At 39.9% G+C, this 243,793-nt stretch overlaps 2 protein-coding genes across 5 annotated transcripts; one reads left to right on the top strand and one right to left on the bottom strand.

Moving 5' to 3' along the window:
* The first annotated feature begins 589 nt into the window (after positions 1-589).
* HIVEP2 (HIVEP zinc finger 2) lies at positions 590-193,262 on the top strand. Of its 4 annotated transcripts, none has more exons than XM_082668830.1 (11): positions 590-729; positions 46,772-46,846; positions 108,624-108,736; positions 159,750-159,844; positions 165,722-165,766; positions 166,468-172,023; positions 173,058-173,212; positions 180,275-180,450; positions 183,822-183,923; positions 184,702-185,597; positions 190,850-193,262. In XM_082668830.1, the coding sequence occupies exons 6-11, from the start codon at positions 166,855-166,857 to the stop codon at positions 191,672-191,674; spliced, it is 7,323 nt and encodes a 2,440-aa protein (XP_082524956.1). In that variant the 5' UTR covers positions 590-729; positions 46,772-46,846; positions 108,624-108,736; positions 159,750-159,844; positions 165,722-165,766; positions 166,468-166,854; the 3' UTR covers positions 191,675-193,262. The 4 variants fall into 4 exon arrangements, with proteins under 4 accessions (XP_082524956.1, XP_082524955.1, XP_082524954.1 ...); XM_082668828.1 differs by lacking the exon at positions 590-729 and adding an exon at positions 1,077-1,179 and having other exon boundaries at positions 46,769-46,846; XM_082668829.1 differs by lacking the exons at positions 590-729; positions 46,772-46,846 and adding an exon at positions 1,039-1,179.
* LOC309831804 (metallothionein-1E-like) lies at positions 41,633-41,997 on the bottom strand. The gene has a single exon (XM_082669150.1). It carries the CDS (start codon positions 41,938-41,940, stop codon positions 41,755-41,757), a length of 186 nt encoding a protein of 61 aa, XP_082525276.1. The 5' UTR covers positions 41,941-41,997; the 3' UTR covers positions 41,633-41,754.
* Positions 193,263-243,793: the final 50,531 nt, after the last annotated feature.

Genomic DNA, 243,793 nt, shown 5'->3' with positions numbered 1-243,793 from the left:
CGGCTCTCCGGGGAGATCCCCGACCGGAGCGAGCGGGAGCGCGGCCGCGATCTTCCCGCCCGGAGCGGCCTTGGCAGGGCCTGGCCCTGCCCTCCCGGTCGCCTCCCTCCCCAGTCTCCCCGCACGCCGCTCAACCCTCTCAGTTCGCCGGCTCCAGACTGGTTTTTCTGGTTCAGCCTCCCTCCCTGGGACGCGCTGGGGGATCCGATGACGTCGCTGGCTGAGTCTCTCCCTCTTCCTCCCTCCCTCCCTCCCTCCCTCCCTCCGCCTCTCCCCCCGCCCGCCCTCGCCGCGCACTCCTCCTAGTAACTTCTGTTCGGGGAGGCGCTGCCAGGAATAACCCGGTGCGTCCACAGACCGGGAGGGGAGGCGGCCGCTGCGGCTCCCGCACGCAGACTACTGCGGCCCGGGCCTCGCGGCTCCCTCCTGAGCCCGGTGGCCCCTGCCCCGGGCCCATCTCCGTACCGTGTCAGAAAAATAAATAAAGGGAAGAGGAGCCTGGGCAGGCGGTCGGGATCGCTTCCCTCCCTCCGCGCCCGCCCTCCCTCTGTCCTTAAGGAAATGCTACCAGACACCCCCCACCAGACACGCTCAGCCTTGGCGAGGAGCGGCCGCCGCGGCAGCGAGAACAAGGGCACCAGGGGGGTTTCCTCCCCCTCCTCCTCTCCCTCCTCTTCCTCCTCCTCCTCACCGTCCTCCTCCTCCTTCTTCTCAGCGGTGACTTTCCAGGTGAGCGGCCGCCGCTGCTGCTGCGAGGATCCCCCTCGCCCGCTTGGGCTCGGGCCGCCGCGTCGCGCCCTCCTCCCGCCCCTGTCACCCGGCGGCGGCCGGGAGCTGACAGCCGTCCGAGGGGCTCGCGGCCCGGAGGCTGGCGGCCGGCGGGAGGTGGGCTGGAGGTGAGGGGGTGGAGAGGAGGCGAGCGGGGCGCCGCCGAGCGCTGTCTCTCCCCGCCGGAGGAGGGTCTCCACAGGAACATCTTCGGTGACTGTGGCACAAGTCTTGGCCAAGTTGTGTCCTGGACGTTGAAGCTCCCGGGAGCCCGGAGCAACTTGGAGGGTCTCCCGGCCAGTTAACCATATTCCTGCACGTCTCGACTTTGGGGTGCTGGGTGCAGCCTTGGGGTGCGTGGACAGACCATTCGGGCGAGCAGAGCGGCGGGAATCTAGGTTCCTCGGCTCGGTAAGTGGCCTCGGCGCGGTGTTTTTCCTGTCTCCTTTAGCATTAGGAGCTCGTTTCACTTTACACGAAATCGCCTCCGCCGGACCCCACGGCCCCTCCCGCCGCGCGCCCCCGGCTTCGGGCGGGCGTCCAGAGGGTGAGGGTCGGAGGGGGCGGGGATGGGGGAGACCTCGGGAGGGGGGTCCGGCGCGTTGGGAAATGCGGGGAATACCCTGGCCGAGGAGCTATGCAGATGAGGGGACGCTGCTTTGCGTAAGGTCCTGGGTGGGGGGAGGAGGGGGGCGGCGCGGGAGCGCTGGAGGCAGGAATGTGCCTGGTTACTAATGAGGGACGTGCACCGGCGTGCACCGCCGGGCCACCGCTGCGGCTGCCGCGGCCGCCGGCCGCCAGTCTTCAGGTAGCGGGGGAGGGGGCCGCGCGGCGCTGGCCGGGGGCGGGCGGCCGGGCGGCGCGAGGGCCGGGCCGCCGGCCTGCGGCCCAGCGTGCGCAGCGCAGGAGCCGGCTGTTGGCATTTCGGCGACTCCTTTCTCCTCGCGAGCGAGGAAGGAAGGAAGGAACGAGAGAAGGAAGGAAGCGAGGAAGGAGGGGACTGACTCGATGGAAGGTTCAGGCGGAGGCGCCCTCGGCTTGCGGGTGCACCGGCCACAGAACGGCTCCCCGCGCGGCGGGCTGCCCGGGGGCGCGCGGAGACGGGTGGGGGCGGTTTGCATGCGTGTTCCTCTGTGCGTCTGCCCGGGGACCGGGAAGGGACATGTGTGTTTGGGCTGTGCACTGTGGGGAGCTGGGTCTGCGCCTTTATGTCTGTTCCCTGAAGTGGGTGGAACGTTGGCCCGTTCCGGGAATGTTCCATGACGTGGTGCAGCCACAGGAAGGGGGTTAACGAGGGGCTCTCTGCCGCGGCGGCTCTGCCGGCTGCTATCAAAGCAGATGTGCTGCCGCTGCTCCTCCTCCTCTCTCACCTCCCTTCACCCCTCCCCCCGCCTTTCCATTCTGAGCGTCTGGTACTGGTAGGGGTGAGACAGGAAAACACTGCTGGGCGGGGGGTGGGGGTGGGGATGGGGGTGGGGATGTGTGTGTGGTGTCTGTCGTATTTGGTGGGGGAGACTCCAGATCTGCTCTGCCAGCCCAGCTGTTATCACAGATCGGTGCGCTTTTTACGCATGTGCCTCCCGTGTCCTGTCCCTCTTACATAACACATCCAGTGCAGCAGAGGACACGAGAAAATGGGACCCCAGCCCTCCAGGTCCAAACTGGGTGAGGGGATAGAAGGTCAGGAAGTGTCCCTCGGTGTTGTCCTTCAGGGACGTGGCTCCAGTGGGGGAAAAGGAGGGGGGAAGGAGGGTTTTCTTCAAGTGGCTCTTCTCTTGTCTGACTTGAAAGCATCTAAGTAAAAAGGACCGCAGGAACTAGTCCTCTCTAATGGGAAAGCTTTTACATGCTACGCCGAAGAAAAGTGGGTACTTTAACCTCGGGAGTGCAGAGAAGAGAGAGGGTCCTTAATAAAGGCACTCGGAGGAGATGGGCAATAATACGTGCGGGGTAGGGGGCAGTGGGGATGGCTTTGAGGGGACCGGAGGATTCCCCTTATAACAGATAGGTTTCGCTGGAGGGTTTAGGACACCTGTAATGGTTTAGAATTCGCACAGGAAGCGGAGTGTGCAACTGACATTGCAAAAGCCTTACTCTCTGCACAGTTACTTAGGCCTAAAATGAACATAAAAAGGCTCGTTTCCGGTACTTTCATTATAGTGGAAAATTTGAACTGATTTTTCTCCTTCCTTTTTTTTTGCCATTTTAAAAATAATTCAGTCTACTTCCAAATTAATATTGGTACCCTCCCCCATCCCCAAAGGCTAGACCTGGGTAAGTCACAAGAGAACTGTGTTTTTCTAGCATGCATCAGAGCCCTAGTCAAGGGCTATTGATTTTTCTCTTCAGTACAGTTGTTTCTTCTGTAGTGCATAATCAAGCCCAGAAATTACTTGAAATATTAATAAGATACATTTTAATTAAATTTGCAATGATCTGTCCTCCTAGAAAAAGGCAGTTTAACTTTATTAGAAACATTTCCTCTAGTGATATAGTAATATTTGGTGATATTTGTCCTTGAGGAAATCAAGTTTAAAAAAATATGTGCATATATATTATGTGTAGTATATATTATATATATTATATTCATATCACATATATATATCAGAATTTGCAAATGTCCTGTGCTTTTTCACCTTATAAGAGTGCCAAAGCAAAATTTTAACCAAGAAATTGTGTAATGAGTAGATTGGTTTTGATTTTTAGGATATAGGCCAAATAGTTTATCAAGACAGAAATGCCCTCCACGTGAGTAAAATGCATATCATTTTCATTATTCAGACAAAATTCCTGTGGAACACCAAGAAGTCATGGTACCAGATGAAAACTGTGCATTTTCATTTTGAGGTGAATGGGATTTACCAACATCACCTTAATGATAGTGTGCTTCAAGTGTCATAATCCTTTTGACCACTAGGTTTGAAATGCAGTATATTTCTTATATACAGAAAAATGTTATATTACAATGGTGAATATTTTGAAAATTGTCTGAGTTTCTTGCTTTGAACATAGGTCAGGTATAAAACAAAATCTGCTTGTTGGCGACTATATTTCTGTGATGGTGATTGTATTTTATGTGGTTGGCTTTATTAGAGACTGCTTTTATTTATGTAAGGGTATTTATGATTAAACTGATGTGAGATTGATTTGGGGACAATGTTGAGAATGGTAATATATTAATGATATTACAAATTAAGATATAAGTGATTTTTAACTGGTTAGATCCTTGTGGAGGTCTTTGGAAAAATACCATTAGAATAGATAAAACATGTCTATATTTCTCTTAAACATGGAATGTAAAAGTGAATTTACTATGTGTATATTATCACATAATGAAATCATGCTATTTGACTACATTGAAAGATTAGCCGGAAGAATCTTTTGATTGATCAGGCTCCATTTACATGAGATGTGTTTACAAATGTTCTTGTTACTATGAAACCAAAACAGAGACTACGTGTATGCAGGTGTTCCTTGTGGAATAATGGTACATGTGTCTGCTTGAGCTTTTGGCCCTTTGTCACTGTTCAAAAAATTAGGCTGAATCTTTTACGCTGATTCAGTCTAAAATGAAGAATCTTTAAGAATTTACCAGTTTTGTTTTTTGAAGCAGGACTTATTTCAACAAGCAGCAACAACAAATAACATGTACTCTATCTGTGTTGGTTTTAGATTTTTGAGTTATCAGTAATTAGCTGAAATTAATCAGAAAGCTTCAACATACGGAAAGTAGCTTTAAAGACTTATAGAAAATGTTATTTGGCGTGGAAAGTGTAATCCATTAAGATAGGGGATAATTTAATACCTGATGTGGTAATTATTATAATAAGGGGAATGTGGCTAAGATCAACTGGGTAGATGGTGGTGGATCAAACTAATCACCTATGTCTATCACAAATAAACACTGTTTTCATGTTTGGTTCATAGTCAACATCAATGGAACTCTCTGTAGGTCTATGCAGTAGACCTGTAGGTGGAGAAATGGTTTGCAATTTAAATCTCCACCTGACAATTACAATTTAAATCTCCACCTGACAATTACAGTGATATGCTTCTGGTTAATGTATTTATATATGAATTCATTGTGAATCCATATTTTGGCTAAAACTTGGTGGTATTGCACCTTTTTAAGTGATATTATAAAAAGGAGCAGAGGCGGTTTTCTAACTCAACTCAGTGGACTTCAGATTTCATAAGGAACTTCAGACCATGTGTGTGGCTTTGCTGTAACCACAGGGGCAGAGCCTTCATTAATCTTGAGTAAAACTATAGTGAATGTTCCAGTGAGTCTTCTCAAAGTTTGAAGTTGTGGGTGAACACAGAAGATGGAGGGAAAATGGGAAAACTTTATGAAAACAAGATTGTGCTTATTTGAAGCAAATTTTGTAAGTGATGTAATTTTCTGTTCCTGATATTTGATCACAATCAAAAGCATTGCTTTCTATATACTATTTATGGCAACTCTAACAAAAAGGAGGTTATAAATCAGTATTTGTAGCTATGAGATGGCTCTAAATAATTTGGAAAAAATATTTCAGCATTTTGTCTATTCCTGTGGAGCAACACCCAGGTCTTTGTTTACAAGGAGCGGACACAGCTTACTTGGTCTGTGCAATCTTTGGTTTCTCTGAGGTGGATCATGGCTACTAGCATGAAGTTAGATATAGGACTATACCGTCTTAAACACTGCATTTCGAATAGAATCAGAACTGCTTGATATTTTGTGTCACTATTGTCCTGGGCCAAATAATGTGCTGCTAATCTTGACATATAGTCCCATTACCCATCATGTGGGGTATTAACTGTGATGTGTGATCTATCCCACAAGTGTCCATAATGTTAGATTTCCTAACAGTTACAAATTTGGAGTCTGACCATTTGACATATTTGAAGAAAGTGCTTTGGAGAGAAACGATGGAAATGATGTTTGTGTGCCTTAAGACAATTCTGGGCAGAAAGCAGGTAGGGTTTGACCTACCCCTTCGGTCACAAGATGGCTGGATGTAAGGTCAGGAAGTACTCAGGGATGTCCAGCATTTTTGACTTGTCACTTCTAATCTTAGCCCTTTCTTCAGAGTATTATGACAGGTGCCCTCGTTGTCTTGATCAATGCAATTTATTTGTCCATTCATTCAACCAGTATTTACTATGGGTCAGGCCTTGTGCTAGACACCAAAGGTATAATGATGACCCAGACCAGAAAAAGAGCTTGTAATCTAGTGGGGCTGACAGATAGTAATCATGAGGTTTGTTATAAGTACTATGGAAGAAATGTAAAGGAGTGTATAACAAGGGGTCTACCACCCCTGTCTGGGAGTGAGGAAGAGGTCTCTCTGAGGAGGTGATGTTTGGGCTGAGACTGCAGGATAAATAAGAGAAGAAAAAGGTAGGTGGGGAGAGGGAGCAAATTGTACAAAGAAGAAACGATGCAAATGCGCTGAGGTTGGGGGATATACAGTGTTTTGAGGAGTTGAAAGCAAGCCAGTGGGGCTGGAGGGCACATAACAAGAGAGGTAATGCAAGGTGAGGCCAGAGCATGTGGGCATGTTGACCACATGAATCATTATCTAACTTGGCATAAATGGAGACTGTCCTTGGCACATCAGGGCAGGTGATGACCCTACTCTTAGCCATGTTAGAGACTGATCATTGGAGAGGGAATTTGGGGGGCAGGGCCTAGAAGCTGGAGGAGGCTTATGTATAGCATGTGTCTTTTCACAATGCTTCCACATAAATGACCTCCCTGGAAATTTGTTATGATTTTATGTGCTGACATTAGTTTGAGGGGTTTAGTTGTATAATTATTTGCAGATAATTTTTTTTAGGAATAAATAATTTGTTTTAAAAAGTAATTATTTGGGGCTCCAGTTAACCAAATTGGCCAGCATCATTGATTCAGTTAATGAATAACTGCAAATTCAAAAGTCTCTCCAAGGTCACTGTGTGAAGTAACCGATTAGTCTTTAGAGCCCTGCATGAGCTGGATCCGTATGATTCTAAATAGCTACTAAAACAGTCAATTCCCCAGATAATTTGTCTACATTTTTGCAAATATCAGAAAGTTTAGAGAAATTTGGATGTGATTTTTTTTACTTTCCATATGATGAGGAATCAGTGTAATACATACAAAAGAGTATGAAGGCAAAGAATAGAAAAAAAGAGGTTCTTGAAATACAGCATTCCTTTATGCAGCCTTGGACTAATATTCCATTTTGTCAGCTGTATCATTTAACTATTTTCTCCCTGTTTTAAAATTTATATAATGTAGAAAATTCTATTTAGGTGGCAGAAAGGGTATGTAGTAATCCCAAGCCTGAGCTGTGGAGTCATACTGGGCGTCAGAATGAGTAACTGACAGAATAAAAGGACAAAGATCCCTGACCGCAAGAATTTTACAGTCTAGAGAAGGCGTATGGCTTCTAAGTAAATTTTATTAAAACTTACTAGTGATTTTATTTGAACTAATTACAGAGTCACAGAAAGTTATAAAAGTACTACAGACATAGGTCCTATGTACTCTTCACTTGGTTTTTTTCCCAGTGGCTGCCTTCTAGAATGAGAGTATTATACCAAAGCAAAGAAATTGATATTGTTATATGGCATGTGTATACTCCTATGTCTTGTTACCACAGGTATAGATTCAGGTAGCTACCCTGCTATCAAGAAACAGAACTAAAAGATGTTCCTTGTGCTGCCTTGAGGAGGTGTGGATATAGATCATACCCATCTCCTTTCTCCCCACCATCCCTAAATCTAGACAATAATTAATTTGTTCTCCATCTGTGTAATTTCTTCACATTAATAATGTTAAATAAATGGAATCATATAGCTACAGCAAAAAAACAAACAAAAAACCCAAAAAACAAGTGAATGCAGTGTATAAATGAAGGCATATTTTTTTCCAACAAGAAAGATTAGAAAATCTTTATGGGAAGATGTGATTTTTTTGATTGGGGGCCTTTGAAAGTTGAGTAGAATTTCAGTGAGCAAAAAGGGAAGGGAGAGGGGCTTCCCTGGTGGCGCAGTGGTTGAGAGTCCACCTGCCGATGCAGTGGACGCGGGTTCGTGCCCCGGTCCGGGAGGATCCCACATGCCTCGGAGCGGCTGGGCCCGTGAGCCATGGCCGCTGAGCCTGCGCGTCCGGAGCCTGTGCTCCGCAACGGGAGAGGCCACAACAGTGAGAGGCCCACGTACTGCAAAAATAAAAAAAAAGGGAAGGGAGGGCCCCAGCATAATTTGATCTGGAGTCGTGGGGAATAGTTAAAGTTACGGGAGGGAAAGAACAAGGTGAGCCTGGGAGGGCATATTGGTTCCAGATCCTGTGAGGCTGTATAGCCCTCCTAAGAAAGCTGGATTTCACTTAAGGTTTTTGAGCAGAAGAGTGTTGCTATAATATGTATGTTTTAGAAAGATTATAAGGGTATAGGGGATACTGCAACTAAGACCCGGCGCAGCCAAATAAATAAATAAATAATTTTAAAAAAGGGTATGTGAGTTGGATATCTTGGTAGCTAAGAGGCAGTAAAATTCCTGTAACGCCCAAAAGAGAAGTAACTACTCTCTTACTTCTACTTGGTAGTAGATTGATACTACTGCCTAGCAATAGGAATTCTTTCATCCTGTTAATGGACATATTTAAAGCACCTTATAAAATAGTAACAAGAGTGATTAAAATATTTTGATAAACATGGCCAAATAGATATGGCAGATTGTCACTCTGAACGAAATTTTAAGTACAGTGCTGCATTACAAGTACAGTGCTACTACAAAACTTTTTACTCCAGAAAACACTCATAAATATAATAGTGAAAGCTGACCATCAAACACCAACTTATAAAAATGGTTATACTTAGAATTACAAGGTATTTGTGTTTTTAGGTATAAATATTTAAGAAATGAAGAGATGATTCATTTCATGGTTCATTAGAATGCTGCTTTTTATTTGATACCCAATTGTACCTAACACACGACAATACTGGACAGATAGCCTACTGCAGTGGATTTGAAAAGCAGTGTTTTTTTGACAAAGATTTATTTGGTGGTTTCGTTTTCTCTGAAAAAGAAAGCAGGAGCTCACTGAAGCTCTTATTATTTGCATTGTGGCAGATTCACTTAATTTCAGAAGCTTAACAAATAGATGGGACTTTTGAAACTAGGCAGTAGGTAAATGTAGACACAGCCTCATTTGTATTTGCTTGGGGATCTGTAGGCATGCATGTGTGTATGGGCACGTGTGTGCACATGAACACACACATATACTAATCTTAGAAAAGCATATGTATTCCGTGAGAAAGAAAATTTTGATACGTAAAATACAGCATAGTAATTCTCATCCTCATAGTCGCAGGGAGTATTTCTTTTAAAATGGAGATTAGGTCTAATTCCATAAAAAGAAGATGATAGGAAAGGTAATTTAAATTGGAAGCAGCTTTGTTCACTAAAATGCTACATTCATTTGAAACAGGTTTTATTTCTTTTGGAAGCCAGACAACTAGTTTAATAGTGTACATATGAAACACTAATTGGGCTTGTTAATTGGATGCAATTAAACTGAGGTTATTTTATACTGCTTAATTGTCTGACAGTGACATGCGTTGCCATGCCTGTGTAATGTGAGGCAAAAATGGGGGGGGTATAGTGGGAGTGGGGGGCGGAGGACGTAAGGCCTAGTTGTGTCTTTGCAATTAACTTTCCGTCAAAACTTGGAAACAGGTCGTTTTAAACTCTCTGGACTTGACTTGGAAATGGAAAGGATGGGAACAGATGGCCTCTAGAGCCTCTTCCAACTCATATTTTATCAGTTTATAAATTCTACTTTGTAGTTATAGAGAATGCAGTGTCATTATATTCAGTGATTATGGTATTACAAGGATGAACTAAACACTTAAAAAAATCACCACAGTGCCAATTTAGCAAATCCGTTAGAAGGAAAGGAATTTAGGCTTGAAGAGCACTTAGTCTGTGCAGGCTTCAGACCAGGCACTCTCCAGTAACAAACCCGAGAAGGTTTGTTGCCATATTCATGGTTACACTTAAGGAAAGGGAGACTCAGAAAAGTTAAGTGGTTTTTGCAAGGACACTCTGATAGTTGGTGGTGAAGCAGGATTTGAACTCAGGGCCATTTGGTTCCAGAAACGTTTGGTCTTTTCACCATTCCATGCAGCATAAGCAATTGTTTACACATCAAAATTATTTCAAAAATTAAAAAAATCGTCAACGATTTTATCCCTTAGCACAATGTTCTCCACAACAGTTTATGCACATCTGCCAGTGGGAAACGCAGGTAGCCCTAGGGGTTAAGAGCCTGGTTTGAAGTCACACAGAACTGGGTGAATTCCAGCTCCATGACCAGCTGGGGGAATTTATGAAGGTCGGTTACCTTTCCGAGGTTACAAAATGAGGATGATAGTATCTGTTTAAGGGCCATTGTGAAATTTTTATGAGAATGTGTATACCAATCTCAATGAGCACACAGTAAACATTTGATACCTGGTAGCTATGATTACTATTAAGAAAAGGTGAGATCAAAAGAAATGACAATAAAAGACTTACATTTGATTGAAATGGTTTAAGAAATGAAGTCAGAAGGCACTTGTTTTTCAATAGTTAACAAATGCAAATAGCAATTAAAGTTCGGGGTGTTTTTCCTTTAGCTCAGCCAGTGCTACACTAGTGAAGTGAACTAAATTCTCTGGTTCTCTGTGGATCATCCTTCTGGAGTTTTTGGTCTAAAAATAGGCTTTGAGGCTGGAATTACCCAACTTGAACTTCTACGTAAATTGCAAGAGCCAGAGAATCAGTATTTACCCCTGGGGCCTTGGGCTTTCTTAGGAGACCAGCTAAACTGTTCATGGGACTGCTGACTTTTATTGTTTGTTTTTTTAAACATCTTTATTGGAGTATAATTGCTTTACAATGGTGTGTTAGCTTCTGCTTTATAACAAAGTGGATCAGCTATACATACACATATGTCCCCATATCTGTTCCCTCTTGCATCTCCCTCCCTCCCTATCCCACCCCTCTAGGTGGTCACAAAGCACCAGCTGATCTCCCTGTGCTATGCGGCTGCTTCCCCCTAGCTATCGATTTTACATTTGGTAGTGTATATGTGGGACTGCTGACTTTTAAACAAACACTTATTAATTCAACAAAAACTTATTAAGCACCTACTCTGGAAAAAGTGCTATTCTAGATACTGGGGATTCATCAATGAACAAAATAGTGAAAAAAAAAATTCCCTGTCCTCATGGCGTTTACATTCTAGTGGACTAATTTAGAAACTTTTTATGGCATATTCAGCCACTGTACTACTTTCTAGTGTTTTTAGGAATTTCTACTTTTTAATTGGGTCTCTCAACCCAAATAACAGTTATAGAAGCATTGCAAAATCTTACTAAATCAATAATGAAAATATCCCATTTATTATATATATATATTTTTTTTTCTTAGTAAGGTAGTTTTTGAAGAGGTACTGTTTTTATATGACTAAATATTATAGCATTAGTTTTTCTGGTTTTTTGTATTTTGGCTGTGCCGCACGGCTTGTGGGATCTTAGTTCCCCTATCAGGAATTGAACCTGGGCCCTCAGCAGTGAGAGCACGGAGTCCTAACCACTGGACTGCCAGGGAATTCCCCATAGCATTAATTTTTTTTAAAAAGTTCCTCTTTATGGTTCAGCATTTCCCCTCTTCATACCTGTAGAATCAGGTCCTGGCTATTTTTTTATGGGGAGGAAAAAAAGATGGTTTACAAATGACACATATTGTAAAATGCATTGCTAAGCTTGCTAAAGTGAAGCGATGACCACAAATTATATTTGGAATGTATATTTTTAATCTTATTTAAATGAATTTTTCAGTTTTTAACTGATAATTTTTGTTATAAAATTTCTAGTGGGTTAGGATGGTTTACACTTTTACAAAAGTGTGGTAAACACAGTGCGTGGTATGCAGTAGGCACACAATAGATGTTTGGTGAATGCTTAAAGTCATAATTCTCAAGAAGCTTACTGTCTACATGGTGAGAAAAGACATTTGACCCAGTGTAAGAGAAGGGGTCATCAGAACCACACAGGGCATGAAGTCCTGCTCTCCCACACACCCAGTCCATCAGTCTGCTCACCCTTAACTGCTTCTTCGGTTTTGTAAAGAAGTTCTCCAGGAAACAGCTGCCTCACCGATCCACGCTGCGATCACAGACACTTCTTGAAGCCATAGTCAGCGCCTCCTTGGGCTCTGCACTTCCCGTTTTGTTTTTATAGCCAGGGCACAGATGGAGTCATCTTGAGGTATTTTTTTCCTACAGTTGGACAGAGAAGTTTAGAGTTGAACTGGGATTCTTCTGTACAGGACAGTTTTCTTTGGATGTCTTTTGTTCAGGGTGCTCTGAAAAGGAAAGCAGTGTGAGGATGGTCATTGCTCAGGAGGGTGGGGTGTGAGGAAGAGTTGTTTCTTGGTGGGCCTGCTTGGATGAATTAGCAGAAAAGAGAGAGTACTGTATATATTCCTTTCCTCCTTTGAAGACGCTTGCCCTATGGAGGCAGAGAAAAATGAAGAAGCAAAGGCTGGGGGTGAATCTTTTCCTCTCATTTGAAGCTAGTGATGAAATCTGGCGTTGCAACTCAGTAGTGGCCCATGGGACAATCCTGATGGCTGGCCCTGAGACTTTATGGACAGGTCATGGGAAGTTCAGCTTCTCATTATGCAAGGAACAATTATCAAACTTTATTCTTCTTTTTTCTCCTGATGCTTACATTTTGAATAATCCCCATTTCTCTAAGCAAGGGAAAAATCCAGAGTTAGAAACATTGAATTAATTCTCTTTGGGAGAAATAGAGATTTTGGGGGGTAAAATGGGGATTTCAAATATCTCTTGTGCCCGCATCGAGAGGGTGTGCTCATCAGCGCCCACGCCAGGGGTGCAGAGGACACCAGAATGGCTGATGGGAAACCCTGATCCCCACTAGTCTATTGCTTGCCTCATTATTGATTTTCAGAATGATTCAGGCCAAGTGACTGTACCTCTGTTATATTTCACTGTTTCTTCATCTGTAAAAAATGAAGCATTGTTTATAGCACTGCCCTGCCTCCTGGGAACAGAGCAGGGTAACAGGAGAGAACTGGAACTATTTTTAGGATGTGAAGCAACACTGAGTTTTGAGAATAATTCAATTGTTGAAAAAAATCTGATGCACAGCAATACATTTGTGACAAGGGTTAGTAGAGTGTTCTTGAGATAATTGACTACTACTGATGCAGTTTATCACAGGCATATGTAACTGTTTTCAGAAAGATCATGGTCAGTAGCTCCATAGCTTGCTGTAATATCCCAGATGCATCTAAATTTTGCGTAGGTCACTAATGCACATGTGTAAAAATTTCGAGATAGTTATACCCATGTGAAGCAAAAGAAAAGGAATCCAAAGACATTTGTTTTTGAATTTGTAATCTGTTTACTTCTTCAGATGACCTCAGTAATATTTACGATGAACTTGTTGCCCAAATTTAATCAAGTATAGCTTTTAAAATGGGCCAAGTGGCTGAGAATATTCAAAATGACCTTTAAAAATAAATCACCTGACAGTGTAGAATATAGCAAATAATGGGATGCTGTGTGGAGATTAGATTTTTAAATGGATAAACTCCAAATTCGTTCGGTCATCAGTTGACTTTTGTCCATGTTTGGTGAGAATTTACTAATGTTAAACCTAATAGTGTCTGAAAATAGGTATGATGGATATTAATAGCTGATCTGGAAAAAATTTTACATTCTAGCTAATAATCTCAGGAACTTATATTGTGAAGACATTGTCCTCATAATTTGTCTTTCTTTTCCTATATTCTTTTGGGTTATATAGAATGGGAACAATGAGAAGTAAATAGAAGACATTTTGAAATTAATAACAAAGTTTTCCTGGCTTTGAAGCTTGCTGTGATTATTGTAACCTTTCTTATAGCTGTAAAAGCAGTCAGTGTCTAACAGTATATTTAACATTTGTCATCTCCTTTAAGCCAACTGGTTTTGGTTTTAAGTTTCATAAAAAATTTTTATAATATGCCACAAAATTGTGTAAATCAGACTACTGTTCTTATGTCTGACATGTAAGTATTTCTGAAAAATGAGGCAATGAGACGGGTAGGCATGGGGAAATGGGATTTTGAGACTCTTTTGGAATATGCAAGTGGCCTCCGTCCTTATTCAATGGAACCTCTCCTTGTGCTTTTTTCCAGACAGGTCAGATCTTGGTTTTGAACAGGCTGCATCTTCAGTATCAGTTTAGTGTTTTGTGGGAAATTTTACCTCTTCCTGTCACTCTGATACAATGTGTGGTACTGCAGTGATGACTTATTTAGGGCATCCCTTAAAGTGCCTAATTTGAATTATGCTGGTTAATTTCCTTAAGGGTAGGATCTGATGTATTGATTTGCCAAGTGGTGACAGGACACTTTGCAATGTGAAGTCTTCCATAGCATTTCAGGATTAGAGAAAACCATCATTAAATCCCCAACTGAGCAAGGAGAAATCACTCAGGACAAATCACCAAGGACTGCCTGCATTTGGTCTCTGCTTACACACCTCTTCCTTTCTTAGGGAGGCCTTTTCCACTCTTGGACACTTCAATTTATCAGCAGTTGAGCCCTCTGCCGCTCTCCAGAGCAAGTTTGCTTATCAACTTGCATGACAATCTTACCATTATTTAAAGATAGCGATCATGTTCACCGTAAGTATTCTTTTCTCCAGGCTAAATATCCCTAACTGCTTCAGCTAGACCTCTTACTATGTAGTTTTCATTTTTATTTTATTAATTTCTTTAGGGATCAGGCTATTCATTTCTGGAATTTACTCCAGGCTATTTTTTTTTTTTATGAATCCTCAAAAAGAATTACTTATCTTCAGTTACTCTTCAGAATATATCCTCTTGCCAACTGGCTTAGAAACGTTTTACAGAAAAGGCCTAGACATGTTTGCTGAGACTTACAACTGGAACAGAGCAGGAATGTCTAATAATATAATACAAACCTATTTTAACATATATAATTTTGGAGGTCCTGGCACGTGTAAGATATATGGGAATATGAAATAAAGTATAAATAGAGTATAAAATATAAAGAAGAGTGTTTCACTATTCTCATCATCAAAACTTTTTTTTAATAAACTAAACTTAAATAATAATTAAGGCGAGCTTGGTCAGTGAAGGCAGGTTATAAGCAGAGGGGTTTTTAACAAGCGGTTCCCTTACCTGCTGTTCTTTAAGACAAGCTCAACAATTTCTGGTAATCACCAGTTTCTCTTAACCCTATGGGGCACGGTTTCAAACTGTTTACACCTGTGAGACTATCACTACAATCAAGATAGTGAACATAATCCTCACTGCCAGAAGCTTTCTTCTGCCCCTGTGTGTCATCATCAAAACTTTGACAATTTACTACATTGAGGGAAAGAACTATGCAAAGGAAGCCATAATTAAAAGAAGCAGGTTAAGTACCACAAGGGAGGCATGTATGAAGTATTAAGGTGCAAAATCACCCTTGGCTGGGGATATCCAGAGAGGCTACCTGGGAGGAGACGCTTTAGATAGGCCTTGATGTTGACAGGCACCAACCTGGGAAAGTGCCAAGAGTGTTTTCAGAAAAGCATCTGATTTGAGGGCAGCACAAAATGCATATTAAGTGAATGTTGGTGAAAAAGTTAGAAAGGTTGGGGTATGTTGTCTGAGGGCTTGTATTTCAGCCTAAAGAGTTTGTACCTAAAATGGTAAGTAGTGGTGGGCATACGTACTGTAACACACGGAGAGTCTGGTTCCCGATTTGGGCAGTTCCATACAAACACAGTTAAATGAAACAGATGAAAGACGTGTATGTGAAAACTTCTATGCAGAAAATCCTACTGCATTTATAAATAGTTTGAAGTATGTGTATTTTGCATAGGAGACATATTGGCTTTGAATTAGCATATTATTATCGCAGTCTTGGTCCCAGGAGCCCAGAAATCTCGAGTATAATGACTTTAATCATAAAAATAAAGCAAATATATTGCTGGTGGACACGCTGTTATTCACACCTGTACCAGTTATTCAAACCTGTGCCAGTTATTCGAAACTTTTCTACTTCCCACTTTTTGGCCATAGAAATGACATGCCACACTGATACTAAGTTTAGCTCAAATGGTTACCACTTTAATATAAATTAACCTTTTCTTCAATTTATGTTTTCTGTTAATTGAAAGTGCAGATATAGAATGTTGGGAGGTACGTCCATGCAGGTGTATTACTTTTTATTTTATTTTTATTTTTTTGGCGGTACGCAGGCCTCTCACTGTTGTGGCCTCTCCCGTTGCGGAGCACAGGCTCCGGATGCACAGCCTCAGCGGCCATGGCTCACGGGCCCAGCCGCTCCGCGGCATGTGGGATCTTCCCGGACCTGGGCACAAACCCGTGTCCCCTGCATCGGCAGGTGGACTCTCAACCACTGCGCCACCAGGGAAGCCCCAGGTGTATTACTTTTAAGAATATTATCTAGACAGTACCTGCATGGGTTTTGTTGCATCTTAATCACAGTTTGGAGAAATATTCTTAATTTAGATCTAGCTTGTCTTTAGTGTCCATGAGAAAACTCTCTTCTTTTAATTTGCCTGCACAGATTGCTTATTAATCCACATAATGAATAGGAAAGAAGGTGGGTACCTAGATGGGGGCATATTTCATAGAACAAGTGGCACTGTATGTAGAAGTGATGTATCAGACAATAACTGAAAGTTAATAACTATATGTTACTGAAACAAAGGTTATCATTTTCTGAGTGGGCACTCTGACTGTGGAATCCTTGTAACCACTATGGAAAGTAGCTTATTTTAGATTTAACTCTAGTCACACTTTTAGTCTCTGAGGAAGTACACAGGATTTTGTGAGGAACTAGGAGAGAATAAAAAACTACGGTGTCGGGCTTCCCTGGTGGTGCAGTGGTTGAGAGTCCACCTGCCGATGCAGGGGACGTGGGTTCGTGCCCCGGTCCGGGAAGATCCCACATGCCGCGGAGCGGCTGGGCCCATGAGCCATGGCCGCTGAGCCTGCGCGTCCGGAGCCTGTGCTCTGCAACGGGAGAGGCCACAACAGTGAGAGGCCCCCGTACCGCAAGAAAACAAACAAACAAACAAAAAAACCTACGGTGTCGTAATAAAAGAATTTGTCCAGTTCACTAATTTTTGATCTCACTTTAGTTCATGTGGGAGCCCTGATGTCCCAATAATGTGCTTGATGATAGGCCATGGGGGCACTTAAACTATTATTTAGACTTTATCGAGGGCCAATTCTGAAATATTAAATGTAGACGGAGGCTGGAAAAGGAAGGGTGTTCTTAAGCATTTGAGTGCTGCATAAATATATTTCCATTTGAAGAAGACACTAACTTTTACGGAGAGCCTGAGGGTATGAGGTGATGATTCCTCCTCTTGCTGTCGTCTAGAGAGAGTGAACCACCTGTAGGTTCTTGGACTGTCTTAGTGCTGTCCTTTGTATGGTTATACAGTCTTGAAGAGATCAAGGCACTAGTCATTTGTGCTGAAGGCCACTTAATAAAGAGAAGGTTATAATTCGGGGGGTGATTTGTAAGAAAAAATCATGGGGCTTGGAGATACGGAAGTAGAAAAATGGTCTTACTGGAACCAGATTGTGAAGCATGTAGGCAGGTAGGTTTTTCAGGAAAGGTTTATTCATTTGTGTGTGTGTGTGTGTGTGTGTGTGTGTGTGTATGTGTGTGTTTAAAAAGAGGTTCTCCCTTTATTCCTGTACTTTCCTGTTCACTCAGTGAGCTGTCCTCTCCATTGGACTATGCTTCAGATATTTCATTTTGAGCCGGGCTGTGACCTGGGAAAGTTCTGGCTCTAGAGGAACAATGCAGTCCTACAATGTGTAATGAAATAGGATGTGACCTGAGAAAGAAGAGCGTCCTGATGATTTTGTTACTGCGTTTTTGGGAGCCAGTTTTCTGGGAAAACAACAAATGACTGGCAGATGTCCATTTGAGAAGAAGAAAGACTCAATATTGGATATTATGAGAGAAGGATAAAAACTTAGGATGCCTGTATATTTTTAGAGATGCTAGCTTGTGAGACAAGTCAGTCTTTCACAGTCAAGTTACATCAAAGACTAGTCAGAGTCTAAGAAAATGTGGAACCTCTTGTAGCAAACTGGGATCTCAAGAAACATGGAGACCCAAACAATTACTGCAGTAACTCACTATTACTCTCATCTCGTCACTACACATCTAAGGGAAACCAATCCTGAATGAAATAATGAGTTTTAAAAGAATTAACTTGGGAAAATTCAAGTCTCAATCCTTTTCATTGAATGAAGTGATAATACATTTTATTAAGTTGGATTTGTTCACTCTCATAACATACTTCAAAGCACAAAATTGGAACATTTAAAAAATTTTTTCTGGCAGTTGCTAAAGAGAAAGTCTAAAATATGCTATCCTGCAAAACATCCTTTTATCCTCACAGTCTACTTGTTCTCTTTCATGATATAAAAGAGATGCATTTGAAAATAGCACCAGGAACCTAAAGAATTCATACTTTATTATTATGGTTTATATTTTCAATTATATGTTTATTCACAAGTTGATTTATTTTATTGCTGTCATACTGGTCTTCATATAAGTCTATACTAAATTTATGGTAATACTGATTTCCTTTAGTATGTAATTAGGATTATAAAATAGGGTGATTTTTAGTCGTCCTTCTTTTGTTCTTTCCAAGTGTCATCATCAGCAATTAAGTATAAACCAGAGAGCATGAACTTTGAATAAAATCTTCAGTGAGCTTAGACAGTATTTGGGCAGTTACTTGCAGCTTGTGGAGTGTTCATTATATACCATTGACAAATGATTGAAAGAGTAAGTAAAAATATGTTCTAATCAAAAACACAAGAATCACTGCAGTGATTTAATGGATAAAAGGATGATTGATATGAGGAGAAAAAAGACACAAAAAAGTTGATGTGAGATCACCCAGGAGACAGACAACCACAGCAGTATTTCCTAGGATCGAACACATTCGGAAACACTTTTACAATGGAGAATCCTTTGATACAACTTGGGAAGCCTAGGGAAGTTGTTTAAAAGTTGCTGTATTCAAACTAAGTAAATAACAGTTTGATTATTTCCCAGGCCTCTCCCAGCACTCATATCACAGAGGCGCTGGCTACCAAGCTAGCCTAAGAACATCTTATGTAGTACAGAAGGGGTGGTTTTAGTTTGGAGTTAGGAGTATGGAAATAGGAAGGGTTTGCTATTCCTTTTCAAAAAGATTGGAAGGAGCCCATCTGAGGTCCGTACATCTATGCTAGTCCTGTGTTCTCTGAGCCAATTTCTTGATAAAATGGGGATAGGGAATATATGTGAAATAAATGTTAATTCTAATAAACTGTGCCACTTTGATATTATTAGGTGATAAAATATCCCATTGTGTTATTCAGATGTTTGGAAAATAGGACAGCAGAAGTTCTCAGGGGCTTTGGATCACTTTGAGTAGAAGCCAAGGTTACCTTCCATATTGCCCTTAGTACATGCCCGGATAGGACAACTAACATTTACTAAATCGTAAAGTCTTTCATGTATGTTTAAAATGTAAAAAAAAAAAAAAGAAAATTTTAGTAAACTTAAAAAAATGTAACTTCTGGAAGTTCCCTGGTGGTCCGGTGGTTAGGACTCAGCACTTTCACTGCTGTGGGCCTGGGTTCAATCCTTGTTCAGGGACCTAAGATCCCACAAGCTGCGTGGCCGAAAAATGAAAAAAAGTAACTTCTTTATCATGGAGGGGTAGACCTGGATGATGAACTTCATGAAAGCATCAAGATGATGATTTGTAAGTCTTTAGATTCATTTACTTGTGAATCCATAGGTTACAATGCAGTGCACATTTTCAATATCATGATTCTTTTAGCAGCCTAAATGTATTTAAAAATAGACTTTATTTTTTTTTATTTTTTATTTTTTTTTTATTTTTTATTTTTTATTGTTTTTGCGGTACGCGGGCCTCTCACTGTTGTGGCCTCTCCCGCTGCGGAGCACAGGCTCCGGACGCGCAGGCTCAGCGGCCATGGCTCACGGGCCCAGCCGCTCCGCGGCATGTGGGATCTTCCCAGACCAGGGAACGAACCCGTGTCCCCTGTATCGGCAGGCGGACTCTCAACCACTGCGCCACCAGGGAAGCCCGACTTTATTTTTTTAGAGCAGTTTTAGGCTCACATCAAAATTGAGTGGAATAGGGCTTCCCTGGGGGCACAGTGGTTGAGAGTCCGCCTGCCGATGCAGGTGACACGGGTTTGTGCCCCGGTCAGGGAGGATCCCACATGCCGCGGAGCGGCTGGGCCCGTGAGCCATGGCCGCTGAGCCTGCGCGTCCGGAGCCTGTGCTCCGCAGCGGGAGAGGCCACAACAGTGAGAGGCCCGCGTACCAAAAAAAAAAAAAAAAAAAAAAAAAAAAAAAAAAAAAATTGAGTGGAAGAGAGACGTCCATATACTCCCTTGGCTCCCATCCACCTCTTCCCCCTCCCTCCTCCCCTCCTCCCCCCAGCACGCCTCCTCCACTATTAAAGTCTTGCACAGAGTGGTACATTTATTACAATCAATGAACCTACAATGACATGTCATTATCACCTAAAGTCCATGGTAAAGCCCTAAATGTTTAAATTCCATGTCCTGATGTGAAACATTGCTTAGTTCAAATGTTAAAGATATTGGCACAGTATAACATCTGTAACATTGATTCACCAGAACAGAATCTATAATTTGTTAAGCTCATTCACTTTTTATTTAAAAATGATTGTACAATACCTTATGGTCTCATTTTTAACCCTTATTAACCTTAAGTCACTGCTTCTCTGGAATTACACGTGGTTGTCATCTGGTTTGTGGTTTGTAACTAAATGGAAGGCTGGAAATTTTGGATAAAGGAAACTTTAAAAATCACCATTATTTTTATATGAATAGGTAATTTCCATTTTAAAACATTCTGGCCAAAAGTTTTGTGTGCCATTAAAGTGGATACAAGACTGATTCTTAAGAGACTGATTTTTTCAAATATTAGATGAGATATGATAACTTAGGACCTAATAAGTAAAAGGACTTTATATGTTGTGTTTAATAATGAAAACGTTCAGAATATGCTTTTAGAAAAGTCTAAGGGGTGTCTTCTTGCCTTCTTTGACCTCACTGGAGCTGTGCAGGAGAGAACTGTTCTTTTTCCTCTTACAACTGACAGTTACTTGAGGAATCCACAAACAGGAGATGGCAAACGAGGAGAAAACATAATTGCAACAACACTGACAATGCTTTTCACTTTTGATTATTTAAAAATAATCCTACTGGAGAAAAAGTCATCTTGGGGGAAATTACGTGAAAAATTAAGAAAAGAAACTTGCGCCAGGAAACTGCTTCCTCTGAGCACCTGGAAACCCACGCCTTTCCCCTCACTCCACGGAAGAAGCAGGAGGACGAGCGGCCGGGCCAGGCCGGGCTGGGCTGACCCGGGCAGGCGGAGAAGCGGCTCCCGCGCGGCCCCCGGCGCCGGGGTCCTTGCAGTCCCGGGGAGCCCGGGCCGCCCGCCCAGGAAGGGGCTGAACTTGGGCCCCCCGGGCCGCTGACACCCGAGAGAGTGTGAACGCGGTGACGTCTCCGCCGGTTTCAGCTGCACAACAGGAAATGCCCTCGGCCTCCCCGCTTCCTGCCCGGAGAAAGTGGGGCTCGTGCTCGTGCTCCCGCTGCGCCGGCCCAGACCTAGTTTCGGGGCTGCGGCGCCGCCGGCTCCCCCGGGGGCAGGGCACCCTGAGAAGGCACCGACTTTGCCAAGGCTCCCTCTGCCGAGCCTGCCTGGGGACTCCGCTGTGCTGGAAAGGCCGGGAGATTGGGCGTCACAGGCCTTGGGGGAGACCGCGGCACTTGCATCATAGAGAACCCCGGTCCGCTGGACCAGAAGCCTTGGGGCGGATAGTGCTAAATAATGCTGGCTGCAGAGGGCCTGAGCGGACTTGTTCATTGCCTTGACAGAATGTACCATCTTTCTTTTTACAAAGCCCTAAAGGCAACCTCTTGTTTCACCCTACTTCTGTCACCTTTTTACTTTGTTGTGGAAGCAAAGATAGGATGTTTAGTGCAAAGCACAAGCGTCGTGCCCTTATACTCTTCGAGACAGAATCATTACAAGAAAACGCAGTATTTATGATTTTCATCGTTGTTATTTAGGTCGTGAATCTTATTTGAAAAAATGCTTATGATCTTGTGAATTTAGGAGCAGTACTGTGGCCCTGGATTTACTATGCTCAAATTATAGATGCAGGGTTTTTTTGTTTTTGTTTTTTTTTAAACTATTTTTCTACTTTTTTTTTTTTGCTATAGATAGGCTTAAAAAATTGAAGCCAAGCAAATCCAGCCTTTTTAATAACACGTGTTTTACTTTGCATTAATGATCTTTTGAGTTACATTTTAGAATCAGTGTTCAATAATAATCTATTATTTAGTCACATGAATCTTGCCTCTTTCCTATACTAGTGAGCATGGTAAAGAAGAGTAATAGTAACATCGGCTGGGTGGTCATGATTGTGATTACTTCTCCGGTCGACTCACAAGTGGCCTTTGTAATGGTAGGTTGTGCCTTTGGTCCCACGGTCAAAATGCCAGGGTTCCCTGGGAGGTCTGCTAAGGTTTCTTACATCACAGACTTGACAGAGAGGATTTAATAGATGAAAATATGATTTAGTAGTTCATAGTAAACCTAGAAAATCATTCTGAACTGGCACATACACTGTTAACATGTTTTAAGTCAAACTGAGTCACAAAGCTAATGACTGACCTATGCTTCTACAATCGTTGCCTAAATATTTTCCTTTAAAAATATTCCCGCAGGATCATTAGATGTGGATGTGGTACCATGTCATTTCCCTAGGGATGCTTTCAGCTGATGTATGCAATATGGGAATTAAAGAGTATTTGAGTACCCTTGGAATAAGAGCTATACACTTAAACATTACGTCTTTTTTAGGTAGCTTTTTCCTTTGACAAAATATAATATAAATATCCTCTCTTTTTACCATGTGAGCCTCATTCAAGTTGTTTTCATAGCACTCTTATTTGGTTGTGAGTTGCACAAAAATATTTGTACAGATATTCTCAGTGACCCTCTAAAGGAAATAAAGTTAGAAGTTAAGAACAGAGGGGAAGTTGTGACTGCTCCATATTATGCCAAAGAGAGTGGACTCCATTAAAGTTTGCTCTCAATAGTTAAACGGATTCAAGGGGCAAGTGGGATGGTTTGAGGGAAAATGTGTTGTAAAGCTGGAAAGCAATATGTTAATGCAAGATTCTGTGTGTGTGTGTTTTTAATGTGATTCTTTTTTCCCATCTCTCCCCCATAATAAAATTACACAGGAGGAATATCTGAAATAACAAGGAAAACTGTTAAAGTGGAAATTAGTTTCAATCCTTTGTGGACACAATAGAGTTGGGTCCCCTGCATTATGCCTATTTGCTTTATAATAAGATTTAACTTCTTTTAAACCGAGCTTGGACATTTATAGCACTGGTATTATGGAAGTATTTATTTAGCAGTATTAATATAAGGGTCAATTACTCCAGATCTGTATTAGCAATAATCCGCAGTTTTTATGCAGCATCTCATTGGGGGTGCCAAGTAGGATTCTTAGACACATTAATTAAATCGCATAACAACCAGGAGATTAGCGTGCTGTTTTGTAAAAACCACTGTGTGAGGCATTCTTATGGACTGTACATAGAATCTGCCTTTTTATAATGTTAACCCAAACCCAACACCTCATCTGTAATTGTGGTCCAAACATATATAACTTGATTCATATAGGAGTTACAAATGTATCTACTATGGGGGGTAGATTCTACTTTTTATGTGGCAGGAGACTTTTGTGCCTGGATAGTGAACAAAACTATAAATCTGAGTAGGGTGGGTAGAGGAATAAATCGTTTATTTCTCAGCGGAGAAGTTTGTGCTTCTTGGAGGAAAATCCTAGAATAAATGCAATCCATTATATCTTGGAATCATAATTTGAAATATTTAAAAAAGTATTTAAAAAAAAATTTGTTTTCTACTGTCTGCCTTTCCCAGTGAATTTCACAAGCCAGGGCAGAGTTTGTCTTGTCCTCACTGATTCCTCAAGGCCTAGAACAGGGCCCTGCCCAGAGCAGTTGCCCAGGGCACAGGTGCCCATTGAAGATACTAAGATGCTGCCACTATCTCTCATGTTTTAGACGCTGTTTCCTCTTTCTGGGCTGTAATTTCAGAGTCCTCTTTTTGTTCAGTGGTTTGAATTCAGCGAATATGAGACAGTATTTGGTTTTTTTCAACGAGGTGTAAACACATAGTAGAGGCACAGTAGGCATTTAGTAAGTTGAAAAATGTTGAAAGAAGCATGATATTTAGCAATATCGTCAGCCCGGGTGCTTTGTTTACTGTACTGATCATGTGTAGTCCTCCTTTTTCATCTAAGGAGAATCATTTTTTAACAAACGTATTGACCTATTGATTTACAAAGGAAGACCTTCAGTGAAGCAAAAGATCAGTCCACTTGAATTTGAATCATTTTTATTAGCACTTAACCCTAAGGCGCTACATACCAGTAAGAGATCCAAAGATTCTTTGAGCTCTTAAACATGATTTCTCTTTGACCATTCCTTGCCTAATAGAATCTTTGATGTTGCCTTTGAACCTTTCTGGAATTGGGGATTGTGGATTAAAAGGCCACTTCTCTACTTTCAGTGCCTAGGATGGTGCCCAGCATAGAATCTAGGGGCTCAAGAGGGCTAGCTTCGTGGGTGGGTATGTGACCTGTGCAGTCCCACAGGCCCCTGAGCTTGGTTTAATGCTCTGTTGCCTGGAAATTCTTAGTTTTTGAACAAGGGGCCTTGTATTCCTGCTTTGCACTGGGCTTTGTAAATTATGTAGCTGATCTTGGTGCTCAATAAATATTTGTGACAAAATGAGTAACTTGAGTATAGGACTTGGAAACTTAGATATTTTATTCCTGAAAGCATTGGTTTGATGGTGGGTCTTAGTTTCCCTGTCTCTCTGAGGTGCAATGAATGAAAAACAGACTGGGTTCCATCCAATAAAGTATCTCAACTAGAATATTATTTGGAAGTGAATATGAATGGCCTTAAAAAAAAAGTATTTTCCAAAGTGTTCAATATAACCTCTTGGTTGGGTTGGGCTAAGTAAAAGTTCTGATAGAGTGTGGAAGATTGAAGCTAACATAATGGGAAATGTAATAGGTAGCATCACCTATTTTATTCTTTTCTTTATGGTGTCAGCTGTATTTCAGTTCGTGTTTATTTAAGTATTAACTTATAAATATTTGTCCTTATCAGTGATGCAGTTGTTCATAATTATTGATTTATTGATAATACTCAGTGTGTTAGATATTGGGCAGAATTTATATTAAAACATGTTTCTTCGTTTTCTGGAGAGTATGGATGAGTATGTAAAATAATGAGAGAAGGTATATAGTAGTGGAAGGAGCATGCTGTGGTCATCTGGTCTTTCCTTTGCCTCCAGAGACAAGTTGGTCTTTAAAAAAAAAATCTATATTTAATGCTCTAGGGATGTAAATTTCATCATCCTTGTTGAGAGCCAGTTCTGTTGCTTAATCAAGTTTATGCCTAGAGAAGAGGCAGTATAGAGCATGACCAGGAGTGTGGGTTTCAGAGCTGGGCTGCCTGGGTTTGAACGTTGCCTCAGCCACTTTCTAGTTGTGTGACTTTGGGAAAGTTGCATCATGTCTCTTAGCCTCAGTTTTCCTCACCTGTACAACAGGGGTAATTCCTAAAACGGATCTCAAAGGTTGTTCTGAGGATTAAATGAGTTAATATATGTAAAGTACTTGGTCTATCATAAGCACTCAATACATACTAGGAAAGGAGGAAATTGTTAAAAGTTTACTTATTTACCTAGTTAAGTTACTTATATATTATCAAATAATAATTGAAAGCTTACATCTCTACCCTCAAAGCCATCATGGTCTAGTGAGGGAACTGACTTGTAATCCAAGGACTAGGATATTGTGGAATAAGTGCAAAAATAGAAGGCAGTAGAGGGTGAGAAGACCTGGAAGGAGCCCTAAGCCATCCTTGGGGGATGGGTGAACCGTTCTCTCAGCAGCTTTTCTGAGGGTCAGTAGGTCTCTAGAACAGTGTGGTGAGGGTTTGAGAATGCATGGGGGAGTTTGGGGAATCCTAAGTAGTTTACTGTGTGTGAAGCTTAAAGGATAATTGGGAGCTCATGAAAAATAGGGTAGAGATGTAAGCTGAGACCAGGTCATGAAGATGTGGACCAGAGATACAGGAGGGCAACCAGGAAAGTCATATCGTAGGAGCCAGGGTTTCCCCAAAGAGGGAGGGAGTGTCAATACCAAAGGCTATGGACAGTTAAAGTAAGATAAAAACTGAAAAGTGATTTAATAACTAGGAGATGGCTGGCATTTATTTTTTGTCTATCATTTGCTATTTCATGTGAATGGCTGTTTAAGCTCCTACTATTGGTAGGTGTAGGGAAGACATTTAAATTAGACACAGAAGTTTCTGATTTAATATTAAATCCTCGAATTACCAAAAGAAGTTTAAAATCCTTTTTTCTCTAGTGTTTTCAGATTAGGATAAACAAGTTCAAAGTTAGTTCATGGCCCCACTCCATTGTCGTCTTCAGTTGGGAGCCGGGCAATAGAGCTTATTTATCATTGTAACTTTAGAATCTGATCAAGCTTTTAGTTAATAGTGATAACTAAAAATAAAAATTATTGAGTGCCAGGCACTTTTCTAGGCACTTTACGTGTGTTAATTTAATCCATATCTTTAAATCTTTATCCTCTTATCAGGTGGGGCTTTCAGTCTCCTCATTTTAAAGGTGAAAAAGCTGAAGGACAGAGAGATAAAGTATCTTGTCCAAGGTCGCAAAGCTAGTGTGTTTTGGAGCTTGCGTTTAACAGGCAGTCTGAATTCAAACCTCAAGACACCTCTTTATCATGACTGACCCTCCTGCTTCCTTACTGTAGCTGTTATACGTTTGCTGGATACATGGGTGAATGAATGAATAAATTACTGGAAACAGATGGGATTGATAATTACTCTTATCCAGGTTAGTAAATCTGATTTTAAAAAGTCTTTCTCCCTGTTAGTGGTTAAGTTTCTTTTCTTTTTCTAAGGGCACTTTTTTAAAAAAAATTATTTCAAACAATAATCCAGCTCCTAAAGTCTTGAAGTTTAAGATGTATTTGGGAATTTGTTTCTTGGTAGTTGGGGAATAGCCAAATGAGCTCTCTTTCTGGTATGGGTCTTGGGGGGTGGGTCCTCAGTTTGTTAGTGGTGGTAATCCAGAACGGGAACGTGTTACCTGGGTGGTACAAGAGTGGAACAGTACTGGAACTCCCTGGGAAATGGTAGCACTGTGAGCCACTGGACCAAGGCCAGCTCTGAGTGCCCTGACCTTTAGAAGCCAGGACTCTTGGAGATACCAAGATAACTAAGTGACAAATAAGTAGCAGAAGATGACAGGAGGGACATTATTCTTATGTTTGTGACTTTCTTTTTAGCTGTAACTCTGTGACCTTATGTAGCAGGTATGCAAAATGGTCTATAATTCTTATCTTTGGAGGTGAAATGAGTGTGAAAGGAAACGTTTGCAGGGCTTATAGAAAATTTGACTACTGTGTCTTTACAATGATCAGAATAACTTCATATGATGAAACTAAATTTCCTACTGTAGAAATATTTTTAAAAAGTTTATGTTTAAGGACATAAAAATGTGCTTGAAAGGTCTCTGTTTTTACCCAGAATAAAGAATATGTAGAGTGTTTTTTAACTCCTGTGGTTTCATCTGTGAATAGGTAACTGAGACATTTCTGCCTCCACTGAGGACCAAGATTCTTTGCTCTTTAACATTACTGACCAATGTGGAGTTGGCATATATTTATTTATAAGTTATTAATATTACTTGAGAATAGTCATACTAAATGTGAAAGGAGTGGAGTGAGAGCTGTGTCAGGGTATGTTTTTTTAAACTAAATATGATTATCAATATTTAAACATGTAACGTTACTATTCTTGCACAGATGATGGATATTGCGTTTTATTTCCTAAAGGTTAATAGGTTTGAACGTAGAGTTTATTTGTAGAAGGAAAATAAGAGAAAATTTATAAAAGTGGGTCTTTGAATAGAATAATAATAAACTTATCCATCCTATAAACTGCATTACAGCATGTGTTTCATTAAGAGCAATGTGATTTGAAAAAAAGGCCTGTATGTGAGAAGACTACTGTGGACCTAGATTTAATTAGAAGATATTTGTAGACGGTTCCTGATTTGAGCTGTCACTGGCAAAGCACATCCCTGACCTCGCCAAAGAGAATCTAGTAAGATTCACTTTTTGATTTTTAAAGCACAATTATAATCAAATCTTAAAATATGAAGCTCTGAAATGGGTGAATCAAAGCTCTGTCATCAGGAAGAAGATAGAGGAATTTTATATATTTCATACAAAATGCATTTCATACTATTATTTTCTAGTTTTCCTTTTATTTACTTTATTTAGATCATATCTCATGAAAAAAGAGAGTTGAGCTGACTTACTTTAAAGGTCTTTATAATTTTTGACAGTTCTTTTTGCTTGTGTTTTTATAGACCTAAAATTTTTTTAAAAATGGCAAATACACTGGAATTAAGAAATCCAGTGTGAGTGAATGAAAATGTCATTAAAGGGATAGATCAGTGACTTGGAGTTAACAAAGACATTTAAATCAAAGCGGAAAATATGTTTTAAAAAATAAAACAATCTAAATTGTATGACTTAAAAGTAAAATAATATGTAGGGAATTATATACTAAGAAGAAACACATGAATGTGTTAATAACAGACATTTATATTAAAAAAAATCATGGTGAGAATGATTTAATCTGAGACGTCAGGCTCTCTCAGTTAAATTGCTTTTATGCCATCCTCATTTTCAAAATTATTGAAACCTGTATGTGTCAGTTTGGTTTTACATTGCTTGGTCATGGGAGAAAAAACATTTGTGTAAGTTAAGGCTCTTTCATTCATTTATTTCCCCTGTACTTATAAGATATGAACATGTTAGTTCTCTAAAATTGAAAGCACATTGTGTTTATTGGTGAATAAGAAGTTCTTATAGAGTGCTCTATTTTTACAGCTGTGCTTCATGGCATCACGTTCCAAAGAGGTCAGCTGGGCATGACCTCATGGGCATGAATCTTGGGGAGACAGTTCTGAAACAGCCACAGGCCTGCAGAGTTGAAAGCCAATGCAGAATGCCCAAATGCTGTAGTTAGGAGGCATCTAGTCTATTAGTGCTTTAATAGGGTTTTTTGGGTTTTTTTTAAAAGTAGAATCTAAATTCAAAACTGAATTCAAAGGTAAGAGGACCAAGTAGGGTATACGGCCCAGGAAGATGTAGCTAGTAGGAAGCAGAATTTGCATCCATGAAAACTCTGGGTACTGTTGCAGTTTTAACTCTGAGTTTGCTTAATAGAAAAAATAAATAGGATGGTGAAGAGAAGGGTCGGGGGGGGGGTGTTGAAGGAAGAAAGTATTGAAAAAGGGAGGAGAGAGACTATTGTGATAGTTTCATTTCAGTACTAATAGTGTTCTTGTTAAAATTATGGAAAAATATTATAGTTTTGAGAATGTGTGTGAAGCTATCTGAGAGACAGAATTTGCTTATCTGATGTACAGATACGATTATTTTGGGGATATTGCTTAGCGTTGTTGCCCTTTGTACAATCATGTCCAAGGTTTGTGGCAGCTGTTGGGTACACATATCATTGGAAGTTGTATGTAAGACTCTCCTTAAATAAAATAAGATCTGAAATACTAACATTTCCCCATCATTTAGAAAAGATGTGTTACATTCTCTTTTATCATCACTGTTAATGGGAATGAAATTTGTCAATTTGAAGTTCACATGCACTCATACCCGTTGCCATCTTCTGTGGGTGAGCTTTACAGGGAAGTCATACATGTGGCTTCTGCTGGCTGTTGCTGTGGCCTTCTCAGCACCACACCAAGACATGCACTCAGGAAAATCTGAGGAAAATGTTTTAATAGGGCTGGGATGAGTAAGTGACTCTCATTTTGGAGATGTAACACCAGTACTTCGTTTTTCTACTATTAAGCGTATTTTATTTTTCAAATCAAGTAGATTGATCATCTTGGAGAAGGAAGAATTGGTGGCAAAACTGAGAGCATATCACAGATGAAACTGTTACTTAACTTTCACTTACTCATATGTGGACGATTAGAATAAGAGTAGGAAAGAAGTTACCTAATTAGATTTGAAATTTTTAGTGACATAAATTAATAATTGTTTGTGGCAGCATACGTATTAACAATACCATATTAGAAGCAATATGTTTAAAATCTAGTTTAGCTAAACTAAACTATTGCCTATAATATTTTTGTATATCCACTGGGTTAGAATGGAAGCTTTTGGAAAATTAAAAAGTACTGTATATAAAGAAAGAATTTGCATATCAGTATGATAGACAATTAAAACACCGTAGCTTCTTTCAACACATATATCATGTTTGCTTACTATTCCTTAAGTTACTTAACAAATATTTATCGAATGTCTGTTTATATGCCAAACACTGTTCTAAGAGCTGGAGATACAGTGGGAACAAGAAAGTTGTGGTTTCAGCCCTTGTGGGGGACACGCATCCATATTAATCCAATAATCATATGACTGTATAATTACAAACTATGCTTAAGTGCTACGCAGGAGAAGAGGAAGGTGCGAGGAGAGAGGAGAACGGGGCAGCTCTGTCTTTTTGGCGAAGGCAAGGAAAGATCTTCTGAGGAGGGTTGTGTTGAGCCCAGAGTGACTGATGAGAAGACATTAACTAAGTGAAGGGAGTTGGCGGGTTCTGCAGGTGGAGGGAGCAGCTTGCACACCGGCCCGTGATGGGCGGGATCATGGGTCCCATCAAAATCAAAGGAGCACTACTGTGGCTGGAGCACCTTCAAGAGCAAGGGAGGTGAAGGAGGAGAGTCGGTAGAGCCTTGCAGAGCCTTGGTTTAGGATTTTGGTCTTTATCCTAAGACAAATGGAATGGAAAGCCAAAGAAGTTGTTTGAGCATGGAGATGAAAGGGTCAGATTTGCTTTGTGAATATTACTCAGTCTGCTGGGGAACAAATTGGAGGGTGCCAAGAATGGATCTGGAGCTAGTCAAGAGGCTATCGCAGTAATCTAGGGAGTGGGTTGTTAACATTGGATTAATCCACTGCAGTGGAGCGGTGGAGGTGGAGAATGCGGAAAAGTGGGGAGATTTGAGAAATTTCCGTGGGGAGAAATAGAGGATTTGTTGGTGGATTGGATGTGGAGAGTGAAGGAGAGGAAATAGCCAAGAATGAATCCTGTGTGTGGCCTGTGCACCTGAATGGGCAGAGTTGCCATTCGTTGGCCTGAGAGGAGCCCGGTTTCAGGGAGTGGTGATGTTAGTTTTTGGATTTGTTGAGTATAAAGTGGCTTTGAACTATCCATGTGGAGATGTCAAGTAGCCAGTTGCACATGTTCATCTAGAGGAGAGGATAGATTGGAGATAGAAGTTTGGGAGCCATCAGCATATACATGGTAATTGAATTGGGGTAGATGAAAGGATATAAAGGAGGATATTTAGTGTGAGAAGAAGAGAAGTCTTGGGGCCAACCCTGGAGAATCCCCAACTTTTAAAATCTTGAAACAAGGGCATGAGCCCACCAAGAAGATTAGAAAAGGCTGGCCAGAGAAGAAGAACAACAATAAAGAGAGTCCAGTGTCACAGCCTCAAAGTGAGGAGAGATGTTAGTTTTCCAGGGCTTCTATGACAAAGTACCATAAACTAGGTACCTGAAAATAGCAGACATTTATTTTCTCACAGCTCTGGATATTAGAAGTCTGAAGTCAAAATGTCAGCAGGGTTGGTTCCTTCTGAGGGCCATGAGGAAGAATATATTCCATGCCTCTCTCCTAGCTTCTGGTTCAGGCCTACAGTCCTTGTGGTTCCTTGGCTGGTAGATACATCACTGCAATATTGGTCTCCATCTTCACATGCTGTTCTCTCTGTATCTCTGTGTCTTCACATGGCATCTTCTCCTAAGAACACTAGTCATACTGGATTAGGGTCCCACTGTACTCCAGTATCACCTCATCTTAACTAATTATATCTGCAACAACTCTATTTCCAAATAAGGTTACATTCTGAGGTACTGGGGTTCGAACTTCAGTATCTTTTTTTTTGTGTGGGGCGGGGCCCCAATTCAAATATAAGCAGATGGACTCTGTGTGAGACCTTACAGGGGAGGCAGTGACAATTAAGACAGAGTTCCCATTCTGATATAATATTTTAGCACAGGTAGTGTTCTTCTGTCCAATGAGGTCCAAATAAAGTGAGTATGGTGGCTGAGATGAATGTGAAGGTGCAATAGAAAGAGGGAGGATAAGATGGGAAAAAAATCTTAGAAGAAATGAAATTTGAATTGGGCCTTGACAGATGGGGTTCAGGATTTAAATTTGCAGACAGTCGAAGTAGAGGGGCCATTATGGGGGAGAAAATCTGCCCAAAGTCTTGATCTAGAAAAATGTTCCCAGCCTTTAAAAAGTAGGAATCTGTTATGTGTAATTTAACATCAAAGAGCCATGCACCTACTGGTTTCCCTTTATATGAAGGGATATTAGATGTTTTGTTTGTTGCAAGGCGTCTTGTGGCATGAATAAGGCTGGGTTGTACATTCAGTTGCTTTAGTCAGCAGTTGCTTATTGAGAACTTACTCTGTGCCAGGCACAGTGCCAAGGGCTGGGGATAAATCAGAGTTTAAGTAGGTATTTCACCATCCCTCCCCACACCTCTGCATTAACCGTCATTCTAACACACAGTTTATGGTTAATAATAGGAGGATTTTATCTTACGACCGCATCCATTTTCAGAGTCATAAATTTAACTAATAATAATTGCACAACTTACTCAGGGCCAAGCACTATTCTAAATACTAACATTATGTTAACAAATTTAATCTTTACCAAAACCCCTATGAAATAGGTTCTACCATATCTCATAGGCGTTAAGGTGCCATCACTCGTAAGATGGCATTTGATGTATTTCTAAGAAAGAACAGTAAACCCTACAATTAATTGAAAGATGCTCTTGATGATAGCAAGACACCATCTGGCTTCAGAAATGTTGAAATAGGAAAACTATGCATATGTCTTAGAATTGGTGGACAACTTAAATTTGCTGGCATATGGTAACTGTCGTTAGTTGACAGATGAGGAAGTGGAGGCACCGAGAAGGTAAATAGCTTGCCCAGGGTTACACACGGATATGCAGTGATGCCCGGAGTCTAACACAGGGGGCTTAGCCATCCTGCTCCATCACCTGTACCGCGACTGCAAAATCCAAGCACCTCCCCAGCGCCTTTGTTCATATACTGGGAGCCTGGTATTGTTTCAGGGCCCCAGGTTGACCAAGTTTGGGGGACATTGTGGCAGAAAAGGTGTGTGCAGAGGTGCAACTTGCCGTTGGCGATTTGGCTAATCAAGCATTTGGTAGGGTGGGGCTTTTGGTTGGCTGCTTTTTATCAATCTAAAATGTTAAAAGTGAAGAAAGGCCATAATGATGAGCAAAGAAGATGGGGGTGAAGGTGAGGTGGGGGCAGGAGTGGGTGACTTTCTTGTGGAAAATGATGCGTCTACACGGGTTTGAAGTTTCGCTTCCTCTGTAGGCCAGCTTAGCACCCCCTCTAGCCCTTATCTTGATCTCTCCGACTGTCATCACTTGTGCTCTCACTTTTTTGCCTGGTTTCATTTCCTGTGAAGTTACCTTTCCCCTGGCCTAAGGTGGCCCTGAAGGTATCTTTAGCTTCCACGGCTTGTGGGAAAGTGTCCTGAAGCTTAATTAAGAACTGGAAACTGAATTAAAGTTGACTAAATAAAACCCTGAGTGGTGAAGTACAAATGTGATAACTTTTCCTTTTTAATTTTTCCATCTTCATAGACACATCCAGTGTGCCCTGATACATGGGTTGCCCCCCGCAACAGGTTTTTTCTTTTTTTAAAATGAGACCTTTAATTAATTAATTAATTAATGTATTTATTTATTGGCTGCGTTGGGTCTTCGTAGCTGTGCGCGGGCTCTCTCTAGTTGCGGCGAGGGGGGGCTACTCTTCATTGCGGTGTGCAGGCTTCTCATCGCGGTGGCTTCTCGTTGCAGAGCACGGGCTCTGGGCGTGCTCAGCAGTTGTGGTTTGCGGGCTCTAGAGCGCAGGCTCAGTGGTTGTGGCGCACGGGCTCAGCTGCTCCGCGGCATGTGGGATCTTCCCAGACCAGAGCTTGAACCCGTGTCCCCTGCATTGGCAGGCAGATTCTCAACCACTGCACCACCAGGGAAGCCCGCCCCAACAGGCTTTTAAAAAATATCAGATATTGTTCATATGTTAGATTATTTGAAACTATCCAAATGATAACATGAAGGAAGTTTACTTTTTTTTTTTTTTTTTTAGTGGTCCAGAGGAAGTTCTGAGTGAGAGAAAGGGTTCTCATTTGAATCCCAAGGCTTGAGGTTTTGAGGACAGTGTAATTGCATGAATAAGAATCAAACTGATACAAACTTTATTGAAAAAGCTTCTCCTAAGCTATGCTGTCCAATTCCCATAGGTCACTGAGAGCACTGGCTTTGTCACCCTGCACGGGGGTTGGGGTCAGTCTCTGTGCACTGGCTGATGACACTGACGTAGGGTAGCTGACAGGTAGCCCAGTGCGCCTCTGGTTTATGATATCAGCTCAATACATTTTAGGACCTACTCCTAAAAGAATTTGATTTTTCTCCTTCTAAATATGCAGCACAAGCAATATTTCCATCTAAGCAGTTGCCACTTGGTAATGATTACAAAACCTTACCATGCTTTAGACCTTTTTCTGTCTTCCTTTCATTTCTATATTTTTACTCTCTGGATGTTCCCATTAATATTATGTTCTAACCTAGTAGTCTTTTTTTTTTTTTTTTTGCGGTACGCCGGCCTCTCACTGTTGTGGCCTCTCCCGTTGTGGAGCACAGGCTCCAGACGCGCAGGCTCAGCGGCCATGGCTCATGGACCCAGCCGCTCCGTGGCATGTGGGATCTTCCCGGACCGGGGCACGAATCCGTGTCCCCTGCATCGACAGGCGGACTCTCAACCACGGCGCCACCAGGGAAGCCCCTTAGTAGTCTTTTAATTAAGAATATACCTTGTGTTTATGGAACTCTTATTGAGTTGGGTTGTGAGAGTGCTCAAGTGACCCCGCTGGTCTGGAGGAGCTCACTGTAGGGGGAATGATGTGCACATAACTATCAAGCTAGGATGAAAACCACCATGAAAAGAGAAGTACGATGAGCAGAAGGGATTAATAGATGTCTGAGGAGCAAGCTGTGAATTTCTACTCAAGGCACTTGGACAGGCTTAGTGGAAGGGAACAACACAGTTTGGTCAGTGTTGTTGGCATATGTTTAGAACTAGATGTAAATAACAACTGTTGTTTGTATTGGGATCTGTAGTTGTATTTTCGGAAGGAATGGTACTCTGGAGCAGTGGTGTCCAATGGAAGTCTGCAGCGATGGGACTGCCCTATATCTGCACTGGCCACAGGGTAGCTACTAACCCCATGTGGCTTTGGAGCACTTGAAATGTGGCTGGTGCACCTGAGGGACTAAATGTTTAACTTTATTTAATGTTAATTTTAAATTAAATTTAAACAGCTACCTGTGGTTATCATATTGGACACTACAGCCAGAGGAAAGATGTGTCTAGCTAACCCAGTATGGCGATTTGGAGTGGTCATTTTGATCACAAATCAAAGAGACTTTGATTATTTTTCAGCACAATTTGTCATAAATGCTAGTGCTGCTGGAGCAGTCATGAGATGCTAAAGTACAGTGACTCTTTATTAAGAAATAATGACTGGTTAGTTAAATTAGTCACACACTCGTGTGCATACGTGTATGCTCACATGTGGGCGCGCGCACACAGGTGTGTGCACGCGTGCATGCACACACACACAGAAACACACACACACATCTTCCCCCTGGCTTCTTGAAATGGAGGGAGGGAGAAACATAATGTTTTTGAATGCTTGCTGTTTTGAAGGACAGGTGATGAACTAATTACCCTTCTACCTGGGGCAGTGTCAGGCTGGGCAGAGAATCTCTGATGGAAGGAAAGGACCAGTTCTGGAAAGGGCCTCAGATGATTCTTAGTTTCCTCATCTATAGACTGGGCATAACAATACCTCCTCTGTCTGCCTCAAAAGATAATATGTATTTGTCAAAGCTCATTTTCAAGGTTCGCCCAAGCAATGTCTAAGATTTTGCTAACCCTGCATCTGGGCATTTCTCTGTGGAAGCAAGAGATATGATGATACGTATTTTCTTCTTTCTTAAGTGCCCTCTGGCAACCCCTACACCTCTTCAGAGGCTCGCGCTTGAAAATCTCTCCTTTTCAGTTCTGCCCCACGCTTGTCTTGGAGGTCTTCCTTTATGGGTTCCAGTGGTACTCTGCTCAGTCCTGGACTCGGCCCCTCTCAATGTTCGTTTGCCCACCATACAGCGGAATGCTGCTGGGCCCCCATCAGCTCCCCCTGAATGCTGCGTGTGTCTATTTTAAAGCTTTTTCATTTGTCTGTGTTTTGTCTTCCTGGTCAGAATAGAAGCTTCCTGGGCAGCGACAGCTTTTCAGCGTTATTTTTAAAAAACTTTTTAAACTTAATTTTATCCAGTGCTTTGCAGAGGGTGGCACTTGGTAAGTGTGACAGGCTGATAGTGAAATAAGGACTTGGGTCTTTAAGCTCAGCCTGACATCTTCAATGAGCACTCTTTGATTATTCAGATCAGTGGTTTCAAGCTTTATCATGCTCAACAGGCTCCCGAGGTACTTTAAAAAAGTTCAAGTTCTTAGGCTCTATAAATACGATTCACTAGGTCTGAGGAGGAGCATAGGAAACCTGAATTTTAAGAAGCAAATCAGGCAACTCTGATGCAGGTGATTTGAGGACTGCTCTTTGAGAAACATAGTCTATATGTTATGATACCATTTCCAAGTACTCTGCTTAAAGAAACCTTTTCTGACAGCAAATATATTTCTTTTAAGCAGAAGTGTGGGGTTTTTAATGTTTTTGTAATGTTTTTAGAAGGGGATGGGAGAAGAGGTGGGAAATTTTGTGGGTAGAACATTTGCTTAAACTGTCTTCTCAAATGCCTGTCTGGGTCAATAAGATAATAGAAATATCACATCAGAAAGAACGCCACGATTTCATCAAACCACAGTGATATAAAACACTTAATAAGCCATCACTTGGAGCTTATTTGTCCTTATTTGAGTCTCAGTTTTCACTGGCTCAGTGATCCAGTCTTCTAGAGATGATCAGGAGCTGTACATTAGAGGGAAGGAGAAGAGTGTCACTGGTAAAGGATGGCACACTGATTGCAAGAGTGATAGCGGACAGCCTGAAAGTGAAGAAGGAAATAGACAAACTGTGGAGATCAGACATAAGATCTTAAAAAGGCAAACAAAATATAGGCCAATGGGGAAGCCGAAGAGTGAAGGAGTAAGCAAATGCATGCATCTCACTAGCTTGAGGAGGCATTACTGAGTTACCCCAGTTTACAGTAACTATTGGTTGATCTTTCTTCTTAGAATCTAAGTTCTACCAGGGCTGAGACCATGCTTATCCCATCTGGTACTGCATTTCCAGGGCTTAATGTATTCCTTGTCTTATAGGAGAGTCTCCATAAGTGTTTGTGTGTGTGTGCGTGTATAAGATTTGCTATAGTAATCTATGCTCATGATAATGACTCTAGTATTTTTCTAATAAACCAATATAAATAAATATGTAGGCTTTCTGGGTGATCTGTGTTCATGATAATGACCCTGAGAATTTTTTGGCTGAAAGCCAAGTACTTTTAACCTTTTTGATATATATTTTTTAAAAATCTCAAAAATTTTTGGTATGTGAAGGCTTATTTTACATCCTTAGTATGTAATTCATTCCCCAGCTCTGTACTCTTTAATATTGTTGCCCTTTCCTCTGCCCTGTTCATATTTAAATTGTCTTAAAATGCATGGGGTTTATTTTTCAGATTATAAATGCTCATGTATGTAGATACATACGAAAATATTTTGAATCATCAACCAGTGTACACTATACCAATGCCACGTGAACACAGCATATTTTAGTCTTCAAAAATATTCAGATAGATTTATGTATATAGATAGAAATCTGTATATACCAATTTGAAGATGTCTTTTTATATAGTTAATGCCAAATCATATTTTATATGGCTAATCATCCTTTGATATATCATAATGGTTTCCCTGGAGCATGACACATCTATTAAAATTGATATTTTAGCATGCATACTAATTAAGAAAATGTATATTATGTCCTAGGCAAAAACATGGGCTCCATATAGTAGAGAAAACCATATTTAGGTCCCTCCGAGATGGTATATCTCCTCTCCAGGTGTTTCTCATTTGTGTTTAAACTTGCTCTTTAGTAGGTTTTTGTTAACTGAAAAAGGAAAATTATTTCTTGATATTATATAAAGCAGGTTAAATTGTGCTGGCTTACTTTGTATTTTGTTTCAAAACTGTGCTTTTAATTGGTCATGTAGAATTGGGAATTCATTTTCTCAGAAGGTTGTGTCTTACTGGCAGGAGGAAGAGGTGAAGAGGAAATTCTCTTTTTCCATAAGTACATGTTTGGTCTTAGGCAAAATTTTTTTTTTTTTTTTTTTTTTTGCGGTACGCGGGCCTCTCACTGTTGTGGCCTCTCCCGTTGCGGAGCACAGGCTCCAGACGGGCAGGCTCAGCGGCCACGGCTCACGGGCCCAGCCGCTCTGCGGCATGTGGGATCTTCCCGGACCGGACCACGAACCCGTGTCCCCTGCATCGGCAGGCGGACTCTCAACCACTGCGCCACCAGGGAAGCCCTTAGGCAAAATTTTGAAACAAGGAGAAGTGTGACTCTGAGAGTGACATCCTGCCACTTAGCAGCCCGTCCAACCTAGCGGGCCTGAGGGCATCAGGTTATCAAAATTTAGTCCTACGTTATCTATCACTATATTCCTTTCCAGTCTAAGCTACTCCAACATTTCTAGTTCCTGAATCATCTGTTTCCATCCCAACCAAAAGTCCCAGTCAACAGTTACTTAAGTACCTGTCCTGATTTGGGCAATGAGCTTGGAACTGTGTAGAAAGAAAGGTGAATCCTATGCTATTTACATTTTCAGGGAGTATACATACAATCTAGGATTGCTTATAAGACATGCATAACGAACTCATTATACTGGAAGACAGAATATGCATAAAAGAGGCATAAACCAAATGAAATGAAAGTTCAAAGAAAAAGATTACAACCAATTGTAGGAACTGGAAAGGTTTTATGGACTTTGAAGAATGTTTAGCATCTTAAAAGCAGAGATGCTGTTGAGAGATGGCATTCCAGGCGAAGAGAATGTTACAGATGAAAGTAGGAGCACCCCGTATGGCTGCCTAAGAGTTGAATATTGCTAAACTTTTGAAGGCAGCATTCACATAGACTGTGATATAAATGGTGCCCCCTGTAGTTGTTCAGCATGGTGGCCGTGAGTGAAAGCCAGGAGGCAAGAAGTGTGCAAGGATAGGATCAGAGAATCATAAGGGGTATAGCCTGGACCGTATTGCGATGGATCTTTAATGAAAGAGTGAAGTTGTTTTACCCCTTTCACTGTGAGCTAAAAGGTCTTAAAACCTTCTCAAACGCTAAGATTCTATGATTTCTCTAATTCAGTTGGTGAGAGGGGCTGAGGAAGAGTTTTGAGCAATGGAGTGGCTCAAATTTTCAGAAGATGACACTATATATATATATATATATATATGTATATGTATATATATATGGTGAAATGAATTGAGAAATTACTAGACTTCAGATGTGTATAAAGTGATTCTGCCATCTAAGTGATGCTGGAGTAATACATCAAACTGGGGCTCTGAGGGGTCACAAGATTATTCCCAAACCAGCCCACCCTTACTTTGATACATCTTTACTTCTTCCATATCACACTAAGACTTCATTTTTGTTTTTTGCGGTACGCGGGCCTCTCACTGTTGTGGCCTCTCCCGTTGCGGAGCACAGGCTCCAGACGCGCAGGCTCAGCGGCCATGGCTCACGGGCCCAGCCGCTCTGCGGCATGTGGGATCTTCCCTGACTGGGGCACGAACCCGTGTCCCCTGCATCGGCAGGCAGACTCTCAATCACTGCGCCACCAGGGAAGCCCAAGACTTCATTGTTTTGATCTCTTATTTGGCATCCTTGTTAATAAGCTTTGCTAGACTTTCAACTTCAGTATTTCTTTCACCGTTTATGTCTTGTCTTATCTTTATGTATATCATGTACCTTCTGCCTGCACTTTTGGAAATAGACCTTTCTGAGTTGGTCCTAGGCTTGGACTCTGTCCTGTGAACTGCCTTAGTGGGCAGCCTCTTGATCACAGCTGTTTGTTTCTGGATTTCGATTCCCTTCTTTAGCTCCAGCTCCATGAATCAGGAGCCCAAGAAGGAGGCCTGTTATTAGGCTGTTGGAATAGGATAGGGACAATCATCAGGCTCAAACTACAGGAGTGAACGTGGAAAGTAATTCATTAATTCATCAAATGTTTATTGAGCCCTCTTGAGGGTAAGCACGGGCCTTGTGTGGCTTCCCTGACTGGTCCTGCTTTCATTTCTTTGACCCTTCCTCCCTTCCAATGCTCTAAGAAGTTTAAGATTTTTTTCACAACAGCTGAGTCTCTCTGGGAGTATCAGCAAGACTTCTGGTAGTGTTAGAAGGCAACAACCCGGGGACAGCAGCAACTGGTTTTATTTTTGGTTTTCCTCAGTCAGGTGTTTGTAAGTTGAGAACTGCCTGTATTCAAACAACGTGATTTGGTAGCATGTCATGAACTCCCGTAGAAATAATGGATGTGGTACAGTTAAAAGGATAACAAGGAGCCATTCCTAACATCACAAGCTATACAGTAAATGTTTAAAGACCTGGCTGTGGATTAATGGCTCTGAGGACACGGATATGCTATGGGTCCTTCACAGTCTCATTTTGTGTAAAATTTGAGTCTTGCTTTGGGTACAGAGATCCGGCCGTGGGTGAACTTGCCCGGGGAGTAGTCATTGTCTCATGGTAGGTACTGGTTGATGCATTTGGGAGATTTTATTTAGGAACTCATTAGATTACTGCATTCATTTGTTCTAGTCAAGTTTTAACTTTTATCCCTCATGCACTCTTATGAAACAAATAAATAAAAGATATAACTATCCAATCACCTTTTACAATCTATCGATCTGATTTTTAGGTTTTCCTTGTATACTCCTGATCTTTGCTCATAGCCCCACATTTGAAATAGTTATAATCATGATATTGATATAGCCCTTATTTTCAAAACCATATTTTCATAAACACTTTCCATTTTGCTAATTTCTGTACTCTAATTTTTCTTTTCTTTCTTTTTTTTTTTTTTTTTTTTGCGGTACGCAGGGCTCTCACTGTTGTGGCCTCTCCCGTTGCGGAGCACAGGCTCCGGATGCGCAGGCTCAGCGGCCATGGCTCACGGGCCCAGCCGCTCCGCGGCATGTGGGATCCTCCCGGACCGGGTCACGAACCTGTGTCCCCGGCATCGACAGGCGGACTCTCAACCACTGCGCCACCAGGGAAGCCCCTAGCTATTTTTGAAAAATAAATTTCTATGAGCTCTTTACATATTATAAATATTAATTCTTTTTTTTTTTTTTTTTAGTGTCAACAACTTTTATTACCACTTACATATTTCATAGGAAAGGGAATGTAGCAATCAAGTCAGAGTGGTGTAAAAACGCAGGTCGGCCCGTGTTCCTCCATTGACACCCGGGGCAGGCTCTCCGCGACATCAGGCACAGCAGCTGCACTTGTCCGAGGCCCCTTTGCAGACGCAGCCCTGGGCACACTTGGCGCAGCCCACGGGGCAGCAGGAGCAGCAGCTCTTCTTGCAGGAGGTGCATCTGCAGGCTTTGCAGCTGCAGGAGCCAGCACAGCTGCAGGAGCTGCCAGTGGGGCAGGAGCACTTGGGGTCCATCTGGAGGAGAAGTGAGGCCCGAGGTCCAAAGCAAGGGGCAAAGCCGCTTCATGGGTCCGGTGGGGACCGTGTATATAAATATTAATTCTTATTACTTTTACTTGGTTCTAATATTTCTCAATGGGATTTAATTTTGTTTTGTTATTTTGTAAGTTTAACAATTTTAGCTTAGTTTTATCTGGTGTATCTATTTCTGATTAGTATTTGATGAATGCTTTCAAAGTTTTTTAAAAATTATAGTCATAAAGGTAGTGCAGTTCTCTGCTTATTATTCATGTTGCTTCTTGGTCTACTGTCAAGTGTATTGGATTCTTAAAGACATGTATATTCTAAAATCATGGAATGATCAAGCCAGAGGGAAATCATCAGCTTATATTTTTAATATTTGGAGGATCTAACAAGTAATATTTCCCATATCTACAGATAAATGTAGATTTCCAGATGAGAGTTTAGAAAGTAGATGAAAATTACATTTAAGACCTGAATACAGTGAAGCTGGTTGGTAAATTAAGAAATATATTTAACTTCAGGGTTTAATAACAAAAAGTTGTATCATGTTTATAAAACACTTTAAAAACACTGTTTGAAAATCAATTTTTCCATGTGTTTTTGAGCATTTATGACACTGCTTTCCAGTGTCCTAATTTTAAAATTTAAATATAATTTCAGAAATGTGGCTTCAAATCATTGGTCATTTGCAAAAATAACTTTAGTGGCCTCTTATTGATTATCTAAACTGTGTCTTGTTGTTGGTTTTCTTCTTCTGAGGCTCAGATTCTATTATGTAACTGGGGTATACTTTTGGAATTTATAAAGCACTTCAACATTTTTTTTTTATTGGTTTAATTGATCTTATAATCATTTAAAAATAACCTCAGTTACCTGATAAATATTTAGTTTATTGGTAATAGTTGAGCAGTTTTATTTCTCAACTGATTTAGAAATAGGTGTCCAATATATCTTCCAGTATTTCATTACAGGGAGGAAGAATTTAAAAAGCTAATGAAAGGTTGTTTCCTTTAAGTAATTTTAGAAGAGAAATTGCTATATCAAAAATATAAATGGGGCTTCCCTGGTGGCGCAGTGGTGGAGAGTCTGCCTGCCGATGCAGGGGACACGGGTTCGTGCCCCGGTCTGGAAGGATCCCACTTGCCGCGGAGCGGCTGGGCCCGTGAGCCATGGCCGCTGAGCCTGCGCGTCCGGAGCCTGTGCTTCTCTCGGCAACGGGAGAAGCCACAACAGTGAGAGGCCCGCATACCGCAAAAAAACAAACAACAAAAAAAGGGTAAACAAAATCATCAAAACAGTAGTTAGGTTGGTTTTAATACATCACAGAGAAGGAGGAGTCATTCCAGTTGTGTGCTTATGACATATCAGCATACTCTTACCCTGGATCAATAGATATGATAATCACAGTTTGCTCATGGTTACTGAACTGATAAATTATGGTGTGGGATGTGAAATTGAACCAATTCAATTAGGAAGGCTCAGAATGAAGTTTGAGGCAAGTTAGGATTGACAGATGAGAACAAATGAATAATAAACTATTCTTACAGACTATTATAGGTTCGGTTTTACATTTTTAATATCTTCAGTATTGGTAAAGATGTTCTTGCATGTGGAACTTTTTCTTTTGAGGGTAAAAAAGGGCAATTTATCTTCTTTGATCACATGATCAATTTCATTGAGCTGCTTTATTTTCACTCAGAAAGAGGATAGGAACTAATATCCATAATGTGTTACTGTTTAGACCAAAGTATGCTAAAGGGAAATTTGTCAGTTCTGATAGTGTTTGGAATGGAGTATGACATTCATCTCTGATTCTGCACCTACTGTATTTTCTCATAGGTTTTATTTTTTCATTTCAAGTTTGCTGTCCCATTGCTCATGCTGAACAACAGACTTACAGAATCATATCTAATATATTATTGAAGGAAAGTATATGTGACACTGCGAACTTTTGACTCTCGTATTGTTTTCAAATGTTATTTACTAAGTTTTCCATGAAATGATTTTTAAGGAGAATCAAAGGGATTCTCTGGCATAAAAAGGATTGATAAATCATATTTGGGAATGATGTTATAATGATTTCCATTATAACAAATGGAAAACAAAACAAATGGAAAACAAAAGAACATGTGTCTTCAAATTCATCTACTTCCTACTCATCTATTTCCTACTTCCTCATTTGGAGGTTCTTGTCAAATACACTAGTTGAAATCCAGGCAGGGCGAATTGATATTGTAAGTCTTAAAAGTACAAGAAGCTCATGTTTTGTATTGATACAAGCTCTTGTATTTATATTTAGTCTTCAGTGAGTGAGCTTGTACATCTTGCTCAGTTTTTGTCTCTGTCCTCATTCCCCAATGCCAGGCCGCCATTCTGTCTCCTTATAATATAACAAAATGACCAATCAGTGTTAGGACACTTTGAGTGAAAGAGATGCTCAGAGACTCATTTAAGCAGCAAATTTTCACAGAGATGTGGTTTAGTTTTGGCTATCGTTTACTTTATTTTGGTGGAATAATCAGCAAGAAAACAAGAGAGGAGTGAAATAGATGCAAGAGAGGAATATTGTGGACTTTAAGAAGGCATTGTTGGTTGATAACTCTTTCTTGAAAAACGAGCCCCAAAGTGTGCCCCCATAGTGGCGATTTCTTTTGTTTTGTTCTCTTAATTGATATCGGATAGTCAGAATCAGTATGGGAATAAAAGGGAATCACTTGAGTCATCTGCCTGAGTAGGGAGACTCCATATAAGTGAAGTCTCTGAGTCTAGATACTCTATACAAAGGAAGCACTATGTTTTATTTCAGAATTTCTTGAATTTACTCTTGACAAGAATGCCCCCGAGCCTGTAAATTATTATCATTGTTGTTACTAAGTGGCATAGATGAGAGACTGAACTTAGTAAATAATCATTTAAATTATATATTCAATCAACAGCAAGGGCACATCTATTAAAAGTGTTTTCTGGGGCTTCCCTGGTGGCACAGTGTTGAGAATCTGCCTGCCAATGCAGGGGACACGGGTTTGAGCCCTAGTCTGGGAAGATCCCACATGCCGCGGAGCAACTAGGCCCGTGAGCCACAATTACTGAGCCTGCGCGTCTGGAGCCTGTGCTCCGCAACAAGAGAGGCCGCGATAGTGCGAGGCCCGCGCACCGCAATGAAGAGTGGCCCCCACTTGCCGCAACTAGAGAAAGCCCTCGCACAGAAACAAAGACCCAACACGGCCATAAATAAAATAAATAAATAAAATTAAAAAAAAAAAAGAATGATCCATGCTTTTAAAAAAAAAAAGTGTTTCCTGACATGAAAAAATATTATATTTTCACATCATTGTTTGCATTGCCTTCAAAGGATGATTACAGCATTTGTTCAGGGTATAGTTTTTATGGTTCAACAGCCCAAAGTCTTAAATCTTGTGCCTGGGTAGATTTTGTGTTGTACAGTAGTAATTCTGTAAATTATTTACAATAAAGGGGAAAACACTGGAGAAAAGATCTGTCTGTGTACTGCTCCCAGTTTTACAACAAGGGAATACTGTTAAAGTTCCAGAGTAGCTTCAGTAGTTCAGTCGCTGAGCTATTCCATCCCCCTCCCCCCTCTCCAACATCCTGTTTCATCACAAATATTTATCATTATATTCATTGGTTCTCCACCCGCCTTGTGGGCTGTTGTGCTTGCTGTCACCCGGCCAAGAGGCTGGGGAATGCCTATCCACAAACAGCATGGGGTGTCTGGCTAGGGTGCTCACCAGGTCCTGTAACTGGCTAACACTGAATTGTCGTCACTGTTGTGCCATTGAAATCCATGTAGAGTCAGCCTATTTAAATAATTACCAGAATCACCAATAGCAGGCATGTTGCTGCTAGTCATAGTGAAAATATACATACTATTTGTGGTGAGAAAAAAACTGAAGTCTACAGCATTTGGAGATGTCATTCTGATGTGTTATGGAAGCATTAAAATTAAAGAAAAAGAAAAATGACTATTTAAACAAAATTACTGCCTAAAAACACTAGTCTGTTTGACTGCTTGGTTAACAGTTTAAAAGACTTGTCTGGTTTTCCTGAAAAGTCCATTTAGTATTAACTGGCTACTCACTTTTAAAATATTAAATGTAAACTAACACAAAATACAATACGATAGATAATAACATACATAGCATACCGCGGCATACCCCGCTTGTTTCAGAAGGGATGGATTTTTTTGAAGAGTATTGGCCAGGAATTTTGTAGACTGGAGTTATGGGTTTTGGGGAAGAAGACCAGAGAAGGTGCCCTTCTCATTGCATTATATTATGGGATGTGTCCTGTCAACATAACTGATCACCGTGATATTAACCTTGATCACTTGGTTAAGGTAGAGTCTGCTAGGGTTTCCACTGTAAAGTTACTACTTTTCTCTTTCCATGTTCTGTTCATTGGAAGTCAGCCCACACTTAAAGGGAGAATAATTAAGCTTTACCCCTTGGAGGGAGGGAGTATCTACATGATTTATTTATTTTGGTATGGACTCATAAATATTTATTCTTTTATTCTTTCGGTTATCATCCAGTGCTAATCACTCTTTATTTTGTTGCTCATAAGCTTATTTTAAACTTTTTAAATTGTATTTTGCTTAGCCATCTGGTATTCTGTGTAGCTTGGTGCCTCACGCATCACCCGTCTTTTTGGCCTGTCCCACCTCCACGTGTTTATGTTCTTTCTTCAAACCAAGAGATTTGGTTTTGCAGCTTTGGTTAGCACTTAAGGTCATTTTCATAGTCAAGTCTTAATGTATGCGCTGTGGGAGGAGAAGTCATAACACAAAACTTCTTGTCAGCAGATTGGCGAACTTACCTGAGAAATTGAGACTCAAGATTGTGAGAATGTGTGACTAGGACCGAAAGCAGATTTCCAGGTAGGAAATCAAAATGATTTTCTTTAACTCCTTTGCACTTGACTTTGTAGAACTCAAATCACCATTTCTTGTGAGATGCAAAATTCCAAAAGGAGGGGTGGCATAAATATTGGGGTTGCATTAGCAAATCACGTTGTGTTCCTCTTTTAGATTCTTTTTAAGATTCTTTTATTTGATTTTTAAACAGTAAGGTAATAGCTGAGCTTTGAAATGAAACCCAAGGGGAGCTTGCAGAAGTCTATCTGTATTTGCAAAATTATTATAGATATGATTTTGAACGTTGAGGCCTATTGAGAAGTACCCATCAGAGTACAAAATAATATTCGGATTTTTCATGTCAGAGAACAGCTGTGGTTACAGGATGTTTTATGTATTTCACAGAATATTTACTAAATACGGATTGATTTCTATTTGGCATTTCTCATCAACTCCCTTAAGATGTGATAAGGTCATAAACTCTGTTAGAAAGGAGGGGCTCAGGGAGAGGAAGCTCCCAGATTGCATATGTGCTCGAGTTTCTGCATACTAATGTTACCAAAACAAGCATCAGTTTGCCACTGTGGCAGTCTTACAAAGAGTAAGTTAAAAAAAAAATCGAGCTCATGTGAACACGAAGACAAGCAACTGAAAATCTGGAATACAACTAGAGTTAACATCATGCAGTGATTCTTACCTTTGCTGTTGGAAGTATAAAAGCAGCGTGATCCCTCCAGCTAAATTACAGAGATTTCAACTCCATGGGAACATGAAGAACCTATCTGTCAGAGGGTGTGTGTACACAAATGCTTTCAAAGCACGGGGGTGGGAATGAGTTTGGGGTGGGCACGGTGGCCGGGGCACAGAGACCAACCCTCCAAGTCTTGCCCACGCATTTTTATGTCTGTATTATAATAAGGCCTTTGTGCAAGGAGGCTAGATAGAACTTCATGTCTGCTGCCTTCTGGACTTTTACATGATCTAGCTGCCATCACCCACCTCCCTTGTCTCTTCAGAAAGGAGGCAAGAAAAGGCAATTAAAGAATACTGCGGGGAGGGAAATGCTCCTCCCCGTTTTGCTTTTTGGAATGTCAACAGAGTTATGGCTTTTCTGTGTGTTTCTAGGGGTAGTTGGCTGCTTCTGTCCACCGTCTTTTTCTAGGGAGAGGCTTTGAATTGCAGTCTTCACGTAGTGGGGGGCTCCTGAAAGCTGTAATCAGCTTCCTCCTTTGTGGGGAGGAGTGCTTTCTGGTGGTCATCTGGTGTCCTGCCTTCTACTTAAGGCCCCGGGGATGGCGTGGAGTGATTGGTGAATGAAGTATCCCTGCCCACCATTACTTGGCCTCTGTCTCAACTCTGAAACTTCAAGTCCCTTATCGAACTTGTGCCTCACAGCCACGCTCATCTCCGTCAATCCCACCAATCCTTTGGTTAGTTTCTTCACTTGAAGAGATAACTTCACAACCCGACTATTTATTATTTGTCCATATCCCTGTCCTGTATTTTGGGAATGACAGAAAAGTCTGGAAAATGTTTATTTTTGCTGTACTTCAGTTTAGCTGATCCGTGGGATAAATCAGATGTCCTGCTCTGTCTTGGTTAGCTCTGAGAATAATCTCTAATAAGTCTTAGACCATTTTTGTACCACTTAAAATTTGAGGTTGAGTTTGGATGGCTCTCTGCACCAGGTTCAGAGATACAAATCTTTACTCTTTTCCTTTCACTCCTAAAGGTTATGCATGCCCAACCTCATGGTTGGCTCTGTGGTGGTAGAAGGAAATTATTGATGAAAGGCCTGAGGATTTTATGTGCCTGGGGGCATAATAGCTAAATGTTTTCAACTTACACTTTGGGCCACACTCATCATTTCTTCACCCAAAGAAATGATCTATTTCCCCCATTGTTTCTGCTTGAAACATTCTTTCTGGCTTTACTCTTAAAAATAAATGATCTGCAACTAAGATGACATACACCCACATACCATCAGTTTCATTTATTAATTAATTTATGACTTTACTATTTTTGATTTACTTTTGTGTGCTGGCCTGAGCAGCCGAAACACAACTGGTAAGTGTCTGAGCTAATGTTCTAGAAGTAAAGTGCAGACTGCAAAATATTGCAATGCATTGAAATGGGCTGTAAGAGAAAATACACAAAGCCTAGCTGTGACATAACAGGGAATCAAGTTCTGCTGGGGGACTTGATAGAGGAGTAAATTCTAGAGCTGCATCTCGCAAGCTGCATTGCAGTCTGTCTAGAAGGCAGCACAAGGAAAGGCATTCTAGGAAGACAGAGCCCTGGCATGCAAAGAACCAAAGACATAAAACCAACAAGTAAATCTTCATATGGCTGGATTACAGGGTATAGGGAGAGGATGGATGTCACGAGGGAAGGATCTGGAATGCTCGGCAGGAACCAGGTCAGGGAAGGTATGCCATGCTTTATGTTGGAGCTTTATCCTATAGGCAAGGAGGAGAGACACGTTCAGATTTGCGTTTTACCAGGAGCTCTCAGGCCGCAGAATTAGAGAATGAATTAGCGGGACCCAAGCCTACACTGGAAGACATAGTTTGCAGACAGTTACAGTAATCTTCAAAAGAAACAACTGGAGGCCTGAACTCATGCTGGGATATTCAGAATAGTGAGCACAGGATGGATTTGCAAGTCTGGGAAACAGTACTAGTGACTGAGTCAGTGTGAAGGATGAGGGAAAGAGAAGGCAGTTCTCAGGACTCTAGCTGGACCACAAGGTGAAGAGGGATGACATTGCCCGGGATGAGAAATACAGGAAGATGAGCAGGCCTTTGAGAAAAGCAGTGACCTGCATTTTAAACTTGTTCTATCTATCGTCATGTGTGGTCTATGGAAGGATCGCTGGTTTGGGGATCAGAAAGAACCTGAGTTTCAATTTTACTTCTCCAATTTATCACCTGTGTAGTTTTAGGTAAGTTACGTAACCTCTGGGGTCCTTAAGTTTCCTGGTCTGTTAAGTGGGCGCTAGTAGTTACTAGCTTGAAGCCCATTGGTGAGGGAGAAGAGAGATAATCTATGTAAAGCTCCTGACTCAAAGCCAGTTTTTAAATAAAGGGCAGATTCTTATCTCTGCTGTGGTCTGTAGGCAGATCTTGAAACCTGGAGCCTAGAGGGGAGGCTGAAAATGCAGTCTTCAGATTCAAAAGCATAGGGAAGAACAGAATTTATCAGGGGCCAAGGCAGCCTGCCCATTCATTCGTCCAGAATCAGTTGTTCAGAGCTGGTGTGTGTCAAGTTCTGTGCAAGAACTAGGGAAGTTAAGACGAAAAAGACTGTCTCTGGCCTCAAGGATCTTAGAGCCTATAAGGGTGACACAGGGAAGGGAATCAAGAGTGTTTTGAATAAGAAGAGGATCAGGGCAAATCAATATATCCAGATTTTAAAAGTTGTGTAGGGCTTCCCTGGTGGCGCGGTGGTTGAGAACCTGCCTGCTAATGCAGGGGACACGGGTTCGAGCCCTGGTCTGGGAGGATTCCCACATGCCGCGGAGCAACTAGGCCTGTGAGCCACAACTACTGAGCCTGCGCGTCTGGAGCCTGTGCTCCGCAACAAGAGGGGCCGCGATACTGAGAGGCCCGTGCACCGTGATGAAGAGTGGCCCCCGCTCGCCGCAGCTAGAGAAACGCACAGAAACGAAGACCCAACACAGCCAAAAAAGTTGTGTAACATAACATATATTCATAAAAAGACATATACAGTTGGATGAATTTTCATGAACTAAAGAGCAGATCAAAAAACAGGACATTATTAGCATTCCAAGAGCACTTCTCTTGTCTTTTTCCAGCACAAGGGTAACTATCATATAGATTTTGCCAACTTTTGTACCTTACATGTATGGAATCATACCATACGCTGTGTTCTCTTTTGTTTCTGGCTTCTTTCACTTACCAATACGTTAGCAAGATTCATTCATGTTTCGGGATGTAACAATCATTGTCTCATTGTTGTATGGAATCCCACTGTATGAATTTACTACAATTTATTCGTTCTGCTATTAATGAATTTGGGTTTTGTTTTTGGCTATTACAGATAATGCTTGTGTGAATATCTTAGTACATATCTGTTGGGTGTATTCCTAGGGGTGGAATTGCTGGATCTCAGGGCTTGTACATATTTAGTGTTAGTAGTTAACAACCACACACTTTTTCAAAGTGGATGTGCCAATTTATACTCCTTTCAACAATACCTGAGGGTCCTAATTGCCCCCACCCTGCTGTGGTATTTTCATCTTTCTCATTTTGACCATTTTCATGGTTATGTAGTGGTATAGCCTTGTAGTATTAGTTTTCATTTCTCTGATGATTAATGAAGTTGAGCCCCTTTTCATAAGTTTTTGGCTGTTTTATGCTCTCTTTTATAAAGTGCCTGTTGAAATATTTTGTTCACTTTTCTATTGAACTTTCTGCCTTTTCGAAGCATCAATTTTAAACAATGAGAATTATTTACAAAGGACCTACCAAGAGCTATTCTAGCAGGGGGATCAGAGGAGAGGACAGTAGAGTCATACTTTTGCCCTCATAATCTTGACCAGTCTTTCCAAAAGGATGGCTGGGCACAGGAGGAGTGAGATGATTGACAGATAGAGGTGGGACCCAGAGAGCATTTTTGCATAGGTGTGAACCTATGTATGTGTGCTACCAATATAGAGCCACTGGAGAGGGAAAGGTGGTTGATGTAAAGGAAAGGTGATCATTGATTGAGCAGAATGCTGGAGCAGCCAGAGTGCTCTTAACTCCAGGAAGGGCTGATTGGGGCAGAAGGAGGGGAGGATAGGGAGGTGTGCTACTAAGTTTATGGGCAGAAACTGTACGTGGATGAAATTTTTCCTTGACAAACTCATTATTTTATTTTACTTAAAATTTATTATTTATTACTATTTTTATTTTATATACAATTTCTAAAGGTTATACTCCATTTACAGTTGTTACAAAATATTGTATTGTACAGTACATTCTTGTAGCCTATCTTACACCCAGTAGTTTGTACCTTACATTATTTTTTTTTTCTTGTGGTACGCGGGCTTCTCACTGTTGTGGCCTCTCCCGTTACGGAGCACAGGCTCCAGACGCGCAGGCTCAGCGGCCATGGCTCACGGGCCCAGCCGCTCCGCGGCATGTGGGATCTTCCCAGACCGGGGCATGAACCCGAGTCCCCTGCATCGGCAGGCGGACTCTCAACCACTGTGCCACCAGGGAAGCCCTGTACCTTACATTTTACTTACGGTTTTTGTGAAGGAGAAGGCAAAGCCACTTGTCCGTAAAAGTTGGATAATACTGAAGAAAATGGGGACCATTTGGAGCTGCCTCTAGAAGCATGGTGATAATAATGCTCACCTGACCTGCAGAGGGCTCAGCAGAAGTAGCCTCCACAGTTGATGGTCCTCAGCCACTCCGAGGAGGTGATGCAGGACCTGGAGGGCCAGTGATCTAAAAGTGGTTTTGTGGATAAGTATGCTGAAGGCCAAGGTGGCAGAGGGTGCTGGCAAGGATAAGGGAGAAGTTGGTTCCCAGCAGGATCTAGACAGGATCGGGAAAGGAGCCTGGAAGAGGAGCGGGGGAAGAGGAAGGAGCTGGGGAAGAGAGAGATAGGCTGGGGAGGAAGAGGTCCTGAAGTATTGGAGGAGAGGGGCTGAGGAACTGAGTGTCTCTGTGAGGCTGGAAAACAATAGCCCGGGAATGGGACAGGTTAGGTGACGTGATGAGATTGACTAGACTACCTGTCCTATCCCTGTAAGGTGTTGTGGAAAATGATCAAACAATTAAGCAAAGAACCTCTCAAAGGGGGTCACATTTTGAGTTTTAGTTTATCTTCATTGTTAGTTAATAAACATTTTTCATTAAATGAAGACTTCTGAAGAAGTTTCATTGGAGTATTGTCCCCCCTCATATCAGTCATTGGTCCTTAGTTGGTTCAATAAAGTTGGTTTTAGATAATGAAGGCAAATATAGGGACCCAAATGTCAGGTTTTACCCTTAAGTAAAATGCTGAAAATGAAGATCTGTTGCATCAGCAACTTCCACTGAAACAGGGTGGGCCTGTCACTTTAAGCACTTACATTGGGAGTCTTCCTTTGATCCATTTGGAGTCCTCATTTAATCCAACACTCATTTGTTGTGTTTCCTCATTGCTACACATGGAAATTAATAGACTGTGCTAAAATCTTTGGTTTAAATTTAGTACATAAGATGCATATTGTGTGATGTTCTCAGCTGAAGTCTTGAGAGTGAAGTTTACATTTTCCTAAAACTAGCAAATATTGCATTGCTAAATGAAAAAGGCTTCAGTAGAAGAACTGTATCAAGGAACTGGCAGATTGCACATCCTATGATGTATCCCAGTATGTGTACGATTTACCAGGTAGCTCGCTGAAAATGTAGATTTGGGGCCTGTCCATGGAGGTAATGATGTGGGTTGTCTGCAGACTCAACTTTGAGAGACTTATAGACAAGTGTCTAGTTTTGGAAGATTGCTACAGTACTGGGCACCACCCTAAGTCCTTGTGACAAAGAAACAACATAAACAACAAGAAAGGAAAAAGTAGAAAGTAGAAAAAGTAAAGTAGAAAAGAAAAAGCTAAGGAGAAAATAAGATTGATGAGGGCAAGAAAAGAGACAAGAATTTAAGTCCTGAAGAAATCCCTCTACAAATTTCTGTTTCAAAAGGCAGATTTCAAAGGATGATAGAATCACAACGATTTTAAGATTACAAGTGAAAAACAAGGTGAAGTATGCAAGGTTACATGGGAAAAAATATCAAAAGATACTGTCCATGAAGAGCCAAAGTGGTTATAAATTCAAACTTCAAGTATCAAAATTAAAATGTAACGGTAAGTTTTATTTTTCCAACAACTTTTAAAATTGTAATGTGATGGGTATATTACTTGGGATAAGTTTTGGTCATAGAACAGGATTGTTATTATAAACAAATTGGATTATTTTATTTTTCTCCTGAATATCAGATCATGCCAGTGAGTTATCGAGGCAACCTTCAATGTCCAAGATGATTAGCACTGCTGCCTAGGGTTGTTGTAAAGATTAAATGAGATTTGAACTCTGGATGTCAGAATCCCTGGGTTCAAATTATTGCCCTGCCACTAACTAGCTTTATACCTTTGGGAAAGTTAAGGCGGCTTAGTTTCTTCATTGGTGAAATAGGATAATAATAGTGCCTACCTGTAGCAATGTTGCCAAAAATTAATAAGTTAGTAAATGTAAAGCATTTGGAAAAGTGCAGGCCACGTGGCAGACATTCAACAAATGTTACTCTGAAACATAACATCTATTGTCATTCTCTGTAAAAGCACGTACATTTTTTTAAATGATTATTCAAAATAGGGACATACATATGATTTTATAAAGTTATACTTATCTTGAGCCTTAGTCAATTAAATTATTGAATACCTACTCCTAAGACACTCCAAGCTCTGCTGTGACATGTAAAACATGGCCCCATCCCCCCGGACACTCGAGCCTTGGTAAGTTATCCTGTTAACTTGGTTTTCTGGGGTAGATATTATGCTATGTTAGGGAATAGCATAGATGTTAATTGAAACTATGTTTTGAAGCACAAGTAAAAGATAGTGCATGAAGGACAGAAGGGGATGCTAATAATAGATCATAGCTTGATGTATTTCTAAGCATAGCAGATCACCCAAGAAAAGATGTTGGTATTCTTCCAGAGCTAGATATAGTAAAATGGATGCAACAGAGATAATATCAGAAAAACTGGATATTCAAGTGCTAAGTCTGCTATTTCCTGATTATGTGACTGTAGGCAATTGATTTGACCTATGTCTCCGTTTCTTCACCTGAGAAACAGGCCCATAGCCACTTTGCTGAGTAGCTTGTTTAAATGAGCCAATGTTTGTGAAGATGTTTTATGAGCTACGAGATGTTAGGCATTTGTATGTTTTTTTCCATGATTTATATTCTATAAGGCTTGCGGATTTCTGAAGATCCATGGCTCAGAAATGAGTACTTAGAATAATGTAGTTTTAATAGGATTACAGAGAACTTTATTATTCTCTGTAGAATTACCTGTAGATCAATAATAGATGGGTAACTTGTGGCAGAAATCAGAGCCCCCAAAAAGTCACAGCTGGAAGGTGAAACAGGACAGAGAGGTATGCGGCTGACCTAAGGAAACAGTTCATAAGCTGTGGAATAGGAACTGAACCGGAAGATTCTCCCCTCCGCTGTCCACACCATTCCTTGACTATTTCTCAACTGAGTGGAAGGAGTACAGGCTTTGAAGTCAGACCTGAGTTAAAATCCCTGCTCCGTCACTTACTAGCTGTGACTCAGGCAAGTTATGAAACCTCTGTGAGTCTCACGTCCCTCATCTGCAGAGGGGTAGAATCACTTGCCTGGCAGAGTTGTGGGCACTAGAGATCACGTCTGCAAGCTACCTGCCCAACAGCTAGCTGATATGTTATTTTTCTCATGATTATACACTGCCAAATTTCAAGGCAACTTGAATTACACACTTGTTGAATAGGAATACTAATGCAACTAATAATAGCAACTGTTTAACTAAAGGGTTCCACGTGCCAGGCACAAGTCCAAGTACACTACACCTATGAGTATTTATTTAATCTCCAAAACAGCCTGATGATGGAGGTATTACTGTTATGGCCACTGAGGCTCCAGGAGTGTAACTAACGTGTCCAAGGTCATCCAGCAACTTTATGGTGGCGCAGGTTTCCAAACCTGGCCGCTTGTGACTCTGGATCCCACTTTCCTAGTTACTGGATTATTCCTGTTCCTCCCTGGCCAGTTTAGGGATGTGGGACAGAGAATGAAAGGACTAGTTGTTTCACGAGAACTGTTTTTTGAGTAGGGTGAGTATTTGCTTTCGGAATCTTCATTCGGGTAGACGGTATTGGAAGGGGCCAGCGCTTACCCATCATGTAACTTTTGAGTATGTTATGAAGCCTTGTAGAGCTCCACCTTCCTTCTTTGTACAGTTTTATACTTGTCAGGATTGTAGTGAGCATTTAAACGGTGGATGATAACTGGAGGGCACAGTCCTGGCAACCATCTCCAGTTCTAATCTCTGCTCCCCACTCCCTTCTTAAGTAGCAGGCTGGCACTGAGGACAGAGCCTTGGGGAATGCCTGCTTTCTTTTTCCACTTTAAACCAATGGGGTTCTCTGTTATTCAGCACTCCCATGTTTTAAACCAATGGTGTTATATCACAGGATTCTGCAACTGATCCCCTTGAAAGGGCATTAAAATATTTGCTCACATACCTTCTCATTGATCTGTTACATACTTCCAATCAACTGCCTTAGGTGAAGATGGGCACATCACGTCGGTCTTTTCATTGATTTGCATCCTGTGTCTGGATATGTGCACTCAGAGCACAGTCCCTTTAAGAACCACTAGCCCTCAGCAAAAATAACCTAGAGCAGCTCAGGTTACTGCCAGGCTCCAAAGACTCTTCAGGGGGTCAGGTTGCTTATTTCTCTGGCATCTACCTCAGCAGGAATGTAGGAAGAAGTTTATTTATGCCAGCAGAGGGGGTCTGGGTGGATCTGTGCACTGGAGTCCCCACCTCTAGCCCTCACCTCTGACTTTTTCTGGACGTGCCCCCTATTTCATGGTAGGAAGGTTTTTGGTTGGGCCACTTAAGTGGCATTCGATTCATTGTGACCCTGTCCCTGGACCTGGATGTCGGAGCCAGTCTTTCCTATCAACCTTGGGTTTTGGATTGTTTCTTTGAAAAACAAAAATGAAAATGATATCAAAAGCCATCAAAACAAACATGCACCTCCCATCCCAAAATTGAAAGCATGGCAGTGCAGTGAGGGGAGGTCACGGGAGGACACGGCCTTTTCCCCTGGACCCCCTGTGCCTGCACGTGTCTGTCTCACCAGCCTTTCTTGTAAGGAATGTTTTTACTGGCTGTACATAAGCCCAAGGAACAAAGAATAAACAGGGCCTAATGCTCTGTAAAGATAAACAAACAAACAAATGGAATGAAGTCTTCAATTGTGAAAACAGTGAGATATCTTAAGAGGCGGTACGGTATGGGAGGGGGCAAAGAACCAGCGAGGGCTTAGACCATCCGGGGCCTCGTCTCAGCCATGCTACTGAATTAGCTGAGAGGCAGAATTGTTGAGTTTTGTCAGCTAAGTGGTATCTGTGAGTGACTCACATTCTTTAATTTTCCTAGAAGGAAGATGTGGCTCAGAGAGGTTGGGTGACTTACCTAAAGTTACTCAACTTTAGGTTGGTAATAGATCTGGACCTACAGCCCAAGTACACACGTCATTGCTCGTCATCCTGCTGCAATGACATTGTAAAGAGTCAAGATCTCTCCAAGTCCCTGTTTCCTTATCTAGAAATGGGGATTCTGCTACCTGGCATACCTTCTTTGTAGAATCTTTTAAGGATCTGCTAAATGAGTGTGGGTGGAAACACTTTAAAAAACTATTAAATTATATATTAATTAATAGTAAATTATATATATACACATATGATGAGATATATGTACGCTGTGATACCTAATATTTTGTTAAAATTCTTCTTGTGGGAGCATATTAACAAAAATCTGGATTCTTCTTTGGAAATGTGCAGCACCATGAAATCCCCGGATGTATGGTAAAAACTCCAGACTTAGAGTCATTAACCTGACAGTTTTACCTACTAATGCCGTCATTACTCTACCTTTCTGAAAAGTGGGAATAATAAATTTCTCGGCCTATCTTAAGTTGTCCTGAAGATAACTTTATGAATATTTGTGAAAGTACTTCATGAACCATAATGCACAGAAATGAATTATTATTACCAAATATTCCTGAGGGCCACAAACCCTATCCAGAGAGCACGTGAGGTATGATTAAGGAGATAGGTCATATATTCAAAAGCAGATTTCAACATTATCTGACCTTGGTGTCAGATAAAGACTGTACTCTACAGATAGTGATTGCAATGAATTAATAAGTCCTTTTATTATAGTTTCCAAATGGAAGTATAATCATATAGAAGGTAGAGATTTAAATGTTATTTTTACGACTTTCTCAGTTACACCATTTGCTCTAATATTTATATGTCTGATTTATCTCATTTGATTATTACAGAATATTCGTGAGTTTTAATTAATATTATCATTATCTGATGAATGAGTGGTCAAAAGATTTTCCTAAGACCTTATGGAATGTGAATGGCAGAGCTGGGAATTGAAACAAGGTCTTCTGGTCCCACATCCTGTGCACTTGCCGCTGTAACCTGTCTCTTTGTGCTGTGTTGGGGGTTCCATTCTGTGGACTGTATTCTTCATTGGTTTCTTTCATTGATACAGTCATTCATTCAACATGAATACTCTATATGGAACTCTGTCATATTATCTCATACTCCAGGACTAAAACTCTTTGGATAGAATGGGTTGTTTTATGTCTGATTCCTTTAATGGAAGGAGAAGTAGTGACACTGACACTTGAACCTTGCAAAAATACTGATTTGGGGTTGGGGGAGAAGAGGAGACAGGCCATGAAAGGGGGAACCACTGTTGTCAGAGTCAAAATAAATCTTTGCTGTGCAATAAGGTAGTCCCCCAGTCCCATAGGGTATTTACATTTACATTAATTAAAACTTAAAAATCAGTTCCTTGGTCACACTAACCACATTACAAGTGTCAATAGCCACCTAAGGTTGGTGGCTACTATACTGGATAGTACAGATATATAGACATGTGTCTGGTCACTGAAATAGATAATTTTGATGTCTGATACGTGTATGTATAATTGCACACCGGAAATGAAATTGTTCTGTTATACATTTCTACCTAAGACATAATGAGAGCTACCATTTATTGAGCACCTTCTCAATAAGCACTAGGCATATAATGTATATTGTTTTATTTTATCCTAACAACGTTTTTCACACTGGGAATCTAAGGTTTGAGAGGTCATGTAAGTGCCTAAGATATGATAGGGCTATGGACTGATGCCAGTTTTCTTTGATTTCAGAGAGAATTCTCTTTTGCTCTAGCATGCTGTCTTTCTATGTAGCCTAATTGGATTACATCAGGAGTTAACATTCTCAATGCATTGTCTTATCATTCAGTCCATTTCAGTTCAGCAAATGTGCCAGGCGGTCACTCTGTTGGAAGCAGGAGGTGCAGCAAAATCAGCACAGCACAGTCTCTGACCATAGGGAGCTCCAAACCAAATAGAGAGTTCAGACATGTAAAGAATAATTGTGATAGTGGAGCATGGTCTCTGACCCAAGACTGTGTGATGCAACCAGGAGCCATTGAAAGGTCCAATCCAATCAGTGCCATAGTCAGATTTATATTTGGTAAAACTCCCTTTTTAGTCACGGAGAGTCTTGTTTGAGAGGGAAGGGAGAACCTATGATAGTTATTGTATTTACCTAAGTGAAGGAATGTTGAAGGCTAAAACTAAGGTCATAGTGGTGGAGTTAGAGAGAAGATTGATGAGAGAGAGAGGCAACTTGATAAAATTGTCAGGCTTCGGTGGTTAGAGCTGAGGGTAAGAGCAGTTAAAGGTGACTCTCTCGTATCTACCTTGGGTGCTTGGTGAATGTTTGGCCTCCTCAAAGGACGTTAGCTATGAGGAAAATGTTGTGCATGAGTGTGTGTGGTGTGTTGTTGTGTGTTGTGTGTATTGTGTATGTGGTGTGTGTTTTGTGTGTGTGAGCAGTCACCCTCAAGTAGGTGAATTGCAGGGTGGGAAGGGGTGAAGATAATGACTTAATTGACCACAAGCCCATAAAATATCCAGAAAGCAATCTTATTTGGCAAGTGGAAAAGGCCGCTATAAAACAATGACATCTTTTAAGAATGCAATTAAAAAAATGAAAAATAAAGCAGAATCCTGCCATAATACTGACTAAAAGGGAGAACTAACCTTATAGTCTAAATATGATGCATCTGTCCTAGGCTAGGCGTAGGATAGTGAAGTAGAGATGTATTTTCCATATAGTCACAACATGTAAAAATGTTTATTATCATGAGATTCCAATAGTAACATAGAGGATGGATTTAAATATGGCTTCTAGGGAGCCTAATGTTGAAAAGGCAGATTTTTCTACATTTTCTTTGGTATATGTGCCCCCCCCCCCTTCTTTTTATATAATTAAATAATCTGTTTTTAACTTAGTGACCAGATAATTATGTTGTTTGATATTTCTAAAAGATAAAAGTTAGCAGGTGTTCTCTAACATGGTTTCTGGCAGTTCTTAATTTTTTTTTTTTTTTTTTTTTTGCGGTACACGGGCCTCTTACTGTTGTGGCCTCTCCCGTTGCGGAGCACAGGCTCTGGACGCGCAGTCTCAGCGGCCATGGCTCACGGGCCCAGCCGCTCCGCGGCATGTGGGACCTTCGCGGATCGGGGCACAAACCCGTGTCCCCTGCATCGGCAGGCGGACTCTCAACCACTGCGCCACCAGGGAAGCCCGGCAGTTCTAAATTTTAAGCAGTGGTTTGTTTGTGTTGCAGCAGAAAATAACCTCATAGGGTTAAATACTTATAATGATAGCATAGGTTCCAATCTCGAGTAAGGAGGTTCCATTTTCTTTAGAAAAAAAAAATCAATTGTTCTGCTGATAGTACATTTAACAGACATGGAATTACTAAAACCAGGAGTGCTGATGGAAATAATTTCTTCTGGAACTCAATCTGTGGTCTTTGGATTGATAGTTATGTCTGTGCAGTTTGAAACAGTGTCTGCTTTGGAGATTGTCATTGTTTTAAAATTATATGAGGATCCTCAATTCAGATTTGACCAGCATAGACCACCATGACAGAAGGCTGTCAAATGCATGATGCGGGGTGAAACCTGATTATTTCCGGGTGCCTTGTCTAGTTTTGAGTTATTTAAAAACACAAGCTTCTGTAAACTTTGTGAAACATTTTTGGTTTCTGAGTCAGTTAACTTTAAGTACTTCTTTCTTCTTGGGCAAATACAGACATATCTCATTATCTTGTGTTTTAGAATTTTTTTCCCAGTTTCTTAAAATTGTTTTTCCTCTATTCATTTTCAAAATGAATAATAAAATCTTATGAAATAAAATAGACTCTAGATTTAATGTTTTATTATCTCACATTTTAAGTTAGGAATTACTTGCTGAGCTGTTATTAATTAGGAAGTTTGCAATACTTCTATGGGGAGAGTGTTGCAGGTACATGTGTATTTCTTCAAAGTTGCTTAGCAGTGATGAACTAGAGGGCACCAGCGAACATTTCTATTCGGGTTCTTTAAACTAGGCCACATACTGTTAACACGTATGCACAGGAGAGAAACGTGAATGCTTTGCGAAATCTTAGTACTAAAAATAATTTCCACCTGTATTTATAGCAGTGTTATCATACTTGAGGAGAGTGATGCAGAACCTACCAGTATAGGAAGAAAAATGTCATCTTGTTACCCTTCCTGGAGAGCTGCCCTCTAGAATAAAGCCCTTCAGTTTGTCCAGAGTTAGAGCAATGCTGCTCATAGGTCTTCTCCAATTGCATGGGCAGGATAGTTAATATCATTAAGTGCTGAGATACATTCTATCACAGAGAAGTGTTCTGTGCCTAATAATTAACTGGGTAACAATGAAAATCTGTCCACTATTAGGAAAAGATTGGTAATTAAGACTTCCAAATAGGGCATGCAAGTAGGAAGTGTTCAGGTCCCGAGGCAGCATTTGGGGTTCCGTCAAAGCCAGTTGCCTTTCTGGTTCATTGCGTCGGCACATTTGCTTAAAGGAAACTGGAGAGGGAACATTTTTAGATATTCAGATATTAAAATGTGCATAAATCCAGCATTTTCTAATATGAAAGCTGTGTGAAAAGACTTTCCTTTGCAGGGTAACTGTCCATATGTTTGAGTGGGAGAATAAAGAACAGATAATTTGAAAACTGTTGAAATTGTTACACATGTAAAAAGTTATTTTCCTCCTCATAAAATAAAAAACCAGGATTTAGTCTGAGTTAACATCTTGTCACTTAATGAAAATATTCGCATATTGCATTTCATTGGTTGATTCATTCATTCAGCATTTTGGCACACAGTAATATGCCTACTATGTGTAAAATACCACAGTAGGTATTTCTAATACATGTGAGATTTATTTCTATACATGAGCAAACCAATTCAGAAGAGAGAGAATTGCAAATATGGTGTGCAAAATGTCCACTTCTTGGGTGAAGCTTATAATTAAGCTTAACTCTACTTAAAAGCATGTTTTAAAAGAATATAGCTGCAGAACTGCAATCTGTGTCACTTTCCTAACATTTATTTGGAAAGCAACTAATGTTCTTCTTCTGTGGATTGATTAAGTGTTAATGTTTGGGGAGCATGCTTTGAAAAACGAGGGACTGTTATATGAAGGAGAATGTGACTGAGAGAAAAGATTATGTGGCATTTTATAAGATAGTTGGTGGTACTGTTTAATGCTTATAGAGTTGTGTTAAAATTTACTAAATAGCTTGGTGTTGCAGGAGCTTATTTAAACCAGCTCTTTGTGGTTATGTCTGGTGAGGAAGCTTCAGCTTCGACTCTCTCCAGCCATATAACTGCAGCATAGTGACTTCAGGTCTCTTGTAAGAAAGTCTAAATGTAGGCTGTTGAATAATCCCTTTGAGGGCCCTGTAACTATTTTTATGCCTGGATATGCGTCATCAGTGGGTATTTTCTCTGGTGACTTGCTTACATCAGGTCTCCTACCATACATTCTATCAGTGAGTGACTTATGATTGATGGGAACCACGGCTGTTGTTTAGCTTATCTGTGACCTCAGCGAACGGACAACAGGAATTTCCAGGCTGTCACATTCTCTGAATGCTTGAAGACAGGGGCTCACGGTGTTGATCCAGGCAGGTAGCAGAGTGATATTATTCACCAGCGGAGGATGGGAGGAGGGATAGGAGAAGCAAGGGGAGGGAGAAGGAGGGGAAGGGAAGGGGAATTCCTTTGGCGAACGGCGGCAATTCTGGCTCAGCTGGTTGCTTCGCCCTTGAAGGCTGTGTTGTGTGGGGAAAGGTGCGTTTCCTGAACCCGAGAAAGCGGCAGTCAGAGCCTTGATGGACGCACCGAGTGACTCCGTGGGGTTGGCCAGGGAGGGCATTGAGTTCTCTTTCATGAGTTAAGATTTTGTTTTTCTAATCACTTGGGTTGATCCATGAGCCACTGGATTGTTCTGATCCTGGAGAGAAGTAAGGGCTTTGAATTGAAGATGTACCAGCATTCGTGGCGATGCGTAGGAATCCAGTGCTGTCTTTCGTCTAGAAATGTTTGGAGGTGATTCGAAAAAGTTAACCTGCACCTCACATCAACACATTTTTGGGGAGTAGAGCCGTGCATTGATGTATGTGTGTGGAAATGAATTATAAGTGAATTCACAAAAGTGTTTTCTCATTTTCTTCCTTTTCCCCACCTCTTTCCTACACATGATGAATAAGTTTCCTGAACTGTAGAATGAGAGTTACCAGCATTTTCAGAGCTACATTTGCTTTGGGATAAGCGTGTCCATCTCCTAAACATTTTTCCTCATCTCTGTATTCCCGTCTCCTCCTTTTCTTCCTCATCCTCTTTTTTCCTCTTCCTCTCTATTTTTCCCTGGTGTTATTTTGTTTGCAAAAGCAGTTCTTGGCCTTTTGCTGAGTTAAAGATGACCAGATTCTGCACAGATGGAGTGAGGTACACATGTGAATCAAACCTATGCTGGTCTGCCTGTGTTTGCAGGCTATCCTTCCAGTGATTATTTTGTTTTTTTAAGCGACAATTAGACAAAATTACAACACTCTTTTTAGTGTAATGCAATTATATCATTTAAGCATTTAGGCAAAATTGTTTTTCTGATCTTTTAAGACTATTCTCATTATGGAAATATAACATTTATTGATTTGACTATCCAAGTTTTATTCCCCCCTTTCTTCCCCAGTACTGAAGCCATATCCCCTTAATGTAACAGATTACATTCGTGTAACTTATTTCTTACTGGCTTGCCTCCCGGGAACCACATTCTGAGATATATCCAAGAGGCTAGTATCCCCAAACAGGTGCTAGGTGGGGCAAAAAAATTCCTAATGGAAAAAAGAGATGTTTATTCCGATCTTTTGTACCTCATCCAATGCCACTGAGTGGGCATGGACGTTCATTATTATTTCGATAGCCTCATTTCCAATTAGCTATCCTAATGGTAAAGATCTGTCCAACTGTCAAGTCATATTGTTTCAATTTCAGACTTTTAAAATTCAGATGGTTAAAGGAGAAAGATAAAAGAATGCCTTTGTAAGCCTCATCTACCAAAAAAGCCCACTTTTCTTTCCTCTCAAAAAATCGCTTCTTGGGTAAGCAGTGTGACTCATGACCAGCAATTTATAATTTGAAATTTGTGAAAGATTAAAATTCAGAACTCTGTGAGTTTTGAGTCATTAGTAGCTGAATGAGGTAAGGCTTCATAATGTATCTAATTCGAAAGAAATCATTAGTGTTAGATCTGTTGTTTATGTTTATATCATGATACTTTCTCCAGGAGCCGTTGGTGACTAGCTTTACTTTCATAAAAGTAACATTATATGAAAAATGTACATTTGGGTGTTTGCTCAGATGTTAAGATTCTTTTTTGCCCTACATTGTAGGGGATGTTATTAGAAGCTGTAAAATTCTCCTTCTCTTTAAAATGTATGTATGCTTTTATGTGGAGGAGTGTAAGAGCAGAACCAAACATGTAGGAGGGTTATGTATTCTTCATTAAAAATATATTTCACAAAAGATTATAGTTTGTGTGGGAGGGAAATAGCTGCTTGTCTGCTGATTGCATTGTGCTTATTCCATGTAAGAACTATTTGAGTTTAGAAAGGATAACCTCATTTTGATAATTTGATGACTGCTTCTGCTTGAAGAAGAGAATGTAATTTCAAGGCTGCATGCTGATGGGCAACAGTAATTACTCTCTTTTTGGCAGAATTTAGCATGGAATCTGCTTTGGTATTTTTGTAACTACATGTGCAAATCTTTTCTTCCAGACCTTTTCTTTCCCCCTCTCTCTATGTGCAGAGCTTTTTGCAGTCTTCAAGACTGTGAAATTCCAAAGGTGTTATATCTAATGATATCAGTGTATGATGATGTATAAATCTAAGTTAGAGCAATACCTTGCCTTGAAGTGGAGTCTTTTTGTTAAAGCAGACGGTTCACTGTGAGTGGATTCCGCTGTATACTTGGTTTCTATGGCGACACTTTTATTACTTATGGATGATCAGAACATTTGATGTAGTAGGAGTGACTGGCGTATCGGCTTTGGTCAATGTGGCTGGTGGGGTTTCCTGGTTAATATGGGATCTTTCACTAAGTTTCTTGTTATGTTGCAAGGGGATGATGCAAATACCCAAAACCCACCTAAAACATTGAGGAGCTATGATCATTAATTTTACCTTCTTATAGATACATTACTCCAGTGTTACACAAGGAAAAGAAGAAACCCTCAAAATTATGTAAAATTAGGATAATACCTATAGGGAAGTGTCAGAACAATTGAATGACCTACATATAGAGCTCATTCTGGGAGGGTGTAAAAAGATTTCATTTGGCAAATGATTCTTCCGCTTTTTACCTATGTAATTAGTATGTTAACAGCATGGAAGGAATTCCTTAGTTTTATGAATTCTTCTTAGTGATTTTTCAAGTTTCAAGAGGCTGTGTATTTTACTGTTGTCATTTTACAGATGAGGACTGAGAGGTCTGATAAACTGATGGGCTTTATACCCAAAATTACACATTGTACTGACAGCAGCTAAGGGGCAGGCCCTCTCCATTGGAACTTTCCTGCTGTGGCTTAGGAGCTGGAAGGCTCAGATCTCAGGTGTGGTGTCAGGAGAGAGCTTGGTGACACTGGGCCCAGTCCTCCTGCAGCCCTGATAATGGTAACAGAACTGTGCTAATTAGGTGGGGCAATGTTTGCAGCTTTGAAGGTTTTGTCTTGATTCTCCTGGGACAGAAGTTGCCAGTGTCCTTTAGTGACTGCTGTGTGGATCCACTGTGAGGTCCTCAGATGTCTATTGCAAGACATCATTACCTGAGTCAGCAGGGTAGAGGCTCCTGTTGAATGGTGGCTCATAGAGCAGGAACAAGGAGCTCAGTGGTAGATGCAAATCACTCTGGACAACAGTGGATGGAGATAAGTGTATTTCTTGTTGAAATATTTCATTCTACTCTTTTCACTTAGTGTGAAAGATCTAGTTTCTATAAAAGGAAGAACCCAGATGCTATATTTTTGGATACAAATGATGGAACTCAGGTCTAAGAATTTTCATCAAAGGCATCCTTCTAACTTACTAAAGTTAGATGACACTATCTAATTTCCTCAAAGCTAAGGGATGGACAGGAATATCCTCTAAGAACCTGTGTAGGGGAATTCTTGCTGTGTCTTAAACAGGTTGCTGTCATATCTACACTCACCTTCTCAGCATTCACTTGCTGCAGAATTTCATCTAAAAATATCTCCCTTTCCAAATCTTTAGATTTTTTATTGGATGTTTAAAAATTCTTGACATGGAGACTTACAGGTATTTAAATAACTAATTGTGCACAAGTGCCTCATTTTCTATAAAATTGCAGTCTGACTCCTGTGTGAACTAGGTAAGGTCATATTGAAAATGGTTTCCTTCTGTCATTTAGGTTAGTTTTATGTGAGTGGAGCGGTATTCACAAGGCCAATAGCATAATCCAATAAATAATTTATCTTCCTTCTGAGGGAATAAGTTTAAGAAAGACCAAGAATAAATGGTACCAACCATGAAAAAGGCCTATGCTTTTTAACTGTCAAGCATAAGGTAAAAATCCTCTGTCCTCAAGAAACTTGAATCTAGTATGGGGAGAAAATGGTGTGTGTCCCATGCTTTATCCAAACTGAGTGCTGGACGCATCAAGGGTGACTGAGGTTTGAGCCCCAGGGGGTCAAGGAAGGCAGGGGGTCCTAATAAGAGAAGGCAGAATCACTGGGGTGAAGACATATTTGATTTTATAGAACTGCTCTGTCCAATAGATGTGTGAGGAACCTGCCATCATGATCGTGACTTTGAGTTATGCCTGGGCATTGACGGGAAAGAGAAATCAAGATGGAGCCCAGCTGTAGGCTGAACTTTGCCTGAAGAGGTAGTCAGAGTCAAAGCCATGTCGGCTAAAGGGCAGGTTTGGCCAACTGCGGAAGCAGAGTGGGTCCGTTTTCCCCATTACGTTCATTTGTAATGAAGTACTGAAGCAGACCTTTCTGTTTTATGTGGAAGACTGTCTTCAAGGAAGGGCACCAAGTGCCTTTAAAGGTGTAAAGCCCTCGGGCCTCCGAGAGCCTGGACTTTGAAAGGCAGTAATGATCCCTGAGAAAAGAGGCTTCTTTGTCATTAATGTAGGACACTTTGGTGACTGTCTGGTGGCAAAGGCCTGCCTGTCAGTCCCACTTGAGGCTCAGCTGTCCCCACTGGGAGGGTCCGATTCCTCTCTGACCTTTGTTCCTTTTCACTGGAATCAGTTTTTTTTGGCAAGGCTTGACCTCCTGGAGCAGCCCTCAAGTTATGGGAATCTTGGCAGGAGTGTTGAATTTGTGTCCTAGTGAGAATAATTGTCTGAAATATCTCGACGTTCTCCTGTGTTGGTGGGGATGGATCTCTGTTGGAGAGAGAACAAAAAGGGAATGTAAGAGAGCCGACTGTAGAACCCTGGGAAATAGTCTTATTTGGGGGACAGGAAGAAAAACAGAATCTAGTAGAGAGGAACAGTGAGGGGGTAGATGGAAGACAAGAAAAAAAAGTAAATAAGAGAGATGCACTATAGAGTTTCCAAATACTATCAAATTTACTCGTTCAATATATAGAGAGGGTGTTCTGTATGCCAGGCCCTGTGCTAGCTTCTGTGGATACAGTAGTGAACCAGACATTGTCCTTGTCCTCAAAGAAGTCTTTGGAAGCCAGAGATCTCTGCCCACGTAGCACGATGGAGTGACTTCTGCTGGTGTTTCCAAGTAACCCAGAGAAACAGAGAAGCAGCCTGTGGGGTGAACCAGGTTAGGAGGGGGGTCGGGGTGGGAAGATGGAGGGATGTGAGGAGAAGACACTGTAGGAGGCTGGTGAGGGTGTTACTGAAATGTCTCACTCTGTGATCCGTGGTTGCCCAAACAGCTGAAGTCCAAAGGCCTGGGAAGGGTGAGATGAAGGGGCCAGAAGCCAACAGGAGGGCAAAGAGCCTCCTCTCCAGCTGTGAGGAAGTGAAAAACATTTCATGAAAGGAGTCTGGCCTGAGCCAATAGAAATCTGAGTTTGAGATAGAGGAGAAAGAAGGTCCAAGAGGGTTAAATTTGGAATGTTAGTGGAGGGCTGAAAAGGTTGAGTGACTGAGCTGACCCTAATGGTAGCTCATGTACTATCCATCCCTAATGCGTTATTATCCCTGATACTGGACCTTTGTATCAGTATCCCTGATACAAAGTTCAGTATCCCTGATACTGAACCCCTACTGTATATTTCAGCTACCACTACCCTCAAAAGGCTTTGCCTTGTCACACCTAATCTACTACAGCCTTCTAGATGCTACTCCTGACTCAAGTTACTCTACCTGGGATTCATTTCTCAGTCCGCTGCAAGGCTCACTTTCTTAAAATACCATTTTTAATAGGTTACTGTGAAGATCTAGAACCTTCACTGGCTACCCATTGCCTACAGTTTAAAGGATGTGCTCCTCCATAAAACGAGAAATGTCCATTTTCACAAGACTTCATAATTCACCCAGGGCTTCATATACACAACCTTACTGAGTTCTTACAAAACCCATATGGTGTACGGGACAGATATTGCTGTCTTTCTAAATTCATAAATGACATAACAGAGGATCAGACAGGTTAAATGACATGCCCGGAGTCACAGAGTTCATGAATGGCAGAGCCAGGAATAGAAATCAGGGGCTTCTGAGTTCAAGTTCAAGGTGTTTGTACCACACCATGGCCTCACCGTGCCTGTGGAGCCCCATCTCCCTTCTAACCCTGTGATTTCTGTAATTAGGGTGACAAGGTCGTCGGTGTGCCTTCCCTTCCAGCAGGAGTACGCTGAGGCCTCTCGGCATCCTTGCAGTCCCTGTTCTATCTGCTGAGAACCGCTGGGAAATTGTGATCTAGAGTTGTCAATGGAGACACATTTCCTGGCTGGTTTTCCCTTAGACCGGGAAAAGACTGTCTCCTGCCAGGACATCTGGGGAGGCACAGAAAACACTCTGTACTTCCCTGATGTCATCCTTAGTGCCTGCTTGTCTCATGGGACTTGTAGAGAGGGTTGTCACTGACTTTGCAGTGGTTTATGGAGGTCCTTTGCTGGCAGGACCATCTCTTCCTCCTTTGACTGCTCTCTCTCCAATAAGGCGTCACTGAAGCACAGTTTGCCTTTTCACCCAGAGGAAGTAATGGTCTGAAAACTTGTTTAAAAATGTATTCTTATTTGTTATATTAATGAATGTATAGATTTGTTACCATTTAGACATGAATAGTTCTGGGAAATACTGTATACAGAAGGAGGTAGAGCTGTGCTTTGAACTACTTGTTAAAATCAGGAACATTTGTTAGAATGCAATGATTAGTGAGTCTGTTAACATGATTTTAGAGTACACTCTGTTTCCATCATTTTCTCATTGGACTGAAGCCAATGTGATTTGGATTTTGACAGTTTGGGGAGGCAATTTACTGTATTCGAAATTTAAATGATATAAAAAAATATGCCTGACAGTTGTCTAGAATATCAAGAATTGCCTCCACTCCTATAAAAACTGATGTAGGAAATACATGCATAAGGATTAGCTAAATAATGTATTGCAAGAGTGTTGCACTGCCTTGAGGGCTCCACTTTAACACACACACACACACACACACACACACACACACACAAATCCTGGAGTCTGTTTGGAAATTGTGACCCTGAATCCTTTAAGCTGTGTTTCCGTGATGAAGGGTGCATCATCTTTCCAATGACAAAAGCTTAGGAAGAATAGTTGCAATACTTTTTTGTAAAATGAAGTATTTTAGAGTCCTCATTGTTTTCCACCCCCTCGTAATAGTACATTCCTCCTGGGAATGATAGCGTACTTCTCAGGAGGCTGAGATATGTATCTCTTAATTTTTTTCTAATGCTTTCCATATGTTGGAATTAAAAGGCCAGTAAAGGTATGGGGGTAGGAATATGAAGAATTCAACTGCTAAACTCTGAATTGTTTTCCCTTTACTTTCTTTAATTTTACCAAAGGTATTATGATATACAAAATACTGGAATGACATACAGTTTGAACTTGGGTAGTAAAGCATTTTAGGGAGGCGACAAGACATGTAAATTCTAAATAGTGTTGAATGGAAATATTTCTGAAATGGAATTTCAGTTCTGAACTCTTAATGTTGTATTATTTACCTTCTAGGTAATTTTTTGAAGTTTTATTTATTAAGGTACTCGTTGGAAATACTGACTTATATTGTGACCTTATATTCTTCATTGGACCTTAGTTACAATTAGCTGGCCAGGTAATAAAAATTGAATAATTAAAGAGGACACTCTTGGTTAAAAATAATTAGATATATATGTACTGTTAAAGATTGTTAGTATACCTGTTGGACTGTACAATAAGGTAAAAGATGGTTAGGTAGACTAACTTATATTTTAAAGTATTAGCAAAACTAAAAGAAGCCTGATTATAAGATTTGATAAGGAGAAGAACAAAAATATGGAAAATTGATATTTTGTAGATATCTTTGCTCCAGTCTTGAGGTCACATGACATATCTATAATAGGATTTTTCAAAAGGGCTTACTTAGCCTTTTTGTATGTTACCACATTGTTTTTCTCCTACCTTGTTAAATGACTTTTACTATTAGTGGCACTCAGTTTAAAGTCATTCGCACTTCTTTAGAGCTGCCCCTGTGGCCCATTCACCTCCATTCTTGCCCCGCCAATGCAGGCTGTCATCACCCTGCAGCTGGAGACCATGGCATCTTCCACCTCAAATTGATCTTGTACATGGTCCAGTTAACTTGACCATAACTCTCTCAGAGCACCCCTCCTTCTGGTTCAGAATTCCTCAGGGGGTCTTTATTATTTACAAGATGAGAGGCAGCTTAGAGACAAAAAATAGCATAGGGCGTGGAGTCCAGACACCTGCTTTTAAATTGCGGGGCCTGGAAACATGACTGTTCATCAACACTCCTCAGATTTATATGTTTCTACTAACAGTCTCAAGTTCACCTCCTGAACGTCTTGTCAAAGCCAGTGGTGTCATTCTTTGTCTTCCTATAGTCAACTCTTAACAGTGTTCGGAGCAGTTGACCATCACCTTCCTTAATGAAATGCTTGATTCTCCCAGCTTCCCTGATCCTACACGTTCACAGCTCTTCGTCTGCCTTGGCTTCTCAGTCTTCTTAGCTGGCCTTCACCTAAGTGTTGTAGTCCCCCGTGACTGTGTCCTAAATCCAGTTATCTTCTTTATCTGAACTCTCTAGCAGATATCAATAATTGCATTGTTTCAAATATCATCTATATGCTGGTAATTTTCAAAGTTTTATATCTATGAATGGGTCTTCTCCTAAGTTCCCGACTTAAATACTTCCTTAATATGTGCCCTGGGCAGTCCGATGGACATTTCAAAGTTAGGAAAGTGAAAAAGGAGCTATCAATGTCCCCCTGCAACAGCTCTGCTCCCACACCGAACTTGGCCCACTTCAGTAAGTAGAACCACCATGCCCCACCCCCCCATTGCTCAGGCCCAAATTCCAGAATTCATCTCCTTCCCTCTGACTTCCCATTCAGTGCAGCGAGTCCTTTGGCTCTCTATCCAAAATAACTGCTGAATGAGAGGTCTTCTTACTGTCTTCTCTGCCATAGCCTCAGTTCAAGCCACCAGCATCTGGCCTAGTCTGATGCAAAAACTCTTAGCTCACTTCCCCGACCCCGCACTCCCCAGAGTAGCCTATTAAGTATGAATCGTATAACGCATTCCCTTGCTACAAATTCTCCAGTATATTTTCATTACCCTTAGAATAAAATGCAAGCTTCTCGCCATGCCCCGCAGGGCTCTGCCATTCTGAGCACATCTCCCTCTACTCTCCCCATCCCCTATGAGACTCAACCAAACGTTCAGCCTTCATTCTATTCCTTAAACTTGCTAACCCCCGCCTCCTTGCTTGGTCTTGCACTTACTGTTTTTCCTGCTTGGAATGTGGTCAAGCCACATCTTCTGAGGTATGGCTCCTTTTCCTAGTTTAAATCTCACCTGCAACATTCCTTCTTTGGACAGGCCATCTGGGACCCAAGTCTGAGGAGTTCTTCTCTCCATCTGCAATGCACCCGATATCACACTATTGTGATAGAACTTATCAGAACCTGAAATGATCAATTTAATTGTTTATGTGTTTTTCTGTGTGACTTTCCCCACTCTGGACCCTGTGAGGTCAGTGACATTTTGTCACGCTCCTCTGCATCTCAGTGCCCAGCAGAGTAAACAGTGCATAGTGGGCATGTCAAAGTTTTTGTGGACTTGTTCACCACCTTGAGCCCAGTTCCTTATTTATTAAATAAAGGTGTTTGGACAGGTGACTTCCGAACCTGTCCTACCCAGACAGTTTTAATTCTTCGGTACGCGGGCCTCTCACTGCTGTGGCCTCTCCCGTTGCGGAGCACAGGCTCCGGACGCGCAGGCTCAGAGGGCAAGGCTCACGGGCCCAGCCGCTCCGCGGCATGTGGGATCTTCCCGAACCGGGGCACGAACCCTTGTCCCCTGCATCGGCAGGCGGACTCTCAACCACTGCGCCACCAGGGAAGCCCCACTTACGTTCTTAATGTCCTGTAAATGGGCTGTGTTTATTCAGGTCTTTAGGCCTTTGCTCACTCACTTCTCTCCTGAATGTCCTTCCCCTCCTCTGTGCCTGACAAATTCCTTAAGGATTTCCCTTCTTCTCCTTTTGTCTGTACCCCTCAGAGAGGAATATAATTGTTTTATGTCTATGTGTCTTGCCTGTGCTACTAGATGGTTAGCTCCTAAGCATGGGGCTATAAGTTATAGTTATAACTTTGAACCCCCATGACATCTATTATGGTGCTAGCCTATACCACATACTCAGTACATGCCTTATAACTTAGTAATGAGGGCATGATGTCCCAAAATGTTGATTTCAGAACAGTAAGAATGTTTGGACTGTTTTACTAATTTACTTGGAACAAAACATTTTTAAAAAGCAACCAAATAGGTGTATCTTTTTTAAGCCTGAACTGGAGAAAAGAAAAATCTGCAAATGGAAATTTAGGCTTATGATGATGTGATATTTTGCAAACATTTGTAAGCAATCTTAACAAAGTTTTTTTAAAATATATATTCATAGATATTTGAAAAGAGAGATAAATGGGCATTGTTTTCTTATAAACTGAGGTTAAAGCTTGAGCTGGGTTTTTAATTTGGTTTGGTTGGTTCAGATATTAGGAATTTAGAGAAGCTCTATGAAAATATCCCACCTACACGTTTTGAATATCCACTTCCTGCTTATCTTCGGAACAGCTTGGTTCTTTTAATAGCAAATGGCTGAGTGGAGGGGGAACCATTTGTAGTGGGTAAATTTAAGTACAGTGTGTCCTCCCATCCCAAGCAGAAGTCATGCTAACTGCCCAGGGATTGGTGCAAATGTGTCTGCTTTTTGCTGTTGGCCAGATGCCTGAAAACTCAGTAACTCAGGATGTTACCCATTCTGATGCAAGTAGAAGAATTACTGGTCAAATTTTTAAAAATTCAGGCGCTAGGGAACACCTCATCTATTCTTGCTATAAACATGTTGATTTATTATGTTGTTTTAGAGGCTGTTTTTTCACATTTCCGGAGGCTAGGACAGGAAGAGCTGGTGGTGGGGAGAATCACGGGCTTGTTTCTTCATTTCATGTGTAAACCTAATGCTGTATGATTGTGTGTATACACAAATGGTGAATTCCTCTTAATCCAGAGTGGCTGGAAACTGTGTGCTCAAAATTAAGGGTAATCATATATTCCATTCATGGATTAACTGTTTTCAAAGAATTCAGTCAAATACACTGATAGTATTTAAAATTAATTTTTAATAACATAAATGGCACTTAGTAGCCCATGGTAATCATTGTGTACATCAACTATTGGTGAAGAGCATTATTCTAAATAATGCCTGTGATTGGATTAATTCTTGGTCTATCCCAGAATTTGCTGTTTTGCATAAACGGCTTGGTTTCAAGGCATCCATTTCTTTTGGAAAAGTAGAGATGAGAAAAAAAAAGTCTGCTTCTATAAATATCTTGTTTGGGGTAAATAGCCTTTTTTTTTTTTTTTTTTCTAGTGAATAGATGCAAAGGATTTCCCAAAAGGTTGCTGTACTTTTGCATGGGAGAGCTGGGAGAACACTTGTTGGGTGCACTGTGGGCTGTTGAAGGCAGGGGAATCTTGTTCTGTGTCCTTATACAGCAACCTCATGCTGGCGTATAAGCTGTGTGGTGTCTGGAAAAAGGTTTGCTGTGTAATGCTTTAGGATTGGTGTTGCAAATTCTTCCTGTTAGGGGAGCATTGCTGATATGGATGGTGGAAGGATTGTGTCCTATGGCTGCTGGTGTGACCCAGTTAGATCCCTCAGGGAGTTAATACCTACAGAGGTCGGGGCTGAGGAGACTGGGAATATAGAGAATATAGGGAATACAGTGGATTCAGGGTGTCTCAATCGAAGAGGGTGGGAACCATCGGGGTCACACACCGAAAAGTGTCGGATGGGAAATGAACCAGGAAGAAACCCAATAATGCATGGAATTTTACTGTAACCCTCGAAATTGGCCATAAAAGGGCTGACTTCAGTTTCAGGGAAAGGGTAAATACTTAATTCAGACCTATGTGTTTAGGTAAATCACAATATCTCTTTAGTTTGTTTTGGTGGATGACTTGGACTTTTTCCTTTTGTTTTTAGGTAGAGACGCGAATGCTCTTTAAATGATACTCTGTGATATTCTGTGGGTTTCCTTTCCCGGTGAGCTCACCGGCTTGTCATCCCCCAGACTCATCAGCAGCTGGTGTTTCACCAAGTAGCAGTGTGACTTTCACCACACATTCGCTTGAACAAAAAGAGAAGGCATCAATTTATACTTTAAAATAGAGTTTGAAAGGTTTTATGAAATCACCGTCCATTTTGATTAATTTTTGCCAGCAACTGCCCGCACTCGGGCTTTGTTCTTGGTTGGGTCATAACTGTTGAGGGAAGATTGCTTCTTTTCTGGAATGGTTCCAAAGACTCATTGTTCCAGACATTGGACATCCTTATGTTTTTCAGGTTCTACGGTATTTGGTCTAAAGCAGATTAATTACTAAACTCTCAGTGAATAATTAACCATTTGACTTGTTCCCAAGTTATATACTCACTGGGTTAGAAATGATTTCCCAAACTACTGAAGATAAGAGAAGGTTATTCCTGGTTTCACAGTGTCCCCATTGTTACCGACTTGTGTGTATATGTGAGAGACATCAGGTAATACCTATGCACTGGTCCGGCTACTCAATCAAACCACTTCCTGGGGTTTTCTCCGGTAATGGCAGTGATTCAGAAGATACCGCAGTAGTTTTAGAGGACTGCTCCCTGTGCGTAAGACTGAACCTGAATGACTGGGAGCTGTCAAGTTCAAAAGGAGCATTTTTGTTGCACTACCATTAAATCTGCTGTTTGCTTTTGCTCAAAGTTGCATTTCAGCTGAGTTTAGGATTGCTTGTCTGTTTGCTTTCAACAGTATATTTTTAAAGATTATTTAGTTTATAGTAGTGGGTTAATGCCTAATTTCCATCACTTCACCAGTCCATGCCTTAGTTGAGTTCCCACTATGTACAAAGTCCTGTTGGAGGCTTGGGGCTCCACAGGCAAAGGTAAATCATTTCCGGCACGGTAGTCATTTGTACCCATTCAGGAGGTAGTGGTACTGGCGAGATAAGAGATCAAAATGGAGGGGCCCAAAAGGGTGTTAATGTAAACATATGCAATGTTACTATTACAATTACGTACTTCTATGATTTTAGTTTATGAGTCTATTACATCAGGGGTCCGCAACCCCTGGGCTGCAGACCAGTATTGGTCCTCGGCTTGTTAGGAATGGAGCTGTACAGCAGGAGGTGTGCAGCAGGCGGGTGAGTGAGTGAAGCTTCATCTGCCTCTCCCCATCGCTCGTATGACCGCCTGAACCGCTGGCGCACCGCGCCCCCCCAGCCCCCATCTGTGGAAAAATTGTCTTCCATGAAACGGGTCCCTGGTGCCAAAAACACTGGGGACCGCTGTATTGCATAGTATGTTGCGTAAGATAAATTTTGTATTTTTAGGATTTAATTTACAATATAAAGATACAGATAGAATTTCTTTTATAAAACTTTTGTTTTATTATCTTCCTTAAAAAGAAAATAAGAACTTTCATAATTATCTGAAATCACAAGATATGTGTTCTTTTCCAGCCCTTCAGAAGCTCCAAAATTGCACTTCTGGCCTTTGAGTAAACAAGAACCTTGGGAATTTCAGAAAGTAGTTCTCTCCTTGGTTATTTTGACACTTGACTTGCCTTTTTCCTTCCAATTCTTTTTTTTTTTTTTTTTTTTTGTGGTACGCGGGCCTCTCACTGTTGGGGCCTCTCCCGTTGCGGAGCACAGGCTCCGGACGCGCAGGCTCAGCAGCCATGGCTCACGGGCCCAGCCGCTCTGCGGCATGTGGGATCTTCCCAGACCGGGGCACGAACTCCTGTCCCCTGCATCGGCAGGCGGACTCTCAACCACTGCGCCAGCAGGGAAGCCCTTTCCTTCCAATTCTTGCAAACCTTCTCCTACACTCTTGGCTGGATGATCCAGATCTAAGGAGATAACGTATAAGGAAGCATTCTGTAAGCTGGGAGGTATTGTGAATAAGCGTATATTACCATTGTTATTATCATTGTTGTTACTGTTTTCATGGAATCACTGCATTGTCCTACCAAGCATACTTCACTTCTGCAATGTCAGAGATGACTGTGACTATCCCAATGTAGAAGCTACTTTCTGCTTGAGCTTAAGAAAATTTGGTTCACTGATGGGACCTTGTCGTAGGCAAAATGTTGATTTCACCAGACCTGCTATTGGCGTCCTGACTGAGATTGTGAGATTGTCAGAGAAAAGAGGTGATGGGGAGGTTTATGAAGGGAAAAGATTCAGTCTATTTATATTGTGTGGTAATTGTGCGTTGTTTGGCTATCTGCACACCGTGAGGCTCACTTTATAAAACTGATACTTGGTTTTTATAAATATCTTTATTCTTAAAATGAGAGGCTGTTCTTGGTAGTGGTTAAGAGTGCAGCCTCTGGAATTAAATTGTCATGCTTCTTACCCTGATTCCTTCATTTCTAGCTGGGTGAAAACTGGGCAAGCTTTTAATCATTTTGTGCCTCAGTTTTTTAAACTCTAAAATAGGGATAATTTCATTACACGGTAGGGTTGTTATGAAGCTTAAATGGAATAATGCATCTAGAGTAGTTTGCACTCAATATAGATTAAAGAGGAACTAAAATTCTGTGCTGAAGTGATGACATGTACCATCTCTTATACTGTTTTAGGCTCTATTTGATGGAATTTGGTTGTGTTTGATGCTCTGTGTCTTGAGAGGAAGAGAAAGGGACGAGGAGGGGTGGTTAGAGCAGAGGATGCACGTGGAGGAACAGGAAGGAAGGTGCGGGGCTGGGGTAGCCCTTCCTAGACACAAACCCACGTGCTTTACGGTACTCAGCAGCTTACAGAGTTCTCTTATATACATATCTTCCCTTCAATCCTCACAACAACCCCTATTTTACAGAAATGGGAACTGTGCCTCGGAGATACTCCTTGACTGGCTCCCAGACAAGTAGCCAGAAAGGGGCTCAGGGAGGTCAGAAAAGCAGAACTCCTAGACTTGGGTGGTAATGTCCTTCCGGGACATGGTCCTTCTCTGCTGTATACAAATGTTTATGATAACCTTGGTGCCAAAGCCCAAAGGAGCAGAGGGTCACATGCTGCTGCAGACCTGTGGGGAGGGTATTGGTGGAGATCTGGTGGTAGGGGCGTCTCCTTCTGTGACCCTCAGAGTACTAACCCACCGCTGTTCAGGGCTGGTCTTGCCACTGCTAGGGTTGTAAGTGTCCCCTAGCTCCTCTTGGCCTCTGTGTGACGATTGTGTTTCATTTCTCCGAAGGGCCATTTCGAATTGGTGTTCTATGGGAGATTTGTCAGTCTGTCCTTCTTGCTAGGGAGGAAGGGAATGAACGCCTACTGAGTGGTCAGACTCAAGCGATGCAAGATTAGCAGTATGCATACACCTTAACCTAGGCCTGTTTGGGGTCACTGTGTTGATAAACTTGAAATTACTAACATATATAATCTAAACCTTAGTTTGATTTAAGTAAGTCTTCTGATTGTGAGTCGGTTCAAGTGTACATTTTAAAATGGTGGTTGTTATATAATATGTATTTTACTTTTGGGGGGGCGGGTTCTAAGATTAAACACAGCTTTAAAGTTCGGTTTTCTCTTTATGCTGGTGGTCCTGTTTGTCATATTAAAAATCAAGTGATGAGGGAAAATTCAGTAGAGTGCTCTGGAATTTTAAAAACATTGAGAACAAATTAAAATTGGAAGAATTAATTTATGCTTGCTAACGAGTAGAGATTGAATTGATTTTAGTGTATTTAAATACATTATTTTTATGAAATCATTTTCTCCTCTGAATAAGAAATTTATATATAGTTGATACAATATGTTTGTCAAATAAATAAATTTGTTTTTATGCATTAAAATTTTGATTAGCGATAATCCTTTTTTTTGATCTATATGCACTGTAGTTTTCAGAGAAGAGGTAGGTAACAGTGACTTTTTTTTTAAGCAGCATCTAGACCAGGTATTCTCAACCTTGATACTGTTGACATTTGAGTCTGGACAGTGCTTTGTTGTGGGTAGGCTGTTTTGTATATTATAGGATGTGTAGTAGCATCCCTGGCTACCCACCAGTAGTCACCAATAGTACCCCTATTCCCAGTCTTGACAATCAAAAATGTCTCTAGACATTGCGAAAGGTTCCTGAGAGAGCAAAATCATCCTCAGTTGAGAACCATTGATCTAGGATTTTCAATATATACTCAAATCATCTACCTTACCTAAATCTATATTATTTTATAATTTTGAATGGATGTTCAGAATCATACCAAAAAGGAGAAAATACTATATTTATAGAGGCAATAAACTCTACTCATCAATTATGAAAAAATAAGACTTTTCTTCCATATGCATTGAAACGTTTTTTATGAACTCTCAGTTACCGTGACAAATCCAATTTACCAGCATTCCAGATGTTTGCATATTCTGTCTCCTCATTTTCTCTCAAAGTAGATGTATCCCTTTGATTCTGAATTAATTTATAACAATGACTTTTTCTTAACTTCACATAACTGGAAATAATAGTGTGGTTTGCCACGTATTAAATGCTCTCTCTGATAAGAACATTCTACGTGTTCCTCATGCACATACTGAAAGGCTTCATTGCCTTTACAGATGAGCAGGTGCCTCAGTGAAGCAGTTGTGCAAAAGGTCCTGAAGTTTAGTTTCAGAAACCCCTTGATGGACTTTTTAGTGGATGTTTTAGCATAAGGAGCCACAGAGATACACTTGGCTATTAACTCCCGTAGGGATACAGACATTTCCCTTGGCCCAGGAATTACATGACTGCTTTCTAAAATGTGTTTTGTTAAGGATAGAACATATTTTTCGTTCTTGTGCACCATGAACTGAAGCTTTAGCCAATCAGAGGAAGGAATGGACTGTAGGGCAAAAGGAAGTATTTGTTCCGTTATTATAGTACATGGCCTCTCGCCATCTTTGATAAAGGATTGAAGTGTTGTGCACCCAAAGTCTGCTACCCTCTTGACCCTTCATCAGTCATCAGCCAGACTGTGAGGTTAAGTGAACTGTGGCTCAGTAGGGTAACTATTGTTTAAGCATTGTGTAACTCTTGAAAACGGAAATTACTGACACAGCAGTCTTGCAGTGTGATGTCTTTCTAGTTTTAAGATTATAGGCATATGTTTCCTTTCTGTTGCTAATTGTGCCAATTAGAGGTACAAGATAATATATAAGACTTGAAGTTGGGTTATTCAGATGGGTGACCCTGAGACTGTTGGAAGTTTCTTTTTTTTTCAAAATAAGAACATAGGCAGAAATGACCTAGCACAAAATTTCAAGAATTTCACATGGGATCCTGTTGGCATTTTTATTGTCTTAAAACCACTAGGGTGCCTTGCAACTCGTGCATGCTGCTCTTCCACTATTCATGTATTAATTACTGAAAGCATATTTTTGTCCACATGTTTTCTGAGTAACTGATAGCACATACAAATCCTTTCATCACATAGCTTATTTTTTTTCTAACTAGAAAACTTTGTAAGAGCTATGTCCAGTATTCACAGCTTTATGTCATCTCATCTCTATATTTATGCCATGTTCTTAAACAAGTAGAGTAATGTATCAGCTGCAGCTGTTGCTGACCAAGGCTGTTAGAGAAGTGGGTGGAGGAAGAATCAGAGATGCTGTGTTCAGGTTCTGTGTTTCAGAAGCATATCTGTTGCAGTCAATCTGTGATGATAACAACTGGCTTGTAGAAGGCAGATAAAGCCAGATATGTGTTTCATCTTTGACCAAATGTACAGTAGCTTGGATGCCCTAGCGATAGGTACTGCTGATAGTTAATAAACTGTTTGCGGATATACGATTGTCTGACTTGTACAATAAGAAATACTCATTAGTGTGAAATATTCATTAGTTTTGGCTGCAGCCTTTCTATAAAGTTATTAACATAAAGCTTGATTTTTAATAGCATGCAACATTTTAAAAGAGGACAAATGAAAATACATAATAGCCAAAGAGTAAAATGTATGTTTTCTGATGTAAGTGGGCAATGATGCTTTCTAATTACATGTATTTTGATTAAAGTAAATATTTACGCCAAGGCACATATCCAGTTGCTTATTAGAAGAATATTAACACCACACTTACTAGAGCTGGTTAGGAATACTGGACTTAGTATAGTCCTATCTAAGATTTCTCATAACCCACTGGATCTCACTTTTCCCCATCTTCCATCATTCCCATTTTCCAGTTTACCATGAGGGCAGAGAAGAGAACTAAAAATCCCCATCAAAAAATTGTAGCCAGATTTTTATCTTTTTTCCCACTTTTTATAAAGACAGTTCAGGGGAAAGAGAAACTATGTTTTTAGTAGCAGTTAGAAAGGGATAATTAGCCATGATGGGCTGCCTCTCCTTGTTCTTTAATCCTGTTGGGGTAAAATGAAATCCTCATATGGTCAAATCAATTAAGGGAGAGACTTACCTTAAAGATAAAAAGAAAGCCCTTTGACAGCTTTACATATTAGACCTCCCAATAATTCTCCTCACTGTCATTAACATCAGAATACATACTGCTTTTGAGATTGTCTACATGTTTTCTAAGTAACTGATAGCATATACTGATTCATTAGGCTATAGGTGCCTTACAAAGACAGCCTCCCAGACGAAATACTTAACATTAAAGATAGGTGCTTTGATATGGATATACACGTACATTGGACAAAGATAATAAAGGAGTTAGCTCTTACCTAATTCTGAAAAAAAGCTTCACAGCGACGTGGAATTTCAGGAACTCTTTATTGCCGAAATATCTGTGTGGCTGGGGGTTGAGGAAAAGGAAGTGCGTGCCAATGTTTATGCTCAGTGACTTATTAATAGCTAACATTTACTGAGTAGTTACTCTGTGCCAGGTGGGAGTGCTTTATATGTACAGTGACCCCTCAGTATCACTGGGGAATTGGTTCCAGGATCCCTGCAGATACCAACAGTTGTGGATGCTCAAGTCGCATATATAAAATGGCATAGTATTTGCATATAACCACAAATCCTCCTTTATACTTTAGATCAGCCCCAGGTTACTTATAATACCTAGTACATTGTAAATGCTAGGTAAATCATCGTAAATACAATGTAAATGCCATGGAAATTGTTGCCAGTGTACAGCAAATTCAAGTTTTGCTTTTCGGAACCTTCTGGAATGTTTTTCTGAATATTTTCAATCCTCCGTTGGTTGAATCCCTAGATGTGGAGCCCATGGATATGGAGGGCCAATTGTATTAACTTATTTAGTTCTCCAACAAGCTTTTGAGGCAGTTACTGTTACTACCTCCACCTTCTAGATGAGGAAACTGAGGCACAAGGAGAATAACATGCTTAAGGTTCTAGAGGTAATAAGAGGCAGAGTATGCCTCTTAACCAATGCACCCTGCTGTCTATCTAATTTAATTTCCATCACAGCCCTGCAAACTAGGGGTTTTCCTCACTTTACAAATTGAAGAAATTGAAGCCTAGAGTTACCTTTGTCAAAGTCACTGGTGGCCAATGGCAGAAGAAGGATTTGAACCAAGGTCTGACTCTCTAGGAGGTCTGTGCCTTTTCACTGCAAGAGGAGGCCTTCTTGGGAAGGCTCAGTGGCCCAGCTGGCACACACAAAACATGGGAGGTCTAACTCTTTCCTTGTAAAGACAGTTAAGGTTATAGATAATCCTGTGTAGGTTGTTCAGAGCTCATCATAAGGCAATAGAGTAGTTGTTTACTGAGGCATGAGAAACCCCTTCTGGCTCAACTCTCTTCCAGAAATCGTCTGCCTCTGTCATCTGCCTGGGTTGTGCTTCAGTTGGTTTGGTGTGCCTCTTTTCAATGCACTGGGCTGTTCTATTCCTGTTTATAAATCTTTTAAGTGTGCACATTGCAGAAGTAATTAAATTGTCATTATAATTTATAGTATGCCTGAAGTCAATCATCTAATTAAACTGCAAGAGAAGAGAGGTGGTGGATTCATATGCATTTATTAAGTTACTGGATTAATTATTGAAGGATTTAGAACGAAGTGAAAGAGAAAACAAATGGTAACACTAGTCTTTAAAGGTTTTTCTATTTCTGCTCTTCTCAGTTCAATAATTTGAGATCCTCACTAGTTAGTAGCATAACCCTAATATCTTTGGGGGGTAACTTTTAATGAATTAGGATTTTTAGGTCTTTCACTCAGCATTTTCTTATAATGCTCCTAGCAGCATTAATGCACACCATCCCACATCCTAACTGAATAAGTAATTAGAAATATAATAGAAAACAAAACTTAAATTCCATGAGTTATATATTTCAGTCCAAATTCTGTCTTGAACTATAAAAATGGTAGCATTTTAAATACCTGGAGTTATTCAGAGGAGATTTGGTTTTCCCAGACCCATAGTGACTGTTAAGATGCTTATTTTCTTATTAAGGAATACAAAAACCACAGCAACAAAAACAAAAACCAAATAGGGTATAATTAAACTCTTGCTGGAGGAAACTATTTTTGAAGAGTTTACTTTTCAATTCTAAGCTCTAGTGCATATATATGTATATTTATTACGTGAGGGGAGAATTGATAACTTGGATAGGTGTTTCAGCCCCTTGGGAAGTAATTACAGTTTGTAATGGAATTGGCTGAATTCGTTCTTTTGGGATTTGGGCCTTCAGGAAAAGGAGAATACTGAGAGACATGATCAGGTGTCATCCATGTGAGTGACAGATTGTGTGCGGTGGATTTCCCCCTCCTCGTGTTTAATTTTTTTGTTTAATTCCAAAAGAGGCAATCCTTAAAAAAAGAAAAGGCAATGGAGAGCGGAATAAAGACATTTAATTGAGTTATATATTAGCAAATGTACATGCCTAGAAGTTACTAGATTCTCAGACAACTCTTGGATAAACAAGTATCACATGTAAAGATTCCAGTTTCTTTGCCCCTCTATGTGCATATAAGATATCCTCAACTTATAAACAGTTTTCTTGGATAATATTTATTTTTCTTTGCTGAGTCACAAAAGCTGAGTTGACCTGTGAAGTACTTGAATTATTGATAATAATTAAGGAGTTACATACCTGGGTGTCCGTTTCTCTGCAGAAATGCATTCTGAGTGATTTTAGGGAACACAGCTCTTTCTGCTATTGTGGGAGCAGTGTCTCTCCTACATCTGATTTCTAGGCTTCTCCCAGAGTTCTTTTTTTTTTTTTTTTTTTTTTTTTAGTGGTACGCGGGCCTCTCACTGTTGTGGCCTCTTCCGTTGCAGAGCACAGGCTCCGGACGCGCAGGCTCAGCGTCCATGGCTCATGGGCCCAGCCGCTCTGCGGCATGTGGGATCTTCCCGGACCGGGGCACGAACTCCTGTCCCCTGCATCGGCAGGCGGACTCTCAACCACTGCGCCACCAGGGAAGCCCCTGCCAGAGTTCTTGATTGAAGAGTTGGGGGGAGGCTCCTGCTGACACTCTTGTGGGCTGGAGAGTGGGGGAGAGAACCAGTAAAGGTCGGTTTTGGTTTCAGGCTGCAGGACTAGCGGGGAGAGGGCGGCAAAAGAGTGATATCCCCAATGTGGGTAGTGGAGGGAAAAGGCATCCCCTACAGCCCTTTTGCTGGTCTGGCTGCTTACTGGGTGGTCTTTCCAGTGGAAGAGCAAAAGGTAAATCGTGTACTTTTAATTTGAAAATTGCTAACGCATATATATCCATTTAATACAGTCTTTGTTTATAGCAGTATAGACATTTTTCCATACTGGAAGAAAAGCTACATAAAATAATAAGGATGATATTTAAATAAAGATTTTTCATATAAATGTGTTTTAGGGACCTGTGGACTATAAATATTCCTCAAATCAATGCTCAATGGAATGTGAACTTTTCCGTAGAAAGATATGCATCTAATAAGATCCTAGTTCTTGTCCCAGAGTTTGATAAATTGCAGGCCCTCAAAATGTGTAACATGTAAAAGCATGGTTAGGAGAAGATAGATGTGAATTATTGTGAAAACTTTGATTTGATATTTTTCATTTACTTTAAATCTGGCATGACATTTACTGTTGAATTTGACCTCTTTGGGGAAAGACATTCTAAACTTATTTCCTCTTTACTTCTAAGAACTCAATTAAATCTGTAGAAGGATTCATAACTTGATATTTGCCATGCACTATCTTTAGAAATATTTTGTAATATTATATCTTATATGCTTTTTTTCACACACACACACACACACACACACAAACACACACTGTATTTTATTTTTACAAGAGATAAATAAACTGACACCAAGCATTGTAAATGGATGACCACAACAGAAGCAACAATGATTGCAATTACAAAACACGAAACACACTCATACTATGTCATGATATTGACATTCAGTCCAGGAATCCTCCACTGTAACAGCTCCTTTACTTTGCAGTGAAAATTGATTTGTATCTTATATGCTTTTTGATTCACCAGAAAGTAGTATTTTAGAAAGTTTTTTATGCATAATAACCATTAATAGACATTAATAATGTAAGGAAGTTAATTCGTAATTTCCAAAAAGATCTTAGGTTTTAAAATAAAAGTAGTATCTGTGTTAATGTCAGGAACATTGACAAGCCTGAGAAGAGATTTTGCCTGTATTCAAAATTTATATTAAAGAAACCCAAACTAGTAGAATTCAGAGTTTATTTATACATATAGTTCTGCTATCTGAGGCTTCATATTAAATTTTGTGGTGTTTTATGTATGGAGCTATGGACAGAGAATTTATAAGAAAAATATAACCAAATCTGTTTTTGCCATTTTTATGTATTTCATTTGCTACAGTAACAAATCCATTATTCAATACACTTTTTAACTGTTGGAAGTATTAAAAATTGAGGAAGAAGTGACCCTTGTCTTTCACATCTGGAATCTAATACAAATAAATTTGTTTCATGCTTTCTTGTAATTATGTTAGTCAAACACATGTTTCAATTATTATTAGTGTTTCGTCTCTGTTACGGAGATTTATATAGTGGAAAAAGAGAACATAGGGCTAGATAAAGATTCAGGTATAAAATATTGACAACAGAGTCTTATCGAGATTGCTGGGCTGATGTGCTTCCTTAACTTTATAAACCTAAAATATGAAAAAATTTTCAAGTGACATTATAAAAATCTGAATACTGTTTCATTGTTGTTGTTGTTGGTTTTAATCATTACATAAATCAATAGCTCTCAAACTATTTTCCCCATCTTCCTGCAGCTGTCCAGAATTACCATCTGCTCTTGCAGGTGGACCAAATTCTAATCTCTGGTAAGGCTTGTCACACTGTCTGGTCTGCTTACTTACCATTTCTTTCTTAGGATCCCACTTTGAAATGGAATCCTTTTCTAAATAGAAGTTCCATACACTGAATTTTATCTATTTATAATTTGAAAGTGTGGGGCTGACAACTTTGAACCTAAGAAGACATGAAATTGTTTAGAGGGAAAGGATGAATTTCAAGGGCATTTATTGACAACTTGGAAAGAAAACCAAAACAGATCTTGTTTTCTGGAGTATTAAATTTTTAACATCAGCCTGACTGCACAATGTGTATGTGTGTGTGTTTGTGTGTATCTTTTAGAAAATTCTGTTATTTGTGTGGTGCTATTCTACCTTATCCAAGCACACCTGCAAGAAACAGAATAATTTTGTTAGGCTGGTTATCAGTGCAATCAATGTTATTGCATCCGATCTTTGGTTTACATGGGACATGGCCTTCCTTTTTCTCCTATGCAGAAGCTAAAGATTATTCATCTCAAGCTTATAGTAGTATACATTTGTTAGAGCTCACCATTATTAGCAAATGGCTTCTATAGATCAACCATGTGAGTATTACTACTGGGGAAGGCCATTCTAATTGATCTGTCAATGAACAGGGAAAGACTTTGCTGCTTCCTAATAAAATACAACAGTGATCATGTTTATTTCCAAACATATAGAAGCAAAGAGGCTTTGCTATTCTAGCCAACATTTGCCTTTGTGAATGCACTTCAGCATTTGCATATGCTGCCTGTGCTGCCTTCATTTGTCACTTGTTAGTGACGCTCTTGAGGTGTTTTCCGGTTATCTGATGCATGTACTCTCTAAGTAGATTTTTAACTTCCTTGAAAATCGATCCAAGTCTTCTATGAAATGATGGTTGAATTTTAACTTCTCTTTCTCTTTTATTTTTTCCATAGTTTAATTAAGCACCTAGAAATTAAAGAGGATTTACCTCATTTTAAGAAGTCTATTTATTACTCAGACAAGTTGCAAAATTTGTTAGGAATTGTGACTCAGAGTTTTTCTTACCCATTTTACAGTTCAGGTCTGAGAGGCTCTCTATTTTCTTTGCTGAATTGCTGCCTTTTAAAAGGAGAACTTGTAGGAAGGGGGGAAATGTTTACACTTTCCCTGTTGTGAAGTGTAACCCAAATGAAGATTTTGATTTTGGTTAGAATCCTTCCCTTTCAGTGACTTTCAAAGGATATTACCTCAACTTCTTGCCTAGCGGGACAGCAATAAATATTTTATTTTCAACTTCCTTTAAAAAAATTCTTTCTCTGGTCTTTATTTGGACAAGTTTGCGTGGATTAAGTCTTATTGCTTTGCCTCTGAGAGGATGTTGTTGGCTAAGAAAATGCCGCAGACTTCTCTAGTAGTGACCAAAAGTTACAGTATCGGTAAAAGAAAAAAATACAGACAGAAATCTGTGTTTTACTCCTTTTTATATTTCTACAGTGTCTACATGGTCCCTGGCCCCAAAGTAGGCGATCACAAGTGATTCATTTAACAACACTCAGCAGATGTTGTTTTGAGCACCTGGTATGTGCTAGGTGCTCAGCAGAGTTTCCACCTCCAGAAGCTCTGGGTGTAGAAAGGCAGATGTTAACGAACTCAGTGCAGTAGGTGAGGGTTTCCACAGAGGCTGGCACAGAAGGGAGGAGGTTGTGAATAACAGTGGAGGGAAAGAGGCATCCGTTCTGATATTAATCAATCACTTGCTGTTTTCTAGGCACTGTTTAAGGTGTCCAGGCTACAGGGAGTAAACAAAACAATACTTCCTCTCTTGAGAAGTTTCTATCCTAGTGTGAGGGACAGATATATATATATATATCAACCTTCCTAGCACATATGCTTTGTGTGTGTGTGTGTGTGTGTGTGTGTGTGTGTGTGACTTAGGTAGGGAGAGGAAAAGGTGTGAGGGCAGATGACATTGGAGCAGGGACCTGACCATTCCGGCAGAAGGAGCAGCTGCCCTTGTAATAGTGTGGGCTGCATACATATACTTACATGTCCCCTTGAAAGAAAGGAATGGACATTTTAAAGCGAGGAAGAGGGATAGCTTATTATAAATGGGATAATGTATCAGGCAGGGCATTTGATGCTTTACGCCATGTGTAGGCCACCAGGCTCCATACCTAGGCTTCGGCCAACCTGGAGGTGCCATTGGCCGGCTGCTGGTCCTGGGCACGGCCGTGGAGTTGGAGTGTTGCCCAAGCCCAGGCTGAGATCCCCTTTCCAGAAGGGTGCCCCCCCTTCCTCCCTAAGTCCTGACCCTATGCCTCAGCTCTCCTCCCACCCTTGGGTCTTGGCACAGGGAAAGCTCTGGCTTGGAAAGGATGAATCTGACCTAAAATTAAACCTGGACCTATAATATAAAAAAAAAAATGCCATGATTAGGTGTTTACAGTACGGAATCTTCAACAATTAAAGAGAAAAGGTGTGGGTGGGGTAAAAAATAGCAATACCCACACTCTGAAGTTTTTGAGAAAAACAGGAAACTAGTCTTTTTTAACCAGCAATGCCCAGAACTGGTTATTGCAGAGAGGGTTGTTTTTCTAATGCATTGTGGTCAGTGCAGCTGTGCCAGAAGTAGATTTCTGCTCATTATGACAGCTGTCTGTGGATTTCTTCAGCTCACAAACCTATAGAGAGGCAAGCGTAATTATCAGTAGTAACCTGGTTATTATGGCCGGATGGTGCTTGGAAAACAATTTGCACAAGTCCTGAAAGCCCGTGAAAACACAGAAAATAAGAGCGTTTGACCACCAGGCAGCTATTTCCAGGAGTTGTGACTGACCCAGACCTGTGAACCATACAATAGCTTATTGTAGATGGACAGTTTGAATTCTCTCTTTATTTGGATTTTTTTTAAAGTTGCCAGACAACATTTGATGGCAAGTGACATAATATTTTCTCTAATTTGCTCATTAACTCAAGCTCTACTTTCTAACAGTGTTTTAGACCTCTTTATCTTTTGCTTATATTTGCTGGTTGGTGGCAATTAAATATGATTTAAAAAGTAAAATTGTTGAAGTCATAGAGATGTTGTCTCTGGCTCTCAGAATCTCACAAATGCACCCTTACTGCTGCCTTTGTGAAATAGGAAAAATGATTACAGAAAGGATCGTTTGGGCAATTATTGATTACTTCTGTGTTCTTTTGAATAAGGTAAAATGCTTTAGAACCAAAGTGAAAAAGAGCAGTTCCCTTTATCTGCACTTATTCGTATACGGAAGACCAGGTTAGTACGGACTAGTCACTGAGGTTTCCCCTCAACTTCCTGTGTGGGTTCAGTGTTATTGGGGAGCCCCTCTAAACCAGAGCACTCTCTTGCAGGCCATTTCTTTGTGCACGTGGAGATGTCATCTTTTTAAGGATAAAAAGGGGTTGAGTAATAGAACCTAGAGTTGATTACTTAGTGCATTTTATGGTCACCAAGCCAAGCATTTGGTCTGTGCATTGAAGGATTTACGCTTGTCTGTTTGCATCAGACTTTACAGTTATCTCTTTAATAAGTAAATTATGCTCCTCTCTGGTGAAACTTGTTTGCAGTGCTTGATCCAGGCGGTGTGCCTGGGCTAAGCAATGCCCCCTGTCCAGCTGACTGCCCAGTCTGCTCCAAAAGGGCAGTCGTTACTGCTATTGATTTTTGTAGCGTGTTGGTCATGTTAGAGTTATTTGCAATGAAAGGGAAGTCAACTCCTTGCATCTGCCTTTTTGTTTCACTACAAAAGTGCTGTATACCAACACTTTAGTCTCTTGGTGGCAGTAACAGGACTCAAGGGAGATTCTTTTCCCTCCTTTTTCTAGGGGCAGCCTGGGGAGCAGTAGGTGGACTGGGAGGGCATGAAGGTCACCCTATTTTTAACCATTTGCAACCTGCTTCCTAGTGAAATGGGATGGGAGTACCTGCCATTTCCCCCTCACCAGCATGTGGCCAAAAGTAATGAGACAACGGTTGTGAAGTACTCTCAAATGCAGATGACAGATGATTTAAAAAGTACCAGCTCTGGGCTTCCCTGGTGGCACAGTGGTTGAGAGTCCGCCTGCCGATGCAGGGGACACGGGTTCGTGCCCTGGTCCGGGAGGATCCCACATGCCATGGAGCGGCTAGGCCCGTGAGCCATGGCCGCTGAGCCTGTGCGTCCGGAGCCTGTGCTCCGCAACGGGAGAGGCCACAACAGTGAGAGGCCCGTGTACCGCAAAAAAAAAAAAAAAAAAAAAAAAAAAAAAAAGTACCAGCTCTTACTGAGAAAAACAAAACAATAAATGCACCCAGCAAACAAACATGTTTTATTAGAATGCCTCCTATTTCAAACACATTAAAATACTGGTTTTTACCTGGGAAAACATAGCCCTGGGAATGTGTGATAATGTTGAAATGGCAGAAAAAAAGGCTTTTTATTACTTTCCCTTCTTCTCTAGAATGGTGTATTTTTAATATGTTTTCATATTCAGATTTTTTAAATCTTGAGGACTAGAAATATAACCTTTTACTTTTCAGACTTGGTAGAGCCTGAGGCTATCATTGACATTATTACTTTTAAATAGCCCCACTAAGCATATGAACAGAAAAAACACAGAGTAGAAAGCTCAGTGGGGAGACGGTGGGGGTGGGGTGGGGAGGGAACCATACCCATTCCTTCAGTAGAGCAATGAATGGAAATCCCAGTAGATCCTGCAGCAATGCTGAGCGGTTCCCCAGAACTAATCTGGGTCTCTACCAAAGGGCTATTAAGATGTAAAGTATGCGTCTGTTAACTACTAAAGGGTCCTCAAATTCCTATTGTTGTTGCCCTCCCATTTTGCTTTCCTTGGCAATTGTTACGACAAAGACATAGTTCAAAACACACTGTGCTCTTTTTCTGTCCTTCCTAATGAGAAGGTGGTGCTTGGAGGTGATGCCTGTTTGTGCAGGAGGCTGTGGCTGCCGAGGCCAGTGTGTGATGATTAGCCCTTTCCTGAGGTGCACACTTGGAGATTATCCCTTGATGTCTTGCTGTCATCATTCCTAATATAGCCTGAAGCTAAACGGAGACTCGCTGTGTCAAGCTTGCGGCCAAAAGGTTTCTCTTCGGGGACCGGGTGGACTGTGTGCTGTATTCCCAGGCACCCCACAAGTGGAGCCTTCACTGTGGAGGGTTTCACAAAGGGACTTTACCTACTTTCTCTGGAGCAGCCCCGCTTCTCATTACCATCTGGGAAGAAAACCATCATGGTGGTGAGACTCGAAAGGGAGGTCGGAGATGACTAAGTCAAACTCTTTCTCTTCTTAGTTGAAGAGAGGGCCAGAAAGAGGTTACCAGGGTCGTGGAACTCTTTGTGTCCTGATTAGTGGCTCTGCTTTCATTCCTTTTCACACAGACAGCACGGTAAGGCTTTTCCTGGGGGAGATGGTTACTTTAATACTAGTGAGCTGTGAGCATTTCAGGAACTAGCTGACGTGCCTAGGCTGTCATTGGATGCTAGGGGAAGAATACGGCTGCTGTTTATGGAAATGCTTAAGAAACAGGATGTGGATGGCAGGGTTTACATTCACAGAGGAGCTTGCACACTATGCCGCTCTAGGAAACTGCCATGTGATCCAGGTGATACACCAAGTTCGTGCCATACCCTTTCTGCCATCCTCTCGAAGTGTGGCTCTCCTGCTTTAATTACATCAGCGAAAAAACAGACGTCATTCTTTGTAACGCTGAATAGTGCTGTTGGTTGTTTGCAGAATTTCTCTTAGTTGAGCATGATCTTCACAGTCTGTCTCAGTGATTTGTGTCATAATCACTCGCTTAAACACATCAGGAGCACAGTTCACAGGTAACAGAAAGTTACTGCAGCACAAAGGTTAGAGGGTTTCTCAACTTTGGTGCCATTAACGTTAGGGGATGGGTAATTCTTTGTTGTAGAGGGCTGTTCTGTGCATTGTAGGATATTTTCTGGCGTCCCTGGCTTCTACCCACTAGATGACAATAGCACACATCCTCCCTGGTCATAATAAGTAGAAATAACCCCAGACGTGGCCCTGCGTCCCTTGGGGGGCAAAATCACCCTGGTTGTGAACCACTGTAGGCTAACGGTCAATCTTGGTAGGATGACGCATCCACCAGACTGAAGCAGGTTGTCATTAACAACATACAGCTTGACTCTAAGAAGCCAGAGTCAGAAGTAAGGATTGGGAGGGTTAAATTACTAAATAACGAACATTCCTCGTCAGTGAATAGCAACCTAAACCGGGGATTTCCCTTGCTGGCTTGTGGCAGGAATTCCCTTTCTCTTCCTCTCGCCCGCCGCCCTCAACTGTAGGACGCTCCCTTTTCAGGACTGCCCTAGCTTCCGATTCACTTTCTCTTCCGCTCTTCTGCCATGTCTGTCTGTTGCCACCAGGGACTGGTCCACCACTGCTGCCTCTGCAAAAGCCTAGAGCCACTGGGATCTTCCAGCTGATGCCGCTGACCCATCACTCTGATCCTGGGGAAAGCGTCTTGCTATTCTTACTTCGTTATTTACTTATTAGAATTTTACCTAAATTTTTATGGCCCATGTAGGGAACCGTGAGGAGGAGTTTCGTATCCAATGGACGCCAGTCCGCAGTGTGACTATTTTTTTCTAATAGAAGCTATGCCATATAAGGTGAGTAGGCCCCAAAGTCCACTTATTACATTGACTTAGGCTAATTCTCAATCAGGTTATATAAACTTTTGAAGGCTAGCCTGGAATGCCAACCACTATTTGTGACACAGGTTCCAGAGGGACACATTCCAAATTTCAAATAGTAAGTTTAAAAGCAAACTTTTAGAACACAACTTACGTTAAGTGGGAACCACTTTGGCAGGCTGGCAGATGAGATGTAGTAGTCCAGCTTGCACCTGTTTCAAGCAAGTTCTTCCCCCAAACCACAAAGAGACCCTCAGATAGGCAGCTCAGACTCTCTCCCTTCCATTGGGACTGAACCTTCTTACCCTAAGTCCCAGACTTGGCAGGCAGACGAGCTGGACCAGCTACGGTTTGCTTCTCTGATGTGGAAGAAATAGGCATCTGGCAATCTCCTTGGATTCCATTTGGACATGCTTGTGTGTATAATCTCTGCCAAGTGAACTTAGGCTGCCAGAGTTTGCCAAAAGAGGAAGAGAAGAACACCTTAATCTATGGGTTGAGATACTAAATGAAGGAAATCAATAAGAAAACAACTGGAATCTTAGCAGGTCTAGAAATAGTAAGAGAAAGATATATGTTGTGCAAGTGTGCAATTAAACTAAGGAGAGTTTGGATTAATTAAAAGATAAGTACAAAAAATTACCTCTTTGTTTCTACATCAAATCACAAACATTTACATCAAATTTGTCAAAGATAGGGATGCTTTTCATTTTAGACTAGAAACATCCAATGGAAAAGAAGCCTACTCCAGGACTTGAAAGGGTCTTCCAATTCTGATAATCCTATGGGTTTTTTTCCCTTTCCCTCTAAATTTGTCAAGTTGCACACATTAATATGTTAGACTGAGTGATAAATCTATGCAAGCTAGAATATAAGAATGGTAGCCAATGACTTCTTTGGGGAAGTTTCTAGAACACCTATACTGATGATTTTCAAATTAGATTTTCAGGGTATCCTGGAACATTTAGAAGTTTTGAAAAAAGTATAGTTGTGGTGGATTTGACATGTGTCTGTTTTAATCACCTCTAAATTTGAGGCTTCAGATCATGACAGGAGGGAGGCTTAGACCCCAACTTTAAAATAGTGTACATTTAGAAAAGAGTTGCCTTACTCAAATACCATTACATAGCTTTCTGATTACACAGCACGCCTTTTGTTTGGAATTTACACAGTAACAGTCTGTTTTCAATGTCCGTCCATCACTAGCCCCTAAGTTCCATGAGGACAAGAACCATGGCTTTGGGAGTACACAATTTTTTGTTGAATGAATAATCGAATAAATGAGGGGAAAAAATTAATCATGAACATTTTATAAGAAAAGCAGACTGCTTTCTTTTTTATAGAAAAATAAAATATAGAAATTTTCCAATAATGAAGTTAAAAGAAAATTGAAAAGAATGTCATGTAGTGAAGTTTTGTTTCCTTTTTGGAAATTTTTGGCTTTTTTTAAGAACAAAGAAATATTGTGTTTTCTAGAGAAGGAGAGCATGGCATGCCCTGCAAAATTAATCTAGTGGAACATGGGCATATAAAGTCCTCTAAACCTATCAATTTTAGTCTTAGTTTATAGTAATAAACACTTTTTAGTGCCAGAGTAAATTAGGACAATGATCTGGGTAAAAGAATACTCTTGAGCTGTATAAGATTTTGACTTTGTTGCCAAACTTAGATCAATGACCTTCATTCTAAGCATGAAAGCCTTCCATCGTCGTCGTATAAAGACCTGGTTGACCCACCCAAAACTCCGTTGCCATGTGGTTCAGTAGTACCAACATAGATAGTGAGTAATCAGGAATGGTTCAGTATATTAAACTTTCTTTGGTTTGGCACTGATGGTCCATTTGCCAGATCAAAATCATGAGTAGAACTGAAAATTGAGTGCAAGTAACTACAGGGTACTTGGATTTCTTCAACTCGAGAATCTTTTTATATTGCCACTATGTGTATCTTTTCAAGAGCATTGGTTTAGAGTCAGACTCACTGGATTAAAAAGCCATTTTCAGCACTTACTGTGAGGCCATGGACAAGTTTCTTAAACTCTTGGGGCCTTAAGTCCTCTCTAAGGAAGGTAGTAATGGTACCTGCCTCATAAAAGATTTAATGGGAAAATACACATAAATCACTTAGTACATTGCTGGAACACAAGGACTCAGTAAATGTTGATTGTTGATATCATTCTATGTGATGATTGTTTCAAACTCCATTACTATTTCTAGATCTTTCATTTTCTTAAGGTTTTCAGTAGTAAGCCCAAACTTTTAAGCTTCCTTTTTATGGAAGTCAGAGTCTAAACAGAGTCAAGGCTGCCAAAACTATCTGCTACATCTTATAAAGAGATAAGATAATGCTTGTTTTATGTGTGTGGGCCTCCATATGAAAGAATCACAACCCTAAATCTTGCCAGACCGAGGGCAGGTGGATCCCACTCTTGGCTGGGAACCAAAATCCTATTACCAGGCCTTATTTATTTCAGGCCTGATAAAGATGCTTCCCCTGGGTGATTTTTTTTTTCTCATCTCTTATTTAAAACATAAAGACCAAGGGAGTTGGAAACCTATAAATTAAACTTATAAAAGAAGTACAAAAGTGCTTCTATTATTTTTATATTTCCCAGAAACTGACTTTATAAGTCATTTTCAAAGTTCTAGAGAAACTCCTTTTTTCCTGAATTTTTCATCACATGAGTGAAACTGGGTTTCCAGTTATAATCATGCAACACAAACCATCACATGAACATTAATATGTTTACCTTGGTAAAATTTCTTGTTTACTCTTTTTAGGACTTCTTTTTCATGTAGTGACTTTCAGGGTGCGGATCACTGAGGGGCATGACCCCAGACTGAGCAGTCTGAGTTAGTCATGAGGTGGCAAGCGTGGGGGAGGTCAGCGGACCTTTTAGGGGGCTCTTCAGAAATCTTCCTGGTACACTTACCGGGAACTTGTGATCGCCAGGTTTAGGAATTGCCTCCTCTTTGTCATGAGCAATTTCTTTCATCTTGCACAGTTTAAATTTGGTTTTGATATTTCCCAGTGGAAGTTGTTATTATTGCACAGAGTTAAAATCTGTTTTAAAATAAGGGATTTAAGTGGATCATCTGTAAAGTTTTGTTCAGCTTGAAAATCCTATGATCAAAGTTCACCTTTTTGCCTTTTAGTAGTTTTACTTTTAAGATGTCTCCAGTTTTGTGTGAAATCTTGCTGATTCCTTTTGGTTCCCCAAATCAATATTAGTAGTTAATTGTTGAGAATTTGAAATTTTACTTTAACACAGTCAAGTTTTAATTATGTCTCTCCACTGTGGCTAAAATGTAATCTTGTTAGAACACTTTTTTTTTTTTTTCAGGACTATAGCTTTTAAAAGGTCTCCCAACTTCAAAAATTAAACATGGTCAAATATCTTCCATTTTGGAAGTAAACAAACAAGCAAACTGAAACCAATAATCGTAATGGCTTGTCTAGCTCATATGTTATCTATCTCAGCTGCATCATGGTTTTGGCCACCTGCTTTAGAAAAGAATCTCAGTAACCTCTTAATTTTGAAATTCAGTGAAATCTTTTAGGTCTTTGCCTTTCTTACCTAGTTTTGATTTATATTTGACACTATCATTTAATTTTTTCTCCACTTGGCTCTGTGATGCTGTGACCTGGTACCCACCTCTGTTCTCAGCCCCTTCCCACACTACTCAGTTTCTGTGGCTTTCCCCAAAGTGCAGCCCTTGTGCCTCTTCTCTCTGTAGCTTCCCAAACCGCTGACAAGGCCCACTGTTTCAAGTATCACCCTAGATGCCGACGATGCTAGTGGTCTTCTAAACAGGGTTTTCAGCTTGCATATTCTTGTGGGTTTTATATCTATATGTCCCGCTATCTGCTTGGACATTTCTATCTGAGTATTCTTAAGGCACCTCAAACCTAGTTTGTTATAAAACGGAATATACTCTATTTCCTTTCAAACTTGGTTTTCTCCTTGTTTACCTGACAAGCTTCTGCTGATTACTCCAGGTTCATTTCAAGTGTCTCCATTCTCAGCCCTTCCTTGATCCGTACACCTCACTCTCCTGTGGGCCCTATTGTAACTTGTACTACAGCACTTTTCATCCTACCTGCAAGCCAGGTGTTCGTTGAGATCAGAAAACACATTTGTGTGCCTTCGGATGCAGCACAGTGCCTGGTGTGGGATAGGTACTTAGAAAATGATTGCTGAATATGTTAACAGGTGACAGAAACTGCAAATTATAGATATTGAAATAGGAAACAAAATTTTTATTTCACCAGGCAGAAACGTTTGTAAGTGGTTGGGTATTAAAAAGGTATTTTCTTATAGTTTTATAGAAAATGAAACCTTTGTTGGTTAGATGTAGATCCTAGGACTTCAGAAGGGAAGAGAAGCCTATATTTCCTTCCTAGACTCATGGTCGACCCGGTACTTGCACTTGGTTTGAATGGAGACTCATTCATGGAGTCCTGGTAGCAGGTGTAGTTTTCTGAGTGGTTTTCCCAGCTATTTCAAAAAGCATCTGAATGCGCAGAGCAGAGCTCAGCTATCAGCTGGGAGAACATTTAGGTGTAATTTTTTCCTAGATGCACTTCCTCTCCACTTACTCTTCATTCCCAAATGGGGCTATGTGGGTCAGGATACGGGGATGATATATAGGCTTCTGTTTACTTCGGCAGAAAGTAATGAAAAATAACGGTTTAATTTACAGAGTGCTAACCCCTGCTCCATCCTCCCTCCCTGCCCCCATACACACAGATAAAATTGTGTATCTGGGTGGCTAGTCACACCCATTTAAAATCATCTCTAAATCCACTCATATTATCCTTTGGTACCAGTAGCTTCATCACACTGCATTGAAGGAGTATTAAAAAAAAAGTTTGTTATTGGAATCTTTATGTTGTTGGGATCAGCTTCTAACTAAATGGAATAGGTATAATCTTAATGGATTCATCCATGTTAAGTTTTAAAATGAGGTCTTAGCAGTGAAGACTCATCTCTGACTGTCCTGTATGTAAGATGAAGTTCTCTGCACTGTGATACTGGACCACTGCAGAATTATGTTATGTAACTATTTCCCTTTTGGCATTCATAGAAACAAGAACTATGTCTCCAGAGGTCATCCCACATTGAGCAACAATTTTAAATACATGAATAAAAATTCCATCTGGCTTTCTTAATACTTCACATAGATTTGTCTTTTTGTTGTATTTTGTAGCCTTATACTGGCTTGGTAGTCTTTTATGAGGAACAACAAACAACACATCCTGTTTTTATAATATCCAGCACAAATCCCAGTGGAATTATTTCAGAAATAGCTAAGGTTCTTCTTATATCAGTTAGCAGTTTTTTTGAAATTGCCATTATTTAATGTTTCTCCTCAAAGTCTTAGAAGTGTAACTAAAACAAAATTGATTTGTGTCCTCGGGCATCTAAGTCCCGCTAAGTGTTAATGGTCCAGGGTTTTTATATTGAGTTTGAAGATAACGGAAGAGCAATGGTGACCATTTTAAATTGCAAATATTTGTAAAACTCTTTTTGATCTTTTTTTTTTCCCCTTCCATTTCACGGTTTCATCTTTTTGAAATTCTGCAGGATTAACTTTGCTTATGTTCAAATAAGTTAAAATTGAATGGAAAAGATATTTTTAAAGGGTTGCACTATGGCTTTAGGACTGGTGAAAGAGCCAGAACGATGATTCAGAAGCTGAAAATAACTCTACATTTTATGCAATCAAGTAAAACTCTGTACCTTGGCCTTCCCCACACCGGATTAGCAAGGAGTTGGAAGTTATTCTGCCCCCAGCATGCCACTAGGGATGACTAGCTGGGCTGTGACAACCTGCCGCCTAAACGGAGCATGTGCGGCTAGAAGGATAACCCTGACGTACTGGGTGGATTAGAGTTGAGTGACCTCAACTCATATTCATTTCCTCGGAAAGGAAAGCTCACGGGGCCCTTTCTGTGCTAAGGGGTGTTGATGCGGTGTGGGTTCTCACGGTGGCACCCAGTCACTCCAGTGGCCTACGTGTGCCATGTTTCCCTGGGATGCTTGCTTCCTTGAAAGGGCTTCCGTTCATTCACAACATTTATCCTGGTCCTGAGGAATCACATTTTAAGATTACAGAAGGGAGAGTGGTTGATTAATTTTTCTTTTACTTTCTTACAGATTTTCCTTTCTTACTTTGTTTTCTGTATGTTTCTATGCAAAAAGCTATACAATAAAGGGGGGAGGAGAGAAGATAATTAATTCCTGAATGAACTCCCATTTCTGTTGAGCAAGTAGGGTAAACTTTTCCAGGTAGAACATTCTAGGTCCAAAAGCTGAGTCATCTTTGTGACAGAGTTCGATGCCTCACCGTAAGTTCTTGTTACTCAAAATGGGACTCTATGCTGTGTCCTGTCAAATAAATAAAACTGTCAGGTTATAATTAACATGCAGTGCTTCTCTAATTAAACAGAATTGATGGGAAATATCTGGGAGGATATTAGCAATGGAACAGTGATGTTTGCATTTAAATGATCTTAATTACCCCTTAGACTTAATGCCCTATTAAGATGGACGGGAGAATGTCACGTCTCACTTAGCCCTATTGTTTGAGACAGTGGCTGCAAGCTGAAAAGGACCAGAGTGCATTCACTTGCATTGTGATGTCTGCTTTTGCGGACAGAAGGTTTGGGAATGTATGTTCTTTGCTGTTCTTTCTTTCTTTCTTTTTTTCTTCAAAGGAAATTAAATCACATCCCTGACAGGAGAGGGTAAAATCTCTGAGCAGACCTCCCCAGTGCTTGGAATTCACAGACTCTACCCTGTCCCAGTTTGCTATTATCCTAAGGCAACACACTCCCCTGCCGCTCTTTGCGTCTTTGGCTGCTCGCCAGCCTCCCAGGGCCTCCGGCTTTGATGTGAGGAGCAGGCTGTCCTCGGGCCAGCCTTTTGTTGCTGCCCTGGCCTGGGCTTCACTCACCCACAAGGCCAGAAGGGATGTCCTGTCTCGCAGTATACATTTCGACAGCCCAAGTCATCATCAGGGGTTTCTAACCACCCCCCCACAACGAGGCAGAGAGAGCTGCCTTTGTGTCACCACAAGTGGCTGCCCCCAGCCGCCCAGCTCGCTCTGCTGGCTTTTGGTGCCTGTCCTCAGGGGAGGGCCTCTCTGCCTGGGGGAAGACACCAGCTCTGCCAGGTTGGCTGTCAGTCTGAAGGGCCTCCTTGGCAGGGCTCAGGGGAACCGACCCGACGAGTTGAACAGCTTCCTCTGGGGACTGTGAATCGACCTTCATTTGATCTAGGCCTGGCAGCCCGGTTAGTGAGGACATCATTTCTGACTCGGGGAAATCTCTCTTAACTGAACCTATTTCCACCATGGTTCCGGGCTTGCAGTTAGAAGTCGGTACCATTGTAAATTTAACTCTTAAAACTTCTGGTAATATCTGTGGGTAATTCTAAAAGTAGGTGGATGCATAAATACAGAGGATTACAAGGAGAGATACCAGGGAAGAAAAAAATGGGGCTATGTCTTATGACTAACCAAAAGGCCAGCTCCGAGCCAAAGGGAGGGGGGTGGGGGGAGAGAGAGAGAGAAAGAGAGAGAATATTTCTCCTCGATGAACTGTCTTCAGAAGGGCCAATTTGATTCAAATAGAAATGGCCTTACAAAACTGAAAGCAGACCATGTCTCCTTGTAGTTTATGGCACAGTACCTTGCCCTGGATCTTCACAGGATTTAGTGATAGCATCTCCCACAGAGGGTGGCTTTCTTGCTTCTATTCTAGTAAAACCCACTCCCCAAATATACCTCTTTGCCAGCCATTATTTATTCATTTGTATTAAGTTTTATAATCTTCCAAGTTTTTTGTTTGTTTTCATAAAGTAAATTCTTTTCCTAATGAGAGTGTATTACATTTTTGGCAGCCAAGGATGAAAAAGATGATTAGCTCTTTCTTGCAGTAGATGGGGAGTGCAGCCTGAAGGATCCCATGACCTAGTCAGGGGAGGACACCTGAAAGGGTTCAGAATAGAAAGGGGAAGAGATTTGTAGACGATAAACTTCACAGTCTTATTAGGGCATGCCCGTTTGCCTTCTATTTAGTATTTTGCAACCATTCATGGGTAACAGTTAATTTAGCAGTCTCATATTAATCTCTTTTTCTTGTCATTAATGAGGATACGCCTGAGTGGATTAGTGGGGCGTAGGGGAGAGTAGTGGGGGAGTAGGTAACCAGCCGTGCATCCTGAATACCAGGGCTTCATTTAGCACAGCTGTAGTGATGAATGTATCTTATGTTCAAGTTTCCAGACTTCGAACTTGCAGAGTTTTGTCATAATCTATTACCTAAATTCCATCTTCCAGCAAGCACAGGGAAGTTTTGTAGCACAGAAACATAGAAGGGACAGTAGTTGTGGTTAAACCATAGTCATGGCATTTAACATTCATGTGAAGTGTAATATTTGCAGGTAGCTCACATATCATTTCTTATTGTTTACGATAAGGTGATAAGGTTGGCAGTGCCAAAGACAGAACTGGAACTCGGTGAGATTGTTGACCTGCCTTGGGATTGCTAAAACCTACTGTTTCTCTTTCAAACGTTCCCTCCTACAGCTTAATAGGTATCCTCATTGCCCGATAATTTTCTTTAGTAAAAAAAGTGTGGAGTTTGAATTTTCATGTTTATATTGACCCTTGCGATCCTCTGTTCCTTTTCAGTTGAATCCATTGGACAATATATCTGACATACTGGGGGTTGATGGGAAAAGTTCTCTAAGGAGATTTAAAAAAAAACAGGGCTTCCCTGGTGGCGCAGTGGTTGAGAGTCCGCCTGCCGATGCAGGGGACACAGGTTCGTGCCCCGGTCCGGGAAGATCCCACATGCCGCGGAGCGGCTGGGCCCGTGAGCCGTGGCCGCTGAGCCTGCGCGTCCGGAGCCTGTGCTCTGCAACGGGAGAGACCACAGCAGTGAGAGGCCCACGTACCGCAAAAAAGAAAAAAACCAAAAGCCTTAGGTTATAATTCATTAATAATTTCATTCTGTTTCTGGATGTGTTTTCTTCCCATCGTCAGCCAGCGTGGGAGGAAAGGGAAGAATAATGCTGGAGGCGGGGGTGTTGTGTGGGTATGTGCCATCCAAAAGTATCTTCTAGGAGAAAAAAAGTGTTTATTTTTATAATAAAAGTAGAATTCAAACACTCTGAATAACAGAAAATTATTAATTCTATTGTAGTGAAAAGTTAATCCTAATGCTGTTAAAATCATTAATCATTAAAGACATCAGTTAATCAAAGGCATATACTGCATAAATATATATACAAAAATGGTAACTTTGTGGTACCAGGCTTAAACCTATCAAATGTCATTAAGAACTATCGATGTTGCCAGTGAAGAAAATTTAAGACTAAAGCAAGATTGCCTGTTGCTTTACTGTCCTCAAACAGCATTGTAATTCCCAAACCTACACATTTTAAACAAGGTCAGGGGTTCCCTTCACCTGGTTAAAAGTGAATTCTGGTTAACATTTCTAATGATGATGTCTACAGCCACAAAGCAGGTGACGTAGTTTTCTCTTACTGGAACTCCAGGCACATAGCTCCCTTCGAGAATTGCCTTTTCTGGTCCTGCTCTTTCTCTATCCACATCCCCCCAACCTGGGGCCTGACCAAGTCCAGCCTGCTCTTTGAAGCCCCTTACCACTATTCTAGCCCTGACTGAACTCTTCCTGTTTTCAATTCCTATTATTCTTAGAATCATTAGCGCACATTTTAGCATTTAGCACTTAATTGTTTAAAAAGTCATTTTTTATGGGTTAGCTCAGGGCTAATCGCATGTACTTTATTATCTCCTCTAACAAGCAGCCTAGTGTTAGGTACCTTGCAGACATTCTTAGTTGTTGATTATTATTTCCATTGCCTGGCAGTCAGTAACAGTTGTTACAGACTAGAATCTCGCTTCTCAAAGTGTGGACCTCAGTCGAGCGCATCACCATCACCTGGGAACTCCAAGCTGGACCCCACCCAGACCTGTAGAATCAGAATCTACATTTTAACAAGCTCCCCTGGTGGACTGATATGCATGGTAAAGTTTTCATTGCCCTGTTGAGGAAGGTCCCTCTCGCTGGGTGTGGCAGAGATCCCATGAACCTTCAACTAACTTTTACTTTCTGCCAGCATTGTATTTAGGTATCTGATTGTAACAGAATGGAAACTGTGCACTCTTACTGTAAGAATGAGGTTGTAAGTGTGGTCTTTACATAGAAACTGTACCATTTAAAAGTGGCCAGAGGGCTTGTTTAAGTATTCAGGACCGTATTTGTGTTCTGATTCAAGACAAATGCTAGATCCAAATCATTAAAATCCCTTTAAATGGCCTCTTTTAAAATTTCAAACTGAGGAGCAAAAAGTATGATTTCCTTTTTCTTAGTTACCTTTTTTTTGCACTTGAAGTGCTTACACCCACTCAACTTGCTATTTTGAATGCTGGGAAAGAAAATTTGTGGGCATCTTGCAGTCTTTCAGGAAACAAGGCTCAGATTAAATATTTGCCACATTTTCTCCGTGTTTCTTTCTTCAGGGAAGTGGAGAAGCACATCATTCATGCTTTCACTCAATTTGACACAAAGTGTGACTTTCTAAGTGTGGATGGAAAACGACTCCTGTCCTTATTTGTCTACCTTCACACAGATAGATATTCCCGGCTTTTCCCCTCCCATTCCTTCTATTTGTCCTTCTCTTCCCTTTCACTGTAGTGTCTACAATTCTTCATATACCACATAGATTTCATAAAATATGAGATTTTTTTTTTAGAGTATCTAGGTCCATTAAATCAAGGAAGATAACGTGGATTTAATTATGATGTACGACATTATGTAGACTAATCTCAGTCAAGTTTACATTTAAAATATTTAATTTTAAGTCATTTACATTCCCTGTTGGTTTTTCTCTCTCGGTGAATACACACCTATTTCTCGGATAGCAGAAATAAGAGATATTGGTCAAGATGGAGGGAAAAGAGGGTATTAGGTAACCTCAGCCATTCAGCTTTGTTTTAAATGAACTCAGGGCTTTGTCTTATAAATACACTAAGAAAATAAAGTGGTTGCCAAGGCTATTATTTTGTGGTGGTTTTGTCCTTTACAGACAGCTTCATTTCATTTTCGTTGACGCAATTAAGATGTTTTATTTAGAATAGGGCTTAAAATACTTGTCTTCCATTTAATCAGTGTTCACCTACATGTACAGGATATTATTCAGGGGACCTTGTGAGGAATTAACACAATTTAGTAGCTGAACTTGAGAATGAAGTATTTCCAAGCAAGTGAAATGGAAATGAGGAAAGTCACAGAAGGAGGAGACTTGTAGAATGTAAATGTTTATTGAATATAAAAGTTAAAATGTAATAGAAGTAGAGGTGCATCATAATATACTATGTTTTCTTTACATGGGAAAACAGAATATTACAAAGATGCTTATATATGCGATTCAACACAATTCTCTTCAAACTCCTGATGAGAATTGTTTGGGTATGGCTGAATATGGAGGGTAGAAAATACACTTAATCAAATAATATAATCTGGGAAAATGGGTGAGAATTTCTCAAGTATATGTGTGCATACAAGGAAATATCAAGGAATATTTGAAAAAAAAAAGAGACTAGGGAGTAGAATCTAGACCTACTGTGGATTCAAACATACTATAAAAAAATAACAATGATTAAAACCACCTAACACACACACAAGTTCATGTAATAATGCACATGAAAACTATATAGCACAATGCCCATCACATAAATCTATTAGGTCTGAACAAACATTCCCTTTTAAATATGTAGATCAATGTAACAAAATGAGGAACCCAGAAATGGACCCATAATAATACAATATACACATAAAATATAATGTAGCAAGTTTAGTAAACAGCATTGTGGGAGAATGGGCTTGGTCAAAAAATCTTTGAATAGATACCTCACACTGAGGATCCAAATACACACCAGACGTATTAACTGGTTAATATCTAAAAACAAACTTAAGAACAATTTGTAGAAAATTTAATGTATGCATATATTAAAAGGCCATTTAAATTCATAAGAAAAAGTAGGACCTAAATACAGTCAAATTATGTGAATAGAATAATGTAAAATTTTATATTAAAGATGAAACAATAAAATTATCTTAAAATAGGAGACTATGATCACCATTAAAATAAAAAAGCAATCCTAAAATACCATTTTATATTAAGTAAATCACCGAACAAATTTAATCACATACAACGGTGAGGAAGTCTAGTGAAAGTAGAATGCTCAGATTGCTGGTGGCTTTATAGGTAACTTCAATCTCTTGACATCAATATGGCTTTTTATGAAGTCCATAAAAATATTTATACCCTTTGATTTAGTAATTATATTTCTGTTAGTATTTTAAGGAGAAAGTTGTGTTTCCAGTGTTAAAAATAAATGAGAACATCTGAAATACTCCCACATGTAGGAATGATTAACGAAATGACTAAGTAAGCATGCTAACTCTATGGAATATTATATGGCTGGTAAAAATGAGAACTTTGTGAATTACATGGAAATATAGTATATGTTTATGAAGTGTTAAATGAAAAAAATAGAATGCCTAATTATGTGTGTTATGAGAGCATCTGTGTGAAAATATGCTTACATGGGGAGCAAATAAATACTAGATTAGAAATTTTTTTAATGAAAATAATTGTGTTTGAGTCATGGGTTTAAGGGTGTTTCTCTGGTTAGAAATGTCTTCAGTGTTGTTATGTATTTATAAGTAAGTAAGGCAGCTGTACTAACTGACCATTAGGACACTGTTTTCTAACTGTTATTCTGGAGCTCTGCTAAAATATGCCGAGACGTTTTGGGTGTGTAAGAGTCTAAGGTATTCTCAGTCTCCTATTCTCCTTGGCCAGTTTTTCACTAAGTTTGCAGAGAAGTGAGTTGACTATAGCTATGCTGAAGAGGGTGGTATGGCACCTGTGGTATTTGTGGGTCTGTTCTCACTCACTTTGCACCCACTTTCTTCCCTTCCTAAACTGAGAAGCATCTTTAATGTCGTTGGTGCTCAGTAAACTCCTGCTCAATGTTATTGAACTTTCGCCTACGGGGAGGAAAAGCTCTGTGATGTAAAGGGGAAAATGGTAGAAGAATAGTCAGGAGACCTGCCTTCCGGCTGTGTGACCTGAGGCAAGTGACTGTGACCTTCTGGGCCTCAGTCTCATCCTCAATACAAGGAGGGTGCTCCACAGCTGCTAAGCTTTAAGTACCAGGGCTATAAAGACATTACAGTTCACAAGCTCACTCCAGGGTGTCATTTACTCCTTTCAAGGGCAGTTTTGTGTGCTCCTAAAAGAGCTAATTTACTGTGTTCACTGTTGCAACAGCTCAGGCAGCTAAAGCTTTCCTGGGAATGGCCTGGTCAGCTCAGGGAGCATGGTTCCTATCTACTACATGGGGAACCATTCAGCCAGAGAAAGTCACTCTAATCCTGCATTGTAGGTACACCTATTTATTATACAAAAATGACTGAAACACACCAATTGGTGACAAGCATGATCAAATATTAGCTAATGATAAATTACTCCATTGTTTAGACTATGTACCTGACTGAAATACAAAGTTCAGATGTATTTAGATTTTCTGATGGAGCCAAACTACCACTGACTGAAGTGGGTTTTTTTGGTCTTGCTTTTCTTTTTTCCTAGTGTGGTGAGGCAGGCAACAAAAACAAGTTGAAGGCAAGGAGGAGTAGACTCAACTGCTTTCATCAGCTTATAAAATTGTTTTAGGTAGGTACTACTGTATGGTATAAGAATTATAGGAAACCAACCGTCATCTCTCAAATGTTAGTCATTTCCAAGGAAATGAACATTTCTAAGGAATGTTGTATCATGGTTTGTACACATGAGGCTCACTTGTTATATACAGGCAACATATCTGTACCTTCTGCATCAGTTAAGGGTGGTCATTTAACTGATAACATCCATACAGGTGACTAACATATTCTGTACTTATTGCTTTTGAAGCTTGGTAGGAAGTGCCCATGCCAACTGAAAAATTCCTAAATAATTTGAAGTCACTGACCACTCAGATAACCATAGTTAGATTTGAAACTAGAGCACACTTGCTATATTGTAGGTGAAAAACCTAAGTAAGATATTGGCTTGGTGGCTAGCCATGAAATGGTGCAAGAAATGAGGCAAAAACTACATAATTGAAGAAAAAGGCACTTTACCAAAAAAATGAACAATGACAGAAAGAGGGATTGTAGATCTAGACTCTTATACAGGTCAGTTTCATATTATACATTGAAAAATCAGTGAGAAAAGGATTCTTAAGAATCTTCAAGTCATTCTGCATCATGATGGGATGTGCCCTAGCTTTTTCTTGGCAAGTGACTAACTTAAACAGTATGCTAGCACAAAACCATCATGTAAGAATCCAGAGATGATAGGAAGTTAGTTACCGAACATCATTTGAAAGCGCCTTTGTAACGCTTTCATAAAGGGCCTGTAAAAGTACCAAAAAATATTTTCACAGCTCTAGATGCTCAGAGTGCAAATTGTATACCATTTTGCATCTCATTGTTTAGGTGCTATATTTGTTGGTCCAGTGTAATTAAAATAACCAAGCCATTTGACATTTGTCTTGTCATATTTATGGCAAGAACCCTAGAATAATAATAATTAAGGCTGTTTATCACTGTTAATGAAGAAGCCATTTGAGACCATATCCAAATGAGTTTCCTAGATAACTATTTCTTGAATAGCAGCAAGACTAGAATCTAGACATTGGTTGTCTTGGAAGTGAAAACATATTTCCCATGGCTACCATGGGTTTCTACTTAGTATAATTATTGCTATTTGTCTTCTCCATTGGTAGGAACATTTTTTTTGTTTTGTTTAGTTGGAGCATCTGCCTTCAAATAGTGGGAACAAATCTATTTCAATCTCCTTTTTTATACAACTGAAATAACTGTCAATTTTCCTAATACGTGTAGTGAGACTAGGGGAGTGACAATATGTGGCTAATTCCAAATTGCATAATAAAAAATCATGTATTTATGGCCTTGCAATAGGTTTTTGAACTTTCACTGGAATATAGTTGTGTCTGATGTCCAGGGACTTTAAAATTACTTAATCTACCCTGGGGGGACCTGATTCAGAAGTAGCTGGAAGCTTTCCAATTTTCTGTCTCACTCTTCTGCTCTGCCTCCCAGAATCCCATTTATCTTAGGTTCTATCAGTTGAGATATAGCTTTCCTTCTCTAAAACTTTCTCTTGGAGCTAAGATAGCAATTTAATATTTGAGCTTCAGAAAAGGTACATCTACTGGTAAAATGAATAGAATTAACTGATATTATTTATGAACTATAATTAAGCTGTTTATGGAGCTTTAGTAAACACTTCTGTGGGAGACGAGGTATTACATTCTAAGAATGATTTGGAAATTTACGCTAGCGAATTCTCTCCAAATGATCTGTCTGGGTATTAGTTTATATGCCTCAACAGAAATTGCCTGTACCTAGGGCTTAACAGTTTTAAAGAACTGCAACCTACACATTTTCATTGCATCAATAAATTAATAAGAACCAATGAATAGAATTCCAAAGTAGTCAGTTGCATCTTTTCCTCATCTCTGATTTTACATGTCCTAACTGACATTATGTAGTCGTCACTTCCGTATGCCAATCAGTACTGAAAATAAACTCTTCTGCTCTTGCACTTTGTTATTTTATTGCTTTTTCTATGCTTGAACATTCTTTTTATTTCCAAACTGGAAAATTTAATCTAGTTGCCAGGTGCTTTTGTTGTTTTATAGTTTTAAGTAGCACAGTAACTTAGGAGAAGATATAATAATAATAATCTTGCTTTGATTTCTGTGTTATTAATGTATAGATCATATAATGCTGCTCTGGTTTAAATGCAATTCTTTGTTGTGTTTTTTTTCTTTCTTCATTAGGTGGAGTCTTTGAATTTTTTAAAAGACGATGGTAATCAGATCTACTTGAAAAATTAAGTGAATTGATTTGCTTGGAACACTCTTTTACCAGTTCTTTAACATTTAACCACTGGGTAAGTTGAGTCAAGTACTTTCTATGTGGTTTGATTTCAAAATTATTGGAAAGATCTCTCAAGCAAAATATTAAGCTTTATGGGAAGTTTTTGACAGTAATAATTTGAGGACCTCAAAACCTGTGAAAGATGTCTGGGATGCTATCTGAATGAAAATGTTCGTAAGTCTTTACCACATCGGTGGAACTATCCTGATTAGAAAAATGGGAAGATTAGAAAATGTTATCATGTACAGTTTGAAACCAGATCCCTTCATTTACCGTTCTAATGATTATTTGCTTGTTGTAATCTTGAGGTAATGTGAGAATATCGAATTTTACTTTTAGTGAGATACGTGTAATTGTACTGTATAGTATCAGATTCAAATCTAAGGAATAAAGAATATATTGAGTAAATTAGTAACCCTCCTTATTTTATTTCTTTTTTTGGCTGCGTTGGGTCTTCATTGCTGTGTGCGGGCTTTCTCTAGTTGTGCCGAGCGGGGGCTACTCTTCGTTGCGGTGCGTGGGCTTCTCATTGCAGTGGCTTCTCTTGTTGCGGAGCACGCGCTAGGCGCACGGGCTTCAGTAGTTGTGGCTCGCGGGCTCTAGAGCGCAGGCTCAGTAGTTGTGGCGCACGGGCTTAGCCGCTCCGCGGCATGTGGGATCTTCCCGGACCAGGGCTCGAACCTGTGTCCCCTGCGTTGGCAGGCAGACTCCTAACCACTGTGCCACCAGGGAAGTCCACCCTCCTTGTTTTAAACCATTCTCATTTTGCAGAAAGCTTAGTTTCTGTGATAAGAATAGAAATCTTAAGGACTTGCTTGATCCAGCTTCCTTGTTGCGCTGTGTTGCTTCGGAAGGTTCTTGAGGTAGAGAATTCTTAACCAGGAAGAGTTTAGGCTTTTAGCAAATTCTTGGCACTGCCAAGACAGAATTTAGTGAGAACAGGACTTTGGCTACTGTTAAAATGTCAGTGTAGTAAAGTCTGCTCTGTCAAACAGATTTTTGACATCAGAAGTCTAAATGATGCTGATTTTAGGGTTTGGTAATTTTTGTTTTAATCCAGGCAAACTCATGCTTTAATTAACTCTTTACACAGTCACAGAAAATGTGGAAAAAATTTTGTATTCCTAGTCTAGGTCACATGATTTTAGTTTCTGAAATTCTAAATTTTATTCATGATTCTAAATTGTGCATCTCATTACTTAATTTCTCTCTGGATAAACTAGAAGTATTTAAAAATATGATGAATGATGGTAAATAAGAGAGGAAAGTGTCTAATCATTCGGGGAGCAGACTTCCAAACCAAACTAGTAGTGTCTGCTTTACCTCTGGGCATCTTCAGACGTGGTGGGGTCAGGTGGTTTTTCAGGGATACTGTCGCATATGGTTTATACAACGCTGACAACTGCCTTTGCTTTGTCTAAAATAATCTTCCTTGAGGCTGCTTCCCTGGAACTTGATTTGTTAGTGTAGCTTTTGAGCATCCAGTGAGTGCAGAAATATCAAGTGTGGAAACCCAGGGAATCTTTTCATTTGGCCTGTGAGGTTCATGACCCAAGATTCATTTGTGACCAGTAATTTCCATCGTTATGGGCACACGGTGCCATTCGGAACATTTTTTTGATAATTAGAGGGATATAAGGCAGTTAGATTGAAAAACCCATCATGAAGAGAAATGATAAAGTTTCAAAAGCAAAGCCTTAATTTCTTCGGTAGTCGTAATAGATGTTAGAAGATGAAAATTGATACTCTGAACTACTCACTTAAATGTCTTTGTCTGCCACATTTAATTTTCCTTCTACTCACAAGGATTGGCTTTTACAGCTATTCCCAAGGGACCCCACAGTGTTACAGTTACATTTCGATTGGTGGGACCTAATTTAAATTATGTTTAGGAAACTGTTCTGTAAGTGCCTCCTGAGAATGGACATTGGCCTTCTTGCAAATGTCACTATGAATTCTGGGTGTCTTTGGTTAAGTCAGCTCTTTAAGGTCACTGTGTTTTAAAAATTTTTTTGTTAATTACATAAGGATGCTACTTAATTCATAAGGTTATGTGAGGATTAAACTCCTGGCAGGTGGTAGAGACTCAGTAGCTAGTAGTGATTATTGACAATAGTGATTCATGTTGGTAATAGTCACAATCATGGTTTAAATGTAACAATAATTGTATTTTATTAATCACATGACTGATTCTTTAGCCCATCATTGTGGACATAGTAGAAATGTACACAGAGATGAGTAACATTAAACCAAACACTTGGTAAGGAAACACTTCATATGAAATTGGTAAACTTTTTTCGTGCTGTATACAACATAATCAGCAACCTCTCAATCACTTTATCGCCTGAGCCTGGTCTTGTCCATTGACCCAAGCAAGGATTTTTCTTTCAAATAATAAATTTAAAAAATTTCTCCAATTTCCCCCACTCCAAATTGGTAGTAAGAGAAAACAGGGTAAAAAAGATAAAAAGGGGAAGTTTGCATGATAAAATTTTACACAATATAAAAGGAAAACCTGCATCATTAGAATGGTCTTTCTTTTATGGTACTTTTTGTAAAAGATAATAAATACAAATTACTTTATAATAATGTGACTTTTCATGTCCTGCCATTTTCCTTCAGATAGCCAGGGCTTTTGACTCGTCTTGACCTTATTCATTTTAAGGTGATAGTAGCTGGACTATAGGCCTTTAAACCAGGTGCACAGGTTTATATGCTCTCATTGCATTGGATGTAATTATTTAAGAATTATGTAAGTGGTATGTCTTCTTTAAGCTGAGGAAAGATAAGAAGGAAGGTGAAAATTGTTAGCATTCACTGGATGTGTTCTGCAGAGTCAGGTTCTTTGCTATAGCTGCTTAATCTTTGAAAAGCAAGAATTAAGAATCCCATATTCATTTGAGAAAATCAGGTTTCAGAGCAGAAATCAATTTGCTGAGAATTACATAGTTATGATAGTAATTTTTGGAGTCAGAAGTTATTGAAATCTTACTTTAAATTAGAAAATCCAAACTATGTAACTCTATTTCCTGTACAAATTGCTGTATTTTGTGATTTCCCTAGACTCAGTGTTTATCCATCCATCTGTTCCTTTATGTTTTTACTTTTTTTGTCATTACTTACACCAGTATGGAAAATAAAATGGGAAACTTTTAATCTATTTAACTTGGGCACATTTTAGTAGGTCTTATAAAGATTTGATGAGGTTGCAAATAAGATTTGCTCTCTGTTCACTGTGGTTTGGTACAACTTTTCCTGCTATCACATATAATTCAGAGCAAACCTTATGAGCTTCAATGCGTTGTGGCCTTCAGTATGTTTCCTTTTATATTGGGCCATTTTTATAGGTTTTCAGATGCACACAATTCTTCTGTTGGGTCCTTTGTGTTTCAAGGTAACTGAAGAGGGTATCAGTATTTCTGACTGAATTTTACTAAACCGATGTGAAACCTATAGACTCGTAAGCTCTTACTATAAGGACTGCGGTTTGTTTTGCCATTACAGCCTTTGTGAGTGGAGCCCATTACTGTTAGCTTCTCAGGCTATATGGTTTCACTTTTCCAGAATTATTTTCTTAACCTCTTCTATAAAACTGGACTCCTCCTGCTTTGTTTTTCAAGCATCTCACTTGACTATACCTTGATTCATTCATACATTCAGTTCCTTACCCATTCATTTATTCGTCAACAGCAAGATTAATTAAACCAGTAGTATGAGCAAAGCACATTTTGTTCCTTGAGCATTCTGTAGCCATTTGAAAAACTGACTGAGGGTTACTTTTTTTTTTTTTTTTTTGTGGTTCGCGGGCCTCTCACTGTTGCGGCCTCTCCCGTTGCGGGGCACAGGCTCCGGACGCGCAGGCTCAGCAGCCATGGCTCACGGGCCCAGCCGCTCCGTGGCATGTGGGATCTTCCCGGACCGGAGCACGAACCCGTGTCTCCGGCATCGTCAGGCGGACTCTCAACCACTGCGCCACCAGGGAAGCCCGAGGGTTACTTTTATGTCATTTCACAGTACTCTTCCTGCTTGTCGTTCTTCCTGTCTCCTTCCTTTAGCTTGCAGTGTAGGATGACTGTGTGTGGTGGGACCTCTCATCTTTTACTGGCTACACAGAATGCCCTGTTTCTAGGATGTCCTGAATTACCACTTGTGTAATGCTTTACAGTTTACCAGTGGCTTCCATGTTACATGATCTCACTTAAGGCAAGAACTATTCTGTAGATATTACTTACATTTTGTTTTGTATGTGAGCAAACAGAGGCTCTAAGGGTTACAGTTGAGTGATTTGCTCAAAGTCACAGCATTAGTGAGTCATGAAGGAGGATTCAACCCCGGTTCTCCCAACCACAGGCAATATGTCATTCGATGCCAGATCACTGGTCCGGTTGACTGGTAGTGTTCAAATATTGGAGCTTTGTTGATAAGATCTGTATATTCTGTTTAGTATGAAACATATAAGGAAGTAGAAGCCATATTGGAGTCTGGGAGAAGAATCAGATCTCAGAGCTTTAGGGAATCTTGGAGGCAGTGTACCTTCCCTTGATGATAACTGTGAAATTCACCCAGTCACTCCCCTGCTCTGAGAATCTCATAGACTCCAAGCAACATCCTTATAGATCAAGAATGGCTTTTGGAATTCTGATTCCCTTGGTGGTTATAGTTTCCCTGTGAATTACTAAATTAGATATTGAACAGCATCATCCACTTCAGAGATCTTCATGCTTTATCTCTTCTTCTCTCTGAATCCCCTTAATACTTTTTACTTCTCTCCTGCCTCTTTTTTGTATGTATTTTTGTGCTTATGCTTTTTAGTAAAGTGATTTATGTGGGGCTTTTATCTCACCTACCACACTGTAAGCTGCTTGAGGGCAAAGACTGCATCTTCATTTCATTGGTGTCCTCTTCAGCCTTGAAAATGGTGGTTGAAAAAAATAGTAGATATTCCATAAATATTTGTTGAATTTAATAAAAATATCTGATTGTGAGTTTTCATCTACAATTCATTTGGGGACTGCAAATTGATCCCTGGGCACAGATTTAATTTTAATCATGTTAGGGAGATGAATCAGCAAGTCTGATTCTAATTAAATATCCAGAGCAGAGCCATAAACAAATGTACGTGCTTTCTAGGTGATCTTTTTGAACGCAAAAAATTAGTCTTGAAGTAAAATAACAAACCCACCCCCCGAAACAAAACAAAACTCCCTCCATTCCCCTACAAGCATGTTTTATTGTCTTTGTCTTGGCCATGGGAACAAAAACGACTGACCTCTGAAAAGATTTAATGAGATAAAATAAAACATGGGCTCTGAATATAGAGGCTTCCTGGAAGATACAGGTCATGCGGATGTGAAGCACAGCTGTCTCTGGTTTCAGGACTAAGGATGTACATTTAATCTGCCCTGCGGTGCTGGGAAGCCCCTGAAAATTTTTGAGCAGGAGAGTGATGTCATCAGAGCTGCACTTTAGGAAGCTGAATCGGGCCAGGTTGTGTTGGATGGTGCGGGGGTAGAGGTGAGGGTGGGGTGAGTGGGTGCAAGAGTCCCTGAAAGCACAGAAGCCACTTAGGAGGCACTTAGCATTCATTCACACAAGAGCTGTCACCGCACATTATGCCCTTTCCCTCTCCTCCCACACGTATAGCACAGATGAAAGCACTAAGAAAACTTTAGTGAACACTTGAATCCTAAGTTCAGGGAATTCTTTCTTTTTTTTTTTTACTGAAGTAGAGTTGATTTATAATAATGTGTTCGTTTCAGGTGTACAGCGTAGTGATTCAGTATTTTTATAGATTACACTCCATCAATAATGGCTATACTACCCCGTGCTGGAATTCTGACTTAACTTCCTCCAATCTCTTCCTTATTTCCTCACTTCGCAAGTTTTGCATCCTGGTGCCTTTATGGCTACTTTCAGCTCAAAGTATTTTCCTTAGGACTCTCCTGATGCTTCCACAGGTGACTGCCTCTGAGAATTGTCCCTGGATTCCATATACCCAATACCCGAGGGCATAGTGCCTAGACCTGTCCTGTGGAAATTTGACAGTTGGACCCGAAGCACTTTCGGATCTGACTTTGTACACTGAGAGTTTAGGCAAGTGTTGAAGGTCTGAACTGCAGTGGCGGCAATAAGCGTTGACAGGACGCAGACAAGATGAGAGAATGTGCAGGAGGCCCACGGAGGGCCTCCTGATTGGGTGCAGGAGGGGTATGTGTGCGTGTGTGTGTGTGTGTACGGGCGCATGCTTATATCCGCACTTCTGGGGGGCAGGGAGCAGTAGGAAGCTGTCAGTGATGACACCAGGCTTTTGAGCCTGCGAGTTTGAATAGGACTTTTTTTTTTTTTGGCGGTACGCGGGCCTCTCACTGTTGTGGCCTCTCCCCCGTTGCGGAGCATAGGCTCTAGACGCTCAGGCTCAGTAGTTGTGGCTCATAGACCCAGCCGCTCCGCAGCATGTGGGATCCTCCCAGACCAGGGCTCGAACCCGTGTCCCCTGCATTAGCAGGCAGATTCTCAACCACTGCGCCACCAGGGAAGCCCTGAATAGGACTTTTAATAGATAAAAAAAGGAAGTAAAGAGAGAAGCTGGCTTGGGTCTCAGGATGATGAATTTGATTGTGTACCGAGTTTGATATAAAAGCAGATAAAAAGCTTATACTTTATACTACTCAACTTTTTTTTTCCCATGAGGGTTTATAGCTGGAAACAGGAATTCACTGGAAGGCATGAGTCTTCTTCCTCTTTTTCCTGTTCTTCCAGCTCCTTAAATGTTTCCCAAGAGCTTAAGATGTTTTGGGTTTTCTCAACCTTACCCCTGCCAGAATCCCCCATAAGTTCACCTCCTCAGGAACATGTGTACTTGTCAGAGTACATGTTTAATCATATTAGGGAGATTAAGCAGCAGCCTTTCGGCCTGCCAAGATAAAACATACGGGAAAAATAGCTATCTTTTCCTTTTGATAAGCATGAGCATTGTCACCTCACAACTTGCTGAAATAGCACAACAAAGGAACACTTTGGGGCAGAGGCTGGGAGATCAAGGGAATGCGCGGACACAGATACTTCTTCTTTTCTTTACTATGAGGCCTTCGATTGAAACAGTCTAGTTCAGGGAAGCAGGGGCATTTTTACTTGAGCACTAAAATCGAAAAAGTGTATTAGCCATTCGAATTGCAAGTTGTCCTCTCAATTGGTGGTGTTTCTAACACGATCCTTAGGCTCTTGAATTTGTTGGTAGCCGTGAGTCCGCCGGTCCCAATGTAATCCACTCCCATCCCCATCCACTGAGAAGTTTTTGAATTTCAGCAGAGACACTCTTGATTCAATCAGTTTAAAAGCATATAACGATCCTGTAATTATCATTTGTCATTACCTTGTGTACTAATGATTAAAGCAAACATTTAATAACCAAAGGGCAGTAAATATATTTTAGATCTTGAGCCATAAAAAGATTTCCATTAACAGAATATTTGGGCAGAAATAAATTATTCATTGACTGTAGCAGAGCTTGATTCTGTCATCAGCCTTAAGTGGAACTTTTGAGAACACCAGTCATCACGGACACCAACACTAAATTGGCTTGAGCCCCCATCCTTCTTACATGGAACCTGAGGTTTTTTTGGCTATTTGTAAAAGCTTTAATTCGGTTTAATTCAATGAATGTCCATGGTGTTTCTGCCATATGCAATTTAGTGTTCTGGTGGTTGGAGGACTACAGTGATAAGTCTGCATTTTAGTCTTTAAGTTGCTTGTAAACCCAAAAGAGAGACAAGATTAGTACATAACTAACTTGGATATAAGGAAGCTTAAGTAGCGCCATCAGAAATGTATAAATAAAATGTGTTGCACATTCAGAGGAGAAAGAAATCACATGAATTTTCTCATGGGAATGTGGAGGGAGGGATTTGGAGATCAGGAAGTGTTTCCTGAGGAAGGCTTTAAAGACAGGCAAGGTTTGGACAAATGGAGAGAATTACAACCACATAGGCAAAGAGTTGGGATGAGTAATGTAGGTGTCATAGGAACGAAAAGTAACATGATGTATTTGGAACACAGCATTGGTAAGTGAAGAGGAGACACCAAAGAGAGGAAGGAAAGATACCTAGAGACTTAGAGAGTGCATAGAGGACCTTGAAGGAGTAATTAGCACATCACTTTGGTAGACATTAAAGAACCAATTTTGAGCTAAGGAGTAATATGATTGGATTATATTTTTGAAATATACCTCACCTCACCTCACCTCACAAATAAGAGGTCGAAAACCTGAAGGTAGACAAGTTAAAAAGCCATTGGGATCATCTCCGTGAGAGGTAATACGTTTCTGAACTAAGTTGGTTGTAATAAGAATACGAAGGAGGGGACAGATGGGAGAAATAATGCAATCATTTGTCTATAGGTTTTGGCACATGATTGCCTACATGAGGGGTGGAAAAGAGGAAGGAGTTAAAAATTCCATGCAACGACTTTTAGTAAACTTTTGAATCCAGCCAACATTTATGGAAAACCAAGCCACATGCAAGACGTTGTGCTCTGTGCTAGAGGTGTGTACTGAGAAAAATGAGAAGGGTCTTGTCTCCAAGTAGCTGAAAATTTGGGTGGGGATATAAGTGTACTCAATTAACTGAAATCCAAACCAGATCATGATGAGTGCGACAACAGGAGTAGCGCAAAGAGTTATGAGAACACAAAGGAGGATGATGTTAATTTTGATGCTGCAAAAGTAGGGAAGCATCTAGGGGAGAAGACACTTGGGCCTGGAAGGTCAGATAGAGGAATCCAAAATATTGTAGCTGTCAGAAACATAGCAAGAAAACTAAGAGAGGCAAGTGTCAAAGAAGCTAAGGGGAGAGGGCCTTTACAGATAGAGGAGCTCTTACTTATTGCCCCTGGTATGTCAGACCCTGAGCTGGAAGCTCTGTATTTAAGGAAGGTGTGCCCCACACTGCGAAGTGCTGCAAAGTGGTAACAATGCCATCTAAGAAAGGGCCCCTGCATTCAACAATTTAAGGGTTAAGAGTGGTTTTCAAAGAGGTTTCAGTTGAGCAGGGAAACATTCTAAAGGTTATTCCTCGTCTTGAACATATAATTAAACTCCATCAGTGAAAGAAAGGCTGAGCTTTCCTCAGTGATTTATCCTTGACGGGTCAAGTTTATAGAAACCTCAGTAGATCTTAGCTCACCGGCTGGTCTTCGAGGTACCCCCTGAGAATGTGTTAGTCCTGAGAAGTCTTTGTAAATTTTACAATATTGCAAACATGTTGGATGCCTAGATGATTTTCTCACAGGTCCAAGATTTCAACTGGCTACAAGCCTCCCTCTTTCTCACTTCTTCCTTCCTCCTTCCCACCACTTCCTTTTTAAACACCCGGCTGGTTAGGGTGAGCACATTTGCCACACCCTTGGCTCAGGGTCAGGGAAGTCCTCGGGCTCTCCTTGGCACTTTTCCCACGTGGAAGGAAATTTCTAGAGAACAATCCAGGGAAGTGCACGCACACATAGACACACACACACACACACCCCCAGTTCCTTTCCTGTCCTTTAGGATATTCATGTGCCAATAAACAGACCAAACACACTGTCACATACAGGCATATTGTGTCACATTCACCCTTAGGAAACTGGGCAGAGAGGCAGTCATCTCGTAGGAGGTAATGGGGATACTATTAACATTTAGGAATAATAATAGAACTTAAAGAAAAATTTAAAAATTACTTTGTTAAGACGAATAGCATATTACTGTAGAGTGTGAAGGGATGACATTTGTATCAAGGTTATGTTTAGTGGATTTTTTTTAATCAATTAGTACAGCAAATTGGGCACAGTAAAAGAACTTTCACAGAGGCACTCACATTACCACAGAGGGGCATTTTAAATTGTATCAGGCCACCCCGTAATTTATTTATTTATATTTTTTTCCTGACATCATTGAATTTATTGGGGGAAAAAAACAATGAACAAATAACCATACAATCTTGGGCTTTGATAGGTGTTATAAAGAAAAATAAAGTAAGTTAAGGGAATTAAAAAGTAAGGAGGGTGTAGTGTTTTGGATAGAAAGTTAGGGAAGTCCTCTCTGAGGTGGTAATGTTTGACTAGAGAGCTGAATGAGGGGTTTCTTGTGTATGATGTATACTATGTCCATTGCCACCCCGTAATTTAAAAGGAATGAAAACAGAGAATTTAAAAGGAGTAGTAGAGTGGAGGAAGAAGCAATTGCTTCTTTACCCCACAGATGCTTAATAGTACATGCACGTGGTAAGCGTGTGTTTATAATCATTCACTCATTTATTCGTTTATCCATTCACACACTTGATCCCTCAATCCATAAACATTTACTGAGTTCCTGTTGTGTCCCAGACTGAGTGCTGGGAAATATAAATGAGTAGAGAAAAAAAAGTAACATTTAAAATAAAATACTTCCTTATTATGGGAAACTAGACAATATAAGTAGATTTCCCTGTTTTATAAGTATACAGCTTGATGGAAGTACATTTATGAGGTATTATATACTCCTGATTTTACCCCTCAAAGTTCTTTCCTGCCATTGTAAACCCTAAAATGTGTTCAACCTGCTACAACATAGTAATTCAGTTATTAGATTAATGGTAATGGGACTTGTTAGAGCTTCTAAAGAAATTGTCATATGTTCTCATCAGACTTTGCCTACTACACCACTGGAATTCCTTTCCCTTAAGAATTGAATTGGCAGGATGATTTATCAGGCTGATTTTCCTCTGTCTTGTCAGACGCCTTGGGATAGATAGGGTCAGTATGCTTTTCTGTGTATCCATAGAAATAGCCTCAGGGAATTCTCCAAATGTAGGTCCATCTTCTACCTTTGAAAGCACTGTCAAGATCTTTTCAAACAGCAATCAAACTCAGAAGTGGGTAGGACCATTGAGTCTGACTTAGGCTGGTCTTCTAGGGCACAGTAAACCTGAGAGAGTTAGCGATATGTTCCTTGCCAGGTGATACTTTCTCTTTTTACTCTTTTTTATTTATTACCTCTCTTTGCCTCATTTTAATAATTTTATACTTTTTTCCCATACTTTAACAACTGTGGCTGGTAGGTTTATGTCTTGCAGGACTTGTTTTAATGTCACCTTGGTGATGTATAAGAAAACAAGACCTTCATTTTCTCCCCCGCATTTGGTTTTTCAGCATACATTCATGTTTTGGGGTCAGCTATAACATGCTACCATGTTTACCTCTATTTTAAAAGTCAAAAATTTAAGTTGAACTAAGAAACCTATGGGACTTTTGTCCCAGAACTCTTAATCTTGGGTTCTTTTGTTTCCAAATCAAATAAAAAATATATATGTGCATCATATTTGTGTAAATGGAAATAATTTTCATTATAAATGTCAATAATTTTTATTATGTCAAAATAAAATTTTGAGGTTTTGGAGTTGATGAATATATTAACATAGATTTTTGTAGAGACACTAAAATATTTTAATTCAACTCTGTTAATTTGAAAGTTTTATTATGCATACTTTAAGAATGCACTAACCCAAATTTGGAAATATTTATTGACAAAAATAAAATGTTTATGTGGATTTTTTTTAATTCTAGAGAGAGAAAAAAGTTAATTTCATTTCAGTATTATTTTCTAAATAGTATGCATTTGTGCCTGCCTATATCGTTTTCTAAGCATATATATACTCTTACACCTTTTATCTGGGGCCATGGAGGAGAGGACAGGAACTGGCCTGATGTGTGTACCGAGATCATTCATTCATTCACTCACTCATTCATTCATTCATCCAGGATAGGGATGGATGTTGACAAACGACTTGTATTTTCCATTTTGATAAATGCGAGTAAACTAAATGTTTTTACCTGGAAAAGATAGTATTAACAGGGAGGGATTTGACAACATATGTAAACTTAAAATTGTTGTAAGTGGATGGAAAATTGCCACCTGGTCAGGAAATACATAATAGGATCATTTTAATAACTTATTGATTAATTAATTATAAAATTCCCTTTGATCATTTACAGGTAAAAGGGATATAGTCTTTTCAAAATGTCTAGAACTATATGTGTGCTTTTAAATGTATGTGCTATGAACCTTTACCAGTGGCAGGAACAAGACTTAAAATACTTTGATTAGTTATCAAGAAATTTTCTACTATATTAAAAAAAACATTAAAAGAATTAGGAAGATAAATATGTACCTAGAACAGAGTCAATACTCAATAAATATTTGTCATATGAAAAAAAAAAGAAATTTTCTACTACTTTCAATAAAAATAGAGCTCTTCAGAGTCCTCATCTAAGCTTTTATTCTTAAGCTATTTAAATATATACCTAATGGAAATTTATTCTTAAGAATTTTATGATGAGACATTTTATTTTAAAGAGCTAGCTACAGATATTGAAAAAAATTTTCTATATCAGATATTTTATATTTGTATTTTTTGACACAAATGCGGTTGGCCTGTACAACATATGGGATATAATATCTGTTCACTTGGGATTTTACTTAGAATATAGAGGTGAGCCAGTGGACAAAGAAAACTTAATCATTTATTTGAAGATATTTATTACTTTATTTTAAACATTGCTAGGATTATAATCACTTATTTTTAATGTACCCCATTTTATATACATATATTTGATGTATTTTGGAAATCTGATAAAAATTTAAATTAAAATAATTCCGTTTTAAGGTTGGCACTGTGAATTATTCTTCAGAACAGATGCAATTAGTTAGCATTTTCTGAAGCACACATTTTAAAATCTTTTTACTCATGGTATCGTTATCATTTAAACCTCTTTTAGAAATCTTAGAGAATTACGTTTGGAAGTGTTCTGTATAAATTCTGCAACGTCCATTATAATTAAACATGCTTGAGTTTATACATTTAGTAATAAGATATATAACTTAGGAGAAGGATGACTCTTGGTAACTCAATGATGTCTAAGTCTTATTTTCTAACATTATCAAAACCTTAATGAGTGATTCCTGAATTGAATAATACCAGCATTACATGGCAACACATAAACATTATGTGGGTAGTTAACTGTGGTAGGTAGGGAGCAGTGATTCGTTAGAAAAGTCATTGGTTGAAATGTCAGGAAACCATCAAGGTTCTTGCCCTGGATCTCATAGACTAGTTTACGATCTTGGGCAAGTAACTCAACCTTCCCTTATTCTACTACCCGCCCTCTTAAGTTTTATATATATAATATAATTGCATTTCCATATATATCTGAAAAACCTCTAAAATTCTTCCTCTGTTTAAAATAATAATCTCTGAGATTCTGAAGAGGAGTAGAGACAAAAACCTGGTGGACTGCTTTCATGACAGTCTTGACGGCGAGTTGGTTAGAAGCCAAGCTTGGTTTGGACTTCAGAACACACAACTCGGGATTCGGCTGTTGCCACCAATATTTGTGGGGCCTCCAGGGTAAGAGTTCAAATGGAGGCCCACATGCCTTCTTCTTAACTGGATCAGTGACTAAATCTTTATTTATAAAGAATGTGAATTTGCAGGGATTTCATCTGACCTGTTTAAGTTGTGGATTTGGTGAGAATAAGTTTCTGGCTCCTTTTTGTTGTGAAGAGTAATTAAATCCTCATTAAAGAATTTGTAATGTCCTGTTAGTGAATTTTATACGGGTCATGCTTGATAAAAGTTTGCTTACTTTCATTGTTTTCAAGCTTCAAAAATTTAAGCTGATTGACTATTTTTAGATTTTTCTCTTCCTTTTCCCCCCCTTAGTTTATTGCTTCTGAACTCCAAAAAAGAAGCTACTTATACCAAGATCTTGACTTGCACTCATTCTCAATGAGCTAAGGGGTATAAAAATAGAATGTTACTTGTATTCAAAGTATACAGAATATCACTATGTTTTCATCAACAATGTAAATTAAAGTAAAAATTCAAAAACTATTTTAAAACACTGATTTTTCTTATTAAATATCCAAAATTACTTTAAAATGAAAAGGCAAATCCATATGATAATGAATGTATAAAACGTTTAAAATCTAAATTATTTAAACAAAGCTAAAGCTTGTAAATATATTTTCTAGAAATTTTATTGTCTTCTTAAATATTTTAATCAAAGTAAATCTACACACATGTTTAGGATTCAGTGTTCTTTTAGTTGCTAATGTAAAGAATTAGTGTTGTGTTTTATGCAGTTTATATCTATACAAATTTAAGAATAAGAATTGCTTACTTGTGAAATGTTCCTGAGGTAACATGTGTGATTCTTTTTCCAAATGCTGCATTAATCATTAATAATTCTAGAACCACTGATCAGATCACTAAGAGAAGCAAGAAAAAAGATGCTGCCATTACTGTACTTTGCTATAAAAGACTTTGTTGCGCCATTTGAGAGAAATGACTGACTAGATAATTCAAAAGGAGTCATGTACCACAATGTTCCTTGCAGCTCTGTTTACAATAGCCAGGACATGGAAGCAACCTTGATAGTCTTTTCTTAAGCATTAATGCTGCTTACATCTTCTCTGCTTTTGAAATGATGTCGAACTCCACACTTTGCAGTGTCACAGCCCACAAACCTTCAGGGCATTTGAACTCGTTCACTTTTTGACTGGAACAAAGACATTGGGCGCAAGATGAGGAAAAGCATTTCCTGGGGCCTAAACAGCTCTAGTCAAGAGCTGGGACGTTTAGTGCTACAGGACAACTGGATGCCAGTGACAGAGGTGCCCGTATATTTGTCCATACATTTCTTTTGTGTATTTGTGGTATGTGGCCTTTCTGAAGTATGGGACCCAAGGCAGGAACCCCTCCTGCTCGGCGGTGTGGGCTCTGCTGGCTGTATCTGGGCGTGAGCGTACTCTTGAGGGGCACCATCTGCAGAGGCAGCAGAGTAGTTCCTTCCTGAGGACATTAGGGGGAGCTGTTGCAGGAAGGAAGAAGTGGCAGATGGTGTTGTGACTGGCTGTCAGACTCCCTTTGGGCTCTTATAAGTCCCCCTTGCTGGCATCCTAGAAATACTTGGTTGGGACTTTTCAAGGGGACTGGAGGTCCTGTATGAGCAGGTGGGGCTGGAAACAGGAGCTGTGGTTAATTGGCGTTGATGCCACTTCATCTGTATACACCTGTAGGCTGAGAGGGTCTGGGAGCATTTGGGTAGCTCATTTCCAAGTCAATAAGTGCTCCCTTCACTTCCGTAGGGATGGGTAAAGACACTTCTATCCCGGAAATCTGTTTTCTCCACACATTTGGAAAGGATAGGATAGTTCCAATTTCTTTTATGAATATTCTCTGTGAAGGGAGCTAGGGAAACAATTAAATCATTGATCCGAGATCAGTGAAATGATAAAGCGATTTATTATTTACATAGGTTGGGGGCCTTAACCACAAATGGATAGAATTCAGGGGGTCTGAGAACTTGGTTGAGAGAAAAATTAAAACTTTATTTTCACAAACATCTAACTGAGCTTCAGCACTCCCTCCATTATTAATGTAGGCAACAGATGATAGTAGTTTTAGCAGCATCTGTGACTTGGTCGCCAGTAGAAATCACAGATATTTTCATGTCCCACTACTACTGTGGATAATATCTCAGAGTATCTTTATAATTATAACTACTCAAAATGATGGTAGATATTATCCTGTACTATATCTTCTAAAAATTTATTTATTTATTTATTTTTACATATACAAGTATCTGTTCTTTTTCAAATTATTTTCCCATTTAGATTATAATGGAATATTGAGCAGAGTTCCCTGTGCTATGCAGTAGGTCTTTATTGGTTATCCATTTTAAATATAGCAGTGTGTGCATGTCAGTCCCAAACTCCCAATCTGTCCCTCTCCCCACCCTTCCCCCCGGTAACCATAAGTTCATTCTCTAAGTCTGTGAGTCTGTTTCTGTTTTGTAAATTCATTTGTATCATTTTTTTTAGATTCCACATATAAGCGATATCATATGATATTTGTCTTTCTCTGTCTGACTTAACTTCACTTAGTATCATAATCTCCAGGTCCATACATGTTGCTGCAAATGGCATTATTTCATTCTTTTTAATGGCTGAGTAATATTCCATTGTATATATTACCCTGCACTATATCTTGTTTCTAATTTTTAATAAAGAGTCACATATGTTCCTGTCAACAAATTTGTTTAAGTTTTTTAAGGTAACTGTATTTCATTATAATTGGTTTCCTTTATAATTCTATGTTTTTTTTATTTTATGTAGTTTAAAACATTGTGCTAAGAAGGGATCCCCAGGCTTCTTCAGACTGTCAGAGGGGTTCATGGTAACAAGAAGGTTGAGAAATTCTGATCTAGATAAAATCTCCTATTTTGCTGCAGAAGATCAAGGCCTTGGAAAGGCTAGTGAGTTACTTAAGGTCATCTAGTGGGGCAGGAGTTAAAAGTGGTGTCCTTCCTGTCCTGTGTGGCCTCGTTGCACCTTAATCCTGATCTCAGTGCCAGGGAAATGAGCTCCTTTGTCTTATTCAGCAGCCCTTTTATTATGACGAAGGCCAAGCCAACTTCCTTCTTTCTTTGTGTTTCCCTGGCCTGGAGTGGCCTTCCCACCTCTCACTTCCAGGCCTGCTGGTGGTGGAGAGGTAGGGTAATCTCCAGCAGTGCTTGCCCCTGGGTCCCACAGCATCACAAAGCATGTTGTTCTAAGACACCTGAGCGGGTCAACAGAAAGAGCAGAAAATTTAATCTTGATTGCTTGACACCGTTTTAGTGGTGGTATTTCAGGCAATATTGGTATCCCCACGTTAGCAGGGGAAATCTTTCATCCAACCCAGTGGGCTTTGTTAAATTCATTAAGGAGCTCTTGTCACATGGTTTCTTCCTCTTTTAGACTAACATAAGACTGAAATATCCGCAGAGAAATAGAGAATTAATTACTAATATTTATCTTTCACTTCCTAGTGCCATTTCTAAGCACTGTATAATTCTCTTACCAATTCTAACAACATTATCATTATCCCTATGTTACAGATGGGAAAACTAAGGCACAGAAAGGTTAGGTAACTTGCCAAAAGTTATTTATATGTCTACTAAGTGTCAGATACGGGATTCAAAAGAGGTATTCTGGCTCCGGAGTCCCTGGTCTGGGTCACTATGCCACACGTCCAGTTACTATTTCAATGTCTCACATCACCATTGCCCAACCTCTATCTTTCTTTGGTTTGGGGTTGGACTAGGAACCTACATATCTGGGGTGAAGGGAGCCTTTGGATTATTTTGAGGCAATCCTAGGAGGAACTCTTTCCAGTCTTTCGGGGCTGTCTCTGAAAGGTACTGTGTCGTTTGGTTCCAAGTCTGTTCAGCTTTAGTCCCTTGCTTCTATGTATTCAGGCAATATGGAGAAGGAAAAACACATTCATACCCAAAAGGTTTAGTAGTGCTGCAAAATGCTTGCTATGGATTGACTTTGTCTCCATTTCAAGGACTTGACAGTGCTTTCATCTTCTCCTTTGAAGCCTTCTCATCAGCAGTATTGGCAAATATACCTTTGAAAATTTGTACCTGAATTCTAGTGTTTTGAAAAAAAAAAAAGTTTGTTAGTGTTTCTCTTCTTGAACACTAGTTGTTGTTTTGCCAACCAGTTAAATGTCTGAAAATCTGAGGGCTGGCTGAGAAGCTAAGCTTTCTGTAACCAGTTATCCCCAGATGGCCAGATTCCGTTGTGTACCACTTTTATAGATGTTTACTGGTTGCATACTTGGGGTTATGAGGTGTACTGTTCCACTTGTTTCTGCCAGCCATGCACAGCACATTATTTGATAGCATGAGACAGATGGTATAGCTCAAGCTAAAATGATGAGGGAGCGAAGAAAGTGAAACAACAGAAAAGGGGCACTGGATTTTCTAATTCACATTTCGGAAGTGAATTTAGCTTCTATCGTTAACTAATAAATGCAGTGTTGCTCTAAGACTTCAATTCATTAACGTCTGTTTAAACGGATATAACTGAGTAATCGGCAGGAAGCAATCTTTTCCTTCATGGAGGCTGTGCCAGCTTATGTGGGGTCTCCTCCAGATTTGAAAATGTTGAGCCATTGGAAGTGTCAGAAATAGATCTGGGTTTTTCAGACTAAGATGTACCACCATCAGTACCAATCAAAACAGAAAAATCCCAAATCTTATTTTTAAACTGGAAAAAAATATGTATATATAGCCTGGTGAAGTAGTGGTGATAAGGACAATTAATCAGTTTTCATGCAGCTGCTTCCTGACATTTCTGCAAATTGTTGTGGAAAAATTAATGAAGGTTAGATCAGTAATGGTTTCAAGCTTGGCCAGTGGAAAGTATGACAGTGTTTCCATCAGCAATTAAACTGGGCTGCTTTCTTTTTTCTATAGGGGAAGTGGTATGATGTGTGTTCTCCACAGGAAATGGAAAACGGCAGCTGAACCCTGTGAGCACAGGTATGGAGCATTCTGGCGCTGCTCCAGCAGACTCTCCATGATGGGCAGGACCCATTATTTTCTGCAGAAAGGCTTTTGCTCTACCACACTGAGACATCATTCCTGAAAAAGAGAATGAGGATTTAGGGATTTTCTTGAGCTGCCGTTTCAGAAACACAGATAGGCTCTGAATCTAAACTTTGGGAACCAGAAAGTGGAACTTATGACAAACAGAAAGTGAAACTCACCTATCTAATTTTATTTTTCAAGCCAAAGGTAGTTCAGTACAGGCCCAGTTCACATCCTGTGTAACCCTATGGGATTTTCCCCAGTATTAGTTAAAAATTTTCCCATAGGGTCACACAGGATGTGAATTAAAGTAAACACTTAACAAGCAAGATGAAAAGGAAATTAGCTTTCTAAATGATCCTTTCACTGTTAACATCCTGAGTAGCTATTAGAAACATGGGAAAGGATCACTTCAATGTCTCATTATCAAGTTGTTACATTATTAATAAACTATATTAATATTCTTTCCTACGACATATGAAATATATTGCTTTATATATGAAACTAGATTTTACCTATATATTTGCCTTTTTGGAAAACATTAAACAACCTAGCATAATGCTCTATAAATCAGTGGTTCTTAGCCTTTTGCAGGGAGGGATTCACAGACCTCTTCAGGACTCTGAAAAAAAGCTCCTGACCCTTTCTTCCAGAAAAATGCATATATAAACAACATTTTACATACAATTTAAAAAGTTTCACAGATCTCTTAAGTGACCTTGGACCTCAGGCATTTTTTCTAGGACTAGTTTTATAAAGCTTTTTATGGACAGATAAAAAATTATGATGAAAATGTTAATTCATTCCAAGTAAAGATTTTATAAGAGGCACTTTTTAAGAAACTTTAACTGTAGCAATAATAATTCATTCCGTTTTCCACCTGGAAAATGCTTCCTTGTCGTTGGAAGTGAGCTTGTACATTGGACAGAACATACAAAGCTGGCTTTGAAGCTGGCTGTGTGACATTTTAGCAAGTGAGTTTAGGTATCCTGCCTCAGTTCATGATCTGTAAAATGGTGGCAACAGAGGTAATATGTTATTCGTGTCTGGCGAATAGTCCATCCTCAAAATATATCCCTTCCCTTCTCTTCTTTCCTTCCTCCTTTGAGATGTAGCTTAAATGTCACTTTCTTACACATTTTTTTGCGATTTCTGAAGGCAGATTTTTTTTTTTCACTTTCCCCTCAGTGTTTCTCTAGTGCTCTGTAAATTTCTTTACTTTTTTTTTTTTTTTTTTTTTTTTTTTTTTTGCTGTACGTGGGCCTCTCACTGTTGCGGCCTCTCCCGTTGCGGAGCACAGGCTCCGGACGCGCAGGCTCAGCGGCCATGGCTCACGGGCCCAGCCGCTCCGCAGCATGTGGGATCCTCCCGGACTGAGGCACGAACCCGTGTCCCCTGCATCGGCAGGCGGACTCCCAACCACTGCGCCACCAGGGAAGCCCTCTTTACTCTTAAAATTGTGTCATCATTCATTGGTCACAACTAAAGGTGTGAGTTTTGAGGCTCTTGTATTTTATTAGTGATGTTTTATTTATCTCTTTGCATGCTGTGTCCAGCATAGTGCTTAAGACACAGACATTTCCTATTTATTAAATTAGTAATAGTATAATGCTTATTAGAAATGAAATAATTTGGATTTGGGCTTATAATTGTGATTATATCATGTTTATGTGAGAACTAGTCATCTCAGAAGGGAGGTCAAATGATCTGTGTACAGCCGAAGTGAAATTTAGTGAGAGAACAGAGCTTCGAACTGAAAGTATGTGTTTTCCAGTTTTGGCTACGTCCAGAGTGTATTCTAAACCAGAGCTATGGTATTTTGGCTAGAGTTTTTAGTCAGGTTAATCACCAGGTGATTGGGGGAAAGTGATGCTATGGCATTACTAAAATATATATATCTATACGTTATCTGACTCTCAGAAGAGAATGTGGGCTCCCAAAGCCTTAGTTTATATTTTATTATTTAGAATCTGGGGTTGAACGATAGCTGGAAGGACGTACTGATCTGCCTTTCTTTGGATTAAGTCCTCACATGCCCTTGCTAATGCTTTTCAATTCAAGTTGAACAAAAATGTGGCCTGTCTTTGAGGAGCTGTCATTCGTCAACTCCCATTTCTCAATCTCTCCCTCTCTTTCTCTCTATGTATACTCACACACACACACACACACACACACACACAGACCTGCAGCTATTACAAATATTTTTAAAGGCAACTTAAAAATTTATATCAAACCACATTGTCTTAATACTTGAATAACTCAATGGCAGTCAGCTCTGTTCTTTCTATATGTGTTGAATGGTTTCCAAGCAGTAAGTCATGATTTGGAGACTTGAGCATAAAGAATGACTTTAGGAGCCCTGGGAGGCTGGGAAGAGAGAAACGTCTAGTTGGCTGCTGGGGGTCTTGGAGCAAATTAGTGCGGGGAAACGGCAGTGAGATAGAGTGGAGAAAGTGAAGAGAGTGGAGAGAGCGGAAAGGGAAATATGGGAAGTATGGGATGATATCTGGTGGTCTGGGGAAGGTTTTTGACACACAGAAAGAAACTAGGAGTCCTAATCTTTAGCGTACTAGAAAACCGTGGGTTGAACACGGGCTGGGGTGATAGGCGAATCAGACCGATGGAAGGAACTTCAGAAATAGAACTGAGAATTTGTAGAGGTGCCAGTGGTGTTGAGCTGAGTGATGAAGAGGTTGTCATAGTTGAAACAGAATATGAACAGAGGCTTGTGCGTGGGAGATATAGGTAAAGAGATGAATTTAAGCTATAGGGAAGGAAAAAATAACGTGTCGGAAATGGGCTGACTTGGGGACAAAGAACAGTTGAAGATTTTGCTCAATACATCATTGGCCATGAATTCTTGGCACTTGTGAGATGCACACCATTCCTTTACTCAAGCATTTCCACCTCCTGGAAAGCCTCGTCTCTGCCTGTCAGAATTTTCAAGCCCTTATTTAACTTCTAGAGCTGCATAAATATTTCTTTCACAACACTAGCTCATAGCAGTTGCTCCTCTGCTGAGCTTACATAGTACGATTGTAAATGCAGTGGCACTTAATTGATGTTTAAAGCTTTAATTTAAATTTTCACCTGCATGTCTTGTCTCTTCAATGAGCTTCTAAACTTGTGTAGAATTTGATAGTGTAAAACAAAAATGTCTTTTCTGTGGTCTAATATGAAGTGGTGCCTATAGCAAGAAGTGTCTCTCTCTCTCTCTCTCTCTATCTCTCTCTCTCTCTCTCTCTCTCTCTCTATATATATATATATATATATATATTTTTTTTTTTTTTTTTTTTGCGGTACGCGGGCCTCTCACTGTTGTGGCCTCTCCCGTTGCGGAGCACAGGCTCCGGACGCGCGGGCTCAGCGGCCATGGCTCACGGGCCCAGCCGCTCCGCGGCATGTGGGATCTTCCCGGACCGGGGTACGCACCCGTGTCCCCTGCATCGGCAGGCGGACCGTCAACCACTGCGCCACCAGGGAAGCCTCCATTAATCTTTTAAGTGAAATAAACTCTCCTAACAATTTTGATTGCATTAATATAAGATGATTGTCTACAATCATAAAAAAATAATAGCCTGCCCATGGGTTTTTATTATTGCCAAATATACTAATATATATGTACTTGGTAAAGTCAAACTAGTTTTGTTAGTCCTTATTTAAGGTTCTATAGCAGTGACAGGTCTTATAAACAGTGTGTATAACCATCAATAGAAAGATTGTAAGGTGAGACAAGTCCATAATGTCATATACTTTTATTAATAGAAAATATGAGTACTTTCTTTTCACAGTGTTAAATGGATCTTCAACTATACCGCGAATTTTGTCTCAGCCTCAGGACAACTGCCCTCATTTAACTTTCAGGCACACTTTTGGAATTGTGGACTTTGAGTAGGGCCAAGTACTTTGTCTCTCTGTTTCATTTTGGATGGTCTCTATTACTATGTCTTCAAGTTCACTATCCTTTTCTCCTGCAATGTCTAATCTGCCATCCAGTGTATTTTTTCTCTCAGATTTTGAGATTGTCCTCTCTAGAAGTTCAGTTGGGGCCTTTTTAAAAAATATCTTCCGTATTGCTTCCACTTACATATTCATTCTTTACTCTAGTTTCTTGCACATAGGGAATACAGTTAAAATAACTTCTAAGGGCCTTTTCTACTAATTCGTCATCTGTGTCATTTGCTCCATTCATTTCCTCCTACTTATGGGTCAGATTTTTCTGCTTCTTTGCAGACTTGGTCATTTTTGATTGAATGCTAGAATTTTACTTTGTTGGGTACCAAAGACTTTTGTATTCCTCAACTAACTTTGAGTTTTGTTATTGGACATAGTTAAGATACTCGAAAATAGTTTGATTTTTTTCAGATCTTGCTTTTAAGCTTTGTTAGGTAGAACCAGGGCAGCATTTAGCCTGGGTTTAATTTTTTCCTCCTACTAAAGCAAGACCCTTCTTAGTACTCTGACAACTTGTAAATTATGAGGCTATCCACTCAGGATGTTGGAAACAGGCACTCTTCTTGGCCCCTTTGAGTACTGGGCACTGTTCCCTCTAATAGTTTCAGTGTTTTTTCTCCTGACTGGGGGTAGTTTCCTCATATGCATATGCTGGTCGATATTCACCTGATATGGACACCAAGGGGGGAAAGTGGGGGGTGGGGGGTGGGGGGATGAGTTGGAAGATTGGGATTGACATGTATACACTACTATGTATAAAATAGATAACTAAGGGCTTCCCTGGTGGCGCAGTGGCTGAGAGTCCGCCTGCCGATGCAGAGGACACGGGTTCGTGCCCCGGTCTGGGAAGATCCCACATGCCGCGGAGCGGCTGGGCCCGTGAGCCATGGCCGCTGAGCCCACGCGTCCAGAGCCTGTGCTCCGCAACCGGAGAGGCCACAGCAGTGAGAGGCCCGCGTACCGCAAAAAAAAAAAAAAAAAAAAAAAAAAAAAAGATAACTAATAAGAACCTGCTGTATAAAAAATAAATAAAATTTTAAAAAAATATTCACCTGAGTACTTTATCTACAGGTCTTCCACGTTCTCTCAGTCCAGTGCTGTCCTTATCATGCCCTGTGACCCCTAAACACCATAGGTTCCCTGCACTTCAACCTAGGGAGACCACTGGCCTCTTCCTGAGTTTCCCTTCCTGACCATGGTGAAAACCTTCTCCAGGTAGTAACCTGGGGCAATTTTAGGGCTCACTTCACTTGTTTGTTTTCTCTCAAGGACCTCTGTCCTTTGTTGCCAGTTGTCCAGTATCTTAAAAGTCATTGTCATATATTTATTGTCTGTCTTTATAGTGCTTTACAAGCGGGAGAATAAATCTGTTTCCTGCTACTCCATGTCGATCTGAGGCAGAGTCAAGGCCTATTTTAGTATTTATTTACTCACTTATGTAATATTCATTAACCTGAAGAATTCAAGGTGCTGTTAGATAATGGCTAAATAAAGGATTTAACTTAATGTGCACACCTAACATAGGGAGTTAGGTGTGTGAAGTCTGTGTTGAGAGAATGTGTTAGGAGGTGTTTTCATAACATGATGCCAAAGTATTGTTGGCTGTTCCTTTCAAAACGTTTTATCCATTTTAAAATAAACTAAAAAGTTATGTGATTTAAATCCAGTTGTGAATTTGTGAGATTTCAAAATAATGGCTCTTTCTTCTCCTTATTCCCGATCTGATATTCTTAAAAGCAGCCACATTGTGTGGCGGGGGAGGAAGGGAAAGAGACTTGTGACAGGCATGAAATTTTAGCCATTGCACAAAATGATAGGGTTTAGAAGATGTAAATAGCGTGGTTTGGACAAATCCACCTACTTACTCCTATTTGTAAGAAGCCAGGTTTTTAAAATTGATCTTAAGTGATCATTTTGCTTTCACTAACCTCTCTGCATCTACAATGGAAGAAGAGTTTAGATGTGCTGCATTTTACTCATGATTTGTCTTATAATTCTTCTGAGGTCACTGTGGTGGAACACTGTCAGATCCCGCCCCCCCCCCCCCACACACACGAAAATAGAGACATCTTCCAGAGAATTTCCTGATGTACTGTTCTTTGAATGTGATGACATTTGTTTACACTGGAAGCTAGACACTGGATTCTTTTCTTTGGAGACTGTTTCAGAAACACATCTTCCACATTGGTTTTGCTCAATATGGCATGCATATGAACAACTTAACATATTTAATGCTTGGGAGACTGATGAAGAATTCCTGATATGAAGTGCCCTTATCAATCCACTTTAAATATTTAATGTTGGGAAAACATCCTCTTTCCTCTCCACTGACTTTTGTTTTAATTCTTCTTGGCAAGCCATAACATAGAAATCAGATTAAAGACAGACTTTATAACCTTACCTCTCGTGCCATGTTTTGCATGTTTTTCTATCAACTCAATACAGCCCCTATAGATTCTATTATATTTTCTTTGCCAGTTGAATCAAGATTCTTACTGGAAACATGGCAAATGGTTTGAGCCCCAAAGATATGGACTATGTCTGTGTGGGGTTTCTAGAAAGCGATTTTTATATATTCATTGAAAAAAATATATATCAACATTTACTTTTACCTGTCCTTTTAATGTAGTACTTATAACTGCTGTCATCCTTGAGTACATCCAATTGCCAGGAACTCTGTTAGGTGCATTATTTACATGAACTCTAGTCCTCACGACAGCCTGCAAGGTAGGTACTATTATCCCCTTGGGAGACATGAAGAAATTGGCTCAGAAATGTAAGTGAGTTGTGCAAGATCGCATCCCTAGTAAGAAGCAGAACTGGTGTCAGACTAAAGCTCTACTACCCTAAGAGATTAAGCAACATATCCCAGGCTTGTTAACAGTGATGAGTATACTTAGTAGATAAAATGTTAACTAAATACGTCTAAAATAAAATATTACTAAGAAACTTTTATTGAGTGCCAAGTGTGAGCCAGATCCTGCTCTGGGGATGATGGATTATAGAAATGAACAAAGCCTGCTCTTCTGCCCCGAGGAGAGACACAGGGATTGTCAAATACGTCTTAAATTTAAGATAATTATAGCTGTCCAGAAGAAAAAATTAACAATATAATAAGTAAAACCATATTAATATTGATTTTTAATTAATTAATAATTTCTGAAACTTTAAATTGTTGCTAGGGAAACAATTTGTGAGGGGAGCATGTATTAGAATTGGGATGCTTTTTATTAGACCATGGATATGAAATGTTACTCTCGTTATAACATTGTTCTTATGGGAAAATAAGATTTGATTTACATCATTTCAACTTACAGGGACTTCCCAGGACTGCATCCAACCCCAACTTGTCACCCTACCTGTCTTTGGATGAAATACATGTCCGCTTGTCTTCCTTTTAGCTGGCCCCTCAGCCCAGCCTCATGAGAACTCTGCCTACAAGATACCTTGATCTGGATACAATGGTTGACCTCAATGCAAACGAAATATGGAGTGGACTCAGGGCATGCAAACTGAGTTTCATATTTGCTTAAATCAAACATGAAAGCAACATTGGCCTCAGCTGACCTTTCTGGCCTTCCCATTCTCAATCCTTTATACCAAACTACAAAGTACTATAGCCAAGTTGACTCCACTTTGCCCACCTACTGTTTCCCATCCCTAGGCTATTTGTTCATTGTCCCACCTCCCTGGGTTGCCTTCCCCTGTAATCTCTGCCTTTAAAATCCTTCTAACTCTTCAAGGTCCATGTCCAATGTCACTGTTCTTCATTTAGCCATTCATGATTATTCCAGCCATAAATACATTTTTACCTCCCATGGATTATTCTTGTGCTACTTGTCACAGACTAAGAGCTGGGGCATTGCATTGGGATGCACCTAGTTCCAAGGCCAGCTCTGTATGTACAACCTGTGTGACCCTGGACAAATTACTTAACCACTATAGCCCTCATCTATAAAATGGGAGTCACGCCACCTACCTCTGAGAACTGTTTTGTGATTAAATGTGATAATGTATGCAAAAAGCTTAGCATAGGGTTATCTGTCACGTGGTATGTCTTCAGAACATGTTAGCAATTTTTGCGTCTCTCCTCTCAGAATAAGTTCTGAGGTCAAGTGTTTTGTCTTATTTTTCTTCGTGAATTCCTCTCCAAAGCCTGCCTTTAAAATGGCCTGTCATAGTGCTTGAATACAGCAAATATTCCATAAATATTTCTTTGGAAGGAACTCAATGTGATTTTTAAATTGCAGAATCCACACCCCAAGGAGGGCTTTATGAAAAAAGTGACCTTAGGTTCTGGTTTGCCAAGGAAAGTCCCGGTATTAAGTATTAATAATGCTCCCTTTTGCTCTGATGTTTTGGATAGTAAATCTTATGGGCACCCTATTTATGGAATATTTGCAGTTTTGAAATGTCCATGGTACTTTTCCGACTATATCGTTATTTATTTTTCATGTAGACATTTTGTCTCTTAAAGGAGACTGTAGGCTACTTGAGGACACAAACCATTTCATATCTCACTTCTCCAAAACGTACTGAGTGCATTGGGAGTTCTGACAGTGCAGTGGAACCAGGGCAAATCTACAAAGCAGTGACCCGGTTCATGCTTCGGTTGTATTGGTATTGACCATGATCTAAATGCTGCTTTTTAAATGAACGCGTAAGTAACGTGTAGATGTGTTAGGCTAAATGTCAGTGGAGAATGGTCATTCTCACCCGTGATAGGAGGACTGTCTACAAGACAGAATTTCTCGAGGGCAGGGATCATATCCATTTGTTTCCCCACTACAGACCTAGAAGCAAGCACAGCACCTGAAGCATGATTATGTGCTCAATAAATATTTGTTGAATGAGCGAATGATGAGGATCTTGGTGCCCCACATATTGGTGTTTCATGAGTCTCTCCCAGATTCCTTTTGGGTCCTTTGCATATGGCAGAATATAATATATGTCGTAGAGTCTGAAGAGCTCTGGTATGCCTAAACATGAGCTCAGAAAGCTTATGAGAGGATAAAGCTAGGTCAGGAGACACCTAGCCTTCTCAGACCTTCTCTGGAAACTGTTTCCATGTAGAGTTTTTTTGTTTTGTTTTGTTTTTTCTGAATAAGCCCCCTTTCTAGAAGAAAAGTGGAAGATTTATTTTTGAAAAACTCTGCCTACTTGATAAGAGAGCAAATGAAGATCAAATGAAGGCAGCGCCCCTCTGCCTCTCTGCTCCTCTCTTCCAACAAAAGAAAGAGCAAGTTCCATGGTGTACAAGGTTCCTGTATTAGGTGGAGGGGGATCTGGCTTCTTCCCATTGTATTCTCTGAAGCTTGTTGGAATCTGAGAGAATGTGGAGGAGTTGGAGGGCTCCTTGGAAAGGAATGTTGGCGTTAGTTGCTTCCCTTTCCCTCCTGGGGAGCACAGGCTGTGCCTTCTACGTGAGGGCAGCCAGGAGAAGTGGCCCAGGGTCACGGGCCACGTGTACCTTGCTCCCCTGGTTCTTTGTTTCCCTGAAGATGCCTGGTTGCCCATGGCAACCCATGTAATTACCCTTCCGCTTACAGTTACTTCGTCTACATTTTGCGTATAGCTCATCTTGCAGGGTAGAAACCTCACAATCTAGCATTACACGAAGTGACATTCTATTAGTGCAATGTTAAAGGATTCTGTTGAGTCTGTGTTTCTCGTTTTTGTAGTTTGTTTATCTTCGGGGCATGGGCTGAAACTTTGGTGTTCATACCCTATGGAGTCAAACGTAAAGGACTGATATTTCGCCATTCATCTTTTTCAAGTCTATTCAAAATAATAATCTAGCACTTTTCCTGTGGTGACTCATTCAGCCTTTCTCCAAGCTGAGGTGAAATGGCCTTCTATACAGGCACATGTCCTTATTAGGGTGCCCTATTTTCTTAAAAGAATGTCAGCTCTGCCCTTCTCCCATTGGCCATCTGTCTTAATTATCTTGGGCTGCTACAACAGAAATACCATAGGCTGGTGTAAACAACACACATTTATTTCTCATAGTTCTGGAGGCTGGAAGTCCAAGATCAGAGTGCCAGTGTAGTCAAGTTCTTGGTGAAGGCCATCTTCCTGGCTTACAGATGGCCATCTTCTCATTGTATCCTCACATGATGGGGAGAGAGGGGATGCAGACGCCCTTGTATCTCTCCTTCTAAGGGCATTAATCTCAGCATGAGAGCTACACCCCCATGACCCAGTTAGCTTCCAAAGACTCCACTTCCTAACGCCATCCCATTGGGGGTTAGGATTTCAACGTATGGATTCTGGGGGGACACGCACAGTCCATGCAAGTGAAATTCACCTGAAATTCACGTTCATTCTTCAGCTGGCTCTTGGACACTACACTCCCTCCTATCTTCACCATGACACTCCATTCATTTTCATTACCTGCCTGGCCCCAAAGTGACTAGAATTGTGAACCCTGATATTCTAAAATTTATCCTGGTGTCAGGCTAGAACAGGAGAGAGTGAACCTATTGTACATACCTTCACAACAAAACTCCAACCTTTGTGAGACAGTCGATCTGGTTCAATACTAATGCAATTTTTTCTAATAGTGAATGAGGCTGGCCAAGTATAGTATTTATTTGTAATTATTCCCAATTCCTTTGAGCTCCTTCCCACGAAGGTGTGGTTGTTGAAGCTGTGAGCAAATTCTTCCAATTATAATTTATACATTTGGGTAAAAGTAAACTGGTATTGTGCTTCCATGAGCAGTTAATGTTTGAACCGGAGCCGCTGTACTGTATCATTGTCAACTTGCTTGCAAGCTTCATAAAATAATTAAAGGAGATTATGAAAACAGGTGAAAATAGCTTTTGATATTCATGCTTAAGAGCTCCTTCGGCTTAGAAGTTGAAACGTTTGCCAGTTCAACAAAGGTTTATATGGAAATGAGAGAATTTGGTTCCTTTCCCAGTACTTCTAGCCTCCCTTGCCTGAGGACTCAGGTGCATGAAGGGGCAACATTCCCACACACAGGGCACGCAGAAGAGAGGTTTCTACTCTATGACTTGGGCACGTGTACTTGGCCTTGACGGTAGAAAAAGAAGAAGCACTTCATTGTTTTCCCTCCTCCTTTTGCTCCACTTCCTGATATTTGCTGCACACGTGTGAGGTGGAAATAACTACTGAATCTACTTTCAGTGCAGAAGGCTATCTTCTCTTTGTGTTCTGAGTCAGTTTTACTTGTGTGTGTGTGTATGTGTAGTTGTTTTTGCCTCAGGGCTGGTTACAGCTGTGCAAGATACAGACAGCAGTTGTTTCCTAGTTAATCTTAACTCTTTGTGCCCACGTAGTGTAGGTGAAGTCTTTTTTTACCCTCTTCTTCAACTAATTATATGCCTTGCCTATGCAACTGTAATTATTTCACCAGCATCAGTGAAACCTATGTCATTCCTCTTTTAAAATATAGTCAGAAAAATAGCAGAAATAAACCTATTTTGAGAGCCTGTGTGGTGAAGCAAATTCCACTAACGTAAAGAGATCCTCTGGATTGGCATTACCCACACAGCCTGTCATCACCTGAAACTTCCCAGGGGTGATGAAATACTGGCATATACAGCTAGTTTCCTATTGGAGCTTAAACTTATACCTGATAGATTTCTTTTAGCAAAAATTAAATGCACTAGCAATTTTGACTTGGTCAAATGTAGACTTAAAAAGTACTTTACATTCTACAAAGTTTTCTATGATGCCTTTAAAAGACCATGCATTCATCCTTGCTGTTTTTAGTGACTTTACTTAAAGCAAAATATTTTAAATGTCTTTTTCATCTGTGCGTTTGGTCAACTTTTAAACTCAATTGATTTTAAAACCAATTAGATATTAAAACATCAACATCTGAATTTTATGATGTGAAGTCTAGCTTAGCTATGGAAACATGACAGGACTTTTCCTCTCAGTCATAAAAATGTAAAATTCTGAAGTAAATTGCACAGCGAATAGATTCTGTCATGTTCCATCTTTTCTTAATGTATCACTAGCAGTACATTTTCTCTGTTTATGATTCTCCCTCTCTGTAATATTCCCTTATTATGTGGTGATTCTTTTTAGGAACTTTGGGCTTTGCTTATGATGCTTTTCTTCTTTCTCTATGTAATATAGTTTTTTATCCTTAATAGTGGGTTTGGGTAGCAAGCCACTAGCATTAGGAAAAGAAAGGCAAGCAGTGAATTACATCTAAATACTATATTTTAGATACAGTAGATTTTTCTCCTTCATTACTACATGGCCAAGACTTGGGTGTACCATTCTTACATGAGGAAGCATCCCTGAAGTTTCTAGTATGAGCATGGCAGAGAGAGGCTGGCTCTTCACCAAGCCTCTGTCCTGTTCTTCCGGGGCTCACAGTTAGACTGCATTTCCCAGCCCCTCCTGCAGTTAGAGGAGCCATGTGGCTGAGTTCTGGTGAATGGAATGAAGTAGGAAGTGCTGGGCGCCACATCCATGCCTGACTCATAAAGGCTCCCATGGGTGACCCTCCATGTTTTCCCTCCTTTGCCAGCTTGAGGCAGATAATCATGGTGGCCTTGCAATCCTCGTTTCAGATGATGAGCTGTAAGATTGAAGGAGCTTAGGTTCTTGAATTGAGGGGAACCACCCATCTGTCAGGACACTCGTTTTAGACGGCTACTGTGAACGAGTCGTTATGTGTTTTGGATGCTGTTTGGTACAGCACCCTGGAGTACATTAACAGATACAGATAGAATTCCTGCCTCCAAGGACCCCCCCACTCTAGTCTGAGACATACATACTTCAAAACTGTGGCACAGGGTGATGAACCGTTAGTAGATGTCTATCCTGTGGGGTCACAGAAGAGGATCTGGGGTACCTTCAGGGAGGCAGGAGATATTCAGACTTAAAGATGAATGGGGATAAACCAGACATGTCCCTAAATCCATGAAAGATCAAAATCCTGTTAGAAATTGAGTCATGACACAAAAGGCCTGGGATGGGGACATCTATAAAACTGTGACTGAAAAGGGCCATGGAGTTAATATTCATATCTTCCAATGATTTTCATTTTATTATTATTTTCAAATGTATAGATTCATTTAGTTCTTAAAATAACTAAGGCAAGTAGCAGGGCAGTAATTACGGTGTCCATTTTATAGGTGGGAAAACAAAGGCCCACTGATTTGAAGTGATTTATCCGAGGATACATAAACAGGAGAGCTGAATTCATGTGCTGAGAGGCACCGTGGCTGAGTGGAAATATTTGGGGTACTGGAGTAAAAGAGAATTAGCTTAAAATTCTGTGCCTGGTCTGTACTATCAGTGTGATCTTTGGCTTTAACATTCTCAGCTGTAAAAGTGTTAAGTTTCAGTATTATCATGAAAATGCAATGAATTTGGGTATTGTAAAGTGTCCTGGTACTTGCTTTAACGTAGCATTCTTTTCCTGTTGTTATAAGACCTGTTACCTACAGCTGTGCCTCTTGTTCCTGCTTTTTTGATACTGGCCACTGCTTAACCTCATTCATACTCGGTAAGGCCTGGGGAAGACCCTCTCTTTTCAGATCTGTGGAGCATCAGAACAGGGTGGCAGGACAGGCTGGGCCGCCGGATAAGCCGTCCAGCCCCTCTTCCCCGAGCAGACTCTAAGTGCGCAGTGTTCTCCATGCCATGCCCTGAGGGGGTTCCTGCCTTCCTCGGTCTGTTCAACATGTAGGGGTTTCTACACAATGATCATTATGTAACCGGTCTTTGTCAAGCAAAGCCAGCATTTACCCATTTACACCAAGAAGCAGCAAAGGATAAAATGGTGATGCCTCCAAAGCTATTGTCTGGTACCATTTGGATTGCCTGTCGTTAGCAGGGAGAAACACTCCATATTAAACAAGGATATTTCCAGTTTCAGCAAATAGGACCAGTTCTTTTAATTATTTCCATGGATGTTAATACCTTCTATGCATTTTCAGGGATTCCTCCTCCTAAATCTTCCCAATTCTCCCTTTTTCTTCTGCTCATCATCTCTCAAGACAGTAAAAGGAAGCCATTTCTAAAATTTTATCTTCTGGTTTTACATTTTAATCTCTTTCAACAACTTGAAATCTTTCTCATCCACTAGATATTCTAAGTAGAAAATGTGTTGTTTTATAAATTTTCATACATAAATTTACTCTTGATGATCGCCACGCATTTCTTGTTCCTAAGCATATTGGGCGTATATAAAAATGAAGGCCGGATACTTTGAAACTTGAGGCGATTCACTTGGAATGGAAGCAAATTCTCCTAAAGAAGCATAAATCAAATGAAGATGCCATCTGGCAGTTCGAGCCCTACCTTATGAAACTTGAATTCTGCACTTTGCACAGAGGTGCTTAATAAGTGTTAACAGTGACTCATATCATATCATGGATGTTAATTGAATGTTGATAAGTATCTAAAAATTGCAGTGATAGAGCCACACTGCAGTAGCTGAGTGCAGTGATGCTCTCTCCCTCGGCTTCATGCCTCAGTGATTTGCGAGTTTTGAGACGGTTTTTTCACACCAGTCAAATGCAGACATTTTCAGAGTTTTTTGCTGCCACCCAGCTGTACTGCAACCCAGGCACTAAGTCTGAAGTTAAGGGAAAATACATGCTGCTTAATCTAATTTCTGGGGGAGTTCTTGGGCAGCAATAAGGTTTTAAACATACAGGGGAGGGGGTGCGGTGTGGAATAGACTAGCAGTTTGACCTGCATTTGAAGAGAATCCGTTGTTCATCGGTGTTAAGTGATCTGTGGATTTTCAAGTACAAGGTGAGTCAGGTGAATTCCAAGCTAATCAGTGGTGCTGGGTCACTGTCAGGGGTGTTTCACCTCTTGCCAGCCTGCACAGGTGCTGTTTGCTCCCACTAACTGGATCTTAGCCCAGAGATTTCTCTGCTTTCTGATGTGACTAGTTTGTTCCTCCACCACCTAGAACTTTCATTACAGTTTCAGGTTGCATGATAGAAGTTAGCTGACAAAACTGATGTTGGGAACGTTAATAATTTGGGGGGGGAGGATTGCTTTTAGCATGTGCTAATTTTCCAAATAACTTGTCGACTTTGAAGCCAACTATTAATGACCAGAAATTCACTAATTTTTAGTCACTATTCTGTAGGAGCAGAGGAAACAATAAATAGCAATATGGACATCCAGTTTTTCCAAGAAAAGATGATCCCTGATTCTCTCTCCCTCCCCCTTTTCTTAGCATTTTGACCTCTCGAGAGAGATGGCGCTCCTGAAATTGACAAGATACATATTCACATTTGCTTTTCAGGGATACTTAGATGTCCCTCGTGGGCTGCACTGGGGGGCCTGAATGGCTTTCCTGCTGACAAGCAAAGAAACGAGCTACCTGTGATGGCTAGCCATTCTGCCATATGTATATATGTATAAAAAACAGAAATGCTTACAACATTGATATTCTACTTAACAAGCTTTACTTTACAAAATACAGTTTTTTAAAGTTTGCCTTTTGAATATTTTCACGCTTTAAGTTATACCTGCACTGAGACACTATATTCACACGTGGTTGGACACAGGCAAAATTAAATAACCATTTTCAACGAATTTGATACATTTGTTATTCATATAGCTCAAATAGTAAAAGTCAAGTACCTACTTTTGTAAATATAATGTTTGCCTATATTTACAGCTGCTGGAAATTTAACTCTGATAGTATATCAATAAGAATGCCAGTACTTTATGGGTATTTTTAAGTGCCGGGTATTGTTCTGAGTGATTTACGTGTGGTATCTCATCTAACACTCAACAACCTTCTCACATAAGAACTATCGTTAACCCCATTTTATAGTGAAGAAGCAGATGTTAGTAGCATTAGTAATTTAACTAAGGTCTCACAGCTGGTGGGTATGTTAGACTTGAGACCCAGTTCTCTTCCAGAGTCCATGGACTTCATCATCCTGACACAATCTTCGTGGGGTCATCTGTGACCCTGAGCAGTCAGGAGCAGAATACTTTTTATTTTGAGAGAGTGAGACAGAAAATTGCAACCCAGGTGAAAGACTGTACACCTTTCCTTGGTGTCAGGCCTTCTTCAAGTTCATGGAGGTAGATCTAGGAAGTGGGAAACACCAGCCCAGGTGTTTTAATCATAGTATTTGTATAATGCCTTTGATAGCAAAGAACAGAGAACCTAACCCAACTCTCTACAACAAAAATGGAAACGTTATTGGCTCATGAACCTCAACGGTCCAGGGGTCATGTGCTTTCAGGCTAGGCTTGATCCAGAGACTTGTGAAGCCTTCAGGATCTGGTTTCTTCTGTTGGGATTTTTTGACTGTGTCTCCTCTGTGTATCAGATTTGTCATTAGGCTCGCTTCCCTCATGGTAGCAGCAATGACAGACGAGATCCCTGACTTCCTCTCCTCACCACACAAATCGAAGGAAGAGACAATTTCTTGTGGCTTTTCAGGATGAAAATCTTTTGACAGGCACTACCTGCTATTACCTAGAAGCTCAATTCATAATTACTTATAACACTCTTCTTAACATAATATCACCACATTAGAAACAAAGGGAAGGATTTATTTAGTTAGTTAGTTAGTTTTTGGCCGTGTTGGGTCTACGTTGCTGTGCGCGGGCTTTCTTTAGTTGCCGTGAGCAGGGGCTACTCTTCGATGCGGTGCATGGGCTTCTCATTGTGGTGGCTTCTCTTGTTGCGGAGCACGGGCTCTAGGCATGCGGGCTTCAGTAGTTGCAGCACGTGGGCTCAGTAGTTGTGGCGCACGGGCCTAGTTGCTCCGTGGCATGTGGGGTCTTCCTGGACCAGGGATCAAACCCATGTCCCCTGCATTGGCAGGCAGATTCTTAACCACCGTGCCACCAGGGAAGTCCAGGGAAGGATTTTTGAGGCACATATATGGTATTTGGTATTTGGGCGTACCAAACACATATGTACACAACGGGAAAACTGCTATTCCAGAAAAACAGCCATTTGTTTACAATTTCGGATGACATTGTCTCCATTCCCTGTCTAGACGATTTGTGCCAATTTTCGCTTAAAGTCCTAATTGCTGTCTCCTTGAAGAAAGTATTTCAAATGTATTGCTTTTTGATGAGTTACAAGTATTTTCTTTGTTCCATGCAGGAAAGGGCTGTGAAACAATTTATAACTAAATATTTCAGTTCGATGTTTGGATTCACTTGTGTAGGTCAAGTTTAATTAATGCCTAATGAAAATAAAAATACCAATTTCCCATCCAGAACTTCGAAGTATAACTATTTTACACTCTACCCTTATTTTGTATCTCATGGAAATTAAATCACATAGCAATATAGTCACTTGAAAATTTCTCTGAGATGTTTTTGTCAGAGAAAATAAGCTAACAAGAATATGGAAACCCTCCATTTATAGTAAACCCTTGGTGAGGAGGTACTATTTATAAATATTTTCCATATGATGTGCTTGTATTTTTTGGTTCTGAGTACTATGTCCGTATTATTTCTTTTCTCTTGCTTTTTTTCTTATGAGTAAGGAGTTCCACTCTCTGTGCCCCTTTCTCCATGAGGAGAAAAGAAAGGAAGATCTATTTTATGAAACAAGTCATGGTAGCAGGGAATAAAAGAAGGTTTTCCACAGGCTTATTTATTGCACTGTTTCTGCCCTCTTGTTCACACATCTTCAGGTTCTGAAAAATGGATTTTATTGTTAACAGATCTGAAGAGAAGGGACCGTGATAGTCAAAAGGGCCATGGTCCAAATATAGAAAAACATTAAGGGTGAATATGCCATGTGTCTGCAAACGCAGAGCCCTGTCCTTTTTATGGACTACATATCACTAAGCAGATGTGAATATTTCAGGGTTTTCAAGGGTATCAGTGACTCCCTACAATTAAAAACACTAGTGATCCTAGTGTTTTTTTCATGTGTCCCCTCCCATTTACTAAACTAAAGGTTGATGCTTACTGTAGACTGTGCCTGTAGGCAGGCACAGCTGAAATAATGCCGTTTTTAGCTTCTGGGGTGAAGATGTCACAGGGCCTGCACTAAGACGAGCCGTAAACCTCCTTTCACTGACGCATCTTCCCACCACAGCCCAGCAGGGCTCACGTGTCTACAGCCTTTCCAGCCTTTGCAGGTCCTTGTCAATGGAATCTCACTGTTGGGTGTATGCTGAAGTCATTTCTCATAATGCATAAAATGAATATAAGTTTATTGTTGGTAGATGCGTACAGAAGGTTTTGGCTGACCTTGCTTAACCATCGAGTAGTCACATTATTATGTAGAAAGCTTTCTGACGGGTTACTGTGTGTTGATAGAACTTGGTCAGGGCCATCAGGGAAGTAGGAAGTATTAGTTAAGTCTCAGGCCTTTTAATTTCTTCTGTTTTTGTTTCTTTACCAACAAAACTGATTTGCCCATGAGTATCAACAACATTAATATCTACTATTCGGTGACTTAAAATTTTCATGTCACCGACTTTCACGTCCTCTCAATTTTTGACTCACCAACTGAGCGGTAGAAAAATGGGGCCGGCACCTTTATTATTGCCATTTTGTATATGAGGAAATTTAAGCTCAGAGAAGGTAAAGGAACCACACCCAAGGTCAGTCCATGGCGGAGGGGATCTTAAACCTATGTCTCCTGCCCACGAATCCCATACATGCTCTCTTAAAACTGGTTTATAGGATCTTCTGTGGTCCACGGAAGTAGCCTTGGGCTAGGAGACAGGAGGCCAGGTTTCTGCTCACTGATTTGAGAGATTGCTTTGAGAATTGCTTAACCTTTCTAAACCTCAATTTCTGCATGCTCTTCTCACCGTATAAGGAAATTATGAAGATGAAATGATAAGCTGTGAAAAATAAAATAATGTACATACTCAAGACATTATTAAAACATTTTCTTCCCTATATTGCTAGTTATCAATTAAAAGAAATATTATAATCTACTTGTACACACATGTTAAAACCAGAGAGCAGATGCTGCAGTAAAATTAGTTCTGGCACCTAGTCCAAGGCCTTTAATGAAATCAGAGCAAGCCTGATAAATTAGACAATACGATAAAATAGTTAATTTTGTAATCTTCTTTGTGTTTTTATTTGCTTAATTGTTTTTGCTTATTTTTCTCTACTTTTGTTTGTTTTGATGAGAATCTGTGCTAATGAAGAATTCTTAATAAAATTTCTAAACAAGTTATTTTCCCTTCAGTGATATATCAGGGAGAATGAAAGTGAGATTCCAAATAACATCACTATACGTGGAGTCAATGAATAATGTGTGAATTAAGACCATTTGTAGCCCTGCAGGTTTTGGCAAACGGCTTTAAAGCTGAAACCAAAGCATATTTTTCAAATTTATTATAATTTTTTTCAGGGTGAAGTACTGCTGGTTGCATTATTTAAATTGTGTTCCTCAATCGTTTATATAAACGTGAAGAATAGAGAAATCAAGCTAATATGCCCATATTGGATACTGGTCAATGTTGACTGAAACCCAAAATTATGAATCCAAACACACATTCTCCAGCATTTAGATTTATTTGAAAACAAAGAGCAAATTAAATCACATATGATGGGCTAATCAAATCCTCACTGAAAATGGCTTTTATATTCTAACTTATTGTTTAAAATTTTAGTAACATTTATGATAGACGATGCTTTTACCTTTAAAGTAGAGGTTGATTTGAGACTTGAAATGCTTTCTGATCAAATGGATTCTAAACTTGTTAAAGTACATGTGTCCAAATCTGATTTTATACCCTATGGATGTTCAACAAATAAAAAACATTCATCCAACCCTTTCAATACTCTGCACAGGATCTGCGTGTAGAATCTGCCAGTGTAAGTTATCTGTGTCCAAGAATATGTCAGATGCATTTACCACGTCTGCTGCTGAGCCTTGACAGTAGCTGGAAATTTGACCATGTCTCAAAGATAATATAATTTGACCATATTATTTCCATATTATTCATATGCAATTCCTTAGAGAAGGAAAAGTAATTAATGTTTTTCTTGAGTTGTGTTATATGTACCTTTTCTGTTGTATTTATGAAATCCTTTCTCTTCTTGGAATCAATACAGTGGAAGGCTGAAGGAAAGAAAAATACTTGGGAGTTTCCACATTACTTTTTATATACCTGGAACCAATTAATTTTCACAGTTGTGCTGCCCAAACACTCTTGAAATATACAAATAGATTCAATTTTGGAAACAGTTCCCAGCTACATTTATTATGTCTTTGTAATATTCCTCATTATTGAGGTGTGTATGTGTATAAATTAGTAAGTGTGAGCATGAGACAGTAGAAAAGAAAGGTATGACTAGTATTTGAAGCTAGAAATGATGTTAATGATCAAAATACGTGCCAACAAGGCCTAGATACTTCCTAGAGAAAGGCCCCAGATTTAGATGTTTGCTTTCTAGCAGCCAACTTAAAAAGTGACACTACATAGGCTTAAAATGTAGTGTCTATAAAGTCAGTTTTCAGCAAAAATAAAATGCTTCTTAATACTGATACCAGATACATTTCTCTCATCTGTCTTCACTTTAAATAGGCAATTAAAACTTGTAAATTGCACAGCTCCTTTTTAATTGCTAAATAAACTGGAATAGACACCTTGCCTTGTCCACAGTAGCAAGCAATGCATATTTTCATTACCATTGAATTTGGAAACCAAAACGTGGCATAGAACCATCATCAATTTTCTTTGATGAATTATTGATTAAAACACTGAAACAAATCATCGCAATCACTAACAATACCATAAAAGTGAATATTCAGGCCATCAATAAATATTTCCTTAATGTTAATAGAATAAAGCACAGCATGACTATTGCAATGTTCTGCTTTAGGTAGTAATATAGAATTATGAGATACGATATCTGTAGTTATTGTATTCTCTTCCTCGCAGGATTCCCCCTTAATCTTACTATCTTTTAAAAATTAATTTATTGAGTACCTACTGTGACAGACATCCAGTTACAACAACCCTGATTGGGAGGAATTATTGTTTTCATTTTCTGAGAGAAGAAAGAAGGATCAAAAAGGTTAAATAAATTGTCCAAGATTACACAGCTACAAGATATTAGAACTAGCACAGGGGTAGGAATTTCCTGAATCAAAATGCAGTATTCTTTTCATTGCACATTTTCTTCCTCATCACAGCAACTTTATGTACTTTTGTAAAACTGTGTTAAATTATTGTATTAGTCTGCTCAATTTGCCATGACAAAATACGACCGACTGGATGGCTTAAACAGCAAATTAATTTCTCACATTTTGTAGGCTTGAAGTCCAAGATCAAGGTGTCGGCAAGGTAGGTTTCATTCTGAGATCTTTTCTTGGCTTGTAGACGGCCACCATTTCACTGAGCATTCACACATGACCTCTTCCTTGTGTGTATGCAGAGAGAAAAACTGAGAGAGAACTTTCTGATGTCTCTTCTTATAAAGACACTTCAGTGTGGGAGGATATAAGCCCACTCTTATAAGCCCACTCTTTTTTTTTTTTTTTTTTTTTGCAGTACGCGGGCCTCCCACTGTTGTGGCCTCTCCTGTTGCGGAGCACAGGCTCCAGACGCGCAGGCTCAGCGGCCATGACTCACGGGGCCCAGCCGCTCCGCGGCATGTGGGATCTTCCCGGACCTGGGCACGAACCCATATCCCCTGCATCGGCAGGCGGACTCTCAACCACTGCGCCACCAGGGAAGCCCTATAAGCCCACTCTTATATGACCTCATTTAATCTTAACTACTTCCTTAAAAGCCCCATCTTCAACTGTAGCCACACTGGGGACTAGGGCACCAGCACGTGAATTTGGGGGAGACGTGAACATTCAGTCTCTAACAGTTATCAATTAATGAGAAAATTTCATTAAGGAAGTGCGACCAGGCATCCCTTCCTCCTTCCTGTGCCCCTTGTGCATGATGATCTCAACCTAGACTCAGGGTCTTAACTTAGTACCAAGGCAGCTTGACTGAGTCATGGTCATCCAGTGCAGTTGCTTCACATTCTAGGTTGGCTCTACACCCTGGTACCATTTGGAATTGGAGTGACCAAGGGCCCGGCAAAGTCTCTGAGAGCAGTTATAACCCATAATAATAACAACGATAATATTTGCACAATTGCCACGTGCCAGACACTCTACTAATTGCTTTGGGTTCATTGAATTCAGTGGGTCTCATTGAATTCTCGCAATTAAATGAGGTTGATAGGTGATATTTGATATTATTACTTCCCTTTGTGCTAAGATTTTCATGGTCACATATCTAGTAGATGCTTCATTCATGATTTATTTGAACCTAGACAGTCTGATTGCCGTGCCTTAAATACTACCCCATTCTCCCCTTCTAGTTAGCGAGTAGACCAGCATCTTGATAGTCAGTGAGGTAAATGTACGCTAAGACTGCAAAAGTAAAAATATTCATGATCAATGCCAAGTGATGACTTTTTATATCACGAGGGTCATTGATGTCAGCATTGCCTTACTCGTCTTGACCACCATTCAGGGCAGAGACAAAAGTTTGTTGCTGTGTTGCCTCCATGCTTCAAGCTCTAATCCAGGAACAATCTTTTCCCCTGGTTTTCAGTGACCTTCACATTTACATATTTGACATAAGTATACATAGAATCAGCTCAGACCTCACAGGTATTTAGCAGTTAAAATGACCACTTCAATCAGTAAGGAGACAGGAAGGAAAGAGTGAGAAATTGGAGAGAACAAGTTAAATTAATATTTTATTGTTTACATCTTGGGTAAAGAGATTTAAGCCTAACTCTTAATTACTTACTTTAGTTACTGTGTTGAGATGAGATTCTTAACAAAAGGTAGAGTGATTGGATGTTTAAACTTATTATTTGGTAAAAAAAATATATATATATATATATATATATTTTTTTTTTTCCTACCTAAACTTCTAAATAACAAATAACCTCTCTGCACCTTTCAACATTTGCAAAAAATTTCTCTTTGTGTTTGGTAGCTGAAAAAGTGCCAGAAATTCTAAAACTAACCCTTTTTGAGGTTTTGGGATGCCCAACTTTCATGAAGTCCACTTAGGTCAGTCACTTAGGTCAGTCACTTAGTCCTGAGGGGTTTCCATGTCCTCAATTGTTGCACATGGTGGTGGACTTACCAAGATCCCATCTGTGTTCGATGTCTGAGGGTTTATGAAGCTCTTTTTCAGTCGTTAATCAAGAAGAGTGTTTTCTCAGGTGCTGGGCACACACACGTGGCATATTCACACTCATTCATTATTTCATTCATTTATTCATATTTATTTATTCATCCATTCACTCAACTGACAAATATCTATTGACTTCCTACTCTGCCAGCCAGTGTCCTATATCCTGTGGGACATTCAAATGACTTGTTTAACCTTCAGTATATTTCATATGTGGTTGAATATATGTAGTTAATTCAATAAGGTAAGGAATCTGTATCCAGATATTAACTAACAGTTTGATCTTTTAAACTCTACAACATTTCTACGATCAGTATAGATAAGTTTTCATGTTTATAGTAGAAGATCGCCACAGCTGTTCTTTTAAAGAAACAGTTAAAAAAAAAAAAAGAGTATATAAAGTTTTTTTAAATTGTTTTAAATCTACTATTCATAGATAGTGGCTTATATAGTTCATCATCTTCAGAGTTTTACTGAAAAATAAAAGATAAATTTATATATTTTATTGTATTATTAGATATAATTATGTTATTTAGATATATTTATCAACTTAGATAAGTTTTACATATATTCTGGTGCAAAATATTCTTTTAAATAGCCTAATAAGAAATAGTATTCTTCCTAAGCCTGTTAAATGCATTAAGTACTCGGGGAAAATAGCTGTTTAGACTCAGCAAGCCCCTCAGCGACTCTAGCTCCCTCACACCCATCAGATGACCAGCCTTCTACTTTTCTGAGCAGATTAAGAACATCTTAAGGGGAATTCTCAGTTTCTTTTCTATCTAAAAGGTCATCTTGCTTCATTATTCCTTCCTCTCCTCCAGTCTAAAACAGAAGTTTTCATTCTTTCTTCTGAAACCGATCCTTTAATTTATGCCTTTGAGTTCCCTTTTCTTTCCTACTTTTCCAAGAGTTTATTCCCTAATGATCTTATCACTTGTATCTTTTCCCCTTTAGCTTCAAGCCTTCTTTATCTTTTTTTTAAATAAATTTATTTATTTTTATTTTTGGCTGCGTTGGGTCTTTGTTGCTGTGCGTGGGCTTTCTCTAGTTGCGGCGAGCAGGGGCTACTGTTCGCTGTGGTGCACAGGCTGCTCACTGCGGTGGCTTCTCTTGTTGCAGAGCACGGGCTCTAGAGCGCAGGCTCAGTAGTTGTGGTGCACGGGCTTAGTTGCTCCGTGGCATGTGGGATCTTCCCAGACCAGGGCTTGAACCCGTGTGCCCTGCATTGGCAGGTGGATTCTTAACAACTGCGCCACCAGGGAAATCCCAAGCCTTCTTTATCTTAAAGCAAATTTCGTCTCAATCATGTTTCTTTTTCAGGTAACACATTTGTAGTTTGCCCAAGAAGGGATGGAAAGAGATGAGATGTGTGAACTTTCTAAAATGTCTGATCATGGCAGTCTCTGATGGCAATCACTGTCTACCAAATGAAGTTCCCTTACCATCTGTCACCACCTTTCCTTCTCAGCCCTCACTCCCATTACCTCAATATGCCAAATGTTCTAGTCACACCGGCTATTTCTTCAGCATCCCCTGCTCTTCTCTGTTGCACAGTGATATGTTCATATTAAATGCCTTTCCTCTGCATCTCTACTTACCAAATCCTAGCATTCTTTTAAGACCTAAGAGAGTGTAGCATGCCCAGTCTCTTGTTTCTGTACTCCCATAATATCATTTTATGACTCTGTAGCTTTTACAACTTGTTGTTTATATGGTTTTCTCACACACTGGACAGCAAGCTCTTTGAAAAAAGGATTCTTGTCTTATTTATCTTTGAATTCCACACGTGTACATTATTTTGAATTCATACTTGGTGTCATTGAAATGGATATAAATTATTAGATGGATAACTGAGACAATAATATCTAGATTCAAACTCAAAGTAATATGAAATTTGATTTCCAATAATATTTTATTTCATTACATTAGTATATATAAGCTTTGGAAAAAATATCATTTGACTGAGTGAATGAGCCAGTAGATGAAATTCTGGAACTGTCTGACAGAGTTTGCCTATTAGGATATTATAAACACCTGCTTGAAACTTGAGCATTTTTCTAGCCTTAAACTTTGTAGGTGATGACATACTCCAAGATGAGGCTGAAAATATAAATGCCATCCAGAGTTTATCAAAGTGCCAGGGGAGTACCTGAATAACCACATAGCAGAGGTGATTATAAAGCTTTTCTGGTTACGTCATTTGGATGAAGCATGGCTTCCATTTGAACCACTTACCTCTGTTGAGTCCTACCTGGTTGTTCAAACCCTTCTTGAGCATATGCTTTCTTAAACTCTGTTAATAACTGATATTCAGATTATTTGTTGTTTTCTAACTTTATGTCCATTTCTAAACTCTTGAGGTTTGGTACCCTGTCGTTTATTTAGCCTGTTGCCTCACCAATCCTTGGACAGCGTGTAATCAAGATTTGAGGCTGGGGCTTCCCTGGTGGCGCGGTGGTTGAGAGTCCGCCTGCCGATGCAGGGGACGCGGGTTCGTGCCCCGGTCCAGGAAGATCCCACATGCCACGGAGCGGCTGGGCCCGTGAGCCATGGCCGCTGAGCCTGCGCGTCTGGAGCCTGTGCTCCGCAACGGGAGAGGCCACAACAGTGAGAGGCCCGCATACCGAAAAAAAAAAAAAAAAAAAAATTTGAGGTTGTATACCTCTACACTGGCCCATGAGTCAATTTCCCCATTCCCTGTAAAGCTTTTCAAGAGAAGAGACAGAATTGATTATTTCAGCAGCTCCGTTCCTAACAGTGGATGGGGCCCATCTGATTAGGTTACACGAAATGCCATAGGCCTTGCCGTGATTTCTTTTTGAAGGATCTTTATTGTATCGTGGACCTAGGGGAGGGAGACTGAAAGCACTTTTTTTCATTACATCTGAGAATCAGTTGTAGCATGAAATATTGGAATGGAATTCAAGTTTTCAGCTGTGCTTTCATTACTTTTGGTATTATTTCCATTGATGTGGGAGGCTCTCCCCTAAGAGATGGATTTTCCTTCAGGCAAGGTCAGCCTGTTTTATGCATACTCAAGAATATAATGCATATTTTATCATTTGATTTCTTCATTCTCTTTGTTTACATACTCCAGAGTTAACATTGGCTTTTCTGTATGCTAATGTTGGCACGTCCAGGAGTAAAAGGAGAATTGGAGAAAGAGTTATGACCTTATTTAAGTATACTGAAATAGTAACCAACTAGTAGCCATAAGTGCCATAAAAGATAAAACTGGAGAAAACAATACCTTGGAGTTATGACTTTGTTATGTCATATTTCTCATTAGAGTATAGTAGTCAAATAGTCCTCCTTTGGTTTTATCCTCCAAATATCAAGTTAAAGAATAAATATTTAAGATAGCTTGGCAAGAAGGAGTTATTTACCTGCCATAATGTTATTAAGAGATAGAATAGAGGGAATTGAAAGGAAGGGAAAGAAAAATGAAAGTGAGAATATAAAAATAAAATGTATCACACATGAGAAAACAAAAAAATTTTTTTTTAATTATACAAAACGTCTAATTGGCCCTGTTCTTTTGCAAAAGCAAGTCAGCAAACACCATTCTGCAAGAGAAGTAGTACCTGTGGAGATGGGGTACCATATGTCTATAGGCCTTGTTGGTGAAATTTTGATTTTATGAACCGAAGGGCTTACCTCCATTGACTGTCGATGAAAGAGCTGTCCTTGCTTTGGGAATAAAAATTGATAAACAGTTTAATGGAACATTGGTTTTTAACTACTGTTATTTTCTGTTCATTTGACTGATTACCTTTAAGGTATGGATGATAAATGTCTTTGCTCATTCTAAGTTCAATTTTATTTATTCTTCATTTTTTTATTCCTTTATTCATTCAGTCAGTTTCTGCAATGGGGCCAGATTAATAAACTTTAAATAAGATAGTAATATGGATAATGGAAAATAGTTGACTTGAAAGGTTGAAGACCTAAGCTATAGCCCAGACTCATCTATAACCACCTATGAGTGCTTAAGCAAGTATTTTAACTTATCTGGTTCTCAGCTTTTTTTCCTCTATTATTTGGCTGATGGATTCAATGATTTCTAAAATCTTTCACAATACTAAATACTCCCTATATGATTTAGAATAAGCTCAACAAGTAATTGTGATAGAAGTGGATGGTTATATATTTGCTCCTAAAATAAGTTAGTCTGATGTCAAATATGTGGTCAGGAAAAAAAAAAATCTCAGTTACAACCCTGATCTTAGAAAACTTGACATGTGTTTAAGAATACACGTGGGGGAGAAGTTCGCATTGCCAGTACCAGACAGTCACAGTCCAGATGCAGAGTACGGAGCAGAGAGCACTATACGATCCTGAATCATCAAAGAAAGATTAAATTATGTTCAGGAAACTATAATTAACTCAAGGAGAAGGCTAATGTACTTTGGAAAATAATCACTAGCAGATGTTAAAACAAAAATTATTTCTCTGTCGTCTTTACCTAACAACAAGGTTGTATTAACTAGAACATTCACCTTATTCCTAAGCTTCCCCATGAACCAACCTTTCACCACACTAAAATAAAGTGTATGCAACTCAGGAATGATAGTCTTATGTTTTTATTTCATCTGATAAATGTATTTATCTCTAAATCTAACACTGAGAACTGTGGACTTTAGTATATTAGCACACATAGTTTTCTTTAAAGACTTACTCAGTATCACTGCCTCTCTAAAGCCTTTTCTACTTCTTTTGGTAGGGTTGGCCACTTCCTTGTTTGTGCTCCCCCTGTACTGCGTTTATATTTTTCTCAAAGTGCCTAAAACACTTTGTTGCACTTATTTGTTCACAAATGTTTCCCTTCTAGGCTCTGAGCTCTTAACTATAGAGCTTGCCTTTTCCATTTTTGTATTTTGTAAACTTAGCTCATTTTCTGACAAATATGGACATTCTATAAGTTTCTAAAAGTATCATAAAATAGTCAGAAACCCTAGTTAAGGAGGCTTAAGTTACAATCACTAATTCACATGTACCTACTTTTTTGTGCTTTTAGTAGTTCTAATTTACTCAGTGCTTTTATTTTGTATCTTTTCTGTGCTCCAGCACTGAGGACCTGCTGAGAAGTGGCAATAGACCAAAGGTAGCTCTAAGATCATTTTTACGGCAGTTTCCAGAACCGGAACCCTAAACAAAATGGCAGAGTAGGCGAATTTTGACTCAGTTTGCCCCATCCTCCTCTTGTGAAAACTCCTTTTTCCCAGACACACTTTTGACTTTTCAAAGCCTTCTACTTAGTTGTCCCAGCAATGAATTGCCCCATGCTCCCAGATTAACACTCTTTCCCATTCCTACTTGTATCTCTTTAACCCTTTTTCATCTTCTTTACATTCCGAACTCAATCCCAACATTTACCTTCATATCATAAATGTTTCTAAAGCTCTGAGCTTATAATCAAATCATCATACTGATCAGGGTTTGTGTGCGTGTGTTGTATGTGTGTGTGTGTATGTGTTTGTGTGTATCTTCCCAGCCTATAACTGCCTTCTCTACCACCTCCTAAGTGCCTCTTACCTTGCCCCTCCAGGTACTCCAGGTGGAACAGTGACCCCATTTAGAGTCTTTTTTTGTAGCAGGGAAGAGTTGCCTCTTTTGGTACACTTTGATAAAGTGTATCTTTTTTTCTTTTTTTTTAAATTTTTATTTATTTTTATTTTTGGCTGTGTTGGGTCTTCATTGCTGCGTGTGGGCTTTCTCTATTTGCAGAGATCTTCGTTGCGGTGCATGGGCTTCTCATTGCGGTGGCTTCTCTTGTTGTGGAGCACGGGCTCTAGGTGCCCAGGCTTCAGTAGTTGTGGCTCGTTGGCTCTAGAGCGCAGGCTCAGTAGTTGTGGCACACGGGCTAAGTTGCTCCGTGGCATGTGGGATCTTCCCGGACCAGGGTTCGAACCCATGTCCCCTGCATTGGAAGGCAGATTCTTAACCACTGCGCCACCAGGGAAGCCCTAATAAAATGTGTCTTGAGCGTGCATTTATCTTTCAGTACTCTCCTCCCATCTTTACCTAGTGCTTTTGAATCCCTTCTACTCCCTTCTATAAAAGAAGTATCTCTTCTCTAGTATATGTAGAGTGGTGTTCATTCTTTTAAATGTTCCTTTTAACTAAGAACTATAAAGATCATATCTTGTTTCCAGGTCCTATTTGCCACTTTTCCCATAGAGTTGATGCACATAATTATTACTTTTAATTGTGACAACTCTCATCCAAAGTGTAACTGGAATATCTTATTGGCTTTTCTACTGAAATTATGATCTAGTTTGTATGTGTTTAACCTCAGTAAAAGGAGTGATGAGAGGCACTTATATTTGCATGAGAAGTTTGCCAATAAAGCCTTAACCGTAGTAAACCATTAAACCATAACTTGTCTTAAAATAATTTGGAAGAATAGAGAAATGAAATCATAAAGAATATTACCAACAATGGATATTTTTTAAAAAATCTGTCTCTGCCTATCTATCTTCTATCTATCTGCCTACTTATCTAATCGTAGCTCAACATGACCTTTGCTTAGCTTAGTAATAATAACCTGTAAGCATCCAAGAATAAATATCTAATGCCAAGAATTATTTTTCTAAAAATGGAAAGACTGAGAAACAATAATGCTTAAACTTTCCAAGTGTTTGTTACAAATAGTAGATGGAGTATTGGAAAATATTTTAAAGGCACTCTCCTATAAACCTGCAGACAACAGAAAAATCAGTCTTTACTTTGTTAGTAAAGTGAAGGATAATTTTCACCTCATATTTAGGAATGAATTTTAAATGACTTGGGGATATTTAACAAGATCTGTTAACACAATTTTCTGAAAACTTGTTAATTTTATTGAATATTAAGTTTTCATTGCATAGTGATTTCTTATGAATCTAAAAACCTAAAAGTAAAGTTTAAAAAAATGAAAAGTCTCTCTTTCCTTTATTCCATTGTTTAAAAAGTATGCTATATGAACTGCTGATTTCTAGGAAACATAAGCATGAGTTATAATACCAAATTCTCAAGAACTGTTTGAGGAAATATTTTTCTTTTATTTTGATGAAGAAACTGAGGCACAAAAACTCAATTAAAATTAATGCAAAAACAAATTTCTGAGATGGTTATCTCTATGTCTTTATTTTAATAGTAACAAGAATTACCTCCCTTGTAGAGGCCACTACTAATTCAACTGCAACAAAATGATTTGTGCAAAATCCCCAAACTTGGTGTCACATCTTTCATGTTAATATCATTTAGAGCTTTGCTTTAAAATCACACTAATTACCTGGAAGTTTCTGTGAGGTAAAATATAAGTACAACATTACGACCACCGCTTTTTTGTTCTTCAAGGGAAAACCAATCATTGAAGAGGTCATGCATAGCAATCCAGACAACAGAAACAATTTTCAAATCCTCTGAGTGAGTGAAAAGAGGGATCTTCTAAATCTAAAATTCCAGATATATGTGCATATCATGAGACAACTATTTTCTATTTCCAGGAGCCATAGTCCTGGAGATTAAGACTGGAAAAGTAGAGTCGGAACTGGGAACACTGCCCCTGACACAGCTTGTCTGGAGGACTTACGTGCTCTCTTTTGCCTGTGGAAGCTGTTGGTAGAAATGATGGTTTCTGGGTTAGGGAATGGTTGGGTGCTTGTCTATATTTGCAGCACAGCTGGAAGGAGTGGGTGTCAGTGCTAGCCTTCTGAGGATTAAGTTCTCCTTTTCTCTTTTAAGGCTTAGTTCAATGACTGTGGGACTGCCAATCATAGGTAGTCACTGAATACTGCAAGTTGTTGTTCCCTATAAATAGCTGTATCTATAGAATCTTGGCCCATTTATGTCTTGGGTGAATTCTGTTCAGAGTGCAAAATAGCTCAGTGATTTATTCTTTTTTTTTTTTTTTTTTTTTTTGTGGTATGCGGGCCTCTCACTGCTGTGGCCTCTCCCGTTGCGGAGCACAGGCTCCGGACGCGCAGGCTTAGCAGCCATGGCTCACAGGCCAGCCGCTCCGCTGCATGTGGGATCTTCCCAGACCGGGGCACGAACCCGTGTCCCCTGCATCGGCAGGCGGACTCTCAACCACAGTGCCACCAGGGAAGCCCTGATTTATTCTTTTTTATCTGCGAGATGCCATGCTTTACTTTAGCTTAGGTCGTGTTGCTAACGTACAGTTTTGTTTTGTTTCTTTAGCATTTTGACTTGATTTTTTTTTCCAAAAGAGGTGCTCTTTTGTTTGTTAATATGGATGTGGTTAATTATCATATATATATATATGAAGGACCCCACCACTATTCTCTCAGTGTTTAATCAATCATGTTCTTTGTCTTTGATGAAGCTTTCAATTTTGAGAATGGTAGAGCTTGTCAAGAGTCATTTAAGTGCCAGCAAATGGTTGATTTGAGGCAAGAAGAACAAAGTTAAAAAAGAAAATAAATCTAGCTTTCACTTAATAATTTGCCCTTTGCAGCAACAGAATCTTATCTGACCACCCACATTCATCTGGCTGCTGACGTGGTTCTTGCTTCAATTGCAGAAGCTATTTTTGCACCTTTTGTGTCTTTTGAGGAACCGAGTGGGCCTACTTGCTTATAATGATTCATGTTGCAAAGTGCACAGGGTGTCCTGAAGTGCTACTGCAGTGATGTGCAGAAAGGAGGAGAAAATGAAAGCTAACTGCTTCCTTTAAGCATTTTGAACATTCACATGACGTGGTAGTAGATTAAGGCACATTTTAACTGTCCTGTCTTGATGCTTTAGTCCTTCCTATGAAACACAACTTGTCTGAAAGAAAGAGCAATGTTTTTAAAAATGGACAAATATACAATAGATATCTATGGATATGTAGTAATATTTTTATATGGGCCTTTTTTACCAGGAGATAAACCATCTTAAGATAGTTGACTGATTAATCTATTTGGATTAAGTAGTTTGACTGACCTTCTATGCTTTTTTTTTTTTTGGATCAGACTTGAATAAATTAATTCTAAGTATGAGAAAGTTCCTTTCTTTGTTACTTTCCAGAGTTTGTTATGTCTCAGGATTTTACTTTGGTTAGTTTTGGCTTCCTATTTTAGAAATTAATTTTAGCACAGAACATAACATTACTGAAATAAACTATAGAAAAGAATTTTCTATGAGGTTCTTCATCCTGTGGAGTTTAGTTGCTGATGCACCAAAAGAAGTTTTGTGGGAATCTCAGCTTTAAGACAGAATTGTATCGTGGATTGCAGTGGCATAATTTCTAGTTCCAATACATCGTTTTAACTCTAGCATTATTTTCCAAATTGCTTCCACGTTTGCTGTTACAGACAATTCTTTTATAATGCAAGTACTTATTCAAAAGATTTAAACTATGTGAAAAGAAAGGAAATTTTTTCTTGAAAGAAAAAGTCTTCTCGAGAGATCCAGTTCCAGATTTTCTTTTCTCATGGAAGGCATTTCTATGAGTGAAGAATAAGCATGTCTGTTAAATTCACTACAAGTGTCATCATTTAAAAAATCTTCTTGTTCATCTTTTAGATTCCCAGAAGTTGTGCATGAGTTCCTGTGGAGAGAGTTGGCATCGTGGATAGCAAAGACGGTTATGATGCAGTTTTTTGATACGAGGATAACAGGTTAATAACTAAAATTTATTGTTTTATTCTATTGTTTTTACATTGAACTTGAAAAGCAGTTTTAACTTACTGCACACCAGTATGTGAATTTACTTTGTCTTCCAGTCTGGGAAGAAACAAGGTATATGCTATTTGGAGAGAAATATAGTGAAGGTTTTGTTTTGTTTTTCATAATAGTCCGGTTTTAATTATAATTTGCTTAATTGAGATAGCCTCATTTAAGAGAATTTCTTTCTGGCACAGTTTACTTTCATGCAAAATTCTATGTAGTAAATCCTAATAACGTTTGTTATAGAATGGGGACACGTTGCACCAGAAGAGCAAAATCACAATTGTAAAAAAATTGCCAAGAAAAATTTATGACAAAATATTAAAATTAGCATGCTAGAGTCAAAATAAGTCACAAATACTCTGAACAGATATGCAAACTATACAACTATCTGCACTCATTGTAGCCAACATGGAAAAAATATAGTTCAGTTTTCCATTAGGCTTTAGATGTCAAATTAGATTTTAATGTATGTCCAATTAGAGGGTGATCATCACAATCTCTTTACTTTTCTCCAGAAGTTCTCTGAATTGTTTGGCAGGGTTTTGTATCATATACAGTATCCTCCTCATACTGGCGACTTGCTCCGTTTAGGGAGAACTAAGGTTGTTTTGGGAGTTTTTACTAATAAAAGAAGCATTTATAATGAATTTGGCTCTCAGGAAGGTGCCTTTTTTTAATCATCCTGTGTAAATAAGTCAGTATTCAGCTGGGCTCTGGCACTGGTCATGGTTTTTCGGTAGACCCTTGTTTCCTTCATCCGGTACTCATATGTGGTAGTGACTTGTGGGTCCGTCAGCATTAAAGCAACGGTGCTCCGAGATGCTCATGTATTTCCTAAAATATTTTGTAGTTGATCTATGGCATTTTGAAAGCAAATATATGGAAATGGCCTCTAGCTTTTTGTCTAGTAATTGCTATCAGAAGACATATATTTTTTTACACGTGTAATACCACCTAATTCTCAACAACAAAAACCCAAATAACCATTTTAATTTGTTTGAAATGTTTTATTATTAAAACATTGGAAGCAGAGAAGTAGTGTTTGTTGCCCATCATTTTATACCATTATTATCTAGGATGTTATTATTTAATGCTCACTTGACTTTTGCCACCACTCAAGTAATGATTAATTTCCTGAGGTAAAGTTTTTTTCTGAGATAGTGTTTTTCTAAGCAAAAGGTCCCAGATTGACAGCCCTGGATACTGTAGGCCTTTATTCATCTGCAGAGCTAGGCTGCCCTTCTGCCAATCCCACCCAGCTGTTATCCTGAAGAGACCTCTGTGGAGGTCTATAAGGGAGGCTGTTTCTGTGCCTTTCCTTTCAGGGCCTGTCTGAGGAAATTACTTAACTGGGTGCCAGATTTATTTGAGTGGGACTGAAGCGTGGCCAAGGGAGTGGGCACACTTTTAGAAAAATGGCAACTCTTCCAAGTAATATCATTTTCTTTTCTTCTGCTCAATTCCCTTATTTCCATTACCACTGAAATAGCCACGCAGAGGGTAGTGTCTTTTTCAATATTACCCCCCTCTGAAAAATGCACTGAGCCTGCTAGACAATGCCTGCCTTTCTTTACCAACCGAAGGACTCCTATGGGCTGGAGCGTCATCCACAGGAAAGCCAAAAGTCATATCCTCTTGCAAAATATCCTACTCCTTTCAGAGCACTCAAAGGCATTAGGGAAGATCTTAAATGTCAGTGTGAAGCTGTGTTTGGAATACCGTTCCTTGGTTGGCAATGGATGCCAACAATGAATTTGCGCGGGTTTGGTTACCATATAAAGAAAACTCAGAGAAGGAAATGATAACTGGCTGTTTTCTTTTCATGTGAGGATTGCTCGAATATTGCATTTTTAGACATATCAATCAATTGGGAAAACCAGAGATTTACTTTTAACACACAGTTAGAGTATGAAAAATGAAATGAATCTACACAATCATAGAGAAGTAATGTAGCTGTAATGAACCACATTACCATGGCTCTTTATAGCTCCAAGTAGATCTTTATTGAGAAAATTTTGGTAAAATTGCAGGTATATACAATAATACATTTGATGGTTTATAATAATATTCTGAGATCCAAGGAAAATATTTCCCTATCTTATAAGCATTTTCATACATTTAAGTAATACAGCACAAGCCCAGGAATTTACGCCATTGTTGGTAGAGTAAGATGGCTAAGTAAAAGTATCACCTAGCAAAAAAAGACAAATGTCATTACCAAACTTTGGCTTAAACTTTGAAAGCCTTGTGGATTTTCAAGTGAATTTTTTTTCCCTAAGTGTAAGTTGAGGAGAGCAGCAAAGAGACTTTGAATACTAGACAGACATGCCATGCCCAGGAATAGATCTATGGTGCCAACAGTCTGCACTGCAGAATTTTTTTCAGTTTCCAAGATAAAGCAACTGAAGACAAGAGATTAATGAAAAGAGTCCATGTTCTTATTGGTTCATGAATATGAACCAGTATCCCAAAGGACCCATTACTCCTGTTTTCTCCAATCTGCCTTTCTATACGCCTCAGAAACTCCAAGAAGGAGAGTGATTTTATGGATAGAAGTTAGTTGAAGGCTGTCCAAGGATGGTGTTGGAGAGAATAGTATATGCTCAGATATGTTTAAAATCTCATGTAAAGGGTTCATGTGAAATAGGAGTGATTTCCAATTCCCTAGTAATATTCTTAATTAAGCCTTTCACTGAAGTGAAAAGTTAGACACTGTAGTTCAGAGGAATGTAGACCAGAGGTGTCCCTGATACTTCTGGGATCTCCAGCTCAGACAGAAGGACAGAAGCTCTTCTCTGAACAGCAGTAGGGAGCATGGCACTGGGTTTATCTAATTTCATGATGAAATGGTAGGACATCTTAGGCAGGTTTGTCATAGAAATTTAGAAGGAGGAGGTTTTCCTGACCAAAGCTATTTGCATAATTGTCATTTTCTACTGGGATCAAAGCTGTGAATTTTAAAACATTTTCTGGATAATAAATGCTATTGGAGTACAGGACGGTCTTCTGTTAAGATCAGCAAAATTGATTTTTTTAAATAAAATTGTAGGCGTGACTTTTTTGACGAGCCCTTTTCTAAAATTTAAACCCATCAAAAATTAAATAACTATTGTAGATAATTTTTGTTCTGACCATTAATTGTCTACTTTTGAATTTTATGTAAATCGCTTTTCTTCGTCTCTGATCTGTTCTTTAATAGCAAAATATTATTGCTTTTCCTTGAAGTTTATTTGGTGATTCTCTTTTTATGATATGTCCTTAGTGAATAAGAATTGTATATGTCTGGTTTAGGGTGTAATAGTTTTAATTTTTTACTATAAACCATAAAAATTAAATCTGATTTAAAAAGTTATTGCTTTGTTGCTAAATGAAAACACTACATTCTATTTAATTATTAAATATAGTATCCCAGTCCTGTTTTTTATAAAATTTTATGTACATGTTTAACTTGAAGTCCGTGTTTTAAGCAAAATTATATATTTTATGTAAACCAAGGAATGGGAAGTGACCATATGCTTAATTTTCACTTGTGAGGTTCTTACTTTCCTTAAAAGTAATGCGTCTCAAAGAACAAAGTAAAACAGTTGTATGTCATGAGAATTAATCATGTTCTCACGAGGAGCTGTCTTCATTAATACTTTAATATAAAGATTTTGAACATCATTTACACTATGGGTTTGTTTGAAATCCATACAAAACTCAAATATTCTCCCAGGACCATGAAATATTCAAGCATTGGAAGTATTGGAGTCAAGTGAAAATATTTAGGAGAAAATGTTCTTGAAGATGTATTATTTTACATTGTGATAAAACTTAGCAGTTGGAGCTGGGGGTGGCAGGTGCTAGTTGGGGAGGTGAGACCCCTTGGCCTTGGCGGTCTGCCAAACCTGGATTTGATTCTGGTTCTGACCCTAAGTATCATCCTCAACTGTATGTATGGGTAATAACACCTGTGGCGTAGGACCGTCATGAAGCTCTATACCAGTATAACTCTACCAGTGCATGTAATAAGCACACAGTAAATAGCAGTCATCATCCTTGTTATCACCATCAACAGAACTGCATACATAGATCAATACCATGATAAGATAATAAATATGAAAAGCAACCTAGAAGTTATTCAGTTCAAGCTCTGACTCTGAATTAAGGAAAGATGTGCAAAAGTTTCTGACTTGAATTGGAAATACACTGTACTTCCATTTTGGAGGGTGTTACCTCTAAAGGTCTGACAGAGGTTGTGTCTACATGAACCTCAAGTATGTAGTTCATTAAACAAAAATTCAGCCAATTTGGGCTTAACGATGCTTATTCTTCTTATTTGCATTGAAGTCTAACAAAGCCATCACTTCTCCTTCAGTGTTTGCCTCTTTACCCATAGAGGGATTCATAGGAAAATCACTGTATGGGGAAAAATGTAATTCAATAATAAAACTTTTTAGCAAACCAAAGTTAATATGCTTGTTGTTTAGTTTTCTGACAACTGCTTTACAAACCTACTGTGCTTCATGGCTATTAGCAGAAAGACTTTTTGATTATAGATACCTTGCTACAAATACGCGGGGGCTTCTGATTTCTCATCCAAAAGATTTATTGTTCCTGTGGGAATTTCCATGTTTTCCACCCTTTCTAAGTGCAACTACTATCATCATCAAAGTAGCATTCTATATTAGGGACCAAATTGGTCATGGAAATAAAATCAGTATTTGAGTTTTAGTTTGGAAAAATACAGTACGTTTACATGGTGGCATCCTTTTTCTTAACCAGTATTTTATTTAAAATGTGAACATGCCCGGGTTAAAAAAATAAGCAAAAATAAAGATTACCAAAAATCATAAGGTTAAAAGTAGAAATCCCTTCCTGTGTCCGTTCTTCTGACTCCCTGGCTCCATTTATGTGATTTAACCAATGTAAAAGCTGTTTGGCATTCTTGCAGAAATTTTCTGTTTATTGCTTGTTTTTCTTTTACACAAATGGGATTATAAAATACATTCTAGGGTGCAATAAACTTTTTTTTTCACATCTAATGTTACTATCTCCTGAATGAGCTTTTATATTAGTACTTATAGCTATACTTACTTTTTTTTTAATGGCTGAGTTTATGACTGACTTAATCCTTGTACATATAACTTTGTGCATTTGTGTACATCCATGAGGATACATTTCCAGCAATGGAATTTCTGATCCAAAGGGTATGAGCGTTCTTACTTTGATAAGCACTGCTACATTGCCTACCAAGGAAGTACCTCAGCTATCGTCGTAATTGATAGAGTTGAGCATTGAAGTTCTCAGAATCCTCTGGGTACGACATTGGCCATTCCCTTATGGAAATTGAGTATTCACTTAAAATCTGATAGTTTCTAAGTTGTCAAGTTTTCCTGAGCCATTCACAGTCATCTGGAGGACTCCTTCACTTTGCTGTCATGCAAATTTCCTGAAAAGGATATTTATACATTTAAATGTTTAAACCTATAGGTTGAATTTTTTAAAAACCCACTATTCTCAACTTTTTAATATCTAAAGAACTAGAACCAGGCTTATTGTGTCAAAAGTCTAAGATGTTTTAATATATTAATCTTATATCTTAGAAAATATGAATCTGAAGTTTAAAAAATTTTTTTCTCCTTGAGTTGTTTTTGGACACAGTGACAATCAGTATTAGGTTTACTGCTTTAGTTCAGTGTTTTCTAAAGCAGTTACCTGCTGATTTTTTAGAGCACATAACATTGTGAGCCCTACATATAATGAACGTTAAATTGACATTTGCATACAACAATGTTGTAGTTTAATGGAACAATCTTTCCTAACTGCATTTATTTTCTACCCAGGAAGTGTCAAGACAATCATGCCCATGAGAACTCTAAACCATTCAGGTAATCATTATATTTTCTAATTGTCCCCAAAATATGTTTTGTTGTCCACATTATGAAGGTTTTATAACTATTTTATTTAGATGCACTTTTCTGCCTTTTCCAAAGTTCTGTGACAATCTTTGATTCTTATAGGTTTAGTCTAGCTCTAATCACTCCTAATCACCAATTTTAAACTGTAAAATATATCTATATTTTTATTAACATTACATAGAATACATATGACATTTTATATTAACTGTTGTATTATATACTTATAAATTATATTATATATTTAACATATATTTTATATTAACCTATGAAATATATCTATATAGAGAAATATGTAGTACACTTAGCATGTAAGTCATAAAACTTGGTTAGAAATAGCTCTAAATTTATTTTAATGAAGCCTTTTAAAAATCTTATGATTTTATAAATAATATGTATCAAAAGTTTTCCTTTAAATGCTTTTCTGACCAAAATTAAGGGGTATTTAAAAGGATGACCAAAAGTTAAGCATTGGGGAGATTTATGCTTATGACTTAATGCTGTTTGCAATGAATACCCTTTCATTGTGGGATTAATGTAACAACCATAAAAAGGATTTCTTGGAGTAAAAAACATTTCAATTTATCCAATTTCAGGCTGTTTATTTAGGAACGGTTTTGGTTTCTTGCTTGATAACTACTATGACAATCTCTTTGTGTTTCGTTCTCTTTCAGACCATTTTATCTTAGTGAAACTGGCAACTGAACTTTGCTCTAGTTGATGGGCAAAATTTCTCCTAGAATATTCATCACCCCAAGTTCACCCTAGTTGAAAATATTCAAATGCCATAAGAGATCTTTATAGATTTGCACTTAGCTTTTGGATGGACATTTCTACAATGGAGAGAACTGTGTTATAGCCCTGGTCCAAGGACATTACCATCTAATGCCCATAGACTACGGTGTGGGTGTGGAAGGTTCCAAAGAGAAGGAACACTCAGCAAGTTTGCAGACACCCTGGAACATGGAAGCAAGCAAGCTTTGAAAGGCGCAGCTTTGAAGACACTCCATGAGTCTGCACGGCTTTCAAGCGAACTAGCACTTGAGACCTTGTGTAACAAAATGGACACTGGGGACACAGCTCTAGGACAAAAAGCTACCTCAAGGTCTGGAGAAACTGATAAAGCATCAGGTAGATGGAGACAGGAACAATCAGCTGTTATTAAGATGAGCACTTTTGGCAGTCAAGAAGGACAGCAACAACCACAAATAGATCCTGAGCATATCGGAAACACAGCATCAGCACAACTCTTTGGTTCTGGGAAACTGGCCTCACCTAGCGAAGTGGCACAGCAAGTCACAGACAAGCAATACCCACCGCACCGTCTGAGTCCTTATTCATGCCAACATTCCCTCTCTTTCCCTCAGCACTCATTGCCACAGGGGGTCATGCACAGCAACAAGCCACATCAGAGCCTTGAAGGCCCTCCATGGCTTTTCCCTGGCCCTTTGCCATCTGTTGCCTCCGAGGACTTATTTTCCTTTCCTATACACGGCCACAGTGGTGGTTATCCTAGAAAAAAGATTTCAAGTCTGAACCCTGCTTATAGCCAATACTCCCAGAAAAGTATCGAACAGTCGGAAGATGCTCACAAAAAAGAGCACAAACCCAAAAAGCCCGGCAAGTACATTTGCCCTTACTGCAGCAGGGCATGTGCCAAACCCAGCGTATTGAAAAAACACATCAGGTCCCATACTGGTGAGCGGCCATATCCATGTATACCTTGTGGTTTCTCTTTCAAGACAAAGAGCAATTTGTACAAGCACAGGAAGTCACATGCCCATGCAATTAAGGCAGGATTAGTCCCTTTCACAGAGTCAGCTGTATCTAAATTGGACCTAGAGGCCGGTTTTATTGACGTAGAAGCAGAAATACATTCAGACGGTGAACAGAGTACAGACACAGATGAGGAGAGTTCTTTGTTTGTGGAGGCTTCTGACAAAATGAGTCCCGGCCCACCCATGCCGCTGGATATCGCCAGCAGAGGTGTCTATCATGGGTCACTGGAAGAATCACTGGGAGGTCCGATGAAGGTGCCGATTTTGATTATCCCCAAAAGCGGGATTCCTTTACCTAATGAAAGCTCTCAGTATATTGGCACTGATATGCTACCAAACCCGTCTTTAAATACTAAGGCTGATGACTCTCACACAGTTAAACAGAAACTTGCACTAAGACTGTCAGAGAAAAAAGGACAAGATTCTGAGCCATCTCTAAACCTTCTGAGCCCGCACAGTAAAGGAAGCACTGACTCTGGTTACTTTTCCCGCTCAGAAAGTGCAGAGCAGCAGATAAGCCCTCCAAACACAAATGCAAAGTCTTATGAAGAAATCATCTTTGGAAAATACTGTCGGCTTAGTCCGAGAAATACACTCAGTGTTACAACCACAAGTCAGGAGCGCGCCACGATGGGTAGGAAGGGCACCATGGACTCATTACCTCACGTTAACACCAGGTTAGATGTCAAGATGTTTGAAGATCCTGTTTCACAGCTGATCCCAAGCAAGGGAGAGATCGACCCCAGTCAGACAAGCATGCTGAAATCCACTAAATTCAACAGCGAGTCAAGACAGTCCCAGACTATTCCATCATCTATCAGGAATGAAGGAAAACTTTATCCAGCCAGTTTCCAAGGCAGCAGCCCAGTTCTCCTAGAAGCTCCTGTTGACTCTTCACCCCTTATTAGAAGCAACTCAATGCCAACTTCTTCAGCAACGAATTTAAGTCTTCCTCCTTCTTTGAGAGGAAGTCACTCATTTGATGAACGGATGACTGGTTCTGATGATGTGTTCTATCCAGGGACTGTAGGAATACCCCCTCAGCGCATGTTAAGAAGACAAGCGGCTTTTGAGCTGCCTTCGGTACAGGAGGGGCACGTGGAAGCAGAACACCATGGCAGGATGTCAAAGAGCATCACGGGTCCATCCTTGAAGGAAAAGAAATTGATTCCTGGGGACAGGGTTGGGTATGACTATGATGTCTGTCGGAAACCCTATAAGAAGTGGGAGGATTCTGAGACACCGAAGCAGAGCTACAGGGATGTTTCCTGCATCAGCCCCTTGAAACACGGCGGAGAGTATTTCATGGATCCCTCGGTGCCATTGCAGGGAGTGCCAACCATGTTTGGAACTACTTGTGAAAATCGAAAACGCCGGAAAGAGAAGAGTGTAGGGGACGAGGAGGACACCCCGATGATCTGCAGTAGCGTCGTCAGCACGCCCCTGGGCATCGCGACTTCAGATTTCGAGCCCAAATTGCAGATGCAGGAAGGAGCCAGGAGTGGATTCGGCCTGGCGGGACAGGAAAACCCTTCTCATGGTCACTCGGAGCGCTTTGACCCGTGTCGACCCCCGCTGCAATCTGGAAGTCCATCGCTTGGGTCAGAGGAGTCACCCGCAGCTGCTGATTCAGACAAGCCGTCAGACGGAGGGGGCAGGAAGCCTCCCGGCAATGTGATCTCTGTGATTCAGCACACGAACTCGCTGAGCCGCCCCAATTCATTTGAGAGGTCCGAGTCCGCTGAACTCGCCGCTAGCGCCCAGGAGAAAGCCTCGTCACCTTCCGAGACCTGTGACAGTGAGATCTCAGAAGCCCCGGTGAGCCCAGAGTGGGCTCCGCCCGGGGAGACCACGGAAGGCGGGGGGAAGCCATCCCCTTCGCAGCAGGTCGCGCAGCCGCCCTACCACGCGCAGCCCCGCCTCGTGCGTCAGCACAACATCCAGGTCCCCGAGATCCGCGTGACCGAGGAGCCTGACAAGCCAGAGAAGGAGAAGGAGGCCCAGAGTAAAGAGGCAGAAAAGCCGGTGGAGGAATTTCAGTGGCCCCAGAGAAGTGAGACCCTCTCCCAGCTCCCGGCCGAGAAGCTGCCGCCCAAAAAGAAGCGTTTGCGGCTCGCGGATATGGAGCACTCCTCCGGGGAATCCAGCTTTGAATCCACAGGCACCGGCCTCTCCCGCAGCCCCAGTCAGGAAAGTAACTTGTCGCACAGCTCCAGTTTCTCCATGTCTTTCGAAAGAGAAGAAACCATGAAGCTTGCGGCACCTCCCAAGCCGGATGAGTTTGGGAAGCACTCAGAGTTTTTGACGGTCCCTGCTGGTTCGTACTCGTTGTCCGTCCCCGGCCACCACCACCAAAAGGAGATGCGACGCTGCTCGTCCGAGCAGATGCCTTGTCCCCACCCAACGGAAGTCCCAGAAATTCGGAGCAAATCATTCGATTATGGGAATCTGTCCCATGCTCCGGTGGCAGGGGCGTCGGCATCCGCATTGTCCCCATCCCGGGAGAGGAAGAAATGCTTTCTGGTGCGGCAGGCTTCCTTCAGTGGCTCTCCCGAGATCGCCCAGGGGGAGGCCGCCGCGGATCTGAGCGTAAAGCAGGAACAGCTAGAACATCTGCACGGCAGCCTCAGGGCCACGTGGCACCACGCCCCGTGCTCTGTGCTTCCTGCCCTTCAGGCAGAGGACCCAGGGAAGCAGGTGGTGGGTCCTTGTGCCCAGCTGAGCTCAGGACCACTCCACCTGGCCCAGCAACAGATCATGCACCTGGATAGTCAGGAGTCTCTGAGAAATCCCTTCATACAACCGACATCCTATATTCCAAGCAAGCACTTGACTGAACAGCCACATTTATTTCCACATCAAGAGACTCTTCCGTTCTCTCCAATCCAGAACACCTTGTTTCAGTTCCAATATCCTACCGTCTGTATGGTTCATTTCCCAGCTCAGCAACCCCCCTGGTGGCAGGCACACTTCCCCCATCCCCTGGCTCCGCACGCTCCAAAGAGCTATGGAAAGCCTTCTTTCCAGGCAGAAGTTCACCCCAGCTACCCCTTGGAGCCTGTGGCAGAGCACACTGGAAAGAAATCCACTGATTATGCGCACACGAAAGAGCAAACCTACCCGGGTTATTCAGGAACATCAGGGCTACACTCCAAGAACCTTCTTCCAAAGTTTCCGTCAGGGGAGAGCACCAAGTCAACAGATACTCCCTCCGAGCAGGTTCTTCAAGAAGAGTTCACCTCAGCAAACGCTGGGCCTTTACAGTCCTTACCAGGAACAGTGGTTCCTGTTAGGATCCAGACCCACGTACCGTCCTATGGGAGTGTCATGTACACAAGCATTTCTCAGATGCTTGGGCAGAACAGCCCTGCCATTGTCATATGCAAAGTCGACGAGAATGTGACCCAAAGAACACTGGTAACCAACCCGGCCATGCAAGGGATAGGATTTAACATTGCCCAGGTGTTGGGGCAGCACGCAGGCTTGGAAAAGTGCCCCATCTGGAAAGTACCTCAGACCATACCCCTTGGCTTGGAATCCTCTATCCCCTTATGTTTACCTTCCACCTCTGACAGCGTCGCCACCCTGGGAGGCAGCAAGCGGATGCTTTCTCCAGCCAGCAGCTTGGAACTCTTCATGGAAACAAAGCAGCAGAAAAGGGTCAAGGAAGAAAAGATGTATGGACAGATCGTGGAGGAGCTTAGCGCCGTGGAGCTGACCAACTCAGACATCAAAAAGGATCTCTCCCGCCCACAGAAGCCCCAGCTGGTTCGACAGGGCTGTGCTTCTGAGCCAAAGGATGGCTTGCCGTCAGCGTCATCGTCCTTCTCCTCGCTGTCCCCCTCCTCATCTCAAGACCACCCGTCCGCCAGCGTGCCCTTGAGGGAGCCCTTCCCTCCAAGCTCCAGGGCACCCGCTCTGGGGCAGAAGTCCAGTGGGCCTTCTGAAAGCAAAGAGTCCTCAGATGAGTTAGACATTGACGAGACGGCGTCTGATATGAGCATGAGCCCGCAGACTTCCTCATTGCCACCCGGGGACAGTCAGCTGGAAGAGCAAGGGAAGGGCCAGAAGCTGCCTGCTGGCGTGCTGGTCCCCAGAGCGTCCGACCCAAGCGGGAAAGTGGCAAATTCGACTCTTCTTTTCACGGACGTGGTAGATTTCCAGCAGATTCTGCAGTTCCCCAGTCTGCGGACAACAACGACTGTGAGTTGGTGCTTCTTGAATTATACAAAACCCAATTACGTGCAACAGGCCACCTTCAAATCCTCGGTATATGCTTCATGGTGCATTAGTTCCTGTAACCCAAACCCATCAGGATTGAACACCAAGACCACGCTGGCTCTTCTGAGGTCCAAGCAAAAAATCACCGCAGAAATTTATACCCTGGCCGCTATGCACAGGCCTGGAGCCGGCAAGCTTACATCATCAAGTGCTTGGAAGCAGTTTGCTCAGGTAACAAATATTGTTTCTGAAAGCACTCTGTGTTGTGGATTTGATTGCTGAGCAGAATACGTAGTGAAGGACGTACGGAAAAAAACATACAAGTAAAATGAAGACCAGAGCTGGGGAGGGGGTCCTCTGCAAACGGGCCTTACCCATTGACCCTGAACTTAGTTATGAGGGGTCAGTACCAGTCAGTACTTAGGAAAGTACCAAGCACAAAGTATCTCCTCAGCCGGGTGCAGTGAAATTCCACCGCAGGGGCTAATTCCTTGGAGTTCCTCTCCGTTCCAACCTGTGTTAGTGACCTAGCAGACCAACTTTCCTTTGATGTGAGGACTTCAGGAAATTGTGAAATGAGGACATAGAACAGGGAGTGGACACAGGAGAGGAAAGATCAGGAAGGAGGCTGCCGGGTGTTAGAACTGAACTTTGTGAACTTCTGAGGGAGGGGTTGTTCCCATTGGCTATTGTTTTATTAAAATTTATTTTTAATATATTTCTCTCAAAACTCATTTTTCCAAGGGATTAGCAGGTTCGTTCCTACATGAACAATTATTGCCTTACATGTAGGATTATAAAAATATTAATAAGGGCCACTTTGGAATTTATGCTAAATTAATAAAGAAGTACATGGAGGTCTTAAACAAAAATATATAATAAATAAAATATAAAATATATTTACTCACTTCAGTTACCATTTCTCCTTAATAATTTTTGAGAATATTTTCTACACGCATAGAGATTGCTTGAATTGCTACTTCCAAAAACAGAACATGTTTTTAACATTGTTATTAGTGTTGTACAGTGTACGTGCTAGTGGGGTCTTGTTGGGTTTTTTTTTAACAGAATGTTGAATTTATTCTGTAGAAACTGTCATCTTTTCTGATTTTATCCCTGTTGTCCCTTATTTTATGTAGCCAGCCTATGGCCTTTTAGCATGGAGTTTAGGCTGATTTTCAGAGATCATGGAAGAGTGGGATGTGTGCGCTTCCTCTGTGTCTTAGGGAATGCATACGAAATGATTCTCTCTTTTTGGCCTACAGATGAAACCTGATGCGACCTTTTTATTTGGCAGCAAGCTAGAAAGGAAACTAATGGGAAATATCTTAAAGGAAAGAGGGAAAGGAGATATTCATGGAGATAAGGATATTGGATCCAAACAAGCTGAGCCCATTCGAATTAAAATCTTTGAAGGAGGGTAAGGAAACACGTGTGCAAATGTAAAGTATTCCATTAAATTCAGCATAAATGGTCCTGAGTGTCTGCATGGAAAAGTCGTATCTCCTCTGGTCTGAAGCATAAAGCAAATTCCTTTTTCTATACACATTTCTGAAGTCTGTCTGGTAATAGATAATGAGCTCGTGCCCTTGCTTTCATGACTTGCTTTTAATGAAAATGTCCCTATTGTATATGGTTCGAACTTCTGCCTTAAATTTTCATACCTCTAATTCCATATGAAATCGACTAAATTGCTGGACTCTTGATATTGTCTAAGTTTGTTCATTCTTTGGTATTACTTTGATAGGCATTTGTTGTGTTAGTAATGGACATATTTTTATTCTGTGCTTACAAAAATGCAGTCATGCACACTCATGTATAAACCTAGAAACTAGTTTTATTTTATTGTTTTTATTATTACGTAAAGTCCAGACCTTATTGGGATTTCACCAGTTCCTTCAAAACCCTCTTTCTGTTCTAGTATCCAAGCCAGGGCACCACTTCGCATTTAGTTGTCATGTTTCCCCAAACTTCTCTGGTCTGTGACAGTTTCTCTGTCTTTAGGAATTTCTTTTTAAGTGTTGCATTCTGAGTTGCAGAAACTCAAGTAATAAGGTTCAATGATTTTGTTGTCTATCTAGTTAAGAAACACTGCATGTATGTGTAATGCCCAGTTTTAGATTTTGATAGAAAGGTATCTTAAATCTAGTCACAGGGGAGAAAAAGCCCAGACTTCTGCTTTAAAATTTAAAAATTTTAAAGGATGTTAACCACATTTGGGGATGGTGATGTGTCTACCTTATCTTTGCAACAGATCTATAATCTACATATTTCCATGAGCATGATTTTATTCTAATTATATTTGGAGAACAAAATAATGTTATCTGTTTGACTCTAAAATGTTGAGTGGTTGGTGATATGAAGTATCAGTTTCTCACATAGATTTACCAGTTTGGAGATGGTTTATCAAAGTTGGTTCCCTGGTAAGGTTGACCCCCTTGGATGAATGCCTAGTACTGTCACCACTAAAGCCACAGCTGTTTGTAGCCATGAAGCTTGTCTCAGTATTTTTTCACATTCCTCATCTTTTAACACAAACAAGAGAAATAGAGATTTTATCTTTATAGAGACTGAGTGATCTCTGTGACTGAATCAACGCTTACATTCATCAGTCTTCTTCATAACAGCGCACTTGTACTAGATTAGCGAGACTTCCACAGTGACTGTATGATTTGGGGAGCCCATCTCCACTAACGAAGGACACAAATGAAAAAGCATATGTGAACATTTTATTGCTGTGTTTTGATGATCCAAAAGGATTGGGCCATATTTAATTTTCTCCTCATTTCACTGTCCAACGTTATGGGCTATGTCCCACTCATTCTTTTTTTTTTTTTAAACATCTTTATTGCAGTATAATTGCTTTACAATGCTGTGTTAGTTTCTGCTTTATAACAAAGTGAATCAGTTATACATATACATATATACCCATATCCCCTCCCTCTTGCGTCTCCCTCCCACCCTCCCTATCCCACCCCTCTAGGTGGTCACAAAGCACCCAAGCTGATCTCCCTGTGCTATGTGGCTGCTTCCCACAAGCTATCTATTTTACATTTGGTAGTATATATAAGTCCTCAAGTCCATTCTCTACGTCTACATCTTTATTCCTGCCCTGCCCCTAGGTTCTTCAGAACTATATACATACATATATATATATATATATATACACATATATTTTTTTTTTAGATTCCATATATATGTGTTAGCTTACGGTATTTGTTTTTCTGTTTCTGACTTACTTCACTCTGTATGACAGACTCTACATCCATTCACCTCACTACAAATAACTCAATTTCGTTTCGTTTTAGGGCTGAGTAATATTCCATTGTATATATGTGACACATCTTCTTTATTCATTAATCTGTCGATGGACACTTAGGTTGCTTCCATGTCCTGGCTATTGTAAATAGAGCTACAGTGAACATCGTGCTACATGACTGTTTTTGAATTGTGGTTTTCTCAGGGTATATGCCCAGTAGTGGAATTGCTGGGTCGTGTGGTAGTTCTATTTTTAGTTTTTAAAGGAACGTCCATACTGTTCTCCATAGTGGCTGTATCAGTTTACATTCTCACCAACAGTGCAAGAGGGTTCCCTTTTCTCCACACCCTCTCCAGCATTTATTGTTTGTAGATTTCTTGATGATGGCCATTCTGACTGGTGTGAGGTGATACCTCATGGTAGTTTTGATTTGCCTTTCTCTGATAATTAGTGATGTTGAGCATCCTTTCATGTGTTTGTTGGCAATCTGTATATCTTCTTTGGAGAAATGTCTATTTAGGTCTTCTGCCCATTTTTGGATTGGGTTGTTTGGTTTTTTGTTATTGAGCTGCATGAGCTGCTTGTAAATTTTGGAGATTAATCCTTTGTCAGCTGCTTCATTTGCAAATATCTTCTCCCATTCTGAGGGTTGTCTTTTCATCTTGTTTATGGTTTCCACTGCTGTGCAAAAGCTTTGAAGTTTCATTAGGTCCCATTTGTTTATTTTTGTTTTTATTTCCATTTCTCTAGGAGGTGGGTCAAAAAGGATCTTACTGTGATTTATGTCATAGAGTGTTCTGCCTATGTTTTCCTCTAAGAGTTTTATAGTGTCTGGCCTTACATTTAGGTCTTTAATCCATTTTGAGTTTATTTTTGTGTATGGTGTTAGGGAGTGTTCTAATTTCACTCTTTTCCATGTAGCTGTCCAGTTTTCCCCGCACCACTTATGGAAGAGGCTGTCTTTTCTCCATTGTATATTCTTCCCTCCTTTATCAAAAATAAAGTGACCATATGTGTGTGGGTTTATCTCTGGGCTTTCTATCCTGTTCCATTGATCTATATTTCTGTTTTTGTGCCAGTACCATGCTGTCTTGATTACTGTAGCTTTGTAGAATAGTCTGAAGTCTGGGAGCCTGATTCCTCCAGCTCCGTTTTTCTTCCTCAAGATTGGTTTGGCTATTCGGAGTCTTTTGTGTTTCCATAGAAATTGTGAAATATTTTGTTCTACTTCTGTGAAAAATGCCATTGGTAGTTTGATAGGGATTGCATTGAATCTGTAGATTGCTTTGGGTAGTATAGTCATTTTCACAATGTTGATTCTTCCAGTCCAAGAACATGGTATATCTCTCCATCCGTTTGTATTATCTTTAATTTCTTTCATCAGTGTCGTATAGTTTTCTGCATACAGGTCTTTTGTCTCCTTAGTCAGGTTTATTCCTAGGTATTTTATTCTTTTTGTTGCAATGGTAAATGGGGTGTTTCCTTAATTTCTCTTTCAGATTTTTCATCATTAGTGTGTAGGAATTCAAGAGATTTCTGTGCATTAATTTTGTATCCTGCTACTTTACCAAATTCATTGATTAGCTCTAGTAGTTTTCTGGTAGCATCTTTAGGATTCTCTATATATAGGATCATGTCATCTGCAAACAGTGGCACCTTTACTTCTTCTTTTCTGATTTGGATTCCTTTTATTTCTTTTTCTTCTCTGATTGCTGTAGCTAAAACTTCCAAAACTATGTTGAATAATAGTGGTGAGAGTGGGCAGCCTTGTCTTGTTCCTGATCTTAGTGGAAATGGTTTCCGTTTTTCACCATTGAGAATGATGTTGGCTGTGGGTTTGTCATGTATGGCCTTTATTTTGTTGAGGTAAGTTCCCTCTATGCCTATTTTCTAGAGGGTTTTTATCATAAATGGGTGTTGAATTTATCAAAAGCTTTTTCTGCATCTATTGAGATGATCATATGGTTTTTATCCTTCAATTTGTTAATATGGTGTATCACATTGATTGATTTGCATATAGTGAAGAATCCTTGCATTCCTGGAATAAACCCCACTTGATCATGGTGGATGATCCTTTTAATGTGCTGTTGGATTCTGTTTGCTAGTATTTGGTTGAGGATATTTGCATGTATGTTCATCAGTGATATTGGCCTGTAGTTTTCTTTCTTTGTGACATCTTTGTCTGGTTTTGGTATCAGGGTGATGGTGGCCTCATAGAATGAGTTTGGGGGTGTTCCTCCCTCTGCTATATTTTGGAAGAGTTTGAGAAGGATAAGTGTTAGCTCTTCTCTAAATGTTTGATAGAATTCACCTGTGAAGCCATCTGGTCCTGGGCTTTTGTTTGTTGGAGGATTTTTAATCACAGTCTCAGTTTCAGTGCTTGTGATTGGTCTGTTTATATTTTCTATTTCTTCCTGGTTCAGTTTCAGGAGGTTGTGTTTTTCTAAGAATTTGTCCTTTTCTTCCAGGTTGTCCATTTTATTGGCATATAGTTGCTTGTAGTAATCTCTCATGATCCTTTGTATTTCTGCAGTGTCAGTTATTACTTCTCCTTTTTCATTTCTAATTCTATTAATTTGAGTCTTCTCCCTTTTTTTCTGCCTAATGGTTTGTCAATTTTATCTTCTCAAAGAAGCAGCTTTTAGTTTTATTGATCTTTGCTATTGTTTCCTTCATTTCTTTTTCATTTATTTCTGATCTGATCTTTATGATTTCTTTCCTTCTGCTAACTTTGGGGTTTTTTTTTTTGTTCTTCTTTCTCTAATTGCTTTAGGTGTAAGGTTAGGTTGTTTATTTGAGATCTTTCTTGTTTCTTGAGGTAAGATTATATTGCTATAAACTTCCCTCTTAGAACTGCTTTTGCTGCCTCCCATAGGTTTTGGGTCATCATGTTTTCATTGTCATTTGTTTCTAGGTATTTTTTCATTTCCTCTTTGATTTCTTCAGTGATCTCTTGGTTATTAAGCAGTGTATTGTTTAGCCTCCATGTGTTTGTATATTTTACAGATTTTTTCCTGTAATTGATATCATTCCTTAATCTGTGATCCATCTTCTGCCTGGTGGTAATCAGCTGTTTATTCCAAGAAGTGTGTTACCATCTCTTATTTTGCCGATTGCAAAGTGATAAGTTCAAAAAAAAAAGTATTACTGACCAAATTTTTAAGTGTGTATGTTTCTTATTACTATTTAATTCATAGACTTAGTAATTTAATTAAACATACCTTTTAATTATTTTTTAAATCCATTAATTCTTTTTTCCTTTTAATTTTTAAATTTTATTTTATTTATTTTTTTATACAGCAGGTTCTTATTAGTCATCAATTTTATACACATCAGTGTATACATGTCAATTCCAATCGCCCAATTCATCATATCTTTCAATTATTTTTTCAAAATCCATTAATTCTTGTATCAAGTAAATTCATGGGTCTGCAGAACTGTTGAAGGGTAAATATTTTATTTGTGCAGACTTTTCTAATATGGTTATATTTTATACAAAATTTACTCTATTTTCATTCTGGAAGCAAGTTAATCAGCTGAGACATTAAAATAGTGTTATTTGAAGATAATACATTGTACATTAAGTACAATGATGGGCCTGGGCCACAGTAAGCTTAAAGTACCCTTCCCTGAAGAAAAGTTGCTTTCTATAAAATTATTTGTTTTATTCTATATTCCTTAGGTAATTTCATCTTAAGGTAATTTCATCCTTAGGTAATTTCATGCCCTAAGTTTGGGGCAGAGAATAGTGATATTAAAAGATGAAAGATATTTTGCATCTTTAAGTTCTTTTCTTCTTTATTACAAAAAATGTGAGATGAAAGATAAAGTTCAAAATAGTTTTGAAGAAAAAGTTGACTTTGGAAATTCCTTGTCCCTAAGTGGGAAAGATTTAAAGGAGCAGAAAGCATGCAAAACTGACTATTCATATTTCTGATACTAGTCAATTCTCACCTGGATTGGTACTGAACAAAAGATAATTTTAAGATTAAATAGTATCCATAGCAGAGTGGATATTTAAATATGTTGGATGGATTTTCTCTCTTAAATATTCTTCAGTGGATTTGACAAATGAATTTGAACTTGCTTTTATTTCTGATGATAGATTAGCTAGAACAAAATAGAGAAGTTTGCAACGCTCTTAGAATGTAAGACAAAACAAAACAAAACTGTAAATCTAGTGCCTTTAAGTCAGTCCACACTGAGTTAAGGCATTTTGTAGGTCACTTTACCTTTTGAAGTTATAAAAAGAGCCCTTCGAAAGGAATATCTTCCCAAGAATGACATTAGACCCATAATTCTAGCCTGAGATTTAAGAGATAATGGTATTCATTGAGTTATTCAGTAGAATGCTGCTATACTGTATGAGAGGTCATGTTTCCCTGTATTCTAAACAAAATGTGATGGATGGTGAGCACTAGATAGGTTTCTTCCATTGATAATTACAGTGAATACCTAAGACTTTGCCCATCTAACTGATTTAATTAAACTAGAGGACCTCATTTATCCTTTCAAACTTCTCTATTAAATCCTTCCAGAAACGAATGCAAATTTGATTGAAAAATAGAATGTCTAGTTTTCATTATGTAACAGTACCTTCCAGAAGCCACTTGAAATTGAGACTTCACTTTAGTACAGATTCATGGTCCTTGGGAAGAGCAGATCAAATCTGTAGGCAACAGTTGGTGAGCTCAGCTCAGCCTGTGTAAGCTAGAAATTTCTGACTCTCGTGCCAGGATTGTAAAAATAGAGTAGAAACTTGCAATGAAGAATTCTATAATCAGTCATATTTATTCTAGCAAATTCAGAGGGGTATGCACATCTTAGATGATGGAATATTAGCAAATGATATGTGATGATTTAAATATGCTAGTATAACTTTTTGGATGTTTCTTGGCCAGAGGCAGTGAGGTGCACAGCTCTGCAACTCTTTGAGGCTTATATAAGCCCATTGGACATCTGTACGGAGTCCATATATTTACACTTCATAGAAGAGCCAATTCCGTTTTGAACTCCATGTAGAAAAAAATTCCCTTTTATTTACAATGCCAAATCTGTTCTTTCAGGACTTTACTGCATAGATTTCACAGGCTTTGTAGAAATAAAGTTGAATAATTGTAAAAGTCCCTCCTAAAAATTTGTCTTGCAAATGATTAGCTTTTGGTTTGATGTATAACGTGCAGAAGTATTTGGAAACACACTGTATTTTCCCTTTTTTAACAGGTATAAGTCAAATGAAGATTATGTATATGTCAGAGGACGTGGACGTGGAAAGTACATTTGTGAAGAATGTGGAATTCGCTGTAAGAAACCGAGCATGCTCAAAAAGCATATCCGCACTCATACTGATGTCCGGCCTTATGTATGCAAGTTGTGTAATTTTGCCTTCAAAACAAAAGGTATGGGTCTGATTTTTCTTTCTTTTTTTTTTTTTAGAGGAAAAACACTTTTTTTAATGGCTGCTCCAGATTCTGAATACTATTTTATAACCGTCATCGACAATTAGTTGGTTTTCTTTGTGAAAATGTGACCCCACAAAATGTATTTTCCTCTTCCTGTTAAGTGGTCTGAGGATGTACATGAGACAGTGAGGCTCCTTTTATGACCTAAGTAAGAGCTACAGACTTAGGTCCAGGCTAGTTGTCTCGAAGGAAGTGGCTAAGAATTGCCTGGATAGCTATTACCTCATGTTGGAAATGTTATGTGGTCTAGAGAATCTTTGCACCGGTATTGAAATACTGCAGGGAGATAATCCGTGCCATGGCATTAGAAAAGCAAGGCAGCAGCCGGAAAGAAAACATGTGCCCATGGTCAGTCTCAAGATTATAAATGATGTAGAGACCCGCGGACTCCCCGGTGGGCCCCTCCATCCACACCTGCATTAATTATGCATAGAAATTTGATAGCTTGTATTCTGTGTATTTATCAGCACGGAGACAATTTCTTACTCTCAGGCCATGGCTATTAATCTCATAAAACTAAGACTTGCCTTGAAATGATATTCTCTTTTTTTAAAAAATATCTGTTTTTAGAAGGTAGATTTATATGAAAATATTTTATACTAAAAGGTTGCTTCCATTATATTTCTATCATTTTATAAAATTATGAAAATGCTTATAAACCCAGTGTTCTCAGAAGACAAACAGTAGTGAATTAGAGGTGGATGACTTCTGTAGAAGTATGTTTTACTACTTACTGTAAAGTACTAATGAATCCTCTAGACACACCCTCACTAACCTCACACTAACATTTTCCAATGTTTTAACTTTAGATTTGCATGCCAATTAATCTGCTCCACTACCCATCAAGAAAAACAAATATCAAATAAAATAATCTTTGGTAGAGAAATGTGTACCTATTTTCTCTTATACACAAAATCCTAAATTGTCTTTATTCGTTTGTCAGAAGTAAAAATGTGTAGCCTCTCAACGTATCTGTTTCTTCTTTATTAAAAAGATATTTACATTATAAGTATGCCTCTTTGTAAGCCAGAAAGGGGGGGGGGAGTGTTCAGCTGCATTTCAAAGGAGATAACCACAATGTCCTTTAAATACCATCCACTTTTGCACAATCAAGACCTTTTATGTAGAACTTCACTGAGAGACTCCCTAGGACATAAGAAAATATAAACTTTGGTTTTAGGAAATAATGCAAATCCGCCAGTCATTACAACTGGTATTCCCTGAGCATATGAGTTAACTGTAGGTATAGCTGCATGAAACACTGCGTGAAGGAACGTCACATAGCTATTTCTTTTGACCCAAATTAAATTTGGCTTTGAACCATTGTCTTGGAGTTTTAGCAGGAAATAATTTATTCTTGGTCATTACTGGAGTTTCCTTGTCACCCTTCGGGAATGTACAAATGTCTTGGAATCTTAAAAAGAGCAGATCATCCTGGGAAACCCCTCGCCAGCCAGTTTTCACTTCCGGCTGAAGTGCTTGTTGTCATGTCATCTGAGCACAGAATCAGAGCACACTTGTAGGACCGGTACCTCCTCTGTGCCTGTGTCACTTCTCCAGGTGCCCTTTCCTGCCATCCTGCTCCCCTCTCTTTGCTATAATCCTTCATATGTTCAAGACTTTAATAAGCCAAAGTCAGGGTGGGGTTGTTTCTGAGCCCTATTTCTAACTACAAAACTACCCTGAGGATGAGAGCGCAAAGCCTCACTGCCTACTTGAAACGAGTGGAAAGAAAAATATAGAAGAAGAAACACATACTAAGCTCTAAATAAACTATCTTGACATACCTAACATCTACATATGTCCACATACTCAGATCACTTGCACCCTTATAGAAGCAGGTGATTTCCATTAATTTATAGATATATTTAATTAATTTACAGATTTTAGAATTCTTGATGATGTATCTATAAAAATTGTTTAGATCTTTAGAAAAATTGTAGATATAGTTTTTTTGATAAAAAAGAGCAGTAAGGGCCAGGACATATTTCTATGTTTGGAGTTATCAAAATACCACATAAAATTTGTAGGTATATAAGCAATAAGCCAAATGTTAAGTAAAAAATAAAATAATATAAATAAAATAATAAACAACAGTGCCCCAGTTTAGAGTTGTGGCTCATATATTACATTAATAGTAAGCTAGACACTCTTACAAGAGGAATAAACTATTTCAGCAGGCTGGGTTTCCATCTAGATTCAATGAGCCTACTCTTAAAAATAAAGCATTTGCTGCTATGTTACTAAAGCAGCGTCAGAGTGCAAAGATAATAATATGGCCCTTACAGCTGAATTACTTCCTGGATCTCTTTCGATAAGTTATATATATGACATGGAATAATATATATATAATTTCATAGATCCTAAATCAGAGGTGATTGGATCAGTGTTTTCATAATTTCTCACATTCCATATAGCAATTATATAAATCTATAGAAACACACATATGTACTTAGGTACACGTATAACTGTATAGCCAGCTCTTCATATCTGTGAATGCTGAACCTGTGGATATGAGGGCCAATTGTACTACACCATTTTACATAAGGGACAATTGTGTATGTCTTATCATCATCATAATACATATTTGACATAAAATTCTTTCTTTTTTCGTAGAACAGTGGGAGTTTCAAGATAAATAAGAAAGGAATTTTGCTGCTCCAGAACTTTAGAAGCTGCTGTCATAAACTTTGCTGATATATGCCAGATGGATAGATGCTAAATACTGAGACTAATGCTTCCTATAAGTAGTTAGCTAAGTATTTGTATGGATCTTTGCATTCATTTACAGGATTGGCCCCAACATTAGTTTGCATATATTTTTTCTTCTGACAAGTGAGGATCCTGTGAGTTTAATCTATATCTGATCAATGCCAGAAGGTCTGGGGTCTGGTGGATATGTTGATGACAGTATTTCATTGTGAAGTTGCTCAGAGAGGTGTGACCCAGCTTGTACCATCCTGGTTATATGGAGTCCAAGGAGGTGGGCCCAACTGGGCCAAAGATATTAGATCCCTTCTCAGCCAGGAAAGCCTGGGATTCCCAGTTGTACTTGAGCCTACTCTTGAAAAGCTGTGACCCTAGACTTCGGCAAGTCTTCTAGAATGCAGAAAACCTGAGATTGGGCTGAAGCTGTCTGGGGTTAATATCTTCAGAAGCCAAATTGTTCCTCTTAAGTTTGAGACAAGGGGTAGGGGCGAGAAACAGATCTTTATTATCTCAAGTCAGTTCATTTCACACTGAATTTTGCAGCAATCATCACATTTTGGTAACCAATTCATTGCTCTTGTTTTGGCTGTATTTTCCAGGAAACCTAACGAAGCATATGAAATCTAAAGCACACATGAAGAAGTGCCTGGAGTTGGGGGTCTCAATGACATCAGTGGATGATACCGAAACCGAGGAAGCAGGTATTTCATACTTTAGTTGACTGAACCCTTTACCGTGCGTGCTGGAGCTTTGTGGCCAAGGTGGTAAAATAAATTTAGGTATTTAAAAAAGATACTGATCGCATTTCATTTTACTAAATACTAAATATAGAAAAGAAGTCTGACACATTGAATTGCTTGAAACTCACTGAGAAGAAATGCATTTCAGTTCTGGCTGAGGAGGTTGAAAGGCCTTACTATGGAAATACTTCTATCTGGAACCATAAAGGAGATCTAATTGCACCTAAGTTGTGACGGTGATTTAAAGTTTATGAAACTTTTTGGGAAACTTGAAAAGCATTGTGTCTTATTTTTCCTATTAAGAGGAAATCTAGTAGTAAAAATAATCCATCACTAACCTCAGTAGAAAACCTGAGGGTCAGCTGGGCCTCGTGAGGTCTTATACCTGTAGAGACAAGTCTTGCTTCTCTTTTTCCTCTAATACCATCATTAACAACATTGCATACCCATTTATTGAGGGTTTTCTATGAGTGGTATGATGCCTGAGTTATAAGGTCCTACTATGGAGTCCGTATTACAGGGTGGAGATGAAACCAGATAGGTACATAAAAAAAAAAAAAAAGAACCAATCTAGAGTCACAGAGGTATGTGCCCATGTGTGTTATAGGAATTCAGAGATAAGACTGTCTCTAAGGGCTGGAGGGTTGAGGAAAGCTTTTGGAAAGAGATGGGGCCTAAATTAGCTCCTAACCTTCGTATTTGGATCTTGATCTTCATTCTCTTTGTTCAATTGCTTCAGAAACGATGGAAGATTTGCACAAAGCGGCTGAGAAGCATAGCATGTCCAGCATTTCAACTGATCATCAGTTCTCAGATGCTGAAGAATCGGATGGTGAGGATGGAGATGATAATGATGATGATGATGAAGATGATGATGACTTTGATGACCAAGGAGATTTGACACCAAAAACAAGATCAAGAAGCACCAGTCCCCAGCCTCCTAGATTCTCCTCCTTACCTGTGAATGTTGGCGCCGTGCCCCATGGGGTTCCTTCTGATAGCTCCCTGGGGCATTCTTCATTGATCAGTTATTTGGTTACTTTGCCAAGTATTCAGGTTACTCAGCTTATGACACCAAGTGACTCATGTGAAGATACTCCAATGACAGAATACCAGAGATTATTCCAGAGCAAAAGTACAGACTCGGAACCAGACAAAGACAGGTTAGACATCCCTAGTTGTATGGATGAAGAATGCATGCTGTCTTCAGAGCCGAGTTCCTCCCCAAGGGACTTCTCACCCTCCAGCCACCATTCCTCACCAGGATATGATTCTTCACCCTGTCGAGATAATTCACCAAAGAGGTATCTGATACCCAAAGGAGATTTGTCGCCCAGAAGACATTTATCACCTAGGAGAGATGTATCGCCCATGAGACATCTTTCACCAAGAAAGGAAGCTGCCTTGAGAAGAGAGATATCACAAGGAGATGTTTCACCAAGAAGGCATCTGTCCCCAAGGAGGCCAGTGTCACCTGGGAAAGAGATCACGGCCAGAAGAGACCTCTCTCCCAGAAGAGAGAGAAGATACATGACCACCATAAGAGCACCATCTCCCAGAAGGGCTTTATACCACAACCCACCGTTGTCCATGGGACAGTATTTGCAAGCAGAGCCAATTGTATTGGGGCCTCCTGTAAGTATAATTAGCTTTCTCTTTCTAATATATAAGTCCAAGCACATTGGAGTCTCTTGATGACACACTAGTGTGAAATGTATTATGACATGGGTCTCTCTCATGGGGAGGAGTAAATTTGGTTACTGAAAATAGAAGGAAGACATTTTTATTGCATGCTATTGTCAGTAACATGTCTGTGGTATTATCCCAAGTGTAGTATTACATCAGAGAAGAGCATTTCCAGCTGGTCACAGGGGCGATCTTTCTAAATGCTTTCTAAACCTAACTCATTATTGACAGGAGTTGAAACCTTTGCATGAGTAGAAAAGGTGAAGTCTTTGGAATAGCATGGCTGCCTAGACAGACATTCTCAGGGACATTTAGGTGTCATTTATGTAACTCTTTGCCAGGTAAGGATTCTGATTCAGGCATTAGCATTGACTTTCAAGCAAAAAAATATTTTAAAATAAACATTACTTTGCCCATAGTGAGTGGACATGTGAAACCAGTGAGGGATCGGAAGAGGGGAGAATGAACCCCTTGGTATGTTTATAAATGAAAGGCATGAACATGTATGCTTTTCTTCCTGGTACCACCACTTCCTGCTACTGAGTGCCCTTGTAAAGTGAGATCTTGAGCCCACAGAGAATGGGGAGCTGGGAAAGCTAAGGGAGAAAGCACCAGAGGCGATTTCTATGGTATGCCCTCATTATGGATTAAGATAACAACAGCAGCAATCATGGATGAAGTTTAGGCAGTGGGCTTATGGAGATCCACAGAAAAGCACCTGCCCTGCCTCATTCCACCAGCGTGGTAGACCTCGATGTCTCTTTCAGCTTGTGTAGGGTTTTAAAAAATGAATGAAGCAGGCACCTAGTGTAGACAGAGGAATGATACCTTTGGAGTTTGGTCGCTTTAAGTGTGCTTTTTGTTTCCTGGGCTCTATTCTTTGCCATTCTCCTTTTGCTCTGGATTTCCATCATGTGGGTCGGCACTGTCCTTCACAGCCAAAGGAAGCACTACCAGCTCCCAGCTCTACCGTCTTATCGTTGCCCTAGTGGTCACCTTCCTCCCTCTCATCACCTTTTCACCACCCTGAATTATATGCTTAGGTTGTCATTTTTGAACTTTAGGAAAACTCCCTGCTGCATTCCACTCCCCTGCCCCCAGCGCCCTCTGTTTACAAGCCCGCCACCAGCTTAGTCTTCATGGTTCAACTACTGCGGAAACATGTGTAGCTATCAGGACTACTTGTAACTATTTGTCAAACAAATAAATTAACAAGCTAAGAAAAAGAGGGACATTTCCACAGGTTTTTTGTGTCTTGGTGGTGCTAAGTAGAAAGCAGGGCTCTTCTGAAGTTCATGCTATTGCAGCATGAATAGAGTGAGAAATCCCTCCGATACCAGGATACCACATCCAGGGTGTAAAATGCTTTTTCTGGTATAGACCCAATGATGCTGATGAAGTGTGTGAGATGAGACTCTCCTGTTCCTGATCAGCTACAGCCACAAAAAATAACTCTTTGGTGCCAACACACTATTGTTATTAAAAAATAATAGCAACTCGCAGCCAACTTGGGCAAAGGAAGTGAAGGAGTAGACTGAAGGACTTCATCTAATTTTTAGATCTATGGCCAGAAGGTTGTTGTTGGAAGGAGATTGGTTTTTATTAGTCATTGACTTTGCACCAGTTTTTTTTTTTTAATACCAGTTCACCTGGATACTTAATATTATTGTTGAACTTTACCATTTATGAAGCCCAACTGTTGAGCCTTTGGTCTATTACCCAGTTTAATTCTCTGTAGAGAATTCTTAGCAGGCTGCTTTGTTCATGCGATAGAAAGGAATAGACCTTGGAATCCTCCCTGAGGATCCTCCCCAAGCAGAGACCCTTGGTCTCGAACGCTTCCCGTTTGATGCTTTACCACACCTTTTTGGAGGGGCTGCAGAGGGTTTTCATCTTTCTATGATGTATGGACAAGATTTTCATTGCCAGAGCAAAGAAGAATCAATGATCCTATGAGAAGTACGTCTCCCGATTGCTGTAGTAGATGAGTGCTTCCCCCTATTATTTTGGAATAACCCTAAAAATAATTCTTTTTGATGGAAATTCTATTAGCAATACCTTGTTGTTTAACATTGACCAAGGGCTCACAGGGCAGTGACCGTGGCATGAAAGGACCCTGTAGTCCAGTGTGGCATGCTCATTACCTGGTTCAGTCTGGAGTGGTAGGTCCCAGGGAGCAGGTTTGGAGGAGGTGATATGCAGTCACTGAGATTCTAGTATCCTGCTGTTTCCTCCCTAATGCCCTCCGGTTAGTGTTAATTTTAAGACAGATGATAGATAGGTAGATATATGATAGATAGAAAGGTAGATAGATAAACAATAGAATGGGAAAGAGAGAGAGGGAGGAAGGAAGAGAGGAAGAGAGAAAAGAGTTTTTTATTCATTCAGTAAATATTTTTTGAGGGTTTATCATATGTGGCTCAAGGATGATGATGAAAAAATTGTACAGTTTCTGGCCTCATCTTTTTTAAACAAAAAGTTTTCCTTTTCCATTTTTAAAGTTTTGGTAGATAGATAGCAAGGAGACAAAGAAAGTGTGTCCTGGTCCTCGGTACAGTGTCCGTGAACATTGTCTAGTAAAAGTGTCGTCCTACGTTTCCATCCCTTTTGCTCTCTGTGTGATCTTGAACAAGTCAATTAACCTCTTGGCCACAGTTTCTTAATCTGTTTGTGGCAGTCAGGGGGCTGGGCCAAGCAGATTTCTGTCCTTGAAAGAACTTGCCATTCAGCTCTAAGGAATGCAGTGAGCTGAAAGCCTCCAGCTGTTCATACCTTCAGGCTAGGCCTCCATTTTCAAGCCAAGGTCACATTCTCCCCTGCAGCCTCCAGTCAATGGCTGAGCCTGGATCAGCCCCAGCTGACCACCTGCTTCCTCTTCCCATTACCTTCCCATACATGAACTCCCCTCTCCCCCATCACCACCCCCAGCTGAACCTCTTGCACCCCTACCTCCTTCTGAGCCTTTGCTTCCAGAGGACCTAGTGACACTGTTGAAAAGATGAGTGGGGTAAATATCTGGTACATGGGGTATATGTATAGATATACACACACATATGCATGCACTTAACACAGCCCACACATGCATTCATTATTCATCTTTCCGTATCGAGATTTTTAAGTAAGATGGGAGTGTGTTCACGATATTACAATGATAAGGTCCAAGTTATGAGAATAGTGTTGCAAATGGAGTAAAAATTAGAGTAGAAAAATCTTCTTGAGAGTTTATTTGGAGGGTGAAGAAAGGGTCAATTCAAGGACAGAGGATATGTGGAAAAGGCTGGCAGTATTTGGAGCCATGGAAGTGGTTACATGATAGGAATTGTACTTGTGCACTTGCTTCTGTGACTATAGTCATTTAATTTCTGGTCAGTAAAGGTCTGACTATAACACTTTTACTCTTAACACAAAATTCTGTTGGCTATTGAACATATTGAATACCTCCTATTTTTAGAGGACAGTTCACCACTCCCTTTGTTAGACTTGACTCAGAGATCTCATGAAATGGGACAGCTGTGTCTCTGGCTGCCTCACAGACCCCCATTCTGATTAGGTGTATGCGGTGGACATCACAGAATAGCAATCAAAAGCAAAATGGAAAAATAGCCAAGCTACATTTTGTTTTAAACTTTGCATCTGTGATAATCGTGATTAAAAGAAGATTCATTTGGTTAGCTTCAAAGGTCATTATTGTAGGCATTATGTTCTTCCACCTTACGTGGTGATGGATGAAGGAAACATGCCTTTTTTCTAAACCAGAGCAAGTACAAGAGGCATTTTTTTTTTTTGGTAGCATTTAAATGATTCTTTCTCATACCATAAAATTCTCCCCTTACCTAGCTTATGAGATGCTTGTGGTTATAGGGTTGATGATTACATGATTTCTCCTGCACTTTCAGCACAGGTCATTTGTTTTTGGCTTGAATAAGGTGAAGCCCAGAACAGGGTAAGGGCCAAGCCTGGTACAGAGTAGCAGAGACGATGCATAACTTATCGTTCTTGAGCTGGTCTCACGATCCAAATAGAACTGGATGAATCATTAATGGTATAGAGCATATCTTGAATTTTAGAACTGAAACATCCTTGAAATGAGTTAGAACATTTTTTGGTCTCTCCTGATTACTACCGTATTTGCCACATTTGTATCTCTCTGATTTTAAGTTCTCAAAAAACATAAAAATAAAAATACAGTGAGTCTCTTTTAGATGACGATTCATTAAAAGAATGAATCTCAGTAACTGAAACCTCATCATCTCGTCAAAACCTGATAATCTCACGGTATAAATTGGGTTTTGCTACAGAAACAATTATACAAAATAAGTTCTCCATTTTCAGGACTGGGACCATAACATCTGGAATACTGGCCCCCAATTTTAAGTATCTTAATCCATTAATTGCCAAGAAGATATTTAAGTGAAAATAGTAGTATAAACAGAAGAATTAAAACACAGTCATCTTTGGTTCCCAGCTGTGTAGTTGAATGCAAGTTGTAACGATTTGAAATATTTAATATTAACTACTTTGATGCATAGTTTCCATACTAAATCTGGCCTTGAATTAAGATTTGATGGAGAAGCTGTGATCTTCTGCCTCGATGTCTCCTGAGCAGGCATTTATTCCTTTAGACCAATGTCTTGCACATTGGAGTAACCAGTTTGTGTTATCACCACCATTTTGTCATCTGTTCTGTACAAAACTAAAAAAAAAAAAAAAAAGCAGGCTAATTTTCAGGCTTGGCACTCCATTTCTGTTCATCAACACTTAAGAAAAATATTAAAAATCTGCCCAGTATGTAAACAGATGGTAATCTTTTAACTTCCTTTTGAATTAAAAAATCTATTATTAGTGTTTTTTGGCTCAGTAAAGTGTTTTTGGTAATTATCCATTATTTTCTTTTCATTCCATCTTATGAACAAAACAGAGCTGGAACATGTCTCTGTACCTAGTGGAAAACACATTGCATGATTTATTACATGGCTGTTTAACAGCAAAGGCAACTGTTCACAGACCCACCGCCTCACTCAAGAATCCTAAAAGACCGCTGAGAAATTCTCTTTTGTCTTGAGAAATAAAAAATGGATAAAAAGATTAGGGAGTCTCCACGTGTCTTGAAAGAATGAGTGAGTGAGTGAATGAATGAAACAGCTTGACCTAAGCGTGAAGGGTGATGGGTCCTAAGCGTTGTGCTCTGTTTCCCGATGCAGAATTTAAGAAGAGGATTACCTCAGGTTCCTTACTTCAGTCTCTATGGAGACCAAGAAGGTGCTTATGAACATCCAGGCTCCAGCCTTTTCCCTGAGGGTCCTAATGACTATGTCTTCAGTCACCTTCCACTCCACTCTCAGCAGCAAGTGCGAGCTCCTATCCCCATGGTGCCAGTTGGTGGGATCCAAATGGTTCACTCCATGCCGCCGGCCCTTTCCGGTTTACACCCTCCACCCACATTGCCTCTGCCAATGGAGGGCTCTGAGGAGAAGAGAGGAGCTTCAGGGGACTCCTTCGCCAAGGATCCCTATGTGGTTCCTAAGCAGCACGAGAAGCGATCGCCTCACGCTCTGCAGTCATCTGGTCCACCTAGCACACCCTCCTCTCCTCGGCTACTGATGAAACAGAGCACTTCAGAAGACAGCCTGAATGCAACAGAGCGGGAACAGGAGGAAAACATACAGACTTGCACAAAAGCCATCGCCTCCCTCCGGATTGCCACAGAAGAGGCCGCTCTGCTGGGGGCAGACCAGCCAGCTCGGGGGCAGGCGCCCCATCAGAAACCCTTGGAAAGTGCACATGTTAGCATTAGACACTTTAGTGGACCTGAGCCAGGTCAGCCCTGTACCTCAGCTACCCACCCTGACTTGCATGATGGTGAAAAGGACAATTTTGGTACATCACAGACTGCATTCGCTCACTCCACGTTTTACAGCAAGAGTTGTCTGGATGACAAACAGTCGGGCTTTCAAGGCAGCAAAGAATTACCCTCAAGCACAGAGGAAGGCAAGGAACCTTTGTCGGAAAAGAGTCAACTACATTGATCTAAGATGCATGGAGACTTTCATTTCCACATTTTCCCCTTTGTTTTTGTTTTTCTAGAAATAGAGGTAATCAAGTTTATAGCATGCCTGTCCTAAGTTACAGTAGTTTGCTATTATATATACTTTTGTTATATCAGAAGAATTAGATAAATTAACAAGTCATCATGAGCCTGACCAAAACAAAATTTGAAATTAACCTATTGGGTCTGGTACTTTTAAAATTGTACAGATGTTTGTGCCTTTTCTTTACTTTGCTTATATTCTTATAAGCATTTTTTAGCAGTAATTTGTACATATTTTAGAATTTGTGTATCTGCTTTGTAATAAATGTAATTTCTTTCCTTTTTTGGACACTTGGATCTAAATGATGTAAAGCAAAACAGCATCAATATATATGTGAGGTTGCACTAAAACATATTTTTATATGATTAAAACTGAACAGCTTTTATGTACAGCTCTGATTCTGTAATACTAATATTTATTTACTTTGTTTCATAAATTGTACATTTTTTCTTAATGTTGTGGATTGCTTTTCTATGTGAAGCATGGGATTTACTGTTGCGTAACTAGAACAAAAATGTATATTGTAAACAAGATATTTAAACTAGAGTATCTTATTCTGCACTTATGCATTAGTTTAAAAAAAAGATAAAGGATGTATCAGTCAGTTCTTAACTCTTGTAAATTTTTTTGTCTCTTGTTTGCTGGATTGACTATAACTTAAGTGCTGATTGTGATTTTAAACTGATAGTACCGTAAAGCATTAAAGTAAACAATGTGCTATTGTGAGTTTTTTCAAAGCTTTATAAATCAGTTATAAATAATATTAAAAGTATTTGGTCTTATGTGAACATGTTGATCTATATACTCATCTAAATATATGGGAAAACATTCCACCCCATGTAAATATGTACAAGTGCATCACTGGTACAATTTTATGTAACTCAGTTGGACACTAGGTTGCCACAGACCTATGCTAGGGTGTCTTTAAAAATTAAAGTGACAAAGCACATGGGACTGTGTTGAGCTTGGTTATCGGCCGGCCCGGTGGCTTGGCAGGCAGTGCTGTGCGCTGCCCATGGAGAAGACCTGGGCTTAGCAATCTCCTTGGTTCTTGCTGCACGAGATGGTGACTGGAACTAAGGCTACTACAGAGGGGTCGCGCTTGGACTGAGGGGTGGGTGTGGAAGTGGGGAAGGGCACGGAGACCTGGTCCCCAGCCCTTCCTGTCAGCCAGTCTGCACGGTAACAGGGTTGGCATCAGCTCTAGGGGAAGCCACTTGACCCTACTGCAGAGGGGAAGAGTGTCACACTCCTGGCTATCTCAGGGGGAACGGGAAAGGAGCTTTCCAGGGAAAAGAACTTGTGGGAGGATAATGTCTTTTGTAGATAACATTTAGAATGGGTTTTTGTTAGCGTGGACAGTGGGCAGAGCCTTTGTAGGTTCAGAAGAATGGAAGGAAGGGAAGGGGTACAACACATGCACACACACACACACACACACACACACACACACAATCTGGGTTATCTTTGTGCTATATAGTGGATTATAATTCTGTGAAACCAAGTTTGTATATTGAATTACATTAAGGAGTGTTCTTTAAAAAGAGAAATAAATATACGATTACATGCTTGAGGTGTCTAGTTTTTATGTGTTGTTTTACATTTTAATCTCCCAATTTTGTTGCTGCAGAAATTTTGAGGCTACCAACATACCATCTGTGCTTTTAATTGCTAGGCTCTGCCTATCCCGAGGTGTGCAGAGTATGAACGCTTTTAGCATGTGAGAAGGCAGTCATTGGCTTCCATATGTCATCCGATTAGAACAGAGAGTGGTCAATACAGTGCGAGCTCTAGAAATGGGGTCCTCAGAACCTGGGCATGGGAATGGGTATCTGAGAAGAGTCATGAATAAATCAAATGATCATTTCCCCTTCCGCTTCCCTCTCAGTATGCATACACGTCTGACATTCCCCCAGTGGGGAAACCTCTTTATTTTTGCTGAGGTGACTGAAGGTAAAAACCAACTGAAACAAATACACCATAAAATCATAGAAATCATAGTTCCAGAAATCATAGTTCTTTCATTACAAAAAAGTAGAACCTTTTAATAATGGAAATAGCTCATTAAAGGTCAAACTCTATCAGTATTTTCATTCCAAAAATCTCAAATTGGTGGATTTACTACTTACCTATTATGTTTTATGAGCAAGACTGTCTTTTTAAAAGTGTGTTTTACAAAGGTGAATTAAAGGCCACCACAGCTAGCCTAATATCTGTCTCTCACAGAGAATAATCCTTGCAACATTTAGTTGCATAGGGTGATTTGTGTGTCTTACTCCTCACTGGGGGGGGGGTGTGTGTGTGTGTGTGTGTGTGCATGTGTGTGTGTGATTCCCTGGCCAAATCAAATACTCTTCTTCCTCTGTCTAACTCATTTCATGTATTCCCTTGTTCATAAAACAGTTTTTGAATGCCTACTATGAACTGGGTACTATAATTGACAATTAGAATGAAAAAGAGAGTATTCCTGCCATCAAGGAGCTCAAATAAAGAGGAGAGATGTATATGTAAGTAAATATATACAGTATGCTGTTAGTGCTAAAATAATGGCGCATTTGGTGTGTTTTGCAATCACAAAGGAGAGAGCAATCACCCTGCTGAGAATGAAAGGAAGCATGGAGCAGGCTTCGCTGCAGAGGTGGCCCTGGAACTGTTACAGATCAGGGTTCTTGGCCTTCTTCATCAATGGAAATTGATCAGAGGCCAGACAAGAAATTCAGGTAAGGCTTTTTGGGGCCCCTGCTGCAGCAGGGGTGAGCGAGAACAAGCAACAGGTTCCCTCCCTTGCTTGCTCACTGAGGGGAAGTGAGCTGGTTCCTTATATGGGGTGAGTATGTGCAGGTCCAGCGGTCGGGCTGGAGTGATGGCTCAGGTTGTTTGCTCCCACCTTTGGTGGTGTTGTGTGCAGGGGGCATGCACAGTACCCTCCTTTTGCTCCCGGCTCTTCAGAAGTGGCCGTTGGTCCTTTTGGTCTTTTTTTTTTTTTTAATTTTATTTAATTTATTTTTTAATACAGCAGATTCTTATTAGTCATCCACTTTATACACATCAGTGTATACATGTCAATCCCAATCTCCCAATTCATCACACCACCATCCCACCCCGCCGCCACATTCCCCCCTTGGGGTCCATACGGTGGTTCTCTACATCTGTGTCTATTTCCACCTTGCAAACCAGTTCATCTGTACCATTTTTCTAGGTTCCACATATATGCGTTAATATACGATATTTGTTTTTCTCTTTCTGACTTACTTCACTCTGTATGACAGCCTCTAGATCCACCCACATCTCTACAAATAACCCAATTTCGTTCCTTTTTATAGCTGAATAATATTCCACTGTATATATGTACCACATCTTCTCTATCCATTTGTCTGTCAATGGGCATTTTGGTTGCTTCCATGACCTGGCTATTGTAAATAGTGTTGAAATGAACATTGGGGTGCATGTGTCTTTTTGAATTATGGTTTTCTCTGGGTATATGTCCAGTAGTGGGATTGCTGGGTCATATGGTAATTCTATTTTTAGTTTTTTAAGGAACCTCCATTCTGTTCTCCATAGTGGCTGTATCAATTTACATTCCCACCAACAGTGCAGGAGGGTTCCCTTTTCTCCACACCCTCTCCAGCATTTGTTGTTTGTAGATTTTCTGATGATGCCCATTCTAACTGGTGTGAGGTGATACCTCATTGTGGTTTAGATTTGCATTTCTCTAATAATTAGTGATGTTGAGCAGCTTTTCATGTGCTTCTTGTCCATCTGTATGTCTTCTTTGGAGAAATGTCTGTTTAGGTCTTCTGCCCAGTTTTTGATTGGGTTGTTGGTTTTTTTAATATTGAGCTGCATGAGCTGTTTATATATTTTGGAGATTAACCCTTTGTCTGTTGATTCATCTGCAAATATTTTCTCCCATTCTGAGGGTTGTCTTTTCATCTTGTTTGTAGTTTCCTTTGCTTTGCAAAAGCTTTTAAGTTTCATTAGGTCCCATTTGTTTATTTTTGTTTTTATTTCCATTACTCTAGGAGGTGGGTCAAAAAGGATCTCGCTGGGATTTATGTCAAAGAGTTTTTTTCCTATGTTTTCCTCTAAGAGTTTTATAGTGTCCAGTCTTGCAATTAGGTCTCTAATCCATTTTGAGTTTATTTTTGTGTGTGGTGTTAGGGAGTGTTCTAATTTCATTTTTTACATGTAGCTGTCCAGTTTTCCCAGCGCTACTTAATGAAGAGACTGTCTTTTCTCCATTGTATATCCTTGCCTCCTTTGTCATGGATTAGGTGACCATAGGTGTGTGGGTTTATCTCTGGGCTTTCTATCCTGATCCATTGATCTGTATTTCTGTTTTTGCGCCAGTACCATACTGTCTTGATTACTGTAGCTTTGTAGGATAGTCTGAAGTCAGGGAGTCTGATTCCTCCAGCTCCGGTTTTTTCCCTCAAGAATGATTTGGCTCTTCGGGGTCTTTTGTGTCTCCATACAAATTTTAAGATTTTTTGTCCTAGTTCTGTACAAAATGCCGCTGGTAATTTGATAGGGATTGCACTGAATCTGTAGATTGCTTTGGGTAGTATAGCCATTTTCACAATATTGATTCCTCCAATCCAAGAACATGGTATATTTCTCCATCTGTTTGTGTCATCTTTGATTTCTTTCATCAGTGTCTTATAGTTTTCTGAGTACAGGTATTTTACCTCCTTAGGCAGGTTTATTCCTAGGTATTTTATTCTTTTTGTTGCAGTGGTGAATGGGATTGTTCCCTTAATTTCTCTTTCTGATCTTTCGTTGTTAGTGTATAGGAATACAAGAGAATTTTGTACATTAATTTTGTAGCCTGCAACTTTACCAAATTCATTGATTAGCTCTAGTAGTTTTTGGTGGCATCTTTTTGGTTTTTTTGTATCTTCTTGTCCATAATTTGCCTCAACTGTGCATGCACAGTTATTTTTAGTCCCTTATAGTTTCTTTGTATTTTGTTGCTCAAGGAGAATTTGTCCAAGTGTCAGCACTGCAGCAAAGGGTCCCAGGTCTCAGCCTGTCTCAGAACAATTTATTGACTTACTCATTCAATAGATAGATTTCATCATGTACTCTGGGACACTGTTCTGTGTGCTGGGTGCATGGTACTGCACAAAACACAGTAAGTCTTTGCCTCCATTTTATATTCTGGTAGAGGTGAGGCATAAAAGTAAAGTGGAAAATGGCATGTTAGATGATCCAGGTTGTAAAGCTGTGAATGGGGAAAAAGCCAGATGTATTATAGGTAGCTCCCTGAGTCTGGGACAGGGTGGACGTGGTAAAGCTAGAAAGGTACTTCAAAGCCCAATTTCCTAATCCAATCCAAGGAGCGTGGATCTGGCCCTGTAAGCAATGAGGAGCTGAGGTAAGCAAAGATTGAAGCAAGAAAGTACATGGCCATTGTTAGTGTTGCTGTTATTATTCAGGAAAAAATCAATGTGACAGCAAGGAAGACAATGGATTTGAGAAAGAGTGGAGGCAGGGAGACCAACTGGGAGAATTATGAAGCTATGTCGTTTCCCTGGAAATAAGAGCAGCAACAATCCAAACAGACAATGGGGTCATGGAGATAGAAGGGACAGTTTTACTTAATGAAGTGGAACTGATCATAAGTAGTGACTGATTTGGTGTCAGGGAGAGAGAGATAGAGGGGGTAAAGATGACTGGAGTTTTAACCTGGGCAGTGGAATGAGGTGGTCTTGTTAACTAAGAAAAAAGATAGGTTTATATTGCATTTGGAGATGCAGATAAGAAAATGAGTTCCCTACAGTAGTTCTCAAGAAAGGCCCAAGCTGGAGACTGGTTTGTCTATTCTTGTCACTTACTGGTAGCTGAGAGCACTGAATTGGATGTGTACAGAGGGGTAGAAGAGGAAGTTAGAGGACTCTCACAGGAGAGAAGTTAATTCATGACACACAATGGATGTCTTAGGGCATCAGGGCTTACCCTTCTTGTGGAACCCTATTTGTAAAGGGATGGACTGTGGTATATTTTCCAATTCAACTCAAGGCCAGTCATGGAGTCAAACCTGGCTTTCCAGAAATTATATATTGAGTATCACAGCATAGCATAAAATTCTCTCAAATTGTACTTGAGGTGTGGGGGGTCCAAACTGATAGGTGCTGTAAATGTAAAATATATGCCAGATTTTGAAGACATAGCAGAAGGAGGAGGCCAAATATCTTTTATAATTGTTCATATGAATAACATGTTGAAATGATTAAAATTTGGATACAGTAAGTTAAATAAGTTGTTATTAAAATCGCCCACGTTTCCTTTTCTAAATGATGGTCCAGAAAATTGAAAATTGCATATGTGCTCATTGTATTTCTATTGGTTGATGCTAAAGAGAAGATAGATCTGAGGGGATAAGAAGGGAGACTGAGCTTAGCTCGGAGGCTATTTCCATAATTGAGGTAGGAGATGATGGTAGCTTGAAATAATGTGGTAGTAGTTAGGTTAGAGAAAAGCAGATAGCTTTGAAACACATGGTGGGAGAGAGGGGGATATCTGGAATTTATGGGAATGGGGGTTTATTGGATATAGGCCTCTCAAAAAAGAGAAGAGTCACAGATAATGCTCCTTTGCTAGCTGGTCACTACTGGGTTAAACATGAAGCCTTTTCACTATTGATTAAACCCGGGTAGGGGACTTCCCTGGTGTCACAGTGGTTAAGAATCCGCCTGCCAATGCAGGGGATACAGGTTCGAGCCCTGGTCCGGGAGGATCCCACATGCCGCGGAGCAACTAAGCCCGTGCACCACAACTACTGAGCCTGTGCTCTAGAGCCCGTGAGCCGCAACTACTGAGCCTGCGTGCCACAACTACTGAAGCCCGCTTGCCTAGAGCCCATGCTCCACAAGAGAAGCCACCACAGTAAGAAGCCCATGCACCACAAAGAAGAATAGCCCCTGCTCACCGCAACTAGAGAAAGCCCGCGTGCAGCAACAAAGACCCAATGCAGCCATAAATAAATAAATAAATAAATAAAAAACCCAGGTAGGGGGCATGTTTGGGAGAGTAATGGGCAGTTTGTTGACCCTGATCTCCTAAGTTTGAGGGCCCTGTGGGACATCCAAAAGAAAAGATGCAGGAAGCAACTGGATATGTGTGTCTTCTAATACTGTATCAAAAAATAATAATACCATTATCATTTATTTAAAGCCTATCATATGCCAGGCATATCTCATTTAACCCTCACATGTATTCATGGATAAAAAAATATGCCAACATTTCCTTTCTTTTTAAAAAAAAAAACATACTCTATACCCGTGGTTCACAGCCACCCTCTTTTCCTAATACATATTTTATTGTGCCCATTTTATATAATATAATTGGCCTTTACATATCATTTCAAAAATTTCAATATAATATCCTAACTGTATATAAGGGAGAAATGGCAGGAATGTAATCTCTAATACAACTTTATTTCTTTATTCTTAGATAAATGCTCTTTAACTATTACAGTTAAAGGTCAGAGTAGAAGATCTAATGAATATTTTGATACTTGCACCTCTATATAGATCACCAGGAATACGACAGCTACCAATGCAGGCTCATACCAGTGTGTCGTGTTGGGAACTCATGAACCACAAGTGGCATTGCCTCAAGGACATGATTTTCTGGAAAGGTGAACAAATCTTGGCAAGTTCCAAACAAAAGAAAACATTTTTCTTGATTTACATAGCAGTTGCCTTCCTAGAACGATTCAGTCTACAGTTAGTTCTGCTGTAACACTTGCTTTAAAATTTGTTCGAAAGCAATTGATAGGAACAATCTGAACATAATACATTTGCTTATGAGGACTTTTTCAGCGAGAAACACCAGGCAAATCCAGAGAAGTGCACTTTGCTGAATGAGCCATGTAGGAATACACACACGTACATGCTAACACACTAAACACCTACCAGCTACCTCGTTTCACCACACCTGCACACGTAGTGAATGGGGCTGTAATTTTCCGTCCAGTTTCACATAACCCTCCCTCCAAGACTTCACAATAACTCACAGATGGCGGCTCTTCTGTTGCCCACTTCTACTAGCGAACTTTAGGTATTTTTCCAGTAAAATATTTATTGTAGTTCTTGTGTATTTCTTAACCATTTACCATGTATAAAACTGTGCTACTATTTTTACTGGGATCCCACCTTTTTATTTATGTCACTCATGAAGTTTTTGAGTATCATGTCCCTAAACCCATTTTTCTCATAAGCCCTGTTGTTTTTATTGCATGATTTTGCATAGCACAGTGATTTTTAGAAACACACATCTTACTATAGCAGAAATGACTTATTAAAGATCTACCCCCCAATTTGTCTTTATAATAAAACAGGTTCTAGATTCATATAGATCTAAATAGATCTTTCATTTTCATGAGTGTCTCCTCTGGAGGGACATCAGAAAGTTGTACAAAACTGTCCTACACGTTGCTGGGACCCCAGTATCCCAGAACCCAGTCTACTAAGTGCCGGTAGCTCCCTGCAGTAATGACACCCTGCAACCATTGAAGTAATTGATAAGCCTTCATACAGTTTCCAAAATACCCTAGGTGTTTATGCGTGTGATACTGCCCCAATTGAGAACCACTGGTCTGTTTCACGCTGGGGGAAATAAAGATGAATAGAAATTCATCAGACAGAAATGTATTTATTTATTCTAAAAAGCTCATCCTCAATATCATGGAATCAAACATTTTGAGTTTTATGTGTGAAACAATTTTTCAAAGCAGTTGACAATTTCTGTAAGTCTATTCTGATTATAGTTGCTAACACACAAATTCACCCATAGTGTGTTAAGAAGACTACTACTATTTGAGTCAATTTAAAAATAACGATGCCAATAACTGCTTTTTTACAACTTTGTGGCTGCTATTACTAAGATGATGAAGTTCAAATCCAAGTAATTTAGACACTAAGATCACTTCTATATCTATTACATTAGTGTAGTCCATGCAGTCTCCCTATTACTATGTTTATTCAGTGTGATAACATAGATTTGTAAAATCTACAAGCAGGCAAACACCACTTTACATACACATTCAAAGATCTTCAAACTGACCTGTACCTAATAGATTCGTAAGAGTACTGCATTTCTTCATTGTTTTCACAAACCAAGCTGAATGCTCAAAGCTGCTCCCTATACATCTGTGCATTTTTGGTGTCACCAGTTGAGTTATCTGCGGTCGAATTTAATCCCAAACCAGTTTATTCAAGTTCTGTGGATTACTGAAGTTACATAATTTAAATGTCCCATAAAACTATGTCGTACGAATGCGACAAGCATAGAGTACTTATATCTATGATGACTAAGTTATATGCTTTAGAAAGACTTAATAAAGATGAGTCGCTAAAAATTTCCATTGAATTATGTGTGGTTGATACAACTGTAAAAGATTCAAAAAATAAAATAAAAAATGATTCTTCCCTCCAACTGATTCTTGAATGTCTTTGAATTCTCATTCCTCTTTAAATAAATTAAAATTCGGATTTTAATTTATTGCGATTGGGTTTTATTTAAGCTACCTGGTTAGATTTCCAACAACAGACTCATACTCAAAAGAAAGACGGCACGCTATAGTATTGCTAAAAGATGGTAAGTGTATGAGCATTTTTAACTTTTAAGTTAAAAGGAAATATTTAAAGATGCAATTATGAAGTTTTTATGATTCTTTGACTTTTTAAAATTAATCAGTCAACTACTAGTTCTGGTTCCGTTGTATAAGACAACTTACTGTGCATGGCATTTGTAGAATCTGGCATGTGAGAACCAAACCACAACAACCAATAATGGAGTATTCACAAATAGGGCAAATTATATAGATATAGATCATCACTTGTTTGTCTTTAAAACACTGAGAGTCCAGGATAAGTAAAAATAATATCTTTCATCTACCTTCCTGAACCAAAACCAAAAAAGCAAAGTCTAAGGAAAATTCCAAAATGAATCATTTTTAATTGCTTTCTCTTCTAACAACCTCTGTTTTCATATTAATCATCTTCTTTTTCCTGAGATGGACAGGAGAGATTAATTACCCTTAATTTAAAAATGCAAACATCACCACAGAAAACTTCTCTTCACATTCTTTATCCATGAGTGAGATCTCAGAATTAAAATATCTATTTTGAGGCCAACCGGTAACTATAAACACCGAAGTAAACAAATCCTGCCTGGTGGGGAAAAATGGCAAGAATGAGCAGGAACGGTATTTTAGAGTGCCAATTTCTTTCTTTCCAAACTTACACCAGGAAGACTTGCCGATTTTTTAGGTACATTATACACCATCCAATATTTTGGACATGCACGTGTTTAGGATAATCTATATCAGACCACGTTCATTTCATTTTCATTTTCTGTAAAGTTCCAGGAAAAAAATTCTTTGTTTTCTTAGTCATTTTAAATAAGGTGTCAAAAATCTCTAAGGAATGTAGACTTTGGAAAGCACGGGATGTCCCAGAGCCAGCCCTTATACATCTCTCCATCCCACCTTTTTCCAGCAGAAGGGCAGTACTGCTTCCAGATTTGGGTGGACTCTGCACTGAGGGACACTCCTGAGAAGGTGGCTGGTAGAGCTGGAGTTGGAAGAAATGGTAATTAGGGGGTATTTATAAGATGCGAAACATTAGTCCTACTCCTTGAAGGAACAGTAACAAGCCATTATCCTTGACACTATCAAACAAGATCTCTTTATTAAATTGGGAACATGTGGGTTTTCAAGGCACAATTGTGCAACGTAGAACTCTTACTATGTCTCTGTGCATCTCTTTCTGACTCAAGGTTTAGAATTGGGGTGGCAATATGAAGCAGCCCTTGGAGGATGTCAACAGTCAAACTTGTCCTGTTTCTCTGCAGGCAGCACTGTGCAATATCAGCAAGTTCAAATGTGTGCTTTGCTACTTCCCAGCTCTGCGGCCTTGGATAAGTTATGGGAGGCTAACTGCTGGAAAAAACAGCCCCCAAATTTCAGGGGCTGGACACACAAGCTGCCTGTTATAAACTCATGGAAAGTTTCCTAGATCAGCAGGTAGCTTTCCTTTAAGCAATGATTTAGGGCAGGCTTGGTAAACTAAGGCCTGTGACTGAATTTGGCCTGCTGCACTTTCTTTGTACAACCAATGAGCTAAGAATAGTTCTTACATTTTTTAATTACCATATTTTAAATGGTTATAGTCGTATCTACATAATACCTTCAATTCTGCTTCTTGGTCCTCAAAGGTATTTACTCTTTGGTATTTTACAGAAAAATTCTGCTTGATCTCTCCTTGATTTACAGACCTAAGCTCCATCTACCTATGGCTCCACCATATGTAACAGGAGGCTTCCCGAGTCCGTTCATTAATCAAGAAGGATGGTTGGTACATGGGAGGATTTAATGATCCAGGCCCAGAAGTGCTACACTCCATCCCCCAACCATGTTCTCACAGCCAGGACTCAGTCCCTTGGTCACACCTAGCCTCAAAAAAGGCTGAAAAACTGTAGCCCAGCTGCCTTCTCAGGAAGCAAGAGAGACGAGATGGATAATAGTTCACTAGTCTCTGCCACAGCAGATTACTTAACTCCTCTGTGTCTCTGTTTCAACTTGTGTGACATGGGAATAAAATTTTAAAGAGAATTGAATGAACAGGGCCTGGAACAACACAAATGCTGTCTAAGTGTTTACTGTTATTTCTCTCAGCCTACAGGTTAGAAATCTCGATTTCCTTCTTGACATCTACTTTGCCCCATATGCAATCAATCACCATGTCCTATTGATTTCTAATATCTCTCAGATGTACCCTCTCTTCTCCACTATGCCACTATTGTAAAATATAGTTTTACTGTTATTGAGGTACAGCAAGGCCAAAGAATCAGGAGACAGTTGCCATTGAAAAGACAGTTTGTTATACTCACAGATCCGAAGAGGAAGGGTCATACCGCTCCATGGGGGGTCACGCGGGGAAGCACCAGGGTTTGTCAGGAAGCAGAGGGAGAGAGAATGTAACACGGCAGAGACCTTTACTGTGGTTTCCAATGGAAGGGATGGGCAAGGCAGGGTAAACAGGTTTAGGTTTAGCTGGTTGAATCATTTCTGTGGGCTCTAGGGCTGTCTGGTTGTCTGGTACCTGGTCTTGGGGTGACTAGGGTAGGTGGATAGTGGCCCAGATTGTAAGAGCTTGATAAAAAAAAAAAAAGACAGTTGGGGGTATGGGCTCTGAATTGTTTGGTTTGCATATAAAGATATGCTTGATGGCCAGTGGTTTACAATCTCTAGGAATTAGCTAATCCTGTGGAGGGCAGTCCCTCCAGGGTCAGCCAGGCCCCAGATGTCCAAGCATCAGAATATAGAAAGTGAGAAGACACAGCCACTGTCCTCAACTGGATGACTTGCAATATTCTTCCATCTCTCTTACCCTTGTGAATAAGACTCCCTCCCTGCAGGCACAGTGACCTTTTGAAAGCCTACATTTGATTGTATCACTGGCCAGCTTAAAATGATGCAGGGTTTCCCAGTGCCCTTGGGAGGAAGATCAAAGTCATTCACATCGCTATAGTGCCCTAGTGTGCAGGCTTCTCTTCTGGTCGCTTCCCACACTTCTCTTTCCCTGGGCTCTGTGCTTCAGGCACACGGGCACATCAGTTCCCCCAAAGCGCCCTGTTCCTCCACCTACTGGGCCTTTGTACTTGCTCTACTTTCTGCCCGAAAAGCTCTTCCTTGCTCTGTGCTTTTGCCTCCTTCTCTGTTCAATACATGTTTCAAATTTCACCCCACATTCACTTCCTCAGAAAAATTTGCATGACCCCCCTGACACACTCATGCATTGTGTGATTAATTTCCTGGGTGCAAAGTGGCAAAGTTGATAAATACTAACCTTTGGAGTCTGACTAAATGGATTCAAATCCCACCTTCATCACTTCTCCCCGTTGGACCTTAAATAAGTTATTTAATCACTCTAAAACTCAGTTTCCCCTCTCATGGCATAAGGATAGCAACAGGAACATTCTCTTGGGCTTCTTGTTAGGATTAAATAAGATAATACACATATAATGTTTAATAATTTCTAAGACTTAAATGTTTCATATTAAAATTTCCTATTAAGCCTCAGAATTTTTTGTAACCTAGAATTCTTGCCAGCTACTAGCAATTAGTCAGGATTCAAATTGAGACCATCTTCATATCCCTGATTAAGAGAATGGTTTGTTAAGTAGTATCAATCACTTCAGAAGGTTAATATAAGCTAATTAATAATTTAAATACTGTTGTGGAAATGACATTTGCTCACCACGGGCACCAAAATGATTTTTTTGCTTATCTACCATGATATATAACAACATTCTTTTTATTAACCAAGAGTTCTACATACTGAGAATACAGAGAAAATAATTAAACATAACATATGATGGAAACAAATATAAGGGTATCGTTATTAACTTGCCTTTTCTCACTTTCTGCAGACGAAATTTCATTTTTATCCCTGAATTCCTTCTAATAAAGTCTTACTTTTATTATGGTGAAAGAGTGAGGTATGATGAATGTGTTCATATACTGGATTTGATCGATGGTTGCCCAGGGTTGGGAGTGGAGGGAAGGCTTAACTACAAAGGGTCAGGAAGGAATTTTTGGAGGTGATGGAATTGTTCTATACCTTGATTGCGGTAGTGGTTATACAACTACATACATTTGTCAAAATTCATGGTGTTATACATTAAAAAGGTAAATTTTACTCCATACAAATTATATCTCATTTTTTTTTTAAAAAGAAAGATTGGATTGACAATTTGGTGTTTTCTTAAGCTTAGGAAATGCTTGTGGCGACACTGGTCTTCCATTATTGAAGAGGTCAAGAGTAGTACACTTGTATATTCACAGAGTCATGATCCACTGATAATTTCAAGTTTTAAAACTAATTACAAAATAGCTCAGTTATATGTAAGTGAACATTGTCCTTGCCACGGAGACAGAGTCTGGCATGCTGCAAAGTGAGAAACAGGGGAGGCAAATACTCAGGACATAGCAACCAAAGGGGACCTCCCAGAGGCTACACTTTCTCCTAAATGCATGGAACTTGGAAGTCTAGATTTTTTGTAAAAATGATGAGAGCCCCCTTTACATTGGTGCAGCTACTGTGATGTTAAGGCAGAGTGTGAAGGTGCAAATAGGGCAATCACTACACAGTGGAGTGTATGCTTTCAATACCAAAATGATTTACAGCCTGCTAATTAAATCATGCTGAAATTGGAATTTCATTCTTGTTTTTGATGGGTAAAAGGGGTTTTATTATATTTGCTTGGCTCTCATCCCTAGGGAATCCATAGAGCGAATGCCTTCTACAGAAACATACGGCTTCTTGGGAAGTATGAGTCATCAATTGAACCAGAGGTGTGGAAAAAAAAACCTTCTGAAACCAAACAAAACAAAAATGTTAAGAAGGTGGTTCCTATCCTGAGGCAGATGCTGTCATTGTTATTTGTAATGTTGTTCTTACTCCATGGAGGAGAACTTACCTCTGACAATCATGAGCTCTTTTTCTAGTTAAAAAAAAAAAAAGAATCTGTTTTAATGTTTGAAGGTGCAAAATCAGCCCTCTCTCTTCACTTTCCCTGGAGTGATCCTCTTGTGAACAATTGATAGGTTATTTCTTGCATTTGTTAAACATTTATGAGCACTTTACTAGTTTCCGGGTATTGTACTAGATATTTGGAATTCAAGGACCTGTTTGCCCAGAGATTTTCTTACTACTATGCCTATGGATTTTTTACATTTAACTAGGTCAGCCTAATTTAATTTTTGGATTGAAAGAATTACTTTTAAAATGTTTCTCTTTATTCACTAGTACTTCTCTTAACTTCTCTATTATAACAATCTATATTTGATACTCACCGGCAACATTATAATATGTATCATTAAAATTCTTGTCACAAACTAGAAGAGCCTATATAATATGAATGAAAAACAAATAATAAGAATTTTAATTTCTAAGGTTGGGGTTCTCGGGCTTCCCTGGTGGCGCAGTGGTTGAGTCCATCTGCCAATGCAGGGGACACAGGTTTGCGCCCTGGTCCGGAAAGATCCCACATGCCGCGGAGCAACTAAGCCCGTGTGCCACAACTACTGAGCCTGCACTCTAGAACCCTCAAGCCACAACTACAAGCTCGCGCGCCTAGAACCCGTGCTCTGCAACAAGAGAAGCCACCACAATGAGAAGCCCACGCACTGCAACGAAGAGTGGCCCCCACTCGCTGCAACTAGAGAAAGCCCACGCGCAGCAACGAAGACCCAACACAGCCAAATAAAGAAAGAAAATAAAGAAATAGAAAAAAAATTAAAAAAAAGAAAGGTTTGGGTGCTATAGGCACTTAAACATGTATCCATTTATTCAAAATTACTTCTTTAGGACTTACCATATGCCAAGCCATGTATTAGATATCAGAGATATAGGAGTAAACATGGCGGATGAGGCAACTGCCCTTCTGAAATGTATGTCCCAGTGAGGTGTAATAAGTTAGTAAAGGAGTGAGTAACCATGGTTCAGTTCAGAGAGTAAAGTGAAATAGAGCAGCGTGACTGAGTATGGGCTCCTTCAGGAAGATGTTCTCCGAGGATGTGACATCTGATAAAACACCTGAGTAATGAGACGGAGTGGCCGCGTGAAGAGCGAGGAAGAGCTTTCAGGTGGAGAGCGTGCAAGTGTGAAGTTCTGTGGAGAGAATGCCCTTGGACTCTTCTAGCAGCTGTGCGAGTGCTGGGTGGTGCTGGGCAACTGGGGGTTTCTGTGGCGGGTGAGCGGGACCAGCTGAGGCTGGACTGCTTCTCCTGCTGCAGGTCAAGTGAGGAAAGCTAGATTCACCCTGAATGCATGGGAAACAGCTGAAGTACTTTTAGCAGGACATTGAAAGGCTTTTAAGACGAGGGGAAGATGGTGGAAGAGTAAGACGCGGAGATCACCTTCCTCCCCACAGACACACCAGAAATACATCTACACGTGGAACAACTACAGAACACCTACTGAACGCTGGCAGAAGACCTCAGACCTCCCAAAAGGCAAGAAACTCCCCACGTACCTGGGTAGGGCAAAAGAAAAAAGAATAAACAGAGACAAAAGGATAGGGATGGGACCTGCACCAGTGGGACGGAGCTGTGAAGGAGGAAAGGTGTCCACACACTAGGAAGCCCCTTCGCGGGCGGAGACTGCAGGTGGTGCAGGGGAAGCTTCGGAGCCGCGGAGGAGAGCGCAGCAACAGGGGTGCGGAGGGCAAAGTGGAGAGATTCCCGCACAGAGGATCAGGGCCGACCGGCACTCACCAGCCCGAGAGGCTTGTCTGCTCACCCGCGGGGGCGGGCGGGGCTGGGAGCTGAGGCTCGGGCTTGGGTCGGGGCGCCGGGAGAGGCCTCCCAGCGTGAACACAGCCTGCAGGGGGTTAGTGCGCCACGCCCAGCCGGGAGGGAGTCCGGGGGAAAGTCTGGACCTGCTGAAGAGGCAAGAGACTTTTTCTTCCCTCTTTGTTTCCTGGTCCGCGAGGAGAGGGGATTAAGAGCGCTGCTTAAAGGAGCTCCAGAGACGGGCGCGAGCCGTGGCTAAAAGCGCGGACCCCAGAGACGGGCATGAGACGCTAAGGCTGCTGCTGTCGCCACAAAGAAGCCTGTGTGCGAGCACAGGTCACTGTCCACACCCCCCTTCCGGGGAGCCTGTGCAGCCCGCTACGCCAGGGTCCCGGGATCCAGGGACAACTTCCCCGGGAGAACGCGGCGCGCCTCAGGCTGGTGCAACGTCATGCAGGCCTCTGCCGACGCAGGCCCGCCCCGCACTCCGCGCCCTTCCCGCCCCCCGGCCTGAGTGAGCCAGAGCCCCCGAATCAGCGGCTCTTTTAACCCCGTCCTGTCTGAGGGAAGAACAGGCGACCTACACGCAGAGGCGGGGCTAAATCCGAAGCTGAGCCCCGGGAGCTGTGAGAACAAAGAAGAGAAAGGGAAATCCCTCCCAGGAGCCTCAGAAGCAGCAGATTAAAGCGCCACAGTCAACTTGATGTACCGGCATCTGTGGAATACCTGAATAGACAACGAATCATCCCAAATTGAGGAGGTGGGCTTTGACAGCAAGATTTATGATTTTATCCCCTTTTCCTCTTTTTGTGAGTGTGTATGTGTATGCTTCTGTGTGAGATTTTGTCCATATAGCTTTGCTTCCACCATTTGTCCTAGGGTTCTATCCGTCCGTTTTTTGTTGTTTTATTTCTTAAAAAATTTTTTTCTCAATAATTATTTTTCATTTTAATAACTTTATTTTACTTTATCTTACTTTATTTTATTTTATCTTCTTTCTTTCTTTCCTTCCTTCCCTCCTTCCTTCCTTACTCCCTCCCTCCCTCCCTCCCTCCTTTCTTTCTTTTTCTTTCTTTTCTTCCTTCCTTCCTTCCTTCCTTTCTTCCTTCCCTCCTTCCTTTCTTTCTTTCTTTCTTTCTTTCTTTCTTTCTTTCTTTCTTTCTTTCTTTTCTTTCTTTCTTTCTTTCTTTCTTTCTTCTTTCTTTCTTCTCTTTTCCTCCCTTTTATTCTGAGCCATGTGGATGAAAGGCTCTTGGTGCTGCAGCCAGGAGTCAGTGCTGTGCCTCTGAGGTGGGAGAGCCAACTTCAGGACACTGGTCCACAAGAGACCTCCCAGCTCCACGTAATATCAAACAGCGAAAATCTCCCAGAGATCTCCATCTCAACACCAGCACCCATCTTCACTCAACGACCAGCAAGCTACAGTACTGGACACCCTATGCCAAACAACTAGCAAGACAGGAACACAACCCCACCCATTAGCAGAGAGGCTGCCTAAAATCATAATAAGGTCACAGACACCCCAAAACACACCACCAGACGTGGACCAGCCCACCAGAAAGACAAGATCCAGCCTCATCCACCAGAACACAGGCATTAGTCCCCTCCACCAGGAAGCCTACACAACCCACTGAACCAACCTTAGCCCCTGGGGACAGACACCAAAAACAATGGGAACTACGAACCTGCAGCCTGCAAAAAGGAGACCCCAAACACAGTAAGATAAGCAAAATGAGAAGACAGAAAAACACACAGCAGATGAAGGAGCAAGATAAAAACCCACCAGACCTAACAAATGAAGAGGAAATAGGCAGTCTACCTGAAAAATAATTCAGACTAATGATAGTAAAGATGATCCAAAATCTCGGAAATAGAATAGAAAAAATGCAAGAAACATTTAACAAGGACCTGGAAGAACTAAAGATGAAACAAGCAATGATGAACAACACAATAAATGAAATTAAAAATACTCTAGATGGGATCAATAGCAGAATAACTGAGGCAGAAGAACAGATAAGTGACCTGGAAGATAAAATAGTGGAAATAACTACTGCAGAGCAGAATAAAGAAAAACGAATGAAAAGAACTGAGGACAGTCTCAGAGACCTCTGGGACAATATTACACGCACCAACATTCGAATTATAGTTATTATTTTCTCCTTGCTACTAACAAACAACCATGCAGATATACTGATTCTTACCAAAATTTACTCCCTAGACTTAGCATTTCTTGATGATTCTTGCCTGCATTTCTCTTTACTGTGATGCTTGCAAATGATGATTTTCCATATCCAGTACTCACCCCACATTTACAATATTCTCCTGTTAGCAAGAGCCTCTCCTTCCCCTTCATTCTTTGATTCATTATTTATCATCAGTGTGGACTTGCAGATTCCTATTTTTTAAAGGTTTATGGTTAATTACTGCCCTGAATTTTTTTTTTTTTTCGGTACGTGGGCCTCTCACTGTTGTGGCCTCTCCCGTTGGGGAGCACAGGCTCCGGATGCACAGGCTCAGTGGCCATGGCACACGGGCCCAGCCGCTCCACGGCATGTGAGATCTTCCCGGACCGGGGCACGAACCCGTGTCCCCCTGCATCGGCAGGCGGACTCTCAACCACTGCGCCACCAGGGAAGCCCTGCCCTGAATTGTTTTATTTCTCAAATTGTCCCAGTGGGAGCTACTTCAAATTTTTCACTTTGTCCTTGTGACAAGTCCTTATCAATTTGAGGCAACATTTCCTTAATTTTTCACATCAAGGGAAAAATTGTATCTTACTGTGTTTCCCTTACCTCAGCCTAGGAAACAATCATTTCTCTGAGATCCGTGATTCCTTTGAGTGGAGGTGGTGTCAGAAGTCAAGTTCTGGTTGCTAAATGTGCTCATTTTTTTTACTGGGAGTGTCATCGCTCCAGGGCAGCAGATAGAACCAGGAACTGTGTGTGTGTGTGTGTGTGTCTGTCTGTCTGTCTCCATATCCACACATGTGTATCAATACATACATATATTCAAACACATACACATTTTAGAAATCATGAGTCCATGTCAATGCCTCCAAATCTCATCCATTCTCTCAAGGTCTCTCCTGCCTTCAACAGAGTAAGAAGACGATGTCAAAAGCTCTTTCTGTGGGCAACTCCATAGACAATGTCCTCAAGGGTGGGCAACATGGAAGCAGGGAGACCAATTAGGAGCCATTGCAGCAGTTCAGGGGAGAAATGATGGTGGCTTAGACCAGGGTAAGGGAGGGATGTTCAGACTTATATTCTTAAGGTATAGACTGTACTGTAAGGACATGCTATGCTATGAGAGAAAAGGAGAGAAATAATGTATTACTCTGAGAGATTTAATCTGAGCTGTGGACATGACTCAATAGGCAGAATTTTCAGTGGCATTGATTTGACACTTAAAATGCAGAAAAATGGCCTTTGTTAGTAGATCCCTAGAGGATCTGGAAGTGAGAACATGATCACTGTGACCAAAGAAGTCCCCACAAACTTGGAGTCTATCAGTGGGAAAATATTTTAAAAGACTAGCATTTAAATACTTCCTTTACCCACTTCAGGGAAGTGTTTGGGATACACAAATCCTCGAGAGGAGGCTGTTGGCTGAGGGGAATGTGCTGAAGGTCCCAATATGAACAAGTTCTGGAAGCAAAGCAAGAAAACCAGCCTGCTTTCCAGGTATTCCTTCAATTTATTTTTTTAAATTTATTTTATTGTGGTAAGAACACAACATGAGATCTACCCTCTTCACAAATTTAAATGTATAGCACAGCATTGTTGCTTCTAGGAACAATGTTGTACAACAGATTGCTAAATAATTCCCTAACCTCAGGATACATCCAAAGTACATTCCAAAGAGATTCCAAAGAAAGCAGAAATTGCATTGTCCACTGTTCTAAGAGTTGTATCTCCTAACTATGACAGTCCTGGGGGAACAAGAAGATCCACTATCCTCCGAGAATATAACTACTCTCATTTCTTGTGTTTCCTTCAAGCAACGTTAATAGACATACAATTTCTACAATGAAGTCATCTTTGCATGCTTTATGATGTGTTTAACCCTCGTTTTCTGCTTTTATATCTATTGAAAATTATTATAGAGGCATTTTAATGTTTCTGACTATCCCGTTTGGGACTTTTCATGTCATCTTTTTATAATGTAGATATTCACTCTTGTACGCATCCTATCTCACTTCAGGGTGAGAATGCGTTTCAAGTCACAGAAAGAAAAATGATTAATAATTTATCTACTGATTCTTTGATCCTCTAACCAGAGGCTGAGCTGTCAAATCTAAGCCTGCTTTCTTAACTGCAGAAGAAACCAAACACAGTTTTATCTCCTTCATTTACTATGGACATTGCTCCCATGAAAGAAATTCCACAGCAATGGCCAGATAGGAACTTAGATGTAAGTTTATACATACACACAACAAGCCCAGGGAGGAAACCCAGCTATCCATGTTTCCCAGGTCCTGATAGGGATTTCCAGTGGGTGATGACACCTGAAGAATGGCTTCTTGTCTGGTCGGTTTAGGACTGCCTACTCTACGTCTGGTGCAAAATTCCAATGGTCTTTCTAAAACCCGGAACAGTGCAGAATCTTCCTTATCTCTGAGTGCACAGGGGCCTGTGGAACCAGCACTTCCTGCACTACAGGAATAGGAAACACAGTGAAGATGATTTATTAAAGATGTTTCATGCTATAGTTTGTGCATCACTAAACCCCGCGGCTGTCTGTGTGGCCGTTGGTCTCCTCTGCTTCCGGAAACATTAAGGTCTAGGATGTACTCACCAAGAAAACATCAAGAGAGATTCCTTGGGTGTGGAGTAGATGTTGACATGTTGACCTTCAATTACTTGAGAAACACGATTGGGGTTTACTGATATGAGGAGGAAGTTGAGGCAAAGGAAACAACACAAAACTTAAAGCTAATTGTTTTCAAACTGCAAAGTCTGTGGGAATGTGAGTTCATTCTTGTTTTCCCATTACAGCATTTTCCCCTGCATACTCCCCTCACTGCCCTTCCCCAGGAGATGATGTTTTATGAGGCAAGGGATTTTAACATTTATTCTAAGAGAATTCTATTAAACAGATCAAAATTTGAACCTCTAAATCCAAATTATCACACACATATGGGAATAAAAAATAAAATTCTTACACTGGAGAAAAAGGACAGCAACTTGCAACTCACAGCCACTTTTTCTTGGCATTTCATTAGTAATTTCCTGGTAGCAGTTCTCAGTGAGGTGTTACCTGGAATTCTGCCAGATCAGTCTTACTGCAATTTGTTACAATGACTGTAGGTCACAATCTTTAACTGTTGGCAGGTGTTCTGGGCTTGCCCTCACTTGAGGAGCCCCAGTTAATTCAGTTTGGTACAATTCTTGTCTGCTTAGTTCTCGAAGATCCTTTTATATACTCTCTGAACCAGAAAAATTAGTTAGCATGATCTCACACACCACTCAAATCCTCTCAGTGCCTAGAGCGTTGATTTCCAAGAGCTGTGGGAATCTTTCGAGAGCGCTTCACATATCTCTATCTATTCTCAAAAGAATTTTCAATGGATCTGTGAAAATAAAAGGAATGTAATAGATACCAACATATTGTCAAGAGTTACCTGACCTGCTCCTGTAACTGTATGCATTAGTCCGCTTCGTTGCTATAACAAAATATCATAGACTGGGTGGTTCAAACAACAGATACTTATTTCTCTCACTTCTGGAGGCTAGGAAGTCCAAGATCAAGGTTCTGGCTAATTCTGCTCCTGGTGAGAGCCCTCTTCCTGGCTTGCAGAAGGCTGCCTTCTCACTGTATATTTACATGGTAGACAAAGAGCTCTGGTGTCTCTTCCTCTTCTTACAAAGTCACTAATCCCATCATGACAGCCTTACCCTAATGATCTCATCTAAACCTAATTACCTCCTAAAGGATCCACCTGCAAATACCATCACATTGGGATTAGTGCTTTGACACATGAATTTTGAGGAAACACAAACATTCAGTCCATAACACTGTGTGATTAGAGAATATAAATCCTGGAAGGAGCCTCGTTGAGTGTTGGGTAAAATAACTTGACAAAAGTATCTGTCATCTGGGAAGGTAACCACCCTAAGCACTTATGGTTTCAGGAAGCTCAAGAGCAGTAGAACATTTTATTGCTCTTGGGTGAGAAGGTGTTGGGAGTTTCCCTGGCATCCAGGGTATTCATTCAAAGCACAGTGACAAAATACAGCTTTTACTGCAGAAGCTGTGCTTGTGACCCAACCGAGGAAGCTCAGCCCATGAGGCACCTTTTAGAGTTGTGTCTGCCAGAGTTTCAGGAGTGGAGGACCAAGAGAAGAGGATCCTCGGGGGGCTTCTGGCTCTCTCTTCTGTTTAACCGACCAGCCCACTGACATCACTGTGAATTCTTGTAGTCTCCAATTGCCTCACACTTTGGTGATGAGCTCTGTCTTCTGGCTGTAACGTTGCCTCTCCCTCCAGGACTGCCTTCTTGCTCCTGAGAGGATGCCCCTTTAAGCTCTGACTAGCCTCATGGTCATCATCCAGACTGTGACTGGAGATTAAGAACAACAAAACCACCACAAAAAGATGTTGCTCATCCAGTGTTCCCAATATTCCCAAGGTGGTGGTATTGTGATATCTTGGTTACTTTAGGTTTTCATTACAACTAAGTCCAGCTATGATTTTCCATCGGTTATCAGATATGCACTGAGTGGGCAACCTCACTTTCATTTCATCCTATCAGATATCACATATCATATTCATATCATCATATCAGACTGCCTACACCGCTCTCCCATGCTCATACTAACTATGGCAAGTGGCTATGTTATCTATTCTGATGTGCTTGTTCATCTTTTCTTTTTTTTTTTCTATTCTATTCCTTTAATCTTTTAAAATTTTATTTATTTAGGTTTTATACAGGAGGTTCTTATTAGTTATCTATTTTATACATATTAGTGTATATATGTCAATCCCAATCTCCAGTTCAACCTACCACTTCCCATCTCCGCTTTCCCCCTTGGTGTCCATATGTTTGTTCTCTACATCTGAGTCTCTATTTCTCCCTTGCAAACTGGTTCATCTGTACCATTTTTCTAGATTCCACATATATGCGTTAATATACGATATTTGTTGTTCTCTTTCTGACTTACTTCACTCTGTATGACAGTCTCTAGGTCCATCCACGTCTCTACAAATGATCCAGTTTCGTTCCTTTTTATGGATGAGTAATATTACATTGTATATATGTATCACATCTTCTTTATCCATTTGTCTGTCGATGGGCATTTTGGTTGCTTCCATAACCTGGCTATTGTAAATAGTGCTGTATTGAATATTGGGGTGCATGTGTCGTTTTCAATTATGGTTTCTCTGGATATATGCTAGTGGGATTGCTGGGTCATATGGTAATTCTGTTTTTAGTTTTTTAAAGAACCTCCATACTGTTCTCCATAGTGGCTGTATCAATTTACATTCCCACCAACAGTGCAAAAAGCTTCCCTTTTCTCCACACCCTCTCCAGCATTAGTTGTTTGTAGATTTTCTGATGATGCCCATTCTAACTGGTGTGAGGTGATACCTTATTGTAGTTTTGATTTGCATTTCTCTAATAATTAGCGATGTCAAGCAGCTTTTCATGTGCTTCTTGTCCATCTGTATGTCTTCTTTGGAGAAATGTCTATTTAGGTCTTCTGCCTATTTTTGGATTGGGTTGTTGGTTTTTTTAACATTGAGCTGCATGAGCTGTTTATGTATGTTGGAGATTAATCCTTTGTCCATTGATTCGTTTGCAAATATTTTCTCCATTCTGAGAGTTGTGTTTCGTCTTGTTTATAGTTTCCTTTGCTGTGCAAAAGCTTTGAAGTTTCATTAGGTCCCATTTTTTTATTTTTGTTTTTATTTCCATTACTCTAGTAGGTGGGTCAAAAAAGATCTTGCTGTGAATTATGTCAAAGCGTATTCTTCCTGTTTTCCTCTAAGAGTTTTATAGTGTCCGGTCTTACATTTAGGTCTCTAATCCATTTTGAGTTTATTTTTGTGTGTGGTGTTAGGGAGTGTTCTAATTTCATTCTTTTATATGTAGCTGTCCAGTTTTCCCAGCACCACTTAATGAAGAGACTGTCTTTTCTCCATTGTATATCCTTGCCTCCTTTGTCATGGATTAGTTGACCATAGGTGTGTGGGTTTATCTCTGGGCTTTCTATCCTGATCCATTGATCTGTATTTCTGTTTTTGCGCCAGTACCATACTGTCTTGATTACTGTAGCTTTGTAGGATAGTCTGAAGTCAGGGAGTCTGATTCCTCCAGCTCCGGTTTTTTCCCTCAAGAATGATTTGGCTCTTCGGGGTCTTTTGTGTCTCCATACAAATTTTAAGATTTTTTTTGTTCTAGTTCTGTAAAAAATGCCATTGGTAATTTGACAGGAATTGCACTGAATCTGTAGATTGCTTTGGGTAGTATAGCCATTTTCACAATATTGATTCCTCCAATCCAAGAACATGGTATATTTCTCCATCTGTTTGTGTCATCTTTGATTTCTTTCATCAGTGTCTTATAGTTTTCTGAGTACAGGTCTTTTACCTCCTTAGGTAGGTTTATTCCTAGGTATTTTATTCTTTTTGTTGCAATGGTGAATGAGATTGTTTCCTTAATTTCTCTTTCTGATCTTTCATTGTTAGTGTATAGGAATGCAAGAGATTTCTGTGCATTAATTTTGTATCCTGCAACTTTACCAAATTCATTGATTAGCTCTAGTAGTTTTCTGGTGGCATTTTTAAGATTTTCTATGTAGAGTATCCAGTCATCTGCAAACAGTGGCAGTTTTACTTCATCTTTTCTGATTTGTATTCCTTTTATTTCTTTTTCTTCTCTGATTGCCATGCATGGCTAGTACTTCCAAAACTATGTTGAATAACAGTGGCAAGAGTGGACATCCTTATCTTGTTCCTGATCTTAGAGGAAATGCTTTCAGTTTTTCACCATTGAGAATGATGCTGACTGTGGGTTTGTCATATATGGCCTTTCTTATGTTGAGGTAGGTTCCTTCTATGCCCACTTTCTGGAGAGTTTTTATCATAAATGGGTGTTGAATTTTGTCAAAAGCTTTTTCTGAATCTATTGAGATGATCATATGGTTTTTATTCTTCAATTTGTTAATATGATGTATCACATTGATTGATTAGCATGTATTGAAGAATCCTTGTATCCCTGGTATAAATCCCACTTGATCATGGTGTATGATCCTTTTAATGTATTGTTGGATTCTGTTTGCTAGTATCTTGTTGAGGATATTTGCATCTATATTCATCAGTGATATTGGTCTGTAATTTACTTTTTTTGTAGTATCTTTGTCTTGTTTTGGTATCAGGGTGAGAGTGACCTCGTAGAATGAGTTTGGGAGTATTCCTTCCTCTGCAATTTTTTGGGAGAGTTTGAGAAGGAAGGGTGTTAGCTGTTGTCTAAATGTTTGATTGAATTCACCTGTGAAGCCATCTGGTTCTGGACTTTTGTTTGTTGGAAGATTTTTGATCACAGTTTCAATTTCATTACTTGTGATTGGTCTGTTCATATTTGCTGTTTTTTCCTTGTTCAGTCTTGGAAGTTTATACCTTTCTAAGAATGTGTCCATTTCTTCCAGGTTGTCCATTTTATTGGCATAGGGTTGCTTGTAGTAGTCTCTTACGATGCTTGTATTTCTGTGGTGCCTGTTGTAACTTCTCCTTTTTCATTTCTAATTTTATTGATTTGAGTCTCTCCCTCTTTTTCTTGATGAGTCTGGCTAAAGGTTTATCAATTTTGTTTATCTTCTCAAAGAACCAGCTTTTAGTTTTATTGATCTCTGCTATTGTTTTCTTTGTTTCTATTTCATTTATTTCTGCTCTGATTTTTATGATTTCTTTCCTCTACTAACTTTGGGTTTTGTTTGTTCTTCTTTGTCTAGTTCCTTTAGGTGTAAGATTAGGTTGTTTATTTGAGATGTTTCTTTTTTCTTGAGGTAGGATTGTATTGCTATAAACTTCTGTGTTAGAACTGTTTTTGCTGCATCCCACAGATTTTGGATCATCGTGTTTTCATTGTCATTTGTCTCTAGCAATGTTTTGATTTCCTCTTTGATTTCTTCAGTGATCTCTTGGTTATTTAGTAACGTATTGTTTGGCCTCCATATGCTTGTGTTTTTTATGTTTTTTTCCCTCTAATTGATTTCTAATCTCATAGCGTTGTGGTTGGAAAAGATGCTTGATATGATTTCAGTTTTTTAAAATTTACTGAGGCTTGGTTTGTGACCCAAGATGTGATCTATCCTGGAGAATGTTCCATGTGCACTTGAGAAGAAAGTGTAATCTGCTGTTTTCAGATAGAATGAACTGTAAATATCGATTAAATCTACCTGGTCTATTGTGTCATTTAAAGCTTGTGTTTCCTTATTAATTTTCTGTCTGGATGGTCTGTCCATTAGTGTAAATGAGGTGTTGAAGTCCTCCACTATTTTTGTGTTACTGTCCATTTCCTCTTTTATAGCTGTTAGCATTTGCCTTATGTATTGGGGTGCTCCTATATTGGGTGCATAAATATTTATAATTGTTATATCTTCTTCTTGGATTGATGCTTTGATCATTATGTAGTGTCTTTCCTTGTCTCCTGTAACATTCTTTATATTAAAGTCTATTTTATCTGATAGGAGTATTGCTACTCCAGCTTTCTTTGGATATCCATTTGCATGGAATATCTTTTTCCATCCCCTCACTTTCAGTCTATATGTGTCCCTAGGTCTGAAGTGAGTCTCTTGTAGACAGCATATGTACAGGTCTTGTTTTTGTATACATTCAGTGAACCTGTGTCTTTTGGTTGGAATCTTTAATCCATTCACATTTAAGGTAATTATTGACATGTATGTTTCTATTACCATTTTCTTAATTGTTTTGTGTTTGTTTTTGTAGGTCCTTTTTTGCTCTTGTGTTTCCCACTTAAAGAAATTCCTTTAGCATTTGTTGTAGAGCTGGTTTGGTGGTGCTGAATTCTCTTAGCTTTTGCTTGTCTGTAAAGCTTTTGATTTCTCTGTCAAATCTGAATGAAATCCTTTCTGGGTAGAGTAATCTTGGTTGTATGTTCTTCCTTTTCATCACTTTAAATTTATCATGCCACTCCCTTCTGGCTTGTAGAGTTTCTGCTGAGAAATCAGCTATTAACCTTATGGGAGTTCCCTTGTATGTTATTTGTCATTTTTCCCTTGTTGCTTTTAATAATTTTTCTTTGTCTTTTATTTTTGCCAATTTGATTGCTGTTTCTCGGTGTGTTTCTCCTTGGGTTTATCCTTCCTGGGACTTTCTGCACTTCCTGGACTTGCGTGGCTATTTCCTTTCCCATGTTAAGGAAGTTTTCAACTATAATCTCTTCAAATATTTTCTCGGGTCCTTTCTCTCTCTCTTCACCTTCTGGGGCCCCTGTAATGCGAATGTTGGTGCATTTAATGTTGTCCCAGAGGTCTCTTAGGCTGTCTTCATTGCTCTTCATTCTTTTTTCTTTATTTTGTTCTGAGGCATTGAATTCCACCATTCTGTCTTCTGGGTCACTTATCCGTTCTGCCTCAGTTATTCTGCTATTGATTCCTTCTAGTGTATTTTTCATTTCAGTTATTGTATTGTTCATCTCTGTTTGTTTGTTCTTTAATTCTTATAGGTCTTTGTTAAACATTTCTTGCGTCTTCTCGCTCTTTGCCTCCATTCATTTTCTGAGGTCCTGGATCATCCTGACTATCATTATTCTGAATTCTTTTTCTGGAAGTTTGCCTATCTTCACTTCACTTAGTTGTTTTCATGGGTTTTATCTTGTTCCTTCATCTGATACATTGTCCTTTGCCTTTTCATTTTGCCTGTCTTTCTGTGAACGTGGTTTTTGTTCTACAAGCTGAAGAATCATAGTTCTTCTTGCTTCTGCTGTCTACCCTCTTGTTCATCTTTTCTGATCAACTTTTAGCTTAAGGAAATGTTAACTTTTCTATATAAGACTCCATCCCTTATACAGTTACAGTGTTGACATGTGTTGGAGAGAAATAAAGAAGTTATATTACATCTCTTTTCAAAAGATTTTTATTTTTATTAATATCCAGATAATGTAACCAGCTCACTTCTCCAAGTTCTCATCCCTCTGTTCAGAAGACTTTGTTTAATTCAAGTGGTAAATAAAATCACAGTTATGGCCAGTCTCACGAAAAGAAGGCAGAACCTGAATTAACCTAGAAATGCTCAGAAATCTCTCCCTTGTCTTATGTTAATGGCATAGCAGAATTTATTACTCAAGTTTCACTCTTGTCTTGCAGTCTAACCAGAGTTCCATAAATTTTCACACCTGGGAATGTCTTTTTCATGTTAAAAAAATTTTATAGACCTATAATGAGGAAAATGTTAACTTAGAAAATATCTGAAAATATCATAACTGAAAGTTATGCTAAATTCAATAACATTTTAAGATGCATTTTAATTTGATCAGTGCTGAAATCATCTGGATACATTTGAAAAATGATAGCACATATGTGTGAGAAATTTAATTAGGCTATAAGCAAGGCTTGAGACACACATGGTAGGCACTTGATAAATATTGAAGATCGTCTGTATTACTCTTTCAATATCTATCCTAGTCAGACAAATTATTTACCATTAATTTGAAAAATAATACAATTCATAAACGTGTAAGTCACACAGAAACATACTGAAGTTTATGTCTCCTTTTATTATCAGGTTTATTTGAACATTTTATCTGTTGGCCGGTGTTATAATTATATGGCCTCCATGACCCCTGGTATATTTAATGAAAGGCTCCATGATTAGGGAAACTTTCAAGATTGCTTTCTTGAAACTGTTCAATCAATGGTGAGTGAGAGGCAAAAAGTTCTAAGATAGTGGTTCTCAAACCCTCTTTTAGTCTTAGAGCCCTTCCTTCAAAACCAGTCTTGGTCAGAAGTGCCACATGTAAACCACATTGTCATGGAGGTACCCTCATTGAGGAAATGTCTAGCAGTCTCCCTGCTCTCTTCCCTACTGGAGGTTTTGAAGAACATCAGAGACGCACTGGTGCTCTGAGGAGCATAGTTTGAAAACATCAACATTTTCACCAGGAATCTGGCCATTTCAATTCTGCTAACCTTGGCTAAGGGATCTTTGGAAAATCACTTCTGCAGTTTTTAATGTCTTCATCTGTTAAGTGGACATATCTGTTAAGACCTTTTCTGTTCTAAATTATAAACTCCTTCACTTATGCCTTAACACTCTTACTTTGTTTTGGCTTTCTTTCCAACTTCTAAGAGGCTGAGCTTCTCTGAAAGACAGGGCCCATCCCCAGTGAGACAAATCTCCATGTGTTCCTGTGAGAGGGGGGCACCCAGGAGACTGTGAACATCAGTGCTGCTCTGTGACTGTTGCAGGGGAAAGTCACTGAGGATGAGCCTATGTCCTGGAGAGTCTACTCCACAAAAGCCAGAATCCAGGCTGGAGCCCCAGGAAGGAAGGAAGCCACTTCAGAGGTGTACTTCAAGATCATGACTCGGCAGCCATTGGTAGAGAGCTTGGGTCTCAGCAGGGATGAGCCTTCAATTCGTCAAACACCTTCCCACTCAATTCCTCCTAGATTCAAATCTGTCCATATCCAAAGAGAAAACTTTCTGGCAACTGTTAACAAGCAATCTAGTACAAGAGTATAAAGCTCTATCCTTGGAGGAGCTGTCTGGTACTCAATTTTTACTTTTAATGATAATGATGATGATAATAATAATATAATTTTAATATGTTCTATGTGTCTGCTACTACCTTCACATGCATTAGCTCTTTAAACCTCACTGCAAGCCTTGTTGTATGAGGACTTTCATCCTCATTTTACAGTTGAAGAAATAGACATGCAGAGGCTAAGTATCCCCCTAAAGTCCCAATGCTAGTAAGTGGTAGAGCTCTAATTCAAACCCAGGCCTGACTGATTTGCTCTCTTTTCTTTCTTCTGACCCAGGAAGCTGCCATTATCTCTTGACCCCATATCTACACATGGTGTTCTCTGTTTCTTTTCTTAGACTCCAATCAGTTATAAATCCTTCCTGTTCTTAACTCTTAAACTGTACAGTTGGATATAGGTACCACATCTTCTTAATCAGGCTATAAGCAACCTAAATGTCCATGGACATTCTATGTCCTGGCTATTGTAAATAGTGCTGCAATGAACACTGGGGTGCATATGTCTTTTTGAATTATGGTTTTCTCAGGGTATATGCCCAGTAGTGGGATTGCTGGGTCATATGGTAGTTCTATTTTTAGTTTCTTAAGGAACCTCCATACTGTTCTCCATAGTGGCTGTATCAATTTACATTCCCACCTACAGTGCAAGAGGGTTCCCTTTTCTCCACACCCTCTCCAGCATTTGTTGTTTGTAGATTGTTTTTGATGATGGCCATTCTGACTGGTGTGAGGTGATACCTCATTGTAGTTTTGATCTGCATTTCTCTAATGTGGTACATATATACAATAGAACACTACTTTGCCATAAAAAGGAATGAAATTGGGTCATTTGTAGAGATGTGGATGGACCTAGAGTCTGTCATACAGTAAATCAGAAAGAGAAAAACAAATATTGTATATTAATGTGTATATGTGGAATCTAGAAAAATGGTACAGATGAACCTATTTGCAAGGCAGGAATAGAGACACAGATGTAGAGGATGGATGTGTGGACAGGAGGGAAGCAGGGGTGGGATGAACTTGGAGATTGGGATTGACATATATACACTACCATCTGTAAAACAGATAGCTAGTGGGAACCTGCTGTGTAGTGCAGGGATCTCAGCTTGGTTCTCTGTGGTGACCTAGATGGGTGGGATGGGGGCTGGGGGTGGGAGGGAGGTCCAAGAGAGAGGGGATATATGTATACTTAGAGCTGATTCACTTCGCTGTACAGCAGAAACTAACACAACATTGTAAAGCAACTATACTCCCCCCCCGCAAAAAAATGTACCATTGGAGAAAATAAACTATGGTTACATGGGGAACTCTGAAGCCATACTGCCTGGGTTAAAATTCTGGACCCACCACTTATTAGTTGTGCAATTTTGGATGAGCCAATTAATCACTCTCTGCCTCAGTTTTCTCATCAGTAAAATGAGGTTAAAAATTATACTTACCTCAAATGGTGATTTGATGCTGAAATTAAATAAGACAAAACATGAGAATCTGTTATAATAGTGTCTGAGTGTGTAGCATGCACTCTGTAACTGTTAAGTAGTATTACTTTCTCTGTTTATAAGAAACATATGCTGCACTATAGTTGTTGAGCTATGTCTGTAAGGTCTATGCTTATGGTTTTCTGTACCACCAGGGATGGGCAAGGCCAAGGTCATTCTATCAGCACCACTCATCACACTGCCATGTGAAACGAGATACTTATCAAAATGCTCTGTGGTTGATTGTCTTAGCCTGTTCCAGCTGCTATAACAAATACACTATAGACAGGACAGCTTAAACAACAAACATTTATTTCTCACAGTTCTGGAGACTGAGCAGTTCAAGATCAGGGCTCTGGCAGATTACTGTCTAGTGAGAGCCTGCTTCCTGGCTCATAGACAGCTGTCTTCACACTGTGTCCTCACATGGCAGAAGGGACAAGGGAGCTCTTTCTGGTCTCTTTTGTAATGGCACTAATCCCATTCATGAGGGCTCTGCCTTCCTGACTGAATTACCTCCCAAAGACCCCTCCTCCAAATACCAACACATTGAGAGCTGGTTTCAGTATATGAATTTGGGAGGGGCGGGGGACACAAACATTCAGTCTATAGCAATGATGATGGTGATGAAAATACTTATTTTGGAAACTTATGGCCTGAATTTGTCCCTTTGAGGCCATGTACCTGTACAGTACAGAAAAGGTCAGAGGTGGTCATAGAATTGGATTCTTCCTGCCTCGAGTAAGTGTTCATTTGTCTCGCTATGCAAGAGCCAAATACAAATTCCTGACAGCTTCGGATTACCACAGCTCAGCCTGCACTCCTGGGAAACTGAGCTGTTCATATTTCCAACAGATTCCTTCTCATCAGGGAAAAAAACTAGTTTTCCTGCTAAAAATGAGTTCGGAGGCTCTTTTTCTACCATTGTAGAACCCAATATGTTCAATACCAGTGGCTACAGACAGTTTATTTTGAAATCTGTTGTAGGATTATTTTCTGCAGAAAAACTCATTTCAGCCTTTGGTTTCTCTTCACTTCCAAGCTTTCACAAAGGAAAAAGGAAACCTTTAAATAGCAATATTATTATTGCTCTTTTTGTTAATAGAAATAGCAAGAACATCATGCAACAAGCAAAATATTTTTCACATTCACTTTCATTGATATTCATGACAACCCTGTGAAGAAAGTAAAACAAATCCATCAGAAAACTCACTTTGTTTTCTCAGCATCTTTAAGTATTAAATCTTCATTTTAGGTTCTTTTCAATAACGTGCCATGTTGGACCAACAATGACATTTCGTTAAATCTTCCTGCTTTAGGACATTTGACCTTTGAATCTGTCTTCCCCATTCCCACTGAAATTGCCTTAATTAAAGCTGTCTTGTGTCTTAAAACAGCCTGGTCTTTTTAGCTCAAATCAAAACCAATTGTCACTCATTGCTGTCAAAATCTTGCTCAGCCTTCAAAGATTGAGATTGAATCTTATCTCCTCCTAGAGGTCTATCGAATTCCACCAGAATTAATGTCTGTTACTGAACTCTCATTGCCTTTTACTTAAGGCTCTTCTCATAATAATATGCAGTATAATTTAGTTGTCTCCTTAACAGTCAGCAAGCTCTTTCAGGGCAAAGTTCTGATTTATTCAGGTGTACAATTGCTCAGCCCCTAAACTAGACCTTCCACTTGGTAGTATTACACTGTTGAAAGAACAAAAAATCATGATACTAAAGTGCTCTAAGACAGTCTATTAAATTTATTAACATCAGCTACTCTTCTTGTGTAATGCTAACAACATTTTTTCAATGTTATCTTCAGCAAGGAGCAGTTTTTGTTTGTTTTGCACTAAGATGACTTTAATTGATCGGGTGACAGAAATTCTTTCTTGCCCCCAGTTTCATGTTGGCTCCTATGGAAATCTGCTTGTAGAGTAAATATAGAATTCAAGATGTCCCTGAACTTTAAAGAGGTGTTCAGAAAGAAACAGGAAGTTGAATCTGAATTGAGGACAATTTCATTCACGGACCTCCTCAAATTAAGCAAGCTGTGGTTAACTTGGAAAGTTCTCAAAGGTCATACTTAGATAAAATTGAGTTTTGAAAAATGGGGTCAATGATAAGAGGATAATGTAACTCCAGTTTGTCAGGATAAAGAGAAATATGTATTTAAAACTGTGCTTTAGAGAACATAGGTTATTGTTTTAAAGTTGTGTACAGGAAATTTCAAGAGATGTTGACTTTAACAAAATCCAAATGAAGTATTTCTTGATAATTGGCAGGATATTACTTTATACTTGGTAGAGAAACTTATCAGGAAGAAATCTTTGGGCTCTAATCTCTCCTCTGAAATCCATAATTATATGTCCAATTTACCTATTTGATATCTACAGTCGAATGCCTAAGAGACATCTTATATGTAGCATGCTTATTGTTAAATGCAAAAAAAGGAGTGTACACAGTGGTTTTTCTTTTGTATATGAAAAAAGAGGAAAGAGTAAATGAAATAATAGCAAAGAGTAAGTGAAGTAAGAATAGATATGTTCTCTCATATATGCATATTTTCTCATATTTTCAAAAAGAAACAAAGGAAAAATAAACCAGTAATTTAAATGGTTAACTCTAGAAGTTCATGAGAATGAAGTAGAGGTGACTGGGATAGGAGTGAGATTTCTCTGCTAGTTTTGATTTTTGTACCATATAAATATTATACATTATCAAAAAATAAAATTGAATTAAGAATGGTGAAATAAGAGCAAACCCTAATATTAGATTTTAAAAACTTACCTATATATCAACTTTGTAATGAAATCACATAGAAAAAAATTAATCCAAATAATTTTGAACACAATGCTCTGGCTGTACTTCTTATGTGAGAAATATTTTAAAGAAAAGAATAATTGCCAAAGAATCCCAAACTTTATTAGTTTTGTCATGGAAATGGTGTTGATGGAATAATTATAAAGTTATCTTTGTGTGTGCTAAGCTAAAGAGTAAATATATTGATGTTTTATGAACTGGGGTTTGCACTGTGGTAAAAGAGAGACAGATATATGACATGAGGGAAGGTGAAGAGAATGCTGGCAGATTTGAATTCAAGGTATCAGTATGAAGTAATGATATTAAAAGTAACAGATCCATGCAAATGACAACACAGTTTAAATGAGCAAATCTAGCTCCACAGTACTACCTACTAAAGGAACCAGAGCTCCTTGCAGAAATGGCTGACTCTGAGCATAGGACTGGAAAAGCACAGGATGAGCCTAGAATAACTAGTTGTGTTTGAGAGCAAAAAGATAATCAAATACTGATGGGGACTGGACAAAGAGACAAAGAGGACTTTTCCTTTCACCAGTGATAGAGTAACAGGCATCTAACTTACCTTCCTGTCCTAAATAACTAGAAAACTGGGGGAAAAAAGATACAATAGTGTTTAGACATTGAACAACAGATATCACAGGATTATAACCCCTGAGAAAAGGAAATAAATAAAATTAACCTTTCAATTGACCTAGTTTATTGCTTGAAGGTAATTTCTAGGCTACAGCAGGGAGGGGAAACCTAACAGAACTTGGAATTCTGATCAACTGGAGGAGAAAAAGATTAAAATTCAGGCCAAGGCAGCCAGAATTTTCATGGCGGAATACTGAAGATGAGGGAGCTGCATAGAGAGAGCTCCAGAGATTTGCAGAGGGTCACCTCAAGGCTTTAGCAGAGTACTGTTTTGTGCATGCTTGAGAAGAAAATACTCAAGGACAAAGAAAGACCTATTGGAATGCAGTAAGCTGCAGAATTTCTAGAGCTCACACACGGCTGAGAATGGTTTATGTTTCCACCAGCCAGGAGGGAAAGACTCGTAGCACATGGAACATTGGATAGGATTCTCAGGAGGATATCACCTTTGTAGTGGGGATAAATTTGCCCTAAACTAAAGACTGCTCTTGACCCACTTCAACAAAACTTATTCCAAATTACATAACAAATAAAACTTATTCCAACTAACTACATGCCAGAACAAGTTCCAATAATAATTGAAGGAATATGACAAAATACAGAACTGACAACCTAAAAATCACAATATCCAGCATCCATTCAAAAATGAATAGCCATGCAATGAAGTAGTATAATATAACCCATGTCTATGAAAAAAAGTCAATCAATACAAATTTGCCCCTAAATAACTGAGATGTTGGAACTGGCAGACAAAAACATTAACATTTCTATTATAAATATGCTTGGTATGAGCAAGAAGGTAAAGGAGAAATGACCATAATGAAGACAGAAAAGACAGACACAAAAAAACCCAAACAGAAATTCTAGTGATGAAAAAAATATTAGAAATGAAAAATGTACTAAATGGTATTAATAGATTAACTGAAAAAGAAAAGGTCAATAAACTTGAAGATATAGAAACTGACACATGAATCACAGAGAAAAAGCACTAAAGAAGAAGGAGAAGGTAGAGAAGAAAGTGATCAGGGGGAGGAGGAGGAGAGAAGGAGGAGAAAGAGGAAGAAGAAGAAGAAGAACAGCAACAACAAAACAAACACAACAAGTACAACAAACTTCGGGAGCTATATGACAATAGCAAGCAATATAGTATACATGTAATTGAACTCTGAGGAGGAAGTATTTAACAAAATATTTGAGAAAAAATAGCCAAAGTGTCCCCAATTTGATTTGACTATATATATATATATATATATAGCCAAAGTGTCCCCAATTTGATTTGACTATATATATATATATATATATACACACACACATATTTCCCCACAGATGCAAGCAGCTCAATGAACCCCAAATATAATAAACCTAAAATAAAACCACACTGAAGTACATCATAATCCCAGTGTTGAGACCAGTGCTAAAGAAAGAGAATATTTAAAGCAACTAAAAAGAAAAAGACACGTTAACAGAGAAACAAATATATGAATTACTGCAGGCTTCTTGTCAGAAGTTATGCAAGTTAAAAGACAATGGAATAGTATCTTTAAAGTTCAAAAAGATAAAAATAAATCTAAAATTCTATACCCAGCAAAAAATAAATGAAACAAAATAAAGATGTTTTTGTCAACAAAAATCTGGTAGAATTTACCACGAGCAGACCTGCAGTAGAAAAATGTTAAAGAAAATTCTTCAATAAGATGAGGTAGATATACCAGGTAGATGTTTGGATCTACACAAAGGAATAAAAAGTACTAGAAAATTACATATATATATATATATATATATATATATATATATATATATATATATATAAAACATTTCTTATTTTTAATTGCTTGAAACATAATTGACTATTTAAAACAAAAATAACAATTATTATTGTGTTTACAATACATACTGAAGTAAATTGTATGACAACAACAGCACAAAGGACTGGAGGAGAGATATGGAACCATATCATAAAGTTTTCAAATTATTTGTAAGACAGTATAATACTTTAAAGTAGACTGTGATTAGTTAGATATGCATATTGTAAACTCTTAAGCAACCAGTAAAAGCAAAACAAAATAAAGAGAAATACCTAAAATTTCATAGGAGCCCCTTTGAAGGAGCTTTCATTGATCACACCTGCAGCAATGTGAACATTAATGAGAATAATGAGTGTAATGGCGCATTGATTAAAAACAATCCATCAGTTCATAATGATGTTCAGACAGAAAGAGAGTGATAGAGGGAGCAAGAGAAAAAAGAAGAGAAAAAAAACATTTAAAAAAATCCAAAGGAATTCCAGTTAGTACATGCAAAAGGAATGATAGACTTTTTTAAAAATTGCTGTTTTGCAAAGCTAAATGAATAAACGTTTCATGCAAGAATAATTAATGGATGCTAAAGCCACTGGGTAAAAGAATTATTCAAGAATAATGAATGGATACTAAAGCCACTGGGTAAAAGAATAAGCTTGCAAATTTTTACCCCACCAAATATTATTATTTATTAATTACAAAGAGAAGAAGTTTCTTTTGAGCAGGGTGTTCTGGCAGAAACTACCTGAAAAGAGTTATCAAACTTGGTATCAAATCTGAAACTATTATGTGCCACTTGTTGAGAGGCAATGAGAAGTATGCGCCAACTTTGTAGTATTCTTGCCAAACATTTCTAATATGAACCTAATCATGAGGAAATCATAGGACAAATTCAGAATGTGGGACATTCTCCAAAACAATTGTCTTGAATTACCAAAAAATGTCAACATCAAGAAGGACAAGAATAAACAACATTTTAAAAAATAAAGGGGAGTTGTTCTATATTAACAGAGACTAAAGAAATATGACCATCAAATGCAATGTGGGAACCTTGAGTGGGAAACCGAGGCTGTCCGAGCATAAAAAATCTTGCCCCAGGTCACAAGGTAGTAAGAGGCAAGAAGAGGAGACTAAACTGGTTGTGTTCATCTCCAAAGTCTGGCACTCAACTTTTTGTCAGTATTCATGGGTTTTCACAAGACCCCATATTTAGCTTGTTAAAAGTTAGAGGAAAGGGCTTCCCTGGTGGTGCAGTGGTTGAGAATCTGCCTGCTAATGCAGGGGACATGGGTTCGAGCTCGGGTCTGGGAAGATCCCACATGCCGCGGAGCAACTAGGCCTGTGAGCCACGACTACTGAGCCTGCGCGTCTGGAGCCTGTGCTCCGCAACAAGAGAGGCCACGACAGTGAGAGGCCCGCGCACCACGATGAAGAGTGGCCCCCGCTTGCCACCACTAGAGAAAGCCCTCGCACAGAAATGAAGACCCAACACAGCCAAAAATAAAAACATTAAAAGAAGGCTCAACATTTAAAAAAAAAAAAAAGAGGAAAACCTTAAACATCAGTTTTCCAGAAATGCCATTTTCACAATTCATCCTTCAGTCTCATCAACTGATCAGAAAACAACAGGCATCCCAAATTTTGAAAAGCATATTGATCGTAGACCACAAAAGTGACAGGTGATTTACTCCATCCTAATGGGAAATTGCAGGTCCGTAGAGACACTCTTTAGACCAAATGATAGATCTGGAAGATGGAGTCTAGCTCTTGACCTCCAGGGCTCCAATCATAGGCACCTACTTTTTAGAAGCTAGGAGGGAAGTGAGCTAATGTGAAGCAGAGGAGGCAACAGCATAAGAGGTAGAATATTTAACGGGAAAAAATGTGTCTGTAACCCCTGTCTCCACATTTAGCTCAGCTACCATCCATCATTTGCCAAGGAAAGCATGAAAAGCATCATGTTTGTGTTGAAAGGAGGAAAACGTGAGTGGCATACTTGGTAGCGAGGCTTGGAAGTAGGAGTCAGTGAGGAGCTATATATTATACCTGGAACTCAGGCATACTGGTGCCAGCTTCAAAAATGGATTTGAAAATAAGAAAGAGCTAAAATTTTAACAGAATCTGGAGCCTTTTGAAGTGTGAATGAATGAAATGAGATGTGTGAACATGTACAGACCCGTCCTTCTGTTCATCCTAGGAAGCTCCCAGCCTGCAGATCCCCAGATACCCACAGAGGAAAAGACCTTCTGGATGAGGACACACTGTGGGTTTCCCTGTCAGAACAGTGTGGGGCACTTAGGGATGTGTGTCAGCCTACTCTCTGGCCAGTTTTAGATCTCTCAAGTGATGGGGCTTCCTTGAGTCCATAATGGAGCAGCTTGTGCTGTCAGGGGCATCTTCAGACCCTCACTGGCACGTTCACAGTGTGGATGTATCTGTGAAACACATTTGGCTCCTTGTCTCCTCTTGACGGTTGCCTGCCGTTCTCAGCATTACTGAGGGAGCTGGCATCCTGTAAGCTTTTCTTGTGAGGGCTTCATTTGGACTAAATTTCCCTTTAGAATTTCATTTCCCAGGGGATGCAAATTGGAAGCCAAGTTATTAGATGCAAAATCATCCGAGTTCTCCAAGATCTGGGCATTCTGAACACTTCTGATGGGAAGTGAGGGCATGGAACGTACATACAGCCTGTGGAGAACAAAGGCTCTGCGTGTTCAGGAAATGGGAACATTCAATTCTTATATGTGCAACTAGTGATCCAGATATTAATAATTGTGTTTCTTCATGAAATTCAGCACCCTCAATTCTTGTTTCATACACCTCTCCTTTAATACAATATTCCTTTCTTAAGGCATTGAAGACAGTACTTTAAAATTTTGTATGTGTGGCCCTGGGATTCTTCTCAAATAATTTCCTTTGTGCTCCAATTGTTTTCCTATTCAGGTTTCTAACTATAGAAACACCAAGTCCTCCATTCCCACTGTGCTTTCCTTAGAGATCATTTTGCTTTAGGCATGTGGAAATGGACCTTTGCCCTTAGTCCCAGGCATTTTAGTGATGAAGCTGGAACCAGGCTTCCTAATTCCTGACCCCTGGAATTATTATCCCACTGCCCCTCCTGCCTCAGAACAGCTCTAATTCCCCCACCTCTCACATACACAGTACAGAGTTGGCTTTCAGGAGGCTCCTGCTAACTAAATGAAAACTTAAGTATCAAGGATGGTGGATACATTTCCAGTTCTCTTCCCACAGAGCTCCAGTCTCCCTCCCTGGGGCAGAACTTCAGGCTGCCAGGGCACCTCCTGGGGGAGCAGGGCATGAGAGGTTTGCCAGAAGGCAGCCCCAGCTTGAACTGAGCCAGGCAGCCAGGACACATTATGGAATGGGACATTCCACTCCCACATTCTTGCTTGCTCTTTAAACCCTAGATTATCATCAAGACATATCCTAACCATTAACACATGCAACAAGCACACAAGTATCATTTCTTCTCCTTTGCTCCTTGCTGTGTGATGTCTGGAAAATGCACACTTGGAGAATCAAGCAACCTCAGTTCTAGTTCCAACTCCAGCTAAATAGCTATGTGACTGTGGGAGAATCTTCCTTTTTTCTTGATTTACTCATTTGTAAAACAAAGGGCGTTGAACTAGACATCTGGTTTTCAAACCAGATATTTTTTTAATGCGAGAGCACCTTTTCTTCAAAAGCATGCTTACTACAAAAGTCCATGTATAAATCTGATGCTGAGGAAGCTGCACTGATCGTGGGGCTTTGGGGGACCCTGAGCCCTTTGGGTTTCCTCAACTCCTCCCCTAACCTTGAAGGGATTTTTCAGACTCCCTGGGACATAAAAAGAAAGTCTAAAATATATGTGCTAATTAGTTAAAGTGCTTTTCACTGTAGTATTCTCTGAGTAAACATGCATGCACACATGAACATATATGCACACATGAACGTATATACACATGCAAACAGTTTGATTGGTCACACTTAAGAGGCAGTAGTTAGAGGAATACAGTCAGACTAGGAGTGATCAGGTCTTGGAAGTGAGACACATTCATGGGGGCGTGTCAGAGGGGGAACCAGGTCTTGGGAGTGCACGGCGCCTGCTTCTAGGGACAGCCAGCCAGTGAACTGTCCATATAATTTGGTGACTGTGAGGTGCTCAGGGGTCTGGAGGCTCAACAGGTTGTAGCAGATGACATCCCAGTGGTGGAGACTTCATGACTGGGAGTCTGGGAACAGTGTCTTGGAGAAATTGATGAGGAAGCAGGCTGGACACAGCTGGGGTTACTTAGGAGGCCCACGCTCATTAGATGTAGTCACTGTCCATTGAAAGTACTATCCCCTAGGTCTCCTATATCCCAGATACACTGGCAATTTCCAAACAAGTTACACATTTGTTTATAATTAGAAATGGAAAGTAGCCCGTCTCTTCATTTCCCTTGGTTCTCCTGGATATCTCCATAACTAAATGCATACCTGAGGGACAGCCGCTTAGCTATCAACTGATATATTTGTCTCAAGAAAGATTTCTTTCTTTGCCCTGAAAGAATGCCTAGTCCCAATTCAGAGGGGGTTCTTAAAAGTAAAAGACATTATCTGGAGTTAGACGTCCATTTTCTTAAAGCAAACATACTTAACTGTGAGGAGAAAAGCTTGCTGAATCTTAGACATTAGTCTAGTATTTCCAGGGACCTCCTAAGTCTACATGGAGAGGTCCATAATCTCCCTTCTCTTGACAAGAAAAGGAGAGGGTTGGACTTTCATGCTGTCTCTCAAATAAAATCAAAAGTCACCTCAGGACTTTCCTTCAGAACTCTGATATTAATCATGCTTTATAGTCTGCAGACGAACTGTGGCATTCCCCTAATGAAACTATTGATCATTGGTGTCACTCAGATAAGGGAGATATTAGTCATTAGTGTCTAACACAGTGCCTGTTACCCATAAAAACAACAATTACACAAACCAACTGGCTTCAAGCCAACAACAGTCTTGGAAGCTTATTTCAGTTAAGGCCCGAGTGAACTGAGTCAAAGTCGGTTGCCTGCCAGGGCTCAACTAGTTGGTGACTTACAAATGTAATTTGAACAGCTCTGACCTTTCAACAGCAATTGATTTTTCTGCTGTACCCAAGGGTCAGAGCGTCTGCACTAGCATGGGGGTGACAGGGAGTGTACCATTATTTTGGTAGGTTCTCTTTGAATACTTGTGGAGGTAGGAGGTTAATTAATGACTTCCTACTGGGATATCGGTAGCGCTAGGCTTCCATCAGCCACTGCAGAAGGACTGAGTGGGTTGGTGTGAGTCAGGTGGGTGGAGTTGATAAGGGGTGATGAATAAGATCCACAGGAGTGCTGGATAGGGTAGAAGACAAACTTGGATCATCTCCTAATTCCTAACAATTGCCTTGACTCTTAGTCTTCATAATACACTGAAGGAGATGGCTGTGCCTGAAGTTTGGGAAGATACAGAAGAAATGGCAGAGGTGACGCATAGCCTCATATGGGGTGTAATTTAGGTGAAGAGACAGAACACACAGGAAATGATAGGTGATACATTTCTAAGCTTGCATCCTACTGTGGTGCATCTCTTGCCAGGTGTCCATTTTGTTTTGACAGTGGTACCAGCAGAATTTTTTTTTTTTTTTTTTTTGCGGTGTGCGGGCCTCTCACCGCTGTGGCCTCTTTTGCAAATTGCAATTGCAAAACATGGGCCAATCTGCTCCCTCTATCCCATGTTTCATATAAACTCCTAAAAAAGAGAACGGTCAAGTCTCTGTCACAGCCTCTGGGAATCTACAGATATCATTGAGCAGATAATTGCTGCCCAAAATGGAGTTTTAAAGTCCAGCAGCAGTAGAATGACCTTAGAGCTGGGAGCTCATGGAAATGCAAATCATCTTCCCAACCCTCAAGTATCTGAAGGGTGTTGCCCTTCTGTGTTTTAAGAAGATCTTCAAAAGATTATTATACAAGCTGAAGGCTGAGGAAACACTGTTATAAAAACAGAGAGAGTTGGCCAACAACAGAGCTGGCTCTTTTTGTTGATGAGTCCCTGGTACATGAATTTTTAAAAATTAATTGGACAATATTTACCTCTTAATGGGAATATTTAATCCTATTGCATTTAATGTAATAACTGATATATTTGTGTTTATATCAACCACCTTACTATTACTTATTTTCTGTTTTATCTACCTGCTCTACATTCCTTTTTTATCCCTCCTCATTCTTGTTTTTTTTTGGATGAATCAACTATTGCTAGTAGTCCATTTTTCCTCTTCAGAACCTTTTTAGTTATACCTTCTTTGACTTTTCATTTAGTCATTACCCTAGAGATTACAACTTGTATCCTTGACATATCAGTATCTAACAAAAATTAATATATTTATCACTTCTCCTATAATACAAAGATTTTATAACATTTTAACTCCACTTACTTCCTCCTACCTTTTGGTTATTGTCTTCATGCATTTTAATTTTATGCATATTTAAACTTTATAAGACATACTATTATTGCTTGTACAGCTAACATTTATTTATATTTGGCCAAATATTTGTCCTTTCCTTTGCTCATTATCCTTTTTGCATTTCCTTGTATCAAAATTGCACTGTTTCCCTTCTGTATGAGCAATCCTTTAACATTTCTGTTATGCAGATCTACTGTGACAAACTTTCTTTTTTTTTTTCTAGAAGCTTACTTTTATTTATTTTGCATTTAGTTTTGAAGTATATCTCCACTGGTTATAGAATTTAAGGTAAATCACTATTTTATTCTAGCACTTTGAAGTTATCAGTATATTATATTCTGATTTCACATTTGTTGAGAAGTCAGCTGTCAGTCTCATGGTTAATCCTTTAAAAATAATATTTTTTATCTAGCTACTTTTAAGATATGCTATTTTTTCTTTTTCTTTTGTTATGGTGATATATATATGGATATATATAAATCCTAAAATTTTCCATTTTAACCATTTTTAAGTGCACAATTTATACAATTCAGTGACACTAATTACATTCACAATGTTGTATGACCATCACCACTATCTATTTTCAAAGCTTCTCCATGACCATTATTGAACATTTGTTGAAAATTCATAAGTTGAAACCCTACTACACAATACGGTGGTATTAGGAGGTGAGGTCTTTGGAAGGTAATTTTAATCAGATGAAGTTATAAGGGTAGAATTCTCATGGGGGGCTTAGTGCCTGTATGAGTCATGAGAGCTTGTTTCCTCTCTCTGCTCTTGATCACCTGAGGATATGATGAGAAGCTGGCAAGATGCAACCTGGAAGAGGGCTCTCACCAGAACCTGAACATGCTGACACCTTGTTCCTAAACATCTCGCCTCCAGAACTGTGAGAAATAAATTTCTGGGTTTTTAAAATTTTTTAAATTTTATATTGGAGTATAGTTGATTTACAATGTTACGTTGAAAATTCTGGTTTTTTTTTTTTTTTTTTTTTTTGCGGTATGCGGGCCTCTCACTGTTGTGGCCTCTCCCGTTGCGGAGCACAGGCTCCGGACGCGCAGGCTCAGCGGCCATGGCTCACGGGCCCAGCCGCTCCGTGGCATGTGGGATCTTCCCGGACGGGGCACGAACCTGTGTCCCCTGCATCGGCAGGCGGACTCTCAACCACTGCGCCACCAGGGAAGCCCGAAAATTCCGTTTTTTATAAGCCACCCAGTCTATGATATTTTTGTTATAACAGCCTAAGCTGACCAAGATAAGCACAAACAAAACTCTGTCCCCATTAAGCAATAACTTTCTATTATACCCTCCCCACCCCAGCCTCTGCTAACCTCTTTGCTCTGTTCTGTCTCTGTGATTTTACCCATTCTAGATAATTCATATAAATGGAGCCAGTCACACAATATTTATCTTTGTGTGACTGGCTTCTTCCACATAGCATAATGTTTTCAAGGTTTATACATGTTGTAGCATGTGTTAGAAATGGATTCCTTTTTATGACTGAATAATATTCCATTTTATGGGTAGACCACATTTTGTTTGTCCAGTTGTCTGTTGATGGACACTTGGGTTGTTTTCATCTTTTAGCTATTGTGAATAACACCACAATAAACATTGGCATACATGTTTGAGTCCCTGTTTTCAATTATTCTGTGTACATACCTAACAGTGGAATTGCTAGGTCATACGGTATTCTATGTTTAACTTCTTGAGAAACTACGCAACTATTTTCCACAATGGGTGCACCATTTTATATTCTCACTAGCAATATACAAGGGTTCCTGAAGTCTGAATTATGAGGTCATTGGAATTTCTATTCCTTAGCTTGTGTTCAGAATGTGTTTTGACAGGGACTTCCTTGTTTGCCTTTTTCTTCATTAAGCATTTGTTTGGTTGCTGTAAAACTTTAAGTATTTTTCAGAGTTTTGAAAAAATTGGTTCTAAGAGTTTCTGCTTGTTTTTGATTTTTTGGGGGAATATGTTTTTTGGGAGCTTGGAGGCTGCTTACTCCGCCATTCTGCTGATATCACTCCCAAGTGATATTTCTGTTTTTAGCAATGTTACTATTATCTTGGAATGCTTTTCTTTGTATTTATTCTCTTTGGTACTTATAATACTTCTTGAATCTGTGCTCAATTCTTTTCATCAAGTTTGGAAAATACTAAGCCATTATACCTTCAAATATTGTTTCTTCCTCATTATCACTCTCTTCTTCTCTTCTGCATTTCAATTAAGCCATATATTACGCCTTTTTCCTGTGCCCACATGTCTCTCATGTTCTGTATTAGTCCAGATTTTACAGAGACACAGAACCAATAAGATACATATATATGCAGAGAGAGACAGAAAATAAGCTCATGTGATTATGGAACCTGGCAAATCCAAAATCTGCAGGGTAGGCCTGCAGGCTCAAGACCCAAAAAAAGAGCACTGATGTTACAGTTCAAGTCCAAAGGCCATCCACTTGCAGAATTCATTCTTGCTTCGGGGGAGGTCAGTCTTTGTTCTATTGAGGCCTTCAACTGATTGGATGAGGCCCACCCACATCATGGAGGGCAAACTGCTTTACTCAAAGGCCTCTGACTTAAATATTAATCATACACACACACACACACACACACACACACACACACACACACACACACACACCCTCACAAAAGCATCCAGAATAATGCTTAACTAAATATCCTGGCCTAGCTAAATTGACCCATAAAATTAACCATCACATTTTCCTTTCTGTATTTTCCATCTTATATGCTCTCTATACTTCAAGATGGACTTCCTCCTGGCCTATTTTCCACCACTAATCCACATAGCTGCTGAGTCCCAACTGCTATTAAATCCAGCAGTTTATCTATTGGGTATTTAATTTCAAATATTATATTTTTTCTGCTCTATAATTTTCATTTGATTCTAAAATGCCAATAGAGAGCCAGAAAAGTAAAAAATTTTCCATCTTTGACCTGTTTTATTGGTAATATATTTACATTTGACTTTTTCTTTCTTAATTTTGTCACATTAATTATATCTTTCAAAATCCAAGTGTAATAAGTTTGATAATTAAAATACTTGTGGGTCTGCTTATATTACCTATTTTTTTCTCTTGGTTCTTTCCCTTAATATGACCATAATTTTTTATTGAGTAATGGATACTGTATATGGAGAACAGTCAAGGCACCCTCTTCCTCTGAGAGGGTTACCCTATCCTTTGGTATGTAATCAGAGAAGGGGCAGATCACTTTGATTCAATTAGTAACTAAACTGACTGGAGGCTGGATTGAAGTTTTAAAAGCCACATCTACTTCTGATTTGCTCCTCATCAGTGGTGAGGTTCTCAGGAATTCCTACTGAGAGCCTGAGTGTTGACTGGGCCTTCTCTTCCAAGTCAGGTTCTGAACTCCAATTTTTGTGTCTTCAACTGTGTGAGGCTCAAAACTCTGCTCCGATTTTCTGTGACTTTCTGCTTAGCTTCTTGTCCTAGGCAGCTTAAGAATTTGGCATATGCTTCTAGGAGAAAACGAGGTATCTAATTTATTTCTCTTTGCTTCTCTTTTCTCCAGCGTTCTGCTTCCTCAAGTCTCGGATGCTTTGGCAAACCAACCTCCCCTTCTCTCCCAGTCTTTTTTTTTCCCTTCCCAGTCTGCAGCCTTTCGATATTTTCATAACCTTTGTTTCTCTGCTTATTAGCCAAAGCTCTCTAGGTGGATTCTTAGCCCCTGATTCCAAGCCCCAAACTAGCTACTACCCTGAGGGGAAATTTTGCTTGCAGAGTATCATCTAAGAGGTCTGTGGTTGCCTTTTCTCTTCTTTCCTGCATCTTGGCCCCTCAAATCCTGGTTGCCTCAGTCACTTCCCATGCTCCCAATCAGAAGGCTGTTATTTGTTATTTTTCTTTGCATTTCAACTGACTTTTCCATTTGTTCTTACCAGAATAATTGGTCTGGTGCAAGCTACTTCATCTTAGCCAGAAGTAAAGGTCTAACGTACGATTCTGAAAATATCACTCAACGTGTCTTTGCCTGTCTTTTGGTCACTTACCTGAAAAAATACTAGCATCTTGCCTTTCTATTCCCATGCTATAGTTCATTCAAGTAAATTTGTAATGTGCTTGATAAACTCTAGAATTGAGAGAGAAATCATTACCTTGAGATGTGCAGTAGAAACACTGAGTTTTGGGGAAAACAATATCACAAATAAGATTATATATGTGATTAGTGCAGATATCAGTTATCCTTGCAATAAAGACAATGTCTGTTCTACTCTTATTTTAATATACTAAGCTTTCCTCAACTTCCTCTGGGGAAATATTTTGCATCAAGACACTTGATATTGAATCTGGATGTGTTTCAGGTCTGATTGCACCTAGACCAGCACCTGCAAATTCTGCAATTTAGTTGTCATCACTCTTGTTTATAATTCCTACATTTCACTTCAGTAATTATTAAGGCAAATTACAGGTAGCTAGATTTGCTGAGGTTGAGCTGTCATTAAGCTTTTTCATTAAGCTTTTTCATCTTTGTTTGCATTTCACTCTGTGTTAGTCAGTACATTGTCCCTGCCTTGTCCAGTATTTTAGAAGGAAGTTTGTTTCTTCTTGCTTACTATTCTCTGCCTGTTTCATTACTTTTGTCCCTGAGGAACCCTGGGAGAGTGAATACCAAATACAGAAACAGAACCCAGGTTTTCTTACTTTTAGATCTGAACTGGAAATCAGAAAACCAAAAGGCCAGATCCCAGATAGCTTGCTTTCTCTTTTATTCCTAGCATTAGGACAACCTCCACAAGAAGTGACCTACTTTTTCATAAGCCATTACTCATATCTTAACCTGTCTATGGGTATATTGCCCTCAGTCTCTGTGATTATTCTAAGCCTAAAAATATGATCCTCCTAAAATTACCTCTCCTTTTTCTTCTACCTACTGCCACAGCATGTGAAGAACAGTTGTATTATATTGATTATATACCTGTATAAGCGGTAAAATGTTATAGATATTTATAATCATACAAATTATCTAAAGCTGGCTCCCTGGTGAATGGAAACTGAAAGCAACTAATTCACTTTGTTTTATGCCTGGTCATTTCTATAGCAGCCAATGAAATCATACCGTTATTGCTAATTGTTTACGTAATGTACTCCACCCACCTGAAAGGGGCTCCAGGCATTGTAATGTGATTTACAAGGATATTGTAACATCATGGCAACTACACAGCTAATTGGGAAAATTAAGTCTGGCCTCTTAACTGGCAAAAAGGAGCAGAAATAAGACAGCTAAAGGAAACAAAGAAAGGAGAAAGGATTTAGGAATTATTCTCCAGCAGTCATTGCTGGAGAAAGCATCCACAGAAATGACAGTTTTGATGTAGAGAGTGGAGGGTGAGCTGTGAGCTACAGATAAAGGAATATTTGAGGGTGTATTACCTTGACAGAGCAAGTAGATTTTGCATGGCACCGGGACACTAAATATTGCTTTGAAGGAAAGATTTGGGGGGAACAGCAATAAAATTAAAGCAACTGAGTAAAGAATGGGGGTTGCTGACTTAGTGATCAAACAACATTGTTTTCCTACCTGATAAAGATGGTGCATTAACTCTGTAACTCTCAATTGTGATATGTACTTTCAGGCCATGTATTCCTACTCTTTCAAGGTTCTCAGGAGGCCCCATTACAAATGAAATTTAATTACTGACTGATGGAAGCCACACTAATAAACGAGGAAGAGGTTTATTAGGTTCTCTCTTTGTTTATCCCAGAGAGGGAAGCCAGTGGTCCTCTCTGTGTGTGTGCTATGGGGAACCCCAAACTTGGGATGGGGAAATAGACTGATGATCTAACACTGGACCCACCGGTTACTGATCCATTTTATTTGACTCTTACTGTTGTCTTTGAACATATTTCACACTCAAGAAACATGGGAAGTTATTAATGAAACCAAGAAGTCCCTGATTAAGGTGCAGGGAAGGTGCTCTGGCTTTTGCCATCTCTCACCTCTGTATACTTAAGCAAGCTATTTGAACTTTCTGAGCCTTGGTTTTATCATCCAATGAACAGGAATAATAATCCTTAATTAAGGGATTAAACGGGATAGTGAATGTCAGATGCCTGGCACATAGTAGTTAGTCAGTGAATGGTAGGAATTTTTATGAATGTAATTTTTTACAATTTCATAAATAAAAGTAAGTAGTAAGAGGAAACATGAAACTGTTTTTCAAGACTATATTCAAGGGTAGGGGAGAGAGAAAAATTCACTTTGTTAGTATTTGAGAGGGGATATGAAATGAAACACTGATGGAAGAAAGCCTCAAATACCTTGACCCTTGCTTAAATGCTCTGGATCAAATTTGGCGAAGCTTTGTTTCGTAGTGGAAGGGCACTGAGTCAAGTTTTCTCTACTCGAAGGGTTTGGTGATTAGACTTTGCACAGTTGCCAAACACCATGATATGGAATGCTCAGGGATCTACAGGCAAGTTCTTCAGGCTCAATGGTGAGTTGAGATAATTCAAGATGCCCTGATTCCAGGCGATCTCACAGATTCTCAGTACCCCTTGATGTCTTTCAGACTCTAGAAAGCGAAATGTGTAACAAAATGTATAACTCAAATATATAATGCAATGTATTCTTTTTTCTAATAGATTTTTATTGGAGTATAATTGCTTCACAATACTGTGTTAGTTTCTGCTGTACACCAAAGTGAATCAGCCATATGCATACACATGTCCCCATATCCCCTCCCACTTGAGCCTCCCTCCCACCCTCCCTATCCCACCCCTCTAGGTCATTGCAAAGCGCCGAGCTGATCTCCCTGTGCTGTATTATTTACTTTGTAATCAAAGAATACATTTACGTTAAAGGTTAGCAGTTTGCATTGAAAATGATCTCAGGAGTTAATGTATACCAGTCCATGCCTTCCCCCCATTGGCAGCAATATATATTCCTACATAGCCTAGTTAATGTTGCCCCTTTACTTTTTTTCTTTCTTTCTCAAAATTTCTTTTGTCCAGTTTGGAGACACAATGACCTTGACTTTTCCATAGTTGTAATCATAGGTGCTTATTGAGAGGTAACTGCCGTCTGAGAGCCATTTGATAACATTTAGTCTAACAGAACTCTAAGACAAGGACTTTGAATCACCTGCTTCTTTTTTTCAGCCCATGTTTATTTTCTGTGACTGCCATAACAAATCACCACAAACTCTGTGGTTTAAAACAACAAAAATTAATTTCCTTACCATTCTGGAGGTCAAAAGTCCAATACATGTCTCACTGGGGTAAAGCCAATGTGTCTGCAGGGCTGTGTTCCTTCTGGCAGCTCTAGGGGAGGAGTTGTCTTGCCTTTTCCAGCTTGTGGAGACTGTCTGCATTCCTTGGCTTGTGGCCCCTTTCTCCATCTTCAAAGCCAGCAATGTCTCATCTTTCTTACCCTGTTTCTCTCTCTGATCGTAACTGGGGAAGGTTCTCCGCTTTTAAGACCGATGTGACTAGGTTGAACCCACCTGTGTAATTCAGGATCCTCTCTCCACCTCAAGATCCATTCCATAATCGAAAGTCCTCTGTGCCAGGTAAGGTAACATATTCACAGGTTTCAGGGATGAGAATGTGAACGTCTTTGGGGGTGGGGGGCGATTATTATTCTGCCTACCTTGAACAAAAAAGAGAATTATCATTTATTTTGGCAGAAATTATACACGGAACTTCTAAATGCTGTCTGCAGCTAGCTCTCAGGTAGATCAGTCTTCCGCTACAGGAGAGTCTGGAGGCGGTTTGTTAGACTCCTACAGTAAGTAGGTCCTTGATTGAATACTGTGGACAGAGAGAGTGTGGCCTTCGTGTGTCACGCCCTTTCATTACCCGGCAGGAAACGGGGCTCCCCTTCACACTCAGGACGTTATCAAGCACACGAAATCGCTCCTAAGGATCCTGGAGAGAGTGAGAGAGTGTGAATGATTTGGGAAAGGTCTGGAGAGTGGGGTTTTACCTTGGGAGTCCCTGGACAGTCTGGGCAGGGAAGGAAGTTCAAGCTGCCTCAGAGATGGCCTCTCCTGAGAGCCATGAGTGTGCCAGAATGGATGAATACCTCGTGTCTGGCAATCTGAGCGTGATGATACCAGAAACAGGACACTGTAGCTCTGATTGGATTAAAGAACTTGTAGGCAGCTACAGAAGCTCCAGAGAGGGTTAGAGAGGGTGAAAAACACCCCCCACCGGGGAGGGTGGCCATGTGTGATGGTGCCAGGGTGGCTGCGTCGGTCTCGGGGAGGCTGGTGTAATAGACCCTTCTCCTCTGAGCTGGAGGGGCCGAGAGTGAGCTTCCGGGCCCAGAGGTGAATATTCTCTTTGTGAAAAGTAAACTGAGTGTGTTTCAAGATTCGTCCTGTGCTCGTTTCACCTGCACACCTTCTCATGCTGCAGATGAGGGAGCTGAAGAGCAGAGACAGAGCTAGGGGTGAGGAAAGGAGAAGTCGAAGGGTGATGGGCTTTCTGCAGTAGTTCGGGTGAGTTCAGGGCCATTCTCTCTCCAATCACTTACTGGAACAGAGAACATTTCCAGGAGCTGGTAGAGTTTGGACTGAGTCTGGAGGGAGGGAGGAGAACAGTAATGACAATGATGAAGATGCTATGATTGAAAACAGAGTACAGAGAAGTGAAGCAGAAATCGCAACCTCTCATCTTGGAAAAGTAGAGGCAGCTTCACTGTCAGAGAGGGTCTTTACTGGCCGTGGCTTTTTATGTCTACTGAAATTATTAGAGCTAAACTGATGAACGGAGATATGAAGCAGCTGCTGATAGGCTGTGATATGAAGTGCTGTGACCGTTTAATGCACA

This window comes from Grampus griseus (assembly GCF_964374135.1).
Source record: "Grampus griseus genome assembly, chromosome: 13".
Lineage (NCBI taxonomy): Eukaryota > Metazoa > Chordata > Mammalia > Artiodactyla > Delphinidae > Grampus > Grampus griseus.
Note: the sequence above shows the minus strand (reverse complement) of the source record. Positions and strands in the feature narration are given on the sequence as shown.

Coding starts and splice junctions, on each gene's coding strand:
- LOC309831804 (XM_082669150.1), bottom strand. CDS start 41,940: ATGGACCCCAAGTGCTCCTGCCCCACTGGCAGCTCCTGCAGCTGTGCT.
- HIVEP2 (XM_082668830.1), top strand. CDS start 166,855: ATGGACACTGGGGACACAGCTCTAGGACAAAAAGCTACCTCAAGGTCT. Junction 180,451..183,821: donor TTTTGCCTTCAAAACAAAAG/GTATGGGTCTGA, acceptor TGTATTTTCCAG/GAAACCTAACGAAGCATATG. Junction 185,598..190,849: donor CAATTGTATTGGGGCCTCCT/GTAAGTATAATT, acceptor TTCCCGATGCAG/AATTTAAGAAGAGGATTACC.